General features: G+C 41.5%; 7 protein-coding genes across 14 annotated transcripts in view; 4 read left to right on the forward strand and 3 right to left on the reverse strand.

Moving 5' to 3' along the window:
- The first annotated feature begins 2,499 nt into the window (after positions 1–2,499).
- On the forward strand, positions 2,500–18,735 carry TMEM272 (transmembrane protein 272). Its single transcript, XM_030234705.2, has 4 exons — positions 2,500–2,557; positions 8,798–8,857; positions 15,130–15,212; positions 18,373–18,735. Exons 1-4 carry the CDS (start codon positions 2,500–2,502, stop codon positions 18,733–18,735), a joined length of 564 nt encoding a protein of 187 aa, XP_030090565.1.
- Positions 18,736–29,322: 10,587 nt separating this feature from the next.
- On the forward strand, positions 29,323–58,585 carry DHRS12 (dehydrogenase/reductase 12). Of its 4 annotated transcripts, none has more exons than XM_030234962.2 (10): positions 29,323–29,495; positions 30,095–30,228; positions 32,759–32,841; positions 39,288–39,380; positions 40,188–40,269; positions 49,642–49,703; positions 50,435–50,539; positions 51,093–51,183; positions 52,560–52,697; positions 53,226–53,590. In XM_030234962.2, exons 1-10 carry the CDS (start codon positions 29,440–29,442, stop codon positions 53,231–53,233), a joined length of 852 nt encoding a protein of 283 aa, XP_030090822.1. In that variant the 5' UTR covers positions 29,323–29,439; the 3' UTR covers positions 53,234–53,590. The 4 variants fall into 4 exon arrangements, with proteins under 4 accessions (XP_030090822.1, XP_030090821.1, XP_050835112.1 ...); XM_030234961.2 differs by lacking the exon at positions 53,226–53,590 and adding an exon at positions 55,254–58,585 and having other exon boundaries at positions 29,325–29,495; XM_050979155.1 differs by lacking the exons at positions 29,323–29,495; positions 53,226–53,590 and adding exons at positions 33,940–34,030; positions 55,254–58,585 and having other exon boundaries at positions 30,211–30,228; positions 40,174–40,269.
- A 6,196-nt stretch (positions 58,586–64,781) lies between these two features.
- Positions 64,782–143,477, reverse strand: WDFY2 (WD repeat and FYVE domain containing 2). Of its 2 annotated transcripts, none has more exons than XM_050979129.1 (14): positions 143,463–143,477; positions 133,746–133,859; positions 124,103–125,202; positions 93,606–93,673; positions 88,480–88,553; positions 81,563–81,617; positions 75,022–75,172; positions 73,518–73,630; positions 72,489–72,615; positions 70,515–70,620; positions 67,777–67,878; positions 66,991–67,121; positions 66,549–66,657; positions 64,782–65,893 (listed from the first exon to the last, which is right to left on the reverse strand). In XM_050979129.1, exons 3-14 carry the CDS (start codon positions 124,237–124,239, stop codon positions 65,864–65,866), a joined length of 1,203 nt encoding a protein of 400 aa, XP_050835086.1. In that variant the 5' UTR covers positions 124,240–125,202; positions 133,746–133,859; positions 143,463–143,477; the 3' UTR covers positions 64,782–65,863. The 2 variants fall into 2 exon arrangements, with proteins under 2 accessions (XP_050835086.1, XP_050835085.1); XM_050979128.1 differs by lacking the exon at positions 143,463–143,477 and adding an exon at positions 142,190–142,467.
- On the forward strand, positions 142,698–181,189 carry INTS6 (integrator complex subunit 6). Of its 4 annotated transcripts, none has more exons than XM_050979110.1 (19): positions 142,698–142,774; positions 143,091–143,251; positions 143,489–143,566; positions 144,308–144,457; positions 159,451–159,540; positions 166,478–166,661; positions 167,636–167,761; positions 168,594–168,748; positions 171,516–171,668; positions 171,805–171,937; positions 172,423–172,517; positions 172,908–173,018; positions 174,593–174,808; positions 174,917–175,043; positions 176,263–176,405; positions 176,969–177,203; positions 177,930–178,301; positions 178,735–178,828; positions 180,959–181,189. In XM_050979110.1, the coding sequence occupies exons 2-19, from the start codon at positions 143,141–143,143 to the stop codon at positions 181,050–181,052; spliced, it is 2,667 nt and encodes an 888-aa protein (XP_050835067.1). In that variant the 5' UTR covers positions 142,698–142,774; positions 143,091–143,140; the 3' UTR covers positions 181,053–181,189. The 4 variants fall into 4 exon arrangements, with proteins under 4 accessions (XP_050835067.1, XP_050835075.1, XP_050835077.1 ...); XM_050979118.1 differs by having other exon boundaries at positions 142,718–142,839; XM_050979120.1 differs by lacking the exon at positions 174,593–174,808 and having other exon boundaries at positions 142,718–143,251.
- Positions 181,190–181,343: 154 nt separating this feature from the next.
- On the reverse strand, positions 181,344–199,816 carry SERPINE3 (serpin family E member 3). Its single transcript, XM_018909055.3, has 8 exons — positions 198,713–199,816; positions 195,794–196,021; positions 194,955–195,152; positions 190,422–190,620; positions 189,272–189,372; positions 187,142–187,228; positions 185,106–185,189; positions 181,344–183,076 (listed from the first exon to the last, which is right to left on the reverse strand). The coding sequence occupies exons 1-8, from the start codon at positions 198,969–198,971 to the stop codon at positions 183,036–183,038; spliced, it is 1,197 nt and encodes a 398-aa protein (XP_018764600.3). The 5' UTR covers positions 198,972–199,816; the 3' UTR covers positions 181,344–183,035.
- A 21,260-nt stretch (positions 199,817–221,076) lies between these two features.
- FAM124A (family with sequence similarity 124 member A) lies at positions 221,077–260,344 on the reverse strand. Its single transcript, XM_050980271.1, has 4 exons — positions 260,274–260,344; positions 249,757–249,788; positions 233,591–234,330; positions 221,077–224,593 (listed from the first exon to the last, which is right to left on the reverse strand). Exons 1-4 carry the CDS (start codon positions 260,330–260,332, stop codon positions 223,802–223,804), a joined length of 1,623 nt encoding a protein of 540 aa, XP_050836228.1. The 5' UTR covers positions 260,333–260,344; the 3' UTR covers positions 221,077–223,801.
- A 27,459-nt stretch (positions 260,345–287,803) lies between these two features.
- The window catches only part of C1H13orf42 (chromosome 1 C13orf42 homolog), a 4,248-nt gene continuing 3,693 nt past the window's right edge, over positions 287,804–288,358 (forward strand). Inside the window, exon 1 of the mRNA XM_030234530.1 lies at positions 287,804–288,217. Coding sequence (XP_030090390.1) covers positions 287,804–288,217 — 414 coding nt within the window. The remainder of the gene's footprint in view (positions 288,218–288,358) is intronic.

Consider the following 288,358-nt stretch of genomic DNA (forward strand, 5'->3'; position numbering starts at 1 on the left):
ACAGTGGGGCAGGACACCTTCCTGCCCTTGTATGCCACTAGTCTTTGTGCTGTGCCAGTTTTAGATTCCTGTGAGTTTCAGTGACAATTTCTGTCTTTCAGCTGTGACAAAACCATTTTGCAGCTGCCTGGCTGCTGAATTGCACTTTAGCACCCTCACGCATTGGCACAAAAGAAAATAATTCATCCTTAACACCCACAGCAGCTTCTGTAAAATCACCAAAGGTGTGGGTGAAAGGGGCAACACCTCTTCATCTGGCAAATAGAATGGATTCTCTGAGGGATTTGTCAGTCCTGGAGAAGTCCAAGCCAGCATCTGAGGAAGGACTGAAACCATTATCTGGTAGTTATGTGTGCTGTGTTCTTGTGTGAAAAGGGTTTGTGCACAGCCATCATAAAATTGCTTTCTTTACCTTGCCTGTTCGAACCGCGCACCCAGAGCTCTGAATCACGGTAGCTTCTGGGCTCTGTCACTAGATGGTGACATGCTTCCAGATACCGAGTCCTCCTTCAGTTTGTCTTTTTCTTTTAGTGTAAAAGAGCAGTAAATAAAGATCAAAAAACGTCCACTTTACCCTCTGCTTATGGGAAAACAGCATTCCCAGCCACAATAAATTCTGCTTAAGATAATTTGATATTTAACTAATTTTTAATATGGCATTGGATTGATTAATATTGTTTCTGTAAGAACTACTGCTTTAAAAGTAGTTTTAGTCATAAACCTTTACATAATGACTAATATTCCTGATCTATGCACAAATTAGAACACCTTTGTCAGCAGACATTGCCAGATGCAAAACGAATGCCTGTTTGTGCATCTTCAAGAAAAAAACCTGCACTGAAAGCTTTAAATTTAATATGTCGTTTGATTGAGGAAAGAACCAATTTCCCTTCCTCCTTTCTGTTTTCCCTGAGCATGCAACAGTGCTTATTTTTTTCCTTGAAATGCTCATCAATAGTTGCAGCCCACAGGCACAGCATTTGCTCTGCTGAAGAAGGTTTGGTGGCAGGTATGAGACACAAGTACTCACCAGAGGTCAGGTACTCATATGTCATTTCCATTCCAGTCCATCAATTTCAGTACTGATGGAGATGTCCTCTGGGATAGGAAGATGAGGGTCGGAAAAGGAGAACTAAATTCCATGAGACATCTGATGAGATCAGGCACACTAGAAACCTGGATGTATACACTGGTGGCTGGCTGCTGCCTGCAAGGGTTACTGATCTGGTGGGATGTCTGTGAATGCCTCAGTCCCTGACTCTTGCTTGGTCGTTCACCCACAGGTAAAACCACACCTGACTCTATTAACTGCCAGGAAACAGAATCTGCAATGCCATTGTGCAAGGAGCAAACCCCATCCCCTTCCCATGGCAGCAGAGGGTCCTGTCTGGGCTTGGGGACAGCCTCCTCTGCTCAGCCATGACTGGTAGGGCTTGGACAGACTTTGGAGAGGGGTATGGCCATGGATCAGCTGGTTGAACAAGTCTGCCTTTATCTTCAATACATGCCTGGGACCCCATGGTCCCTAGTAGGCTCTGGGCCAAGCTGGACACAGCATTGCACAAGGAAGCCCTAGGGGGGATCTCATGGAAACTTAGAACACAGTGAGGCTAAGCTTAAAATACTGCTCTTTAACCATTAAGAAATCTAGAGGCTATTTTGAGGTAGGTGCAGGAATGCAGCTCCCCTTATCCTGGCCTCTTCCACACACATCTTCCTCTGTCACACAGCTGCTGGTGGTGGCAGACCTGTGGTGACCCTGGTCAGAAGCTGCGGCTTGGAGCACGTGTCTGTGTGTTTGTGTATGTGTGTGTGTGTTTGTGTGAGCCTTCCACACTCCCACTGATGTGGAATGCTACTTAACTGTCTGGTGCTGTCTGAGGCTGGAGCTCGGATGCCTGGCTGCTTGCTCATCCCTCACCCCACCTTGTAAAAATTCTTCTTTACAAGGAGCTACTTTCTAATGCAGCTACTTTTCTGTCAATGGCATGTTGTTCTGGGCTCCCTGTGGTTTGCAGGTTTTTTTCCATATTCTTCTTCAGAATCCTCCTTGACCTTAAAACTCTTTTCATCCTCTCTCCTCCTTTTTTTCTTTAATTCATTTTTGCTCACTAGTCAATTCTTGCTGAGGTTTGTGCACCAAGCCCTACCTGTTTCCCTGGGTTTTCTCATAACAGTTAAATACTTTGTTCTGCTCGAAACCCAATCAAAGTGAAGATAGAACCTTTCATGGCTTTCAGGAAGATGGCATTAATACTTCTCCCCCAGCCTCCCTGTGACCCCAGGGCTTGAGCATCATCACCAGCAGGCAAGCCTGGGGCTGCTGGAAGGTATACCTGCCTCTGGGAATGCCACACTGCTGGCTGGGTTTTTGAGGGCAGTGAAAGCCTGCCAGCATGTGTGAGAGTACTCTGAGTCAAGATACTTCGTAAGGTAAAGACACTTCTCACAGCCATATTAATTTCTCTGTCTCCACAGGCACCCCAAAGGCTCACCACCATGGCTGCTGGCCTGGAGAAAGCCTGCCACCGGTGTATATCTAAAATTGCCAGCAATGGTAAGGCAGTTCTGGTAGCCATTGCCTCATGTATTTTAGCAGCCCTGCTGCTAAGCCAAGTATATAAAGGAATCACAATGGTACCAAGTTCCACCTGAATCTTCCACTGAAGTTTCCTTTCCTAGATAATTTTGGGTACTGATGGAGTGTGCAATAGTAACTCTACCCTAACAGCAGTTGCCTGTTGCAGCATTTGAAGTATAGCAACTAGCACAAAATTTCAAACAAACATCACCATGTACCTAAATATGGGCAGCAACAGACAGCCTTAGCAAAATAATGTGTTTGCCTCCTCTCTGAAGTGTTACCTTACACATAGTGCAGCAGAAGCATCCACAGGGAAAATCACCTTGTGAAAAGCAGCACAGCCAGCCTGAGAACAAACTCTCCTAGGAGCAATTCCCACCAAACAAAACTGCTGCCAGCCTGTGTGATGGCACAGGGACACAAGTCTGGGGATGGAATGTGGTCAGGAATATCCCTCCTTTCACCCAGTGAGATCTGGGACAGGTTATTCTTCCCTCTGTTGCCTGCTCCCTGGCACAAGGGGCTGCTGCCTCCATAAGCAGCCCCTTGCTGGGGGTAGGTGAATATTACAATTTAAAAGGTCAAAAGCAGTATTTTCTCTGATTTTTGTTCCTAGTGTCTACAAGCAAAATTCCCTGTTATTAAATTACCACTGGAACTTCAATGATGAGAGAGAAAATAATTAATCCTTTAGAATTTTTTTAAAATATTTGGATTAGTTCTGATCTCACCTATGTTCTTCTACACCAGAAGCGCTCTCTTGGGTACCTGAAAAGTTACCCATAGGTGAGGAACTCAGAAATACCAGTCCAGAAGAGTATCTTCAGGTTCTTATCATGCTTAAGTTCAAAATAAGCTCAGCTTTAGCTATGGATCAGCTAATGCATCAAAAATTGATTTTATGTTCATTAAAATGCAAGCCCTCATGAAATGCAGTGATGCTTAATTTCCCTTTTCCTCATCATCCTGTATTTATTTTTCAAAGACCTTTTCAGTAAAAGCCACATTTGTACCTTTGGTCTCCTGGTATTTCAATAACTCCCAAGAGCCAACCCACCTGTGGAGCATCTTTTCATTCCTGGTGTAGCAATTTAAGTTCAGTCTTCAATTTACTGACCAGAATAAAAAAGCCTAATCCAATACCCTGGGTCTACTGCAAAGCAAACTGAATGGTTCTATATGTAATGCCTAAATATTGTTATAAAATTACTTCTGGAAATTATTTACAAGGGGCCAAAACCAGAATTTAGATCATGGCATAACTGTAGTTCAGTATCCAGAGGCATAATATAAAATCCAGGCTAGACACTCTGCAATATTGCTCAACCCCCAAGGCAGCTACACCTAGGACATAAATTTTAGGTGGTGTGATGCTGATATCTGGGTACCAAAGTTCTATATTGCAGGAATTCAACCCTGCCTAAGGAAAGAGTGGTGGAACACAGCAAAGAGCTGGTGGCCCTGAGCTGGGATTTGGTAATTTTCCTCACATTTTCCCTGCTTCAAATGGTGGCTTTGCACTGGAACTAGAGGCCTCCATGAGAGTGGCTGTTCCTTAATGTGAATTCTCCAGCTTCTGAGTATCTAGTCTGGTCAAGGGATTAAATCATGCCAGGGATGGAATTCCTGCCATTCATCCCCACAGACTATTCCACCAATGTATCTCCTTGCTGTGGCACTTAGCCTCATGAACAGAGCAGTCTTTGGTTTTGCTCAAGGATATCTCATGTCTCTACTCTTCGGATCACTCACAGGTCTGGTTTTGAGTGCTCAAACCTTGCTGTTATTTTTTTATTTGGTGGTGGCCAGCCAAGCTGAACAGATTTAATTCCTTTCCTTCATGTTACTTCTTTCAAGTCTTTTCTGCATATCCCATCTGAGATAGTGACATTTTCCTGTGACTTGAAAGCACAGAATGACAGCCAGTAATCACAGCTACAAAATCATGGGCAGACTCATCCCTGGTCTCTAAAACATACGATCTTACTGGGGCTGATTCTTCAGAAGATCTGTCAAGACTTTCTCTGCCACCATGACACCCTCACAGGCTGCATTCTTTCTTTTCTCCAAGTGCCTATCAGCACTGCAGGTGATGCCTGAAGATGCCATGCAGGAATAAAACATGGATGAAAATACCTGCTCCCCATCTGCACTCCAGCCTGTTACAGCACCCATGCTGCAGTGCAGCACACTGTGACACTGCTTGCTGAGCTACTGCATTGCCATCTGTGCCTGCCTCAGGGCATCAGCAGGCATGGGGCCCTGCCAACTGAATTTGACCCAAATTTCCTAACACCCAGACTGCTGGGAGTCAGGCCCCTTCAGAGCAGCATTCCCACAGGGTGTCGTCCAAAGGGCATACTTTGGCATATTTTCACACAGAGTTTTGCTCCTCAGCTTGTTCATGCAGATAAATCCTGGGGTAACTGCAGACTTTGTTTGGAAGCTGGTAGTATCTCATATTAAAAAAAAAAAAAAAAATTCTTTTTTATCCAGAACCTGACAGACTACAGAACAAATAGCAGCACCTGGGAGAGATGGTAATGTAACCAACACTTCATTTATTACTGTATTTATTATCAGAGGGCTTGTCACTCTACTGAGCAGCTTGCACTACAGCTGTATTAGCATATTACTGGGGAGAGTAGGTAGATTGAGATTTATAGTCATAAATAGCTTCTGAAAATCTTGTGAAGACTCTTACCTGAAAAGAAAGAAATTTTTCTCTCTCCTGAAAGTAAATAGGGACAGCTTGAGCTGATCATTCAAGTGCTTGGAAAACTCATGGCAGCAAAATAAAGTCTGAGGAGCCCACAGGTGAATTGGTGTCACCTCCAATACTGCCTCCAGATCCCAAGCAGATGCCAGGGGGCAACAGGCTGTGTGTCCTGAGGCCAGACACAAGAAGGGAGTGGCAGAGGACTAGGAGGAGAGCTGCAGTGCAAGGGCATGGCCGTGGAAGATGCAAAGGCTCAGGCATCAGACAGAAGAGAGACCATGACATACAGCCAGAACGTCAACAGTGATCTCAAGCATGTTTACTTCTGTGGGGAAATCATGGCAAGAGGAACTCAGCCAAACAGCAGATTTATATCAGCTGACTGTGCTGCTGGGCAGGAGACACAAAACCTGCACCCACTGATCTAATTTTTGTGACCACAGATCTCAAGGAATGTGCAAGATATTCAGCCACCAGTTCTCTTCCTCTGGTGTGATCCCAAACACGGGCTCTTCCCTCCATCCATTTCCCAGCACGTTGGGATCCACAGCAGGACTTCACCAGTGCCCCAGCAGGTGCTGCCCTGCTGATACAGAGCAGTGAGGTCTCCTGCCTTATGCCCAGGCACCAGATACCCTTTCGAGCCATGACTGGAAACACTTCCCTGGTTGTGCTGTGTTTTTAGAGACTACAGCCCTTTTTTGCTACTTATCACAGGAATGGGGCCAGGGTCTCCTCTGACCAGCCTGTGAGGCGATATCGCCGACACAAAAACACCAAAGCCCCGCGTGTGCAGGCAGGTCCTCTCTGCTGAGCCGGGCTACCCTGCGGCAAGTACCATTCTCTGAAGCAATTTGTCTTCGCACCAGAACGGGGCAGCACAGCCCAGACAAATCCAGGCAGAGAATACGTGTATCCCGGCTGAGCAGCATTTCTGTGAAACCCCCACGCATTTAGGGAAAATCAGTCTTTAGCGCTGCTAGCGACACTGAGAGTGGCTGCAGAGCCCTGCCAGTTGTGTAGGCAATTGTTGAAGAGTCTCACTTTGTTAAACATGGATCTGGAAGCCTTCCCAGACTATGCATCTGCCCCTCCAATTCGAGACCTAAGAGGCTGTAGCTGAATGGGGAGATAATGAGTAAATACATTCCCAGCGACTGCTTCAGGAGCGGAATTAATGAACCATTATCTCTTTCTCTTGAGCTCTGAGTGGTCTCTACCTCCCACTTCTCCCCTCCAAAAGCGGGCTCTTGGGCAGATGTCAGACTCAAGCAAGCACGGACACCTGTGTGCCAGATGTGCAGCCTCGCACATGGATAAGCCCCCTGAGCTTTTTTTCAGAGGTTACTGCAGCGTCCCTCCCCAGGGTCAGGCAGAACAGGCGTTGCACAACTAACAAATGACACGATGCCTTCTCCTCCTCGTCCTCCTCCTTCTCCCGGGCTCCTGAGCACCTCCCGTGCCGCACGGGCAGGGACAGGAGGCAGCTACGAAACCACAGGCAGAGGGGTGACTTCGCTCCGAGGGCTGCGCTGCAGTGACAGCACTTGTGGCCACCACACCAGGCAGTCGGTGCAATGCCTGCAGACCTGAGCAGCACCCCTTTGGGCACCAGATAAATGGGTTGCCCAACCTGTGGGCACTGTTTGCCCACAAATGATGTTGGAAGCCCGACTCATTTACAATACCATCAATTCTTGATATGAAAGAATAGTCTAGATAACAGCAAGAGGAGCTAGCACAAAATGTGACATGTGGTGAAAAGGGAGGCTCTAGGCTGAGTTGTTCTAATGAGAGGCTGTCAGTGGTTGAAAGAGCTTAGTCAAGTGTAGGACACTATTCAGGCAGAGGAAGAATTTCTGTATTATGCAGCACTCAAGAGATAGGAGTCTGAGCAAAAATGAGAGAGGGGGAGAGAGAGAGAGAGAGAGAGAGGGAGACTGGCCGACAGAGAAAGGAGGAGGGGGTGGCACAAAGGAACAGAAGTGCTTTCTTCAGCTCAAAATACCCTCAGTCTCTCCCAGTTCATGGAGATAACAAACATGCTACTCCTGAGAAAGATGTCTCTCAAGCTCTTAAGTGAAAGATCCTGGCTCTCTGCGGAGAAAACATGAGCAGCATGTGGGGGATGGTGTGCTCCCATGAAAAATGTCTGCAAGTCAGAAAACCTTGTGGATCTGCTCTGAATTTTGATGCTGCTCCTATGTCCTCTCTGTTTCTCCTTCTGTAAAACAGGCAGTGATGCTGCCCTTTTTCTCTAAGGCAGCCTGAGGGTGGTGTTTTGGCAGTGCTGCGGAATTTTCCAGAGTGGCACTGTCTGCAGGGTGCTGGCAGTGTCCCTGCTCCTGCATGGCCAGGAGGACACCATGCACCTTGCAGAGGTTGCAGTTCTCTGGCATGGGGAACTGCAGGACACAGTTTACCCAGAGAAAGGGCTGGTCCCAAGCCAACTCCAAATACTTGCTCCAAGATTTTTTTTGCAAGCCTCCAAGGAGACGTCCTACTCCTTTTCTTATCCATGTTCTTCTCGGCCCCTCTGCAACCTATGCCCACCTGCACTTTGGTACCCTAAAGCACCCACTTGCAGCCTGAGCCATTTCTAGGAGGGCTCTGAAGAGACACTTGCACACAGAATGCCCTCATTATATTTTACTCTCATTTGGCAGGGCAGCATTTCACTTAATGTTGCCAAGTGTTCATGATTAGGCACAGAGGTGACATCTTGTGAGACAGGCTGCTCACACTGTTCTAGACGCTAGTGTCCCTCACCCACCAGGAAGGTAAGCACTCATCCTCTGCAGCACCTGGCTGTGCAGGGGAAACATCAGGGCTCAGATACACCAGCAACTCTGTAGGTAAGCCCCTCTGGTCCATTCACCTGCAGGGAGAGTCTGTGTGCACCCCTAAGAGCATCCTTCCACACAGCTTAAAGCTGATCTAGCCCAATGATAAATTCCACTCCTTACAGCAGGGCTGCTGCCTTTGAGCTCATGAGCTGGGTCAGGGAGTTAGACCAGCCAGAAACTATTCACATCTGTGATAAAGACAGTTTATTTAGCTATCAGTGAAAAGTGAGTGGAATGGCATTAAAGCTGCTATTTGCTTAGCAAACAGATATGGCTCATCAGTTGCCATGGATTAGCTGATGCAGAATTACTTGTTACTGCACAGTTGCCTGGCAGTGCCTCTGAAAAGGATGCAAGATAAGGCAGCAGTGGATGACTCTTTGCCCTTGGATTAAGTCAAGCTGCAAGCAGTAGCTGCAAAATCTGTTTGTGTCTCTCACTGCATCCTGGAAGTGATAAAACATGTGTTGGTCTCATCACCACAAATGCTGCACCATGCAGGTGATATTCTCACCCCATCAAGTGCACTGTATTTCTTCTTACACAATTGTCTGGATTTACAGAGCATCTGTAAAGAACTGGAGGAAAATGCTGGCCTCTAAACTTGAACTAGCCCAAATAATACTGTCTTTCTTTTCTCCTTCACAGCATGCTTTATATTTGGGCTCCTCGCTTTCCTTGCCTTACCACTGTCCATGACTTTTATAGGTAAGTCGACAACTAAAGTAAATTGAAAATAGAAACTTCCTGGCACTCTGTGGCAGGTTAACATCTCTGGTGGAAGAAAGGAACTGGAAAATTCAGGGTTTCCAACTGTTAAACCCCTGTCTTGGTACTTTAGCTTCAGGCAGAATCTCAGCCCACACTCCGTATCAGGAAGGAAGAAGTACCTGAATTCTGACCCTGTTTATCTTAAAAACCCCTCCAGTGTGTTTTACCTCAAAACCCAGCTTTGTCTGTGGGAGGAAGCTCAGAATCTGACATATGAGAAGATTTCATTACTCAGGATCCTTCTGTATTAACTACACTGCAAAAAATTGTAGAAGTATAGTGCTTGAAGGGAAAAAGATGTTGTAGGCTGCTATTTCTCTACCTTTTTGAAAGTCAGACCTGGTTTTTGGCTGATCTGTCTCTGTATAACCCCTCAAAAGCTGGATTTGTGAGTAGCATTTCAAGATCAAATATTTAGGAAAGGAAAATCCTTTGAGCTGCAGAATTTTACACCTTTTTAAACTGCATAAGGCCCCTCTTTTCTTAAGCATCACCTTTCCCTTACTATTAACATAGATCTTTGTTTTTTCTGTAACATTTCATTGCTCCCTTTGGGCCTTTCATATCCTCCATATGGATTGTGAACCCCACTAGAGAAACATCAGTGGAGACACCAATTCACCTCTGCTTTTAGACAGGCCCATGTACCTGTCACAGCATCCCAGACAGATGTCTAACTTGCCCTTGCTCAAGGAAATTCCATGGCTTCCCAAGGAGGCTATTTCAACATTTTATTGCTCTCAAAGACAAAATATTTTTCCCCATATCCAACCTAAATCTTCCCTATGGCAAATTAAACAGATTACAGCCTGTCCTGCCCACTGTGGTCACAAAAACATATTGGTCACTGTCCTACTCAAGAGATCCTTTGAACTGTTTGAAGGCTGCTATTATAACCCTGCTCCATCTTCTCTTTTGTTTTCCCTTAAAAACCTAATTCTTTCATCCTGACCTCATAGGTCACTGTTTCTGTAGCTTTTTTTTTTTTCTCCATCTTTGCCTCCCTCCTTTGACCTCTGGCCAATGGAAGAATTTTTCCTAATTAATAAAAGAATGATGTAACACAGGCCTCTAGCTGAAACCAGAGGAATGAGCAGTGCAGAGTAATTAGCTCCTCTGCTTAACATGCAGGATTTCTGTAAACACACCTCAAAATGAAACATGGTCTCTCTGCACCAACCCATTTCCTCCAATTTAGTTTATGATGCGTTGTAAGCCCAGATGGTTTTTGGCAGTGCTGCTCTCTACCAGACATATCTTGTTTTTTTATTTACCTTGATGTTGCCTCCCCTACACATAGTGTTTGGCTCTATCAGTTTTTGTCTTGTAGATTTTGAATGCCTTTTTCCAGTGTATTCAGATCACTTTGAATTCAAAGTCCTCAAGAGCCCTTGTCTTTGAGAAGCTGTTCACCTGGTGCCTCATTACTCATGAAGGATGGTCCAAAGGAAATCTAGATGCAGATGCTGAGGGCAAGCTGCAACCCACCTAGACTTGGATTGTGTGCATCCACAGCCAGGCTGAGCGCTGTGTGCTGTCCTTGCAGACTGTTGAGGGGAATGGACGTTCCTGACAGTGAAATTCCCACCCCCTCTCTTAGGTGTCTGCCTTGAGATGAGGTGACTTTTTAGGCAGTTGGGATGCTTGGCCCATTGGCATGGATATTTATCCAAACCCACATAATAAGTGTTCAGCTAAAGGCTGGTGCCATTCCCTTAATCTGGGGCTTTCAAAGTACCCCTCATGACTATGGTGGGATTCCAATTAGGATGTCCTAATTAGGAACCAGGAAGTTCTAATGAGGGTTTGGGGAGCAATTAGGAAGCAGGGAAGTGGACTGAAGTGCCGCATCTCAACACTTCTGCTCTTCTATGTATCCATGACTTAAGATTGCTATTTATCCCTTAAGAAGATTCTAGCTTTAGCTTTTCCCCAGGCTGAATATGCCTGAACTGTGAAATAGGGATGGGAAGGTATAATACAAAATGTTGCATGGTTTCCATGCATACTAACATCCTGCCTTCTGGAAATGAATCCAGGTCTGGAATCTGACCACTTAAAAATATAATTTCTCAGGAATATTTCACAGTATCTTTAAGATCAGTGAGAATTGGAAAGTCTATAGTAAGATATTAGCCTGGAGCTCTGGATATCTCCTGCATCAGACACAGAGCCCTTTTTTTCCCCACAACTTACTGAAATTAAGAGATAATGTCACTATAATGTAGTGTTGTCAGAGGATATTGGTTTCCTGCAACTCCATATCAGCAGAGGTATTTTTAGGAAAATGAAATGTCAAGGAAAATGCAGATATTTATTTTCCAAGCAAAACCCTATGATTTTCTGATAATATTCTGTTATCATGATCTCAGAAAAAAACTTGCTGATGTGCCTCCAGTCATTTTGGCTCTTGCTTCCTACAAAGGAAAACTAAATAAGAGAGATAAAATACTTGTTAAAACTCGGAGATTAATAACAGGCAGCTCTGGTAATAATTACACGCTAACATTATACACTCTTAAAATTTGTAATGCTGTAAATCACAATATAATTCAAGCTACATGAAAAGGACTCAGCATATATTCCAAGCTGCAGACTAGTGACATCACTTAAGCCATAGATTGTTTAGCAGCTTTTTCACTTTTACTGGCAGAGAAGATGCCTTTTTTCACTAAACACTCCAAAGGTATAGAGATTTATTTTATTTTTTTTTAGTTTCCAGGACAGTGAAGGATTACTCTCAATAACCCATTCCTGTATGTTGTCCAGAGTACCTTTATACACAGGATTCCCCAACGGTAGCTAAATCACATTTGAAAGCTGACAACAGGGGTTTTTTTTAAATAAGTAGTTTAAATTGCCCCCTGTTCAAATTTAACTCAGTACTAGTACTACTCTTCATACACCAAATAGTTCTTCAAATCTAAAAAGCTGCCGAGAATTGTCTGAAACCTATTCTCATACTCTGTGCCTTTACTTGGGAACCAGTCTTGTGCTTTAGCAATTATTGTTTAACACAATCTTTCCTTGCATTCCAGTCCTTCAGCCAGTCCTCTGATTTGCTGATATGCTTTCTGATAAAATGGTGCCCAAAAGCAATTACTTTGAGATAAATTTTCTGCAGCACCTAGATCCAAGTATAAGGCCCACAGTCAGGGCTCGACTGAGGTCTGTGCTAAGTGATGACAGCTGCAGCCATCCATGAGAAACACATGAAAATGGTCTGGCATGTTGAGGTCTCTGCCTCCCATTAGGAATAAAGTTGTGTAGTGGGCACCAAAGAGCTGATCAGCCTTGCTATACGGCAGCCCTCCTTTCCTATGGGTGTACTTCAGCCATTTCAGCTGAGAAGAGTAAAGCAGCTAAAAGAGGCCAATGCTGTATTGGTTTTTATTTGTCGTGACCCTCATCTCATGGATAATCATGAGTCACAAGGACACTTGGTTGGTAGCAATCCTTTATGGGCCATGCCAGAGCACTGACCCAAATGGTGCCCTTAGAGAAGCCATTGTCCTGTTTGCTCACAAGTGCTCTTTCCACTTGCTGGACCCTCTGTCCTGGAACCCACTGCAGTGTTGTTCTGTGGTAGCCAAGAGGTAAAATGTGTAAGTACCTCTGCTTTCCCAAGCCTCCCATCTCTTGTTTTTTCCCCTTTGGATGCTGTTCAGGCTGTGCCTGATCTTGCACAGGTCTTTGGTTCATTCATTTGGACTCCTGTGCTGGTTTATGTTCTGGTCAGGCCCAATGGCTTTTCACTCTGAACCACAGATTGCTCTGGCTGGCAGGGACCACTGCAGTAGAAGCAGACCTTTGATCTCTCATGGTCCACATATTACATCTCTAGTAGTCAAAGGAGAACATATCTCTTGCTTATGGGAAAGAAGAGCTAGCACTGATGCTTTCCAAATAGTTTTGGTGCTCCCAGATAAACCAAACACATGCTGTGTGAGAACTGATTGGCACATTCACATTCACTGATTTCACTGTAACAAATACCAGTGCCCATCTGTCAAGTGTAGGTCCACATTTCCTATTCACACCTTGGGGTGTATTTTTAAAGTTACCACTGTATCACCTGCTTTGACCTACTCTTTTGCTGTCATATCTGTCTGCAGTATTCTCCCAAAACCTACAGAGTGCCGCTGTCTGTCACTCAAATCCTTCCCAAGACTGACTGATGTCATGTTATATATATGAAAGGATTCCATAATAGATTTGCCTGGGAAAGAGAATCAGAGCAGCATGAGAAAAAAAAAGAAAGGCATTTTTTTCTCGACTTTTTTTTTCCCCCCTCAAATTGAAATGTCAGTTAACACACTGGAAATAGAAATTGCCTAGGTTCCTAAACTGAAATATATTCCCAGTGATCCCTGGCCAGCTGCTTTTGTGGCAGTCTATTAGATGGCCAAGTACTTTGGAAACCTTGGCAGCAGATTTCTGATGAACATGATGTAATTTGTGACAATTTTCCTGCTGCCCACCCCTCTAAAGCTGGGAATCTGAGCAGGTCTCAATGTTACATAGTGGCAAAATGGACAAAAAAATTACAGCTTTGTAATAAGAATGAAAGGGGAGAGAGTCCAAATCCATTTAAGTGCAGCCTTTTTCATTTATACAAAGGCTGGTAATAAATACTTAATATAGAAGAGTCCACAGCCCTTACACACAGTGGATCACAAAACTGCAGACCACAAAACACTGTCCTGTGACTAAAGTCAGACCTGTAGCAAGCAACCACAATCCAGAGCACCTGTATTATGCCATGCAAAGCGTGCAGGAGAGTTTCAGTACATGAGCAATGCTCTGCACCAGCAATAGCAGTGGATTTGGTGGACAAATTGACAAGCTAAAGAGGATTACAGCCATAGAAAAGAAAAACCAAACCAAAACAAAAAAAAACCCCAAAACAACAAAAACCTCCACCAAACCAAAACCCACTGGTACTTCTTTCCTAATTCCTCCTATTCAGTGTAGTTCTGAAAATGGAGGAAAGACATTTCACCTGAGAGATGTTTAGCACTAAGACCAGCACATTCCTTTTGGTGTCCTGCAACTAGGTGACTCCACTTATTCAGAGAAAAGTCAGAATATCTCCTTGCAAGCTCTTTATATAGCAAGAAGAAAACAGAAAATCCTTTCTACCCTGTGCAACTGATCCATCAAAGCCCTGAAACACGGGATCAATACCAATAAAATTACAGTGTAATGAACTGTTTAAAATTTCTGAAGATGCCATTGGGTAAGAGACTTGTGCAGGGGATTCATCCCAGCTAACTTATAGGTATCTACAGCTGGCTGTCTGGATTCCTTGTATAGCCATGGAGAGACAGAAGTGCTTTCAGGGACCAACTCACCCGATCCATTTCAAATGCCTATCTTAAGATAAGTGAATTGAATTTTACAAGTGCCTATTTCTACCTATTGACTACAGAGTGTGGAAAACTAGTTCACATATGGATGCCTGCATTGCAGACATCTATATTTGGACAGATGAGTTTCACTGCCACAGACCTGTATCACAAGCTTCAGTCTCTACTGCCAGCAACATCCTCACACAGCCATACACCCTCTTCCCTAAAACTTACCCAACTTTCTCTTTCTTACAGTAGATTTGAGGGTTGCCAGGGTCCTCAGCTCCATAACAACCAATTCTTTTATCCTCCAGCAACCCAAAGAGCTTGGAAACTTGAGCTTTTACAGCTCCCTATCAGCTGCCTGGAAAGCTAAAACAGTTCCAGGTGCACCCACGGGTATTGGCTCCCAAGCTTCCAGGCATCTGACTCAGGAACATGCCACACTCATAGGAACTAATGAGCAGGAAAATCCTGGGGGAAGTTTATCAGAATTCCTTTTTTGTAGTTTTGATTTACAGTGAATTTTCTACTGCTGATGAAAATTTCCTGTCCAGCTCAAAGAGCTGTGGCTGAAGCTAATGACCTCTATATGTTGCTGCAATTAGTACTGCCAGAAAATAGTAATGTTGGTTTTGCCTTTGCTCTCCTTCCTCCTGCCTTTTGCCTGTTCATGGCCCTCACTCCTCTAGTGGGAGGTGCAGCCCCTTTTTAATTTAGCCCCCATTTCAACAGACACAGGATACAAGTCTTGGGTGTAAGCAATACACTTCACCTACAGCCGCTATGGTTCTCACTGTACAGCTTGTTGCAATATCTGGCCACTTGAGATAACAAACATCCATTTTTGCCATTCAGGAATGAAGTTTTTGGAAGACTGCCCAGTTCAGCCACTGATTCCCTTATATCTGCTGGTGGGTGGTGTGATTGGCAGCTTAAAGGTAATGTGCCTTCTGTGTGTGAAAAATATTTTGTGTGACTCGACTTTGACTTGCTAGTTAAGACATGATGCTAGCTCCACACAGCCACATGCACCCAGCACTGGAGAGCTACCAGATCAGGCTGTGCTTGTTCCAGCACCAAAAGCACCTGTCAGTCAAGTGAGCTGCTAATGAGCTCAGCATTGTCCCACACATTGTGGTGTGACTTTCTACTGCACCACAGCATCTGTGCTACCATCCCTGCTGAGGAAAATGGCTACTTATCATGGATGTCTGTGGTAAATGGGGTCCTTTTTCCACAAGCAATCTTCCAAGCATGTCAAATCTTCCTCCATTATTTTCATACAGACAGGACAAAAAGCAAAGTTATTCTCCTTACTTTGGGAGTACTACAAAACCACTTGTGTTTGTACATAGTCCTTCACAAGTTCAATTTACTCCCACTCTGACCTGGCCAGAAGTAAATGACTGCAGCAGAATCACTTCCTTCCAAAGTAAATATATCCCTGCAACACAGCAGGGCTTATTAATCTAGATGCACCATTTTCTAACCACAACTGTCTGTCTTCTAGTGGACTGTGCTCACTTATATCTTTGCTGAGCCACATTCTGGCAGTTTGACAAGTAGAGGCACCCTCATACCTGTGATAAACCCTGGTCACTATAAAGCTACATAATTCTGCATTGACTCTAAAGGATCCACCCTGTTCTGACAGTCCCTTTGCAGACGGTTTTAACTGGCCTTTAGGGAGCATGAAGAGCCTTACCACAACATTTCTAGCCTGTTTTCGTTGCCAGGACTAAAAGAAAGGGGAAAGAATCCTCCTCTGCAGGCCTCTGCATTCACTGCACTCTTTCAGAGTGGTAACCCAAAAAACCACAGTACATCACTGGGATATGAATCATGCCCTCCAAGGACCTTTGGTTAGTAAATAAGAAAATGGGGAAAAAAAAAAAAAGGAAAGTGCTTAATCTTGTTACAAGGAATTTGCTGTGTTGTGAGTTCTACTGGCAAATGCTTAGTCATTCGCCAGTGGACTTATCTGTATAATCAAATCATTTAATAAGAGTTTAGAAAATATTAGAGCAGAACTGAAAGGAAATTTTGAGGCTAGTGGACTGAAGCTTTCATAAAAATGTTGCCTTGCTCTTAGCTATTTCTGGTTTAAAAGTCAGTTTTTCTTACTATAACTAAGGTGGCAAACAGATCAGTTAATATTCATGCTGACATCAAATGATGTTTTGAATTTTTCTTCAGTTGACAGCAGGACTGCTTATTTTGCAGTTTGGCAATGCATTTGGTCAGAACATGATTAGCTTCACTCACTTGTTATCTCAGCGCTTGGTCTGCAGCCAAATTCAAGTCTCTTGGCCATCTGAACTCTGCCCTCTGTTCTCTTCACTGACTGCACTGACTTCATCCAGCAGTGCCCTCGTTTGCACTCTGAAAGTTAAAAGGTCACAGAATGGGTGCAGGATGAAGTCGGAAAGGATGCTGTTCTGTGATGGACATGATCTAATAGCAAGTCATTCTAGCCCAGATCTGTGCAGTCTGTAGACTCCTCATCTATTTCTTTACCACCTCCAGTCTTTTAAAAAGCAATGGTAACTGTTCACCAAGGCAACTGAACCGTTCTAGAGCACCCAGAGAGGCCTGTTGAATTCATGCCATGCTGCTCCATAAATGTATGTTCAGCAGCTAGTTACAACGTGAGCAACTGCCAACAATTTCTTCAATCACACTTGGCAAGGCAATATCCATAAGAATTAAATGCACTTGCTGTGAAGTACTTAGATACAGTTGAGATTCATAAATCTACCTGGGAGGTCTCTCTGACTGCCTCAAACCCAATCCTCATCTGCCATTTAAATCCACTCTCACTGCTGAGCTTGATAGAACCTGAGTGCTGAGCTGAAAGCTAAATGGACTGAAGCAGGCCTTAGGTCCAGCCACAGGCACCCTCATGAAGAAACCTGAAGCCACTGGCCACGCAGATTTATCTCTCCTGTGCCTCGTGAGTCTGTGTAAAACAAATGTTCATATGAGAAGATGATAGTTTGAGCAAGCCTGTTGCTTTGAGTGCTCAGCTGGATGTGAAACATCAGTTGAAACACCATTTTTTTGCCTATGTTGGTGCTGGGACTTTAAACTGTGTTTCTCAAAAACTGGTACCAACATCTGGTCTGGAAAACCAGTTGGTTTTGTGAACAAATATTTAATCATGTATATATAACCAAACAGTTTTCCAGAGAAGAGTAAGAAGAGAAAACTCTGGATTCTCTCGCTAAGCTTTTCCTATTGAAAATGGGGCACATGGAATAAAATCTGAGCCTGGAAAAACATAAACCTGAACAGGTTTTCCTTGCCCAGTGTTCTGGAGAAAGAAGAGAGTAAAATAAGGGATGCTCTTCTCTTTCATTTCAAGCAGAAAAATGAGCATAGATTATAACTCCATGAAAGAGAACATGACTGAGAACCCCAGTGAATCTAGTTGTGTTCTTTGTATTGCCAAGACTAAATGAGAAACCCAGGCATCACTGATGAGTCCTACTGCATTTTCCTGTATACCAGACCTTCCTAACCACCTGGCATCATGGCATTCCACATACTTCTCTGCTACTTTCAACTGAAGGCAGGAACAGGGTAATCTGGGAAAATGGCACTTAATTGAAGAAAATTTGACAACAGTACATTGCAAGTATCTAAAGCAATTTCTTTGAGGTTTAAGTCATAGTCTATATGCTTCATAATTTGATATGAACTGATCCAACTTTATAACCATGGAAAAATAGAGTTAGAAGAGAAAAACCTACCCACTACAAGGCAGGAACTACACTACTTAAGTCATTTAGCAGTTACTGTAATCTGTTCTTAAAAGTCTCCAGCGTGGGAGCTGCTGCCATCTCCCTACACAATCTGTTCTCATGCCTTTCCATCAGCAATTTTTTTCAAATGTATGACCCCCCACTGGTGAATAGCCTACAAGGAAAAAATGCATTATTTTCCAGCAGTACCTGCCTCATTTTTGGCTCCTTAGCTTTCTCTTACACTGTTTTCCCACACCCAATTTAATTTGACCCAAAGACTGGCAGTGGCCAGAAGTTGTTCAGACTCTTTGCAGACACTTTACTTATTCCCTTTCTCCCCCAATGCCTCCAGGTGACTCTTCTGCTGTACGACTCGACCAGGATGAGGCAGCTTCTTTCCAAGTCTGTTGTGATTGATGATGATGACGATGATGAGTATCCCTGGAGGCAGAATGCTCACAAGTACTACGTCCATCTAACCCTCAGCCTTTTCCTCTTTCTCTGGTTCATTCTTGGGAACTACTGGGTTTTTTCTGTGTATCTGCCAAATTTCATCCCACCTTTTCATCAGCCTCAGGATTACTGTGACAAAACCCTGTACATTTTTGCTGTTGGTGTTCTCATTATTAGCCATACTGTTCTGTTTCTCCTTATCTTCTGTAGCTGCTGCATATACTGTTTTTCCAGGCAAAGATTCTCTTCTGAGGAAGACTAAATGCTACATAAATAAATCTCCAGATATTTGGGAAAGTGTGTACAACAAAGAACAGGCAATAATTCACCCTTGTGTACATCTTTGTTGTATGATATATATGTGTGATAGCAGTCCGCTTCAAGGGGAAATTAAAAAATACAGTGCCATCTGGAAATAGCTATGCTGGAATACAGCATAGTCTATGCAATGCTGCTGCAGGTGCCAGGGTGTATTCCTGCTAACTTTTACATCCCATTTTTTAACTCTGGATGTTTTACCAGGAGTGAGCTCTTGCAGATGGCAAACTCCTCTAAAACCAGGTCCCCCTTTTGTTGTATATAGCACAGTACATCTTTGCCTATAAAAGTAGCCATGTTGTTCTCTTCACTGGGATCTGAACATCTCCCCATAGTCTTGCTGAGGTTTGCTACTGTCCCTGTGTTATAGATGAGGGAGCTGAGACAAAGGGTTGTATTCAGGCCACTTTGCAAAGCACATGGACTCTGTGGACTCTCACAGTAACTGAGATGCTCACTAGGGAGCTATCCAGGCCACTGTCAGACTGACCAGTATGCAGCTGTGATAGCAATACAAGCATGTATAAAAGGCAGCCTGAATATGGCCCTCAGGTCTCTTCTGAACTTAGACTAGGAAGAATCTCTATCTAACTTTGGGGCTAAACCAGACAGTATGAACACATCCAATACATCCAAAGTGAGCCAAGGCTGCTTTGCAAGTCTTTGGCAGAACTGAGCTACTAAGTGTCAGATCGGTGCTTCAACCAGGGCTCAGCATTCCCCAGTCAGGGAATACACTTTTTCTACAGCAGTAATTTGTCAATACCACACTAACACAAAGATTACTGTCAAACCATTGTGATCAAGTTCATAGAAAAAATGATGGTGTTACCTTGGTATTTTGAATGTAGACCACAACAGTAAGACATGGGTGGGGATGTGAGAATTTCAGGCAGATGTGTTCTCTACAGCAGTTCTCTGGTTGTGGTGTGAATGTACATTTGATTTGTTCACCTTGGTGCTGTACATACTGAAATCTGTACTTAATGGACAGATGCAATGCAAACAGCTTTTCAGTCAGCAGCCACAGCTTTAAAAGCACCAGCATGCAGAGAGACAATTTTTTTTTTTTTTTTTGTGATATGTAATGGAACAACCCCAGAACTGGTCCTGGCAGATTGTTTTTTCATGTGTTGATGAATGCAGTGTAAAAGTGCTCTTTCTGCTTTTGCTGTTATGCACTTATGTTAATGTGGTCAAAATGGAGGGGGTCCCCTCTAGATGAGCTTGAGGGTGGCCCAAGGCACAGGAAAAAAAGTGTGTTTTGTGTAATTTGCCTGTTAAAACCCACATAGCTGCAACCTGTGTTTTAGAGAAACCGAAAAGGGTTATAAAATGCCTGTGAAAGGGTGAGATATGCAAAAAAGCTCAACAATATGCCACAGCTGAACAGGGTCTGCTCAACCATCCTTCCTGGGACTGAGCCTGAAAGCAGTGTAACATCTGTGGGAACCACCTGTCTTCAAACAAGACCATTTATCTCACCAGCTATTGTATAGATAAGCAAGCCTGCATTTGGTTTGCAAGGATTTTAATTCAGGCCCCAGATTTAAGAAGTGTTTATTTGCAGAGAACTAATCTTAGAAAGACGGTAGGATAAATATGGAATAATCTGACATGAGGGCAGCATCAGTGTACCATTCCCCTGCTCTGCAGCATCCATTCAGGACAGGTCACAGCCAGGCTGCCCCATTTGGAAATCCATGGAATATCTATTGCTAATATGCTGGCTTAGGCCATGCACAGTTTTATGCAGGGAAATGGGACCAATGGAAATAAATCTTTCCTTTTATTTGTGGGCCTCAGACTGGATTTGGGAAAAATCACTGGCTCTGTTTCCCAAAGAGCTGCTCCACCACACACTCTCCATGGCCCCTCACTTTCCTGAAACTTAACTGCTGCCAGTGGTGAAATGCTAGAATTCCTCTTTCCCACCAGAAATGCTACAATGGCTCACCACTTGGGCTTCAGGATTTCAGAGTTCAGTTCTGAACTGATCAATGGGATTTTACCTTCAGTGGAGAGAATCTTTCCTTTGTTGAGAACTCAAAATGTTTAAGAAATTGCTTATCAGAAGGCATAACTCCATCCATCACTCAAATGCAACAAAGCAGCTGTTTATCATTACACAGAAGCCTGGAACAGGCATAAAACCAGAGAATTATACTCAGTTGATAATGCAAAAGAAATTTAACAAGAAAGTAGCTCCACCCACAGGACTCCAGTACAAACCTCCCTGTTGGAAAATACTGCTAGAATCACTCTTAATCACCAGGAATTAAGGGCTAATACTCCTGACCTGAGTCTGAATTGATTCTAGTGACCTCACAGCAAGTGATGATGTTCTCCTATTGGAGCAAATAAGAGGAGATTTTAGTTCAGCCCAGAGAAGAGATGTAAAGTGACATTGCCTTGTGTTTGCTGTGTGCTTTCATGAGCATGGTTAAATCAGCGCCGCAGATGTGCAATAATTTGCCAAACATCAGCCACACAACAGTAAACCTGAGGCCTATGCCCCATCCATGGAGGCTAAGACTGATTCTCTACAGTCTGACATGGAGGATTAATTCTTCAGACATGAGAACCCAAGGCATCCACTGACATCTCAGGAAAGTGCTGCTAAGTTACTGTGCTAGTGTTCAACACCTGGTTGGTACAAACACAAACTTATAGAGGTTGTATTAATGAGGCAAAAGACATTTGTGAAATATTTTGAAGTTATATAAAGTAAACAAAACCAAAACACTTTGCTACAACCAAGAGAGAAAAATTCTGCACTGATAATATTTACCTTTACCTTGTGTACATCAATACGCTATGGCACATACAAGCGAGAACAGCAACATCTCCAAAACAGTTGGAGCCATCAATTCTGTGCCCAAAGGGATCTAAGCATGCCTTCTGCACTTTCAGCAGACTGGAATCTTGCAGGACTGGAGCAGGGATAACTGGTTTGGGCATGTGATTAGATACATGAGTCACAGTGACTCTTCTGACCTACCAGCAGCTGCATAATTTCTCTCAAGTTGTCCCAGTAGCACTCAAATCTAAATGAAAACAGTTTAATTGAAGACACTTTATCTCACTTAGGGTCAAGCTATGAACATGTGCATGGGCCACAACACCTTAACTTGCAAGCAGCAGCATTTTGAACTGCCATAAAATGATGGTATTCCAGACAAATGCTCAGTCCCTACAGAAGTAGGCGTGGCTCCTTAGCAAACAGATGTGGAGGAATTAAGTCACTGCAGCCCAAAGGTCAAGCAACTGAAAATACAGTCTACACCTTAAAATGTTTAATTCTAATTTTGCCGCTAGACTAAAATTATAAATTGAAAATGTTAATTTTCTTCCCACAGTCATATAAATGTCTACTGAAAAACTGAACAAAATACACCCTTAAGCTAATTATTATGCACTCAATGTTGACTACAATGCAGGAAATCAGCTCTGTTTCAGTTATTTCAGGTCCCCTTCTTGAGAAGGAAAGGTCTATTTCCAGTATTTAAAGGAAAAAAATATACATTACTTCAATGGATAGGATAGCCAGCTCACTGCTAGTTGTGAGTACTAGAGAAATCTAAAAATATGAAGACCCAAAGACAATTCTGTCTGCACTCACTGACTCTATACACATACATACAAGTGCACTGTCAGGAGCCATGAAATAAGTTACACTTATTACAGTTTATTGCCCACAGTATACTTGTCCTCCCACTACTCCACCTTCTTTAGCAATAGGCGTAAGATTCCAAAGCTCTAGAGAGTAGCTTTCCACAGCTATTTCAGAAGCAGCAGGCAACCAAGCAATCCTTCACTCCAAATGTTGAACACAAACAGCTCCTACCTGCTGGCCCAAAGAAGAGAGACAAGAAGAACATCAGACATACCACAGACCTCATCTTCTCAGCACTGGAAACCAGAATGCTGTACTGTCAGAGAAGATGATCTCTCTCTCACAGAGATTTGCTCTGACCTTTATGAGGTCCCAAGACATAGAACTTTAAAACTACAAGGTAACTGTGCAGAAAAAAAAAATAACCTAGAATAGCTTCTGCTCCTTTGTGCCAAGACCTGTTTCAAATGTCCCAGATCGTGAAATAGGAACAGTTGGTGCAAAAGGTCAAAACACTTTGACTTTACAGGCAAAGGTCTACAAAGATTAAACTGATGATAACTCATATATATTGTACAACATTTTTAACTGGACAAGTTTACAATATACATGTTCTACATGTAATACAGAAATGATTGTTACATCAGGACTGCAATTTGAAACTGTTGTTTGGTGGCATACCTTTCTTCAGATCCCTGTTCACTGCTGGAGTAGATGCCTCAGGTATCAGCCATAGGAAGAAACAGGAAATGTTTTTAGAAAGTATAGTACTTTAGGGAAAATAAAAAAGGCTGGCAAGTGCCATCTGATATTGCACAGTACAAGGAAACTGCTGAAAAGAACAATGTAATATTGAAAGATTTCCGACCAAATTGTATGAAATTCTGAGAAATCATGTATATGTGTTTGTAACATTGAATTTCTACCAAATGTCTCATTTGAATAAAAATGAGTGTAAGTGCATAAGCCTATGTGACCGCAGTGTAAAAATTAAGGTACATTTACCAGTCATGATAATTTTAATCAAGCCTACTGCAATTTTACTGAGATGAATAGTTATATCAGAGACTGATTTCGCCCACAGATTTGAATCTCAGCCATACTGACTCTTCTGTATGATTAGTAATACTCCAGCAAAGGAAGAATACATGATTCCCTTCCCCATGCTGCAGTACAGCAGCTCAAATGTGAGAGACAAAAACTGTGGGCCTGCAAATCACCATACAAGAAAGCTTTCTTTTTACAAGGTCCTCTTGATGCCCAGATGAATTAGGTACCTGTATGTGGAAGGGAGCCTACAAAAAAGATGGAGAGGGACTTCTTACAAGAGCGTATAGTGACAGGATAATGAGAAATGGCTTCAAGCTGAAAGATAGTAGGTTTAGGTTAGATAATAAGGAAGAAATCCTCACTCTAAGAGTAGTGAGGCACTGGAACAGGTTGCCCAGAGAAGCTGAGGGTGTCCCATCCCTGGAAGTGTTTAAAGACAAGTTGCAGAGAGTACTGAACAACCTGGTCTAGTGAAATGTGTCCCTGCGCACACCAGAGGGGTAATGTCCCTTTCAAAGATATCTTATGGATTTAACTGCCAGTCCTTTTGAAAAAAAATTAGGCTTTCAGTGTAATATGAAATGAGTACACAGGATGCAGTGGAGAAAAAAAGTCCACTATTCACTCTTATTCACAGGCTGCTATAGACAACACCTTTTTATTACCACTGTTTACTTTTGTATTGCTATTCTACTTCTGCTTCTGGATTTGACAACAGTAGTCTATAACAAATACTATTTATTTTCAGAATGTATCAGGAACAATGAGTTGCTTCAGTATTTTTTGTGGACCTGTTTGTTTTTAAAAACTTGTCCAACTTGTCCAGGTGAAATAAGACTTTAAGCAAACAGGTCTGGTGCTTATTTGCATGGAAAGATTTGGCTCCACAGCCTTGCAAGATAAATTTCACATATCTCTGCAAGTTTTGTTACAGCACAGGGACTGCCTGAAGACACAAAACTTCAGAGTATTCCTTTGGAATTTGAACAAAACAGCAACCATGTAAGCAGGAGTGTGTATTCCTCTACTTGTAGATACCTCTTGGAAGATACAGTCTACTAGATAACATCTGCAATTTGGTATCAACTGGGCTGGAATAAAATGCTAATAAGCAGTAAGATTTGCAGAAGAATAAAAAAAGTGTAGCAGGACTCACCTGAGTCAATAAGTCTGGAAGCATTCCTGTCCAACAGCTGGTAGTAAGAACAGAAAGATCCAGAAGAAGAGCAGTAAGAAGAAAAACAGGTAGCCGAAGAAAATGTTAGTTTAGATAACTGCATTACTGCCACAACCTAGCAAGAAACATGTATGCATTCAAGTATATTGTTTACTATAGGATCATAAAGAATTTTTCAGTCATGGAAATCACAAAATTATCCTTTACTGACTAAAAAAATTATTCTTTAGGATGCATATCAACTATAACGTTTCAGTTTTATTACTTTGAAAATATCCTAAGCAATCCTATTATTTTTAAAATAATTGTATACACTTCAGCTTACATAAATTATTTGATATATAGGAGATTAACTAGGTTAGCAGCAGGTTTAGTTGCTTCTGCCAGCCAATTCTTTTCACTTTGGGAGGACACTAAGCAGCCCCTCTCTTTACCAGGACATGCCTAACACTGGGAAGCCCTGCTGGCTCCCAGATACCAGGGCCCTCAGCAGTTAATAAAGCAAACTGGTACTTCTGATAAGGCACAGCATGAGATTCCTTTTACTGGTCCCTGAGCAATGAGTGATAGATATGATGTCATACTGCCACACTTGTTCCTCAGTAATAAAAGACTATTTGGTCTGGGGAAAGCCTGACTGACTCTTCGCTGGAAACAACACTGCTGATGACAGCAGCTGGCAAACTTGGTGATGACTTAGGTACACAACAAAGAAAACACCCTACTGTTCACAAAAACACAACACATGCCAGAACTTCAACCCTTCCCTGCACTCAGGATGAGCAGCTTTTGCTTCTCTCACCCTGCTACTACCACAAGCACTTCAGACATGTCCCTGAGACCACAGGGACTTTATGTTCCTCAACCGCTCACCAAACCCTCTGCTTCATCCAGACAACAGGACAAGTGGCAACTGCCTCTCCCCAGGCTGCTGACAGCTCTTGATTGCTATTACACTCACTGGGGCTGTGCCAAGTTTCTAAAGCAGAGTCTTCAAGTGTTCTACATCCAAGAGCTGAGGCCAGCACAGTAAAAACAGGGCTGGGAGCAGCTCCCACTGCAGTGGCTTGCACACTTCCTTTGGAAACCTGGCCCCAATTAGAGATGCAGAGCTTTCCTTCAAACCCGACCCTTAAAGCCTGTGCCTGTTCCCACTGCAATCAGTGGCAACTGAATCAGTTCTGATTGATTTAATAGGGGCAGGCACAGAGACTTAATTAGAAAATTAGTAACTGCAAGGAAAGGAAGGAATGCCCAACAGCCTGCCAGATCCCTGGAAGGAAGCAAGCAAATGAGCCAGTTGCCCTTAAGACCAAGTTTTTAACCTCTAACCAAAAAAAAAAAAAAAAAAAAAAAAAAGGGGTGGGGGAGAAAAAGGATAATAAAAAGGATAATAAAAGAGATTGGTAAAATGGCCTTGAAGCTGTTTTAAACATCTTGTATAATATATAATTGCTTTTCAGCTCTTGAGTACTCTACTTTTAGATCTGTCCCCTGAGAAGAAAATATGAAACACGCTGAAATGCACAGCCCTTAACAGCAATCAGCATTTTCAACTTTCCTTTGTGCTAGAAGTAATTAAAACTTTGCTTAAAACTTCTTGCTATTTGACAGGTACAAAGACAAATCAAGTCTAAGCTGTGTTTTTCACGTTAGCCCAGCTGAGTGTCAGAGAGGTATTTTTCACCAGCTCTTGTGTTTTAAGGAAATTGAGATTCTCAGCTCATTACTCCATGAAAAATCCTAAAGTCTGGAGGCTCACAGCCACAACACTCCAGAATTTTTGTGCTTGGAGGATTACCTGCAGTCATGGAGGGCTTGCATGCACCAGAACACAGGAACACCAGAGCCAAGCCAAGCTGTGTAGTGTTAACCCTGGTGCACCCTCACAGGTAGCATTTGGGAAAAAACTGCTCTGAGCAAACTATTCATGATGACATTGGAGCTTGTTTTGGACAGAAGTATTCCTTAATATTTACTGTGACCTGAGCATCAACAATCTTTTGCCTGTGGGCAATAAGAGGATCAAGGCCTGAGAATATGCAATGGAGCATTTGATAGCATAGATATAGGGGAAAGAATTAACTTGGATATGTTTCATCAGGGATAAACACCGAGTTGTGTTTATTAGCCTGGGTGAAGCCATTTTATTCTGTCCTCAAATTAGGGAAATATTAGGAGCTCAAGAGACTGGCTGTCCCACTTTCAGCTCTATATGACACAAATATACCTGTTGCTGGCTCTGATAGGGGTCTGAGATGTAGGATGCCAATCCAAGAGAAAAATTCTTTGTCTAAAAAAATCCCTCATGTTCAGAGCAGCATCCTGTTGGAGTTAACTGCTAAGCTACCAGCAGTCAAGAATGAAACCAGAAGCTGTAACTTCTTGAATTTGTAAAGCTCCAGAATAGGTTCTAATTCAGCTAACAAGATGTATCAACCTAGAATTCAGTACAGAAAGCAAGATATGTGGTCAAAACTTTTGAAGTGGGCAGAAATTTTGCCTGTGAGAGTACTGAGATGCAGGCCCATCATTAGCAGCACCCAGCTCTTGGCAAAATGACATCTTGCCTTTCTCCTGTACAACCCTTCATCACTGTGATGGCTGGTTAGCAGAGAGCACTTACACAATCTCAACAGCCTCCTGCCTTTGGAACAACAGAACAGGAGCAAAACACCTCAGGGGATGAAATGAGGCAACAGAAACATCTAGGTGGTGTTAGGACAGTGTGCAACAGCTTGCTTTTGATGTGAAGGTTGGACTTGATGATCTTGGAGGTCTTTCCCAGCCTTAATGATTGACTCTATGAGGCTGCCCAGACAGAGAGTGCTATGACAGTTCACATCTGGGTGCAAGCTTAGGCCCTCAGAACAGAAAAAGCAATTGTTTCTAAGCAGAAATCTTGCAGCTGAATGTGCTCAGGGACTGGTGCACTCTGGAAAGGGCATACTTTCTGGGTATCTACAAAATGTCCTTAAAATACCATTTGTTAGAAGGGTAACGCTAACATTGTAGTAGGGGCATTGCAGTATTTATATAATATTCTCTGAGAAAATTGTGTATGTACCAGGATGACACTGGTAACCAACATTACATTCAAACAACTTCTGTAATCTCAGTATGAGTAACATGCTGTAATTGCCCATTACTGCTTAACCCCAAAAATATTATGAGCTGCTCAGATTCTCCGCCTGCCATAATCTCTTTTTTGTGTCTGACTCACAGACAGCTTCTGGCAGGCATACTCACATTGGTTAGCACCTCAGGGCTGCATCATCCAGCATCATGCTGATCACAGTCCAAATGGTTCAGCCTGTGAGGAATTCTGTGTATCTGCATGCACCCCATTTCCTTTCAGAGGCTGGCAGACTGCACAGATGAACCTCCCAATTTATGAGAGCACAGGCTGGAACTACAAACAAAACACATCAGAGACATCATCCCATTTTGCTTGTACTAAGCCATAATCACAGTTCTTAAGAAATGAATAGGGTAAACACAGAAATGACAAGGGAATACTGTCTTACTGCATTTAAATTTTTTAATAGAGTCTTTCAATTGCTTTAAGAACAAGCATTTTCAGATTTCATGAAAAGGTACAACATGTAGCTGGATGGCCTCTGCATGGAAGAAAATATCACTGTGAAAATGTGTCTCTTTGCCCTCTAGAAACTGTTACTTCACATATAATGTACAGTACAAGCAGACAGAGGTGAGTTCAAAAGTTGTAACTTCATGGTGGGAAGTGCCTTTTGTATGAGCCTAATACTCACATCTCATGCTGAGAAAAGTGGAAGACTTTAGTACAAGGCCTTTGCTAGAGCAAAGAGATTTAAAGATTTAGAAAAAGAAGCATCAGGCTATAATACAGCATCAAAAAAGAGAGACTATTCCCATTTCTTTACTATCTGTGTTATTGAAATCAGGTAACTTAAGCTCTTGAAAACTTAGATAGGCTTCCCAAAGGAGCTTATCTGCATGTGGCCCTGCATACCTTATAAAATACATTAATTTATCCAACTTGCACACAAAACTTTCTAAGCACATAGACCTTTTGCATAATTCAAAGTATAGTTATACCTATAATGACAATTTCCTTATTGCTAACGTGGGCTATCCAGATGTGCAACTCTAAGTGCTTCTCCTGGGCTTCATAGGTCCAACGAACATAAACTGAAAACACTTTGAATTTCACTCCTCTTACTGCAACAGCCACTGGTGTATCCTTTCCTTACTGAAACACTTCACTTCACCAGTAGGAGCTAGGTATTTAATGGATTTGTTACGTAAAATGCTACTTCATGTGGCACGGCATAGTTTTTCATATTTCTCTGGGAGCATCCCTTTGGCAGCTTTCCAGGGCAGAGGATGCAGGCCTGTAGCACGGCTCCCCATTCCCAAAACACAGCAGCCCGTTTGCAGTCCCGCCTCAGCCAGCGGCAGCATCTGCCCCAAGCTGGAGCCCTGGGAAATCCTCTATCCTTCATCCGCACCGCCTTCTCCAGGCACAGCCGCCTGCAGCAAGGCAGGGGCTGGCTACAGCTATCCTTCGGGGCTAATGAAGCAGCGGAGAAAACAGAGAGGATACGAAGAACCAGCCCGCAAACTGCTGCTAAGGAGGAAGGTGTCACCACTTCCCCTATTACCACACGGGCTGTTCTGCTTCGCGCACTCCCGTCAGGGCGGCCGGGCCTGGCCGGGCCGCCCCTCAGCCCTTACCTAACGCCGCCGGGCCGGCCGGGAGCTTTATGTAAGGGCAGAGGCGGGGCCGGCCCGGCTGCGGGGGCGGTGGCGGCAGCAGCGCCATGTCCTGGTACCGCAACACCGTGTGGTTCGTGAAGGGGCTGCGGGAGTACACGAGGTACGGGCGGCGGCCGCCCGGGGCGCGGGAGGCGGCGTGGGGCGGGCGCAGCGCCCGGGCTGGGCTGTTCCTGTCTGTCCGCAAGCGCTTACCTGCGGTGAGGCCGTGTTTATGTGGGGCTTGTATGCACGGCTGCCCACCCCCGCCAAGGCGGGCGGATTCCAGCCCCACTCGGTGAGGGCCGCCCGGCCCTGCCCTGCCCGGCCCGCCCTGCGGCTCCGGCCGCCCCCCGAGGGTCGAGGTGAGGGCTGGGTGGCGTGGGGCGGCCAAATGGCCCCACGAGTTGTCGCTTTCATTGAAAGTACTGGAACAGGCTGCCCGGGGAAGGATGCAGACACCATCCCTGGAAGTGTTGGTGAACGTGGGTTGATGGTTGGACTTGATGATCTTAAGGACGTTTTTCCAACCTTAATGATTCTGGGATACACTGCTGTTCGCAGTGTCACTGGTATTTGTGGCCTGCCCCATGGGTACAGGGAGTAAATAGGGCAATTACTGGATGCTGAGCTGTGAGAGACAAGTGCTTTTCAACCCACACATGTGTTTATTTTGGAAGGGTTTGCTTCTGCTTTCTCACAGGTGTCTCTTGATTTGTTCAGAGGTGGTTACGAGTCTGCTTCCAAGCGCTTCAACCCAGCTGATGTGGAGGTGGATGTGGCTGGAAGATCCTTCCTGGTCACTGGGGCAAACAGTGGCATTGGCAAGGCCACTGCCAAGGAGATAGCGAGGAGAGGTGAGTAGGGCTGCTGTGGAGCTCCCAGGAGGCTTACAGGGCCGATGGAAGGCAGCAGGTTTGGCTTCCAGCACTTACAAACAAGCACAAATCCCTGGGATGTGGCGTCATTTGTCATTTCACAGGGATCTTAGTGTGGGTTAGAGGTTTAAGCACAATCAGTGCACTGAAAACTGGGATAAGGAAACCAAATTAGCAGAGAGGAGCTGTAAATTGTTTTTCAAGTGCGTGTTTACCAAAACTATCTGTGTTACAGTGGCATCTAAGGATGTTGGTGATAGATCAGTGTCTGTTTCAGGTTAATTTGGTACAAGTAGCAGCCTGTCTGAATTTGAACTGAGGAATCTGCAAATGTATCCTACGATGAAAGAAAGCAATTGTCTTTACAAAAATGAGATGGGAGGTCATTAAAAAAAAAAAACAATGTAGCGATCAATGTTTGTGATCTTAATGATAATACCCTGGAGTTTGTGCCCTTTGGCTGATTACATGTAATTATGTTTTGCGTTGCTGTCTGTACGCAAGGACATGATGTAAACTGGGCCTAGCTGCTGCTGAAGGATAAACCTAATCCCTTACAGAGTTGACAAAGTAATTCCTGTTGCGCAAGAGTGACAGGAGTTTTGGCATGTAGAATGAAGGGGAGGAGCTTGTGGCTCTTTGCTCTGTGTGCTTAGGTTTCATAGCTATCTTATGAAGGAAAATGACGACTGAGTTAAATGAAACTAATTCAAAACTGTTAGCATCAAAGAGTCTTTGGTTTAAGATCTACATCAGTGCCAGATTGTGATTGATGTCAGGTTCCCATCACTGCTATTTTACATAATCACTTTATGTAAGTTTTGCTTTGTCAGGTGACTGTTCTGCTCACAAATGGATTTCTCTACCAGGTTTTGCAAGTTGGAAAGCTGGCTGGATCTGTATGGAATTTGGTGTGTCTGATATGTTATATGGGCATTTCTGTTCATATGAAGTTAAAATGACTTCCTGGTCCCATCCTTGAACATCTCACTTTGAAACTCAGTGTCAGCTGTTTGGGCTCAGGCTTCTAGTTGAATCTCTTCAAGTACACCACAAGGAGCAAATAAAGAGTTCCAACTCAGCAGAGGAACAATCAGGTTCTGTTGGCTTTACCTTCAAGCACTTGGATATTTCTAACTAATGATGATCTTGCTGACAATTGCTGTAGTCTGAGTTCAGCTTTTCTCTGAATCGGTATTTTATGGGTATTGGGATTTGGGCTTTCCTCCATGTCTTGTGAACTGCACTTCCAGCTTGATACAGTCTTCTCCCAACTACTCTGACTTATTCCCATGTTTTAAGTTCAAATAGTTCAAATCTTTACTAAAGAAAATACACAGAAATTCATTTCCTAATGTGTCTGTCACACCTAAACTTCCCCCCTCTCTTGGTGCTCAGTGGAAAAACCACTCTTGTGGACAAAAGGTTTCATTATCAGACCCTAGACTGGGCTTTGCAGTGTGTGACTGTATCATCCCAAGGTAGACTTGGTGTTCTGCATTTGGGTTCTGGGCATTAAAAAATGTGACCCAACACAGTTTTTGTTTCTATTATGGATTAATTATGTTTCTGTTAGGGATTAATTCCTTCACCTTTCTAGAGGTGATCTGCTAACAATCCCTAAAACACCTTTTAAAACAGGCAGAAGTAAAGAGTGTAGGTATGCCTAGGACTGAAATTGTTACAAGCGATGTGTTAATCAGAGAATATGATGCAAAAAAAAAAAAAGTTGCCTAGTTGTACTTTTGTCTTGTGTTTGAAGGCTTTCTTTAATATGATTAAGTGGTGAGATTGTGTTAAGTATCCAGGTCTCTGAGAAGAGCCTTGCCTTGTGTCTTCCTTTCATGGAAAAACTGGTTGGAAGAGACCTCTAGAGGTCACCTTGTCCAGCATCTCTCTTGGAGCAGGACTGTTGGCAACAGTAGATCAAACCAGTCATTGCTGTGTCTCTCTGCTTGATACCCGCAAGAATGCAAATTATGCATCCTCTTGAGAAAGCCTGTCTATTGAGAAGAAACCTACTGAAAATTATTTTTCTGATGAAAAATAATTCAGATGACCTGAGCCTCCTGAGCTGCAATTGAGGCCATAGTTGTTGTCTTAACTCCCACTGCTGAGAATTCTGATACCTGGCACTTTCATTTCCTTTCTGAGGAGCAATTCTAGTCACTTGTGTTGTTCGAGCCCTTTACTGAACTTCCTAAGGTGTATATTTTAAAAAGCTTCTATGATACAGATGCCTTAGCTCCAATTTCCCATTTAGCCCTGGTATTTCACCCACTAAACATGATGTACAGACTTGACAGAAATGGTTTGAGCACAGTACTTAGAGTGCAGTGGCCTTTTCCTTGTGTGATGACCCTGCCTGCCTTCACAGGAACCAAAGCCAAGCAGAAATATTCCAGCTTTTTTCTTATATCCAGTATCTCACCTAATTAAAATGCTGATGTCTCCCCCAAATGCAGTTAGTAATTAATTATCAAATGCTTTTCTTGTTGCAATCCACCAGGTGGCACGGTTCATCTGATTTGCCGAAATAAGGAACGGGCTGAAGTTGCCAAAGAGGAGATAGTGACAGAAACGGGCAATCAGGTGAGTTGTTTTTTAGTCTTTTGTTTACTTTTAGAAAGGTTGTTAATATTAAAGACCCCAGAGGCCATGAGATACTCTTCCAACATATTGCTGTTGTGTCTTTAATAGTATTTTCATTCAGACATGGAAACATCTAGCAGTTTATAATTCAGATGATTTGAGGTGATTAACTTCAAACCATTTGAATCACCTAACTTCATTAGGTGATGTATTCTGTGATTAGTAACATCATCAGCAGCATGCTGTTTTATTTAATGTTTGTTTGTTGATTTGCTTATTGATGTCCTACTTACTATTCCTAACTATGTGTCTCAGGCTTTTAAAAGTTAATGCATTGCAACACTTTTGCAACAACATTTATGAGTCTACAGCATTGGAGCTGAAGGTTTTATGTGTCCAAATAACATGCTCTTGATTTGCTAAGGTTGGCTGCTCTGTGAAGTCCTGTGTGTGGTACTAATTCTGTGTTGTACATGCCTTTTTATTTCTTTTTCTTATAATGCCTCTTCCCTCCCTCCTTCCCTCTGTTACACATTCTTTTTGTTTCTGTGTATATCAATCTACAGTACACCCCTGTATCTGTCACTGTTGCTTTCATTAATTGTTCAGGAGGGTGTGCTTATGGAGAAATTCACTAGTCATTCTCTTTCTTTCTTGGTGCCCTGGTTTTGGCTGGGATAGAGTTAATTTCCTTTCTAGCAGTTCCACTGGTGCTGTGCTTTGGATTTGTGACCAAACTAGTGTTGAAAACCCACAGTTTAGTTACTGCTGAATGGTGCTCACACAGCAAAGCCTATCTTATTCTCACACTGCCCCACCAAGTGAGCAGGCTGGGGTGCACAAGAAGATGGGAGGGGACACCCTGGGATAGCTGACACCAGCTGACCAAAGGGACACCTCAGACCATATGACATCTTGCTCAGCAGTAAAAGCTGGGAGGAAGAAGGGGAAAAAGGGGGCATTGACAGATACGATATTTGGCTTTCCAAATCCCTGCTGCATGGGGTGAAGTCCTGCTTTCATGGGGATTGCTAGATGCCTGCCTGTCAATAAGAAATAATGAATTAATTCATTGTTTTATTTTGTTTGCACACACAGTTCTGCTTCACTTATTAATGTCTTTATCTCAGCCCACAAGTTTTGCCTGTTTTGTCGTTGTGATTGTGTCTCCATTTCCACTGGGAATGAAGTGAGTAAATAGGCTTATATGGGGCTAAACTACCTACCAGGGTTAACCCACAGCACATGGGTGGAGACCTGTCTTAATTTTAAATAATGACTTGGCTCTTGTATGCTGTATTTTGATTCCACTAATAGGTTTTAATGTGGATCAAAAATTCTGAAGTGTTTTTTATCGTTAGAGATGTTATATTGACTAAATTTCTGCTCTTTGATTTCAGCTCCCTAGTGTGACAACTAGCATTACTCTTCAGTTCTTTAATGGAGGTGAATTAGATCAGTCCTTATGTAGAAATAAACACTTTCCAGCTGTCTATAGCTGTGTAATCCCATGGCTATAGTAAGGCTGGTGATTATCTGTGTTACCTCCTTCTCTAAGTCAGGCTGCCTGGGAAGAGAGGTGGGTTTGACCTCTGAAGGTTCCTTCATGTTCTGTTTTCTGTCACCTGGTGAAAAAAGCTTGAGGCAAATAATATTCTCCCTCTAAAGGCAGCATAATTACTTCATTCCCACTTTTTGGTAGGCTGTGGACCCGTCATTTCCGTCATCATGGGGGAGTGTGAGGGCACTGCAGAACTTGTTTGTGACCCTGGGGACAGGGCACTTGTGCAGAGAGCAGCTCTCAGTGAAGTGTTAGATGAGCTGTACAAGAGGCCCTGTGGGACATGTGACTGCACTGGGAAGAGCATTTTAATAAGGAGTCCACAAGAATATCCTTCTTTATAAGTGCTATTTCAGAAGCAATACAGAGAGATAATAAAATGCTTTATCTGCAACTTGACAGGCTGTATCCAGGCTGAACTTGCTCTTCCTGATAATTTGGATGGAGATATTGTTATAGTATACACCAAAGATTTTTTCCATCTTCCACAGTACATGCTGGAGTGCAGTGCTGAAATGGAGGTATTTGGCAGTCACCTGCCCCTAGATCTGGGAACTGGAAAGTTCTCCTAATTTGTTAAAATAGATCAAGTCACAGAGATTAGGTTTGTTTTGAAAATGGCTTTGCTACCATTGAGGACTTTTATAGGGAGCAGGTCTGCATATCCCTTTCCTGAATCAATGTGACACTCTTCAGCAGATGTGTTGATTTAGATCTTTTTCAATCTCTGAAGTCCCTTGCAATACTGAACATCTGCCCAAAAATCTTTACCTCTTCTGTACCAGTAGATAATGGTATTAGTTTTAAAAGTAAAAAGTTTTAAAGTGGTATCCAGGTTGAACCAGTAGAGCAGTGTCAAGTTTTTGGTCAGAAATGATTCACAAAATGAATATGGTTGGAAGGGACCACAGTGGGTCATCTGGTCCAATCTCCTTGATCAAGCAGGGTCATCCTAGAACACATTACAATGAGAAAATTCTGACTCAAACTCAACTAAGGAGCTGAAATCAAATGACTAGAGACAAAGTCATGTGCTTTTTATCTTCAGGGAAGCAGAATTGCAGGCAGGGAATAGTGCCATATCATTTCTTCAGCTTCTTCACTTTTCTCATTTGCTTGTATAATGAGTATTTAAAGAAATAACTTGGAAAGAGAGGAGGCCCTTTAATGATTATTTGTTGTTCTGCAAGAGAACACATCCTCTGCATAATTATTTTAAAACTGCCTTTTCCTGGCATACGTCATAAGACTATCTGTGGTGTGTCTTTGAGACTAAGTGCTGTCTAGGAAAAGAGTAGGAGTTGATGTGCCTTTGTATGCTGGTAAATGCCACTGTGCTTGTACTGTGTAGAACACAAATCTGCAAAAAGCAAAAGAATTGTCTGTAGCAAATAGCAAAAAGGTTTTTTGATGTTTTGGAAGGAGGAATTATTTCTAACTTTAAAAAAGCTAGAAATAATAATAATTCCTCCTTTAAAAAATGATAACTTTGCTTCATGTCAAACCTTTTTTTGTTTTTTTCCTATTGCATTAACATTGCTGGTCATAGTATTGCAAAACATTTGCGAGAGTGTTATGATGTGGAGTGACTGACAAGAGTTTAGCAGTTAATGCAGCAGTTAGCATGCAAGGGGAAGAAGGCACCCAGCACTCTAAAGACAGCTGGAGTGGGTGCAGTGATGCTCCTGAAAGCATGCATTGCCACCCTGGCTGGAGCAACTGTGCCTGGCTCATGGGACACTAGCCCAGACAGAGCTCCAGAGGGATAATGTGGCAGATGTTGGATTGCAGGGAGTGACTTGGACTTTTCCCTGAGCCTGGTGCAGCACATGATGGTGGCTTCATCTTTTGGATTCTGCTGTCCTCAGGGTGCCGAGCTGCCAGGTGATGTGACAGCAGGAGATGAGCAGGCTGCAGAACCACAGGGAGTAGAAACAGGAGATTAATGGTCTCTACAGAGTAGAAGAGCACATTGCAGGGAAAGAGGGACAGCTAGAAGCTGCATTTGAGTAAGTAGTGGATAGAGACTTCTAAGATGGGGAGGAATTGAAGCTTGTGAATGCTGGCAACAGAAGGCAGCTCCTTCTCTGCCTGCAGATGTGCATTTATAGGATAGGTATAGTGCCATGGTAACAGATGAGGAAGAGCAAGCTCTGTCAGGGGAGGTGTTGGAGACAGATGATCCTGAACAGTTGTTGACAGTGGGAGGAAGTCGTGGGTGATGATGGCTGAAGGCTCCTTCCTGTGGGGGATGGAGGCACCCGTCTGCAGTCTTGGCTTGATGACTTGAGAGGTTTGTCAGTTTGTCACTTGCTGGGAACTCAGATGTCAGGTATTGCAGAGAGTCTGCTGAGGCTAGTCTGGACCTTGGCCTAGTACCTCTTGTTGCCCAACCACATGGGCACCCATGACATTGTGAAAGGTAACCTGGAGTTCATCGAGAGTGTTTAGAGAGTCAAGGGCATGGAAGCCCTAGCAGTGGTCTCCTAAAACCACCCAGGGAAGGGCTTGGGTAGGAGCATATATGCCCTACAGATCAACACCTGAATGTTCAGCTGGTGTCACTTTGGCCTTAGCCTTTATGGCCTCTTGGACCTTCTCTGTTAAATGAGCTTTGCTGAGGAGCAATGATTAGAGTATTAGAGCAAGAGTATCTTTGCCAACAGGTTTGCTAACCTTGGTGAGAAGGCTTTAAAGGGGATCATTGGTTTGTAGTGACCAAACCCAGAAGAGTAGAAGAGTCATGGAAGCAGTGAGTATGTGTCTAGGGGACAGCGAAATAGAGGAAGCTCTCTCAGTTTTCATGAGAAAGTAGCATGTCTGGGAGCCCATTTCAGATGCCTGTTCATGAGTACATAGCATAGGAAACACAAGAATCCATGCATGACTGCAGAGCTGTGATCTCACTGGGATTAGGCAGAAATAGTTGGCATGACTAGAGTGCGGGAGTGAATGTATACCCTTACTCATTGTACTGGTTTTCGCTGCTGTAGGGTTAATTTTCTTCACAGTGGCTTGCATGGGTCTGTGTTTAAGATTTGTGATGAACGCAGGATTGATAATACAGAGATGCTTTTGCAATTGCCGAACAGGGCTTACATAGAGCCAAGGCCTTTTCTACTTTTTGTACTGCCACGTTGGAGAATAAGTTGGGGTTGCATAGGAGGTTGTGAGGAAACACAGCCAGGACAGGTTAACTAACTAACCAAAGGGATATTTCAGACCATATGACATCATGCTCAGTATATGAAGCTGGGGGAAGAAAAAAGGAATGGGGGGATATTTGTGGTAGTGGCTTCCCAAGTAACTATTATGTGTGATGGAGCTGTGCTCTCCTGGAGATGGCTGAACACCTGCCTGCCCATGGGAGGCAGTCAGTTAATTCCTTGTAAAAAGTCTAAAGTGCCTGGTATTCCCAGGCAGTTTCCTATCCAAGTACTAACCAGGCCCAGCCCTGATTAGTTTCTGAGATCAGACAAGATTGGGTGTTCTCAGGGTGGTATGCTCATAGGTTTGGGGTTTTTTGCTTTCCCTATTAATCTGTCTTTATCTCATCCCATGAGTTCTCTATCTGTTACCCTTCTGACTCTCTCCCTGATCCCTTTGGTGAGATGACTCTGCCTGTGGGTAGAAGGGGAGCAGTGCTCTCCTTAGCTTTGACAAGGTTTTTTACATGGTTTGCCATGATATTCTTGTATCCAGTTTGGAGGGATGTGGTTTGAACTGGTGGATGAAAAGTGGATGGGAAACTGCCCGGATCATGTGGCTTCGAAAGTAACAAGCAACGTATGGAGCTGATCTGTTAATGGTTTTTAGTGGCATCCCCCATGAATCAATATGAGGGCAGAACCTGATGACATCTTTTTAAGAGCACAGGTGACAGAATGAAGTGCAGTCTTTGCCTAGCTGGCTGGAAAGAAGATGGCAGAAAGGGACTTGGGAGTGACAAGTTGTCCCTCTGTGAGCAGTGTCCTGGGGCAAGGGAGGCCAACCTTACCCCAGGCTGTATGAATATGAGTCTAGCCAGCAGGCTGAGGGAAGTGCTCTTCCTCTTGATTAAACCTTTGTGAAACCATAGCAGGAGTCCTGTGCCTGGCTTTGGACTCCCCAGGATGAGGAAGTCATCAGTGTCCTGGAGTGAGTCCAACAGAGAGTAACTAGAGATATGAGACATGTGATGAATGAAGTGGTTCTGAGAAGACTGATTTTACTCAGTGTTGGGAAGGCTCAGATGAGTCTTGCTGTGTTCTACAGCCATGTGATGGGAGGGTGTAGGGAAGGCACTGCCATGCTTCTCTTGGAGGTCTTCAGTGGGAAGACAAGAGGCAGCTGACACAGATTGGAACAGGGACAAAATTCTGAGTAGACAGTAGGAAAAATGTTTTTACCATGAGGGTGATCAAATGCTGGAGGCTCAGAGCAGGGAGCTTAGACAGACTGGTGAATCTCCATATTTGCCAAGCAGCCTCCAGAGGTCTCTTCCAACCTAGATTATTCTCTAATGCTGTGACCTCAAACATTTCCATGGAAAGTTCAGCCAAAGAGAAAGCTGCTAAATTGTTTAAACTGAAATTTTGCACGCTTAGCAATATTTTTCTAGTTCTCTGTTATGCCTGACTGTCACATATATTTATCTAAGTAGGAATCTCTCATAATAACTTTGGCATTAAAAATCTGTGTCTCAGAAGCAGCTGAGTAATGACTAAACATGTTTTAAGGACTAGAGTTAAATTTTGCAGTTGTGCATGTTAGCCTGTATTAGTTGGCTTCTGGACTTCTGCACTATTTTTTTCACACTACTTAAATACCTTTTCACCTAGGCAGGCCTAAACAGGATCTCTCTTTACTTTCCCTGTTGATTGTGACTTAGTTTCTTTTCCTTTAGAACATCTTCTTGCATATTGTGGATATATCTAACCCCAAGGAAATATGGAAATTTGCTGAAAAATTCCAAAATGAACATAAATTAAATGTGTTGGTAAGTTCATGTACTTTAATTATGTGTGTCTGTCTTGGGAGTATGTAGCCTGTGAATTTGTCTGACAGGTCATGTAGAGGTGACAGTTTGGCCCACAATTCTCTCCTTAATTTTTTCTAAATGCTTTTTTCAGGAGTCTCCATGGTTTGCTTGCTCTTGTCCCTTCTCAGTTAACACAGATGTGCTACAGAAAAAGAGAAAAGCAGTAATTTTATGGCTGCATCTTTGGAGACACCATATATTTTCTCTTTGACTTACATTGCTAATAACATTGTCCCTCCTAAAGCTAGACCTTCTGAAAGATTAAACTTTTGCAAAAACTCCAAAGATGAAAACAGAACAAGGAAGAGACTAAACAGTTAATCATCATGGTTGGCAAAGGGCTCAGTGCAGTTCCCCCTTTATTTAGCAGTGAAAATTTGCTCAGGGGCTGTACCACATCTGAGGCACCTGGAGCTGCCCCTTTGGTGCTTACTAGATGAGGAACATCTGATAAAAAAAGAGGAAATAACTTTTGAGGAGTGCCAGTGAACATGCAGGAAGGTGTGTAGGGGCAAATCTTTTTTTGAGGTGGGAAAGAAAAGTCTGAGCTCCTTCTGGAAGGTAAGGCAGGGAAACAAATGTGTCAGAGACTGTGCTAGCTGCCCACAGCTTGCAATCATGTTTTATTGAACAAATAAAAGCTACAGTGTGTATCTTTGTTCTGTAGTGCCAGAAAACAGCAAATTAACGTGGACTGGTCATATGTATGGATTTCCTTGTAGATATTTGTGTTGATTGTTTTTGTTTAAAGGAGTTGTTTTGCAGATCAACAATGCGGGATGTATGGTGAATAACAGAGAGTTAACTGAAGATGGACTTGAAAAAAACTTTGCAACAAACACTTTGGGTGAGTATTGAAGGTTTTCTTCTGGAACATATTTATTTTGCTTACAGAAGTGTTTTATAGCTGGGTTCGTGAGGTATGTATTCCTGCTTGAAGAAGGATCATGGCATTGCTATGCCAGGGATGGAGCCAGAAAGGAAAAGAAGAAATATTACAGCTGGTTCGGAGTGTCATTTTTTAATTTCTCCAATTTTCAGTTCTGATATCAGTATCTTAATTTATCATAGCAGAAGTGGAAAATGGCAGGTTGATTCTGAAATTTGCTAGGGAACTTCATTCTGAGCATTGCTGCTAATGATGCTCTTTGTAATAATTGTGTTTCTGGGGTTTGCATGGAGCTTGGAACGTGTTCATATGTTGAAAGAGACGTTCAAATGTTTGAGTGGGCTTGCACAGCCCTGTTGTGTGTGACAGAGGTGCTGTGCAGGAAGTCTGTGCCGTATGCGGTGCCCTGGATGCTCTCAAGCAGGTGCAATCTCTAGTTAAGGGATTGAGCAGCAATGGGCAAGTCTTGGGTGCTCCACATGAAAGGGGCTTTGTGTATGAACTGTGTGGCAGTGGTGTAAGAGCGACAAAGGATGGGAAGCAAGTCAAGAGGGAAAGTGGAGATGTGGAAGAGCAGGGAAAATGGCGAGCCAGGTGGAAGGTTTGCCCACAGAAGCGGTGGAAAAGAGGTGAGCAAACAGCCAGCTAGCAGAGAGAAGAGCTGTCTGACACTGCTGATATCTGTAAGGCTGAAAAGCTGCACCTCTTGCAAAGAGACACATGGTGCTTGCATCTACCCAACAGTCCTGACACTCTTCTCCCTCTGCCTCCATGCAGGGTAGATGGATTTCTCAGGAGACTGTCTTTAATATATTCACAGTGGCACATTAAGGAACAACTGTGGTGCTTTGTTTCTGTGTTTTCCTCCTGTTCATCATTATCTGGAATGAGGATGGGGAAAACCTAGTCTATAAAGAGAAGGCATTTGTAGAACTAGTATAACATGGAAACCATTGTTGGTTTTTATTTTTAACCTTTTTCCTGTATTGCTTCCTTAAATCCTATTTATGTTTGAAAACTAACATTTTAGTATAAATGTCTTGTGCTTCACTGTTATTGTGCATACAGCTCCTTTTTTTCTGCAAGTCTGAATACATTAAGCTGACAAGTAAATCAAGTATAAAGTCAGAGATTCATTTGGTTCAGACTATTCTTCTGCTAACATTCTTCTGTTTCTTATGGTCAAAAAATTCAAAAAGAGTTTTATATTGCCATCAAATTTTCCTTGGCTGCATAAGTACCAGAACTTCTATCCTGAGGGATTATTCACCTTAAATTAGTTTTTATCCTCTTGTGGTTTTTCAGATGAAAACCCAGCAATGTGCAAAGGTACAGTTCTTCAGTAGAGAAGCAGAGTGAAACAAACACAACAGTCTGAATACAAAAGCATGTTTTACTTTAGTTTCAGACATTGAGGATATTAAGTGCTGAGGAACTGTACTAGTGCATCACTTGAACTATATTTTATCACACAAGTAGAAGCAGCAAATTCTGCTTTTCCAGCTGTAAATCAGCCTTACTAGTGGAATACAGCTGTACAGAGGAAGCTGAATTATAGTTGCAGCAAACTAGGAAAATGCCTGTATTATCTTTTGTGGATGTTACTTAGAGATCTCCGTTACTCATTCGTGTATCACTTGCTGCATGATTGTATAAGAAATTTAAGGAGGTAAATCATCCTCTGTTGTCCAACTTCTTCAGAGTTCAGACAAGGACTGGGTTGTTTGCTTAGACTGTGTTTCTCTAGACAAAAATAAGGATTAAATTTTGGATCTTTTAGAACAGAGTGGGACTTGGTTGAGCAGGAAGAAGCTGGCAGGGCAACAGGAAGCTCCTGTTCTTGCAGGCCAGACACACATGAAGGACCAAGGCTACAAACTACAGTTTTTTTCTTCAAAGTCAGGAGGATGAGATAATAAATCATAACATCTGGAGCCATAGTAGGAGAAAACTGTGTGGAGAAAGACCACAGAGTAGATGCTCTGTTACTTCCCTAAGTACGAGGTGCCTTCGGGTGTGTTTTACTTGGGAGAAGTTAATTTGTTTCAGTAACTATCTGTGATTATAGGCTCCCAGAGAAAAACCTGGCTCAATTAGATATGGCTGGTATATAGGTTGGCTGTAAATTTGAATGTGGTCTGAAAGAGCAAACTAAATTCCCTTCTCTGCCCCAGTAATGCTAAAGCCTGAAATGTGACATGGGCTCAAGGCCCTTGTTTGGAAAATGTGCAGCTGTCCCTCACTTGACTAACAAGAAAGAATAATATCAATATCTTTTGCAGACCTTTACATGTAGGGTGATTCCTTCCATGTTTCTTTCACTTTTTTTCTCCCTACCTTGTATCTCTGGTCTAGTAAAGGAGTGTGTAGGTTGTAACTATCTAAAAATGCAAGACTGAAATATAACATGCTTTAAATACACACGTCACAGTTTTTGAATTCTGTATCTGATAGCTGATTAACATTTCTATAAGCTGTAAAATTGCTCATTTAAGTGTCTGAAATGCTGTTGAACTTTTAAATCTAGTATGGGAATGTTTTCCTCTTGACTGATCTGTTGGTGCATTTTTGAGCATAATGGATGTCAGTGTTCAGTTTTAATTGATGATCTGACTTGTGAAACATACTTGATATCCTGATCTTTTCTTGGACTACATTGGACAAAAATGACTGCATTAGTCCTCTTGTATGAATATGTACAAAAATAGCAGTGGTTAGAATAGAAAGTAAAATTCCCTTAATGTAAAACACAACTGACTGGCTCATTGAGGATGGTAGCTGAAAGAAGAGGTGCAAGAGTCTTCTCTGGTGCTGTCAGAATATGCAGGTGGATGAATTTCATGAAAATGTAAAATTCAGGTTGATAGTTATGGCTTTGTATGGTTTGTTTAATATTCAAGTTCAAACTGTGAAGTGCTTTGAGCAGGTGGTGGCAGCTGCATCTGTGCTGGTGTCTGTGGTACCCTTACAGTGAGTCTGAGGCGCAAATGCTGCGTGGCTTGTTGTGGTTCTATGGGAGCACTGGCCAGGCACAAGTCTGAAATAGCCCTTTGCTGATTGAAACACACTATCAAATAAAACAAATTGAGCGACTCAGTGGGGGTAATAAGGACAGATTTCCTGCAGACCTTCCTATCCTGATTAGCAGATTTTTCTCTGTCCTCTAGTTTGTGTGATGTTGCCCTTATATTTTTTCTTGTGGGCTCACCATGTACTCAGGAGCTGGGCAGCACCAAGCAGTCATTTCTTTTGATGAGTCTTGTAGACTTCTGAGTCAAAACTCTTTTTAAATTTAATTTAATTTTATTTTTTTTAGTATAACTCCCAGCGAAGACTGTTAAAGCTGGTGGTATTCCGTCATTTTGAAAAAAAAAAACTTCAGCATTTATAAGCAAGTAGAGGCAAAAGCAGCATGTTCTTATTGAAGCAGTAGGCATTTAGCTGGAACAATCCTTTTTCCTCTGTTTTATTGCCTGCCTCACTTTGCTTTTACTCAATACATCTTCCTGTTGGCATGGAAAAATGACATATATGTTACTTTTTTATTGCTACTTACCAGGCAAGGGGATGCTAAAACACACTGAGAGATAAATGATGCTCCCAGTATGCATCTTTTCCTCAATCTAATGTGCTCTCATGTTTTAATAATATATACATATACTTCCACTCTGTGCAAGAAGGGTTAGAGCCAGAGCAAGTTAAGATGTTTATCTGTCATAGTGACACTATAGCCCATCTATGGCAAGCTGCCTAACCTGGATTCATGTTTGTCAGTCTCTTCCATACACATGAACTGTATCTAACTGGTGTTAATAGAATCCAGTGCAGCCTGGTCTTCTGAATTACTTGGAAGTCCAACAACTTGAATATCAGCTGTCAGTTTGTTCTAAGTTCAATGCCTGATCTTTGGCAAGACAACCTCATCTGTGAAAAGGAGGCTGTGGTTTGTGTTTTCTTTCTGAAGAGCTTTGAGACTTATGGATCAGAGGTGGTATGTGAAAGGATAAGGTTATGTGATTGCACATGCAGAAACTGTACTAAAGCCTGGTTCCCAGGAGACAGAGGAGCCCTTCTTGAGATGAGCTTTGTCATTTGCAGGAAATGTAAATGTTTATTTTGTATTTCATGTTCATTAACTCTTCCATACACTCTCAGTTATTGCTAGTGCAGTGGAATTGGCCCTTGGAGACAGCACACTGTAATCTTCATTCCTGATCACTTACTCAGAAAAAGAGACTCAGGGATGTCTCTTACTGGGAATTGCATAAACTGCAGGAAAAGATAATCAGGCTAATGAAGAATGGAACTTTGCTTGTTAGGTGGTTTTTGGTTTTTTTTGTTTGTTTCTGTGGTTTGTTTTTACTTGCACTCAAGAAAAGCAAGCCAGTTTAACTGATTTCTACCGGATGAATGAGCCACTGAAATCTGTACAGTGGAGGTATTTTGGTGGTATTGGTTTTTTTTTTTGTTTGTTTTGGTTTTTTTTGTTTGTTTGTTTTTTTTTTTTTTTGTTTAGGTTTTATTTGTTCCCACTTTTTTCACAGTTAAAATAACACTGTTCCTAATAATACTGCAGAGCTCAGGCATATGAAGCACTTTACTTAGTGTGGTGCTGGCTGCCTGCCCTTATTCCAATGTTATCAGGACAAAAACCTCACCAGCAATGTGCCACTAATTGCCAGATAGAACATCAAGCAAAAAACATTCTGGAATCCACCAAGACACTTGGTTCCACAGTAACTGTATCATCAATTAATTTGATGTTATAAGAAGGTAGTGGGTTTACAGTGTTGTTTCTGCTGAAACCATAATTTTCTTCAAAGTTGATTTATAAAGTACAGATTCTAGGTTCACATTAAATCTTAAAGCAAATCAGAGTATATGTTTATGTTCTTTTATTTTATGTGATATCCTGTTAATTTTCAGTCTGAACTATGTGAATCCTAAGGAGTCTTTCAGATTCTAGCAGACTGATCTAGACCACCAGTAGTTTGGAAATCTGCATGCACAATATTTGTTTATATTTTCTGCTAGGGCTATCCTGTATTTTGATTACTTTCATATTTTAGTACAGCAAGACTTGCAGTTTTCTGTGAGAAGGACCAGTGTCTAATACACTGGAGACTGCTGTCCTGTGCAGTAGGATTTCATTTTGTTCATGTCATGAGACCACAGTGGAATAACTGTTGCAGGAACATGCAAAGCTACCTTTCCACAAGACCTAATAATAGTGTCTTCCATAGAGTCCCCTCAGCTTCTGCATCATGTCATGGTAAAGGTAGCAGAACTTTATTTAAGAGCTTATGAGGCAGTCAGGCTGATTTTTGTAGTTTTTTGTCTTTTTTTTTTAAAAAAACCCCAACTTACTGTAGGAATCAAATGTTTATCTCCATAATGGTGCCTCATTTTCTACACAGATGTCATTAATATTTCACTCTGTGATTGTGAAACCACTGAATTAGTGCTTTTCCAGGTTGGCAGAGGAGGTCACTGTATGGAGTCAAAAATTTGATTTCTTAGTTAGAGCACAATATCAGATTACTCGACTGAATTGAGAAGATCTCAGACCAGGTGGAACAATTACCAGACAGGCCACAAGGGAATGCATGATGATTCAATGTTTTTGGTGGGTTTTGTTTTTATATTTTTCAAGTAAACATGAAACTTTAATGTGCATGAAAAAACTATGTTCTCATTAAATGCTGCCCTCATTACTTTTACTGGAATGAGCATGTTTAATGCATAGACTGGCAACCCACACTGTCTACCATATGATAAGTTGGTTTATGGTGCGTAATGGTGTTGTCTGTAGAAAAGTTTTAATTACTCTGCATTACACGTGATTTCCCATTATGGGAGATCAGCTCCAAGGTATAAAGCCTGCAGAAATTTTTCCAAAGAAAGGTAATTCTTTGGAAAAATTTTTAAAGACTGTTTATCTTTAAAATAAATTGTACGTCTATCCTAGAAACCTTTTTGACTGGAGAAAACATGGCCAGCCAGTACTGTGTCAAACCTCATTACACAGAACAGGGCTGTAGCTTGTCCAGTAGGTTTTACAAGTCACCTCTTCACCTTGGCAGAGTTCAGTAAGGGCAAGATAAAATCCTTTATATGGGTGTGATAGACTGGGCTCACCTTCTTCTCTATTCCTACTGCTTCTGAGCAAACTCCCAAATTCATTGTGCTGGACTCCTTTGTGTCAGAGCAAATACTTCTCATCAAAGGGAAATGTTGTGTACAATTTATTTCACTGATTTTTTTCAGTAGGAGACAAGCATTCAGGCCATGTGGATAATGTACCTTCCAGTGACAGGAAATGGTGATGCACAAATCTGGCCCGTCACACAGTCCTAAATGCAGGTAGTACTAGATATATGTTCAACAGATACCCAGTAAAAACTGCTTTCAGTGCAAGGCACAGCACTCTTGAATGTTGCCTTTCCTTTCATGTACTTTTGTGTTAAACCATTAAAAAAACCCCCAACAAAACAACTCAATCTGTACAGTTTGAACACAGTGATAATTAAGCATTCACCACATTTGATATGCCTTACCTTTTTAAACCAAGCTCTGTGGGAGGAATTTTCTCCTTTAACAGACAAAAATTTTTTTGCATCAAGTAAATATGTTAGAATGCTCAAGTGCTTGTTTTGGAAATATTGACATCCAGTACATTGGTATTAATAATCAAGTATTGGCAAAAGGACAGACAGTTTGGATGTTGCCTTGATTTCCTTACATCGGGGCAGAGATGAATGTAGTTTCTTCTACCAAATCAGTTTACCTTGCAATTTTTTTTTTTAACAAGAAAAGTTTCCTTCTTTCTTTTTTTTTTTTTCCTGTAAGGACGGTGGCAGGCAATGCCTTCATTTGCCACTTCCCCTTTTACTGAGAAATTAACTTGAGTGTTAGTGCCTGCTGTGATACAGCTGTGCTGGACAAAGTACCTGCCGTGAGGTACATGGCTGTGCCAGGCCCTGCAGTGACCATACTGAGCATTCTCCCAAGCTGTTTGAATGTCACCATCAAACTAAAGGCCAGCTTTTGCACTGATAAAAATGGGGAGGTTTCAGTTGATGATGATGTATTCTAACCAGCAATAAACCTTGCTGATAAAGTGTATCTGTTCTGCTATTACTGTTCTAAATTTCCAGCCTGTTTTGCCTGACAGACCAGCCCAGGCAAATAAGAATGTGCAATACCCAAGTATTTTTGTCAAAGGAATGAGGAGTTTGTGTTCAGACACTTAAAATGGGGACAGTAGTTGGTGAAATATTTAGCAGTGGGAGAAATAAGATGCTGCAGCCTTAATGCCTGATGCATTGTATCTGTGTGTGTTTTCAGACACTGTTGCTTACCATAGGAAGCTGTGATCAAAACTGTGAGCTCTGTGCTCTGTCTCAAAGCAAATGAGCAAGTGGTCTTGTGGGGCAAAAAGATGGAATGCTCTGGCTTTGTGGGATTTACTGAATTCTTAATAAACTTGAGGAAGAGAGGAGATGTGGGGTTTGCAGTTAGTTTGTGGTTCTAAATAAGCACATAAACTTCTGACAAGTTGTAGTTGCTCTAAGCAGGATTTTTGGCATTGAACATTTCTCTTATTTGGCTGGAAAACAAAACAAAACTCGGTTGTTAATGAGGCAACATTAGTGCGTTTATCTTTGCAGCTCTTTAGAATTAACAAATCAAAATGAAGCCCCTTAAAACTGTAAATTAATCTGCAGGACAGTAAAATGGAGCATCGTCAGAGATGGTGCATTGCAGCTCTGCCTTTAGGAGAGGCAGCTTATTTAACCAAGACGTGATGTTACTTTTTTTAAGAATCCACAGCCAAACAGCATTAAAACCAGGCTCTCAGCTTATACTGAAGTGATTTTTTTAAAACCCCCCCCCCCCCCCCATCGCGGCAGCCTCCCCTGGCAGTCAGCGGGAGTTCTTGTGCCGATGATGTCATCACTCAGTCTCCCCGCCGCTACCAGGGGACAGGACCGGGCTCTCGTCATGCACTGGCAACTGCCTTTGCTCACATTTTCTGCTGAAGCCAGGCTGCATTTACTCCTCTGTGGTGCATTTGCTCAGTTTGATTTGCCAGGGTTTTAAATATATTGTGTGTTTATGGACATACCTCTGATTATATAGAGAAAGTGAAGGCTGCTGTGACTGACAGGGGAACTGAACAGTTTTTTCACCAGGCATGTAACATGTTTGGTTTTGGTACCGTATTTATAAACGTGCTGTATTTTAACTGGGTGATCTCATTGCCTGTGTGGAAGAGAGCTTATAAAGACATGCTGAAGTCATGCCTAGTGAAAAACATGGCCTCAGTAGCTCAAGGAAAAAAATGCAGTTATCACTGATAGAATTGTTGAACTAGAGCCATATGTAAAGACATGAGAGGGAAGTAGGTGTAGAAACACTAGACTAAATGGGGATAAATTAATTTTGAATTAATAGAATTTTTTAAAAATACATTTTAAGCAGAAAAAAAAAAAATCTCTGTTGCACTTGGTTGCCTGAAACATCACTAGGTGTGTCTGTGTGTCTGAGTCAAACACACTGACAGCTGGACAGTGTTTGTAATAACAAACTCTGCTGGTCATAGTAATGGAATATATTTGTGTGGTGTGTAAAAATCCTTGCTACATGAACATGATCAAAAGCAAGGAAGGACACAATTAAGTTTCCCTGAGTAATCTTAACTCAGCCTTGGGCAGGCAACATTAATATTTTTTCCCCCAAGAATTCCTTATCTTCCATAATGGTCATGCTGGGGATTTAAGGGGTGGGTTTTTTGTACAACACAAAAAGTGTCAAGTGTACTCTGAGTAATTTCATAGTGAGAAGGGAAGAATGGACAAATCTTAAGTGCATATGCAGTGCCCTAAGAACTGTAAGTATGAAGTACAGTTTCCTTTTCTTGTTCATGACCCAGCTTAGATCTGTGTGTATATGCCAGACTTGCAGGGGAAATGCATTCCCCATTTCTTCACTTCACTGGTATCACCTTCCCCCACCCAAGGAATTCCATACCTGAGCTATTTTGCCTTCAGATTCTCACAGATGAATGTAGGGAGCTGTTTTCTCTATAGGTAGAACAAACATTAAAATCTGTAAAATAATATATGCCTTTTGCTAAGTCTATGGCAATGTGAACCACTACAAATTGAGCTGGCACACTGCAGGTGAAGCAGCAACAAAAAATCATTGTCAAATTCAGATCATATTTCACAGATAAAGAGACTTTGGGTTTTGGGTTGTTAAGGAAGGTGGAGAGAGAATAAAGCTTTTTTTAAAAGAAGTTAATGTTGGTGCTTGTCTGTCTTTTAGGTACATACATCATGACAACTGCCCTGGTGCCCCTCCTGGAAAAAGCAGCTGATGCCAGAGTGGTGAGTCTGTGATGCTGTTTAAAAGGGGTGTTTTACTATTTTTACCTTCTGGCTTGTAACAGCAGTTCTCTGACTGTGCTAGTAATGCAGGATTACTTACAATGCTATAAGGATCTCTAAAATCCTCTTGGATTTTGCTAACAACAACCTCCTGCTCTAAGGCAAAGCTCCTGCTTGCTGCTCTCAACCTTTCATTGGAAATCAGAGTAAAATACTTCATTTGGGAACTTGCCCTCTTAGATTCCCTAGGGCAAGTCAGCTCCTGCAGCAGAGTGCAAAATATGTACAACAGGGATATAGGCTTAAAAGAACTTTACAGACCTTGGTGTAAAATAAGACAGCAGGTACGTTTTTAAAAATGAAATTTCCCAAGTTTTGTATGGCTTCTAATTAGCTTCGGTAAGTACTAAACATACAAACTACAAATAGTGCTATTCTGCTATTTTCTTTCTCCCCATTACTTTCCAAAAGGAAGAAGCACAAAATTCCTGAAATGAATCAACATCACTTTGAATGAAAATCCCTTCTTAAAAACCTTATGTATCTTTCATTGCAAATCCAGGTGTGCTCTACTCCTGAGCGTATGCATAATGCAAAGAGTATGCAGAGGAATCCTGCTCTGTAGGGACTTCCAGCTATGGCCTGAAGACTACATTGCATGCATAAATGCATCTGTGGGGAGTTCCTGGTTTTGCTTTTCATTCATTTGTTTTTCATTCATTTCATTACAGATCACTGTCTCTTCTGGGGGCATGCTAGTTCAAAAATTAAACGTATCTGACTTGCAGTCGGAAAGTGGGCCATTTGATGGAACCATGGTGTATGCACAGAACAAGGTACAACCCATGGGATTGAAAACAAAGCCCAGCCCTTCTTTGCTAGGCAGCTCCTACCATCTGCTTTGCAACAAGCCTGTTGGTTACTGTTGCTTTCCCATCGCATCCAACCCATATGCAGATGCACTGGCAGTAATCTTCAGGAGTATGATGGCATGCCCTTAGGAGTGCATACATCTTGCGTGGAGGAGAGCATGGCTAGACTTTGATTTGATATGAGAGAAGTCTCAAGGGGAAGCACTGTCTTAAGCTAATGAACCCTGTCTGCCTGCTTAGTTCTTGCCCACAGTCTGCAGCAAATAGACATGGTCGGTAAAAGCAGTGCAGCTGCTTTAAAAGTAAATTTGTAGCCAGGGTATGGATGGCAATGACTGTGGAAGTCTCTGTTGAAATTATCCTATAAATTCAGCCAGGGTGAGCAAGGGTATATTTCTGCTGTACATAAATGCTCTGGTATTTATGGCACATTTGATGTAGTTTATTTCCCTGGGAACTCATTTGGTGGACAGGCTGCTGAATGTGGTCTAGTGTGGCTCTTACTGCTCTATCCTAGAGACAGCAAGTTGTCCTGACAGAGCAGTGGTCAAAGACTCACAGAAATATCCATTTCTCCGTGATGCACCCCGGCTGGGCAGACACTCCAGGTAACATCTGCTTCACACTCTGCCAATATTTTTTTCTTGTCAGGATTAGTTTAAAAGCAAAGAAAATTGAAACTTCCTAGTATATTTTTCCAACAGGTGCAGTAATTTCTTTTCTCCAAACTGGTGCTTGAAGTAGTTTTATATCCCCTTGGTGGCTCTTTTCTGCACAGTGTCTGCTAGCTGTGTATATCTAGAGAATAATAATGGGCAGTGAATGCTTCCAGCCCTGCTCAAGTGCACAGCAGAGACATAGTTCTTTAAGGTAACCTTTAAGTTACATTTGTAGTGGAACTGTTAAACACACAGATGGAGCTTCTGCCTCTCCAAGTACCTGTGTGCAGACACTGGGAATTTGTGAGGGCATGTAGGAGAATGTAACACTGTGCAAGCCCTCTGCTCTTCCTCTAACCATTTACTGCTGTTGAGAAGCAGTTTTGTCTTTGAGCTGCAGCTGTTCTCTAGTGACTGTGCCTGAGCAGGTGGGCCAGCATCAGTCATGCACTATGCATGTTGCATTCCCCAATGTTTCCAGCCCCCAGTGCCCAAGCTTCGGATGCAGAATAGCATTACATCTCTAGGTCTTTTATAGGGATGCAGTTTCCCAAATTTGCTTCTGACAACAGAAGCATTTACCCTGTCTACTTTATGCTTGAAAATAGCCCTTTCCAACTAAATATCCTGGTATTTCTTTTTCTTTAAAATACATTTATTTTTGCACTTCCTTTGCAAATTTCAAACTTAATGAACCATAAAGTTATCCCACCTTAAAGTTCAAAGGCTCTCCAACCCCCAAAAATAAACACCTACATTGGATGGGCCCACAGTCACCATCTGTTGGACAAAATAAAATGAAACCAGAGTTTAGACGGGAAGTAAGAAATTTTTAAATACAGTGCTGCAAATGGTTTCCTAAAACTGGTGAGAAAAGAAGAGCTAAAAATCCCATTACAATACTGCTTTTTGGAATTTCTGTTTTCTCCATGTTTGTCATCTTTACAGTTTGGAATGGAATTCGAAGAGGAACCTCTTACAGATCCTGTTGTCAGTTGTGTCCCTGTAATTTGACCCAAACAAACAAGTGGTAGATCATCTGGCAGCTTAGTGCTATTCTCCCACAAGCCATCCTACTCCCAGATAGAGGGAAATACTCATTTTCTTCCATAAGCTCTAGAGATGCCTCTTCTCCTTCCTACACACAAAATGGCAATTTGAAGCTGGTTTGGTGGGATTTTTTTGGGTTTTGGGTTTTTTAGGGGGTTTTTTGGTTTTTTTTGGGGGGAGGAGGGTTGGGTTTGGTTTGGCTTTTTTTTTTGTGTGTGTGTGTGTCAAAAAAAGCCTTGCATGGCAGGCCACCATTCCATTGTAATCCTTTCCAGCTGTGAGGTCGTCCATGCCCGATTTCTACGAGAGGATGAAGAACTCTCTGCGCACAGAGGCCCAGGGAGCCGACACCGTCCTGTGGTTGGCAGTGTCAGCTGAAGCAGCAAAGCTGCCCAGTGGCTTGTTCTTCCAAGGTAAGGAGCAGTGTCTCACAGTGCACAGACTGGAGACCCCTGGCCTGCCTGAGCTTAGGATCCCTGTCTGGCCTGGAAGGGGATTAAGGCTGCACCAGGCAGCTTGTGCAAAGGATAAAGCATTCCTCAAAGCTGTTTCAAGTCTAAATGTTCAAGGGAGCATTGTGTTAAATTGTTACATTCCTGCTTTTGTCCTCTAAAGTAGCTGATAGAGACTTCAAAGCATTTCTTTAGGGAGGGTTGGGGATTTTTGTAATGAAAATGGCTGCTTGTAGGACTGTGCCAAGGGAAGGTGAATCACAGCAGTCAAACAGCATCTTTTATGATGCTAGGAAATGAGCATCTTTCTCACAGAGCACTGGGAGTTGGCTCCACTTTGACAGGTTCTTCTTCCTGTTGTTCCATGCTCACTAAAACTGCCAGTTCCCTCTTTCTCTAACACTGGGCAAAGACTTGAGCACTGTGGCATTTTTGGCACTGTGAGCTTAGGCTCTGCCCTACTTTTCCATTCCCTTTCTTTTCTCCCAGGCAAATGACAGGCATCTTTGTAGGAGCAGCTGGAAGCAAGGATGCCTCAATGGTGATGCAGGTCAGTCCAGAAAGAGAAAGCTCAGGGTAATTACTTACCAGAAGCTTAATGCTTCTGTTGGATGTGGCCCTTAAGTCCTGATTCACTGAATTTCTATATGGAGAATGCAGGAAGCTCAGACTTTTCTGCATTTGGGTTGACTTTGTCCCTTCTGTCCCACAGACAGTCACACAGGGTTGGCTGACTGATACTTAAATGGACATCTTTCATGTCAGCATGCAGTACATGTGGAAACCCCACATCCTGGCTGGTCAGCCTTCTTTGTAGAACCAGGCTTTGCCTTTGTTTTACTTCAGTCACTTTCTTCTGGTCCTAGTGCTTCTACTCAGTTGGTTTTTCTGGTTTTTTCATAATTTCATAAGGCTCTTCCCTTTGGCCTTTTTCTACCCCCAGCTTTGGTAAACAGGGAACATGCCCTGCCTCTTTAGCTAAAGCTACTGACTTTTAAGAGCTTTGGTCCTGTTAAGACTGCTCTTAGAGCTGCAAAAGAAGTTCTGAGTCCATGTCTTGTGCTTATCAAATAGTGGTGAAGTCAATTATTTCTTGTGCCTACAGCCTTTTGGAAGCCAGAGCTTAGTATGGGCACTCTTCAGGCCCTTTCTGTGAAGGGTTTGGGGTGCAGGAGCACTTTGCCACAAACCCCATACTTCTGATCCTAGGCAGTTTCCCTCCATTTTCTGCATTGTCTTCTTTTGTTCCCTCTGAGAGCAAACCAAAGCCAGTTTTTTGGTTTTTTTTTTCCCTGAGAAAATAATAAAGGGAAGTGAGAACATGACTAGTACTATCAGAATTCTCTGCTAAAATAGATAAAAAATGCTTAATAGAGACCTGCTTTCCAAAGACTAGAAGCACCTTCTCTGTGATGCTGAACTTGGCCTTCATACCTAGTTCCCAAACTTTAGCACAGGCTACTGGAAGCACTATGGCAAGGTGGGAAGCTATTAACAATCAGTGATGGAGAAGGGAACATTCCTTTCTCTCTCTCCTCAGTTTTCCATGAGCAGAAGTTATGTGGTGTGTGCAGTCAGGTAAACATTTGCTCTTAAGAGAGCAAATACCTCTGCTCTCCTGGGAAGCCCAGTGGCAGCCTGATAGGTTTTCAGGGAAATCTGCTTCCCAGGGTTGCAGCAGCTTGTTCTTGTTGTCTCAGCTGGCTGCTGCAAAGTTGGGCTCACTAAGTAGATTTAACAGTGCTGCACCAGTGCTCTAACTGTTGTTCCACAGACACCTGACAGCATTGTCATAAGGCTCCCCGGCTCTAGACACCATATTTTTGGAGGGGAGGATCCCTTAGAGTGGATGGTGGTAACAGCTGTATTTACAGAGTGAGTGACAGGCGTGAGATTTGGAAAACCAAGTGAAGCATCAAACTGAGCAAATTTGGTTGGATACGTGTCACTTATGGTGACTGAGCAATAAGCCCAAGTTCCTTTGCATTTAGAATTTACCTATTGTTTTTAAGGATGAAAGTAAGCATTTAAAGATTGAAAATAATCCTAACTACAAAGTCCCAGCTGGGGATTTGTACAGTACTAGAAAGATTATCCAAGAGGCAAGGAAAAATGTTGTTTCAAGTGCAAGATCATGCTCTGCCTGCAACAACAAACTCCAGCTATTGCTCTTTGCCTGCAGGTGCTGCACTAGTGACAGGCATAACCCCACAAGGAAGCCTTCCTTTTCCTAAACTGTCCCCAGCTGCAAATGGGGGCTTGCTGCACAGTCCAGGTCATACTGTGCTACAGAAAAATCATTCTAGCTCCAAAATACAAATTGAATTGGTTTAAATTTTGGTTTAGAAGATATGCTTAACTAGCATTATTTACAGTTACCTAGAAGGTTAATTTTCCTGGCTTCAAGATCATGAGGTATGTTTAGGCAGTACAGAGTCTATCAGAAAAACCTCCTTTCTGCTTTAAGAGAGTTAAATGTACCCATAAGGTTGTTTTTTTTCTCTTCTTTTCTTCCAGACAGGCAACCAGTCCCTACACACTTACCCCTAGCATACACCCACAGTCCACCAGAGGATGAAGAGAAACTAATGGAGGTGCTGGAAGAGTTCTCCCAGAAGTTTAAATCTGTTTCTGCAGGAATTTAATTTCTCTGCTGACACAGTGTCACCACAAATCTTCTAATTACACAGTAATCTGCTGTTGAGGGGAAGTAGGATGCCATAAGCCTGTTAAAAATGAATTAGGTTCAGGTGTTCTCATAATGAGATGGTAGAGTGGCACCTGTGTAATTTTTCTCTGCTGCCAAGTCTCTCCCATTGTGAATATGCAGCTGCTGCCTCAATACACACTAAGGTTGTGTTCTTTGGATTGGAAGAAAAATTGGAGACATTAAAATAAGCCCTGAGACTTTGTAAAGTTACCAAGAATAATTTAAAACGCTCAGCACAGAGAAATGCAGAGGAGTGTACTTTCAGTAGCCTTCATGAAGGACTTCAGGAAAGAAGTAGGAATGTTTTACACAACTTTTAACTGCTGTATTTGACAGGTTGGTGGCTTCCTTCGCTGCATGAGGGTGATTGGGCTCAAGCATGTAACTGGGAATGCAGAAACTCTCTTGCAGAGCCTGTTTAGTTTAAAGGGAGGGATTCCTCGCAGCCTTTAGTTTCTATAAATTAGTGCTGGTATGCAGAAGTGATCTGCTTCCTCATGTTTAAACAGCAAGAATTTAGGAACGCTGCCAAATGCCTTCCACATTACTTTATGGAGCCACGGCTAAATATTATCCCATTTATGTCAAAATACCATGAAGTAGGAGGTTTCAACACAACACACCCAGACATGGCTGGATCCAGCAGAGAAATGGCTGCATGACTGTAGGCACAAAAAGAAACAACATGCTAAGCCATTTCTGTGAGAGATTAAAGGAAATTGTTTTATCATTGTGAATGGATTAAGAAGGGAAGAGAGCACTGGTGTAGCACAGGTTTTAGAGGAGAATCCACCTCCTGATGAGAGGCTTGTATTTTGTCTGGATGTGTTTACTTCCAGACACAGGACAGGATTCATTCTGCCTGATCTGTGGACATTTGAATTTCCTACTGAGTTTCTCACTGTAAATTGATAGAGGGGAAAATGGGCTTTTTCACAGGGATTTACTGGATCTAGTTTAAGAAGCACCACCTACAGAGCTGCATCTTTCTAAGAGTGCTGAAGACAATCAGCTCAGACTAAGACTTTCTGGTGGGACTTATTTTGTCTTAATTATTTCAGATTTACTGCAAAGCCAAGACTATTATTAACAAAGGTAACACCTTTTCTCCTGAACTGAGTGTGTTTATTAACCAGCTGCCTCCAGAACCCAGTCAAGTTGCTGCACTGTTTCACATGTGGCTCACACCATTGTGGTAGGACCAAGGCCCTAACCACAAATATAACACAGATGTTCTTGAGCTCTCTGCAGTGACTGGCTGATGGACAGAGGAGAGCTCCTTCTGCCTGTTTTACGTAATTTAGTTTCCTCCTGGCTGATGGTATTTCCTCATTATTTAAAGATCTCCTATTAAGTATCAGTTTAAGAAAAAACCTGCTTTTTTCCACCTATTGTCAATCTCCCTAGATGTAAAGACTTTACTGTCAGAGAGGCTCTGAGATTCTCCCATGATAAGCAGTGCTGAGACAAGTCAGGCTGTCACAGCTCCTCCTGAAGAGGCTGGGTCAGCATTGAAGTTATTGCCTCGTTTATTAACTTAACTCCTTCTTGCACTACAGTGAAAGAAAACAACAGCAAGGCTTGTACAGAGGTTTATTTCCTGCAAATCTGGTTTTAACATTTTCTATGGTTTCAGCTGTTAAATACAGTTACCCAAAACAAGAGCATGGCTGGAAGCATATATACTAACTACATTTCTTAACCCAATAGCTGCAAGGCTAATAAAAACATTTGCATTATTTAGTATTTACATCAATTTGCTTCTCAGCTCTGCAGTACAGAAGAAAAGTTTAATGACTGGTATTTAAATAGTTCATAAAAGTAAAAACTGTGCACTATATACGTATATATTTAACACATTTTAGTCCACATTCTGCACTAGTGTATTTGAATAGCCTATATTTTTCATTTTGTGTCACAGCTTAAAAATGAAGCCAAAGTTAAGAAAACTGCTTTATTCAAAGTTTGGTCACAGTGTCAAAGAGTACCATGCTATGGTTTAAGAGCACTTCTGATTTAAAAAGAACTAAACCACAGGAACAGCAAGTAGAAACAAAGTCCAACAAATAATCCAGTATTATGGTCCTGCTGAGGCTTTATTTCAGCCTGATTCCACAAGAGCAAACATGGCATTTGCTGCAAGCCAACGAGAGGATCTGTCTAATGCAATCCAGAATGACTTGCACCTTCATGTAAGTGAATACATTTACAGACTCACAGATTATGCTGAGTCAGAAGGGCCCCACAAGGATCACGGTATCCAGCTCCTGGTCCTGGGCAGGACACCCAAGAGTCACACCATGTGCCTGAGAGCACTGTCCAAATGCTTCTTGAACTATGTCAGGCTTAGTGCTCTGACCACTTCCCTGGGGAGCTGTTCCAGTGCCCAGACCCTCTAGGTCAAGATCCTTTTCCTGATATCCAACCTAAACCTCCCAACAAACCTCAGGCCATTACTTTGGACCCTGTCACTGGTCACCCCAGAGAAGAGATCAGTGCTTGCCCCTCCTCTTCCCCTCACAAGGAAGTTGTAGACTGTGGTTAGGTCTCCCCTCAGTCTCCTCTTCCACTTTAAAACTTCATGAACAAAATAAAAACAGCATCCAGTGACAGATGACCAGAAGATGAAGGTGGCACAGGTCCTTGTTAAGCAGTGCACAGTGGGAGTTTGAGAGCACACCTGGGTCAGGGGAATGGAATGACAAGCACAGCAGCTGCTCTTGCCACCCTTCCAAGTCCAGGCACAGCCCAACACTTCTTGTGACAGCTTTGAGGCTTTTATGACTGACCTCACTCTGATGGCTTCATATTTTTCTTCATTTTGTGAAGTCACCTAGTTGGGAAGTTTTTGCTCTCAGGGATCTTGCACCACAGAGCACATGTGGAGTTTGTCATTTGCCTACATCCTAATGGAAAGGCACAGCCCATTATCAGTGCAGTAGGACTGACTGCAGTGATGCAGGGGCCATGCAACTTTTTTGTCTTGGATGAAAATTTTAGGAGACCAATGTAACAGGTATCAAACAATTTTGTAAACGACATTTTGTCGTTAGTTTAATTTCTGGGTCATCTTTATTCATTGTTAAAAAAAACTTAATAAACTAAATCAACCTGCTGTTAATTAAAGGTGTAAAAAATTGTTTGTTGTTTGCCTTTGAATGGGGACACTCCCATAAATACCTCACAATTTTGGAGTAAACTGCAAATACCAGTTGTTGGCATTTGCAGTAACACACACCAGCTTCTGTGTTCTACTCAGTGGGAGCAAGGTTTGAGCAGGGCCACCCCTTTCCCTTCCTGTTAAACAAGGCTCAGGTGGGATTTTGAATATGCACTGCCTGGGCTCAAAGGGAGTTCTGCTATATCCTGCATTATAGCCTGGTAAGTCAGTCCTGCAGACCTCAATGTAAATAAATTTATTTGGTGGGGGAATAGTCCCAGCCCTTTCAATTGTCAGTACAAGCACTAGTTTGTATTTTTGTAATGACAAAGCCTTTCGTAAAGCCATGACACTTGAAGCAGTACTAGTTTTCCTCAGCCTGGTGAGTGGAGAGTGAACATGGAGTTAGTCTTTCAGGGAACAACCTGATGGAACAGTGGAGGAGGGCAGCTACGAAGCAGTTCAATCTGTGAGTTCTCTGTGTGTTACTCTCACCCTCCCCACAGAAATAAAGCACCCCATCTCATGACACTGGATCATACTTATCTAAAACTAGTGCTGGTCAACATCCACCCACAGTCATTTCAGATAGGCAGTTTCCACTCTGGCAGAGCACAGCTTGCATCTTCCTGAGCTCAGCTCACGGTGTTTCTTGTTTGTCTCAGGTTCCATCTCTTGCTTTGTTAGGAGAGGTAATTCTGGGCACATTGGAGCAGACCCAGCAACTGATTACAGGAGATAATTTTAAAATGCAACTAAGATGACTTGAAAATTCTGTATTCCTGCAGTCACCCAAAAAGCACGGATCTAGACAATGAGAGAAAGAAGGCTTTGAAAAGGCACCGAATCTGAAGGGGAGCAAGTGCAAAAAAAACCACTTCTGGGACTAAAAGTATCAAATCCGAGAACTTCAGTTTGTGAAGTAGGTCAGTATTTGTGTTCCTCTCTCTAGAGGGAGCCATCAGATAAAGAAAAATGATGTACTCCTCTGAAGGAAATGTGTTTTTTCTCAAAACAAAAGCTAATGCTCAGCTTTATGAAGGGGCACTGTGTCAGCCTGGTCAAAGGTCTTCAGTAGGACAGGTTTCTACCCTGCTTCCAGGAGAAACAACTCAAACCTTTGCTGTACTGGCAGTGCCATTTCACAGATAAAAATATTGTCCAAATGGGAAGAGTGGTAAAACCTGCACTTGTGCAAACTGCAGGGAGAGAGGTCCCAGGAAGTGCCGTTTTTGATGGTTACAAATCTTGAGCATCTTCCCTTTACTTTTCAGTTCAGAATCCACAATCCACAGGGAGCCTTGGACTGATGCACAAAATCATGCAATTCCTCTGCTGCCCAGACACCATTTCCTTTGGGCTGCTCACCCACTGCCAGGCACTCAGGGCAAGAATTTGTCCAGGCAAAAGACATGTCCATACAACAGCTGTCAGTTTTATGACAATTCACAGAACAGACAGGTGAATGATCCCAGTCAAAACTCAATAAACCAAATTCCTCATTACACACATAGAGAAGGAAAAGAAATAGCCAAAATCTGACAGAAATTAATTTAGGGGGGTTAAGATACCACAGTTTATTCAGCTACATCGGAGACACTTTTTTACATAATGGAACAGTACTGGAAAATGTTACAATGTAGTTGGTAGAAAAGATGGTCAAATTGTTGAGAAGCATTCCTATAAAACACTGATCTGAACAAAAGCCAGCAGGAGCTTTTTTTTTCATATAAAATTCCTCCAATCAAAAAGACAGCAAAGCCCATTAGGCATTGGTCTGTATGACAACTTACCAAGCAGAATCAGAAACAAGGTTCAGCCTTTGGAAAGCTAAACCACAGCCAAAACTAGTGCTAATGACAAAGATGTAGCAAGGAAGTTTGTGAATTTTTTTATTTGTGAAAATTTCTTAATTACTTGGCCATGGCAATGCCACAGAATTTTCTTGGGACAGGACAAAATAGGGGTGTTAGCAATGGGTTTTTCACACCTGAAGGAAGCCCTGACCTCTGGTAAAATTAAGTATAAAGGTGATAAACCCTTTAATAAATTCAGATAATTTAAGATCTAAAGAACAAATAACTGGAGAGACTGTCTTCATAAGACCTGACACCTTTTCTGTAGCATCTCAGTAGTAATGTGTCTCTTCCCCATCCCCTTAATATCCAAGTGCTTATGCATCTAATGCAGTCCTGAAAAAACTACTTGAGGTAGATAAATATTATTTGGCAATTGAACCAAAGAACAAGAAATAGAAGTCAAATCTCCATAGACTGGAACAACTCTATGTTCCTTGTGGTTCTGGATCTGGACCATGGCTGCTGGCTGGCTTACAGTACTGGGATGGGGGTTAGGTTTGGCTTTATACAGCTCTGATGAATAAAGAGACTGTACTGAATTATATATAATTTCATTACTATATAATTTCTATACTGTAGGTGCTTTTTGTTTTGGTTTGGTTTTTTAGGTTTTGTTTGTATGCTGATAACATTCTTTCTTGGTATCCCCTATGCACAGATTTTGCCAGGACTGTGCTCTCTTGTTTTCATTTTGGTTTGAGTTCAACGTCCCTACTTGGCAGCAATTTCAACTGAACTCAATCTCTTTCTATTCTCAGCAGTACAATGTGTCCTGCAGCAAACAAAATTTCAGAGATGGCCCAAGACTGGTCACAAAGAAAAAATCCCCAAACTGGGAAAATGCAATGAAAATTCAAATGTGATCACACAAAGTTAATCTCAAATCCCAGAACTTCAAGTTATTGGCAAACTAAGGACTTTTTTTTTTTCTTCTGAGGAGCAAAGATTTCCTGCCAACATTCACAAGATGAAATTTTGAAGAGAAAAATCTCTGTCTTCCTCAATATTACGTAAGAGGTCATCACTGAAAGGACTCAGCACATCAATGCATCCTGAAAAAAGGATCAAGTTGTTACTGTTGCATCTTCTAAGTCCTAATTGAAAATATCCCATGTGCTCAATGTGGTCTCCTGGAAAAGACATGGCCTGTAAAACCCCACATTGTAGCCCTATTTCCTGTGTGCTACAAAACAGAACTTTGATTGCTAGCATGCAAATCCTGTTTGGAACAGCAAGGCCAGACATAGGTAATATTTGCTAATTTGTTGGTAACTAATTTGGTAGTAGTTTGGATTTTAGTAAAGATAGTTATTTTTTTCCTTCTCTAAGCAATAGAGTAGACACAGGCATTAAGTGGACTTTGAATCACAGAATAGCTGAGGCGGGAAAGAACTTTCAAAAGTCATTTGGTCCTGCTCAAGCAGGGTCACCTAGAGGTGGTTGCCCAGGGTCATGTCCAGTTGGGTTTTCTCCAAAGATGAAGAACCCACAGACTACCTGCCTGGCCAGTCTGTGCCCATGCTCAGTCACCCTTGCAGTAAAAATTGTTTCCTGATGTTCAGAGGACATCTGTGTTTCTGTTTGTGCCCATTGCCTCTGGCCCTGTCACTGGACACCAGTGCATTCTCTTTGTACCTTCCCTTCAGGCATTTACACACACTGGTGAGATCCCTCTGAGCCTTCTTTTCTCCAAGATTAACAGTCCCAGATCTCCCAAATATGCTCGAGTACCTTTCAGCATCTCAGTGGCCCTTTGCTAGACTCCATACAGTAGTTTCATTTCCCCCACTCAGAGGGAACACATCCCTCCCTTTCCCAGTGGTGGAGATGCCCAAGCTACCCTCAGGCAATGTGCAGTAACCACTACTGAGGTACTATGAGCTCATGTGCTGACATTCAGGTGATGGCCTCAAGGTCAGGAGCACAGAGCAGGGAATTCACCAGGGCTTGGCTGCAAAAAGCAGCTGCAGGCCAGGGTGCTCACAGCTGAGCACACCAATGTCACTGCTCAGGATTATCCTCGGGCAGACTGGCTGACTTGTAGCCCTATCACTGCTCTGCTTCAGCATCTAACCATGATGTTAAGTAGGATGGGAGGACCATCAATGCTACATTGCAAGCAGATGCTTCACTTAAATGTTTTCAGCTTAAAAAGACTGAAGTTTGGTGCTCAGATTGCCCCACCTGGGACACAAGTGACTCTAGCAAGCTACTCAGGCACTGTGTATGTGACCAGCACCTGCCTAAGCCCTACAGACACTGCTTATTTTTAAACCAAGAATAGCAGGCAGATGCTCTGGAGGACACTTCCCACAAGGAAGCACCAGCTAAAGAAGAAATGAAAATCACCTTTTCTGATGTGCAGAACAGAGGGAGTTAGCAATGTTTGCATGCCCCTTGTCACAGCATGTGGTATCACTCAAAGCTACTGCCCTTCAGCAGCCCCAGGGAAGGGGGGCTTGGCTTCATTTAAGAGTGTGTGTAGGTATGTGGCACTGCATAGTTTACACCTGTATCAAAACACCCACTCCTCCCATCCTCCAATAGTGCAATTCCTAAAAATAGCTCTGATTTGCTATTCAGCAAGTAAAATGGAAAAAAAGGACCAGGCAACAGAGATCCCTCTTTGTATGCATCTAGCAGACAGAAGAAACTGAGATTGCTACTCTAACACAGCAGAAGAGGAAGAGAGGCATTTTAACTCTCCCACTGTCAAATCCTTCTTGTTTTATTTGGAAAGTAAAAGAATTATAGAATTAGATGCATCTATTTTCCCTTCATAATCTCTGCATTACAGCTCCTGAGGGCATTGCAAAGGGACAAATTTTCCTTCCCCCCTCAGCTTCACTTGCAGTTTATATAATTTTCTAAGCCCAGAGAAGTTTGTCCTGAGACTGCAAGATAAGGAGATGTTTAGCTTAAATCCAGATAACCCTGCAGGTCATTCAGTGAGAAAGAACAACTAGGAAAATTCTGCAAAACAGTTTTGCATACCCTACAGTCACATATAAGCAACACTGAAACCACGGCTCCTCGGAAGACAAGGGGGGAATGGCCACGAGTTTATTGCAGAACAGTCCAAACAAGTCATTCTCAAATGTAGTCTCCTTTGGAATCAGTTCTTCACCTTTGTTTGCACATTACACATTCAGGAGTGGGTGCTGACCCAGGGGCAGATCCTCAGCTTGCTGACTCCATCACTCCATCAGTGTGAGCACAATTCATGCTGGAGTCCCAGCCTTGGTACCACTGCTGCCTCCTCAGGAACCCAGCACTAAAGAGCAATTTAAATTCACTTTGGTGCGCCCGTGCTTCTGTCTCCATGAGATGTACTCCCTGCACAGCACAAGTCAGGTCTCTGGCCAAAAGGCCCTGAGCCCAAGGGAACATGGAACACCACAGTCCAGCAAAGCTTTGTACATACTCTCCAGCTGGAATGAAATATGGCAGGCCACTTGCTCATCTTGCATAGCTTTGACAGCCAGGAAAGCTTCAGTCATCAGAAAACATGCACAAGGTGTAATGAAAAGCATTCCAAGAGGAAACAAGCATCTAGTTTCCAGGAGAGAACGTGGGAAGACTGAGAAAACAACTTTCAAGTTGGAAAATAATAGCACTGTGTGAATTATGTTTGACAATATGCTTTAAAATATGCTGTGAAGAGGGGAAACAACAACAGGCTGTACGACCAGGAAACCCAAGGTGATGTTATTTCAGAGAACGACTGCAAAATGCTTCATCACAGGTTACAAGATGTTTAAGAAGTGAATTTTCCCTGAAAATACATAGCAGCCCTGTGATGTACACACAGAATTCCACTCACCCTTTACTGCAGCAGCTCACTCGACCAGAATTAATGCCATGGATTGAAGTAACCACATTTTTCTTTCTCTCAAAATCAAATTGCTGCTGGGCAAACAAAGGAGAAGCTTTATTTTCTTTTGACATTCTCTCTCAAAAGAGAACACAAGGCTTCTCCAGGTAGCAGTGTGCTCTGAAGTGGCAAATGTCATGGCCTCCCCACTACAGAGGGAAGAAAGGAAGTCCAAAAGAGGGCAAGACTGAACACCACCAATGTGGTGCAATCACAACAGCTACAACCACAAGGCCTGCTGAAATAGGAGATGCAGGAAAGTCTTTGCAGAGCAAATTCTCTACACCAGTTTCTTCGAAGAGCGAGTAACATCCTGCTAAAAAGTAACATGGATTAATGGAATGGAGAGTTGGCTCTTCAGAGAAGGTCCCTTTGGTAAAAAGTGCTTTTTCAGTTTATTCACCTTGACAATGTCATTCTAAAAAGGTAATTTTGGTCAATCCAGGTTTTTAAATACTGTTTATTTTTAAGAGAAACTGTAAAGTATGACAATAGGACAATGGGCATCATTCAGCAATATCACTTCTGGGTCTATAGAGAAAATTAATAAAAACCATCAGCATTTAAAAAAATAAATATGACTAACCATATGGAAAACAGGAAGAACAAAATTCACCTTCAACAACACAGACAGGTATAAATGCTGAAATGTTGCTGTGTAAGGTAGAGGTAGAGGTAGAGATAAACCAGACTTTTCAGATCTAGACCAGTTTTAGATCTGCCCCCCTCCATGCACACACTCCCAAAAGTTCCTGTTGCCAATAATTTCATTTGAATCAGACTGTCAGCATCATCAAATTCAAACAAGTCTGTGTGCTCCTTAGAATGCTCTGAGCTGGAAAACTATTTCAGTTTTCTGTAGAAATCAGTTGCTGAATAACCTGACCCCTGGTTCTGCGACTTGTGCAGCAAAGGGAGAGGCAGGAAGATTATACAGCCCAATGAATGCTCTCTGGATGATGCCCACTAGGACAAATAGATGGTAGAGCCCTTTTAGGAATTGCAATAGTCCATCAGCTCCTCGGTGATGCACCCAGAGACTGTGCCTGGATTTCCTCCTCTGGAGAGAGCATGGTCAGCAGAAATATCCCAAACCAACAGGTACTGGCTGCAGGGAGAGCCAATTGCCTTACACAGTCTGTTGACACCAAAAACTCACAGAGGAAGATACAATCCAAGAACTCTCTGTACAAAGCAGCAAGTGTCTTGACATACTGAAAATATAAAAACTAAAAATTGCACTGCACACAGATTTTTCCAAACAAACTCAAGACAACCAAAGTCAGATCATACAAACCGTTAGTTAAAAAAATACCTTCTTGTATATTTTGAGAAGAAGTGGAAAGAGTCTTCGTGCAAATGTTCAGCCTGGATGAAGCAGAGGACATAAAGTTGTTGTAAACACATTAGTTCCTTTCTCATCAGCCGTATGTGCCCAGTATTCTCTATCTTCTGCAGTATAATTGGGGTTAGGAAATCCATTTCTTCTGTAAATATCACCTTTCAAGTTCCACTGATGTAACATCAAGACACTACTGGTGTCATATCCCACAACTGTTAAATACAATAAAATAAAACAACATAATGAATAATGGTAAAAGACAATAAAATACAGTACAAATAGAACCTTTATATAATAACATTTACACCTTTTTTCTTTAATTAAGAGGGGCAACATGGTTAGAGGTGGATGCAGCAAGTCTGAAGAAGTTTGATTTAATTTTCCAGCACTTATGTCAGAGTGGTGGAGGTTGATGAAGTGACATTCTGTATGTCACCAGCTTTCACCTGTATGAGCCAGGTTCATAGCTGGCCTTAAAAGAAACCAAAAAAACTCCCACTGCATTATTAACTTCAATGATCAGAACAGTCATAACACATTGTGAGGGTTTTGTTTTTTTAAATTATTCAAACCATTATAACTTAGTAATTATTTTAGCTATTTCTTAATCTAGCCACACTGAGATTTGGCATGTTGAGAAACAGTTGGTCTTCCTCAAGGGAAAGCTACAGGGAGCACTTGTCCCAGCCCCTTCAGGCAATAACCTCATAGACCAAGACCTCCTTGGTCCTTATTGTGCAGAAATCCTAATCCCAATCCCAAGTGAGAAGTCTCTGGGTGGACGAAGGCAGGTATGACATCCTGCAGCCACACAGGAGAGGGGAGGCAAATGAAGTACAGCAGCTGGAGCACATTCCTTGCTCCTACCTTAATGACCTTGTCTGTCCCCGAGGTCAGCAGCCATCCCCTGGTGGCATCGAAGTGTACGTGAACAATGTTGTGCTTACTGTCATGGAAAGTAGCTGTAGGCGCCCGCCTGAAGAAAGAAATCCAAGATCAGCAAGAACTGTAACTGCAGGATTTCCCCCCAAAATGTTCTCTATTGAGGAAAAAGGTGTTTGACTGCTGCTGCAAGCCATTAATTCAGCAAATACTCTGTAAACAGCACTTTGAGACCTTTCTGGCATGAAAGGCCGGGGGTGAGGGGCTCTCTATCCCTTCTGGCTTGATCTCCTCCTTATCCTGCTGAGAAAGCCCAGGGACCACCGTGCCAGGCTGCTCCCTCCTGGAGCCTTGCAGCCAGCCAGGCCCTTCCAGCTGCAGGAGCTTCCCCCGTTGCAGTGCAAGCCAGCTCAGTGTCCAAACTCACTCCTCATCCGTGATGGACTCGTGGCAGCTGTCGCAGACCCTCACTTCAAACTCGAAGCCCATCAGCGGGATGGAGGAGCGCTTGGAGCTACACTTCCCGCACACGGCTTTCCCACACTTCCGGCAGTGATGCTGCAGGACACAAGAGGCAGAAAGACTTCTCAGGCCACAAACCCAGACCAGGTCACTGCTCAGGTCTGCTGCCTCTTCCATCTCACTCCAGCAAGACACGACACAGCTCAGCTCTGCCCCAGACACCTAATTTCTAAAGCTCCATGAGCATTTGCAGCACTTCTACACCCCTTCAGTCAAAGTCTGCAATCAGCAGCCCTCTCCTGCTAGGCAGGAAAGCACAGCATGTTTCAAGCAGACCAGTAAGCCTTTCCCAATACAGCCTGAGCAGGTAGAGATGTTTATCCAACCTCATTGAAAACAGCTTTGGTTCCATCACAATCTCCAAAAATCAGCTGTAAATTTCTTTCTGTAACTTATTTGACTAACAATGAGCAAAGTCTCCCGTGGCTAAAGTCATGGAAGGCCCCAGATACACTCAGCCCAAGGCCTATTACATGCATTTGCAATTGGGATTGATTGGAAAAAAACCAGTGTGTTCCTTTCAACCACAAAATAAAGCCACAGAGGAGAACCTACTGTCCCACCCCTGAGCACCTAGTGGAAGAACAAAATGCAAATTCTCAAAGCTTTAGGGGGAAAAAGGTTACTAGAATCCATTATGAGAGAAAAGTCTAATGGCACCATGTTAACACACTGAAGGGCACATACAAACCTGCCTGAGGCCTATTTTCTTGCTGTCCCACATCTGCTTGAAGTTCCAGAAGAAAGGCTGGTCACATTTTTGACAGGAGTCACTATCCAGCCACTCCGGAGTCTACAACACACACACATAAACACAAAGTGGAAGTGAGCAACAAGCAGAAAAACTTCCAGTGGAGCCTAGAGGCAGGAGAAAAAAGATGTGTTTTAATATCTTTTGATTTAATATCTCCATTTTCCCAAGATGCCATTTTGACTGTTGATGATGACAAGATGATATTTGTTCCTTGGGATGTCTTTTTTGGCTTAGCTTTGAAGGATATGGGAGGAACAGTTCTCATCCAAATCACGAAGAAGAGTTTGATAATAAGACCACAGAAACAACCCAATTCTATACAAAAATATTTTGTTCTGTCCGGTCTGGACAGCATTTACTATCTGCTATTGCCTCTGGTGGGAGCTGGCATCAATTAGTATTTCCAGTAGCCAAGGAAATCATCTGAAGGGAAAGGAAAGTTATGGGAAATGCTGATGTTGTAGGGGGTTTTCGTATTCTTTCTTTCTTTAACACCCTAAGAGGAGTTCCTGCTGTCAGAGGTGCCCGTGCTACAAATCACACACAGGGATGAGAAAGATGTGATCCACCTCAACCAGCCTAAGACCCAAACCAAACCCAAGCTCTTCTTCTTCATCAACCCATGAAGTTAAATAAACACTAAATATTGTTTAATACTTTGTGAGGAAGTGCTATTAGCAAACTGCAGTTGTTTTGTCAGAGCCACTGGTTTCTCACGTGCTGCAAATTAAAATGGCAAGAAACAGGGCCAAGATAAAGAACTAAAAACAACAGAAAAGCCAGGCAGAGGTAAGTTCAGATGGATTGAGACCCTCAGCTCCCAGGATAGTTTTGACTCCCAGCAATAAAGCAATAATCTGTTTCATATTCTTCTGCCAGTTATTCTGAAGGCAGTTCATCCTGCTGGGGAAAAGCCTTGTCTTTTCTACCCACAACAGTCTTTCTTTTTAATGCCTACAGATTTACATCTCTGTGTATAACTTTCCATCTTTTGGGCATTTGAATGCTACAGATGAAGAAAACATTTTGTTTGTGATAAATAACCACTTTGTAGTCAAACAGAAAGACAGCTTACAATATCTTTCAAACATCTTACAGCTTTTTAAAAATTGAGTTGAAAATAAAGAATCAAGGGCGAAAATGGCTTAAGTGACTCCAACACAATCTCAGTCATGTGGGAAAGTCTGATAGCAACAAAATGGGTACTGAGCATGTATCACATGGAGAAAATCCTTAAGTAAGAGCCAAGATACAAAAGCCAAAATCCAAAAGAAAGTAATCTAGGACCCAAAACCAAGGTTTGATATTAAAATCTCAAGGATTCATGTTTTGGGGGTGGTTTAGCACCAAGAACACCCTGTTGTGCTGCTGATAACAAGAACAAGCCCACATAGCCATAGTCTGGGAAAGCTGTGCACCATTAGCACCTGCTGCTCGACCTTTATTTAGCTAATAATATTCCTCCTCTATATTTTAAACCAGCCTTCTCACAGCATTCCTGCCTATTAACCAACAAGCCAATCTTAACCCTTACTGTAGCCTTTTGAAGGCAGCAAATAAATAAAGGTTTTCATTTCTGGATGTTTGAATTGCAGCAAAAAGGAAACATCTGTTGGGAAGGAGGAAACTGCTCTGCTTTCGTTTCAGTTTAGGAGCTGATGACATACTTGGCCCCTGGATTAGCAATTAGAGAGAGTCATCTGGAATGCTAATTCACATTAAAAAGGGAGCTCAGTTTCTGCCTAGGCCTACTTCAGTAGTTTTTTAAAATCAAGTTTTCCACTTAGTGTTTTTTCTTCCTCAAGGGAGACACACTCAATCTAATGCAGGCCACAACTCTTGAGAACCAGCAAAGCTGGTGAAAGCCCACGCTGCCAAAAGCCTTCCTCTGACCTACCTCCTGCAGGAAGAGGGCACAGGTTTGCTGTGACTCATGGCACCAGGATTTGCCAAGCTCCTGAGCAGGGCTGGTGCCTGACTCAGCCAGCACAGAGCTCACTCCCCGCTCTCTGAGTCAGGACTCAGAAATTGCCAAGTGGGGGCTGCTCCCACAGTGCCAAAGACCTGGGAAGCATTTTTGCACCCGCTCAGATTTGTTGGCCATGAAGCACAAAAGCAATGAGGAATGTGTGGGTGAAATCTTACTGTTTGGATCAGCAAAGCCATCATTTACCCCACTTCTATGTGGTTACACCAGAGGGAAGCAAGACCAAGTAGCATGTGAGATTGAAAACTTAGTTAAATGTCCTCTTATCAAGGAAAAAAGTGCTGGGTTGTGTTTTTCCAGAGATGACCAAGAGCCTTCTTGTTTTACTTTTTTAAAACCAAAATGAATCAATCAGTCCATCCATTTACATCTGAACTGATATTTCTCATGACATGCTGAAAAACAGAGCAGCGCATCTCAACACCCTCCTTACAGAATGTCTTTCAGAGCAGTAATGTCATGAGCAAGAGCCATTTAGCAGCCTATTTAATACAAATTTCTGCCAGCCGATTTCCCCTGTACCATATTATCAAAGGCACGGCATAATTGCTGTATAACAACTGGATCATGTCCAGAAACATTTTAAAAGCTTGGAATGATCTTGTTTAGGTTGAAAGCTGCACATTTTAGAAAGACCCCTTCTTCCCAGGACTGCTTCAGACCAAACTGACAAGAACTAAGCACCTACCTCCTGCCTCTCAACATCCATGTTCCAGACAACGATTCCCCCATCTGCACCACAGGAGATGAGCTGCCGAGTGTGGTGAGCATAGGAGAGAGACTGAACTTTATCACTGAGAAAGAAACAAGACAGTTAGCAATCAACCTCCTATGGCTACTGCACAAGTGAGCACAGAATATCAATAAAGCAGTACAAACCATTTGTTTGCCCATATGTTTCCCTCTACCACTCATTGCACATGGCATCCATCAGATGCAAATCAGTCTTTGCTGTCAGACTGGCACCAGAATGAGAGTGTTGCTCATCTGGGCAGCATCAACAAAAACAAAGACCTGTTCTGATTACTGTTTTTTCTCTTCCTGGGATAGGAGGTCCCAGCTGCACTGGGAAGCCTCAACAAGGTTGCAGCTTGTGAAGGCACATCTGGATGCATAAACACAGCCCCAGTAAGATACCTTCTTGGCAGAATGTCAGTAACAACTTTGTTTTGTAAATCTCTGCAACATCTAGAAATGAGTCACTGAAAAACTACTGAAGATTTTCTTTTGACACTAACAAGCATAAGGAGTTTGAAAAATAATGTAGGAATGACACTAAATTGTTTCTAAACCTTCTCACAGTAAGGTGGAAATTTTAGATGCTTCTGTTTCTTCTTTTAATGAAAAAACAACATGGGAGGAACAATTCAACTTAAACTCCCAAAGATGGGCTCAGTCCTTCATAAAAGAAAAAAATTCAGGCCTCATCTCAGGCTGTTCACAACCAGGGAAACAAAGACTGTACAACACTATTGTGGAAAAAACAAGGTTGTGAAGACACAGGAACTGAACACACATCCACAAAGATTTGGTTTCTTTTGCTACCACCACTGGTCTTGTCAGCCAAAAGGACTTGCATACTAACACATTGATTTGTGCCTGTGGCTGAACCTGAAGAAGGGAATGCATTCACAGGAGAGTTTGGGACAACAGGGCCACCCTTCACAGCACCTGCCTGCAGACACCAGAGGCACCATCAGGATGTGTAGAATGCCCTGTTGCACAGCTCCAGCTGACAGCCATCTCACAGATTAAGGTCCAGAGGCTAATTTCACATTAGAACTAATTTCCACAGCAATAAATCAAGCGGTGATGCATTAGCAAGCACCACTGATAGAGTATGAGGGTGATCTGGTAATTTCAGTTAGAGCTCTGCAGTGCTCTGAAATCCCGGAGGCATCCCAATCACTCAGCAGAGTGCAGCATCACTCAAAAGAAATGCATGAATATGTAAGAAACTGCTAGCTCAAAACCACCATGAGATTTTGTCTCTCCAGACCTCAGCCTGGCATGTAAGTCCTACATATATGTAGTCCCAATACTCTGAAACCAACTTGTTGCCTTGCCAGAGTTAAAAGGTGAGGAGTCATTGCCACTTGAGCTGTTCTGATGCATAATCAATGCCCAGCACAGGCTTACCCATCTTCAAAGACACCAATGGCAATGCAAATGTACTTGCAAAGATGATGCCTCTTTGCACTGAGGAGATGTGAAGGCTGCTATGGTTAAAGGTAAAAGCACATCACTTTGAATTCAGGCTGTAGGTGAAAGAGCACGGAGGAAAAAGGGATTAATTGTCCAAGCCCGATGCTCCCTCTAGGGGAAGGAAAGACTTTGACACCTAAAACCCAAGAATTTCCCTGCAGCTGTTCTCATTTGAGGAGCCTCCTCTTTCCAACACAGGCACAGGCTCTGGCATAACACTTTCAGGAATACGGATGTTGTGCTTTCCTTCATCACCCTCTGCAGACTCTTAAAACAGCCTGTGGACCCAACACTGGAAAACTTACTATAAGCAAATTATCGTATATGGACCCCAGGGAGTCACACATACAAGCTTGAGGCTTGTGAAGACTGTAACCTTTGGGCTGTTTGTTTCCAGCTGTGGCTTCTGCTTTCAGCTTTTCTCTGATAAAAGCAGGAGGAAGAGCTTTAAACATACTTGTGTCCTTGCAGCTCGATGGCTGTTCCTTTTCTTCCTCCAATATCCCACATTATAATGGAATGATCAGAACTGCCTGAGAATAAAACTCGCTGTATTGGGTCCCAGCAGAGAGCAGTGACACCACCTGCAATAGGAACACACACGAGTCATTTTATTACAGGAAGTGGAAGACTGGAAGGTAGCTAAATAGAAAGATACAACAAAAAAAATGGAGTAATTAAAATGCATATCTCTTTGGCAAAGACTATGCAACCATGTGCCTTCCAGTGAAAAAATAACAGTCTAGAAAATCTACTGAAACCCCATCCTGCTCTTCTGTGGACACAGGGCTTCACTGCTCTCTGCATAGGTGAACCCATTGAGCAGTGAAGTGTGGAAGAAGAATGGTCACAGTGGGAGCTACACAACTTTCCATCTCCATAATTTCCAGAAGATTAAAAAAGAAGCAAGTGTGGAATGCTATGGGCATCTTCTCAGTACCCTAGCACAACTACATTGTGCTATCTTGAGCTATTAGCACTTAGTTAGAGAAGGAGGGATATCAAGAAAAAATGCTGAGGAATGACAGCTTTTCTTCTGTTAGATGGTAGGATCATATCTAGGGTTGCTCTTTTCAAAGGGTGATGGGGCACAAGTCCCAGCAGTGAAATGAGCATTTAGTGCCTCCAAGCTCTGCCTATTCCACTTGGGATGAAGTGTCTGTCAGTACAGATCTTGTCTTTAGCAGCATCCTTTCTCCCTCCCAGAACTACTACAACTTGTTCAAGTCTCATTCTGCTTTAATTAGCAGCTACTAGTTGTGGCATTTTCTGCCATAGACATGTTCTCCTCAGAGCTCTGATCACTCTTGTTTTTACCAACACAGCTTCCCTGAACTGCTGGAACAGTTTCAGAGCTACAGCCTTTCCATGCTAAGCACTGACACAAGCCATCCTAGTTTATCACAGGACAGTCAAAACACCATGATGCTGAACACAGATGAAGACCTTCCTGAGCACCTTTCTGGGTCTCCTCCTGAAGCCTTACCTGTGTGTCCCTTAAATGTGGTGACAAGGCTGCAGGACTCTTGCTCTAGTTTGAGGATGGTCACTTGACCAGAATGGTCACCAACAAACACATGCCGGGTTTCCACATCAAATCTGAAGGATAGATGCTGAGGAAAAGATATTATTTACACAAGCTTTGCATTCTTTTCATGACTTGCTAATTCTTTTGACATGAGTACACTGCAATCTTGTGAATAGTGCTCCAGTCTCAAGGAGGTATTCAGAGTGTACTTTCAGGCACCTGTTCATCTTAATAATACTCATACCTATTAATGGCAGTATCCCTGGGTGAGAAAAAATGAGACTATTCTACGATACAATTTGTGGTTCTGTTATGAAACACCATTGAAGTAGCCCTTCACCATGAACATAAGAGTGTCTCCTCAGGCTTTGTAACTTAAGTCCTAGAGTTGGATGGTATCCACTCTCTCCCTAACCAAAATTATACAAAATACAAAGGAGTACTGATTTTAAGCACACAGGGCACTGCAGAACATAAAAACCCCAAGCCTGTTCCTGGTTATGCCAAATATTTTTGCAGTATTTGCCAGTGGTTCTCCCTTCTACTGCCCTCCACCATCATAATCAGATGACCCAAATTAAATTGTCTTCTAAAAGTTTTAATCAGTCAAAATTGGCTGTTTTCTAGTGATATTTAGGGAACACAGGGCAAATTCTTGCATCTTGCTTTCAAAAATGTTTATCAATAAATTAGAAAGTAAGTTCAGTCTTTCTGCCATTTAGATTGGCTGAATTACCAGATAATATAAAGCAAGTCCATCTTGAACCAATAATTTTCAGCCAGTATCACTTCTCATGAACTAGCAAAACATGCATCACCTATACCACATACACTCTGGGGCATTAAAAAGTCTGTTTATGCTAACCCCTGTTTTCAGCCTAAGAGCTCATACTTTTCCATTTCCCTTTTCATTTGCAATAAAACTGAATTAATATTCCTTTTATTGTCAGGCAGCTGGGGCAGCTCTATGTGAATAAGCCAAGTGAGTGCCATTTCTGGAGTAATTTACTCTTTAGTTAACCCAAATTCCCAATACATAGTGAGCAGTTCCAGAGTGAAGGACAAGTGCTCATTATTTTATATTAAAGTAATTTAATTTTTACCATGCATACACACAGGCACTCTGACCTGATCACCAACCTACTTTTACCACCATTAATTTTCTGAAGAAAGCATGCACTGCATGTTTAAATGAAGGCCCTATCCATATTTATTACAATAGGTTGCAGACCGCCCATTGTGGTGCTCAAAAATGCTTAGACCTAAATATGCCACAACGCATTAAGGAGACAAAGCAAGGAGAACTGACAGTTTTTAAAATTGGATTTAAATAACAGTTTCTCTCACAAAGCACTGAATGCATACAGGGCACAAAATCTGGAGGACAGCTAGACAAATAAGCTGAAAGGGCAGTTTGAGTGCCCAAGAGCAGAAATAGAAGGGGGAGCTCAGCAAAGGATACTGCAGGCCGCAGGCGCCTGCGCTGGTGCGGTACCCGCCCAGCCGCTGGCCGCTCTCCGAGCAGTGCCACGTGAAGTGTTTGTCTTGTCCCGTGCTCAACACCCACTCCATCTCCAGGACAAACAGAATCATGATGACCCTGCTTTGATGAGCTGAAAGTTAAGCAGACAGACGTATAATCACATTGCAGAGAAGAACACGGGGGCAGACAACCATTGCAAACACCAACTGCACCCGACTCCTCCACTCACACTTCCCTGCAGAAGCAGCTGGTGTTTAATAATCCTGTTGACATCAGCTTCTATGGAAGCTTGTGAGGTCCCTGCTCTGCTTGCTCAGTGTTTGCATGAGAAAGAGTGGAAGCAAGACTTAATTCCTTCCATGCCTATTGCATTTATCTTCTACAGCAGCACAAGTCTTCCCTCCATCATTGTATTATCACTAAGAAAGCTGCCACTGTGGAATGGACTTAGAGTTCCATTTAAACCTCTTTTGAGCTAGTTTTTTGACAGCAGTGAAAATGCCTACACTGCTGCTCCTCTTGCTGTGAAATTTTGGTGGATCCAGGCTGTGGTAGCCCAACAGAACAATGAGTTACAGTACAGGCACAATGCTGCACCAAAGGGAAGTTTCGGCACTAAAAGGTTACTGGAATAAAATTTAAATAAAAGATCACAGCTATGGTAGATGCATAAAACAGCTGAAGAAATAAGTTTCTACTGCTACCAAAATAAAGCCATAAAAAGGTTTTCATAAAACACGGGAACACATGCTTGCTTTTTGTATGAATGACCAGTGGGCTTGGTCATGAGGCGCTGATTGAGCTGATATTCTAATAAGACAAGTGGCTGGAAAGACATACAGAACTATTCCCAGCTGTAACTTAATGGTGAATGCCATACTCCTCAATCTACAGCCCTACTGCCTTATTACTGTTCTAAGACGCAGCAACATATGTCACACAAAACAGACTGCTTGTATTTGTTTGTGCAAAAACTGACACAAAAAAAGATTGAATATGTTTAGAAGCCTAAAAACCAGCCCCAAGCCTCCATCTGAAATGCAGAGAATCACCTCAGAACAGTACAGGAAGACTGCTGTCTGCCCTACACAAATATGCAGCATATTTGAGAGCTGTGTTCAAACCCCACAAGGGAGAACTACCCGTTGGAAAGAAGAGGAGACTCCCAAGAGCCAACACTGGTCCCGATCCACACTTCTTTTTCAGACTGAGATTCCCTGAGCAGAAAAGTCAAGAGATGTATTGACACAACTTGCCATAATGGTGACTGGCAGCTAAACCAAAGTGTCAAGTGTGAAGTGTGCCCAGATTCACCCTTGCCCATTAGAAGACTTCAGATTTTGGCTGTCATTTCCACATACTTTTACATTCCAGATAAAAGAATGGGGACCATCCAGAAGTCACTTGAACTATTTCAAATAGATCCCATCTCTTCTCTACCCTTGCTTTCTCTGGGAAGAAATTCAGTGGCCCCCTGGGTGGCTCATGCTTATATTCACCCATCTGTTGCTCTCTCTGGGAACACCTGCACCAGCCAGTGGAGTGCTGCACTTGGAGAGGGACATGACTGCTGCCACAGGCACCTCAGGGGCTCACAAATGTTCCAGGAGCTTGTGTGAACCATCAGTGCCACAGACACACCCATGTATTTCCACAGGATGTGCAAAGCTGGCTGAGATCAGACTGCTCAAGGCCTCTCCAGGAATTTTTTCTCAGCATGTGGCAAATGCTACTGCTAGTGACAGCTTCCTATGGTTTAAATTGGTTGTGAGGATAGCTGGCACCACCCAACTCTCCTAAATCTCCTTCTACCTCCTAAAACTTCTAAAAGATGGAGCTTGTAATTTTTGATAGAAGTACTGCCTGTGGATGCTGAGGCAGCTCTTTCTAGCAAGTAAGGAGCAGACATTAAAAAATGGTACTTGCCAAGAGGTGGGTGGGGTGTACATGACAGCTTTGCTTATCCTCCCTCCCTAAAAAGAGTTTTTAATTTAGCACTCTATTGTCCACCTGCACATATTAGCTGGTGCCACCACACACATGCTGATGGCAGATATATCTGAAACAAGTCAAAGTGCACGGTGTAGATCATCTAAGTAAAGGAGCAAAGAGAAGATAAATGCAAATAAAAAGTCACTTGTTGTTAAGAAGGAATTTTACTCATATAAGGCTTAAAGAAGCAAAATATCATAAGATTGGAAGCTGATAGAAGAGCAAGGAAGGGGTCTGGGCCCTAGGATTAACACAGGTTCAGCGTCTCGAAGCAGCAAACAAAAAGCTGGCCCTTCACACATTGAAGATTTGATCACCATTTTTTTGCAGAAAAAATGTGGAGCAAACAATTCCAAAGCTGCTCATTTGTAACAACAGCAGGATGGAGATGGGGGATGAATTGTGAATGTGGTCACAGCACAGGAAAACTCTCAACAGGCACCAGGCAAGAGCAGATCTGTGTAAGCCAGAATGAGAAGAGAGCCATTTTTGAGGAAAAATCATGCTGTACAGAAGGGAGAGAAGCAGCAGAGAGGAGAAGGGCATAGGTCCATATGCAGCTGGAGGGCAGAGGGAGCAGGGTGGTTGCTCTCCTCTATGAGAATGCAGCAGCAAGCACCATGCAAAGAGCAGGTTGGAGAAAGGATGGAAAGGTTGTGCCAAGAAAAAAGAAGCTGCAGCCAGGAGGTGCACAGCAAGATGTCAGCAAAGGAAATGGAGGGTCAGTGCTGTGCATAAAGGCAAAAGTCTGAGAAGTATGGCCAGTGCACAACCACACAGTGTTGGGCAAGAAGCTGTTCTGAGGGGTTTCAACAGTAAAAAGTATGAGCAAACACCAAAACAGAGATGGAAATTACCAGGAAGAAAAAAAAGCTTAGCATGAGCAAGAAAAGCACAAGTGAAGAAGTTGTGCTTATGGGAAAGCAGAAATAAGGGCATGACATGAGCTAGCCTGAAAGCAGAGGGCCAGAGGGACACCCATGAAACAGGCAGGCTGCACAAAGCATGGGGCTGCACGAAGCAGGTCTGCAAATCTGGCTAGGCAGAAAAAGCATGTGTCAAATAAATAAATAAATAAAACACTGAACCAGGAGCTGTTATCTCATCCAGAGGGAGCTGAATGGTCCAGCTGCAAGAAGCAGAGTAGAGAAGGCCATAAAGAATTGGAAGCACCAACAGCCATATGGGCCAGCCTGTGAGGGGCTGGAGTGGGCTGGAATCCAAGACTGCTGAGGCAAGGGAAAGGTTTCTTGGAAGAATGTGGGAGGAGCTGCCCAGGGACAGAGCAGAGGTTGTCTACACCTTCAGCTGGTGCTGTGACTGAAGAATGGGGATAATGATATGGGAGACAGACACACAATGAAAAAAATTAATTTCCCAGGGCACCCCAAATGGTACTGATCAAATGCTTGCACTACTCCTCCTTATGCAAGGGAATGAGTCAGTGCCTGCAGAAGGCCAATGCCACAAGACCCACCCTGGAGTCCTGACTAAGCCTGTGTCACATCCCCCATCTCTGCATTCAGATTCCTTTAAAGAAGTAAGATTTCACAACTCCAGACACAGTGTTGCAGCAAAACCTCCACAGTGCATGCCCAGCCATGTACATTGCCAAGGCCAGGCTCCATAAGCCACCAGACCTGCCTGCACACCCCTAACCAAGACCAAAGCATAGCCTATCCACGTGCTGTCATTCTCTGTCACCAGAAGATCATTTGACCAACATATTCATGGCCTTTCAAGACACAATAAATGTCCTTTAACCACTACAGCAGACTCAGCTATTTATAATAATGCCTTGTTGTGGGAGATCAACAGCCCACCAGTCACTGCACAAGGGCACTGCTGACCATTTACAAAGCTAGCAAACACAAAACCAGCCAGCATGATTCAGCTAAAGCTACTTACTATCACTATTTAGCCACTTTGTAGGCCAAATAAAAGTACTTACTCCCCCTAAAATACTTTTGAAGAATATTAAGGTCTTACTTGAAAACTTTAAGCAAAACTTTTTTAAAGTAAGACTTTTAGCAAATGAAGCACTAGAAGGCCACCATACCCAACAAAACCACCTGTTCCTTTTTAATTTTAAATTTTCCTTGCCCAGGGTTTTAACAAGATGCTTATGCCAACCCCAAAACTCAGTATGGCCATGTTAGAAAGATGCACTGCAGGGACAGGATTGTGGAGAGTGTCCTACTGGACCATGTGAGGAAGGTGCATCTCTGTTGGATCTTGATATACCTACCCAAAGGACTACACTGCTCTTCCCTGCATATTCTCCCATGCAGCATTTTGAAAACGTGGCTCTTTCCTCCTTGCTGCATGCCAGCTGGACTTTGGACCCAAGTGAGGCCACTGGTAAGCCCAGATCCAGCGTCCTGGTTGGAGGCAAATGTAGCAAGAGGAGCATGAAAGTGCCAAACACTGTGTGGACCAATGGAACTACAGGATCCTGTGACTGTCAGCAGCTCACAGAGCACCTCACCTTTCCTATGTTTCCTCAGCACTCCAGATCTCCAGCATGGGCCCAGGGACCAGAGAGATAGGGTGCTACACTCCTTCACCAGCACCTGGTGTGAGAGTGGAGAACCCATGGGGAACATCTTTTTGGAGGGGGGTGGTGGAAGGCACTGTGCTGTGGAGCAGCAGGCAGCCCCAGGTCATTGGTGCCCTGAAAACAGTGGGGAATCTCTTTGGGTTTTTTCTTTTCCTTTTCCAGCCTTGCACTGTCAGAAAACTGTACACTGCAATTGTGCAAGTGTGTGCAGTAAGACACTGGCACAGGTTGTCCAGAGAAGCTGTGGATGCCCCATTTCTGGAAGGGTTCAAGGCCAGATTGGATGGAGCTTTGAGAACCTGGTCTAGTGGAAGGTGTCCCTGCCCATGGCAGGGGGGTTGGAAATTACTGATTTTTATGGCCCCTTTCAACTCAAACCATTCTATAACCCTATGAAAAACCTTCCCAGACAGGCTAGGAAGAAGGTGACTCTAGTTAGGAGTGTGGTCAGCTGCACCACATCTCCACTGATGTTAGTGGACACTCACTGGAATCCTTTGCTCTCCAGTATTTGGGGAATCTGAGCTCTTGGGTTTCCCTCCAGGACAACCCATGGAGGTTCTCCATGACATCTTCCTATCCAAAGGCCTCTTCTAATGTTTGCAACACATCTGGCATATTGCAGAAAGCCACAAAGAACAGCTTCCATTTTCCTTTTTTAATTTTATGAGCATTTTTGCCCAGACCTTCAGTGGGCTGTCGCAGCCAACAGGCTTTTCTGAAATACTGCCAAGAAATGCATTCCCCTCTTAGAAAATTTTCAGCATTTTCCCTGAAGAACTCATCAAGAAAGTTGTTCTCATGCATATGTCGTTCTGCATATACAGAAGAAAATACCTCAGCTCACCCTCTTTAGTGTCACCACATTCAAATATTAAACTTATCTGCATTAAACTTTGGTGACTGCAGAGCAATCACAAATTTGGGTATTAACACCTGTACAGTCAGACTGCAGCAATCTCATTTAAGATTCATAAATATAAATATTTTATATAAATATTTAATCATCATTGGATATTTTCCTTCAGTTTTTACAAGCTAAGAAAAATGCAGGCATTCTGGCTTAATTTTACAACACACCAGACATTCATTAAACACTCACATGTTAGCCATGCTCTGCAGAAATCAAGATTCTCTTCATACCTTAAAATTCAGATGTTATAAAGTGATCCCCAGAGTCTCCATTTAGAGATTTAAATTACCCTCTCCATCTTTCAAGGCAGAAAACTCAAAATATATGAGTAAGAACATATTTTAAAATATATGTGAGAAATGTCAGGCTACCATGGCAGAGGCTTCTAAACAGAAATGTAATGCTTAGTATATAATATATGATACCATATAACATCATACCACCTCTTAGTCTAACAGCAAAAAAAATATATAAGAATAAATTGTCATATGTATTTGTTACTTTTATAAGAATACCTGTCAAAAACAGTGTCTTTTAGAGGTTTGAAAAGGATAAATAACTATGTTTCTGAAAACATCACATTAGTGAACACCAGACTCTAATTAGAAAAGGTATGGACTGGCATTTCTTAAATTTTTACTAGGAGAGGTATTCACTGATAATATTGTGGTTATTGGAAACAATAGCAACTGAAATATAATCAGACTAACCCCAAAAGCTTCAGTCTTAAAAGATGGGTTAGTTCCCTAAGTTGTTTCAGTAGATATACTGGATTGCTGAAGACTCAAAATTAAAACTCCTATTCCCCAAATGTGGACAGTTTGCTGTATTCCAAAGGAGCATTTAAAAGGAAAAACAGAATATGAAACAGCTCTTTTAAAATTCTTGTAATCTCCGAACAAAGCACAGTATAGATCTATTGATAAATCCACCATTTACATGAGTTAAAAAAAATATATCATTGTAAGGGAAACTTTTCCATTCATACTCCTTAAGAAAACATTAACAAAAATTAATGACAATACAAACCAATTAACATGGGTCATAGTTCTTACCCTGGTAACTTTTCACTAGTGTCATCTTGTTGTAATCCTCTGACAAAATGAATTCCTGAGGGAGGGAAAGAAAAAACAAAAGAAACAGGGCTTAGAGATGTAAAGCATTTGAGGCTGTTTATGTCTGAATACTGTACCTAGGTAAGCTCTCTCTTCTTCACAACCCCAGCCCTATCTATACTTTTATCTATACCTTTTATAATTTTGAGTACCTAAAAACCTAAATTATTTCACTTTTTAAAGCTGCCAAAGACAATATTATGAGTGCTTCTGAATGGAATGAAAGAAGAACCATTAAAAAAGAAATCAAAAAAGCTGACAGAAATGACTGGCTGTGAGCTGAGGTGCCACAAAATAAGGAACCTGAGACCTGGTGAACACCTGCTGTTCAGGACTGCCTGGGCAGAAACCTGCCCCTGTGCACATCTGTGTGTGCCCACATGTACATTTGTCCATGTGTGTGCACTCACTAAATACACCCCAACCTGAACACTCAGGAAATGAAATATGTAAGAGACCCTCCAAATTGCTCAGTCCAGTCTAGGTACCAACACAGGAATGGAATGCATTTCAGGTTTCTGTTTAAAAGCCTCTCAGTCCTTCAGACAAACAGAAACCCAAACTTCTCTGCATCCAGGCAAGAGCACACCCATAAGGACAGGCTCTGGTGTCTTGCTGCTGCTGTTCAATTTCCAATATGGCTTTTGCATGGGGAAATGTTGAGCATGGCAGCCTCAGCTCCTGGAAAAGTCAGTTGGTTAAACTCACTGACCACCCAGGTGTTCCTGCAGATTGTTGTGAAGAGGAGAGTTACTCAAAACTGGGGAAACAGAATGGACATTACCAAACTCCTGCAACATCTCTCTGGAGGAAACACCCAAGCCAAGGGTAGGCTTTGTGGCAGCACCACATGAAGTACCTTTCAGAGAGCTGTCAGATATCTGTGTACATATATCACATATTCAGAGAAACACAAAGAAAAAATGAAGGAGCGTAATAATTTTAATAATTATTAAAATTATCACTCTCCTTCATTTTAATAATTTATAGCAAACTACACAGCAACTCCCTGTGCTAATCTGCCTAGAGAACACAAGAAGTAAAACCTATATCATTTAACCTGAAATAGGATGGAAAACTAAAATAAACATTACAAACACAAGATAAGTGAATTTGATAAACATATGGTTGTGAAATGTTGCTGTACACATGCCAAAAGCACTAGAGAAAACTGGACTTCAGAAGCCTACAGACTATGTGTGAGGCACACCAAATGTTTAATGCAAAAGAGCAAAAGACATTCAACCCCCAACAAGCCAATATTTCCCCTCAGTTTCCAAAGTACAATTTAAAAAGAAGTCACTCTGCATTTTTTGTTAGGTCACTGCAGGTAATCTGCCTGGCCTTCAGCACCAGAATTATTCAAACACATCACAGCTACTGCTTGGCACCAAGGTGGAAAAGTTACAGTACTCATCTGTGGAACATCTACAGATCCCAGCTTCCAGAAAAACAACTGTGAGTGATTTGAGGCAGCTATGTATTCTGCTCTCTCTATGTTTCTGTTCATAAATTTGTTACTAATACATTCTCTTAAATTGCTCTCTACTTTATCTTCATTTCCTTAATCTGCTCCAGCTCCTAGTAGGTTTCTCTGGCAGCTGAGGACTACAGTGGGGAGTGTTACTTAAACAGCAGTAACAAATAAATTAAGTCAGCTGGATTTCTATACCAGGGTCACCCTAGCTCTACAAACCACAGAAAGTTTAAAATCTGCTATACCTTTCCAACAACTAGCAGGGGAACTTGTTTTCCTTAACAACAGCCTGAAGAATACTGCATCACCACATGAAATGCTTCACTACAAAGCCTATTTGAAGCAGGACCCTGTGCTGGAATGTTAACTTTCTGCTATTGTTTCCTAAAGAGAAATTGCTCTAATTGCTGCAACACGTGATGGGAAGATACATCTGCCCTCCCCACCAATTTGGCTGTCCTTGTTACTGCAGTGGCACACAGATGCTAGTGACTTCAGGTGGGATGCAGTGAGTGGACTGCGTTCTCATTTTTATTTGCCTTTTTCTCTCAACAAATTTGATGTTGCCATTCTGTTTTGTGATCCAAAGAGCCCCACAGTTTCATTGGAAGACTGAAAAGGCTTTTGAATATCTCCATTATAATACAATAAATCAAACATGTGTGGTTTGTAAGGTGTATCCAAGTATTGATTACCACTGTATTCTTTAATATAAACCACAGCTATGTACTCTCAATACACTACTCCATCCAAAATAAAGACAAATATAGTACAAGATAAACACAGTTTCAGTTAACCTAAATATTGCATATAATTTTTCCCCCTAAAGACTTCTTGCATATAATTTTCTTTGAAAGCACATGATAATTTGTAATACATTTTCTAATCTTTCTGCAGGTCTCCCCACTTCCCTTTACAATCTCTTGTTTTCTTCCACTGCATTTATTGCCCTCTCCCTCTTCAGGCCAAATGCATTAGTTGTGTCACTAGACAGGTATTTTACCACAGGGCACCTTGCTCAAGAAATTCATGCCCTATTGCACATAAAATGTGCAACTGGCACTACAAAAACACTGACTACATCTCTTTAACACTTTACCAGCAGAAGCTTGTTTTTTTAATCCTTGCCTACGTAGATGTTTTGCTCCTCTCAGAGCTGCTGACGCTCAGTTCTCATTAGGCAGCTTCTGGCTCTTCTTAATGAGCTGGAAAAGCTGGGGTCACCTACACAGCTCACTTAGTGCTTGTTAACAGAACAGAGAAAGACATTCTGAGTCCTGTGCAACCCTTTTGCAGAGGAGGGGTTGGGACACATCAGAGCACTCAGGATGGTAATATCAAACACCCTCCTTGCAGGGATTAAAAACAACTTTTTCTGGCAAGATCACTTTATCCTTCAGAGGTGGTTTTGGAGCTACATTACTACCCTTTTGTCAAAACGTTAATGCTCAGTCTTGCCTGTTTCAGGTGAGCTTATTATTACAACAGCAACTTGGTACCATGAAAATCTTCACAAAGCACAAAAGAGAATTCTTGAAGACTGTCAAAATCTAGCTGTCTACTGATGTACAAAGACTCACAACTATTTCTTTGTGTAGCACACCTCCTTCATACTGAAACACATACACCCACCACAAACTTCTCTCTCAAGAGAAATAAAACCTCATCCTAGAAATAGTATCAGCATCTTGTTTAAATAATTCAAAGTCCTTGGCCATGGGGCTGGGTGACATGGTCCAGGAACTAAGGAAGATCCATGCCTTCCCAGAGCTTCATGTATATGCCAACTGATGTATTGCAAAATGGAGAACTCTGCTTAAGCCACTGAATCCATTTCTAAGTTAATAATCTTTATATATTAGTTATGTGTTACCCATGCACATGCTAGTTCCCACCCTGGTGAATTTGCAGCCTGCTCTTTGATAAATGATGCCATTTTGACAACACACTACAGATCTCTTTACAGGCTTGACTTTATCCTGTTAACACAAGTGACTGACTGCCCTCTCAGGTCTTCCAGAGAACAAAAACCACCTGCTTTGGAAATGGAAGTGAATGAAAACTCTTAAATCTTCTGTCAGACACTACATCCATATCTGTTGGGAAAAAAATCAAGTCTCTATAAATAATGTCAGCATTTTCACTTCATTTATTATATAATTTCATGAGATTTCTTGAGGTAAAAAACCACTGAACTCCTCATAACACAGAGGGGAAGGGTACATCAGCAGGTAGAGCCTGACTCAGTCTCAGATATTCAAAATACTGTTAATGACCTAGTCAAACTTGTAGACAGCTGCAAAATCAGATGAGGTGGAAGATGAATTTATCTTAATAAGTGCCATCTCTAAGGACAAATTCTGAAGGGATTATTCTGGTGCCCTGCTGTCCTTGAGGCTCTGCTCAAAGTATGTAATAGCTTCATACAGACTTAGGCATGGCCAGCAAAAAAAAGGAGAAATTTAATTCATCTTTAGCTACCTAAAAACTAAATCCCTCATTTCAATCTCCCCAAAAATGAAGAAAGAAATTTATGCCATTTCATAATAGTTTCTAGAAAAACTAATGTGGGTGCATCCAAAGACAATTCATCTCTCCTCTACTGGCTGCAGAACCTAATATTCAACTTTATTTAGGAAATGAGTTTTCAAATGGATGAAAGAGGTGAGAAGTCTCATCTTGGCAATGGAAGTCTCCTGTTTATTGCAAGTAGAAGACCCTTCTTCTGCTTCTTGTGCTATCATAAGAACCTTGCAGCCATTAAAGTATGTTTTTCCAGTTCTCAGCAAGGAATTTATGTCCAGGATAAAGTCTTTTGGCTCCCAAAAGGGATTTCAAGCAGTCCCTAAGATGTCATTTCTTCTCAAAAAAGGATTTGCTAACAGATCACAGAAAAAAAAAAAAAGCAGATCACAGAAAGTTTGGGTTTTTTACATTAGGTGCCACCACTCTTGAAGCAAGATACTAGACAAGCTTTACTCAAGTTAATGGTGTGCTGTGCTGCACAAATGTTTGTGCAGCCCCCGTGCTGAGAAGTGACAAAAGGTTGAAAACAATCTCTTCTTCTCTGTAGAAGGAGAATTTGCTGCCTTGTTTCACAAAAGAGGTGGCTATACAAGCTCACTTCAGGTGGCTTTGCTGGAACTTCTTTCTGTGCCAACAGTGCTACCCATCCTTCTCAAAATGCAGAATACGCATTCCTGAGGTGCCATACTTAGAAACAAAATCCATACAGCTTACAAAAATTTCACATAGATTAAAAAAAGGCAGTTCCACTTTCTTATCTCCATTTACACCAAAAAGTACTTCCTTGCACTGTAAAAAAACCCAACCATTTGAGATTATGTGTCACTCTCATGACTATCAGCTCACAGCCCTTAACAGGAATCCTTTCTTTTTACCCAAAGTGAAAGTGCAGAATAATTGTCAGGGTTTTATTGGTATGGTTGGATGGTTTTTTGTTTGCGTTTTTGTTTGGCCCTGCACCCAGCAGCCAAGTGTGCTGGGCATTACAAAAGTGCTAATGTGGAGCAGCTGACTAATTCCCAAATATTTCAAGCTGCTCAAACAAATTGCCGGTACTTTCCCTTTGAGGAAATTAAAATAAGGGTACTAAGGTCACCTTGCTGCAGTAAGTTCTCTTATTTTGTGGTCAATGTGCCCTGCTTATGTATTCCTGTGCTAAAATAATCATCACAGCTGGGCTCAGGAAAGAAAACTTCTCCCTTCCTCAAGAGAGTGGTTGTAACCCCTGTTCAAGTATCTGGGGGTATTCTCTATGCCCCAGTATTTCTGAGATTTGAAAACAGGGCTCCCCTTGCACATCCATTCCCATCCCCACCACCTCTTGCAGCACATTACAGTTGTGGCTACTCTTACAAGTTGTAGGTTTCCTACAGATGAAAACATTTCATCCTTTATACAAATTTTTGGAGTGCATTTTTTCCCTACCACACAAGTGCTTGCAGCTTACAGAAGACTAAATCAAGCAACAGAGACAAGCACTTCCCCCTTCCTATTTACTCATACCCAGAACAGGAAAAGAAAAATCCAGCTTAGCAACAAATAGAACCTGCCTTAGATGTGGAAATATAAACCTATAAATATCCTAAGTCACGTGTAGGTTTATCACCTGCATATCTCATTTACCTCTTTTAGCTTCAGAATGGAAAATATTTGACCCCATTTACTCTGAAGCATCCTCTGACTCTTCAAAACAAAATGTCCCCAAGATGAAGGACACATCTCCCATGATGCCAGAGTATTTAAATACCTTATTTACCATTGCCTTCACATTCCTCAAAGGCCTGGTGAAAACAAAAGTGCCTAGTAGGACCAGCAAATTTCAGCTATTTCAGAGTGGGAAGGATAGAATTCCAGAGGTGCAGAGAATTCTCTGGAATCTATCCCATCTCCTAGATACAAAAGGAAAAACCTCCTACAGGCACACAAAACTCTGCTACTAGGCATTAATAGCTTTATGGGTCAAAACCTTGACATCTTTGATGGAGCTTACAGGCAACAGCTAAAAGGGTCACATCCCCTTTCCCAAACACCATACTGGCTTTAGTGCAGACAGCTGCCCCTTCTATCAGCCTGAAAACACTCATTCAGTTACAAGGCCCATAAGGCAGAGACAACAGCAGAAAAATCTGAAGTGATGGTAAACTGATCTTGAACTGGAAGAGGAATCTATGATGAGGCACATGCGAAAAATACCTCTGACCCATGACTCTTCCACTCTTCCAAAGTGGTACAGCTTTTTATTCATCATGCCACGAGAAAAATCCAATTAATAAGGTAAACTGCTACCCTCTATCATAGATCTAAAAGATACACTCCTCTTCAAATATCCTACTTCCTTTCCACACATCTCTATCTCTGATGTCAATAAACCAAATCTCTCAGCAACCTCACTGCCAATTAAAAGCATTTCCTCTGAAGGGAGAGGAAAACAAAATCTGAACTCTAAAATTTGGAAAAGCAGATAGACATGGAACAGAAATCCACCTTCTGCCTCTAAGAAGATGATTTTTCCTCCTCTTAATTGCTGCTTTCAGAAAACTTTGGTATCATGTAATTAACAAGTCACTTAAATTTAATAAAACAACAGCTGTTTTTCTGTGTTATTTTTTAAGAGATATGCAAATTAAGACAGCTTGTTGACTTGCCCAATAAATATAGTAAACCCCACTCAATCACTTTGTGGCAGCTGGAATAAATTTTTTAATAATCTAACATTTTCTGTACTACAGATTTAGTTCCACTAGCATTAAAAATCTGTCTCCCAAACACTAGGCAAAAATATTCTCACCACATCATCACACACATACTTCTCAAAAAGGAAGCATTTCAACTAGAAATCTTTGGGTGTACTTACTGAGATTGTACCATTGTCTAGACCTATGGACAGCCTTCTGGTTTCCGGGTTAAAAGACATGCATGAACATGGAGCTGAAAAAAATGAACATGTTGATGAAGTTAACAAAACTGTGATTCTCATTTTCTTGAAGTTCTGGAAAGCCTAAAATTAGCTAACATGCTTTATAATGCTGTGAAGCATTTTGAGCTACCAATAGACAAGCATTAAAATAAGTGTTCTTGAAATTCATTCAACCCTATCCTATTAGGACATGGAAAAATAGCTATTTCTTACTCCAGTTCCTTAATTTTTTTTCTTACTAGTTATCTGTAAACAAGCCTTTCATATAAGAGCAATGGTAGCGCTTTGATATAAGAGGCACTTGACATTTCAGTATAAGTCAGAGATTACTTAGCTGAATAATTTAGTTTTTTACATTTGCCTGAACTGTGCTGACAATAAAACAAAACACTACATTATGTCAGAGGCTTGCATCCTATACCTGCAGTAAGAAAATTTCCCAGTAGGAACCAACATATCAACTAAAATTAAGGACTGAGTTCAACTGTCCCCTACTCCAATTCCATCATAGACAGCAACTATGACACTATGGTCAAAATAAAAGTTTTTATCTAAAAACTAGCCATTGCTTGATTACATTGATATTACTCTAATAAATATCAGGAATTATCCTGAAATTGCACACAAGATGGTCACAGTATGCTCTCTCAAGGATCTGGCAGGATTTGTATCAAGGGTAAAACCAGGTTTCTGAACAAGAATTCAAGAGCTGTGCTTGGCTGAATTGAAAATGTGTGAAGTTACATTCAGAAAGCAGGTATTGCTTTTACTACCCAACACAACAGCATGCAGCTGGGAATTCTGCTGTCCCAACAGAAACCTTCAGGAGTTATTTTTCAGGAGCAATTCCCAACTGCAGCTAGGATAACAGTAGGAGTTACAAAGCTTTATAAACCATATTCCTATGATAAATATAGAGTACAGTCAGATGCACTTTTAGTTCTGCTTTTCTCCCCCCTCTTGGTTTCCACTGTCCGTTGTGATTGCTCACATGTTTGTGTTACTAACAAGCTTGGAGTCCTCTCTTTTGCAGTACTGTAATCCAGTATCTTAATTTGTGAAATGTCTCTCTTAGGACTAAACAGCCCATAGCTTAGCAAATTTTCCTTGATAGTTTAATTGGCAGCAAAGCTATATGAAGAAGAGTCAGTGTTGACTGTGTAATAAAACTTGTTCCATTTTCAGTATTGACTCCCTCTTGAAATGTTTCCTGGAGGACAAGTACCATAAACAGAAAGCCCATCAGATCCACATCCAGGCAGGCACCTCAGTTTATTTCTTTCCTGGAAGGGCTGACTGAACTGAATAAATTAAAAGGCTTCAGTTCAAGGAAACTGACATAAAGGAAACAATAAAATCAGGCCTAGTAACAGTGACAAAATTGCTCCTTCCTGTACCTCTCCCTTAGAAAAGGCAAATTGGAATCACCCCTTCCAAAGGTGGTGCATTACTATTATATTGAGGCTTCTATGCCTGAAGCAAAATAGGAGTTGTAGGAAAAAAATGGACAGAAAACTCTCCAATTCTAAGCATAATAAACATCAAATAAGTTTAAAGGCACTTAATGCCAGAACAGGTATATCACACAGCAGCTTTTAAATGCTGGAGACTGGGCATACATTGAAAGAGCTACCAGTATCAATGAAGGCAATGAACAGCTCACTGAGAAGTTGCCTAAGGTAAAAGAACTATTTGAAGTATGCTTTTCCCAAACACTTCAGAAGCAAATGATTCAAGCAATTGCTTGACATGATTACAAAAGAAGTAACTTCTGAATTCCAGACCTGTGTGTACATAGTCATAGCAGTGTAAAGATACTTATTTTGCTATAAACATTTTTCCCAAGGGAACCCTTCAGTAGCATGTGCACTTAGAAAAAGCATTATGTCAGCACTAAAATTATGTCCATACCAGCTACACTGATGTAGTCAGTCGTGCCACTTGTAACAAGACTGCAGCAGCTTATTCTGGTAAAATTAAGACAATATTCAGGTATATAAGCACTTAGGCACATTAAAAAGAGGGGAAGAAAAAAAATAAAACCCTGAAACCTTAAGCTTCTGAGATATTTAAGACCATTTACAAAACATATCCAGGAAAAATAATTGCACTCTGAAGACTCTCTACTTAAGAACCTAGCTATGATTTAGATTTCAGACTGGAAAAAGACTCATCTGAACTGCTATGGAGGACAAGCAGGATATTCCTGATGCAGAAGTCTGGCTGCAGTCTTTCCTTAAATACAGGGCAAATACACACTGATTTTTTTTGCCTTTAGAAAATGAAATTTGGAGGGAAATCCCAACGATATATTTCAAGCTCTCAAAAGCATGTCACCTTCATTAGAGGCTGACAGAATCAGAAGAGAAATAGAGACTTTGTCCCTGCAATTTCTGGGACTCCCTTCTGAAGTGCCTAAACATGACACAGCTTAAGACCAAAGGAGCATGTTTTGCATTGCAGTTGTTTTACCCTCCTGTTCAAAGCAAAGTGTTAGCTACAAAAACCATCATAAGACAAGCAGTGTATTATCTGCCTCAAAGACTGGATACTCCATTGTTCACCAGTACAATAAATCCTTTACTCCATTCCACATCTGTAATAGGGGTTTTTGATTGCATTTAGGTCTTTTTGTGTGTTTTAGTTTTGTTGTTTTTTTTTTTTTTTATTAGAAAAGTTTACTTTACTCTTGACTACAATTTCTTTACCTTTCATAAATTTGTGTCTGCTAAGCTGTTTCTTTAATCCTCTGCCCCAAGTGACAAATCTAACCATGGTTACACATGTATTCAAGAGTACACATCTAACCAGGGTGACATGTTTACAGAGCTCTGTTGTTAATCAGCTGTTGAGACAATGCTGGTGCAAAGGAAATGGATTAGCAAGGTTTCAGTTTTCTTTCTCATGGGCTGGAGATGATGATCAAAAATATGGCCACTGTGTTGTCCAGAATTTTTTGACCACCGAATCACCCACAGGCAAGACATAAAACTTTCCCAATTAGGAGAAATCCTACCTTTAAGCTCAGAAGAGATCTATAATCTTGGCCTTTTTTTACCGTTAGGTATTTAATGATTTTTACATTCAGAATGCATTGATGATCCTGTTTGGGTGCAGAACTTGACCAAAGCACATCACTGAGTCAACCCAACTCCTCATCCTTCTCATTTCCCAGAGGGCCTAGTCTGCAAATTCAGTTATTAAGGCTACCCAATATCAAATCATAAAACAGATTGGGTCCCACATTACCACAGTCAGTCACAACTCATGTTAACGGGGTATCTAGAGGTAGGACTGCCACTCACAGCTTGCTAAGCACAAAGGCACCACTGTGCCTACTACATTTTTACACAACGAAACTCTCAGCAGTCATTGTTCTTTAAACAGCAAAACCCAGTATGAACCTAAAGCAGAACACCATCAAAAAGGTGATCAACACAGAAACAGACAAAACCATAATTTCCAGTCAAGTGCAGACTTGCGCAGATTCTGACTCAGAGCACATTCTATGATTTCCAAGCTTAAAGGCATGACTGATTGTAATTGCTTCAGTTGTTAATTATACCTGATGATTCTTGAAATTGTTGAATAACACAATATAATTTCAGTATCTCATGCCTCAAAAGCTTACCAGCCTATGAAGTGAAGGAGCACTGTCAAGTGTTCAAATTTATGAAGGAGCTTTGAAATAGTCCCCCTTCAGTGGAACTGGATCTACTCCATAATTTCCACTGAAACAGTTATTACTGGCAAGAACACAGCTTTGCTAAGACCAGAGGAGAACTTAATGATATTCAAATATGCAAATGTATACAAAAATACCACATGGAAAAAGAGAAGTATCAGTGCCAAGTAGCTAGAAAGGCCATTTCATAACAGTTTGGCAGGGGAAAGCAAACCTCTTAGGACCAGTCAAGGGAACTCAGGCCACTGCCAGTGCATGACAGAGCTCCAGAGACTGCCACTCCATTAGCTAGCTCCTAATACCTTTCGGGGCAAAATCTTGAGCAAAATCTTTGAGGACTGACATGTTCTTATGAGCTAGTCCATCAATAAAGGAAGATGGGGGGTCCTCCTCTCTACCAAATTGTTTTCTTAAAGCAGGCAAATACCATGGCTGCCCTAGAGTCCCAAATTGAGGTTTTTCTACTAAAACTTACACCTACTAAATATTTTAGCTATAATGGAGACAGCTGTCTCTTCCAAATCTACCTATCTTAGCTTAAAATAATCCTTTCTCCAGACAGTATGAATACCTCCATGAGACCTGGTATGCGCTCCCCAATCTGGATTTAAGGTCAGCTTTACAAGCTTTCCAAAGACAGGCTAACCCAGCACATCTAATTGAAGCTGACTGAAGAGCATTAGCATATGCCTGCCTCTGATGACTTACAAAATTATATTCCTGCACTCAACACGGGGGTTACAGCAAACAGCAAGGGCTGTCATTTCTTCAACTCTCTCTTGGAAAAATGGACATTGATCTGCAGTTTCTCAAAGCATGAACACTCTCTTTGGGAGAGGAGATATAATGGAGGGATCCATCAGGGAAATTTGGTTTTCCACATTCAATTGCAAAGGTAAAATGATTCTGCTTCTAAATTGGAAGAGCTGCCTTCCCTGTCTGGTATCCTCTCTATCACATTAGGTGCCATGGAATATCAAGTTCTTACCAAATAAAACCATTTACCATTGAGCTCTAATGGACTGAGCACACACAGTAGGAAGGGCAGAGTGATTTATACCCGAGACTTACAAAGCTTTATGGACTCCATTAGGGGCAGAATGCAAGACCACATTTTGAGTTCCCATATTTTAAAACCTGTGTTTGCATTAAACACTCATCCCTTGCTAACATGTCTGTATCCTTTTACTGCTGTAGTCTCTGATGCCTCCCAGAAGCATTAGCATGTAACGCTGTAAAGCTTCACCAGTACCAAGAGGATTGTTCAAGAATAACATTTGATACAGAGATGTAAGTGTGCAAACAGTCATAAGCATGAAGTTTCATCAAAACTACTTTGCAAATCTACAGTAGGTATTGAACATCTCCTTGTACTTACATGGCATTGCATGGTATATACTGGGCCAGTACTGCCCACTGTCTCTCTTCAGCCAGACACGAACTGTTCTGTGAAAGAGAAAACCAAACATACATGTGAGGAAGAATTAAAAAATAATCATGACTGAATGAAAGCAAAGTGGTCATGATGAATGCACAACATGTTCTTCAAAATTAAATTATTTTGCTGAGAGGGAAAGTAAACCCGTGAACTCCTACACCAGCCTGATACATCAGCCTCAGATTAACCCCTGTAAGACTCCTTGGTTCCATTCAGTATTCAACAACCTGGCTGAACATATCTCAACAATATTTGGAAACTGCTATGGCTTTTAGTTCTTTGCTTTACAAGGACTTGAACATGACTGTTCATTCAATGCTTCACATGAGAATTTGGGGCACCACAGGTAGCCCTCTAGAACATTCTTGCATCAGCCCTTCCAGTCTCTGCAGAAACCTTCCCCCGGCTCTCAGGGTAGGCCTTGGCCCACCTGCTGCCTGTTGTTTCATTGTTCTGCTTCAGGAAAACCCCTAAGAAAAAGAAGGAAGTTCTGAACTTTTCAGCTGCTTATTACTAAGGTTATGTCCATTTGTACCAAAAACGACCTCTTCAGCTTCAGGACCTTTCCTCTCCTCCGTGCACACACGAGTGCTACCAGAAGAAGTCACTGAACACAAAGAAACCAAACTTATCCTTCTCTGAAGAGGATGACAAATGTGACAAGCAGCCTTGCAGGTCTCCTCTGCCCCATCAATTTGGAGTTGGTGTCTTTGAATAGAGGCCCTTAGAATCACATAATGCTTCCTACAAACACATCAGCAGTTTCCTCTCTACTAGAAGATCTTCCCAATGTATCTCAGAATTACTCTTGCTTTCTCATAATCATATTATACTGTCAGATGCCTTTTACTTAATACACGCCCTTCAGGGATTTGAGACAATTGTTGCTTGTTTCTACTGCAGAGGATCTAGACTGATGCACCATCTGGGTCATTAAATATTTATTATTTTAGCCCTCACTGTCATTTGCTTCTTTTGGTCCAGTCTCTGAAGCCTCCTTAGACTTGAAGCTCTCTCTTAACTTCAGTTCATCAATTAATTTCATTAAAGCATGTCTAGTGACGGTGTCAACAGTTAAAACAGCATTAACCTATTACTTGTTTCTGCATAGCCCACTGTCACCTCACTTACAACCCCCTGTTCCTCTAATCGTAGTGTTAACCAGAAACTCTCCATATAATACTGTATTCATGCTTTATTGATTTACACTGAATGTATTAACCTTCTCTAGAAAACATAGTTATCCAAGACAGCACCATGTTAGCATAAATTTTGACCCATTGCCCACTTTTATTCAGTCTTTTCCCTCAAAATGACTATGCAACAGCAAATGCAGGAGGGATCTCAAACAATATTGTTTCTATAACTTGCACTTGATACTATTAAGGAAAAAGAAACAAGCAAGAATGGCTCTTTCCAGTACATGAAACATGGTAATACAGCTTATGGAAAAGACTGCATGATCATTTCTACTGTTACCTCATTTCATTCAAAAAGAAGATTGCAGCCCTCTTTAGTCAGTACAAATTCAGAGCAATGTCATAATATGACAAATACATCATAATAGACTATAAATTGATCTAAGGCATTACATACACAAATATAGTCTGAACTGAGATGCCATGCATAATAAAGCAATTCAAGAACTAGTAATCTATCCTTCAAACTAAAGGCTGTACCACTTTGTCTTCCTGTACTGCTTATGTCCAAAATCAAGTCTCTGCTCATCTTACCCTGCCTTCAAACTCCTTTTACAGCAAATAATTCTGAGACCTTGTATATCTGGGCACTACACAAGCTGAATCTTTGAAGAAATATCTCAACAGGGTATGTTGCTCTAAAAACAAACCCTTCACTGGGTTAACAAGTCCAAAGGTTAGAAAGCTCTCACAAATTACTCAAAACATGTAACATTCATAATTATACCCTAAGTCTAATGGCCTTTTTGTGTTGAAGACAGCAGCAGCTCAGAAGCAAAGCCGCCAAAACATTTTATAAGGCTCAATTCACTGGCCAATAACAATGCTGACATATCTTTGATGGTGAGAGGGACAGACAAATCCTTCTGTCATTTCTCCCCACAGCTGACCATAGCTGTTGACCAGAAGCTCTAGATGTACATCAACCACTCAGTTTCCCAAATGGATGAGCTCTTACAAATGCAATTGTCCTTGACAAGTGAGGTCACTGTGGCAATGAATGAGTGTGCACAAAAAAATAATGGGATGAATCACAGGGAGCTGAAATAACTGAATATGAAACTACCCTGAGGGAATGCACCTGTGAGAGACCTGCCTTTCTTGACCATCCCAATGTAGGTGTTCAAGTGCTATCTGTTTCAAAATCCCCAGGCTTCAACAAGAATGCCCTTCCTCTCCACTCTGATGCTCCTGCAAATAATAAATCCAGTACAACATCTTACAAATAATTCAGCTTACTAGGAAAGGACCATGTAGAAGAACAGACCTTTCAAAAGCTGCAGGAAATAAAAATGAATTTTATGTGCAAAAATGGCAATAATTTAAATGCTTTGGGTTAGTTTTCTCATTGTTTATTAAACTGTACCCACTGCAGAATTTCTAATCAATTTGCCAGTTACATCAATTTTAAGACTTTTAGATGAATGAAAATGAAGCAAAACATATTTTCTAGTAAAGTTTAAAACAAAGAAAAAAACTGCTGGAGGTTGTGTTACGAGTGAAGCTACTTCTACTAATACAGGCCTCTTCTATAGGTGCACAGTATGCTCATTTCTTAGTGTAGTCAAATATATTTCCATTCAAGAACTAAATCATGTGACTAAATGACAACTAAATGAGAAACAAAGCATTCTAAGAATAAAAATACTATGAAAAGATGTCATCTAACTGTAAAGTGTGTTAAAAGAAACATAACCAGCAAGTCAGTTCAGGCAACTCTTTAGAGAAATAAGTATCTCCCCAGTAAATGATCTAAAAGAAAAGATCTTGTAAGCAATTTATTTTAAAATTAATTACTTTTAAATTAATTAAATTACTCTGCATGTCTTCAAAGCAAACATTTAAAATTTATATTAAGCATTATAATGGATTTCCCAATATCTGTGTATAAGTTCATGTAAAAGCATGAAAATTATTCCTTCTGTCAGGATATGACAACTCAGAATTTTCTTCGCTTAAAGATCACAGAAATAGAAATAGCAATTTCATTGAAAGAAGGAAAACTGGCTTCAGTTCAGCAACCTTTTCTAGGTAACTTTTTCCCAAAGTAGATTTGGGCTAAAGAATAAACCATACCAACTACTCAGTTTGGGAGAAGCCAAATGATCTTGGAAGAGCACATCTTTTTTCAGCTGAAGTTCCACACATTTCTATACACTTCTTTACAGAATACCACCTACTAGATGTGAAACCCAGAGCTTCTGGAGCTTCTAAGGAATGCAAAGAAAAAAACCCACACATGAATGAAAATAAACTTTTTTTATGGATATCCAACATGAGGAGTACTTGGTGCTTGCATGGTTACTGGACTTAAACAGCACCCACCTGGGTCAGGATTCATCCTTCAGCTGCTCTAGAGTGATTCAGTCAGCATCACCATGGAAATGAGTTGTCCCTTCATTTTGTTGCCAGCAAATTGACTTGGAAAGATTTTTAAAAGCTGTCAAATCGATGGATATTCTTCTAGTCTTTTCATAACAGAGATGATTTATTTTTAAATGAGACAGGCTATACAGAAATAATTCTGCCATCCAAAAGACAGGTTATGTCTTCATATATTATGGGGATGTGAAAATTGCTGATTTTAAAAGAAAAATTGCTTCTCTCTGTTATGATGAAGAGAATGTGCTAAGGTCCAGGTGGCTGTGGATGTACCAGCAGGTCTCAAGCACACTGCCAGGCTGTGCAGGAGGTGAGCTCGCTTGGGCACCTACTACTCATGGAAGTGCCTATGTCAACAGCAGCACATCCACCTCAGTGTAGCAGCTCTGTGGATCACCATCTACAGAAACTTATTTAGTCACTGATATCTCATTTCTGATAAAAATAATCTGTTCATACAAATCCAACTTTGTGCATCCAGGCTGCAGTGTGCCTCATGAAAACATGCACAATGTTGCCAGGTTGGATGCTCTAGCCTTACTCTGGCCTGAGCAATCACCTCACTGGAAAACTCAGTGTTGCTTGGAATGCTGGAGTTGAGTTTCTGTGAGTGACTCATAGCAGGGCTCCTGTCTTTTCTCCTTTATGCCTTGCAAGAAATTAAGGCAAAAGACACTGGTGTTGCACACAGTACAGACATGCTGATGTGTCAAAGCACGGGCCCAAGACGTTTGCATGTTGCAATACTGGGAAATCTGTGGTAGGGAGATCCATTATCTCAAGAAACAAGATCCCTATAACACTCCTCCAGAATATCCACAAACCCACCAGTTCTAGCTTCACAGTTTGAGTGAGGAAATCTAATAAATCCATTTCCCATAACAGATCCTTCCTCTCCTGTACATTTTTTTTTCCTTTCTCACTTCTGTCTTTTAAAAAGTTTCTCTTTGCTGAGATGCACTTCTGTAACATTATCACCTTCATGCCCCAGACATACATCAGAGTATAACAGAACAGAGGCAACCTCAACACAAATAATTTACTACATTATTTCATTGGTATTCTTGGGAAATTGTTTTAAATGGCATTTTAATGTATTCCTTATTATTTGTACCTGAGTCCATATACTGTGGGATTATTTTATCTCTTGTTTTGCTGAGTAACCAAAACCGCTAAGCATCAAATGAAATGTGAAATTTTAAAGTTTTCTATTTTGTTATTTTATAGTTTTATTCTTTTTTGTAGTGAGGATACAAATGACAGAGGTACAGAAACTTTAATCTGTCACTTTCTAAAGTCATCAGGCTTATTCAGAGACCTTTTGCACGTTATAGCTCCTTGGGAAAGGGGGATATGTCAACAGTGCAAATGATGGTTCAAAAGAAAAACTTCCTACTGTCTACTGTTCTAACTACAGAACTGATTTAACACAGTTTCAGAACAGTTTTGAAAAAGGAAAAGCAATACACTAAACTATTGTGGAATGTCCTTTAAAACACTCCTCCGGCTATTCACTGACAGAAGGAACAAAAAGAAATTAGGATAATGTTATAAAAGCATTAGTGCAATCTGTGAGGTTTCAGGCATACCTAATGGAGTATTAGCACATATTTTCACCATCATTCACTGAAGACTTTTTAAGTGTTGAAAAGAAACCCCACCTATTCCTAAATATCCAATAACAGACAACTCAGAAGTATGCAAAAGACATGTTTCTGTCGAAACTAAATATCTGCATTTGTGTCAGCAAAAGCTATACCTGATGTCATTAAACAAACATGACAATAGTAGCCTTTGAAGTCCAAGTGCACCACTGATGGCCTTATCACCTTTAGTAGGGACACACTACCGTTAGAAGTAAGATAAGGAAAATTATTTAACAACTGCATTAGACTGAATTATACAGTATATAAATCCCTCAATGTGTCCAGAGACTTTTTGCAGAGATGGGAAGAGATTCTGACTTCCCCTGCTTAGTGACATGGAACCCTGCTGTGAATAAAGGACCTTTCATGCTTAGTGGCAGCTCAAGAACCACTGCCAGTGTACTGGAACCAGTGATGAGGAGTTCCATCTCTCCAATAAATTTTGAAAGGAAGACATCAAAGCAAAAATCAAAACCAGAACTAGTTTCTGAGCCAGCTTGCATTTCAGGGAAAACAAATAGAAATGTAATAGCAGAGTGCCAAAGCCTCAGGCAACAAGAGGACTTCTTCTAACAGTCCTTATCCTATGTCCTCCTAAATGAAAAAAAAAAAAAAAAACCAAAAAAAAAACCAAAAAAAAAACCACTCAAGACAAAACCCCAGTACTCCCACACCACCCCCACCAAACCCCAAAGGCCCAAGGAAGTTCAGGAATCCCACTCAGACCAGACTCACCCATACTAATTCTCACAAAGCCTATCATACAACTGTGATGGACGGTTCTGCATATACCCTGAAATATTGGGGCACATTCCAGATGCTACCTTGTTTTCCCCGGTTTTGATGAACAAATGTGTGATTTCAGTTGAACTAGTCAAAGATTAACTCACTCAACTTTTTCTGAGCCTGAGACCATGTACAGCTATGCAGCCACACTCTAAGAAGGATATAAAGCTATTTAGAGAGCATGCAATGGAGGCAGTAAGGATGGTGAAGGGTCCTGGAGGGGAAGCCGTATGAGGAGTGGCTGAGGTCACTTGGCCTGCTCAGTCTGGAGGAGACTGAGGGGGGACTCTATAGCAGTCTGCAGCTTCCTGCCAAGGGGAAGTGGGAGGGCAGGTCCTGATCTCTTCTCTCAGGAGGCCAGCAATAGAACCTGAGGGAATGACATGAAGCTGAGTGAGGGGAAGGTTAGGTTGCATATTAGGAAAAAGTTTTTCACTGTAACGGGCTCCCCAGGGAATTGGTCACAGCACCAAGTCTGCTGAAGTTCAAAAAGCATTTGGACAGATCTCTCTGGCATGCTGTGTGATTCTTGGAGTGTCCTGTGCAGGTCTAGGAGTTGGACTTGATGATCCTTGTGGGTATCCTTCCAAGCCAGGATACCCTATGATTCTATGATCACTGTAGATCTGGTCTAGGGTCTTTTATATTACTAAAGGGCAGGTTCAGTTTCTGAAATAAAGTGCAAGAGCTTCAAGTTCAGGAAAGAGGGAAAATGTATGGGGAAAAGATTAAAGAGTTCTGAAGGATGGACTGTTTTACAGAGGTTCTCTCTTAGCACTGATTACATAAAGGCATTTCTAGAAGATATAATATCCTCATGGTAACCTTGGTCTGTAACTCATCATTGGGCTTCCCATAAAATGGAAGTATTTTGAATAATGATAAGATACCTTGTATCTGTGTTTTGAATAACTGAGAATACTTTTGAATAATGAGAGATACTCTGTATCTCTCAAGCCCTGCAACAAAGCCACAGAAGCAGTAAGATCTGACTTCAAGAGGAACCCGGGCCAGCTCCCAACAGCCAACACCTTTGACATCCTGCTCCTGTATCCAAAACACTGCTGCCATTGTCACCAACCCAGAAACCCTCATACACACAGCTCAGAAGCACCAGAGAAAAAGGATCACGGCAATGGAGGTGAGCCAAGCAAGGACTTCACACAGTCCTGGATGTGAACAGCACAGGGAGCACACCAAAACCCATGTGGGGGCAGCTGGATTTCTGAGCAGTAGCTCAGCCACCAGCTGTGAGGAAGGAGGGAGTCTCATGAACACTTGAACATTCAAGTGCACTGTCAATCCCACCCAGTGATATAAAAAAAAAAACATTGCACAAAACAGAGTGCCAAGCAAGCAGGCAGATGGACTGAAAGGCAGGATTTTTTTTCACACAAAGCATACTAAGCAGTGAAACCATGCTTAATAAGATGTTTCCCCATTTAATTCATGCTGCTGTAACTAAATGCAGATGCACATTACATAACAGGGAAAAATGTCAAAGTTTAGGTAGGTTATATGCAGCAAGAGGACTGCATGGGTTTCTCAGGGTGTTATACCCATCTGTTGTACTTAGACCTCAGAAAAATTGACACCATTTTATTTAACACAGTTTTGGTTTTCATAGAAGGCTTTTTGAGTATTTTGTGGGAAGTGACTAAAAAACAAAGATTTATAGGAGATAGTATCAGGGGAAATTAATTTTTATGACCTAAAAAAAAAAAAAAGAAATAGTGACAAGACAGCTTTACTACTCAACTGTGAAAGAGTTTCTACTCATTTTTCAGTTTTCTGGACAACAAGCAATACAGTTCAGTAATTTTTCCAGTTAGCTGAGTACACATGCCTGGGAGCAGTGCAAGCTCTGCTCTTCAGGCATGGGACAAAAACCACATTCTGACCAGTTTCCACTTTGGAAACTTTGGTTAAGTAGAGACCCAAAAAATGAACCCTAAGTCACAACCACAGAAAAATACTCCTTTACGTTGAGGTTACTAGAACAAGGCTCAGAGAGCCAAGCTGCCTCAGATCTTCAGCAGGTCCACAAAATGAGTTCTCATCATGTGTCATAAGAAGCAGTGTAGTGACTACACCACATTCCAGCTGTAGGGAAGCTAAATTTTTCTGCAAATGCAGGGCTGGAGTTCCCAGTGAGCATGAACCTACAGCTTTGGAAAGAATTAAACAAGTGTTACATCACATTGGGACTTCTTTCAAGCAAAGTTTCAAAATTACCTCCTCATTAAAAATTGTGGACTAGCCTTCCTTACAGATCTTTGGGATAACAAAATGATCTTCATCTCTCTCTTACCCACAGACCTCCTTCACCCATACCCCACCAAATAATTTCCCTTCCAGAACAGATGCAGCTTTGGAGCTGCCTGAACTGATCAATTCCTGTTTGCATTCAGGAAGCATAAACACACAACCTTTTGAAGGTAATTGCATTGGATTATTTAATTATTGCAATCCAATTACTTTCACCTCCTTCCCACATTCAAATGTTTCAGTAATAGAAGTTATTAGAAAGATCCTCATTAGATTAAAATACAGACCTGCTATGCAGTAAGTGACTTGGTGGAATCATGCTAAAAATACTCAGTGGATCCAGAATCTGCAAGAAAGAAACACTGCTACACCCCTCTAAATTGCCCATGTAGCAAAGCTGAAGAACCAGAACCCACCAGGTCACTGTCCTACTTCCAGCTGTCTGGTTGGAACATCTGTCCAGCAAAACACCAACACTTTTTCTCCAAAAATCCTACTGGCTATCAACTTATTGATAATTTTTAAGTTTTGCATGCTTCAGTCTACTTAAAAATGAATGCACTATTCAATTGATAAAAAAGTGGATCTGTGAAGAGAAAGCTGAACATACTAATTTTTAATATACATACCACCAGTGTGGCATTTTCTAATAAATTACAGTCACATAAAGGTTAATTTACAGGAAAAGATAGATATTCAATCCCAAGCTCTAAATTAAGTCATACCCTTGGGCCTCAACTTATTTTTCATATAAATGCTTGGTTAACTATCCAGTGTAACATCTAATAAATTATGCCTTTACTGCAGAGGAAGGAAGCCACATTTCCACATGTATAGGGTGGTGCCCTCTCTCAGCATTTTAATTTCTGGACCTAAATCATCTGCATCATTCATTGAAACACCCTCTATAAGAAGAGACAGGCTTTTGGTTTTTAAATACTGCTGAACAATTACAGCACCGTTTTTTCAAAGACAACAAACATATCTACTTGAAATGTATTTGTGTGCTCTGTGCCACACTAAGGTGCCTCTGCTAATGCTCTTCATGAGGCATCAAGGACTTTCTGCAGAGGAATCACATTTCCAGTTCCTCCAGCTGAACTTGAATTCATGGGTGATAAAATGTTCCCTCAGCTTTTCTGCTCACTGCCATTTTCCCCTCCGGGCAGCCCAACTCAAAGATATTTTTACTGTCCTCAGCTCCTACAGGCTTTGCTCTTCTAGAGGAAGTAAAAAGCCACTCTGCTGCTCTGACCTAGCTGGACAACTTTGGCTGGGAAGTCTCAGTACTCTGGGAAAGAAACCAGCAAGGTCAACAGAATTAGCACCAGCAAAAAGGGATCAAGAAAGCAGGGCAAAGCTATGCAAACCAAACCCTGTCCTGAAAGGTTTGTACAATAGCTGCAAAGGAACTGTAGCCCTGAAGTGCTTTACCAAGGGCTCTCAGATTTCTTCTTACCACGCATACTGCAGTGTGTTGTGAGGTGCCAGCAAAGCCCAGCAAAACCCAAACTCCTGACTCTGTAATTTAGAGGTGATCTGGCATTTCAAGGGCTGAAAAGCCAGTCAGTTTGTCATCTCTGCATTCCCATGGGTGTTGCATGGGGACATGGAAATCAACAGAGTTGAACAGAAACCATCCTCAAACCTGTATTGTGAGACTGAATATTCCACCCTCAACTTTAGGTTTTATTATTTAAAAAATCTTTTTCAAACATGCAGGGCTTCTTTACATTCAGCTACTTCTTTCATATGGCCTAGCTGCAGCTTTTCTATTCTTCTTTCTATTCTTCATTCTACTCCATACTGTAGTAATTTTATTCTATCATGTTTAAAATAGTAAATTTTAATTTTTAAACAGCAAATTTCAATAAACATCTTCTTGCTCTCCTCCTATGAGACTAGAAGTTCTGTTGTCTCTACCTTCTCCATGGGTTAGTTGCTGTGTATACTTATATAATTTCTGACATGCCTCTTCTTAAAGGTAATCAATCTTTCCAGTCTTTTGGAAAAGCTGTTCTTGTGTTCTGTTCCCCTTACCTGCTTTCCAATCCCTCTAATGAGACAATACCCTGTCGGAACTGTCATCTTCTGTACTAAATGCAGCAATCCAGACACAAACCTGCTAAATTATAAGAGCATTATCATTCTTTCCTTTATGCATCTTCTTCCTGTATGTACCCGAGCAGTGTTTATTTGCAGCAGTTGTACATGTTTTTTCTCTTCATGCTGGCAGGATTTAGAAACTTACAAACTATGGATGAAAAAGCAAAAAAAGGTATTTATTACTATTAGATTCTCTCTGCAATACACTGCTATCCACTTAGTAATTTCTTCTGCAGTCCACATCTCACCAGACCCAATCAGCTTATCTGCTAATTTTGGTTAGACAACTAGTCCAGATTGTTAGGGAAGGGAACAGAGGATTCGTCAGCCACAGTTCTCAAGGGCAATCCCAGAACCACATGTTTCTGGCAAGAGAGATGGAAAGAAAATTATAAAGGAGAGCACTAGGCAGAGACTATCAAATACAAAAAAACCCCTTGACTCTTTGCATCAAACTTTCCCCTTGTGAAAACAGTACAGGAAAGCCATGTTTATTGCAGCAGTGCAGGGAAGACACAAGACCATCTCTCCTCAGGTACAAAAAATACATTCTTCAAATACGTGGAATGGTGCAACATATTGCAGGGCAGTCTTGTAAAGATGCCTGGTAGAACTGTGTCCTGATAGGACCCCACTGCTCAGGTGACTGACCAAACCAACAAAGCCTGGAGCAACTTCAGTTCAATTACCTGGTCACTGTTTCATGGGTCACTTCCTCTTTGCTATAAGGGACAGATTCTGGTTCATGGCAAAAGCATCAAATATTATAAAAACCTTTGCTGGCAGCTTATTACTGCCTTACTTTACTAGCATTTTTTTAGAGGATTACAAGAAGAGTCCTTTGCAATTCCTGTCCAGATGCTGTCTCAGCTTGCATCCTCCAGGTTTTTACTGCTGCCATTCATAGGGGAAATACCAGTATTATCTTGGAAGAAATAGATTTGAGATTGTGAGACATAGTTATCTCTAAAGACGTGCTTCTCTGCTTGGCTGCCTCTCACTTTTAAATCTTATTACAAGCTAATACAAAACATAACATCTTCAGGTTCAAAAGTAGTAAGCACTTACTAGGTCATGCTACTGGGCATGGTAATTACAATAAAGGTGTCAGTATTTATATATTTACAGGAATCAGGGATTCAAGACAAAATAATTTCAAAGCAAGGATTTTCAAAGTCCTTGCTGAGTTAAATAGTGGGCAACTCTATATGATTACTGGAAAAGCCTGACCAACTTCACCCATCCTGTATAAAGATGAAGTTCCTTACCAGAGAGCTGAAGATGACCTACTTCCAACCTCCCTGCCATGGGCAGGGACACTTTCCACTAGACCAGGCTGCTCAGGGTCCCATTCAATCTGGTCTAGAACACTTTCAGGGATGTGGTATTTGTATCTATGGATGTTGCCTTCCAGTGGCAGGCTACTATTTAGTAGAGGCAGTGCAAAGAAAGGTGTCTGAAGTAATGGCTTGGCCTATTCCAGGGCCATTGGGAGCAGAGAACAGCAGCAGATTCAAGCAGACCAGATCTACTGCTGACCTTGGCAGAGGACACAGGATTTTAGATGGCAATACAAGGTGGAAGACAAGCTAGACACAATCCACTGGGCTAGTAAATCCTTGTGCTATTAGGTAAAGCATAAAATCAGCTCATAGCATCTGCTGGGAAAAAAAAATGAGCTGAGATGGAGTAAAGGCAGTAAATAAGGGTCCTTTTTGATCCTGTGTCCTTGCAGGCTCAGCACCGCCTGAAAAACTAAATCATGTTTGTAACTCTGGCTTGACTTTTTTGCAGGTCAGACAGGATTGCTTCTCATACAGAAGGCAGGGAGGGGAGGAACACCTTTCCTTACAGACAGTTAAATTACTATGCAAAGACACAACATGTCCAGTCACCTCAAGCCATGAGACACATGTCCCACAGACTAAAATCCCCTCTGTTAGTTTCAAAATCCATACGTGTTCTGCTGTGTCAAGCAGTTCCTCCTCCCACTTTCCTGTCCTGCTATCTGAGACATGCTGAAAACACCCAGTAATGACCTGACAGTCCAGTAAGTCTCTTCCACATGCCATATCTAATAGAAGTAAATTGTGTCTTTTTATCAGGCACACACGGTGAGCTTTGGAGGGATGTTTGCAATTTCCAAGCAGTTATCAAGAAATGTAAATTATTAACAATCTGCAGCAGGTTAAGCAGTTTACTTAATTGAGAGATGTCCCAACCACTGAGCATCAGAGGGAGGCAGGGCACATGGAGGCCACTATTTAGAATCAATTTTCATTCCAGTTGGAGGGAAGGAGACAAAGTATTAGAGCTGTTCTGTGGACAGGATCTGGCCCTAAAACAGATCAAATGGACAGTTTGCTCTAAGTAACACCCATAGACAGGAACAAAAAGTTTACAAGAAAGACTGAGAGCAGCTATGACCTCTAACACTGCAGTGAACAAATGGGTTGCTCTGGTAGTACACACATTTTCATCATCTACACTTCACAGTGGAAATATAAGCTAACAAAGGCTGTTAGAAATGCACAACCATATCATTCCACAAATGCATCTTTCCCAAAGCACTGCACCTTTAAAATACTTGCTTCACACTCTTAAGTCGGAAAGATCAAGGTTTGTCTTTGCTTTTCCTACTCACTTTTTGTTTTTTTCAGAGAATTTAAGGGATTTGTTTGATCAGTTTTTGAAAGGAAAATATTTCTGTAGAAGGAAACAAAGATTCATGGTATGGCAGCTACGTGCTAATTAAAAAGCCAGTGAATGCTGAGGACCTGGGTCCTACATTTTCCAGTGGTCAACCATTAACTCTATTTAGAACATAACAACCAAAAAGACAGTCCAATAGCCAGTTACTTCCAAGCCATACTCTTAAAAGTTAAAAGCTAATTTTTCTGTACTCCCATCAGTTCTCCCACACTGTCTCTTCTCTAGCACCCTTCATTTTAACACACATTTCAACCACGCTATTTCTCTCCCCAGAGTTTTGCCTCCAGCATCTGGTTCAACAACAGCTGACAGCGATTTACAAGTCTTGCTAGACTTAGCCTTTTAAAATTACTCATGCTATTGGCAAGAATTTAAGCTTCAGATGTGTATGTGTTGGTGGGAAAGGTGCAGATACTCCCTCTGCATCCCTGTTTTTCTGTTTTCAGGAACACCCATTAACCAGCAGGTATGAGGCTACCAAGGTCACCTCTCCATGGCAGCAGCAAGCCTTCAGCATTTGCACGCCCACAAGCAACCGTAGAGGTAGCTCACATTCCTCCTCAAGCAGCTGATGTTTCCTTCCTCACCAAGTCAGCTTTGAAGCAGCAGGGCAAAGGCAAATATTGCCATTCCCCCTATCCAATGCAAATGAAAGAAACTTTATCCATTTGATTTCCATTTCTCTACTGCTTGTAGCATCCCATCCCACTCCCTCATGTCTGGGAGGCATCACACATCCACCGTCTCTCAATTACTCATAACAATTCAATGCATTTTAATAACATTTAAACAGGTTTAAAAAAACTTAACAATAAACTGGGAATTACTGTGGACTCCTGCTGGACCACAGAAGCATAGAGGAGGTACTTCAGGTTTTCAGAAGGCAAATGAAACCAGCTAAACACACTAAATGCCTTTTCACATCACCAACGGACAAGGTGGCTTTTACCAATTTCTGGTGTCAACAATTTTACTGATCCAAGCTGCCCCATTTCACTTTCATATCAGCTGACTTGGATATTGATATTTAACAGCATTAGCAAGGATGTGCAGCTGCTCCAAGTTCATGCAGGAAGAAGACAGCTGGCCTTTTCTGAATACCAAATTGATAAGAGAAGAGTCACTGAGAGAATTAATAAGCAGGAAGGTGAGGAAATGAGAAAATGAGTTGAGAGGAGTTAGAGATAGAACATGAAGGGAACAGAACATCAGTAGGGAACAGGATATAAAGTACAAACAATACAAAGCCTGAAGTAAGGATGGCAGCAAAAATCTGGTTCAGTAACACCCAGACAGGGAAACTGAAAAAGCACAGAGTTTTGGTAATATCAGGTCTATCCAAATGGAGGTAATAGGATGAAGAGAAACCCTTCAGAGCCTAAGACTCCCACCACCCCAAATACTGTGGTATCAGGGCAGCTTTGTGCATGTTGATTATCTTTCACCAGAAGAAAGGGGAGAAGTCCAGCTCCACATTGTGCATTTATGAAGCAGCCTGGTGACTTACAGGGCAATGAAAACCTAACAGCTGCACTCAACAGCTACCCTCCAAATTTGTAAATTGAAAAGTATTTCTCACATTAAGGCTTTTCCCCAAAGTGCAGTTGTACTTACCTTGTTATCACACAAATACAAAGTTCTTGCTCTGTTACTTGGGACACTAAATCCTTTAGGCTCTGTTTACTTTCAACAGACAGGAACTGGTTTTTGCATTCAAGACAAACAAAGGTTCATTATCTATTGCTGTGAAGTAAGCATAGAGGAAAAAAAACCAGCACTTTGAGAAAGGAAGTTATGACTATTGCAGGCTATCTGAATTCAATGTCAAGTGTTTTCTTCCCCAACTGCATACTGCAAAATGTATACATATTTTAAGGAAGAGAAAAAGCTCCACTTCTGTCACCTTCCTCTGCAGTGTTCATGGAAAGTTTCAAGTCTCAACCCTGGCTCTTAAATTCCTACTCTCTTTTCTTCCCCAGCTTGAGTCAAGTTATTACTGGGTCCCATGAATAAAATATTTTTCTGTTCAAAGCAGCTTAGCCTTTGAATAAACAAACACACAGAATCAAACTTCGTCCTGTTTAGGAAATATTTACAAAAATAACTATTAGTGAAAGATAAAAAACATATGTTTGAGATGCTTCTAAATCAGTCCTGGACATATAGAGAAAGTAGCACCACAAGAAAACTTAAGACAATTACACCAAACTCCAACAGGTCTAAGGTAAGAGCACAGGTGTGGGAGTTCTGCTCCCACTATAGAGGTAGTGAAAAATGGGATTCCCATGAAACACACCAGTGCAAGCCAATCCACACTACACTCTTATCAAAGATGTAGCAGTTACATTTTTCATAGTGGTTACATTTTTTCATAGCATTAAGACTGAATACGTACTGACTGAACAAGAAGTAAACTTCTCTGCAAGGCAGGATGGATAATCACACATTCATCCCATTCTTTCTCTCTACAAGGAAGCCTTTCCATTTCAACTTCCAGCTTTAGCAGATGATTTTTCCTAATGTTTTCAGATTAATATGTAAACAGATCATGTTGCCAAATAGCAACACCACTGTCACTCTGATTTGATTTCAGAAAAGAATATCAGTTTCTCAGGAAGGAGAGAGCTAAGCTAGATATCTTGTTCTGGTAATTTTTGTTATGTCTACATAATTGATAGCTATTTGTAATTTAATTTTATTTGACTCAAAATACACTTCTCTCAGCCTATGGGTAAAATGATTGTTTCTACAAGATTTTATGCAATGGAGGCCAAGTAGAATTTCTGTTTGTGTCCAAAGCAAGACAGTGCAATGTTGTAGTACAGTAAAAGCAGCAGAGTTTGTAGAAAAATACTATAAAGATTATTGTGCAGCTCTTATGTCCTGGGTATTCCAGACATACATGATTTAAAGGAAATTTTGTTGTTTTCTTGATCCTCTGATGCCTTAAAAAAGCAATCATAATATTACAACAACTCAAGGCTGGGCTAAAATACTCTGACGCCATTTCCTCAGTATCAGAGAATTTCAGATCAACAATCTTGAGAACAGTTGGAGTAATATTAAAAATTAAACAATAAACTTTTCATACAAAATATAAAAGGCTCCTACAACAAAACACACCACACAAGAAAAAGCCTAGAATATATGAATTCCTTCACAATCACAGAGGGAACAGCAACAGACTGTGAAAGAGAAGGCAAGTCCAACAATCCTTGCCAGTGGAAAGCCTGGCTCCAAGACACAAAACCCAGCTTAGCAACTTGGGTCAAGTTGAGGAAGAGGAGGAGAACACAACTGCCCCAGGGCAGCACCATGCCAAAGAGTGCCAGAACAACGATGCTGCATCCAACATACATTTTCTGACTCTGCTGCTGCCCTGTCCCAGTTACTGTGGCCATGACAGTTAAGAGAAATCTACCATCCTTGTGCAGAAGCACATGCACTCACTCCTCCAGGAATCCAAGTATCACCTGTCCTTTTGAAAGGATCCGCTGATCCCACTCCCAAGGTCAGCAGCAAAACTCTCAAGTGACGCTGGCGCAGGATGAAACCAGCCACAATTTTGGTGTTTGTTTGCATATTGAAGCAAAAGGAAATTACTCTTTCTTTCTAATAGGAGACACATCACTCTCCCCAAAATAGTGGGTAAAGGAGAAGAAAAAGGAGGACTGAAATACTGTGTGAAACATCCACCAGATACTCAAGTGGAAACAGCTTGTACAAAAACTGTAAGATTATGGAAGAGACTCCCCAAAACACTTGGTCACAACAACACCTTAAACTTCTGTTACATTATCAGTGTCAGGTAAAATAGACAAGACTTGGACAAAAGAGACCTTGATAGTTATAGAACAAGCATCTCTAGCTATAAAGTACTTTCTATTGAAAATGTGCTTTGAAGACTAATTATTGTGTCTGAAGTTTCCTTGCTTTTTTTAGGTAGACGAGCTCACAAGCTATTGAGACAGCCCATTTTCTCTTCATAGTTTCTTTGTGGCATCACCAGTTTTATTAGGAAATGGAAGTTTCTTATTTTCTGTCCTCCTTGAAGTTCTAATACAACCTACAAAACCTATTAGAGTTTTCTACAATAATTTGGCAGCAATACCAACTGTATGGGCAGAAAACTGCTTGGGGTAAGGCCTGTGACCACTGACCATCTGTCTTATTTCAAGCATTTTAAGAATTGAAAGGAGCACAAATGTCATTTTTATGACTGAAGGTCTTTTTGTAGATGTAATGCTTAGGTAATACTTCACAGCAGAGGGTCTCTGGATTTCCTTGATCTTCTTCAAGCTATGCTCTAGATTTGGATGGCCCTGATGAAGAATTCTCTCTTCAGCACCTAACAGCCAACTGTCTGTGTTTCTGATGCAGATGATTGGTGACTTGTATTTCAAAACCGGTCATTACTTCAGTTTAGCTCTGTTCTATGACTTCAAAAATACAAAACCAAAGCTTCCACATGGCCTGAAACAGTGAAGGGACTGCCATATTTATCAGAACAAACCTTTGTACTTTTACTGGCAGGCACAATGCCACTGCAATGAGACCAAGCCCACTGGAAGGATCCCACCCTGGAATGGTGTAAGCAGGAAAGGAGCTGGCATATAAGGAAGCATTCATGTCCCATCTCCCAGACCTACAGGACACGCAATGCTCTTCTCAAACTGGCCAAAGATACATCCCTGTGTGTCAGAAACAAAGCTCATGGAGAAAACATATCTTGACAGCTATTGAGGAATGCCAGAAGATGTATCCACATTGGTTACAGGTCCAACGCTTGGGCCTCCTGTGGTGCAAGAAGCAAGCACGGATGTCTGACTGGAGAACTTGGCCACAGAGGCCATGAATGACACTTCAGTGCTCCAGCTGGGTTCCAGCCCTGGCTGCAGCCCTGCAGGTCACTGGCTAATGTCACACGCAGGAATTTGGCAAGCACATGCACTTCTGCTCGGCACAGGGGCCCTGGGAGATCTGTCCTCCTCTGGATGTCTGCTTGAAGTTATCTTAAGAATCTCAAAATACTTTGGTCTCAAATTCAAGTTCTTTAAAACTTACTGTTACAGATCTCCAACCACCAGAAATGTTTACAGGCATGAGAGCTTCAAGGGCTGAGTCTTGTTTAAACCAGTAGCTTAGCTGGTTTGTGGGTTTGTTGTCTTTTTTAATCACAGAATGAATTTCCTGTAGGCAATCTGATATCCTACCAGGAGGAACAGCCACATGACCTGGGTGCTCCGGGAGATGTGAAACACACCTACATTAATAAGTGACACAGGCCCGGGACCAGCCTCTGGCAGTGAGGCCACCTGGCAGGGAAACAGCAGCTGCATGTGAGCTACGTCCTGGGAACAGTCCCTGATACAAGCTGACTTCCAAACCCTGTATGGGCACTGTTTGATGCTGTGCAAATTGGCTTGTGGCAAGAACAGTGCTTGACACCAACAAGGAGACACCACAGCCAGCCAGACCACCATGCTTGAAATATACTCTTGCACTATTTAATTGATTAGAAATACAGTCACTATAGCTGCTGGCCATGGGTTCAGCAGCAAATTTCTCCCAGCTGGTTCATAAAGCCATTAAAAAAGGAAATAGTATCGATTCCTGTGTACACCATCCATCTTGTTCAATACTGGGCTTCTCTAAAAGAACAGGGAAGTGAGAACAACAAGGGGTTTGCTGCTTACCCTCACAAAAACTCTTCTTTCTTGTTATGTTGTACACCACAATAATATCTCAAGGTGGTCCATATTTTCCCACTTTCCCTCCTTCATTTTTAGTAGTCTGAAGTCAATATAATGGCATTGGTCAATAATTGAATAAACACCATTTTTTGGTTTGAAGTTATCATACAGAGAAATAAAGGGAAATGAAACTCAAAACAAAAAGATGACCATTGCCAGAATAATGCTTCAGAATATCACAACAACCAGCTTGCAAATTAGGACTGTGCCTTCAAAGAAAGGCACTATCATTTATTTCTGGAAAAATACCATTGAGTCTGAGGTGTCAAAACATGCACACACATCACTTTTTGAAACCACTGTTTGCACTTTCTAATCCACATGCTAAACAGGAACACAGATCACTAAGCAATTACCCATGCCCTTTGCTTTTCCTGTCTCCAGAATTTTTGTCAGTGATTGTTTATCTACTTCTCCCATATCATTTTGTATACTAAACAGTTGCCTACACACTTAATGCAGGTTTTGTGCTTAACAGCTGTGTAACAGTTACACTTTTTTCTAAAAGAATTTGACTCTTAAAACCATGTAAAAATGTCTGTTCATGTCAAAAAGGGCATGTGAACACAAGTTCAATTTTAGAGCACAGGAAAGACCACGGGAAACAACGGCCAAGGCAGACCAAGCTGTTAGTTAGGTTTAGCCATGCTTCCTGCTGCTAACCTCAATAATTGGAATCCTTGGGCCATCCACCAGGTGTGTTCACACCTCATAAAAGCCAGACAACAATGTTCATGTCTGCTTCTTTGAAGAAGAGGTTTTAGGTCATCAGGTTTTTAGAAGAATGATTATAAGCTGTGATCAAAAGGGTGCTGTGGATGAAACTAGTTGGGGATGACAACTTCTTGTAGGAAAGACATTCTGTGCTTTTCTTGTGAGCTAGCAACGGCCTCCTGAAGATAAGGGAAAGCCCCATATCTCTCCTGAGGAAGACATCAAGGCTGTAACCATGGAGACATGATGAAGGAGAGAAAGCTAAGAGATATGAACTCTAGCTGGCTCCTGGGTAACCCACTGAGAACTTTGTTTCTTTCTTGTAACCAATGGGCAGTGAATGTGTATGTTGAGTGAATGTAAATATCTTGAAAAAGTATAAAAGTAATATGTTGCTATAATCAATCTCTCTTGCACTCGTCTGATGGAGTCGTGGTACTTTGTGCTGTGTCATCTCTATAACAACAACTTCTTGGCTTGGTTTCCTTGTCACAAAAACTTATTCAGGAAATCCTCACCAGGCTTCTCTTTTATCTACCAAAGAATGAAGGAAGAAGGGAAAGAAGGAGCAAAAGCATCTGAAATCATAGAGGAGCTTTCAGAATTCAGATGAAAGTCATGCATTTTTCAGCCACTATAGCATGTAATTTTTTTTAAACAATCAGTACATTCATAGCTCCCTTTCCCTACTGCTTTCTCTGGCATATAATAAAGGTTAGCAACAGTATTTGTGCAAAAGCTTATTGCTTGAAACCAAAGGATCTTGACCAACAGCATTCACAGCATTTCTTATTTAACAAAAAAAACCCCTACCCTTACTTTTCATTTTCCACTCCAAAATCAACATTTTGGAACCTGAATTAGTGGTACAAGCTACTGAGGGATTTCCTCCCTTCCCCTGGTCTTGTGTTCCCCAACCATAGTAGCAAACATAAAGAGTGTGCAAAGGGGAAGATGAAATGCCAAACAACAGAGGCCTCAAATATTCCACCAGAGCAAAGCCTGCAGCTAGGCAGCCTGTAGAAATCCTACCTGCAGAACAGCTGAGAGAAGATCTCTGCAACAGCCCATCCCAACACGGCTCCTCGCCGGCTGGTGCTTCACAGCTCAGACTGCCACAGTACTCCAAGCACTATAGCAAGCTCGCTGAAATTTTATGTGCTTTGGCCTTTTGGCTACAAATGAACTTGGCAACAACAGGGATCAAAATTTCAAGTGGGAAGTTCAGTGTTTGTATGGGTCTGTCCCTGCTGGAAATCTGTCAGGATCATTTATCAGTTGATATTTTCAAAGCGTGATGATGGATTAATTTATTCCCATTCATTTACTGGCAGTTACAGAAGTTACCAAGAAGAGATCAGTTTATGAAGTCTGATTCATTTCCTGAAGAGAACAGACTGAATTCTTCACTGGAAATTAATTTGTGCCTATACATTGTGTAACCAACCCCTGTATGTAACAGATAATGCCAAGTTTAGTGGTCTACCACCCACTGCAGCTGATACTCTTACATGAGCTGCTTTCCCTGCTTGCTCCTGCCCGAGGGAATCCAGAATAGGTCCATTCTTAGCTGCCAATGCCAGCTCATGCAGTCTCAAAAACTTCAGATCTAACAGAACTTAGAAAACTTGAGGTAATATCAGACAGCACTAAAAGTCTCAGCTGGTAAGGCAGCACACATGACGGCCCAGGCAAGGCTTTGGTAGACCCAAAATACTCTTTTTGGGCTGAATTGTAGTTGTTCTGACAGAATGGGACATAGGTCTCAATGGAGCAGAATAAAACACGTCACTTGACTGCTGCAAAAAGTATCAACTTCTTAATTTCAGTAATTAAATTATATCATGGGCAAATAAAGTCAAAGGTGTCAATTTTGATTTGACAGACACATTACGTCTTCACCCTCTGCCCTCAGCACAATTAATGTTGAGACTGCTCTAGTCCTCTCTTCCCCATCTTAGTACTACCACATTGCCCTACTTAGATCTCTAGTTTTTATCAGTATTTGTTTCTGCCTATGCTAAAGTAAATTGTTCCAGTGGCAGATTAAAAGAATAGAGAACATTTATCTCTAGCAGAAAAACACAGGACTATTCAGCAAAGACCCTATCACCTCTCATTAAGCTCCTGGCCAGAAGAAAGCAGGCTATGATGAAGCCTGATAAGTGCCACAGGAGTCTGAAGCAATGGGATCAACATGACAATAACAGGTACAAGGGCTGTACACCTGATGCTGGAGAACAGCACAGGCATGACCTTTCCTGCTGGACTTCCAGTAACTGCAGAAGGGCAGTCATCCTTTGACAACTGCTTATTGTTGGTGGAACTGCTGAAAGAGTGGGTGAAGCCAAGAAATGATTCCTAAATCCAGACAAGACATGTAGAGGACCTCCACTGCCATCAAAATGCTGCAGCTGCCTTTAGCCAACCCTGCATGCAGCAAAAGCTAGGCTGGACCACAGGCCACTTGCCATAAAGCTGAAAGCATCTCCTTGGAAATCCTACTTTTATTCTATACATCTCAATGCACATGGTGCTGTAAGATACGAAGCCTTTGAAATGTCAAATTGAACTGTTCATTGGATTACTCCACAGCCCACATTTGCTCTAGCAAAACACAGAGCTGAGAGGAGAGGCTGAGTTTTTCTCTGTATCGGATGGGAAAAAGGAATGGGGTAGGGGAATGAGAAGATATTGATTAATTACACTTAGGATCAAGAAGAAAATGATAAGGTGAGGATAATTTGGCACATAAGCAAAATGAGTGCAAACTTTAAGGGCCCAAAGTGTTCCACAAAGCAGATCCACCTCCTGCTTAAGAATACAATTAAAGTTTTATTTGCCATTATAAGTGAATGTGAAGCTAAAGGTAAATTTACCACATTTGCACTCATTGCTAGGGGTGCAAAATCTCATTATCTCTCACGTTCTCAACATGGGCAAGGATCTTCTCTCCATATCCCTTCAAGACAAAGCACTGTACTTATTCTGTCACCTGAATCCAGATAATTCAACCTGATGGCAAAACAGGCCACTTCACATTAGGACAGCCTTTTCTCAGATTTCTCTCCACAGAACTCCACTCCTAATGAAACCATGATAACATTCCTTTAAAGGTCAAAAGCATTGCTTTCTGGGGCTGATCGATCACTACTGTTATTGCAAAAACCTGCTAAGTGTATTGATCTTTCACCTCACAGGAGGAGGGAATGGTACAGGACTTGGAGAATAAAGACAACATTAGACAAAACTTTGCAGTAAAATTGGCAGCAGAACAGCAGTGCTTTCTACCCAGAACTGTGCTTTGGCATTGCCTTCGATTCAGAGCTCCAAACCTTAAGAGTTCCCTGAAAAACTTAATTTAAGTGGTGAATACACATGATGTGACAAGCAAAGCCCATATGTTCTAAGTCTGGCCAAGGTTAGTTACACAATCCTACTTCCTGCAGCCTGACTAAGAGAAAAATTGAAACAACACATTTTTTAGCCCAGCCTCCACAACTGTTCTCCCTCTCATGAGGATGAAGGCGGTATTTTGTCCATCTCAAATTTTGGCACAGTCTAATTTGCAAAATGTATTATTTGTTTTCTGATTGTCCAATATCAATTTTGGCCATTATTTATGTGCAGTTTCAAGTGATCAGGCATGCAGATTGTGACATATGAAGAACCCCAAGAGATGCATAAGAGATGCATTGTGATTATGCAAAGGTCCCTGCCTGGAGGGTTGTCTGGCAAACTTCCCCTCTCCTGCTTCTTCTTTCACAAAACTGTCCCTTTCCTTCTCCAGGCTTGCTCCAGCCACTCACCCAAACGGCTTGCAAGGGTACCTTCAATTCCTGTGTGGATGTTTGTTTTACAGTTTTCCCATTCCCATAATTTCTTTACCTCACAAAAGTATAAAGAAGGAAGCTTTGTTTTCTCTTTCCTAAAATGCTCCATATAGGACAAGGCTCTGCTGAACAGGATGCACCCTGCTGTGCATCCTCAATACTCCATGGCTCCTATTCCCTCCCATGGTGCCCCATCCCATCCTACCACATCCAGCAGTGCATGGCTGCATCCATCACTCCTCACACGGTATGCAGAAGGGAAACAGCTATGTTTTTTCTTGCTTCTGGTCTTGCAACAGGCTGCATTATGGACTGCTGCAATTCTTTTCAAATCCCTGGGCAAATACATGCAGATACCAGAAGTTTTATACAAACCCACTCATATTTGGGCAGAGTGTGATGAAGCAAAAAGAGCAAAGCAGTGTTTTTAGGTAAATAATCCTTCAGTGACTGAGAGGTTACAGTGCACAGAATACAGTGATGCACAGAAGACACTTGTACAAAAGCCAGTTGCTCCCCTTAGGGCATTGCTCATTATTTAAGAAGCTTTTAGAGCTCCTGACCACAGAAGCACCAGGAAGCACCAGCACAGTGCCTGCATTATGCCCTCCTACTCTCTCCTTTCCATTTGACCTCTAAGCTGCCAAGTATTTTCTGACTTCTCTCAGGGCTGTTACAAACACCATTTTACAAAACTTGTGCCACTTTTAAGCAATTCTCTTCCATGTAGTATCACACAGCTAAAAGATCTTGCTGGGAAACCTATACACAGATCAGTGTTGGCAGATACCATGCAGGCACCAGCACAGCTGGAGAGAGGAAAAGAAAAGAGTCTGTCTCAGTAAACAAAATAGTGTAAAGCAGCTCAAACAAGCTACTGACATATTTCTATTGTGCTACAATGGTCACATGCTATTTGAGACCTTCAGTCTGCTAAGTGACCCACAATGGAAGGTCAGCCTTACTTAAATAGCTCAGTAGTTTCAAAACTGTTGCAACTCCTTTAGTTTAAGGTATTGCAGCCATTTTGTGCTGCAGCATCACTGCCTCCTCTAGACATCTTTATCTTAAGGAGAAAAACCAACAAGTTTCCTGCAACAGTGCATTTTTAGTTATATGCAATCTCTGTACTGCATGGACTCCATAACTGGCACTTGTTTTTCTTTCAGGGTCCACAGGCCACACACAGAGGTGGCATTGTGCAGTCCCCTCTTGGCAAGAAGCACTATTCAGCTGCAGAACTGGAGAGACTGCAGGGGAAGGTCACCAAGCCTGAGAGATGTGAGACACTGATGAGAGATCCAGTCTCTGTGTAAACAGATGCCAGGGAAATTAAGATGGGGTCAGGGAAGACAAGCAGAAAAATGAGAACTGGTTAATACAGGAAGAAGATGCATTATCCCAAAACTTGCTGACACTCAAGAACGCTGTTCAGCAACAGGCAGAAAAAGAGGCTACCAGGAGGCAAAAAGAAGGTGTATTAAACAGCTCTTTTTATTTCAAAATGAAAGCTTGTAAGATAAGATAAATTCACCCACATCTTTTATAGAAGGAATAATCTCCAAAACAGAGAGGGGACTAAAAGCCATTGCACCTCTAACTAGAAAGGCTCAAGCACCTAGGGTTCCACTCTATCATGCTGTCCAACTGTGCTGCTGAAGCTGGGTCCAAGTTACATCAGAGCATATTTTTGCAGCTGTTGTCTTGCAGTTAAGACATGAACTTTGTCACACAGGCCCCTTAGCTCAGTACGACAGGCTATGCAACTGAAGAAGTTTCATCAATCTGTGCATTGACCTGCATGAGTTAGTAGCTTCAGGACAGCTCAGATCAGAGGGATGATACTAAATGTTTGTGCTTTAAATCTTTAACTGACACACAGGAGAAGAGCATCTTAAGGAAGGGATCCACAAGCTTGGACAAACTTCAAGAGGTGGTGGCAGAAAGTGGCACAGAGAATTAAAAAAGCACAACATTGCAAGGTCTCCCACAAATTAATAAGTGGAGTATATTACTCCCAACAAGCACTCAGCAAGATATTTTATTGCAAATCTCATATTTTGGCATCTCAACAGGATACATGTTAGTCAAATCCGGAACAAGTACTTTTCAACATCTGCAACAATGTCTGTTTCCAAGCACTTTTGGACCTCCTATCTTCTCTCTTAAGCCTCTTGCCAGCATCCACTTCTTCCTCGCAAACAGCCAGCACTAACCTCCACCCTGACCTTTATTCCAAACACACACTCATCAAATTACGACATATTCAAAAAATTTAGTTTAAAAACACACACAAAATAAAAGAGCAACTAAATTCCATCTACAGCACTAGGTCTCTTCAATTCCTATCAACAATTTTATTGGTGACTGATGTTTTTATCAAAATTTAAAGAACCTCCAGGCAGGAACAAGTCCTTTTACACTTGTAAAGAGCATCCACACCTTCTGCCCTGCTTGAGTTACTGCTCATACTGCAATCACCTGGGTGTGAAACCTACAGGCTTAGACTGATAAACATACACAGACAGCATCAAAATCAGTTCTCACAGCACCTGCATTTCTGCTGTGAACCAACAGCCACACACAAGGCAGAGCAGAAATCAGTGATGTAACCCTGTGCTTAGATAAGAATTACAAACCTGTACAGGAAACACACTGCTGGGCAAAGCAATCACTTTCTACCACTTCCCCACAGGGGAAAGGAAACTCAGTTTTAGCAAGGGTCTGTGGTTCCTTGCACCCTGCTTGAATACAGCACTGCGTGAAGAATCCCACCTTTCCATTAGCGCTTTTTCACAGGCGTGAACTATGACACTGTATGCTCAGTATTCTGGATCTGGACAGGAAAACCACAAAGAGAAAAAGATTGCTTTTGATATACTTGAGGGTGGAAAGATCACAGTTCTTCATGTTAGAAGTCATGTCAGCACAAAGCCAAAGACAACTCCCACATTTCTTGTCACATATGCATATTTCCTTTCCTAGTCCACTGTTATTTTAGCAAGGATATTTTCATTCACACAAGATGGACATTAAGTTGTCATGCCCCCTAAAAACCCTGCTCGTTAGCACACTCAGAACACAATCCTTGTACAACGGCTGAAATCCACATCCGTATTTAAAACCCTCAAACTCCAAACCAAACCTAGCAATACAAGCTCTGCACAGTTTTCTCTATGTGACATGAAGACACTAATAAGATAAGCAGTCCGGGCTTACTGGTTATACAGTGATCCATATGAAGAAGCTGAGACAAATGAGTTCAAAAAGAACTTAAGATAATACAATTTTTTTCCTATATCTTGTGACCAAGAGATTAGAATGCCTATTTTCTTAAATAAAAGAATTTTGACAATTTTCAGTTGACAGAAGACTTCTTGTGAATAGTTCAAGGAGAAATGCAACACCTACATTGACTGCAACATGTACATTTAGAAGGTGTGTGGCATGGAAGTGAGCACAGAACTCCCGCCCACAGGAGGGCACAGACCAGAGCTCGTAATTACCAGGAAAGCTGTTTACACCAGCCTCTGAAAATTTTCCTCACTTAGAATCCAGCTAGGGGTAAAAAGAGGGCTATTGGCAAAGGCAGGTTTACCAGGATGACACCCAGCCCCTCCTGCCAGTCTCACAGGGTGGCACACGATCAGCACATTGGAGGCACTGTGAATTGGCACTCACAGCACTGGCAGGCTCTTCAGGCTCTTGAGAAACACACGAGTGTGCCAGCACCGAGCAGAACTGCTTGCACTGAGAGCTGGGTGAGTCAGTGCACTTGTCCCACCGTATCCCATGCTCAGGTAAGATTAATGACACTAAATCTTCTCTGGAGCATGGAGTTAGATATGTCTGAACTTGACATGCCAGTGACCTACTTTTCAGACATGCCCAACACCCACGTCTCCCTCTGAAGGCAACAAAAAACAAGGATGCCCTGCAATTTTGAAACGGTAGTGGTGCATGCTTTTAATACTGAGGAAGCTGACGAGAGCTTAGGATCAGCTGTGTACATTAGGAAAATCCCACTCCAGCTTCACATGAGCATACACTGCTATGGATCACTCAAGACTCTATATGTTTGGCTAATGTCTGTTGATTCCATGAGTTTGCTAGCAGGGAAAGAGCATGTATGAAAGCTAGTAACTTCTTAGTCATTCTCCATCGGATTAATACATTCTTTGATATTGAATTTTGCCACTATTTTAACTCTCACCTGTCTAGACAGGTACATCCAACACAAAATATCCTATCCCTCCAATGCATACCAGCTGTACTGTAGATACAGGCTCAGTCTATTTTGCCCAGATATAGAATTAGAAAACCCACTAAGATTAGGACACAATGAACATCACTCAATTATCACAAGTGACCGGAATTCAGAAGAGAAAATCTATGTGCATCACCTGTACAAATGACACATACTAAAAAGGAACTCCAACCCTGTTGGGTATACAAATTTTGAGACTCTAGTTAAACATGTAAACCCGCTTTGCCCTCCGCTCCCTCTCAATTCCTTCTTTTCCCCCCACTTTGTCTTTCTTTATAAGAAAAAACCACACTCTCTATTATTACATAGTTTTCATTTTATTTCTTAAAATATATGCACATATGTGATACAAACATGCATGGCTATATAATCCATGACTAGGTCTGCAAGCTATAGCTAAAACCACTTTTGTCTTTTAAAACCAGATAACACCACTGGTGCCATACAAAACTGGGACCAAAGACAAAGCTAGCTCCTGCTTTTAAAGGTTTAGGTGTATAGGGCCACATAATGCAGCAAAGAAAACCTTTAAAGTGGCACCTAGCTGTTGCATATGCAAAGACTACCAGCAACTTCAATAATGATGTGTTCAGCCATTCACCAGCAAAACAATTCCTTCTTCACGTACAGAAGATGTCCCAGCCTGAAGCAATTGCTGGAGATGGCAAGTCATTCCAGATAATCTCTGCAGAGGTTTCAGAACATTTGCCTCATATGAGCAGTGCATATCCCAGGCTGGGAAATGTGGACAAAACTCACTTATTTGGTTAACAAGTAAAGGGACAGATAACATCTCCATAACGACATTTAACAGTTTTCAGGAAGCTCTAAAAGCCCTCCACATTCCATGGCCATTAAACAACTACGTCAACACTGACAGGAGAAGACAGGTCCAAACAGGAAAAGGTGCCATAAGGATCTGCACAAGCCCAATCATAATACACGGGTATTGAAAGTCTGACAAATTATGCTTTCACCCCAGGTAGCCTAACATCTGCAAGTTAGACTCCCAACCTGCTATTCCTTCCAAGTCAGTTTTAGACTCTTAATCTTTTAATTACAATAAAAATGTTAATGTAAGCAGAAAATGAAAGACCCATCAACCAACATCATGTCTGAATAAATAAAAGGCAGGATCATAGCTTGCAGCACGTCAAGGATGCTGCAAACAAGTCCCGCAAGCAGGCACATTACCTGGCCAATTCCTTTAAACTGAAAATAGCCTGGGAACCTCCAGACTTTCCTAGTGTGAAACTCCTGACTTCTTCTTCACTGCTTCTTTCTTGAAGCTGACATCTCAGTTACTAGTGGAAATAAAGATGTCTCGTCAATCCCCTTCCCTACACAGAAATATCAACCTGGAGCATCAACCTGTCATCAACAACTAAAGGTACATATTTTTGCTAAGGTGAGGGAAGATACAGAGATTGAGAGAGACATCTATATGAGAGGAAATAAATTTCAGGAATACCTTCTTACAGGTAAAAATAATTGGGTAATTAAGCCTAACAAGCTACAATGAACCAAAACAAGCTCAAGCTTTATTCAACATCACTTTAAATACATAAAAAATGTGAAGACAATAAAATTGTAATCACATAACAATGTAAAACTCTATTTAAAGTTCCTTTGACCTTATACTTGTTTTAAGTAGCTCAGCTCCTCTTGCTAGCAGGCATATGAGAGTTCACTTGGAGACCTCAGATTAGGTGAACTTAAATGATGCTAAATTTGCACATATTTGACAGCTGAAAACTAAGTCACAGTGAGGACAAGGATGAAAGAAAATATTGTCAGTTTTTCAGAAAGCCTGCAGATACATAAAAGGAGACACTCAACAGAACAGGCATCCATGAGAAACATCCATCCAAATACCCGTGAGTATCAAAACATATTGACATGCTATCAACAACACGTGTCTTTCAATCTTAGGACACAAGTACACCATACACCTGAGCTGCAAAGAAACCCTGCCTAAAATAACTATTTATGGACCCTGCAAGAAAAATAAGCGCTTATTTTGAAAGGAAAGATTTTCAAGATAAAATTTTGAAGCTCCAGCTGCAGAGCTGAATCAAGTTGGAGCTCTTTCAGAATGGACAGAGTTGCCTCTGGGCAGCCTCAGTCCCCGCGAAGCTCAGCTAAAGGGCCTGAAAGCATTCTCCTCCTTGGCAGCTTTTCAACATGGGATTTAACTCCAAGATCTTATCACCGATACATGGTATTTTTAAACAATTACCAAGAAACGTTTGGAGAGGGGAAACGGGAACCAAAACTACTGTTTCAGCCAATGCCACCACAATCTTCAGGCAAGGTCAAAGATCTCCACAGACCCCCCGGCAATCCTCGTGGTGAAGGGGATCTCAAATCCCATTTTTCCCACGCTAAGAAAACTCACTCAAGTCCCGCAAGTTTCAGCGGCGCCGCAGCCCGGTCACTGTCCTGACCGACACAGCGGCGGAGGAGGAGTGCGACACTACGCTGGAGACCCCCGCTCCAGGCTCCTTCTCCTCCGGGACGTGATGTGCCTGCCTAAAGCAATGTCCCCATGCTGGACCACCGCCACCTTGACGCTTGCCGGGTTCCGAGCAGCAGAGTCTACAGTGGCACAAGGATGCTGGTGGTCTGGTGGACCCACCACCTCCCGCCGGTGACGGGGGATCACCGTCCAGGACCCCGCGCCGCGGGCCCAGCACTGCCACCATCACCGGCAGCATGGGGGGAGCTGACAGACCCCCGCCGCGGCCCCGCCGAACGCCCGCTCCCGGTACCTGTCTTCCGAGACGCTGATGACCCCGTCCTCCTTGGGCACTATCGCTGCCATGTTCACCACCTCCTGCGAGCCCTCCACTTTGTTGAGCAGGAGGGGCTTGCGAGTCAGCGCCTTGGGCTGGGGCTCCGCCGCCATGGGGCCGGCGGGCACCGCCGCTGCCGCCGGAGGAGGCTACGGCCGGGAGAGGGAGGGAAGAAGGCGGCCCGCACTGCCGAGGCGGAGGAGGGACTTGCGGAGCCGGGCGCTCCCAGGGAAGCAGGGACAGCGCTGCGGCACCGCCCCCGAGCGGGCAGGGCCGGGCCGGGCCGGGCGGGGCGCGGTCTGCTGAGGGGTGGGAAATGGCGGCCGCCCGCCGCCATCTCGATGAGCGGGGCTGCGGGGCAGCGCCGTGGCGAAGGGAAACCTGCGGTCCTGCGGAGGTGCGAGCGCACCTCTCCTGCCAGGGCTGCCCTCCCAGCGCCGCGGGCTCGCCCCGGCAGCAGCCGGGAAGCGTGTCCCTCTCTGACCCGTGCCCGGTTATGCGCTGTCGGCACCGTACGGCTCCGTGCGGTCCGTCCCACACTGCTGTGGCCGGCCGGGCGATAAAAAACCCCAACGCGAGTAAAGATTAAACAGAACGTTACGCAAAAGTAGCTGCATCCCTCTGTTTGCATTTTCCTATCTTAGTTTTTCCTGGGACTGAAGGTAAACATGGGATTTCTGCGGCTGCATTAGACAGGGACGCTGGCAGGCAGGGCTGCACCGCGGCGCCAGCAGAAATTCCCTTTCAGAAAGCTTATTCCCAAGGGAAACGCAGCAGACTTCCAGCAGCTCGTTTTCATCAAGCACCTTCTTTTCGCTCGCTTTTCCTGACAGATTCATTGAGCTCCAAGAAAGTCAGATCACTTGCCCAAAGCTCTGTGCTGAAACCAGTGAACAGGCAGCTTCCTCCCGAGGCATATGCCAAACTTTCATAATCTGTCTCGAAAGATTCTGGAAAATCATGCTCAATGTCTGAGCTGCTGTCCTGCATTGCAGAAGTTGTCAGCAGATTGGAAAGCGCTATTTCAGCTGCAACTTTGCATTTACCCACGCTAAGCCCAACGAACAGCGGTTTTCCTGAAAAAAAAAAAAAGTCAGGTATGAAAAAAATTCAAGATCGGGAGATTAAGTTTTGTTTTCAGAAGTAGAATACAGCAGTAAATCTTGATTGCCCACTCACACTTCTATGTAGTAGACTGAGGCAACAGAGGAAAGATAAAGTCAATTCCTTGTGACAGAAATGAAATTTCACCGTGTTTAGTAATCTCTTAAACAAGCGGTGTCTGCAGAACCACAGCAAGACATTTAAGCTTTCTCAACTAAACATGACAGGTCCTCAAGTGTACTGTAGAGGGAAAGGTCTGGTCAGCAACAGCTGGATTACAGGAAATGAATCTGCAGTCTCAAACTATTTCCCTGAGGATGTGTGATTGGACTAGAAAATATCTCTTCCCTATCATTCTTAGAAGGGAGCTACTGTTGAAGAGAATAGTACTTTGACTTGTCAAAATTGAAGAGTCAAAGACCCACCTTCTTTCTGCTGTGGATGATCTTGCAGTCCTAGGCCAGACCTATAGATAGAAATGCTTGTCTCACTGCTTGGTGAGGTATGAGGTACTCTTTGAAGATTGATATACTTGTTAGTTTTCAGAATACATCTAAAAATGGCTTTTAAACTGAAGTCTGGTAAGATCTACTGACCTTTCAGTAGTTTGCTCTCAAGGCATTTGGATCACTGGCATATAAACAGGGGCTGAGCATATGCTGGAGACAGCAGGCTGCAGGCTCTTGGGAGACCCAGGATTCATTTTCCAAAAAGGGTTTTAAGGAAGAATGTAGTTGAGAAAATTAGTGTCTTGATAGGCAAAGGTGTGGGTCATAGGACTGGAAGGAGTTGTTTCAGTTGCCTACTGAAACATAACTCTTCCCTATTATCTTCTCTCTCTTATATCCTTAAACAGTTCCAGGTCCAACTACTCCTTCAATGTTTTTAAGACACTGTTTAGAGGAAAAGACTGAAAGGCAGGCACACATTTTGGACTGAAGTGAAATAGCAATATGATAAAATCAAATATATGCTTTATGTAAATGGTTGGTCTTTAACATCTGGGGAGAAAGGAAGGGGTAAAAAAAAAAAAAAGACAACACAATGCAAGAGAGATTCCAGAATTCCAGTGGCTATTCAAGATAAAATTCTTGAGGGCGTTTTTTTAAAGCTTATCTGTAATGTTGATTTCCTCTGCTAGACCAGGAAAGTACTTGAATAATAGAAAGGTGTCCTGAGGTTTAGTACATCATTTTACCAGGTGTGCAAACTTGAGGTCAGTGCTCTACTCTCCCTGATGAGATAGGGAGATAGGGTTGAGAACCTATGGCACACAAAAGCAATTTTGCTATGACTGATGGAAGAAAAAGTAATGTATGGAAACCTGGGGAAAGGAGTATGGGAGACAGAGAAGAAATAGAAAGATTTCAAAGTGAGAACCTGGAGCTTCCTCTTGCATTCTCCCTGACAAGCTGAAAGAGTATTATGATGGTGGAAAAGGCATGGAAATTACCAGCAAGACCCGAGTGTTCTCCCAGGTCTACCACTGTCACACAAAACAATAAAACACCTTTAAAAAACAATTTTCCCATAATGACAGAAAGTTGGTAGCATGTCTTGTGTGACAGTTCAGACAAAGTTAGAACTGCTGTAGACATCAAGTTTAATGAGAACTTAAAGAAGCACAACTAGGGTAGTTTAGAAAAGTGTTTCCCCATATAACTGAAAAGAAAAATCAAGCAAATGAATCTCATAAATACTTCCTAGAATAACTTTTTTTTATTTTCTGTCATAGCTTTTAGGTCAGATTGCATGGATTAAAAATATTGCTAGGACTGAAAGCAGGACAACTTCGTATCTGAATCTGAAGCCAAGAAAAGCAAGCTTATTCAGTTATTTTTCTGCATTAAAAAATGTTGTAGGATTAAGAATTATAAGATGCTCCTCTGGAATTTGCTTTTTTGAAAGAAATTGCAAAAATGGCATAATTTAAAAGTTCCATTTCTTGACTAGTAGGTATGCTTGCATTATATGAACTTTCTTGGAAGAGTGTATCCACTAGTAAGAATGAAAATCAAGCTGAAAAATGCAGCTTACTTTATATCAAATTAATATTACCTCATCTTTGGTTCTTAGTGTCATTTCTCTTACTCTGTATTCTGGCATGACACCACAGTAAATGAAACATCCATCCCTCTGTTAGTTTTGGCCTTTCTATTCTTGAAGCAGGCTGACTTTCCCTCTTTTGATTGGGGTAGAGCAGAATTAGGCTCCCTGCCTCCAAGCAGCAGGGTGAGGACAGAAGACCCCGGGGAAGCAGCTGTGATGGTTCAGAGTGATGCACTCACACACAATGGAACCTCTTTTCATGCCCTTGTACAGCACCAGAGACTCGAAGGACTTTCTCCAATTCCTTATCTGTAGTCTTGCTTGGAGTTCAGGAGTTGGAGCAAACCGAGTTCCCCATCTTCTCTGGCAATTTGCTTTAAAAGCTTCTCTCTGGCTCCATCTTCTGTTTGGTTGCTTGGGTTTGGGATTGGTTTTTTATGACTATTTATTTTGATATAAAAGGGTGAGATTCTTCTAAGTTTTACATACTGAAGTTGTTTTAAAAAGTAGGTAATCACATCTTGTGTGGGAGTTTAGACAAGCAGAGAGAACCCCGACCTGCAGATGGAAAGAGTTGCCCAGAGAGGAGGGAGCTGAAGGTTCGCAGCTCTGCTGTCAGCCCTGTATTTACAGATTCTACTGTTCTGCAAAGTTGTTTCTCTGGTTACAAGATGAGGTAAATCTCTTTGACCAAAAAGCATAGCAACATGTTCTGTTTTGGTGTAATTGTACTTTTCTGCATAATTATGACCATTACATGATCTGGCAATGTAAGTGACATCTCTCATGCATTTCAGCTAAAATTGTCGAGCACTGGGGCCACTGAGAAGGCATAGGACAATTTGATAAACAGATTAGTCTTTTTGTGGGTGTTTTGAAAAACAGACCTTTTACAAAGTACTCAACAATCATAAAAGTAATAGTAAAAGTTATGAAAAGAGGCCTCTAATTAAGAAAAACTGGTTTATGGTGATTAATTTTTAGGCCCAAACTATTCATGACCTTTTGAGCCATTAAGTAATCTGATTCCAGTTGCTCTGACCCTGCAAGAAGGGAGCTAGTGTGGAAGCAGAACTGCACTTTGACTGATTCAGTGCTGAAATTTAAAATTGCTCTGTTGACAGCAAGCCAGATTTTGGCTTCTGAGGCCTCTTACTTGGTCACCCATGCAAAATCAAAGAAGTTATGTATACAACAGATAACCACATAAAAAAGGTAAAAACCATTTGGCAACAAGTAGAGCTGCTTCTCAATAGTCATTGAATAGAATGTTTTACTCTGTCATGCTTTTCTTCTCTGCTAGTTTGTAAACTAAATGTTTTCCAGCTTTACAATATATGGGATTTACAATTTCTTCTATACGCGCTCTTCTATGCAAGTGCAAAAATGCATGCTTGAAATTCTCTCCTTATTTTGTCATCAGTGACAGCCTTCATAAGATAGTTATTGAGAAGTGTTTTTAATTTCAGATGCTACATCATTCTTGGAAGACTGTAGGAAACAAACATAGATGAGCTCTTTCTATAGAAAGGCAAACTTCATGAAGTACCAAAATGTTCTGTGGAAAATTTGCTTGTCCATCTTGCTTAAAAATATTAAACTTGTTACAAAAAATGCACCCTCAAATTTAACCAGTAGTCTTTATTTTACAACAGGTATTTATCAGTCACACAAAGTAGTGTACCACCTATCACATTTCTATTAATAAGCCCTACATGCTCATTGGTACAGTTTTCTTCTATCTTTTATTAGTTTCTACTTATGTGTCCATTGAGACAAAAAGGACCTATGAGAAACAGAGCTTGAATCTGCTCTGGATCAAAGTTATGGAGAGAAAGATTAGTATTACAAAATAAACATGTCAGTACCACTGTGTAGCACCTTCTCAAGAAAATATATACTCATTTTTAGCTGCCATGCAAGTGCTGTTGGCTTTGTAACTGACTGTGAACATGTGAGAACAAAAAAAGTGATGCTGTGTCAGTGTGTGGGCTGCAAATGAGAACTCCGGGCTCACACATTTTGCCCCATAAGCAGTTCTGGCATTGTATGCAGTCTTATTGCTGTTTCCTTTGTCCTCATTGATCCTGCTATAGTGTTACTCACATTTTGGGCTCCCAACTTTCTGTAAAAAAAAACCTCTGTAATTTAATTCACTGTCTTTTTGGTAGAACCTTCTGACCACTAATTCTTCTAAGCTCATTATTCTCATATTTTCTAGTCCTAAGGACTAAAGACCTTTCTTTTTTTCTTCCCTAAATCTTCCCTCTGTGATATTGAAGAATGATAAAGTATCATCAGCAAACACAATTTTGTATCTGGAAAATGCTTTAAAATCACCTATGTAACCTGCATGAAAGGTAAATAAATTTGTCTTACATAATGCATGAACTATATAAAAGCTTTGAAGCATTTCCTTTTCTTTCATCTAAAGTGTGCAATTAAGAACACATCCAGGGAATATCAAGGAACAACTTCTTACAATAACTTTTGTACATTTGCATTTGGCTTTCTTTTTTTTTTTAAATTTTTCTCACTTTTATTGCACATGGGTCTACAGTAGATGTTGTTAGATTGACAAAAGGCTTTCAACCATCTGAAACCTCACAAAGTTCAACAAAACCAAGTGCAAGGTCTTGCACCAAGATCAGTGTATTACCAATACAAGCCAGGGGATGAATGGATGGAGAGCAGTCCTACAGAGAAGATCCTGGGAATACTGGTGAGTGAAAAATTGAATATGACCCAGGTTTAGATTAGGCATTATAAGAAACTTTTTGCAAGGAAGGTGGTGAGGCACTAATATGTTGTTCAGGCACTAACATGTTGCTCCATTCCTGGAAGTGTTCAAGGTCAGTTTGGATGGGTCTCTGAGCAGCCTGGTGTAGTGGAAAGGTGTCCCTGCCCATGGCAGGGGGGTTGGAACTCAGTGATCTTTAAGGTCCCTTCAAACCCAAACCATTCTGTGCTTCTATTACCTGAGTGTACAAAGAGAAAAACAAGAAAACTACTATTAAAATATAAACTACTATTAAAATAAAAAAAAATGTTTATTGCTTGTTAATATTGAAAGTACCTTTGAAGAAGGAATGATGGAATAATTAAAAAATACGAAAAGTATAATACAACTTATGGCCAAAAGATCTTAGCAATGCTACTGCTAACAAAGTTCTGGCATAATTTTAATCCATACTTTTCAATAGAAAGTTTTAATTTTAATACATACTTTTCAATAGAATATTTTTGGAGCTGGGCAGTTTTCTTGCAGTCAAGCCATTTTTACTCCCTATTGCCATTACATGGAAAGCTCCATATTGAACAAATTAAGCATCTGAATCCTTAAAAACTAGGTGGAACCCTCGCTAAGCTGCCAGTTTTGTCAACTCAAACCTGTGACAAAAGAATGCTTTTAAAAGCCTGTAGTTCCTAAAGCAGGGCAGCTGAACTCATCCCTCCTGTAGAAAATGATTTCTGCAGAGAAGTCCCATGAAGCAGCTTGAAATCAAAACTGCAGAAATTTCAGTGCATACAGGGACTTATGACTCACTGCTGCAGGGCTGTTTGGAGTTAAAAAAGAATCCCAGACTGTCTAATCAAACTTTTGCATGTCTTACTCTGTGCCAACGTTATGTGCCACCTTCTCTTTGGCAGGCAAGTCACCATTTCTGCCATCACTGTGGTAAGAGGTTCCTCAGCCTGTGAGTACATACAGGCATCTCAGTAATGCCATGTTTAGATGGGCTTGATCACACATGGTGCTGTGGAGCATTTGGTTCTGATTATTTCCTGGCCACTCCTGATAATTTTTACTCTAGATAGATTGCAGCCCGAATGTCTGATTGCTTTGAACATCTTGCACTGTAGTAGACCCATATGTTTATCATGACAATCTACAGAGTGCCCTTTTATTTTGAAGAGAGAACCATATCTGAGTCAAGTTTAGCTGCCTTAGGGAGACTTCCTCTGGGACAAGAGTGGGTGTAAAAGCACTGGCCCACTGCAGGACATCCACCAAATGTTAAAATTCATGAAAGTGGGAGAAATACTCTTTCTTGTAAAATAGGAAATTCTCTAGAGACAAGAGGCCACATGTGTTTGGAGGACAAAACCAATTATTCAGTCATGTCCTCATCTGTAACTCAGTGACTTCCTTGTATAAAAATATCATCTGACAAGATAGAAGAAATACTTCTGTGAAGACTGAGGAACTGACGAGTGTACAGCTTGTACCTCTGAAAGTGCAGGAGGAAACTCCAAATGGGAAAACAAAGAAAACCTGTGAGTCAGTCCAGCTGGGAGAGAGGAGGAAAATAAAGTTACACTCTCAGTAGTTTTTATTAGCCCCCAAAATTCAGACTAACTAGCCCCAGAATAGCCTCTGTATTGTATGCTTAATATGAGCACAGGACAATTTTCGCACAGACCAAAACTGTAGCAAGAAATTCAGGTACCTGCTCCAGCTCTCTATCTCACAAAACAGACCAGACATTGTTCTTTGGGTTCTGAGGCCAAACTGTGTGTCCCAGCTTGCATTGCAGAACTACATTTCCTTCTTCCCCCAAAAGTGATGATGTAGAGTAGCTTTTGAGGAAATGACTCCTGTTCCATGCATTCCTCTCCTCCAAGCCAGATGCATGTACCATCTGAGAGGCTGCCAGGAGCTTCATGCCAAAATTGTCAAGTAATCTGCCTATACATCAATTGCAAAAGTTCTGCATAGAATGCAAGAACATTGGCTTCTGAACCTTACCAGTGTAGATCCAGCTGATGAACCTTTCTCCAGGGTTTTGGTACCCTCCAATCCAGCAGTTTCGACATCAACTCTTCCACTGCAGAAGCGGGTACCAGAGAGGCACTTCAGGAGCTATGTGGTGAGAGTTCCAGGCAGCTGCCAGGACCTTACTGCTAGAGGAGCACTTGTGTGCAGGCAGCCTAATTTCTCTCCCTCACAGTGGCATACATTGAAGCACAAGCCATCCTCTCAAGCACTTCACTGTACAGATTTATGTTCTAGGGACTTCAGCGCCTGGCTTGCAGAATATCTCCAGAGTGATGTCTGACTGGACATTTATCAATCAGCATTCAATTCCTTGAATCTCCTTCCTCTGAGAGATGAGTGCCAGATGTTAGGGACTCTCTTACCTCTTCTTTGATGCAATCCTGCCTGACAATTTTCCTCTCACAAGTGCTGATAACCAAACAGAAAAAAACAATCCAGAAGAGAAACTAGGACAACTTTCCTATGCAGGGATGGGCTAGAACCTGATCTGAATGGGGAAGAGGAAAGAAGGAATGGTTGTGAAGCTGCAGCATGATTTCATACTGTGAACACATCACTCCAGTGCCTTCAAATCCTCTTGTAAGACTACATTTGCCATATGTGTACAAGTGACAGTCAAAAAGGCTTTGCTGCCATAGATCTTTTTAGGTATCTGCCCTTTCCCCAACTTAAAGGTGTGCAGTGTGAGTTATGACTTGTATTTATGGGAGTACTTTTTCTCTGAAACTATATTTTGATTAATTTCAGGGGGTTTCCTTCATGTCCTTTGATTTTGGCCAAGGAAAAATGTGGAGCTAAGTGCATCTGTGCATTGGATGTATACACACATGAACAGATTCAGAAGAAAATGAGGGAAAAATACCACTTCTGACTAGGCATAATAATTCTGAAAAGAAAATTTATACACATTTTATGCTTTTGTTTTATAATAAGAGGTGACATGCTGCTCAAGTGCTGACTTGTAGCAGAATAGATTAAAAATTCTTGGGCCTTCAGTAGCAAGAAATAACAGGGCTGTACTTACAGAGGTCATTAACTGTCCAGACATCTGTTGGGTAACAAATTCTGCCAAACATAGATCATGAAGTGGTTCTTGAATTATGCAGAGGATAATTTCACAATCCAGAAAACAGAGAACTCAAGCAGAGAAAGAGCTGGGTAAGACTTTCTTATTGCCAGTTGGGAAAGAATTCACTACAGTATCAGAATTACAGGAAAGTTTGATGCTAGTGGCAGTGGTCTGCTGCATTGCTAGCAGTGCAATAAGGAACAGATTTAGATGATGGTCACAATTACAGTTATATACTCCACAAAGTAATTGACATTATGGTAAAATTGACTGTATTAATTAGAGGGATGCTGTGACAAAAGTAAATACTCCAAATGTCTCAGTGAAAACTACTGTAAAGCATATTAACACAAAAGTAATAGATTTCAGTATAATAAAAGGGAATTAGGAAACAATGAGCAGATGCAGAAAAGGAGAAATTTGTGCTAAGGTAGAAACTGTCTGGAGCATTCTAAACAATGTATAAATTAAATCATAATAGACTCTAATTCCCCTTGAAAAAAGGAATACTGTCCCATTTTTCATAAATTAGCTGCAGTAGCCAGTTGGTAAAGGATCACAAATGAGTCCAATTATGCCACACTGGACTATAATTGAGTTAAAGGGCTGTCATTTACCTCTGAAATGAGAGCTCAAATGATATCTGCCAACCTTTGGAATCAGGAGTTATTCTGGCATCAGGAGTTACTTATTAGCTGCTGCAGAAGTCCAGGACACAGCACAACCAGTCACTGAAAAAAACAAAGAGTGAAAACACTCATCAGGGCAAGTTAGTAGTTTTGGCTTTTTTTCCCTTGGCCAGCTGAGGAGAGCTGTATCTAAGTAGATAAGCCATAACTAAGCAGAAATGTCCAGAAGAACATATTGTAACTTTTTCTAAAAGAGAAGATAAAAAGGACCAGAAATGGAAGACATGAAGAAAAATAAGAATTGATCAAGGACAATAGAAAATTTTAAAAAAACAACCTGCAAACCCTGAAAGGTAATAGAATGGACATAATAGTTAAGAGCCTGTTTTTTGTCGCCTTTGCATTGATAAGTTTCATTCTTGGAGACCCCAGTTATATAAATCACTGCTAGCTTTATTCACAAGTCATACAAACTAGAAAACAGAAATGCATATATCAGTGTCAAGTTTCTAAGAAAACAGGCTAACACAAAACAGAAATACCTTAAAAGAGGAAAAGACCAGAAGAAACTCAGAGAAAATGTTACACTTATCACATGACTGGTGTACACACACACTCTGCCAAACCAGGAGGAGCATACGCTTACTGTCAATATGAATTATGGAATGGGCTTTCTTGGACTTTTTATTTTGGCCCCATGTTTGGAAAATAACCATAAATGGCATGTTGCCTTAAAAAGAGCTTACCAACAGGAAAATATTAGAACTGATCCTGAAATGTTCAAGGCTTTCCGATTGCAACATCATGAAATTGAAAGCCATCTCCAACAACAAAAAAACTCATCACTGACAAAAATAGCACTGCTTGGTGAAGACTGTTTTTATGAAAAAAGGTTACACTTGTAATGCAGGGTTTACTGTCAGCTGTTCACAAGTAAATTCTAAACTTTTCCTAATAAGAAATGCTTTTGTAGCCTCTAACTCAGTAAGAATTATCCTTTTGCAATTTCCAAAGCTGTGTTTTAAGTGTCCTTCCTTCTCATTTGAAATATTTAGAAGACACTATTTTCCTGCAAATTGGTGCAGGACAGACTTGCCCACTGTGAAGTTTTCTATGTCAAATAGGCCTTATATCAGCACTTCAATAGGCGTGTAAAAGTAGAAATGGAAAAAAATCCCCTCACTTCATTTTAGTTGCATCTTTTGAATTACATGCTCAGCAACAGTCCCAAACACCTTGACATAGGTCCTTGAAGGCATGAAATACTGATGACAGATTTCCTCTCTGGATGAGAGGCTTTATCTGGTTAATTGTATTCCAGGAGACCTATGTCCGTGCTTTATAGATGGCTTTTGTAGAGATTTCCGATTACCTACTACTTGGGATTTGATTAAGTTTTCATTAACTGCTAAGTGGAAAAAGATCAACTGGTCCATATTCCATTCAGCATCAGTCATTAGCCAGCTGCTTTGCAGGGAGCAACTGAGTACATCTTTATTTTAGAGTGTATTTTGATTTTGGGCAAAAGATGGCAATGCATAATAATCACATTCAGAGTAAAAGTTGGACCAAAAACCTCTACAGTGAGGCAATATTTTAAAGAAAGAACTCCCAGCTCTCAAATACCACATGCAGGTGTGATACCTCAGTGGAAAACAGCTTATGGACAAATGAATATTTCTGTCTGTTTACCAAGACTATTCACATTACATATGCCATTAGAAAACCCCAAACCAAACAAACCACAAAAAACAAAAACCCCAGCTCATTGCTTTGCCTCCCTGGGAAGTGCTTGTAGGCTACGTTTTAGCTGTAAGTGCTTTATAATCCAAGCTGACTGTAGCTGAAATTGGTGTCCCTTAGCTGCTTGATTAGTTAGATAAATTCTGCATGCTTGTGTCTGGGATCCATGGTAATGGAGTTACGTTGCTATGCTATGAAATGTGCAGGAAGGTCCAGCACTTCAGGAAGGATATGATTTCCAGGGCTAATGAAACTTGGTAGTGAAGGCAAGAAGGAATGCTTGGAGGAATGAACAAAAGCAATCACTGGAACAGTGACAGGGGGTCACTCAGGTTGGCGGGTACAGGCAAGACATCCATGCCCCGGGAAGGGTTTCCTGCGAGGGCTGTAACAACCACCCCCAATGACCATTTAAAAGTGGTGCTGTGGAGGAAAAGTATCAAGTTCCTGTCATCCTGAGGAAAGCTTGCATGGCAACATTTTTACAGGTATCCGTGTGGAGGATTCATTAACCCCCAAAACCAGACCAGATTGCTACAAATGATCTTTGTCAAACTTTCAATAGACCTAACTATTATCTCTGGCTACTCTGGCAAGAGAAGATTTTTTTTTTTTTTTTTTTTTTTTGCCCTGGCATAACAAGCAAAAGTCTCCTTAAACCTCTTGGTTTAGTGAATGCAGAGAACCCCCTCCTGTGTTTATGACATGGGGGACTGGTGGGAAGCTGAGAAGTCTGTACAGATATTTTCCTGGGCATTCTGCTGGTATCAGTAATGAAATGGGCTGCTGCCACCAGCATCTCAAGCATGGAAAATGAGATGGGAGAAGGAAGTGGCGGAAAGAAGGGAGGGAAGGGGGAAGGGAGGGAGGGAGGGAGGGAGGGAGAAGGAAGGAGGGAAGGAAGGAGGAAGGAAGGAAGGAAGGAAGGAAGGAAGGAGAAGGAAGGAAGGAAGGAAGTGGCGGAAGGAAGGAGGAGGGGGAAGTGGCGGAAGGAAGTGGCGGAAGGAAGGAAGTGGCGGAAGGAAGGAAGGAAGGAAGTGGCGGAAGGAAGGAAGTGGCGGAAGGAAGTGGCGGAAGGAAGTGGCGGAAGGAAGTGGCGGAAGGAAGGAAGGAAGTGGCGGAAGGAAGTGGCGGAAGGAAGTGGCGGAAGGAAGTGGCGGAAGGAAGTGGCGGAAGGAAGGAAGGAAGTGGCGGAAGGAAGGAAGGAAGTGGCGGAAGGAAGGAAGGAAGGAAGGAAATGGCGGAAGGAAGGAAGTGGCGAAGGAAGGAAGTGGCGGAAGGAAGGAAGTGGCGGAAGGAAGGAAGTGGCGGAAGGAAGTGCGAAAGGAAGTGGCGGAAGGAAGTGGCGGAAGGAAGGGCGGAAGGAAGTGGCGGAAGGAAGGAGGAAGTGCGGAAGGAAGTGGCGGAAGGAAGTGGCGGAAGGAGTGGCGGAAGGAAGTGGCGGAAGGAAGTGGCGGAAGGAAGTGGCGGAAGGAAGTGGCGGAAGGAAGGAAGTGGCGGAAGGAAGTGGCGGAAGGAAGGAAGGAAGGAAGGAAGAGGAAGGAAGGAAGGAGGAAGGAAGGAGGAAGGAAGGAAGGAGGAAGGAAGGAGGAAGGAAGGAAGGAAGGAGGAGGAAGAAGGAAGGAAGGAAGGAAGGAAGGAAGGAAGGAAGGAAGGAAGGAAGGAAGGAAGGAAGGAAGGAAGGAAGGAAGGAAGGAAGGAAGGAAGGAAGGAAGGAAGGAAGGAAGGAAGGAAGGCCTTATTGTATGGGCATTTTTTGTTCTCTTTGGATCGTAATGTATCACCTTAGGTACTCAGGACACAGAATAAATTTAAAGGCCCAGAGCTGAGACAGGGTTTTGTTCTTGGCCAGAACCCTAACTTAAATGAAAGGAGGAACAATGTAACACATCCAGAAGGATAGATAAGAACTGTAAATCTGTTTGAATTCTCATGTGTGCTACCTTATTGCAACTGTAATTTTGAAAAATTTAAGTAGCTTTCTCCATATTATATTTAATATTTTTCCATGCTCTGTTAAACACTGTTAAATACATATGAAGACAGTGCACAGTCTAGAAGACCTTTTAATCTATGACAAGTAATAGTAAAGAAAAAGCATGTATCAAACCCAGTTTATTTAATGACAAAAGCCTCCTTGTCTTTTATTGAGATACCTTGCAACCTCTCCATCTTAGCTAACTGAATTCTGCTGTCACAGTAACATAACCTCAAAGAGATAATTTTTTTTCTCTGAAAATAATCATACTGTGCACTCCCATCATAACTTTATTTGGAAGTACCTAAGTACTTCACAAATACTTATGAAGTTAAGTCTCCCAGTACCTACATTCAGTCTGCACAGGTAGAAAACAAGCTTTATCAAACTCCTGTTGTACCCATTTCCATGCATTTCCACATTAACTGTTCTTCCCCTGATGGTACACTGTTCTTCACTGCAGTTCCCACTCCCAAGCCAGGAAGCAGCAAGGGATTTGTATGACTGGAGGGGTGGTGGGGAATACAAAAATCCTTAGGAAGCTTCAAAGGCTATCCTCTGTGTTTCCCAATGGATGGACAATGAAAAAGAGGCTGTCTTTGAAGATGGGCCAAGAGAAGACAGAATGCCACTTCTTTTAGAGGTCATTGTTCTGCAGAGAGATGTAGTTTCACTGTGTTCTGGTGCTAGGGAACCCAAAGTACAGGCTTCTAAAAGGTGCTAGTTTCAAAGGAAGGCAGCTGGCTCTGAAAATCTTGGAAAAATAGGCATCCTGATTCAAGTCCTAGAATATATATAAAAAAAGTTTTCTGTTTACCTAGACTACCTGAATTATAAGATTGAATCAGTTTACCTTTGGTAAGGATTTCAGGAAGAGGAAAAATAAAATTTGGGCCAACCCCCCCCTGCACTGAAACCAGAAAAAAAACTCAACAGGACAAAACAAAATCCCCCAACAATTTATGCTGCTATGTATGCGAGACAAGTAAGCAATAAAATTTTATTTGTAGCAAAAAGCAAGTGAGTTGAATGCACAGAACATGGTAAGAGGAAGACTAAAAAAAAAGAGGACACGAGTATTAAAAGATAAATTGAAACTCAGACTGCTGTATAAAGATATATTTTTAATGACATGCAGTAGAATTAAATTAGGAAATGGAAAATGTAACTGTTAAATATGGGGGGAAGCATTTAATAATGACAATCTAAAAAGCTACAGAACTGTATTCTAAAGGAAGCTCCAAAAAATTTCCCTGTATCATTAAGACCTTGCCTGATTAAGATCTGGAAATCTTCTTTCTGAAAATAATCCCATATTGCAGAGAAAGACAATTAAAATAAAAAAGTTAAACTATCAGTTTTAGTTCTCTGACTGGTTTGAAGGTGATTAACACAGCATCTTCCATTCAAGACTGAAGTTTAGGACAAAATAAGGCCAACACTATGTGATAATTCAACAAAAAATCTCAAAAACATCAACTTGGAGAAGAAGCTATTTAAGGAAAAACAGTAACAGCAAATGACAGAAAAATGTTCTTCAGCTTTTTTCATATGATGGGGGTTTTTAGTTATATTTTTACACTTACATTTGATTTTTGGTTTATTGACTATTTTTGGTTTATTGACTTTGCGTTCAAATGTAAAGCAAATCTACACCTTCAATACTACCTTATTTGTCCCCAAATGGACACCACCTATTCTTTGAAGATGAAAGAAACAAATACTCTTAGGCATATATATACATTCATGCTTCCTCATGGATGTACAAGAAATACAAACCTGTATGGATCTTTTGCATCACAAGGACAGCAAGAGTATTCCTCTAGCCAGAAGCTTGCTGAAATCATTTATCTTGATTGAGGATAAGAGGTAGAACTGGCTCATGATTTGGACTGTGCATGGGGTGTCACTTTGCCCAACACATTAAAAAAAAGTAAAAGAAAGATTTTTAGTGGCAGCCTCACTCTCTCTCTGCTCAGCTGTGTCAGCTCTGGCAGTAATGAGCATAAGCACTAAGATCACTGGGGTTTGTTCCTTCGCAGCCATTCTCCCACACAGATTTATAAATTTGATTCTGATGGCAGTACCAGCCATTATGACTCTCACATCAAGAGACTGATGCACACTTAAGGCTCGGGTTGATTACCTGTCTTTGAAAGAATCTTTCTCAGTATTAATCAAATTGGCCTGCTCCCAGCAGCAAAATACCAATGCCTACCACAGTCAACACACACCCAGCCATGATTCTGCCCTATAGCAGATCTAATATAAGATGCATAGGAACAGGAAGGACTGAATGTTCCAAATGGCCTCAAAGATAACAGCATAAAGCATACAGAAAAGTACAATAAATTAGTTTCCTTGTGTAAATACCATTGGAACTGACTATAAGTTTTTTTTCTGTGTGATTCTTCCATTAGTGATAATTACCAGGGCTGAGGGAACAAGAGGTATAGTGGGGCCAGCTGCTTCAGTCTCACCTTCCTCTTGCATTAGCAAGACAGTTACAGCATAGCTACAGCTTGCAATTTTCAAAGTTGACTCAGAATCCATGCTGGTTTAAAACTGATTCTACCACCATGAATAAACATGGCTTTTCCACTGATCTCTCTTTATTTATTGGCAACAAAACATAAAAATTCCAAATGCCCTTCCAGGATTTATGCAACGTCTTCATGGTTCAGGCTGCCTTTCACCATGACATTTTCTTGGTATGACAAGGACTCTAAAAGGCCTCTTTTCCAGTACTTTGAAGAAACCACTCCAGAAGTTTCCCATTTTTCAGATGTTTGCAAGAAGATGCATGATATTTTACATATAAAAGTGATGATGATTTTATTAGGATGGTCAATTAAAAATCAGCAACATACAAACAGAGAGAATGTGGCATGTCTGAACAATGTGCCTATCTCAGAAATTTAAAAGGAAGCCAATTAAAGGCCATCATGATACACTCAGTCAACATTACTCCCAAATGAAATTACTAATCCCAAGGTGTGATTTGCTCAAGCAGCACTGCAGCCTACAACTTGAATCCCACCACCTTAGGGAGACGAGTACTATTCATCCAGCAGCCAGTCTTTTCTTACCTTAGGAGCTGCGGAAGGTACCTTTAACTTTCTTTGGGGACCTGAGGGGACAGAAGGTGTCCCAAAATACCTCTCTGGAGAGAAAATGACTGTGAACCAAGCCTTTCTGATAGTCCAAATGTTTTACTATGTAACAGGGACTGGCATGCAGCTGGATTCCAGAGTAACGCAGCAATGTGGCCTCTGTGGGACCTGCAGGTTATCTCCCTCTGACAGGAGGGATTCAGATTAAACAGTAGAACCTGCACCAGAACAGCCTTGCTGCAGGTCATGAGACCCAGCATCATTGCTAGAACTCTAATAGTGAACTGCTAGAAAGATACAGGCAGCTCAGGAGCCACTGGGTACACACACGAGCTTGGCCACTCTCACCAACAGCAGCACGAACCACAACAAGGAATAACCATAGTAAAAGAAGTTATAGCCAAAGTTGCTGTATTTTGGTCAGCACCAACTCCAAAGATTCCTTCCCAGCTCTCCCAGAGTCCTTAAGATTGAAAATATTTTAATAGCCTTGAATGGTAAACTGGGCTGAAAGGAAGTGTCCTTGATTTCACCCCAAAGCCTAAGAAAGGACGGCACAGGTCACAGGTGCAGCACCAACAGAAAAGCCAAAATAAGCTGCTTGAAGGCATAAGAATGCATACCAATTTGCAATGGAAATGTGATTCTATCCCTCTCTCTTCCTAGAAATGCTAATCTTCCATTAGTCTTTAAAAAAAAAAAAAGAAAAAAAAGAGAATAAAAAAGCCGATTCAAGCTCTTGCCTAACAAGACACAAATCTTGCCTGGAAGACCAAGATGAATCAAGCCAGAACACTGCCAATTTTATCTTGGGAGAGGGAAGGAGCACAGTGGCTTTAAACCTTCTAGATCAGTAACTGTGGGAGCTCATCAGCTGGATCAGGGAGAAAAAAAAAAAATCAGTCAGATAGGAAACAGAGCATTCTCCTGAACAGATTATGCCAAGAAATGGCTCTGGAGTTACTGCTCCAAGGCTGTGAGCAGAAACAGCAGACTCAATTGCTGGGGAATAAAAAACCAGACCCTAACAAATTGCCAGAAAAACTGAGAACAGAGATCTTCGTCATTAATTGGTTAGGAACAGCCCATAATTATAGGATTTATAAGAAGTAAATTTGGAGTGCCTTTGCATGGATGTCAGAAACCTTAGTATTAATCACTGCTCGTATGGAAGGAAAAAGGTCACAGCTAAGGCTAGCCAATTTTTTTTCCCCCTAAGGATCGAGTGAAAGGCCAGACCATGTGTCTAGGAATTAATCATCAAAACGGTACCGGACCGTTTCTCCATCCTAAACCCAGTGGGCAAGACAGGCGACCCCTGTGCTGCCTGCTAGGAGCCGAAGTTCCCTTGAGGAGGGATCCCCCCGCTCCCTCGGCACCGGGGCCGGCGGGGCTCCGCGGGCATGTGGCTGCTGCACAGGTCACCCGGAGCCCCTAAGCACTGCCCTTGTGGCGGCCAGGGGACAGGACCCGCTGCGGGGGCAGGTGGGGATCTGCCCGCAGCCTCAAGGAGAGCGGCGGCGCCCAGAGACGGGGCGGGGGGGTAGCGCCCGCCCTCTTCCCTCCCTCCTTCCTTCCTTCCCACCCCCGTGACTCACCCGCCGCTCCCGGCGGCGACAAGCCGCCAGCGCCGGAGTTACTGCCCCGGCCCGGCCTGGCGCTCCCCAGGGGCCACCCCCCGCCCTCCCCGAGCGGGCGGGGCGGGCAGGGCGCTGCCCCTGAGGAACGCGTCACCCCGCAGCTCTGGAAATAGCTCAGCGAGAGGGGTGGCGGCGACAGATCCCGCTCCCCATCCGTCCGTCCCGCCCGCGCTGCCCCACCGCATCCCCGGCGCCTGGAGCTGCACCCACGGGGCACGTCCCTGCGAGCACCGCCACTCCCCACCCTGCCCCGTGTCCCCCGGCCGGCCGACTGCCCCCCCCGGTCGCCGCTGCGCCTGCGCGCCCCCACCCGCGCTAGCTGCGGCCGCCCCGCCCCGCCGATTTGAATATGCTAAGGAGCGGTTACAGGAGCCCTATGGTGGAGCCGGGAGGCAGTCACGTGGGAAGGGGACGTGTCCTTGAGGGGCGGGGTCGACCTACCCAGGCTGCCTTAAAAACGGGAGGCGAGCGAGGAAGCGCCTCAGTCAGAGCGAGAAAGTGCCGGGGTAGCGGGGTTGCGGCTGCTCCGCCTGAAACTTCTGAGTAACATCAACAGGGGGAGGGGAGGGCGGGCGGCGGTGGAGGAGGAAGGTGGTGGCGGGGGGAAGGTTAGCCAGCAGCGCAGCCCTATCCGCCTTTCCCTCATAAACCAGCCTGTGTTGGGCTGAGCAGGCCCCTCACACAAAGGAGGGCAGGGCAGGCAGGGCTGCCCCCCCTTCCCCCCCGCCTCGGCAGAGGGGCAGCGGGGAGGCGCCCTTCCCCGTGCACAGCACTCACAGCCACTTACTCCTCTCCCGTCCTCCGTCTTCTCTCTCTCTCCCCCCCTTCCCCTCACCTCCCCCCACGGTTCTCCCCTCAGCCCCCCGCCCGCTGTCCATGTAGCCGTCCGGCCGCCGGCCCCTCCGCACTATGCCCATCTTACTCTTCCTGATAGACACGTCCGCCTCCATGAACCAGCGCACCCATCTGGGCACCACCTATCTGGACATAGCCAAAGGCGCTGTAGAGACTTTCATGAAGGTACCGGGCTCTGCCTTGCGAGAGGAGGCGAGAGAAAGCGAGCGAGAGTGACTGCGCGGGGAGGGGAGGGGGCGGCAGGGAGCGGGGGGCTGCCTGGGCTGGGGGCGCGGGGCGAGGGCGGGCGGGAGCGAGCGAGAGTGCGTGTGTGTGCGGGGAGAGAGGGGAGGGCCGGGCCGAGGGGCTCCGGCGGCGGCGCCGCCTCTCGGCTCACCCTCTGCTTTGTCCCCCGCGCCGCAGCTCCGAGCCCGGGACCCAGCCAGCAGGGGAGACAGGTACATGCTGGTCACTTTCGAGGAGCCTCCCTACGCTATCAAGGTAACCCCCGCTCACCCCCCTCTCCTCCCCGGCCTCCTTCCGGCCCGTCCGCCCCCCGCCCGCCTCGCCCCGGCTGCCGGCGGTCCGGGGAGCGCGGCACACACGGGCTCCGGCGGCGGCGCTGACATCAACATGGCCGACGCTTTTCCCCTGTGCGGTGTGTGCGAGCAGCAATGAACTGTGGGGGATATTTATTCAAGTTGGGAGAAGTGACAGCAACTCCAAGGAGAGTTCGGCTCGCAAGGGGCGAGCCGGGGGAAGGACCGACTTCAGCCCGGAGAGCCCCGGACTCGGAAGGGGACGGCACTTCCCTGGCCCCGCCGCGGGGGGGTGGGGGGGCGGGGGGGCGGACGCACCGCGCGGGGGAAGGGGGCGGTGGGTCCACATGACACAGGACGGTGAACCTGTTGGAGGTCGCTTCACAGCGCAGTTGGCTTCCATCTGGGCAGGGCTCTGGGAGGGTGATGTAAGTAACTCTAAGGTTTGGGCGCCCGTGTCCTCAAAGAAATTTGTCCCGTCCAACGAAGAACAAAGTAAAAATGCTCGTTTGGTAAACGGGGCGTTCTAAGGATTGAGAAGTTCATAATTTCAGGCTTTTTAGAGCAACATCAAATACTCACTTCTGAGGTGTTTTATTATCATTAGTAGTGAGCTGCATGCAGCAGGGGAGGCTCTTTGTAGCCTAACAGGAAATCTAAACTCGTGTCTGCAGAATAAATCTTTTCACATTTCCCTTTGCAGGCTGGCTGGAAGGAAAACCATGCAACGTTTATGAATGAACTGAAAAACCTTCAAGCTGAAGGACTTACGACTCTCGGCCAGTCCCTAAGGACAGCTTTTGATTTATTAAACTTAAATAGATTAGTAACTGGCATAGACAACTATGGGCAGGTAGGTTGACTGTTACTAGGTGGAAAAATCCTAGAACACAAACTTCCCAGAGACAGCCATTAGCTAGTTGTCCAAAGTGGCATCTTCATGGAATATTCAATAAGGGGGATTCTTCAAAAAGTAAGCAGAGCTTGGCTATCTGGAAGAAATACAGCCAGTGAGTTTGGTACCCAACTTACTTTTCTTGTTCTTTAATTTCAGTCGTTTCTCAGTTTTTAAGCTGTGATATAGCCTTCAAGTTGACCTTTTCAGTTCAAATTCTTCCTTTTCTTGTTCAGTCTGTGTTCAGTACCTTAGCGGTGAGCCTGATAGGGTTATGAAAACTTTGTTTTCTCTATACAGTGCTGAACAGTTTGGGAGATGAGCCATTTTTCTAACAACACTGCATGTCCAAAAGTACTGGAAGGAGCACTTTTTCAAAGCACTTTCTTTCCAGTGAGTTTACCACAACATTTCTCTGCATACATGTATTTTTATAATCCTGCCTGTTCTATCTGAACATTGAGAAGCTGTGCTTTTTAAATCTCTCTATTTCAACTATCCCTTTAAAACAGGACTTTTATGGTGTGGGCCAGCATTCTCATGCTCATTAGTATGAGCTGCTAAAATACAGACATTGTAGGGTAAATGTGTGCCTTAGGACTCAGAGTTCTTTCTGCTGCTGGATCAAAGCCTGGATTTGTTTCACATGAGGGATGCTACTAGTACATTTCATGTGGGGCATACCAACTTGAATCTCCCCTTTTTGATTGTTATTCTCATGTAATTCTGTGTCCACTATCTGAGGATTAGTACTTAGTACTGCTCCTGGCATTTACCACGGGAATGTGGTTGTGAACCTAAGTCCTCCTTCTCCCACTATTTCCCAGTCTAAGCAGAGTTTGTTATAACATGCCACGTGTGTTTATGAAGGAAATTTGTCATGCTGCATTGTAAGGCTTCACCATGCAATAGTCGAGTGAGCCTAAACATTTTTAAAATGCCTGTTTAGTGATGAAACTTTAAAAAAGGGCTAGTTCCACACATTGGGCTTTTTCCTATGGCCATCTGATGTCCTCTTACATCTGTGTGTAATTTTCCCATTTTTCTGGTGTTTTTGTTTAGTTACAGGAGCTATATTCTTGAACACTTAACCCCTGTAGGCCCATACACAAAATATTGCTCTTTCCCATTGCTACTGATAATTATTCTAATTAAACCTGTGTCAAATAATTTGCTCTAAGTGAGCCATCTGTGCTCAACTACTCAAGTGGGCAGTTGAGTTGTCACGATTGTTTTGACTCACTAGTAGTGTTCATTACTGCAATAGCTGCTCTTTTGCCTGTGAAGCAATGACTTCTTTGTCTGATCTCTTCTGGTTGTCTGTCTCTGTGGGCTTGAACCCACCTTCACTTAAGCACATTTTTGCTCCATTCCACATGTGGAGCTGGCTGTTGAAGAGGTATTCACAATGTGCAGTCAGGTGACTAAATAGAAATTCTAATTGTTTTTAGCATCTGCAAAAATAGATTACTCTATTGCAAGTGGCAGGTCATCTGCTGCTGAAGTCAAAGGTTCCCATTTTGGCTGTTCTAACCAAAATAGCAATTTTAAAAAATAAATTCCACAACATTTAACTCATCCTTCAGCATTTGCAAGACGTGCTCTAGGGCAGCTAATTGTCTTCATCTTCACATTGGTCTTTAAAACAATGGCTTGATAGTCTGTCATTGTTCTGTTATTCTTGTCTACCAGCTACAATTTAGTTAGGACAAATCAGTGTATAACCATACACAGTATGAGAAGCTTAAAAATCCAGGAAAATAAGTGGTCAGAATGCTCAGTTGCATTTTTAAATAGTTTTCACTCAGAATATAAATTGATGATAAACTTTTTTCTAAAGCAGCTGCAAATAATAACACATAAAACTGTAGTTCACTGAAATTTAGCAGGCAGATATTTGAAGACTGAGTATGTCAGGGTAAGAAAATAATTTTACATAAAAATAACAACATACAGACCATCTTAGATGTGGTATTATGTGACATAATAAAATCCAAACTTGTTAATCTTCTGTGGGAAATTTCTCTGGCTAAACATCTTTCAACTGTCATGCTTGTGTTTTGGTGTATTGACAAACTACTAACATATTTGCTGAGATCCACTTGTTTCACAAAAATGAATTGTAAACCAGACTTTTCTTAGACATGATACAAGCCTGATGGAATTGTCTGGTTATGTCTCCACTAGTGGCATCTTGTACCCCTGCTGAGTGCATACTGTTGGTTTAAATGGCAGAGTGACTCAGTATACTCAATCTCTTTCAGAGTTGACCAGAGTTCTCCATCAGCTGACCTTCTGAACAAGAATGATGGCTGAAGGGTCATTCTGGAGTTGGGGAAAATCTGCTTCATATTTTCTTCCTGCTTAAATGTTTGGATTTTTATTATGAGTCTTTATCATACTGCATATACAATGATTGAGTGACCATGTGATCAGCTGATCACAGGATCTCACATTTAGATCTTAAAGGACACTGTCAACACACTTAAATTGTCAAGAGCCTGGAAGATTTTTTCATAAGCTAGTTCTGATAACAATGCTATGATAGGGCTTTATAAATACTTTGTCTTACTGAGGAGTTGCTAGATCCAATTGTTTTGGGGGCTTTTGTTAAGAAAAATGGTTTTGAAAAGTACACATTTTAAGGTGGTTGTTCCTTAAACTTTTGCAGCATGTTCAGAGTGATAATTTCATTATTTTACTGCTTGGATCCAATAGCTTTATTCCCCTTGAGTATGCTTTGTGGTGGTTATAGCAGAAGAATAAACCTTCAACTAGGGTGTCAGCTTTTAGCCTTCACTAAAAATAGTGATCCTTTTCACCTTCTGCATTTCTATGGAGAACTTAAGGGAAAAAAAAATAGAGCATTTGCATGTCTCCAGGAAGAAATCAGTTTAAACACACTAAATTCAGTAAGAGTTTGTCACATCACACAAAATATTGTACTTCATTAGCCCAGTTTACACTTAGATAATTGACTCCCTATTTCCTCCAGTTCAGCTTTTCCATTATTTCAGGTAGTCTGAAATATCCAGCCTTTTACTGGCAGGTTTTTTGTCCCCTTGAAGTACACTGTTAGCTCTTGTAACCATGGCTTGTTCAGCAGGACATGAGTAGTCACGACTTAACCAAATAGTTTTGAGTATAGCAAATGTGCAGCTTGTTATAGTTGATAGAAAGGTTAAATACTGATAGATGTTTCTGTGGAAACAAAAAGCATTCCAAATGTAGCTGCTGTTAAGGTGGAGTGAAAATGTAAACAAATGGTTGAAATAAACCATCAGCTTCAGTTACTTACAGCTTGTAGTGAGGTTTCTAAGCCTAAGCACTGAATCTGAGGTAGGTAAAATATGTATCAATGGTGTTTTGATACTCATGTGCCAAGGACCAGCCTAGCTCTACCAAAGCTGGAATCTGATGGATGCTTCAAATTGTTAAAACTGATTTATTATTACCCTGTGTGTTTCATGTTGCCTGTTATTTGTGAAATGCTGAAAGACTCTTACTGTTTTTTTTCAGCAGTATAGCATAGAATAAGGTCTGGGAGGATAAAATACACTTAACTGAATGGATTTCAAATTTTTACTATTTTTTTCAGGGTGAAATTGCTTTAATACTGCATATAGAAAGTGCTTTTCAATAATATAAGTTTTTTATGTGTTTTTAAAATCTGACTAGAGTATCTTGCACATATTTCAGCAGCGTTACTACTGCTATGAGTTTGACTTTGTAACAAAAGCACATGGTAACTTTGTTGCTCTGAAACAGAAAAGTCAACTAATGTGTCTAATCAAGTGGATTTAGACTAGGTATTTTTCATTCACAGTGATGAATGAGACGCTGCCTGGATTTAGATTAGCACAAGAAACACTGTTTGGGTGACTTGCCAGGCTGTGTACAGTCTTGGTGAAAGCCTTTTATTTTGTAGTTTATATCACATATGAGCAGAAGCATAACTAGAATCTTTTGAGGATAAAACTAAAATCCAAACGGAGTTCAACTGATAAAGAATATTTTGGGAACTTAAACATACACTCAGAGCTGGAAGTTGAAAGGTATCCTGCATATGATGGCGTTGTTTTTAAATAAGTTGTTTCCAAGTGCTTTGATCATGCCATGTATGACTATCAAAAACACACTCTTAACTACTACTTGATAGTTCTTTCTGAGTATAGGTTTAGACCTATTTACAGCTACAGTAGCAGAATTGCTGGTGTGTTCCCACAGTAAAAATGCATTGGTCTGTAGAGTTCAGGGTGGTTTGCCACAATGTCATAAATACTGTAGTATTCTAAATACAGGTAAACAGTGTACCTAGGAGATAATGTCTAATCATACTTGTAGACACAAGACAGCTTTAAGTCACACATTTTAGGCTGACTGCTTGCTTATGTGCTTGTCTAAGTTCTCCTGAGCTTGTAAAACCACAAAAAACACACATGAAAGAAATACTGTTCCTTAACATGGACTGCATTATGCTTCTGCAGTGATATGTTCTGTTTTCTTTAAATTGTTGAGCAGTTTTATTTTCCTAAGACACTTTTGAGGATTGTTACTGTATTTTGTTACTCTCAAAAGTCAAAATCCTTTGATGTATGGCTTTTGTCTTGGTATTTTGGTATCATAATGCACTGCACTGAAATGGCCTGTGCTGCTTGTGCCTCCAAATTTGGAACCAAAGTTTAGTTTAGCATTTCCTGCTTTGTCATGCTGGCATAGTTGCACATGCAGTTTGCTTCTTGGTAGAGGCAGAGATTTACACTTACAGAGTAGCTCTCCTTGTCTCTTTTTTTTGCCCCCCTCCCTCAAGAAAACCAATTAGGACAATTTCAGACAGTGTAAACAACATCACAAGTGTAAGTGTAATAATGGCAGAAATATGAGAGGCTTTTTCACAGTCTCATATTTTCTGTGAAATGGCAATGGATTTAACATGAACCTGTATGCCTGCTGATGTCAAAGATCTGTATGTGAAGTGCTGGTAAAAATCAATCGTTCTCATCTGCTGTGTGATGAAATTAAGCATATTGGTTTGAACTTACACCTTTTAGACTATAACCTTTAAACATGCCGTCCTTGTTTTAGAATACCCTCTAGTGAGAGCTACAGCAGGCACTGTTAAGGTGTTTTTTTCACATTGTGCTGTGGAACTGCTTGCCCTTCAGCACTCCCAGCACAACAAAGTTCAGCAAACTCTTAAATGTTTTTAAAATCACTTGTGTAGTTCCAATCCAGTATGTTTTAAAAGAATTTGAGCCTTTCATGAAGTACTTCATTTTTTCCAGTGAAAACAATCCATCTGTTCCAGTAGCAGAAAGAGGATACTTCAAACAATTTGATTTGGAAGGGGCAGTGCCATAACATGTTCATTCATAATTTATTTGCATACACTGTGCATTTTGTCCAGCTACATCGAACAAATACAGAATGTCACTGGACTCACACAGGGTACTGATGATGGTGTTTCCTGATGCTCAGTATACAGAATGAGTGAAAAGCGGGCATCTGTATTGCAACAGTTCTGCCCTTCCAGCTTTGAATCCCAGAATGCCAACTTGATTGTGTGCATCTTCTGTAAGGTGTACTCAGCCTAGATCTCTGCTCTGGAACTTGCTTCAAGTTGTGTGACTTCATGTTGTAAAATCAGTAATTGATCAGTGAGATTAATAAACTGGACTTAACTGTGGTGGTTCAAAGTTGGTTTAGAACAACCAAGTTGCTCCTGCTGTTGTGGTAAACTCCAGGAAGGAATTGTGAGTGAATCTTTGGGAAGTTATTCTGAAGAATTGCTCTGTGTTCATAGATCAATAAGCTACTTTTAGTCAGCTTATCAGTACTCTGGATTATTAACCCCCTAAATTGTGGGGAGATTTTTGTATGCAAGTCTGTCTTTTCTGCTTGGTGGTGTGTATTTTGGTTAGGTTTTTTTCCCTCTAACTAGCGTGTGGGCAACTGTAGGACTTGTTACCCTTCTTCAGCCTATGGAGAACAGTGGCCTGCCTTAGTCTGTGAATTGCACTGACTGAGCCAGAACCAGCTGTGTAAGGTCATTGCTGTGAAGCAGAAAGGCTTCTGTAATTAGGGACTTGATCCAGGGCTTGGCAAGGTCAGTTATTTTTGGAATAAAGCATTCAGAAATATTTTTAGGAAATAAAACCAAAATCATCTTAAACTCAGAGTCATTGGAGCTGACTTTAAAGTTATGTTTGGTATGAATTGTGTTAATTTATTTTTTTAGAAAAAGTTTATAAAGGCTCAAATAAAACCTATTTTTAACGGCTCACATTTACTATGCTCACTCAAATAACTTCAAAAACTCCTGTAACTTATTGGCTTATTATCCAATTTCAGATGATTCCAGTAGTGATGAATTTATTCATCTGTAACTAACTGATAAGGTGCATCTTTTCTGTAAGTTACCTTAAAAATAAGGTACAAGTTGTGATTGCAGTTGATTTTGCTGCTTAAGTAAATAATTTAATTTCATTTAAGAAAAAGTTGAAGTTCTTCCCCTTCTGGCATTATACATCTGTCACATCAGTACTTTAATGTTTCAAATGTTAGTGGCATTTTGTTCTTCATTTTAATGTGGTTTTTCACTGTGTAGTTACTTGCTGGAATTCATTATGTATAAAATCCCTGTTCTATGCATATTTTTTTTTTAACTGTGATGTAATTGTGAAAGATTGAAGGGCTGAATTGTTTTTGAAACTTACCAAGGACTTAATCTAAATTGGAACAGTTACTAGTTAATCAAGAAATTATCACTTATATAATGTGATATTTAAAACTCAATTAGATCTGTTCTTAAATGAAAGAGGACAAACCTATATATTAACCTGTGATTTTTGAAACTGTGACTTACTAATGTTGGGACCTCTCTGATTTAGGCACATGAAAGTATCTTGAGGTTTTAAGTTTGAGGTCTTAGTAAATCTACTATGTATTCTTCATTCCTTTATTGTTCAACATGAGCAGAGTCCTTAACTGCCTCCTTAACACATGCCTTCTGTTTTCACATGTGAATTATTCAGTATGGAGAAGTTGTATTCCAGAATGACCTGTTCTTGCATTGAAACTCATTTTCAGGCTGCTTTGAGTTGCCTCTTGTTTTCTTGCTGTTAGTTTTGGTTTTGTTCTTGGCACAAACATTTTGAGGGCGTTCCAAAACTTCTTTAGGGAATTCCAAAATGACTGAAGTTGCGCAATTAAATAGTCTTCAAGCGGTTCATTCCGTGCCAGACTTGGAAACTCAATGTGTAAAGTTATGAGCATCTATAAAAATCATACTAAGCACAGTGAATTTTCTTGTGGCATGTTTCAGGATCGATATGCAATGAAATCATTGCCTATAGAAGACAAACTTGCAGCCTTTAGCAAAGCAAGCAGTTGATATGCTTAGATATATTTCTGTGACTTTGTTTTTGAAAATGGGTTTGCTGTTTTTTGTGCAATTCAGATAGCTGTTTTGTCTCTAGCATTTCTAATTATAGAAGTGATATCTGACTGGATCTTTGGTTGTTGCTGTTCAGCTTTGACTGGACATGGCTAGTTTAAGGTGATGTGTTTGGAGGTTCAGTAGTCAATTGAAGTCACAAATGGCTATTTTAAAAAAGATTTTTGGAGATAATGCCTAGGTCCAAAATACCAAGGAGCAAATGACTTGCTTTCATTCGATTTATTTTCCTCAATACCTTAAATTTCCTTTTCTTAAATAGAACTTGGGTAGCCTTTGTTATAGACATAATGGTTGTTTCAAGCATTCTCCCTTAGTTCTGTAACTGATGTGCTGAGGAGTTTGATCTCTGGCTCAGCCTTAGGAAAAGTCTGCTGTTGCAATTGTGTTTGGCTTTGAAAGCCTTTTGCTAACTGATTTTTCTTTAAATTTCTTTTTATTTAAGTCTATAACTTAATTTGTTCCGGGTTGCCTGAAATGCAGAAAGCTTCATGCCACAAAATAGTGGTATGTACAAACACAGTGTCAGCAAAAATTATTTCATTTACAGTAGTGCTAGTAAGAAATGAAACTGAAACCATGTAACTGCCCTGTAATCATACATAAGTATTCCAGTTAAGAAACTGTGACTAGCCCATGTCTTGGGCATTGTAGTAACTCTTGGGTATTTGTATGTAGTTAACTAAAGAATTGTCTACAACGTGGAAAATTATTTTGCATTACAATAACCTTGCTGTAGTCTATGGAGGAGGACAGCTGAATTTAGGTTTTGTAGTCTTGCCTCATGGAGGAAAGATATCATGTGGTAGCCATCCTTACTGTAAAATTGTTGGTTTTGTTGACTTTTGGAGTATGCTTGCAGGAGAAATCATTACTTCTTGAAAAGCATTTTCCATTTTTTTGGGAGGAGGGAGATGGTGTGTTAATGGGAGCATGGATTCAGACCTTGATAAATTCCACTGTGCCTTCTTAAAACTCTATTTTTAAGGTCTTCTCCAAAAGAAAAAATAATTTGAGATGGAATACTGAGGGAGGGGGGAAGGTTAGCTTCAAAAACAAAGGGAATGTGTCCATAATACAGTTCAATGTTTGTGGCTGAGCCTTCCAAAGATGGGCAGTCTGCAGCAAAAAAAGGAAGAAGTGGAATGATAGTATGTGCTTCCATGATGTCCAAACCAGTTACCCAGTTGTTGGATTAAACATACATTAAGAAATTGGAGTTCAGTGAGGGATTCCTTCTTGTTTGTACTTATACAAGAATATTTAGGGTTTTTAGATACATGGATTTAGACAGAAGGTATTAACCTGTTCTTGTGTGTTTTGAGGTAGTATGCAAATAGAGCATGCCTCAGGTTTATCTTGTTACTCAAAACACCTCCTATGAAGACAGATTTTTATTAACTTGTGCCCCCTCTGCTGGCTGGTGTTCCAATTACAAAGTAAAATACAAGTTCACAAAGGTGAGATACTCTCTGTTAGGCTGTTTTGGTCAAATAGCAGTTTATAAATGTTTTTATGCAGCTAAAACTGCGGCAAAACCCGTGGGAGAGCTTGGGAGAATCCGTGGTAGTGTTGAGAGTTGGTGTTTTCATAGTACAGTTACTGTTTTGGCCTCAGTCAAGACTCCTTAAGCATTTGTCTAACCTGTTTCTTTCCCTCATCCCTGAGTTAAAGAAGTGTGATCTTTTTATTTACCCTCGGTGTGTATATTTTTATGTATACAGAGGAGCTAGATCTTTATGGCTTTTGGGACCACACTTTGGTCTTCTAAAACCTGCTGCTATCACCTGCTTTTCTGATAGCAGTTGTTTTCCCCTTAATATTTAGGCTTCTCTTCTTTTGGTTGTAGTGAGGCAGTCTCTCAAATTATCTTTAACAGGTGATGAATTTTCCTGTCTTCTTTCTGAAACCTGTCTGTTGGTGAGGTAGGATTCCCAACTGCCTAGTGTGAACAAAAAGCAGAGCACAAGTCCTCCCATCTTGGGTACTGCAGTGAGAGCTAAAAGATGTCAGTATTATCACAGAAGATGGCTGTCCATACTGCAGGTTTGTGTATGTGGACTAGATCTAATAGTAAGAGTCATCCTGCTGTCCTGCAGCCCTTTCAGAAAAACACTGGGCATTTTTTCTTGGAGATAGTGTAATTTCTGGAATGTCACTTTCATTAGGTTATTTCATAAGATTACTCTTTGTGACTGGTGTTGTTGTCTTTATCATTAATCAGGCATCAAGGGAGATTTCTGATTTGTATTGAAATTTCTTTTATGGCTTGAAGTCATAAAATATTTCAAAACACCCATCCTGTGTAAAACTCAAACTGGTTGGTATAGCTCTTATTGAACTTTCCGCTGAGATTGATCTTGAAGTACATCTGCTGTGCAAATATCTGGTCTTCTACTCAGACAGAACTGCTCCCACTGCAAAACTGTATTATATATTGAATAATCAACAGCATCAAGGGAACTTATTGAAATCTTTATGGGCAGCAAGATAGATGAGTTAGCGACTTTCTTTGTGTGTGTGAAGTCCATCTTTGTCAGATCTTAAGCCTGTACAGAATTTGTATGTTCTTCAGCTCTTACTCATTCAGGCTGAAAGCACAGAAGTTTCTCTGACACTGAGGTGCTTCCACTTCAAAGAATCAATTTCAGTTCTAAAACAGACATAGTAAATAAATACAATTGCAAAGTTATTTTTATCATGCAGGTTCAGTCAATTAGATAATACTGTGACAGAATTTAGAGCTGCTATATTTTTCAGTCTGGCTACAGAATTTTGGTGCTCTTATGGTGACATATCAGGTCAGATGTCAGATTTGTCAATGCAAATGTTGTAGTAGAATTGGACTGCCCTTTTTGCACTCCCCCACCTGCAGCATGTTCTTCCTTGTGTTCTGATAGATCAAAGTTTCACAGTGTGTTTGTGTTAAATATAAGGTACAATTTGAAGGCATTTTGCTTCTTATAATAGGAAAGAATTTACTGATCTACCAAAGTTGAACGCATATTCTTTCCCTAGTACTGAAGTGCATTGCATGTATATGCATGGTTGTGGTGTGTGTTGACATACATTTGAAAATCCTTAAAGGCAAAGTAATTTTTGTAGAGTTTAATTGCCAGCTATAAATTGACTGAAATACTGCTGTGATGCCAGTGTATTCAGCTGTGCTTGTGACTTGGGAAACAATTGTGCAAAAGCTTAAAATACACTTGGTTCTATAGGACCTGCCAACTACAGTGATTAATTCTGTGGGGATAATAGAAAATAGCCAAAGCTGCTGAAAGTGTGAGTGGGACAAGTAAGAAGTTGCACAAGATGCCGCAGTTCTTATGTAACTGATGATCAGAACAGTTGTTAATACCTCTGTGTACTTGACTGATGGTGTTCTGCCTTGAGCAATGAAGGGGAAAGTCTCCAATAAATGTTAATGTCTTAGACATTTAATGATTTTGCTAAAGTGTAACTGAAGTTTCTAAGAAACAAAAAAAGTGAAAACCATGATGGATTTGGACCATCTGTTTTAGTTTAGTTTGAAATTCAAGCTCAGTGTTTTGATATTTTTTAAGCTGTTTATCACTTAAAAAATAGCTTTAAAGCTAATAATTATTGTCATTCTGACTTTTAGATTTCTTTTTAAGCTGTTGCTTTTGAACAATCTGTTGCTCACAGGTTCTCAGGCACATTTGAGACTCTTGATCTTCTAAATTATAAAAAACCAAGACTGAATTCAAAAATTGATACTGCAATTTTGTATTTCCTGGTCAGATGTCTAAATTTACTGAGTTAGGGCTGATACTTTTGAAAATGGAAAGGCTCTGCTGAGATAATATAATGGGAGATAGATAACAATACAGCTTGCAGAGTTTTGTGATTTACTGAAATGGAAGTGTACCTTTTAGACATTTGTCATGATCTTAAAAGGCATTTTTTCCAGTTCCTGGTGATATGTTCTATTAAAAAATATGCACTTAAGTTCTGTTCATGTCTATTTTCAGCTTGCAGTCTTTCTTGGTCTTGAGGCTTCAGTACTACTAAAAACTTATTTTTGTAGTAGTTGCTTATTCTGTCATTTTTAGTCTCTGATTTGTTGTGATTTGGTCACATTTCTACCTCATCCATTTCTTCAGTTCTGCAACACTTCTGACTCTGAAATTTATATTTGAATGTATGCTTTGAGATAAGTCTTTATCTTCCTGCATATATAAGTGTATACTTGCGTATGTAAAGGTCTTGAACTGCTTTACCTCTACACTTGGAAAAAGGAAAAAATAATGTGTGCATTAGTCACGCTGAAATTTGATGCTAAGCTTACTTGCCAGTGGGAGTGAATTCTTAGTTGTGAAAGCCTTAACCAGGCAATAATGTGTCTTGATAATTTGATACACTTTCTGGCTTGATGTGAGGCTCCCTCTGAGAGCATCACACAAGCTGGGGTGGTATGGGATTCCTCTTTCTGTGACACCTTGTGAGTGGTGTGGAGCTCAGTGGTGCTCTGTATTTGTGTGTTATCTGAGCACAGAACAGCTGGAGACCAAGGGAAAGGCAACCAACGCAGCTGAGTTGCTTTGTGTTTTGGAGCAGTCATGAAGCTGTCAAATGGTTCAAATGGAAGTGTTGTGTAATATAAGTTCATTTTAAGGCTTTGAATCTCTTGCTTGTTCCTTTTTAATCAAGCAAACTTTCCCTGGTGTTGATGCTGTTTTAAGTAACTTTGTTTCCAAAAGAGGTCTGTAGGGCTTTTTGTTGTCTTGGTGCACATCTGTCCTTGGAAATGTGGATTGTGAATTAAAAAATCCTTCTCGTACCTTGTTACAGGGTGGTCAGCCATTAAAACCGTAGGTGCTTCTTCCTGTTTTCATCACTGCTACAAACTTTCCGAAGGAAAAGCAGTGTGTTGAAAAGAAGTTGCTTCTGAAATAAATAAAGCCACATGCTGGTTAGCTAGTTATCAGAGTAAGTTGTAAGCAGGCTTATTATACTTGTTATCCTGAGATGCTTTCCCCAGTGTATTGCAGCATACCTGTAAGCTGCCAAAGAGATGGTAGTGTACACTGTCACTCACTGTTCCTCTGCATAGCCAAAATAATTGGGCTGGACTGAATTAATTACCTTGCTTTTACAGTCAATGATGTTGCTATGTATTTTGAAGAATGAAGAATGATATTTCCAAGACTTGTAAATGCTGGTTTTTAAAAAAAGTTTATTTCTATTGGAAGAGAAATAGAAAGTAATTTGCTGTAGAATTAGATTAATTAGATAGAAATAAAGTTCTCAACCAATTGTTGACAGAAGTGCTGAAGTATAGTTAAAAGAATTGGTAAGTCTTTTGGAAATCAGTTTTATGATGGCTGACTGCTGAGAGCTTACATAAATAAGAGAGGGTTTTTTTGGAGGAATTCTTGACTTAACACTGGTTTTGAATGCCTTTTTATAACTACTGTGAGGAGCAGGGTCAGAAGAGTCAGTAGTGGTCTTTAAAAAGTAATGACATGGAAATTTTTAGTCAAAAGTAGTAAATCTCAGTAATAGGCTTTTTTTACTGCAATTCTTCCATGATACATTTTAATTATATTTCTGAAGACAATTGATTCTTAGTGAGTGAATGTCCTTTGTATATGTAAAATACTTGTGAAATTACAAAGAGTGGCCTGAGGATGAAGACGTTTCTCCGTCAGACATGTTTTGTAGGGAGCTCAAGCGTAGAAACTTGTTTCCTTCTTTATAATTTCATGATCATTCTAACACCAGCTTTTTGAGGCTTAAACTTTAGATGGGGAAAAAATTGAGACAAAGTGTAGTTAAGAAATGAAAAAGTTTTTCAAGATGATGAGGATATCCAGATAAAAGGTATTGTCAGAGACAGAAATTTTAATACTTGTATTTGAAATTGCACCAGAATATTAACTTAGCATTGGTTATGACATTATAAATCTGTATTTTCATCAGTTGTGAATTCATTTTTACAATGAATAGAATTGTAAAAGAATTGTAAAAGTAATAGAATTCAAGTGTTTTTATTGCTAGTATTCATGAGAAATATCTAGTTACAAACCCTGCTTTCTGTATTTCAGTGCAATGTAATTAGCTTCCAGCTGATGTTTTGCAGTTGTGGTAAACTATTGGCAGAATAACATACTGTAACTGTTAAGAAGTAAATAAGGCTAAATATTATTAGGAAATTATTTTATTTAAAATGGAGTGTTTTGAGGGTCCTTAAATCCTTTTGAGTAATTGTTTAAATTAAATTATGAAGTAGCTTGGCTTTCATGGGAGAGACTGATCTTCATTTTAATTTGATTTTTGCTTATTTTTTGTAGTAATGGTATGCTATTAGAAAAAAATCTTTTTTTTTTTTTACTAAGGTTTGAGAAAATATTGACCACTATAAATATGGTGCTGCCACAGTAGTCAAACTGGATACCCTTCACCAAATATGAGATTGTTAAATAGTTCTGTTTGAAGCACAAAATCAGTAGATGATCTTTTATATTTCATAGGTTCTAAAAATGAATTTAAAAGGTCTTTTAAAACCTGTTAGTTCTCCATGTTTTTAGAGTAAATTGCAACCATTCATGAGATAGTTTGTCTGTATAAGCAGAACTAGGCTGCAGGTTTAGTTATGTTTTTCTTTGCTTCCTGAGGAAAAAAAACCAAGGCCTTGATATTAGCAAGAGGAAAACAGGACATACTAAACAAAATCTTGTAATGACTTTTATTCAGTCCATTATTAACCCTAGGTAGAGTGAAATGTGTTACCTAAGCTTGGAGTTAATGTATCCATGGAATACTTTGAAATTCTTTTTCAGAAGGCACAGAAAGCTCCTAGAATACTGGCAGTAGATAAAGGAATACCAATACCTGACCTCAAGTTTTTGCTACAGCTAGGCTAGCTGCCTGTCTTGCTGGGATCCTAGAATATCTTGCCTTGTATATGTTTGTCTTAAATGATACCTATCGAAAGTTTATCTATTTTTCAAGTATTTGTTTCTGAAGTAGGCTTTGTGTATGCATGTTGAACCACTTTGATCAGAATGAAATAGGTGCTAATTATATCAGTCTTAATACATGGAGTAGTAGTTCTTAACCCAGGGGTCATGATCACAAGATACTATGTGAATACTTTACTTGGACACAGAGTAATTAAATCACACAAAATTGGCCCTGGAATAGGGAGAATGGGAAGTACCTTTTGAGGAGATGGATGCTTCTCTAAACAGCTGCTAGTTTGTCAGAGTATCTTGCAAGCCTCATTCTTGAAGTGCTATGCTAACCATTTTTGCTGTTTCTCTATGCGTTCATTGAATACAGGCACACTAAGTGTCTGGCATTCCTTGGTTTGAGGGGAAAAGGCTCAGAGACCCATTGTGCTGCAATATGTGATACATGAGAATAAATATCTCAAGCTTTGTTGTTTTGCTAGCTGATATCAGTGGCTATTTAATGACTGAGCAGAGTTTGTTACATCTTTTTAAGTAACTGCTTTTTTTCCTCTTAGGGACGAAACCCTTTTTTTCTGGAGCCAGCAATAATTATAACAGTTACTGATGGAAGTAAATTAACTACTACCAGTGGGATACAGGAAGAGGTAAGATCTAACCTCTGGTTACAGTAATGTGTACTAAATATTGTTTAAACATTGCTGTTTAAAGTAGGAGCATAAGTGGCTTCTCAGAAGAATGCTCAGTAACAGCTTAAACTTGCTTGTGTCTTGATTAATTTCAAGAAACTTATTTTAATTTCAAGTAATTTTATGCAATAGTACTATGAAAAACCAAATAACTCTTTCCTTCATGTAACAGAAACCTGTGGTGCAATTGTTGGTGTGTTTAGTAGAATGAATTTGCTCTTTCTGTCTAAGGAGTTCATGGCTTTTAAAATTTGTTAGTAGAAGAAATTGATTTCTATAAAGCATGTGTCCTTAATTGGTCTTGATGTAAGTTCTTTTTACAGACCCAAGTTAAGGTAATGATTTCCCAAAGGGTGTTGCCACTAGGGAGTATGTGAAACATGTACTACTCTCACACTGAGTTCTTAAAAAGATTATAAACAAATCAGTAGTCTTTATAATTCAAGGTAAGAACTGAAGAACTATATTCCAAGTTAAATCTGTAGAGCAGTTTAAAATCAAGTTCTTGATATACTGGAGTACCCAGTCAGACATCTGGCTAACTCAGAGGTATGGCAAATGCTGAGACACTGATCTATTTTAACTTATTGGCTGTTTTGAATTCTTGCCTTAAAAAGATGGAAGTGGTAGGATTGGTCTGGCCAGCTCAGTGCCCATTCCATGCAGTAGTAAAAAAAAAAGCCCAATCAAAACAAACTGTAACAAATCCCTAAGCTCATTCCCTTTTCAGGGAAAGGTTACTATCCAAAGGTCCATTTTAAAACTTAAGTGGAGAATTCAGACTTTTCCATGTGCTGCACCACATTTGACTGTACAAATTAACTTTTAAGTGTCTTACAGCACTTACAGAATTGTCTGTATGAAAAGGGGTATTAGAGTGGTTTTGTAATATGTCGGACTTGAAGAGAGTTGAATGATTGCATAATTCTGTGTGGACTCCTAACAAGCATAGCTAGTAACTGAAAGGGAATTCATGGATCCTTGCTAACAAGTAGATTATCTGTATGAAATCTCACTTCCACCATACTTTTTTTTACCCATTAAGCTATTTTCAGATGAGTTCCAGGATTGAATGTGTGCAATCCAAAATTCTGAGTAATGTGACACTTTTAGAGTCTTCTGCAACATACACTGCTGTTAGCAGCAGAATACTGGTTTGGGCAATCTTTTAGCTGTGTAAGTCCTTCCTTGAGGAGAGCAATCTCTGTTATCAGATGACTTGTAAAATCTGCACTGACTTACTGGAGTGAGGAGCACCAAGGTGCTCAGAGGGTGAAACTCATAACCTCTGGGTGGTGGCTGAGAATTGGGTTTGTTCAGTCTTCAGAAGAGAGAACTGGGGAGTGCTTTACCACCCTCTGCAACAGCTGAATGGGATAGGGAGCTTGTCTTTTCCTGGAGGTACCCAGGGCTGAGATAAGAGGCAACAGCTGCAAGTTGTCCCATGGGAAGTTCTGATGAGATATCAAGAAAATCTTTAACTGTATAGGTGATCAAACGCTGGACATATTGTCCGGTGGTTGTGGAGAGGGTAAAAGCTGCAAAGCTGCATTGGACAAGGCCCTGAGCAGTCAAAAGCCTCTGGACTGTGTAACTGTTGTGTGTTCCTTCTGGTGTATGAAGTGCTATGACTCTGTTATATTTCCTTTCATCTTTGTTACTTAAAATTATTTAGGTAAGAAAGCTGCATTAGTAGTTAAACTTTTTCTTTTACAACAAGAATCAGGACTTTTATAGCCATCCAGGTTTTTTTTTGTTTGTTTTATTTCCTTTTAATGTGAGTGCAGCTTCATCTTAGTCTTCACAAGAGGACATTTTCCTCTAGTCAGGCAACCATTTGGTCATGCATTCACATCTTTAAACTGTTGTAGCTTAGGTTGAGACAAGGGGTTTTCTAGTGACTGCATAAATCTACTAAGTTTAGACTTGGCTCATGAGCATTGCTGTCTGATAAGTGTGTGCTACAACCAGTTTGTGTTGTGATGATGTCAAATCAGGCTCAATGTTACAATCTTGTGATTGTTAAATTGCATTCTAGAAATGCAGGATTTGCTCTAATAGTGAATTAATGTGGATTTTTTTGTTATAAATAAGCCAGTGTAAAGGTGTTCCATTCCTCGAGAAGGTGAAGTGACCACTGTTCTTCCTGCAAGATAAAATTTGAATGCAAGCAGGTCTGAGAGCTCTTCCATATGTGTGTGCTGGGTATATATTTCATACCCAGCAAAGGATGTGGTTTTTTTTCCTTTTTTTTTTTTTTTTTTTTTTGCCATAGGTGTACTGGTAGAAACATTCTTAACACTACCGAAGAGAAGAGGAGCAAAGCATCATAGGGTGCTGCTACTGTCTTTCAGGGATGATCTTTTGCTGCTGTCAGTGTGTGTCCTATTGATCAGAATTTTTCTTAAGACTACCTGGAATGTCCTTTACAGTTACCTCTCAAGTTGGACATACAGAAATGAGCTAGAATTAGTACAAGAACACCACCCTGGAGATACAGAGCTGATTGCTCCTCTTTGGTTCACTAGCAAAGCTTTTTTAGTCACTTTGAAATGTCTGTTCTGTTCTTTGGGTTTGACTTTGGAGAGGCTTTTCAGAGTTGGTGTTGGAAGTGATCATATCCCACTGGCTATGACAACAATGTTTTTACTTCCTACCATCGATGAAGCAGTATATTTTTAGAATTCTTTTAAGATATATGTACAAGATAACCAACAGTGTTGGGCTTTGGTGTTTTGTTGGGGTTTTTTTTTTTTGGAAAGCCTGTGAAGCCAGCATGGGACCTGGAGGCAAGTTTTCTCAAAGCTTTGTCATTCAGATGAACATTTGCATTCTTACCAATGAAATCAGTTTATCACTATGGGAACACTGTCATTTGCCTTAGTGTGAAGCAGCCAAGCTTAAACCCTCTTTCAGAGCTCTTGCTGAATTCTTCAGATGTCCTGTTCCTTTGTGGATTTTAAAATGGGTGTTGCAGATAGAGCCTTGACCTTCAGTGAGTGCTGCTTTGTCTCATGGGTGTGGTTATTCAGACTGAAAACAAATTATATTGTCTGTGCAGTTTTTTCTACCTGCACAAGTCAGTAACACTTTCAGTTCTGTCCCTTCTAGCACTGCTTTTTAATGCATCAGTGCCAATGCACTGAAAAGTGCCAGTATCAATTCTATGCATGGCTAGTTGACCAGACTCTTCCCTGGACTCACTAGTTTGAGTCAGAACTTGAAGAGGGGATGGGCTCATAAATGTTGGCAAGCCATCATTAATTAGTTGGTCTCATGTTATGGATTCCTTAGGGAGTGGATTCCTGAAAAATGACTGAATTCATTTCTGGCCTGAAATTCAGTCTTAGCCCTTTCTTCATCTTTTGTTAAGCAAATGTTTAAATGCTTGAAGGGATTTCTTATTCCTTTTCATATTATGAAATAACGTATTTTTCGAGTCTTACAATTGCTTAGCCATGTTCCCTTGTCCTCCCTCAACATACCCTCTAAGTAGCATTAAACTTGTCTCCAAGACTGAAATGGAGTTATTAGCATATTGATACATTCTGATAAATTATTATACAAGCAAAAAACATGAGCAATGCTGCTTGGTTTCTGTATGTTGCTGTTCCTCTGATCTTCCAATTATGGGAGACTCTTACAGGAGCAATCTGTGATTTTCATGTGACTTTATCCCACAGCTGTTTGGCATTGTCACATTGATCCTTCCCAGAGCTGATCACCTTGCATTGCACTTGTAGTAGTGTGACAAGTGTCACAGGAAGGTTATGCTGTCAAGAATAATCAGGATCTCTAAATGCTCTTTTATGTTTATCATAGTTCCTCCAGTTTTGATTTCTAAACAAATTCTGCAAGAAATATATGGCAAATATCATTAAATGTATGTCCCCATTCTTTCTTTTCTTTATTATTCCTGTTAGCAGCAGTTTTTGGGTTCACAGCACTTGACACTGAGCTCCATAGCTCTTGATGTGTAAGTTCTTAATGTGTAACTATCAGCTCAGTGAATACTTGGTGGTGGCTAATGCTGGCTTTGGAATGGCCAAGTATATCATGTGTTGACGGTGTGTCAGTTGACCTTGATGTCTTTGGGATCTCCTTGAGTTGTCTCCCATGGAAGAACAATTTGTCTTTCTGTGTGTTATAACTGCATAGGACTGGATGGAAAAAGATGGGAAAATGTAATGTTGTTGATAACTGTAAGTAGAGTTTCTCAGTCTGTCAAGAGCTGATGTTCTCAGCTGGGCTTGAATGGTTACCTGTCCTTAGTCCTTCAAGGATGAAAGGCTGCATTTGCTTGAATGTCAGATGTCTTGTCCTTTGGGTTAATGGAAGAGCATGCAAGGAAGGTTACTTGCCAATAGATTTTTTTTTTTTTTGGTACAAGAAAAGGTGACTGTAGGCAATTTTTGTTTAGTGCCTAGTAGTCTAACACCCTTTTATGAAATATCCCAAGATGCAGCAGCCTGCTATTACCTGGGTACTAAAGCTTCAGTAGTGCTACTGGTGTCCTTTCTAGTGGATGAGCCTGTATGTGCTGCCATTGCCAGAAGATATTACGGTCTTTCTCAGACTGCCCTGCCAGTGCGCAGAGTTCTAATGCTTATCTAGCTTTTTTCATCCTAGGGTCTCTAGGATCCTCTTTCTCACCCCAGGATTTTAGACTGTGCTGCTTTGCATGATTGCATGAATGTAGGTAGAAACAAGGACTGAAAAGAAGAGAACCTGCTCACCAATAACCTTGTACTGAAGAGATGTTCTAGAACACTCTTATCTTCCACCCCCTCATAGTTCTGGAATGTTTTAAAGGCAGGAAGAGTGGCATAAGGCACACACTGATTGTGTAGTAGCATTATCATTGTGGCATTTGGGAATGGTAGGACTTCTGTGTGCTCCTACACATACACATGAATGATGAGACAAGACAGCTGGTTTCTAGTACTAAGCTGGGAGGACACGTGTTGTCTATGTACAGTCACATGTTGAAGACCACAGCTGGTAAAAAACATTCCCTTAGTTCAGTCTACCTTTATCTTTCATACTGGTTGTTGAGAAAGAGGAAAATGTGTGCATGCCTTCATATTAAAATATGTGTGGGGAAAGAAATAAAATGCAAGATGTAGAATTCTAGGCTCTTCTTAGCTTCTGCTAGGTATGCAGTTGCTATGGTAATACAATACCAGTTTAAAAAGTAACTGGAGATGACAAGACCAAGTTGCTAATGTCTGTGAATGAGGTGATTTGAATCTATAACTTCACCAGTATAAATGTTAAAGGATGTTAAACTTAACTGGAATTAAATCGTTGGAAGGAAGGTGAGGATATTTGACTTGATGATTGCTTTGTATTTTGTCTTACAGTTGAAAAACTTTTCTGATAGTAATATGTGCATAATGCAATGGCCAGCTTCTGACTGCTCTTTGGTTTTGTAGTTCTCTCCATATAACTAGCTGAGCCAGTGAAATATTTTGTAGCTTGAGGTAAACTGAACTCAGGATACTGTTGGTGCAGGATCTAATGGGATACTTTATATATATAAATATTCATAGTAAAAATACGTATATATGCTGCCCGAAGGAAAACAATGCTGTTACATAGGTGTAACCGGTTTGTTTGCCGATCAAATGTGCTCTTTGGAGATACTGTATCTTCAGTCAGATCTAAGTAGGACAGCTTGAATGGCATTCCTTAATACCCCCAAGTGTGGATGGTGGAGTGCTTGCAATTCAGTCTTCTTACAGTCAGGATTCCGGGCTGTTAACTAAGAATGTGGCACTTCTTTTAACTGAGTTTAACATTGTCCGGCGGTCGTTATGGCTCCTTGTGAAGAGGGGAAAGACATGCATGTCAAGCAGTTAGTTATAAACCACGGAGTTCCTTCCCTTTGACCAGTTTCCTGTAAAACATGAAGCATTTGGAGAAAATAGTTCTGTTCTTACGTGGGCTCTGTGCTTGCATAAGCAAAAAGAGAAATTCTGGAGGAATCAGGTTTGCTGAAAAGTCCAAAATATTCTGATTTGTGGCCACATTTTGACTTGTTTTGTCGTGTTTGTTCTTAGTTTCAAGATTGTATCATTAAATTGCTTTTCAAACAACAAGGTATGTGCTTTTCCCAGTATGAGATGCTGCAATTATGTAAATAGAAATAGCTGCAGGATCTGGTTTTGGAAATCAGGCTTTAATGCTTTCAAGCTATCACTTAAAAATAAGCAAACAAAAAACATTTTTTAACAGCTTTCTGTAAATTCTCTAACCACTATGAACTAGAAATGAAGGCAGTATATAATGAGTGCATGTGTGGATTTGTATCAAGTTTTGGAACAGACTGGTACTTTCTTCCTGGCATTGAGCTGAGGGTTGATAACTTTGGGATTTCTTTGAACGCTGCATGAGAGAAAATGAGGACATGTGGAGTTTGCTTCAGCACGTGGACTTAACTCCCTTGTATTTGGTGTGCTAATGGAACTGTTTGCACCACTTGAGTCATTGCTTTGGAGATTTTTTTTCCCTTTTGTTGCTGCAGTGCTCCATGTGAAATGAGAATTTTGCTTGTGCTGGCAGTGCTATCATCAGCCAGGGATGTCTCAAAATTTCTGGAACTTGCCATTACTTGTTGCAAATCTGTCTGTTCAGGGCTTCTGTAGTTAAATGTTTGGATAAGCTTTCTTTTTCTTATTAATCTGTGTGAAGTATCTGGATGTTAAAAGATCATCTAGAATCTTCTGAATGCCTTGTGCTGACCTTTAGAAGCTTGTCTCAGTTTCGTTAACGAGGTGTTAAATGTGTGTGGAGAGAGAAGTGTGCTGATATAGAGTGAATTGCCATTGGTATGAAACCTAAATTTTTGTTTCTTTTAAGAGCTGTGTATTCACGGATTTAAATCCCTTTCCAGCTCCATTTACCTCTCAATTCCCCTTTACCTGGAAGTGAGTTGACTAAGGAACCCTTTCGGTGGGATCAGAGGTTATTTGCTTTGGTTCTTCGTTTGCCTGGTATTACAGCACCAGAATCAGAACAGATGACGGGGGTGCCTGTGGATGACTCTGCTATCACACCTATGTGTGAAGTCACAGGAGGTGAGTGCCCATGTTTCCTTGGACAAGTCGTTATTTTCCAAAGTGTAAATTAATTCAATTAATTTAGTTCAATTTATGGTGTAATTTTTAATTTAGTTCAATTTATTATGTAGTTTCATGTCATGGAATAAGGTTTTCTAATTTCTTCCAGTACTTGTAAAAACTCTGAAGACTGTTAAAATGAAACTAAAGAGACTTTTAGCATTAAAGCTGCAGACAATTAAATTGAAGAGTCAATCTGCTTTCTTCAGAAATGTTTTGTGAGAGAACTTATTTTTTTTCTACTACACCTTGGTATTGCAATTAGAAATTGTAATAATTGGGTCTGTTCTGCAGTGCAGTTTTGGTTAATGCCTGTTATGCTATGGTCTAAAAAAGCCAAAGTGAAGGAAGTGGGTTGTTTTAGGATTTTTCCCTCCAGAGCACACTGAATGCCCTTCAGAATGCATAATAATTCTGCGAAATTTATAGTTTTCTCATTTACAGATTGCTACAATTGTTAATATTGTAGCAATTATATTCCAGATAAAATTGAGTTTATTGTATTTTAAAAGTATTATTGTAATGCATCAGAGAGTATGTGATAGAGAGGAAATAAAGGGCTTTAAAAAGTATTCCGAAAGGATTTGATTCCACTGCTTTCTGACTGTATGTAGGCTGTACTGGCAAGTACTTTGACTGAAATTTGTAGACAGTTTAAGTGTTGGTGTCTGTCACAAGGGGGAGCCCATTTTCCATGAATGCAACCAAAAATTTGAGTTATTAAGAGTCTAAAATACAAACATTTCCAATGAGGCACTTGTCAGTGCTTTGCTAGGCTGCCTTGCTGCTTAAAAAAAGAGGAAGTGTTCAGGAGAAGCTTTAAATCGGTAATCCTTACATAAATCAAAAGGTGGTTGAACAGTTTTCAATGATCCAATTTAAAATAAGGGCAGAAACACTGAAGAGCTGTAACTCTGACTTTTTTGTTCTAGGTCGATCATATTGTGTGTGCTCTCCAAGAATGCTGAATCAATGTCTTGAGTCATTGGTGCAAAAAGTGCAAAGTGGAGTCGTAATAAATTTTGAAAAAGCTGGACCAGATCCCTCACCAATTGATGGTACTTGAAATTACTTACACTGTGGTGTCAGATAACAGGGATGACTGTCATCAGTGTAACTTAGTGAGATTAATATAGTAGTTGTTAAATCAAAAGGAAAACTATTGCAATTTGCAACACTTAACTACAAAAAGGGACCTACCTGTTTAGTTTGAAACTTTGTGCTGTCTCAAAATACTGGCTGTAGCTGCCAGACATTCTGCATTTGGTCAGACCACTCAGGTAGTCTTAAATGCATTTCTTCATGTCAGGCATAGTTAAAGGGGTTTACATATTTTAAGCAGTTTTCAACCAGCTAGAAATGTAAATAACATGATATGGAAATACCTGGGCTTATCCTTTTTTCTTCAGTGTATTAAAGTGGCTGTGTTAAGAGTTAAAATAGCAAATACACCTGTGTGGCATTAATTTCTCATTCTAAATGGCTTAGCTAGGTCCCTTTTTGGATGTTACTGAGAAGTTTGTGAGATTTTCTTAAATTTTACCTTGCTGCAATAAAAAAATCCAGCAGTATTAGTCATATATATCACTTCTTTAATGCTTGGATTTGAAGGTTCTGTAAATGACAATGGAGGAAAAAGAATATTATAATGAAGGGCTCCAGATAATTGCCTTTCTGGGCTCTCATCCTGTAAACATTCGATGCTTATTTAGTTTCTCAGTTTGGGTTTAACAGACATGCTTGCTGACAATTATCTGCTATTCTTAGAAATAGTATTAACTGCAGGAAGGGATTCCCTGGGTTTATAAATCTTTAACTCTTCACAGAAGTTATTTAATACTGTTATTGAGTTTTAACACTATTTTGATGCAAAGCCTTTTTCTTCTGTAGATGGGCAGGTGGAGATATCCAGACCCTTTGGACCCCAACCTTGGCACAGCTGTCACAAACTTATCTATGTCAGACCAAACCCTAAAACTGGGGTTCCTATAGGTCATTGGCCTGTTCCTGAATCCTTTTGGCCAGATCAAAATTCTCCAACACTGGTATGTACTGAAGATAAAGGGTTTGTGCATGCAGGAATATTCCAGTATTTCCTATTCTGTTTTTTTTTTCCAAATCTTGATGTATGTATTGCATTGTAGCAAATGTGGAAGCGGTGTGACCCAAGGAGTGATGCATGCAAGCCTATAAACTACTGATGAGCAAATAACATGGGGTTTTCTTTTTTGTAACTTTGAAGCATTAGGAAACTGCCTGTAACAGATTTTTGACCCATAACATGCATGTAAGTGTTTGTTTGAGCCCTGTTAAATATCAAATGGTGGCACTTGGTAAAAGCCTATCAAATTCTATTGCCTTATAGAGGTTATTATTAAAGATAGTATGATCTTGACAAATTGAATCCCTGTGGTAGTTCTACTTTCATTCTAGCAAGTGAGTATAATTTCATCTGCATTTGTGCAGTGTAGCCACACCTTCAATTTATCCAAACTGAGAAAACCTCAGTATTTAAATTAATTTATCAAGAATTAATTTGTTTCTTTTTCACAAAAGAATGTATGCCACTGTTTTTTTGTCTGGGAACTAGTCATTAGTGTAGTATAATGCATTTTTGTGTTTCTGTTTATATTTGAAATCATTAAAGTAGAAATCCTGCAGTTGTGTAATGGTTACCTACATTTCATGATGATTTTTGTTGAATTCTGAGTTTTTGATATGATACGGTGTGCTGATTAATACTCACTGCACTTCTTGTAAATTTTATCTCTTGGTTAGAAAACAGATGAAGTTGTTTGAAATACAGGTTGTTGAGGAGTGATTGAGTATGAAATTTTAGTAATGTTTACGGGTTTTCATATATTTGGTATCTGTGGCCACATTGATTAAAGGATGTGGATGTCCTTCTGAACTGAAAGCATATATGAATAAAAGTAGATTTTCTGTAGTTATTAAAAAAACCAAGATGTCATTATGTAGAGTATATTTGAAGGCTGTCCTGTAGGAAAGCTGCTCCTGTGTATTCCTTGTAATTGCTGTCAGTAGCGTATCTGCCTCCATTTACTGTGTAGAGTCTGTACAGTTTGCTACTCCAGATTAATCAAGATTGATGAAATAGGCCTTGCCAAGTGAAGAGTTGTTGAATGAAATCTTCAAAAGTCCTCCAGTTGACTTACTCAGATAGCAAAAAGATGAGTTTATTTTCTGTTGTAGTGTGTATAGCTCTCATAACTATAAAGCACTGTCATGTACAGCTGAATTCTTGTTAACATCAATTGAAATTGAGTTGTACCTTCCTCATGCAGTGTTGGGGGAGCTAAGTTGCTGATAGTGTTTCAAGACCTGTATTTCAGTACTGTTCTAACAGTAGTGTTGAAACACAACATATGTTGTAATCAGTGCGTATGTATCTAGCATATCTTGTCTGCCTTAGAGGTCATAGTTAAATACTTGGCTTTGCCTGCCTGTTAACTGATCCACAGTGGAGTTGTCTCAAACAATTCTATCACAAGAACTTAAGTCTGCTGTGGCTAATGACACCACCAAGGCATTCTTCAATGTATATGAAAGTCTGCTAAGAATTATGCTGGCAGATCAATGTGTAAATGGCTGCTTCAGCTGCTCAGAGGTAAAAATAGTTCTGCTGTCCAGCAAAGGATTATTGGACTTCTCAAGTCTGAGTAGTGAGTTTCTTTTGCAGCCTTTTTATTTGTAGTCTGACCTTGGTGGCTTGGTCAGAAACTCCACCACAACTATTTATTAGTCATATTCTTTGAAAAGAGCTGGTCTTTTTTCATTTGGTTGGGCCTCCTGTTTGGTGTCCAGTTGGAGAGCCCACTTTCCTCTTCCTCAAAGCAAGACCAGCTCTCTTGGCAGATAAGTTGTTTGGGTAGCTTATCCTAAAATGGAGAGCCTAGAGCTTAGACATAAAAGAATTGCTTTCAATGTGAAGTGGTATGATGGTCCAAGAGACCTTTTGGTTCTCTACTTCATCTTGTGTATTTGTGAGTTACCTTTTTGTGACTAGAGTAAATGGAAGGAGGCTTCCCAACTAAGCTCTTACTCAGATTCTAGTGGCCTTGGGGAAAGGCTCAGATTAAGTACAAGAGCTTGTATTCCTCTCTTCAATGGAAGGTGTAGGGCTCCAATTTTTATCACACTAAAAATCGGCTCTTCCTTTTGGCAAAAGAAATTTCAGGTTGTTAACTTACAATTGAAACTTGAAACACAAAGGCCTTTTTCCTGTGATTAGTAAAAAGATTAAAAAATCCAAACACTGAAATTTCTGGAATTAGATTTTTTTTATCATCTCAGGCCTAGTTAAAATGCGAGTTTTTAAAGTTTGGTTTTTTCTGAATTCACGCTACTCTTGATCTTTATAATTGTTTGAATTTTGTAGCTGTTAAATTTGCCAAGAAGGAAGAACTCCTGGCAAAGTCAGCAAATGCAGAAGTACAGCACCTGCTTCTGTAGGGAATGAAAATGGACATGTCTCAGAGTAGCATTGAGGATGTTTTTTGTCCCCACTAGGACTCACTCCCATTTCTTCAGCTTTTGGGTAAATGCAAGAAATCTTAAGTGCATATTGCTCTAGACTTACTATGTGAAGTAATTGTCATTTCTTTAGAAAACAAGATTCCTTCAGACTAGGACAAAATAAATTGCTTAGGACTCATTAACAGTAAATGAATCCTGTATTGAGTAGGTTCCTTAAATACATGTGTTTTCAAAGAATCTGAATTGCTTCAGTTGTCATAGAATAAATGTTTGAATTGTTGTGCAGCCTTATTAACAGTGGAATACTTTGTTTAGCCACCTCGCACATCTCATCCTGTGGTGAAATTTTCCTGTACTGACTGTGAACCGATGGTCATTGACAAACTGCCTTTTGATAAATATGAATTAGAGCCTTCACCACTGACCCAGTTTATCCTGGAAAGAAAATCCCCTCAGACCTGCTGGCAGGCAAGTAGAATGCATGCTGATTTGAAGTTTATGGAATGTTGTTTTTCATATATCTTATTCTATAATCAAAATAGATTGTAACGTGTTGGAACAAAATACTTGGAGTGTAAATCTAATGTAATGTGTTTTATTGCAGGTGTATGTGAGCAATAGTGCAAAATACAGTGAACTCGGTCATCCTTTTGGTTACTTGAAAGCTAGTACAGCGCTGAATTGTGTGAATTTATTTGTGATGCCTTACAATTACCCAGTCCTGCTTCCACTGCTAGGTAAATACCACTGCGTACAAATTTGCTTATGTGGTAGGTAATTGAAACATTGATATAATCTAAATAGATTACTGGATTTAATGCCAGTATTGATAACACCTACTAGAATCAGTAGCTTGTTTTACTTGTCTCCAATTGTCTGGCCTTCATGACTTAGACTCAGTGTGTAGGATGATTTACTCAATCAGCATTTGCAGGTATGTTTTGATCTCACTTTCATTGTTTTAAGCGCTATTTTTCTTTATCTGCTGTCTCAATACCAATTCAATTTGATAATTTATCAGGTTCCATTTTTGGCTGCAGTGTTGATCTTGTGTGTGTTTGGCTTGGTTGTATATATGTTGATTAGTAGATATTAATTTAATAATTGAAGAATTTGCATTTCTTCAAGAATTTCTTTAACTAGAATTTTATTTTTTAGAAAAAAAATGCAATGCTATCTAGACATGACTTTCATTTTGTTGCTTTGCTTTTTTAACCATTAGATGACTTGTTTAAAGTACACAAGGCAAAGCCTACGTTGAAATGGCGTCAGTCATTTGAAAGCTATTTGAAGACAATGCCTCCTTATTATCTTGGGGTAAGATGACTGTTAAGATTTCTGGTTTATAGTTGTCTTTCCACTATGGATGTAGTCTCTATTTTAAGTAGAATGAGTATTAATTTAAGACAGAATAGTTAAACTTCATACATAATGAGTGTTTTCACTGGAGGCCTGTGGGAGAGGCCTGAGGCATGAATGCTATGGAATTTTCTTAATTTCATAATACACTGGTACTGGCATATAAATGATATTTTTAACTGATTGTGTATTAATTGAACTATTTTAAAACAACCAGAAATGATGCCGAGTGTCTTTTTTGTTGTTCTTTTTGAACTTTCAGAACCACAGGTTCTGTTTGAAATGGGTACAGTTAGTTGAAGTATGTATAAAGTTAAATATGACCATGCAATATATTCCATGTTTCAGCCTTTGAAGAAAGCTGTGAGAATGATGGGAGCACCAAACCTTATAGCTGACAATGTGGAATATGGACTTAGTTACAGTGTCATTTCATATCTCAAAAAGTTGAGTCAGCAGGTAATGTTGAAGCAAAAGAGCAGTAAAAACTTATTCTAATAGCAGGATAATCTAAAAATACTAAAGTTCAGTGGCTTTGTAGGAAAAAAGAGCAGAAAGATCAAGTTAATACTTTCCCATAAACAATTACCAAAAAATAATTTTGGTTTTTTGCATTGAAGGAAAAGGCAACATTTAAATACAGCCTTTATAAACTGAGCTGTATAGAGACAGATAGGAAGTACAAGTTGAGGTTTTTTCCTATTTAAGGAGCATATTCACTTAGCAGACAGTAACATACTTTTATCCGAAAAAAACAATGTTGTCTTTAAAGATGTTAGTGTTTTTCAGGAAATAGGGATTTGTGCTTGATGCATCAGAATCAAAGTATTCTTTCTTTGGCTTGTGGCATGAAGTGGAAAGTGTTCAGTGAATAAGATAACTGATGTAACACAATATCAAATAACAATACAGATGTAGAAATGTCAAGTGACTGTTTGAAATTGCTGACCATGTTCAGAATAGTGCCCAGATATTTGACTAGGCTCCTGCACCAGCTAAAGCATTTCTGCCCTGCTACCTCCACTTTTGAACTGTGCATGTTAAGCTTTGTGTTCAAGATAAAAAAAAGTAAACTTGAAACTTCAAGAAACAGTAGTGCAAAGTACTTGTAACTTAGGTAATGAGTTTTTATGGACCAGCTTTTTCTTAAAACATAAATATAAGTGATTATTTGAGAAAGCAAGTGTCTTTAAGTCTAGAGTATATCCTTTTAAATCATAGTCAAATCATATTGCTCACTAATCTGTGAACTGAGGTCTCAGCTCTTGGACTCCTCTAAGATGTAATGACATGCCCTGCAAATTGTACTTAAAACTTTTGTAACTTCTGATGGGCCCTGCCAGTAAAGACTCAGTATTCTCAATACATACTCAAATTTTTGAGTAGTCTATGAATTTATGTGAAATTGCAAAACCAAAATTGGCAGTTGTGTTACTAAATTCCTTTTGGCTCTTTTCACTGTATTCTGTCAAAAAGCTGGCATTGATGAACACGTTTAATTTTAGTACAAATCTAATATAATATTGGGGGATAGGTCTGTCTGGTCAACCAGTTGGTTATTTTCATATTTCACATTTTTAATGTTATGACTATTTGTTTTGAGCTTTAAGAAAGTTGATAGAATTGGGTGACTGATTGCAACTACAGTTGTGGGAAAATCAGTCTTGTGAGAGTTTTGACTGTTCTCTACGGAACAGCTGAACATCATACGAATACAGATAGATCTGCAGAGAATTAGTAGTCAAATGATGGCATTTTATGAAAATAAAAGCATTGCATGCATATTGGTGCTTAGATACTGTAATGGGCAGCAGAGGAGAAATATGCAGAAAACTGTTCACTATATTTAAAAATGTAGTAGGCATTAAGTGGTTATGTATTAAGCACTCCTTAAGCACTCAGCCTGGTTATGGTCGTCATAGTGTGTTAGCACATTGTTGAATCTTGTAGGTAGGAATTTAAAATGAATAAGTCTGACTAATCCTTTTAAGAGCATATTGTCAATTTTATTTATTTATTTATTTCAAATTAAGGCCAAAATAGAGTCCGATAGAGTCATTGGCTCTGTAGGCAAAAAGGTAGCGCAAGAGACTGGAATTAAGGTCAGAAGCAGATCACACAACCTGTCTATGGCACATAGGAACGATTTTCAACATCTGCTACAGGGGATTACTGGGGAAATTCCTCATAGACCTCTAGACCTCAATATGAAGGAGTATGCTGGGTTCCAAATAGCTTTGCTGAATAAGGTAAGCACCACTGTGTGTAATGTTGTTATTTTCAATATACTTCCATTGAAATGCTAGATATTGTTTCTTACATGACATTAATTGGAATTTCATTTACTGGAACCGTAGGATTTGAAACCTCAGACATTTAGAAATGCTTATGACATACCCAGAAGAAATCTTTTGGATCAGTTAACACGAATGAGATCTAATTTATTGAAGAGTACTTGCAAGTTCCTCAAAGGACAAGATGAAGGTTAGATAACAATTTATATTTTGTCTGCCTGTGATGTGATCATTGCTAAAAAACAATGTAACAAATAATGTAGTTATTTTAAAACTTGGTGGATGTCTGCTCTTGGGATTAAACTTCATGGATTTTTTTTGTTTGCTTTTTCCTTACCTAATTGGAAGAAAAAATGGGGAGGAGGAAGATTGCTCATTCACTGCTTTATCCTTAAGACTGTATGAGGGGACTTGGGCTTTTATAGAAGGTTCTTTGTTCACTGTTTTCCTAACTTTCATTGATGTATCTGATAAAATCACAGGGCAGTTCTGCACATTATGATCTCTCTCAGTAGAAGTTTATTGTGAGCAGTGGAAAAGTAAGCTAGCTCACTGGGTGCTGCCACTGATTGTTTTGCCTGTTGCACCAACAGCAAATGGTTCAGTAGTTGCTAATTTATTCCTTTACCTTTTTTCCTGTCTTCTGGCCCTGCTTTGTGGCATTTAACCAAAGATGTTGAAATAAGTAGAGTGAGAAGGGCAATGCAAGTGAGACCTTGTGCTGCATTAGTGCTGCCACTACTTAGGTCAGGTTAACATCTGTACATTTCACATTACATTATCACTTTGTCAGAGTAGTTGTTCTTCAGGGAGGAGGATTAACTCATGTTAAGAATTTTTTTCTGGGTTTTTTTCTGGAGCAAGGCTTGGCAACTCTAAAACTAGAGCAACTTTAATATCAGCTCCTATGTTTTTTTTAAGAGTTTGTTGATTTATGGTGATCAAAAGTCACCCTTGCTCTGGGAAAATGCTAGTCTTGGCAACTAAGTTTCGAGTTGCTAAAATTGGACCAAGTTATGCCAAAGCTGTGTGCAGCATAGCACTCTTACTTTTCTTTAATGTATCTTTTGTTTGTAGTAATGTTTTAGTTCTAATTTGTTCCTAGTCTGTTTTTCTACCAATTGTTCTGTTGTCAAGTTGGGACACATTGGAAAAATAACATCTGTGCCTGACACCTATGGCTTATTTGTTGTCAAAATGATAAATCCCCAAGACGTGTACTGATTCCTTTGAGCAAGTCTCCTGAAGTGTTATAAATACCAGTTAGCCAAGAAAAATGGCAAGCTTTGTACAGCTGTTTTGTTAATGCATATGACAAGCCTGAACTCTGGAGATATGAAGTGGATATAGAATTAATTCTCATAATGTGAGCAGTAACTGTGTATTAATTAACTCCTCTGTTATGATAGATCAAGTTCACAGTGTACCTATAGCACAAATGGGAAACTACCAGGAGTATCTAAAACAAATACCTTCTCCACTCCGAGAACTTGATCCTGATCAACCACGAAGGCTTCATACATTTGGCAATCCATTCAAATTGGACAAAAAGGTGACTTTTCTGTAAAGCTTTTTTAAAAACATGCCGTTTTGTGTGTGCTACTGCCTACATTTTTCTCTGAATAGTCTATTGGAGAAACCCTTTCAAATACTTGTAAAAGAAATGGCTGCAAACTGTCTCAGTTGTTCTTTGATCAGTAGTATCTTACAGAGGGCAGCCTTTATTGGAAAACCAGTATTATGTCTCTGAATTGTATTATAACTGAAATATTTGTCTCAAATATTGAGAGTTGAGAGTCTTGGCTGTCTCTTTTATCCAAATCTCTTAGAATTGACCAAACTGCCAGTAACATTTAGAGCTCTTGTATTAACTATGTGAGTCTCTTTGCAGCTACTGAAAAGGCAGTTTGATGGCCCACTCCCTTACCTTACTTGGCAGTCTGTTGGATAAGGGTCTTAAGCACATTTATCTGGTCTTGGTTGACAATTTGGAATTCCAAACATAATGGCATGCTGTATGTTACTCTTACTCGTAATATCAGAGCATTAATTGTACCTCATGTTACACGGTTTTGGTGTGAAGCTTAAGAATTCTTCCTGCTTAATTACTTACAGGGAATGATGATAGACGAAGCAGATGAATTTGTATCAGGACCTCAAAATAAACATAAAAGACCTGGAGAACCAAATATGCAAGGGATTCCAAAAAGGCGACGTTGTATGTCCCCCCTGCTCAGAGGGCGACCACAAACTCTTCCAGTTGTCAATAACCACATTGGAGGAAAAGGGCCCCCAACACCAATTGCACAAGCACAGCCTGACCTTATTAAACCCATTGCTATTCACAAAAGTAAGTGAATCTTCAAAATCTTTGAAGTTTGTCTTTTAATTTATTTGAAAAAACTTCTTTTTAAAAAGCTGCTGGTTAATTGATGAAATATGGCAATTTTATCCCTCCCTCTTGAAAATAAAGTACTTAAGTGTGTGTCTGGGGTTAATTACAGAATTCATATAGTCCTTGGGATGGAATTCCTCCATATAAAGTCTAAGTATAAACAATGTATTTTCTCTCTCCTGAGGAAACAGTGTAGGCAATGAGAAGAGTTTTCTTCCTTTGCCTGGAAATTTAGATACACTACAAGTATCACAGCATGAAGCTAGTTTGAATTTTGCTCTTGTGCAGTGAAATCATTTTCCTGGGTGTGAAGCTGAGGGGCTGTATAACTCTTATTCACTGCTTAGTGCTAAGGTAAATTTGGTTTGTTTGATTTAAAGGGGGAAACACACCGTGTCACAAAATTACTCTTTAGAGGTGGTTTTTCTTTTGTTGGTAGTCCACATAGTAATTTCCTTTTTCATACAAATAATACACTTGTGATTTTTTTTTAAGTCCTTCATTGCCAGGAGATAGTGACAGGCTCAGTCTTATAATCCACAAACAAGTTTTCTTATGCCTGGCATGTACAGTAGACTGAGCTGGAGCCTGGTTTTTAGAGTCTAATGCTGATCTGACTCATTGACTTGTATGAAATGATAAGGAATTTGAGCCTAGCAAGTGTACTTTTTGTTTTTTCAGCATCAGAAACAAATAATGAAGTTGGAGTTAATGATGTCATTGAGAATCACAGTACAGACCCCCTTTCATCAGATGTTTTCCCAAATGCTGTGGATTCAGAGTTTTCACTGTCCTCTTCACCATTCAATTCATTGGATCGACCAGCAGCTCATACAGAGGATGTAGACCATGAACATTTAGGGAATAATTTGAATGTTGATGGGTTTTTGGAGAATCACGAGGAATCAGGTAGTAAAGAGCAAAGTCCAGAAGAGAACTTGACCATGTCTTCACCTAGCAAAGGAAAAAAATCAGTGCACTGCAGGAGTTCCAGAGAGATTAATATAGAGCTAAGAGCACAAATTATGAAAGAGATCCGAAAACCAGGAAGGAGTAAGTATACTAAATTTCTTTCAGATAATTTGCATGAGAGTTAAAAAAGAATTCATGTTAGATCACTATTTTAGAAGTGTAGTGGACCATGAGACAGAAGCAAAATTAAATTTAAGGCTGAAAATATTTGTTTTAAAAACCTCTGCTAAAATCTTACTGTAGGAGTGATTAAAACATTGCTATACCTATCAGTGCTCATGGAAGTCATGTTTTTTATATCAATACTAAATTTAACTTGTTAGATGTTAGTAATATCCTAAGGTGCAGTATCATGTATTTTTTAATATTTGTTCTCATTAAATAAGATGTTCTTGCTCCAGTTGATAGGAGATACAGCTTAAAATTTTACAAACATTCAATGTTGCATATCACTCAAATCTATTACAACGGCATCTTTTAAATAACTGATGTTTCTGTTCTCTTGACATTTAAGAATATGAAAGAATCTTCTTTTTGCTGAAGCATGTGCAAGGAAGCTTACAAACCCGGCTGATATTTTTGCAGAATGTTATAAAAGAAGCTTCAAGGTAGGTAACAGGATTGTATTTTTCTTACAAAACTGCACCATGTTGTGCCATGTATAATTGCTGGACAATCATGCAGTTGTTTGAAACAATGCTTTGCACTGCAAGGAAATAATTCCCCATGAGCGAGCAGAAATGCATAAGCTTCTTGTGGTGTTGTTTGTTAAAGCTTACCTTTTTCCCTTGGATTTTGGCTTAAAGATGTTAGCAACTGTAACTGCCAAATCCCTGTAAATGTAGATGGACAATGGTATAGAAAGAGAAGGTAACTTTTTAAATTGGAATTATTTTTTTAAAGTTCAGGTGAGTGTACTGATAATTTCAAAATGCAATGGAGCTGCCAGTTACTGGGAATTAGGCTTTCAGAAACAGCATCAGCTCAAAATCTTGTCCTAAAAATAGTTTTTAAATTCAGGTATGCTCATAAAGATATGTCTCTACTCTTCAGCATACTTCATTCAGAGATAGCGTAGTCCTGTCTGAGACTTTGGAAATGGAGGTGGCTTTTCTCTGAAGAAGAGTGACTTGATAAGGATTTAAACTCTGTGGTTTTCATCCAGGTAGAAACTGTTCCTTACAGTATCTTTAGACTATCCATACTTAGCCTTCTACATGCTTACTGAGAGGAAAAAAGGAGAAATGTATTAGAACCAATAGTGTTTGAGTTGCAGGGAATGAGTAATTCCAGGACCTTACAGGGATCATAAATATAACCCGAACTTTGAGGCTTACTTCGGAAACCTCAAAGAATAGCTGCCTCTTATTCTCTAATACGTTTTGTAGTAGTCAGCTCTTTTCCTGCGGCATTAAGCAAATTTCATGATTAAAAACAAAATAATTTTAGGAGATAACCATGCCTCTCAAGGTATGCTGGATGTTGGACATCCATACAGATCCTCTACCCTTCTATTGCCAGCTCGGTGGGGCATGTAAATTTATGTACATCGTGCTCATACATTAGCAACCATTGCTGTATTGTGCTTTTGCTTGATTGTTATATTGCCTGTCAGAGTTGTTCTGTATGTTGCAAATTATACATTCTTCCTCACTGTCACAGCACACTATAACAGTACTGTTGCTCTTGGAGTTTGTGGCAGCCCTTAGTGGGATTGGAAGTTTTGTGCTGTAAAATTAGGCTTTTAGGATCACCTGTAACTCTCATTTCTCTTGCACAGTCTCTTTATTCCAGCTTTCTTTAGCTGACAATTCTACAAAATTTGCCAGTGGTTGAGTGTTGCTCTTGGGTGCATCAGGGATTGTGGGGAGGCTTGTGATCTGGAAATTAGGGCAGATACCATGTCTCTGTGAGCCAAGGGCATGGACCAGGATGCCTGACTGGAACTAGAGGCTTCTGCTGGGGTTTGGTGGAGTCACAGGACTGAACTTGGGATACAGTTCAAAATATTTTCATTGCTGCTTGTCTTTGAACACACATATGGCTACCAAAGCATTGGTCAGAGATGCAGAAATGTTGCAAGGGGGAGGGGCTAGCTGGAAGCAGCTAGTAGTTCTACTTCCTGAGGTAGGGGTGTAAGCAGAGGTGACAGAATGGCCTACTGATCAAATTTATTCAACTGGTATGGAATAGAGCTGCAGAGACTCCAGAGGTATGGAATTTGGATGCCTGTGTTTTCCTTTAATTTCTTTCTCAAAGTTTTAATTTGTGTTGTTTGTCAGGAAATCTGCTTTCCACTGTGTAATAGCTGTTCCTCCACCAGTACCAACTTTAACTTGGATGAATGCATCATGAAGGCATGCAAATAATCCCTAAAAGCTGTTTGCCAGCTTTAGGATTATAGTTCTTTTAATGTATATTTTATTTCTGTGCTTCAGAACTTCACTTCTGGAAGCAACAAACTCTTGTCTTTTTCCTGGGTTTCTGAGAGCTCAGTGATGTTCAGCTATAATAAACTCTCGTAAATGTTGTTTTGCATTCAGCAAATGGAAAAGCAAGTTAGTGGTTTACCAGAATGTTAGGGGACAGTGTATGTATACAAATGAGGTATGTGTATACCTCATCATGCACTGCTCCTGAAGTAATAACCAAAGTTTCCAGAGTTCAGTAAAAGTTTTGTCAATGTTGTTTCACATATTACTCTGTGCATCCATTGTAATGCTTTCTTTTAAATCCAGGTTTAAAAAACGGATGCTGATAGAACAGCTTGAGAGTTTTCTGGAAGAAATCCATCGCAGATCCAATCAGGTCAACCATATCAAGAGCAGCTAAGAAACTGCACATGAGAGAGCCACAGCAGGGCACTGCTGTTCTTACTTGCATTCATTTTTGACATGCACTCTTATCTCAAGTTCCTGTACCTGAAAGAATGCGAAGCTGCTCAATAAAATGATGAGAAGTATCAATCATCCTTTTTTTTTTCCCTTCACTTCTGTTATTTTTGTAATGTGAAAAATACTACAAAAACATTTTTATTTAACTAAATTGAGAACTTCTTGCTTGTCATGGACATAAGTGTCACTTGCCCTCAGGTTCTATTTTTCTTACTCTAACCTTCAAAACTATCACCTCTTAAGGTTGAACTTTGCCAAAAAGTTGCTTTGTAATTTTCAAAAAAAAGCACATACATTAAACAAGGTAATGTTTTGTATATACAGTTATTTTGGATATATTATTGTAAGTTGTATAAATGTATTTTGAAAAATATTTAAGAAAAGCACTTTTGTTATTCCATCAATAAAATCTCTATTTTAATCTTTCTGTAGGTTTGATTACAGTTACTATCAAAATTATTTGTTTTGCCTTCCCTCTCCAGAGCTTCTGTGTTCTGGTATCAGTGTTAAAGAATGAAGAATGGTTTTGTATCACTGGATATTCTGCTCTTAATTAGAATGAGTGAAAGAGAGCTTATGCTGAAGTGCAGCTACAGTAGGATATCTTGTGTACTTTGCACTTTTGGTGGCCAGCATAACAAAGTGATGTTTTGTAAGCACATCTGTAGCCATGACAAACCCTGCAGTTTTATTGAGGGATACAGTGCAGTAAAGCAGGGGTCAGTAGCCTCTGAGGAAGGCTGCACAGAGGCTTTCTGTGTCAGAAGATTTTACAGGTTTACAAGTGTGGGAACAGCCACGGTATGCTGCTGCCTGGAAACAAAATATCATTGATTGCTTTACTGGCCACATCTTTCAACTGTGCTGGATGCTCTGGGTTATCTGCAAGGCTTTGTTTGATTCAGAGGGAGCTGAATAAAACAGTCCTCTCTTATACTTTTCTTGGGAGTCAGTGGTTTCCTGTCTCCACCCAAAATCTTTATGGGCCTGGGTTTCTGATGCTTGTGCCATGAGTTACTGAACACTTGCCATATCCCATCTTTTGTCAGGATGCTGAAAACCACCCCCCTTTTTTAATGATGCCCATAGTCCCATTCAGTGTTCTTCTGGAATGTCTGTTCTGTGTTGAGTACGCTGCAAAGGCAGTAGAGGTAGTGCTGCTGCCTTTTTTGGCAGTATTTGTTTTGTCACTGAGTGGGTGTTCTGCTTCTTACCTGCTCGGTCTGGAGCAGGCTGTCCTGGCTCATGGTAGAATCGCCATCCCTGGAAGTGTTCAAAAAGTATGTAGGTGTGGTGTTTAGGGACTTGGTTTAGTGGGGGACATGGCAGTGCTGGGTTAATGGTTGGACTCTATGATCTAAGAGTTATTTTCCAACCATAATGATTTCTTGATTCTGTGTCAGTTTTGAAACAGCCTTTCAACTTGATTTTCTTTTCACAGCATTTCGCTGCTTGCTTGTTACCTTCTATATCAGCTGGGCTATAACTGTCTGAGGTCAGACTGAATTTCAGTTTTATTCTTAAGCTTTGGACTTCAGGACAGGGAAATGAAATTGTACTTGAAAAATAACATCACAAAGCTTTCTTGTGAGTTATTTTCATTCAAATCACCTATACTCAGCAACAGTCAAGCTGACTTTAGCCATGATAAAGAGAAGCTGTTGGCTCATATTGTTAAACATTTAGGAAGCTAAACCTGTTCCTTTTTTTTTTGCAAATGTTTATTTGGATACTGTCTTTGCTGTAGTTTTGGTGCTGATGATTCCTAGACTCAAAGTTTCAACAGTGTCTACAATGTAATAAGGCAGTGATGATTCTTGATATGCTTAAAACTGTTTAATAAATACATACAATGTAGCCTTTAATTTCATTGGAGGACAGCTCATCAGAGGAGCAGAAGTCAGTTATATGCATTTAGTGCTTATGATGGATTTGTAACTCTTCCTATAAAAAGTACTGAACCTGTAAATGAAAACAATAGTAATGTTATTTCAGTTTGGGGCCACATTTTCTAGGTGCAGTACAGTTCAAATACATAAGTTAGGCATGGAGCTAGCAGATCATAGAATTGTTCACTGCTTGTATGGAAAAACTGACTGCAATTGCGTGCTTGTCTCAAAATAATCTAAATGTTTCTATATTAAAAACATCTTTCCAAATAATTGGTAGCCCAAACCAGGAACCTGACAAAATCTGAAACTCACGCTGAGCAAAACAGAACCTAAGTTCATTGCTTTGTGTTCATATTTTAGTTGCAGAAGAGAATGAAATGACTGCCTCAGATTGACTGGATTTGTTTGGTTATTTGTAACTTTACCTTGCCTGTCCTTCAAAGGGAATGTGCTTAAACCTGAAATTCAGATTAAAAAAACTCTAAAATTTTTCAATTATTTTGAGCAGAGCTATACTATTTTAAGTATTGGAAAACATATTTCTGTGATTACTAGAAAATTTATGCAATGAATACTTCTGGTCTTTATAAAGTTCATTAAGAACTTTATGGGCATAGAAGTTTTAAGCACTTTTAGACAGGTGGATGAAAATAGATCTTGTTTACCTGTTCAGGTTTTCCATACCTCAGAAGTTGAATCACTAAGTCTGAGCAAAAGAAATGACGGAATGTTTTCACTTTTTGCATTAAAAAGCTTGAATTACAGAAATATATTTTTGATTTTGAGTTGATTGGAAGGTATGTAGTTTACGTTTCACATAAAAATCCTGCTTTACAATCTGATTTCCTTCCTCTTTTTATAATTTATGTATATATTGTAAACTGACCATTTTATTCAGTGAAGTTAGTTTGTTCTTAATCCTGAAGAGTCTGTGGCTCATGTTTCATAGGTGAGCTTATTAGTGCCTTTTTATTTTAAAATTCTGCATTTGCCAAGTAAAATACTTTTATTCATTGACTGGTAATGCTTGCCAAAGCATATTTAAAACAATTTTCCAACCAAGGCAGTAATTTTCTCTTTGGGTGCTTGCACTGTGGTGAAAATTCATTATATAGGTTTTTAAAACAAAATGTTACATACACAGGTATTCACTGACTAGGAGAACAGTGTGTGTTGCTTGGAAGCAGATAAGGGAAATTATTTCTGTCTTTGTGCTAGGCCCCAATCTTTTACTGAACCCTATAAATGACTGTGTGTTCCTTGAAAATCTAAATGGCTGAGACCCCAGTTATGAGAGAAATGTGGTGGTTTGAATGATTTGTAGGAAAATACTTCAGGTGTAAAATTACTGCATTGTTAGGAATGATAAGAGTTGTTAGATATTGGCCTGATGCTTCAGAGTAGCAAATACCTGCTAAATGGTGAATAATGCAGTTCTTTATTATTGCCAACAAGTTAAAAAGTGTTTTATTTTGGCAGACATTCTGGAGTAACTTAATGTGATTGGACGACTGAAATGAGACTTATAATCTATTACTGAAGCTAAAGGAGCACTGTGCTTCACTCTGAGACATGCTCTGCAGTTCTGTTTGGGGTGGTTTTGGGCGGTTTTTGTTTGGTGTCTAGGGGAGGTCATTTGCAAGAAAAGAGTTAATAGTTGTGAAGAAACATTTTTTGGCAGAAGTCTGTTTGCTATCAGTTATAGGCATGGATAAATTTCCTTTATAGGGAAAGGTTTCCATTTTGACTACTTCAGATGTTAGCCCATCTGGGCTAGCCCATTTGAATTGCTCTGTAGAGATCAGTTTCTGATGCTGGAATGTTCAGCATCTGTGAGATCTCTCCGATGCCTATAATTGTGATAGAAATTTTTTGAGCACATGCTGCATGTCCAAAGAAGAGGCTAATTCGGGCCTCCTAGACTTCTATGACTATTATATATTCTTTTTATGGAAATTAAAATCTATGCTTTAAAACCCCAATCCCCACTGTTTCTGTGGTTGTTTGAAGTTTCCTGGACTGAGGAATGGCATGCTATTTGTATTGATTTCAGTGCTGCCTGTGTGGGATTCTGCTCCTGGAAGGCAGAGCATGCATACCTGTATTAGCTTGTCTCAGGAAAAATGTGAAAGGTCGGTCTGCTTTGAAAATAGGTGTTCGAGATCTTTTCAGTAAGACCATTGCTGTAATTGCAACAAAGAAAACATCAGTAAAATGTATCTTTTATTCTTTCCATCTTCCATACAATACCCTCAAGCTCTGGTTAGTACCTTGACTTTTGAGTTGCTCCTCTGCTTTAAGACTAAAACAACAATTTTATCCAACAGTGAGATCAGTCTGGCAAAATTAACAAGTCATGAGTTGTAAGACTACGTGCAGGTGATTCGTGCATATTTCAGTGCTGAAGGACATCTGCCTGGCATTGGACCTCAAAGGTAATTTTTGTTGTCATCACGTCCCCAACTCTGCTGAAGTCATACCTATTGTCTCACCTGTTAGCCAGTTCCTAGCTCTGCTGTTTGGTGAAAAAGATAAGCAAGGCACAAATGTAGTTCCTTATCGCACTGGGGGACAAGCAGCAGTGAAATACCCATGTCATCCTGGAATTTTTCTTGTCAGAGCTCTCAACAAAATCTCAAGTATCCTCAACTCAGTTTATGACTGTCTTTCCTCTCTAGTTGTGGGTTAATTATTAGATTAAATAAAGAGTTTTTAAGACTTAGATGGCTCAGCAATTACTCAAATACATATTGTTTAAATAAATTCTTCCTTTTAGCTATACAGTATTAAGAATACATTGTAAAAAACCCCACCACTAAACCCACCAGACCTGGATTATTTTTGAATAGTTAGAACTATTGAATTAGTTTGAAAATTCAAGTAAGACACAATAAAACTAGTTCGAGAAAACACTATTTTGGTGATTGTAAAAAAAAAAAGTGCATAGCTTCAAGTCATCATGTGACTAGATCCAAAGCTTTTAAAGCAAACAATAAATGTAATAGCAATTTTTAAAATCTGTTTGTCAGCTTGGTCTGACTGGAGTTAAGGGATGTTTTGCCATTGGTTTCAAGGTCTTTTCCTCTTAGTCTTTGGTGTGTAATTGAAGTCACCTAAAAGCTTTTCTTTTGTGTGGGCCTTACCACGAAGTTATTGAAAATATTACTCTTCTGATACTGTTACAAAACTTAAAACTGTACAGCTTTGCAGAAAGGTTAACTTAGTTATGCCATATGTGCTCTGTATGCCCCTGTATGTGCACGTGTGTCTTATTCAGGGTTGTTTCTTGAGGAATACTGAATACATCAATTCAGATGTGCTCAGGTTCTTTTTGGCATTGCAACTGTGGGATGTTGGAGTGAGGGCATGTGCAACAGGTTAGGCACCCCAGTGAGATGCAGTCATGCTCTCTACATGCCTCTTGAATTCCTTCCTGGGAGCAAGGAGAAGTGATAGAGTGCCCTGGCCCCCAGCCAAGGACGCACCAGCATTTGTGATGTGGAGCACATTTGTCCTTGGTACAGCCCAGGGAAGCAGGAAGGTGAGATGTGCTTAATGGTGAATGAGTCATGTACTGACTGGGGAGTCCATAGCTGAGATTTTGCTCTGAGTCTCCCACTCACCCAATCCCATCTGTTCATGTGGATGTGATCTGTTAGCGGGGCTACTGCACACAAAGGTCACACTACAAAGTATGTAAGAATCAAGCTTGTCTGCATAAAACTTGCCCATCGTTACCACTAATGCTATCAAAGAAATCATCCTTAAATCCCATAACACTTCAGGAGCTGTAGATAAAATATTAAGCTTTTTTTCATTTTTTGTTCTTACAGTCTGAGCAAATATCTATTTAACCAGCAGAAAAAATAAGTGGTATATTTTCTCAAACTGAATTTTCCCTGGACTGGCAAAGTTGTTTTTTTCATTTGAGCCGTTACACCTTAGTCGGACATCAAAAATTAAAGTTTCTTATGAACAATTACAAAGGTAAAATGGGAATGTGTTAAATACAAAAAGTTTGTTAGGCATACATGTAAATTCATGCTTGTTTGTTTTGTTTTAAATAAAAGACTAGTAGTTGGTTTTATAGTGGTAAGCTCCAGAAGCAAGAAGTTTGTCTGAATAGTTGATTTACCTGTAGCTCCCGATGCCTTTGTACCATCTTCTGTTACTTCAATCTCTGCTTTGTGAATAGCTTCTGAAATATAAAGACTATCTTGCTCTGCAAAACCCCCAAAATTATTAAGTTATTTTCTGTATTTCATTACAAACATATTTTTTTAAAAAAATCAGAATGCTTTTGCCTTTTTTTCGTGCAGAATCTAAGAATCACATGTCAGCCTTTCACTGTTCTCCCACTATATGGTAAGAGTGGATTGAATGTTAAATGGGATTTACTAATTTGAGAGGTCTCCACTTTGTGGTGGAAGGCAAGGTTACATAGTGAAAGTAGTAACTTTAACAGAATGAGGGCAATGAAATAACTGAAGCACCCTTGGAAGGGAAAATGTAAAAAAAGTTCTTCAGGAAGAAACAATGGAACTGTGACATAAAATGAATCTTGAGAAAGAATTAATTTCAGAAAGACACTGAAGAGAGTGTTACAAATCCATCTTTCTCCAGCTGCCTGTACAAGGCAGAAAGCAGGGAAGGTTGAGAAGTTTTTTCTTTCTTGTCTGAATTCAAGGATCAAGTCCAACATGTAGGTCAAATCAAAGAAATGCTAAAAGAGAATTTTATCTATTTCTGTCTTTATTTTGTCTAGTCAGAAAAACTGGGAGGTAATCAAGCAGGACAAAACTAGGGAGATGAAGAATTTTAAAAAGTAGGTAAATCTTACACAGTATTGAGGGGAAAAAATACAAGCTTTCAGGTCTAGAAAAAGCTATTTCAGGTCTGAAATGAAGTAATATTTGTTTGCTAAATGTGATCTGAGAGTAAATATTTTGAAGCTTATCCTTCTGCTTCATACAGAAGAGGAAATGAAAACTTACCTATGAAAATGTAACTTTTTTTTTCCTCAGCTATCTATTGGTTAAGTAAAAGATACATTTTCCTTGTGAACTCTGTCTTACATAACTCTTAGACCACATAGAAACCTACTGCTGTGGCATAGCGGTGTAAGACTAGAACTAAAAAGGGTCTCAACATATCCCTGTTCCATAACCCTGCCAGGGCAGGATCAAATACTTGTACAAGCCTTATCTTTTATGCCAAAAGCCAAAGGGAAGCTGCTAAATTATATTGTTTATGGAATTGATTCCCCCAAAGTATTTATCTTATCTAAATAGATATTAACTTTATAAAATACATCGTTGTGTAGTTTATATATTAACATTTGTTTGCAATAAGCAAAGCAGCAGTGAGCAGTAACAAATTATTTTAATGTTCATCTCTGTGCAGTCTGAGATCTATATTGCAATGGAACATTGCTATGTTCAATTTTAAGAGCAGCATAAAAAAATCCATGAGTAATGTGCCTTCTGAGGTTCATCCCAGGAAAGCAACTTTTCTGTAAAAGCAGGTTTGTCTGAATTGGAGCAATTTCATTTATTCACTCACAAGCACAAGAATGCAAGCTGCTTGCTGGGCAGCTACCACTTCCAAGTCTACTGTGAACAGAAATGACTAAGTTGAAATATTTTGTTGCTGGAAGGAGCCAAAAGAAAAAGAATAAATAATGTGAATTCTTTATTTTTTATTTAATATTAAATGGGGACAAATTTTCCCAGGAGCAGAAGAATTTCCGTGTTCCAAACCCAAGAATTTAATCATGACAACAATATTTTAGCAAAGGGAAAGTATAACTTTGATTACTGATTACTGCATTAGCAAGACAATATAGCCTGGACATAAACCAGTACTGTTTGCAATGTCAGAAGTTGGACTGTACACTTGTTGGATCAGCGTCCCTCACTGTTAATTAACTATTTGAAAACACAAACAGGAATGTAAGTTTTACTAAAGCATCCTAAATTTCTGAATAAATAACAATTTTCCCAGGCCTACACTGTCTTGACAGTTTTTTCTTGTCTATAAGATTAAAACTAAGTTCAAGACCAAAACCAAACCTCTCCTTTTCAGGTTCCTCTTTCCTACAAAACAGCTCTAAATACAGTTGCTGTTGAATGTGAATTGTGCTTTAGAGTTTCACAGACAAAGAAGTACAATCAATTTAAAAGACACAGGTCTAACAAAGCATTCAAATGTAAGAATCTACAACTATTGCGTTAAGGATCATTTTGTATTCAGTCAAATCTCTTACCTGAAATGCCTTTAAAATTAGCAGTGATGGGATCAAATGCATCTCTAATTCCCATGGCAGAAAGAACTGTCTTCAGGTCAAAAAGGCTTTGAATACTGAACCTGAAATTAATATGATAAACTTTATTTAAATGCAGGATTTGTCGAGTTTTGTAGAATTAAAAGGCATTAACAGATACAATTTATTTCAAGCCGTTGCATTTCATCCATCTCTTCCTGTAGGAGCCCAGTGCATTGTCTGATTGTGTATTTGCAGAAAAGTAGCTCAACTTCACCTGAAGCCATTAACAAAAGGAATCCCTCTGTTGCAATCAGATTGCTACTGCATCTTCTTGACATGTGAATTCTGCATTTCATGAAGTGTTCTCTTTCTAATATTATTTTTTGCTATAGCAAATGGTTCTTGGAAATACTTCCCAAAAATTAGTTTGAAGAAAACAAATAATAATGTACACACTGGTTTTTAGTGCTCTGTAGGACGTGATGAGTATGTTGTAGATGTGTGTAATGAAGCCCTTCCATGCTAATCCATACAATAGATACAGCCACATAAAGCCTTCTGTGCCTAATTCCTCCTGCTATGCAATTTCACTGGAGTAGATGATAGAAAATACCTCCAGCATAGGTGTTTGCTAAAATAACAACGGACTAAAGTGGAAAATGGATGAGTGAAACCTGCTTTGTGCATGGAAAGATGGTTATGGCTGCTGGAGGGGAGCCAAACTCTATGTCCTGTGCCTTTTTAGTATTATGGCAAGTTTAAGAAATACAAAATAGTGTGTCTTTAGGAGGTTATATGTTTGTTCTTCCTTAAACAAAGAGAAAAATGAGTGTGTGAAAGGTCTAGCAACTTTTCTCTGGTTTAGATCCTTAAAGAATTTATACCCCAAACAAATTGTGTGTAAAAGCTGTAGGATCAGCTGAAACGCGTAGGTTTTTTTAAAAACAGTACAGTGTGTGAGCAGAAAGTCTTTTCATTCCTGGCTCACCTCTTTGTGGTTTAAGAAAGGGTTAGAGCATCTCTGATCATGTGATGAATACTGAAACCAAAAGCATGTAATTTGATTTTGCTCACACACTGCCTGTGTCAGCACTGTCACATGGAATTCTGACAGCTAAAGCAGTGAATCCATTGTGTTAACATTGCTTACCTAGGCAGAAAAATGTCCATCTTTGTTCTCTTCAAGCTGTTGGCCCAGAGGGTTATGGTTTTGGCAGAAAGGTGAGACTCAATCTGGGACAAAGGTGTTCTTTTGTGGCTGGGAAGCACTAGGAACATGCTGAGTTTCTCCCCCAGGTAGGGTAACTCGACCACGCTGAAAGCCTCCAGAGCTGCAGTCTGGAACTGGCCTGTGGGTGGGCAGAGAGAGATCTTATTTCATCATTCGAGTGGGAAGGCAACCCTGAACCCACAACCCATGCTGGGGTCAGCAGACAGTTCAGAGCAGCTGTGGTGGCATGTTAGGAGTGGTCTCCAGCTGGTGGGCTCCTGTAGCCAGCTCAGGTTGCTGTTAACTCACCTGAACAGAACTGAGTGTGTCAGAGACACAAATATCTTGGCAGAGCAGTGCCAATGCACTGATAGCACCTGCAGAACCACCTCAACAGAGCATGGGTATTTTATAACTGTTCCACATAACAGCTGTCCTCCTTGCTCAGTTTGGGGACAAAAACCCCAAAACTACCAAGTCAATAGCAGCAGCTATGATGACTCTTCCCACAACTTATGTTCCTTGAATAAACTAACACTTTTGTCATATTTTTCACTAAAATTTTACTACAACAGATAGGAATTACAAAAAGAAAATGTGGAGTGTCCTAGCTGATTAATTGAAACCTACTTTGGCTCATGTTTCCATCTTTACTACTTTTAAAAATCAATTTTAATCTTATTTCAATTAAAAATAGTTCTATTAAACAAGAGCTAGTATATGCATATTTAAACGTTAACTATTTTTATTTAAGCACCAAATTTTTAATTTTTTAAAAATCTAGGCACAGAGATTTATTACAGTCTGATGAAGGTCATAAAAAGTAGTCTCAAAAGTAAAAGAGAGAGAAAAGCTGGAGAGCTTCCAAACTTGCAATTAGTTTTATAGCAATTTTTAACAGCCATTTAAAAGTACCATTTTCCCAAAAAACAATTAATCCAGGCATTCCTAATGGATTCTGTTATACAATAGAACAGATTTGTCTGTCACAATTTTGCTTCCTTATTTTTTCATCTGAGAATCCGGTAAGTAGCATTGCAGGAACACTCAGCAATAGTTAGCAGGCCAGGAGTTAAGTACAACTTAAGTACAAGGCACAAGTGAAAGTCCTACTGCCTTTCCTGCAGGCCATCCAAAATATTGAATCTACACCTCCTTCACCAGCTGTAGCTGTTGTATCTTCAAGAGTAGATGCTCACTCTGTTTGAGTCAGTGGTTGTAAATAACTGTATATGGGCAGCTCATGTTCATAATCCCTAAATATTTGGCAATAAATACATTGCAATAGGATGTCTCAAATAATTTGTGTACAGTGTTTTTTAGTTTTGCAGATACGGACTAGATAGGATTCATTAAGTGTTGATTGTTCTGCTAGATTAAATTTTAGGCTCTTAGCCCTCCTGCCTTGCAATCTGGAGAGAGAATTGCTCTGTTAAAACCAGCTCCCAGCATGTGAATCATTTGCTGGGAAAAGATGTTCTGGTTTCTAATGGGCAGGCAGGGAAGATTTATATTTGCAGTGCACTGGACATGAGTGGTATAATTTGTTGGCATGCTGATATTTTGAAGTCAGCACATTCTGCACAAAAGTTATACAGTCCTTTTTTATTAATTAGAAAGAAAATCAAAGACTTTAGATTATTGAGTCAGAACATTTCATGTTCATTGCTTGAAGTAATTTTGAGCATCCCATAAGGATTACACATATGCTAGATTGGAATTCAAACATCCTTAACAAATTGCTTGGAAAAATGAATATGTAAAATAGTTGTGATGTTTAGGAAGTGTGTGTGAACAGTAATGTTGACATTTTCTTAGAGCAGTCTTACTTGTCCCCAGGCTGGTTTGTTCTGCATGGCAATGTTAAAAGGATAAACAATGTTGTCAATGCTGCAATTGATAACAGGACACAGCTTGTCTTTCTCACTCTGTGTTTGGATCCTGGTGGGACACAGCTGCTATCATTTAATAATGAAGGACAGTCGTCTCAGTCCTCTCTTTAGTTGAACTGAGCTAGACATTTGCATTAATTTTAAACTGATTTGTTAGAAATGTTTCCGGATTTTTTAGTGGCAAAGACTGAATTGGCCCAATCAAATCTGGCAACCAGCAAATTTTAAGCGATCCCTTCTATTTCGGCTTTGCTCAAAAGTCTCTCCAGCTGCAAAGAGCTCCCACATTTCAGCCTGGATGAAAGGTAATCCAAATATTTTGTCTTTCCTTTTCTGTGCAAAAATCTAGTGCTCTAGCTAGGATGATAGGATGGAGTACCTTGTGTTTTGGCAAGTGGTCAGAAGAGCACAAGAAATGATTTCACATCAGCTTTGCAAGGACTCTGGAGCAAATATAAGGTCAGACAATGTAGCTCAGCTGTGGAACTCCTGGTAATTGGCTTTACCTGAGATCTCTACTTGTACTATCAACAGCAGCATCCTGTCTTCTATGATTTAATAATCTGGGGCCTTAATGAGCACCCCAGAATATGAGAAGAACTTGGATGTGGAATTGCAAATGAGTCAGCAAAGATTTTTAACAGCCTGATGATTGAGTTTTTCCCCATGACTAGGGAGCAGGAGTACATTTGTAAGAAAAAGAAGGCAATCTGGGAAACTTCAGGTCTGTCATTGAGAAGTTTTAGGACACTGGTGAAAAGAATAATCAGGTCCCAGAGAGAAACAAAGTGAAATAAATTGCAATATCATGTAGACTGCAAACAAGTCTATAAACTTTTTTGATTTCTTAACTAATTTGATAAAAAGGCATAGATCCAGCCATCTAGTTTTGGCTAAAACATTGTTTCACTGTGCCACTATTTACAACAAGAAATGGTAGCACATAGAAGCAGAAAGGAAAGGCAGCAAGCAGCCACTTGAAGGGGAAACTACAATCAGCAAAGGTACAAGATGTTGAAAAGGGTGGCTAGTAGCTTTCCAAAGTATTGTCAACACTCAAGACTTTTATCAAAGACAAACAGTGAGATTGTCATGAAGACTGGAGTGGTGGAAACAAATGGTGGGTCAAAAACACACAAAGAATTTATATACCTCTGGAGATTTCCCTCCCCCTGATTTACCTGGGAAAAAAAGTACCAAAAGGAAAAAGGCCCAGGTGGGGCCAGCCTTGTGTAACCACCCTAAGCCAGTTCTGCAATACACTGTGCAAGGTATTTTTATCAAAACATAGAGACTGTGAAAGCATTTTATCAAGCATCTATATGCCCTCATTGACAGTTTTGTGTGCATTTCTGGTCATTTATTTTCAAGAAAGATTAATTTAAATTGGAAAAGTTCAAAAATAGAACTAGTGGAGAATTTGGAGCATTTGGTTTTTGAATGGTTTAAAAGAGCCTGGCATCTTCATCTTAGCTATTAGGAAATTGAGAGAAAACTTGGTGGCTTGCAATTACATTTGGGAGTAAATATCAAAGCTGAAGAGAAGCTATTTAACTTAAAGCATAAATCAGTCAGGATGTTAAGAGATATAAATCTGTCTTGAAAAAATTTAGATTTGGGATTTGGACAGTTTTTACGCAAGTGCAGTTCTGAAATTTAAAGTAGGAGGGAAAAGAGCTTTTTATATTTTGAAAGAGATTGTGTAGCTAACTGGCATAATTCCTGATGGCAGAAAATTAAGCCTGCAGCATGAGTCCTTCTGTCAGCAACCCACATACATCAAGCCTTTGAAAGTAGCCCACACTGTATTCATATATTATACAAATAAATGTTTGACCTATATTTATACTGTTTTAAGTCCATGCTGAGATCATCCACTGATTTGGTATACATGACATAAGAATTTATTTTCTTTTTCTGGAATTTGTCCCTCAAGCTCTGCAGTTTTTCCCTGAAGACTTGGAGACAGGCTGTGCCACATCTGCAGGCCTGCAGTGTTGGTGCTCCTGGTTATGCTCTGCTCCCTCTGGTGCTCACACATTCAAGGGGCAGTGATGTGGCTGAGGGGCCAGGAAATTTCTTACCCAGCAAATCAAATTGGTAGGGGCTTGATGCAGTTTTAGTCTTAATTGCCCCTCTGTAATGGGGTCAGATGTACTGTAGCCCCTTCCTAGCCAGCTTTATTTAACCAGCTCCATGCTATTGTAAAGGACTTTGTATATTGCAGTACCCTCAGTCTCTCATCTTTCTTTCTCCTGGCATGATGTATTGGTGCCTTTTGACTGTTTCTTACAGCTGACAAATTTGTTAGGGAGCACTGGGAGCTGTTGGTCTGTGAGGGATGGGACAGGGACTGTAGATATTTTAGGAACCATTTTGAACCCAGGACTTGTTTTATGACTGCCTGGAATTATGAGGAGTCAATTTGGTCACCTGGGTGACCAAAATTTCATTTGATTGGACTTCCTCTGAGACACTCTCCAAGCTGGGAAAACAACACATCTTAGTGTGGTATCTGTGGAAAAGAAATAAATCTGTTCCATATTGCACAGTGGATCAAATATGGATCAAGGACAGTTACCATAGTTAACTTCAGCTGTGTGGTGCATGGTAGGCACTTTCAGGGTCGAGCCCTCTGGCGTCGTAAAAGGCAACATCTGGGAATCCATGAAGGAAAACTTTTTTTGCCACGTGCTTCTGAAGTGCAGGGTGCTCACCAGGGTGACCTGGCTGAGTGATGACCCAGCACTCTCCGGTGTCATCCCATGCATATCCCCATCTGCATGGAAAAGAGAAGAGGGAGGGGGACACATGCAATCCTACATGCCCTGGTCCACGTGACTAACTAAAGCAAGCTGAGACCACTCTCAATCCCTAAGGCCCAGAGGCACAACTCACAAGGCCCTGCTCGCCCTCTACCTTCCCCTCCCCACTTACACATGCACCTCACTGGGGCTGCCTGTTGGTCTGTGCTCTCCCCAGAGCTGAGATTGAGCTGGCCAGTGCTTTTATTCCCCATTGTGAGTTTTTAAATTCAGAGTCTGACTGCTGAGTTTATGCCCCTGTGTGTCCCCTGTAGCACCATGAAAGCATTCAGTGCCGTGAATAAGATCCAAGGGGAATTTGGCTGTTCTTAATTAAAACTGAGAACACTGCAAATGATTGCCTTTTTAAAAATTAAGGGAACAAGACAAAGTGGTTACCAGCTTAACACTCCTTACAGATTCGGACCTATTCCAGCTCTTTCTTCACATTACAGATGAGTGTTAACACAAGAATTAGGTTTCCTGCCTTTCATCCTTGGTTTGGGCAACATGGAACGTGGCAAAAATCTTTATGCTTGGTTAAATGCAATTTCTCCCATTACTCTTATTTTACATTTCATTTATGTGCAACCATTCCTGTGGGTCCCTGTGGTACCTGTGAGGTCAGTGGTGATCCATTCCTGTGTGTGGGTGGTGTTGGGGTCGGTGAGGTTGGTTTGGAGCAGGCTGCTGTTGGCCCAGCGCGCGGCGCGCTCGGCGAAGTCGGGCGAGAGCTGCACGCCCGAGTCCACAAGGAGGGAACATCCCAGCTGGACCACTGTGCCCTGGCTGGAGTCAGTCTCTGCTTCATCCACTGTGTGCATGAAATCCTGCACGCTTTGATCTGCCAGGCAAGAGAGAGAAACTGCAATTGTGCTGAGGCTGAGGACAGCAGGGGTTGCCCCAGCGCTCTGCAGCTCTCAGCTCCAATGCTGACCTCAGTGTCCTCTGACTCTTAAAGCCCCATAACAACTGGAGCACCCTTGACTTTGTGGAGTGTTCCTGTCAAGCACTGCTGCCATGGGCAGTGCTGCACTGGGGGTTGGAAAGCTCTCTTCACGTGTCTGTAGAAATCACTCTAGTGCGGTTGTGTCAAGTGTCCGATCTCGTGCCAGGCTCACAGTTCTATGCAGACACAGTTCTTAACAGTTCAAGGTAGTTATTCTTTCTTGGTCACTCTCTGAGTTCCCACCAGTGAGATCTAGTGCCTCTGGCCATGACTGGCTGAGCTGCCAATGCCACAACACTGCTATCTCCTTCTCCTGACGTTATCCACCTATCCCAGGAAAGGCATTTCTCTGATGGCCCCTCTTGGCCCTTAGGTGTTTGATTTCCTGAAGGATTGTGTCCCAAACTGCCCCAGTATTGCTGATGAGCCCTGGCTAAACTGAGCTGGTAAGTTGCTTCATATGTTATAAATGACTCCTTTATTTATACCATCCAAAACAGTGGGCTTTTTTCTTGTTTTAAGAAAACTTTTTTTTTAAGAAAATATGGTCTGATGTGTAAAGTATTGTTCTTGTGTGTCTTGCATTAGTATGGAGCACTTGGTGATCTCTCTGGAAGATGTGAGAAGTCAAAGATAGTAAATTAGAAGTCAAAGATAGTAAATTAGAAGCAGAGATGAGTGTGAGGAGTGGTATCCCAAGCTTGTGACTTCACCAAAGCGCTTAGCTAACCAAAGTCTGAATTCTTACTTTAACAACAACTTAAAATTTCTTTAATTAAACAGTAAAGAGAAATAATTTTAAAGCATGTCATTTTGTCTGTGCTATCTAGAGATATATCCCATTATACATTGTTTTTGTTAGTACTAGAATAAAGGTGAACAAATTTCCCAAACATTGAGAGAAGTTTACAAGTGCATCTAAGAGCAGATTCTCTGTGAGCAGTGAATGAACCATCAATGTTTTCAATGTTTTCAGCCTGCTAAGGTTTTAACCATATCCTTCATAACTGGTTAGGCCAGACCACCATAAACATTAATGCAACCATCTACTGGAAAAAAGGAATTTTATCATATATGCATACATACACAATTTGCATTAATTCATCTTATAGGAAATTTCATCTGAGCATTTAGTTTATTTATTTGATGTAGACCATTTGAGGAAGTGGTTTCCTTCCCCATTACTGGAAATACACTGTATACCAATAACAATAGATCCCAAGCTACTTTATTTTCACATTCGTGCATTAATATTGCTGAAAGCCAAAGCTCATGTGGTTTACGCCACAGACAGCTAAAATGGAGATAAAACTTCTGCCTGCCATGATGTACCCCATGGGAAGAAGAGAGTATAAAAGGGCTAGCAGGTCATTAACAACCCCTGCACTTCTCTGTTACATTTTCTGTGAAGATCTGTGCCTGAATTTCACTTTGAAATGTTATTCTGCAAGGTCCTTTCATAACAACTGAGCCCCTAATGACCAGAAGTGTCAAGCAAGGTATAATCCTTGTATGCATTAATGTTGTTTAGGAATTGAATTTACAGGAATAGGAGTCCTGTAGGCAAGACTTTGGTGTATAAGCTGCTCACAATTTAGATGCACTGTCCCTGTGTCAGTACATGCAGCTGTATCTGTATGGATCAGCCAGAGTTAGCTCTTACTGCTGTGCTGGGGTTGAATATCAATGCTGCACAGAATGGTGGTGGTGACTGAGGCTGGTTACAGCACAGGACAATGAAATTACTGTGGGTTTTAGTCTTCATACCCTGAAGGTAAATTTTATGCTGAGAAATAGCAGTGTTATCTCTATACATAAGTATTGTATGTAAGCTGCAAATTTTGAAGATGAGGCAGTCATCTGCTTTTCATAAACATTCTGCCCATAATGTAAAATAGTTTTTGACATGTGATTTGAGATGGTAGGATAATCCAGAGCTAAAATGAAAACAGCATCCTTAAATTCAGCTGATTTAATGCTGGATTTAAAGACATCTGTCTTTCCCATATCCCTTCCAAAGTCCCAGTGAATTTCACATTTTAGCCTGCTTTCAGGGAAAGATGCAATTGTACCATCCATCTGTCAATGTATATCTCGTCTGCCAGTCTCCTTCTAATAACTTTTCATCTTTTTGGCCAGTTGTAGTATCATTAGAAAAGTCTTAAAGATAATTCAGCTTCTACAGGTTTCATAAAATTTTTTAGTGGGGTAGGAGAGAAAACCACTGTTCTCTGCCTGGCAGTTCTTTGCAGAGCACATAAAGGAGACCAGGACAAAATGGACCTCTGGCAAGCCTGGAGTAATTCTGCTGTTCAGGGAAGTAGCTTTTCTAGATGTGGCTGTATTTCATGTTGTAAGAGAGTAAGTACTGATTCAGAAAAAAGAGGAATAATAACCTGTTTGTCAACTACTCCCTTGAGTTTCCTTTGTCCATCCAATACCTGGCTGTCAAAGACAGAGAAAACTACATCTTATAGTGAGAGAGAAAGCAGAAGTTTAGTATGATGTGTGCAATTCCTGTCACCTCCGTAAAGCTGTGAATTTATTACAAAAAGTAAGACAGTAAGGGTTTTTTAAGTACATTACCATGAATGCTGTATCCTAGGGCATCTTGCAGCTCCATAAAGGTATTTCCTTGAGCTCCAAACTGCAGCAGCTCCAAAGAAACAGCCACACTTGCTGGAGACACTACCAGATTGGTCCTGTTCTCTGCTTCAGACACCTGCCGGTAGAGACTGATGGCAAATTCAGTCTTCAGCTCTCTCAGCTCATCATAGGAGATGCAGTTCCCTTTGGCTATGCAGCAAGCAGACAGGATAAATGCAGAGAATAAAATGGGCAACATGAAGACGAGCTGGGAACAGTCTCCACCAGCAAATACCTGCAATTAATGACATGGATATATTTAGAAAAGCAATAGGCTGAGCTGGCAGAGGAACTTTTGATCAGTGTTGAGATGTCACTTGAAATAGCAATGATAACTGTTAAAGTTATCATTGTCCAGGTCTACTCAGTAGCTACTGTCAGAAAGAAAAGAAAAGAAAAGAAAAGAAAAGAAAAGAAAAGAAAAGAAAAGAAAAGAAAAGAAAAGAAAAGAAAAGAAAAGAAAAGAAAAGAAAAGAAAAGAAAAGAAAAGAAAAGAAAAGAAAAGAAAAGAAAAGAAAAGAAAAGAAAAGAAAAGACATATGTGTGGACATGCTGATGACTGTTGACTAACAAGAACTGAATTTTCCAGAATGCTGTAGCATGTAAGATAGTATTCCATTACAGAGCATGGAGACATACAATCTCTTGGTTAAAAATTAGCTACCTGCACACATGATGGGACACCTCAGTTCAATCTCCATGCTGCTGAGCTCCCTTCTGTCCCCAGAAGAAAGGGGGTCACACCCAGTACTCCCAGAAGGAAGGCCACCCCTTGTGAAGTGCAGAAATCTAATTGGAGGCTCCAGGCTGGGCTTTGGATCCAAGTTTGCAAAAGGCTGGCTTCAAATTTCCCCCCCAGATATTCCTTCTGTGAAATTTATGCCAGTGAATGAAAAGGTGGTATTTGCAAAAGGCTTCAGTGCTTGCAGCACAAAATCACCACATCAGATTGTTATGGGAAATCAAGCACTGGTCAACGTTCTATTAAGAGACACTTTGATTCATATTTAAAGGAATAATGTTAAAATGAGACAATAGCTTTCCTTACAGAATTCCACATTTGAAGATTGTGTACAAGTATATTTTAAAAATTACTGCACCTTCTTTCACCTCAGGATTTCCTACAAATCTTTCTCCATGCCCTTTGCTCTAGAGAGCACCTCTAATGCTTCGTATTTACTCACAGTTAGCTCTGTTAAATTGTCTTGCCTTTCTGTGTCCTTCTGGGTGCCTGAAGGGAAGCTGCCTATGAAGGTCTTGTCTCCTTCTTTAATAGGTAGTGGAGCAAAGACTAAGTCATGAGACTGCATTTAAAGGGATAGTCAGTGATCAGAGTCTCTGTCGGCGATGTCTGTACCACTCTGTCCAAATTCCTGTAGGCTACAAGCTCTATGGAGAGCCAGGCAAAGCAGCATGCCACTGACCAGCAAATCCAAGGCAAGGAACAAAAAGGTACACATGGACATAGAGTCAGCAACTTCCTTTCAAGCCCTGCTCGAGCCTCATGAGGCTTGTGACCTGCTGGTACTGAGCAAGGCATCTCCTATCTCTCTTCCCACCCCCCTCTTTCTTTTATATGAATTCCATTGATTCCTCTGCCACAAAGGGGAAGAGAAAGGGCTCTCTGTGTACCAGGCACACAGCTAATTTTTTTACCCCCACTTTGAAACCTTATTCAGAAATCCCGTGCAATTAAAATGTCTTTATTTCCCTTTTTTTTTAATTAATGCTATCTGAGGTAGCAAGATTTTCTTTCACTCTTTAGTTTCCAGAAGGAAAGAAACAACAAAGTGCTGCACTGGAAGGAGAGCAAATGAGGAAGGGGCCACTTTGAATGGACCAGAAGCAGAAGAGCTGTGGTTGTGACTGCTTTAAAAGCAGTTGCAGTGGTTCATGGCTTCCTCCGTGTGATGGGATCAAATCCTGCTCATCATATTCACAGGTTCAGCCTCACAGCTTCACAGTGCCGCCTAAGACAAGCAAGATTTGCCTTAAAAATTAATGTACAACTGCAGCTTATTGATCTTCAGAGTTTGATGTTGTACACTTGGCCATTGGGAAAAAAGGGCATTACAATCAAGCAATAGTTCAGGTGCTACTGCTGCACTCTTAGCAGGGAAGGAGCAGCCACACAATGGAATGAGAGCCCGAGTGAGAATGAAGCACTGGGCCTCTCTTATTCTGTTCTTGTGCTGCTCCTCTCTCTCTGCTGTTTGGAGAATATGCCAGAATAGATGCAGACACTGGGGTCTGTTTCAGGATCCTGGGATTTAGAGCACATTCCTGCAGGGACTGGAGAAGTGCAAGAGCTTGGTCAGTCACAGTCTCATACAACAGGCAGAAATGTAATTTTGCCACAGATTTCAATGGCAGTATCTTCAGACTGAAAATTACATTTGGGCTTAGGGGTTTGGCTGCAGGAGGACCTCTCTGCTGAAGTTATCATTAACAGTTTCCACTGGAGTGGAGATGTATTCAGAGGGAATGAAACAGAGGCCACCAAGGGATTTCTCAAAAGCCTCAGAGCTGTCAATAGATAAATTAGCTCTGGTCACTGGTGGGGATTGTACACTGGATTTGATGTGGTGTTCCCAAAGGCTCTGGACCTGAAAAGACATCTCTTTGCCCTTCCTGATACTCTTCTGTGGATTTATAAAGATTTAAATGAAAGCTGGGGAACCCCTGAAGGTTTTAGGTGTTGCTGCCTAAAAATAACATTCAATTCCCACTTTGCAAAAACGTTGCTATTCAGATTTGGGGTATGTATTTATGGAAGACACAATTGAAAACTAGACATGTTGTGTAAGACAGCATTGTTTCAGTTGGAAAGGGAAAAAATTGTTCTGGGTCTTGTCTCATCACAAAGGAGACTTAAAAATAGGAGTGTTTGTTTCAGTTCTTCCCTCTCTGCAACTGTTTTAGGAAAGGGAAGCTGTGGAGGAATCTCTGCAGCAAGAACAGTGTTTACAGACAAGCAGAGAGGACTTGAGAAAACTAAAACTGGATCAACATTGTTCAAAGCAACCATAGGGAATAAGAAATGTGCTTTACATACAACAAATAGGAAAGAAATCCACTGGTGAATGATGAGAAAGTTAGGAGGCAGAAGAGTAAGGAAGAAGTAAGAGTCAGTGAAATTAGCTGTGGCTAAAAAATAAGTAGAGAAGCCTGGGGGAAGGTTATAAACATCTATCATAGTCAAGGTCAGAACCAAAATTCTCATGCCTGTTCAGTTTAGCAGTCTAAGTTCAAAGTTTCTCTGTGCCAGACTGGGATCCACAATTGAGAACTGGATGTCCAAGGAGAAGGCAGTGCCACATCAGGGTGAGTCTGAAATCGGAGGTTGCCAAGCGAGCCCAGGCAGCCAGAAACTGAGCTGTCCAAGTGACAGTAGGTCAGGGAGGGCTGCAAATTAAATAGGCCAATTACAGAAATTCTGTGTCAGAAATAGAGGGGTTTTGGACCTACAGAAGTGTTAGAGTTGGGCTGCTGTGGAGAAAGGGAGTTTCTGTCTCCTTTGAGGGCATTTGTTTAGAGCTTTCATACCTGCCTGTGTCCTGGTTTGGGCATCACAGCCTTCTTTGAGTCTTAATCTGGTTTTGCATCACAAGGTACTGAGAAAGTACTGATAAACTTTCTGGCAATATTTTTGTTTTTAAGATGCTGAAAATGCATTTTAAAAGGTGTGCAGTTGACTGGTCCCCAAGATAACACTTCAAAGTCAGCAAGGGCAGAGGTAGCATCTGTATTTTGAGAAGTGCTTCTTAACACTGTGATAACTTTGACTGACTGTGAGGGAAGTGAGGAAAGATACAAACTGAGGATGTCTGGAGAAAACACAGCACAGGAGTGTGTGGGTAGCATTCTGGAGCACTGTGTCTCTGTGGAGCTCCTCTGAGCTTCCACGGGAGCAGCTGTGAGAGCTTCACAGGGAGCCCAACCCCTCTGTTCCCCCACTAGGCAGAGCAAACCAGCACTCTTTGAGAAGGAAGACAGCAAAGAGCTTCCTGACGTGTGAACACCTCCCCACACAGGGAGCCAAACTGGTGGAAAGCACTGGAAAGAAGCCATAAGTGGTGGCTGCATTTCACGATGGATTAGATCATGTCTGTGCCTGCAGTGTGCCACTGCTGTTCCTGCACAGCCCCTCGGTGTCCCCCTGTGTGACCAGGGTGGTGGGCAAGGGGACAGGCTGCTGACACATCCCCTGCTGCTCAGCACTGACAGGTGCCATCACAGGCAGCTCTGCAATGTCTGGTGTGAAAAATGTGCAGCAGTGGAAAAGAAAGATGAGAGGGAAAGAAACAGAGAGAGCTGTCCTCCAGAATTACATCTTCAAGGTCTTCCTGGGCCAGATTCTGCTCTCAGGTATAGAAGTGTAAATGCAAACAATCAACACAAACTTGGGTCCTTGAGCAAATGGAGAGCTGCTGGGGGGCTCCTCTGGGAGACTCCTCTGGGAGACAGGGTGCTCCATGACTCTGGAAAACAGACTCAGGGTGGAGCCTCCGTGGTGGTGGTGGTGGTAATAGGGAGGAAGGTCAGGAATTTTAGCCCTAGAAGCAGCCAGAAGTTACAGGACTTGAATGAGAAACCAGAGGGAAAGGCACAGCCTGCACAGACACTATGGGCAAAGAAGGATTTCTTTGGAAACCTTTCCCCACAACCAGTTTTTTCTCACAGCAGACTGGAGTTTTCTCTGATTTATCAGTGTTCTGAGAAAACTGAGCCCTAGTTTGGTGTGGCTGCTGAGAGGAAAGGGGAGCTGTTCTGCTTTGGGTTCTGGACAGTTTGTGCTTCTGTTGCATGCACTTTACACAGTGATCTGGAGCAGAATTTGGCCCAGGGAAAGGCTGGAAGAGAAAAATATGAGAGAAATAGTAAGAAGCAGGTTTTCCTCTTCAGAAGTCTCCTGTTAGCTTTTCTGTGTCAGGTCAGTCTCCTGCAGTCTTCCTTCCACTCCAGCACAACCCCGTTATCAGCAGGGCTACTGTGCATTTGCCCCTTCACAAATGAGAACAGAATTTAACCTTCTATTTGCATCTGATTTTTGTGTGCTAGCTCTCCTTAACACATAGAATAACCCTAGGGAAATTAAATTGGATCCAGACCAGCTTCCTTCCTGCTTACATCTCTCCTCCAGGAGCGAGCCTGCGCTGCAAGATGCCAGCACATTTGCTCAGTCAGGAAGGTGGCTCTGCTGAATCTCAGGATAAGAAAAACTGGCGTCATCACTTCATACAGAGCTTATTCTGTGGGGAGGCAGATGGCTGTGGAGCCACAAAACATCCAGATGAGCAAATTCAAGTGAATTTTTTTACTGCTGTCCTCATGCCATGTAAAAACCAACACTGCCTCTGCCTCCCACTGGGGTGTGAGGACAAAATCTGGCTCTTCAAAGGGTGACCACTTCAGAGGGTTGCTTCCAAAGGAGAAATCCATCTGCTCAGCGACGTGTCTTGGTTTGAGCAGATGAACTTGGTACCAGCCTGGACCTTCTGGGGAGGTCATACAGTGTAGAGTCTCACAGTGGAGCTCCATTCTGCTAGAGGCCCCAGATCACTTCCTTCCTGGCCTGCTCCAGGTGGAAAGAAATGCTGTTAGCAGCAATGAAGGCTTTTTGGCAGTCCCACAGGAGGAGGTGCTCTCCCTGCCCATGGCTGCAGGCTGGGTAGCAGAGGAGCAGTGGCACAATCTGGCTATGACCAAACTGTGCAGCACTTGGTTCCCAGTCCTCTTCAGCCCCTGTGGGTCTAAAACATGAATGTAACATTTTGATGGATTTTCCTCTATCTCTAGTACTCCAAGTGGAATATCTGAGTAGTGGTTTCACAGCATCACCCTGGGAATCTGTTTCCTGCCCTGACAGATGCCCCAACAGCACACTTGGATGACAGGTTGGTGACAGAGGACTGTGTGGTATCCAGGCTTGGGCCAGGTATGCCACAGGAGCTTTTGGGTTGAGTCTGGGAATAAATGAGACCTGGACTTATCCTGGGGGCAGTTTTGAAGACAGTGATGGCATAACCAAAAACTGAGCCAGGCAGTAAGTTAATAAGTGGAGTGAGAAATTGGTGCTGGGCTTAGGTTCAAGTTTGCAGGGTGGGTGTTTCTAACATGTCGTGTGATGTCTTCTGCCCTGGGAAGAGCAGTGCCTTTCTCTGGTGTGAAGCAAAGCAAACAGGAGCTCCACTTCCACTTGCACTGGATGAGGTTGATGCCATAACACTGATGAAATGACGGCTGTTTCCACACACAGAAGTGTAGGCTGAATAAGAGCCCAAATCAAGCAGTTTTCTAAATGACACTGACTGTTCTCATGTATTTTTTAATAGAAAAAATTCAAGAGGGCTGAGAAACTACAAGAATAAGACCACTTCTTCTTGTTTCAGCTTGATGAAATTTATTTGAATTAAAAGAAAAGGGAAAATAAAAAGAAAAAGGGAAGAAAATCTGATTGAGGGAAGACGAAAGAATTTGCACATCCTTGTTGTAATGCAATAGTTGTCCTATGCATGTGTCATAGGGAAGACAGCTTGAGGAACAGTAGGAAAATGATGCATGATGTCAAAAGAGATAATCTCACTGTGTATATATTTTCTGCAGTGTTATATGAAGATCTTAGCAGTAAAGTCTCTCCCTGTGGACTCTGAATGTCTGATAAGAGCCTGTCTCTGTGCACAGCTGACCTCTGGGGGCTGCTGTCACATATCAGCTGCTTAGCTGGCTGCAGTGGCTCAGAGGTGCTGCATCAGCATGCTCAGAGCTGACTTGTCAGACTGTGAGATGCCACCTCTGCCCCCACATGTCACCCTTTTGGTATCTGCAGACTTAAAATTCTCCTGAGATAGAGTCAGTATCCTGCATGGGGCCTGGTGCAGATTCACACTCAGACACGACATGCCAGTGAGCCAAAGCAAGAGTGGGGAGCAGCACTGCAGAAGCATGTGCTGAACCAACAAATTAAATGCATTTGCTGCTGACATGCAATACAAAGTAAGCTAAAATCTGATACCCCCAAATGCCTGTCTAACTGTCTATCACAGGCTCTTACAGTGCCAAGTGAATGATGCCAAATAAATGACATAGGAAGAGGTCCACATATGAATACATTGCCAGCTGAAGTTTCTGCTGCTGATCTGACTGAAATGACAGGGAACCAAACAGAAGATGAAAACATAAAGATGTCTATAAAGTTATAGTGTTGGCTTCTTATAAGAAGCCTGGTTTTCAGAAAGAGTGGTGTGTTTGAGTAGGCAAGAGATTTGAGATGAAATGGGAATTTGTGGAGTGATAACGTGGAAGAACATGGCTTTGCTTAGGCCACCCCAGCTTGTGATGTGCCCCCAAGCTGGGCAGAGAAGCACAGTTGTGTGTGTTTGCACATGTTGCACATATTTCTTCCTGTATGCACTTCACTGCACACAAGTTCACTCAAATTAAGCAAAGCCTCTTACCCAGGCAGCCCCACTCTTGCATTCCCTGTGAGGTGAAATGGTCCTGCTCCACCATGACAGGCAGGGGAGAAAGAGTGGGGGTGTTCCCATGTCCCTCTACTAGCAGGGCAAAACAAAACCCCTTTATTCTTTGGAAAAACCTTTATTCTTGGGAAGCTGATCTGCTCTCACAGCTTCAGGTTATAATCCCTTTTGGTGACATCACAGGTACTGCTGAGGCCGCCAAGGTGATGTCACAATGAGAAGCTTATGACTGTAAATGGGGAGTAAGTCACAAGAACAGATGACCTCAAATTCAACTAATATCCTGTTATTATATAAGTGCTCCCAGTGCTTATATAAATGTGCCAGTAACAAAAAATAAGAAAGAAAAAAGGCCCAATGACCGATCAGGATATGTGAAGATGTGTGTAAAGTTGACACTTCTCACAGACCCACAGATCCTTTATTAGTGTGTCTTGCCTCTAAAAATCTTCTTTCTATCAGCTCAGTTTTAAAATCAACCTCAGGATATTTCCTTGTTTAAAGAGAAAAGCACAAAAGTTCTCCATATTTTGACATGTCCTATAATCACATACATTCTAAGGAATAGCAAAGCATCTCAACCAAATATAATCTACATTTTAGTGTCACGAATGTGTTAAGTAATTTGAACATATAAGAACATGGAAATGTGTCTTTCCCGTGAAGCCCTCTGAGGTCCTTGGGAAGAACCATAGAATGGGGGTATATCTGAAACTACCTAATTATTACCTGCTGTATTCTTATGATAAATAGGAACTAATAAAATTGAAAACTATGTACATTGTATCATAGAAAAACTTTATTGCAGCTATAAAAAAGATGATTTATATGCTGAGCTAAATTCTTTGAAGTTGGAAATAATGTTCAAAATCTCTAAGGCACTTTTTTGTAGATGTCTCCACTGTTCTGCTGGTTTATTATTTTCCATGGTCAAGTATTTATTACATTTTATCCTGGAAAAATTTTAATGGATTCTTTTGCTTTGATAGGATAAGAAGCCCATTTAAATGCCTCTAGGGGTAAATTATTTCACATCAACACTTTCAAACACAAAGTCTGGATCTTCAGTAAGTTTTTACATTACGCAAGTAGACATTTAAGGTACTTAATACTTTCTAACCTCTAGTGCCCTTTTTACACAGAGACAGGCAGTCAGCAGGGATTAATCTGATCCTAATTAACCACAAACTCTTCTGATATTTGGTCAGTGCACAGTAGCGTGCTGCCAGGTACACAGAGGTAAACTGATCTGGATTATCTGCCAGTGTATGTGCTTCACGGAGGGAGGTCTGTGCTCCGTGTCCTGGGGGAGCCACGGGCAGATACAGCTCCAGTGCAGCGCGGAGGCTGCTGTGCAAAGCTGCAGCTGCAAGCAAAGGGGAAAGCACTCGTGAGAAGGCCTCTCCTTAACGCCTTTCTATCAAGATTTCGTTCTCAGAGATGGCATTTGTTGGTGTGGCACCCTCCCAGACCAGATCCCTGCCTCCGCCCTCTCCCGATGCAGGCGTACCAAGCAGAGCAGAAGTTCCAAAGTTTGTTAGAGAAGTGCTCTCATTGAGTCACAAGGTGCATAAAGAGCTCCCTCGCTTTCTAAACTCCTCCTCAGAGAGGGATCTAGGTGCAGATGGATCCAGTCTTTGCCCCAAACTTCATGTTTAAAGGATTATACAGGTGTAATTGAATCTTTGTGCCAATTTGGACCACAAGATTAAGAAAGGAAAACCAAATCTATTTATGTGAATAAAATAAATTATTTATTTTATTGATGGTGATAATTATAATGATTAGACTAAAAGACCTTGACCAGAATGATTTACTACACAGTACAGTTATAGTTACTAGTGCAGTGCACTATTTATTGAAGCAATATTGAAACAGCAATATTGAAGCTAGCAAAACAATTAAATAGAGATTGATGTTACTCACCCATACCAACAACTGTGGGCAAATCTATTCTGCTCAGCCTTGGGGGAGTCCCCAGCACAAGGGAGGAGTCGCCACACACACTCCTAGAAGGGGTATATTAGATGTGCCTGCCATTAAAAAGTGGGATTTCAGTCCCATGGGAACAGTTGCCGTCTCTGAGTCGCTGGTGTTGGGAGGTGATGGTGCTTCACTCTGCCGGGGTTGATCCATCTCTGCTGAGGCAACAGAGGAAACTGGGAACATGAGGTGGCAGGGAAACCTTACTGCAGAGCCAAAAGAATTCCTACCCAGTGTTAATGCTGGGTGCTAACAGCTCTGGCTCTTGATCTCCCTAAGAGTGGCATGGCCAGCCCAGCACTTGAATAGGGATCCAAGATACTGAAATTAAATTTTTTTTGGGCAGGACAGAATAGGACTTGCTGTCTGCAGGCTCTTCACAGATGCTCAGCTCTGTGGGACCATGGCTTTTGAAATGTTGCCTTATTTGTGATGGTCACCCAGGCCTTATGCATTAGATCAAGGCAGGCTGAGAGAATCTCCCTTACAGATCAGGGAAACAATTTTAAAATGGAATTTTTAATTCTGTATTGCTGCAAATGCTCATACAGATGTCAAGAACAAGGAAATAGCAGACCAAAAGTCAGAGGAGGAGAATGTCCCAGAAATGGGATCTTGAAAAGTTAACTTGCTGATCCTGACTTAGCTAACACAAGGCAAATTCACAAAGGAGCTACACGGAATTTCTTTAGTTAAAGATCAAGGCACCTGCAGTCCTCTGAGCATAGTGGGATTCAGTACTTAGGGTTTACCTTATTTCTGACTGCTCCAGGGAGTAGAGCCAAAGGCCAGCTCAGGCCATGGGAGTAGGCAAGCCGATACTCATGTGAGCAAGTGCTGGTGTCCAGGGCAGTTTGCTTTCCAAGCTCACTCTTCTCTTTTCCCCCTCAACTCTGAAGCATTCCTCTCCAAGGCATGATAGTTCTTGGAGATCAAGAGAGTTAAAACAATCCCCAGACAGGCAGTAATTTTGGAAGCTGACCTCCCTTGTATCAGTCTGCAGTCTGCCTGGTATCCAGCCACTAGCTCTTTCTGACACAGCTGGAAACAGGCAGGAAAAGAGAGCTGGCTCCAAGCTGAGCTCTCGGGGTTGTAATGCAGAGCCTGTTCCTACAGTAAATAAGCACTGCCTTCTCCTCCTTTAAACAGAAGTCTGCTGGAATAGGTATCTAATAAAATAAGATTATTTTGTTTATGTTTGTAGTAAGTGGGACTATATTAGAGCCATGCTTGGTGACACAAGGTTATTCTCAATTTTTCCTTGGGAAGACTGGGACACAGCATGGTTGGGGGTCTTGTGTGAAGTCACACAGAAGGCATGTGCCATTCACTACAGGATGGCTGCTGATCTTTCATTTAGAGCTGCTCCCTGTGCACTTTTGTCCAGAGATGCCTTTCACACTGGGATCCTCAGCACTGTTGTATTCCCAGCCCCTGAGGTTGTATGTTTGGAAACAGTAAATCTGTTTTCTGGAATAAAACAAAATTAAACTGTTAAATTATCATGTTTCATCTGACACACTACTGGTAACAGAGAAGAAAAAGTGTTGGAAACCTAACTGGTCTGGGGAAGGTTGCTTCTTCAAGGGCACGACAACACACTGATTCTACTTGAGATGTGGCACATATGACCTCTGCAAGGCTGTTTTAATTAAATGTAAAATATTCACTTCCCAATGCTCCCCCCCCCCATGCTTAATGTCTATTTCTTGCTGCTTGGTCTCATAACAACTCTATTAATTAGGAAAAAGTGTCAAAGGGCCAGCTGATGAATGAATGAATGGATGAATCCTGAATTAAGAAATTTTTTTTTTCAATGTTTCTTTTCTTTTAGAAATAAAACAGCTACAGCCTTCTGTAAGTGCTTTTGTCAAATATGGGGACATTAATGTTGCAGTTCCTTGGAAAGTAAGACTCTTTACTTGATCATTTCAAGTAGAGAAAAAATATTCATAGATTGTTTGAGGGAAAAAAGAAAGCGTTAGCTGTTGTCACAGTGTCAAAAGTAATTATTTTTGATTGATCCATTTGCCTTGATCTTTATGACCCTCAAGAATTTCAAATACTTCCCAGTCAATCATTTAAATTCCTCAGTTAAACCTCATACCTCATTAAATAAAGAATAAGGAGGGGGTCTTGATATGCTTTTCTTCTGGCCTGTCACTCCAGAGTCTGAAAATACAGATCATGGAATATTAAAGTATTCTCAGTTTTCTTTTCAAATGGCAAAAAAAAAGTTTCTCTGTACAGTTCATCACATTCTCTTCAGTGACACTTTCTTGCTGGATCCTCTTAGGACTAACTCCAAGTACCACCTTCAGTGGTGGAAAGAGACTCTGAGACACTAAATTTACTGGTGACTGTGCCAATGTCACCCATCAACAAAGGGCTGAAAGGCAAAGGGAAGAAAAGGAAGGGTATACTAGGAAGACACATTTCAAAAAATTTAAGATGTGTGTGAACATTTTTGGGTGTGTACTGACTTCTTAAGGATTGAGGTCTAATGGAAATATTGCAGAATGGGAAGAGGACTCAAAGCATCAGACTATGGGATAGTGTATGTTATATACAGTGCACAGATGCTGCAATTTTTCAATGTTCAAATTATGCAAACAGATTCATTTCATATGCATCATCTATTTCATCCCATCATACACCCCGATTGATACATAAAAGCCAACTCTTGCCCTGATCTGTGTTTTCCCATGAAAGATCATTTCTCATCTGAGAGTTCAGCCTACTTTTCTTCCTGCTTCTTTAAGATGGCACAGCTGGATTGTTTTCCATTTTCAGTTTTTTCCCCTTCCTGTGCTTTTCCCATTCTCTTGTGATGCGACGAGAAAAGAAACAGACCAGAATCAGGACCTGGAATGTTGTCACAGGGGAAGCTGAAATCAAAAGCAAATCAGAGCCATTTATAAATCAAACCTGAAAAGTATCTTGCTGCAATTTTGTGTCTCACATTATTGTGCACTGTGATGACTTAAAGGGGAAAGGCATCAAACAGTCAGGTTGGAAAAAGGTTCGGAGTGTCGGCATTTAAACTTGGTCCCCAGAGAGAGCACAGAGCTCTCAAGTTTCTCTCCTCCTAGCAGGTAAGACCTCAGGCAGCGTGGTGGCCCCTGCCCAGATCTGATGGGCTGTCCCTGCCATAGCCCTGCTTCCCCAGGGCAGCAGAGCAGCACTTAACTCCCCTGGGGTGTGTCACATCACGCACCCTCCTGTGGCCCATGGGCATGTCCCTGACACAGACACAGACAGCTTGTGTGGAAATGTGCTACACCAAAGCTACAAAATTTGTAAATCTGCTTTCTTGTCATCCTACTTGCCTCTCAGGCAGCACTTCCCAAGCTCTGGGATAAAAGTGTAGCCTTGGAGAACATATGGGGACACACCTTGCACTGCCATGGCAGAGCAGCTGATGCCCTTCAGCAGGACCTGTACTCTTCTCCCTGTGGTTTTGCTCCATGTAAAATCCAGATTGCATGTGGCATCTCCAGTGAGGCTTCCCAGAAAAGCAATTATTATTTCAGTGGAAAGCTGTTGCTTGGTCCCTGAGACTACTGTTCCCCAGAGTCTAGTTCTGGAAACCAGCAATAAGAAATACGATTGACTGTTATTTCTATTACCTTTGGGAGCATTCTCTTATGTAATTTAATTTAATTTGATTTAATTTATATAAATTTTTTTTCTAGGTAACATTTTTTTAATGTACCCAGAATCATAACTCCTGTATCACAGATTGCAGTCTGCTGTCTGTATGTCTCATCAATCCATATCTTGTCTTCTTTGCTTTTATTTTATGTCAGTCCTTACATGATTGCACATCATTTTCAGAAGATTTCACACTTCTGAAAGTCCATATGGTTGTCAAAATCCTTTCTGATGCCACTTGTTTATGGCTTCAAAATAATCAACATAGATTCACACATCCTTTTTTTCCCCCCCTGTTCCTTCTCCCAGTCTCTTTTGTACACAACGCCAATGAGATTAATTCACTTTTTTCTCCAAATAATGCTGCCAAAGTTAACACATCAGCAGAGAATGCTTGGAGCAAAAATCTGTTCCATCTCTTCATTCATGTCAGGCTGCAATCTAGCTGTCACTCCAGAGAGCAGCCAATTATTTTTGGGCCATCCACCAAAATCGGCATCATCAGAAAATATTCTGGTGACCTGGCATGTCTAAGAGACAACGAGCCTCCGTTGCAGAGAACAGCAGCAGCTGCATCCCTGGGGTGTCACTGAATGAATCCCAGGTATGCTGAAGGCAGAGTTTTGCCCCTTGCAGTCTGCTGGAGACAAGGGAAGTACCAAATCCAGTGGATTTACTGAGGTGGTGCCAAAGAGAGGAGTGGGCAGGAAAGAAAGAAAGAAAGAAAGAAAGAAGAAGAAAGAAAGAAAGAAAGAAAGAAAAGAAAGAAGGAAGATAAGGAAAGAAATGAACAGAAGAAGAAAGGAAGAAAGGAAGGACGGAAGGAAGAAAGGAAAAGGAAGAAAGGAAGAAGGAAGAAAGGAAGAAGGAGGAAGAAGGAGAAAGGGAGGAAGGAAGAAGGAAGAAAGAAAGAAGGAGAGAAAGAGGAAAGAACGAAGGAAGAAAGAAAGAGAAGAAGGAAAGAAAAGAAAGAAGAAAGGAAGAAAGACATGAAGAAGAAGAAAGAAAGAGAAAGAAAGAAGAAGAAAGAAAGAAGAAAGGCAGGTGTGGTCAGTCCGCTTCATCGGGGAGGGGGAGGAAGGAGGAAGGAAAGGGAGGAAGGGAGAATGGAGAAGGGAGGAAGGAGGAAGGAAGAAGAAGGACGGAGGAAGGAAGAAGGAAGGACAGGAGAGAAGGAAGAAGGAAGGAAGGTAAGGAAGGAAGGAAGGCAGTAAGGACAGGAGGAGGAAGGAAGGAAGGAAGGAGTAAGGAAGGACGGACGGAAGGAAGGAAGGAAGGAAGGAAGGAAGGAAGGAAGGAAGGAAGGAAGGAAGGAAGGAAGGGAGATCTGTGGGGACTGGCAGCATGAATCCAACAGAACCCATCTGCAAAGAAAGTGGTTGGAAAAGCAAACCAACCTGGAGCAAAGATTATCCTGGAAACCTGGAAAACACTGTGCCCTTGGGCCGTCCTGGCAACCTGACAGCTTCAGCATCCTTATCCCCTAGGGCTGATGGCTTCCCTCCACATTCCCTATCTCATGCTTAAAGAGTGGGATATTGCCCAGCCCGACATGCCTGAAGCTAGTTCACCATCTGGGGCTAGAAAATGAGAGGAGGGTCACAGATGATTCCCATCTTTCTGCTTCTCTCCTGCCCTGTGGCTTGTCCCAGCACTACCCTGCCCTCCTGGCCAGCTGTCTGGCAGCAGCATTCCTGGCAGTGGTTGCACCTGCTGCTGCCTCAGGCAGCCCCAGAAGTCCTTGCTTCAAAACTTCTGGGGAGTCTTTACACACGTGGCAGGGTGGCAAGCACCATCCTCATCCATCCTGTGGGAAAACCACAGGGCAATCAGCTCTTGAAAGAGAGCAAGGCAGCATAGTGGCAGGGAGAAGGACTTGAAGGGCAGAGGCTGCATTTCTGTGGTTTTACATGGCAACACAGGGGAACACTGGCATCTAGTCAAACTCCATAAGTAGAGGAACAGAGTAATTAGTTATAGATTTGCCTCCTTGTGACAAAAAACCCCCAAAAAGTAGGAAAAGTGAGACTCATAACCATGTAATGGTAAACCATGTGAAAAAACTCTTGCTCCTAATCACAGCCCGGTTTAAAAAAATCAAAAAACATGTCCATGCAACAGTACATGTGAGCTGCAAAAAATGATTGTTAATTCATGGAAGCAAGAGGAATTATAAAACTGGTATTATGCATTGCATTCTTAAAGAGTATCTGTTCCGGGCAGCCCTGTCCCCAGGTTCATTACACCTAAGGAGCAGGAGCTCTCCAGTAGCACTGCTGACCTCACAAGAAGCATTGTCTTGGCAGGACTTGGGTCATACTTAGCAGATTATCTCCGTACCAGGAGGGCTGAAATTTTCATCAAAGTAAACAGAGGAATTCGTGACAGGCAGCCGGCTTACCGCGCCGTGCTCAGGGGCTCCTTCCCAGCGGATGCTCGGCTCCATCCCAAGAGCAACCCCGTGGGCTGTGGCCGCTTCCTCGCCCTTGGCACACGGCAGAGCCCTTCGGGTCACTGGGTTCTTCTGCTGACAGCTTGGCGCTGGAAGGGAGGGAGGGAGGGAGGGCAGAGAGGCAGAGCAGCGGGCTGGGAGCGCAGCACGGGCACTGCGGGCAGCTCGGGCTGAGCGACGGGGCACGGAGCTGCGGGGCAGCAGGGCACCGAGCCCCGGGCACCGAGCTGGGGGGGTGCAGGGCACCGAGCCCTGGGGCACGGAGCTGCGGGTGTGCAGGGCACCGAGCCGGAGCCGGAGGGTCCCGGTGCCCCGCAGGCGGCACCGCCCGGGCTGGCAGCTCCGTGCCAGGACCACGAGATGGCACCAGGCACCTGCGCGGGCTGGTGGCTTCCCGGCATCGCTGCCATCCCGTCACACGGCACAGGCACTCCCGGTCCCTCCGCTGGGAGCGGCGGCATTCTCCGGCCGCCCGGTCAGCTCCGGCGATATCCATTTCCACCGCCGTTTCATTATGCGCCGTTAACTCGGCAGTTCTCATTTATGACGGGCAGATTGGATTAATGGCCTCCACCTACCGAGCTATTTTTCCATTTTATGCACCATTTATTCAGGAGGAAAGGGATTGAAAAGGACATCTGGTTAAAATGGCAGCCACGCCTTAATGCAGGAGGCTGAGCCGCAGCAGGGGCAGGATGCACCTGCACAGCTGTGAAGCCCTCCAAGACTCCCTTTCTGCGGCCAAATTGAATCAATATTGCCTATCTGCAAACTGCTAAAAAAATAAAATTATAGCAGCAGTTTGAATACTGTTCTTGAGCTCCAAGGCCAACCCAGCACTGTTTGAGTTGGGTCCACAGGCTTCAGAGATGCCCCACAGGTCACTAGACACACCTGGCTGGCCTGGCTGCCCTCCTGGACTGCCCCAGGATCTGTTCAGCTCTCAGACACAGCCAGCCCACTGTGCACAGGGGCTGTTATCTGAACTCAAGTGAGGACTGCACTGCAGCCCACTGAGAGGTGTTTTTGACAGCACGACCCTGAGAGGCTGAGTTTCATGCTGTGGGATGTCCAAGGGAACATGGGATGACAGGAAGATGCAAAAATCGTTGTGGGAGAGTGTTGGAGACAGAGAGGCCAAGGCTTGATGTAGTCTCCTCCATAATGTGAACAGTCCTAGGGGTGAAGGGCACCACCAGGAAGTGTCTTGGTGAGAGCTGTTTGAAGTGGTCCAAAACAGAGACAATAAGCAATCAAACAATCCAGTGTCTGAACCTGCTCCCTGTCCCACTTCCCTTTACCACTGAAGAAGACATGATTTATCTCTTGGAAGGCTGCAAGGCTTTCCAAAGCAACCCAATCCATTGGTTCCTGAGCTCAGGGGGACACAATCAGTCCCAGCTACTGAGGCAACATGGCCCAGGAGCCTGCACTGACTTCTGGAACAGAAAGTGCTCAGTGAAACTGTCTGGGTGAAGGCTGCAAATAAATGGGTCTCTCTTCTCATGCAGGGAATGAATTCAGTGCTGCTCATTGCCCTGAGCTGCTGTGGAAACCCGAGGAATTAAGAGAGATTCAGCAAGAAATCTGACAAATTGAGGGTGGATAAATCCATTGGTAGCACAATGTAGCAGTTGGTCACACAGTGATCTGAGCAGTTTTTGGCTCAGGAAGTCTGGACTCTGTGTAAATTTAGCAATTTGCACTATGCCGAATCCTGGAAGCTGGGAAAAAATGCCACAGGGAGGATTGCTCTGTACTCAAATGACACCTGGGCTCAGATCAGAGACAAGTCACTATCCAAACAGAGATAAGTTTGATGATTTGTTTTTTTGGCAAGAGTCAACGTGGTTTTATGAAAGGAAAATCACACCTCTTAAATCTATTTGGGGCTTCAGAAAGCGTCAACAAAGAGGTGTAGAGCTAAGAAGAGTTTTCCAAAGCCCTTCATCAAAGCCTTCACAAGAAATCCTGCTGTGATGGTTTAAAAGGTAAGGTTATGTGAATACAGGGCTGATTAAAAGGCAGGAAACAGAAGGTAGAAATAAATAGCCAGCTCTGACAGTGGAAGGAGGTTGGCAGTGGAGTCATGCAGGGATTTGTACTCAAGCTTACATTGCTCAGCATGACTTAAACATGGAAAAAGGGGGGCTCTGTGAGATGGAAGTTTGTTGAGGTTATTAAACATCCAAGACAGTAAAGATGATGAACAACTGGAGAATCTACAGAAAAATTTCACAATGGACAGCAATTGGGCAATAAAAAAGGCAGATGAAATTCAATGTAGCTTATTCTAAAACTAATTACATTAAAAAATATCTAATTTTACATACATGATAGTAGGGTCTCAACTGACTTTTTCTGCTTGGGAATTGGACTTTAGGGCTATGTAAATATCAATGAAAATGGTAGCTCAGTGCTCAGCTGTAGTCAAAGTAGCAAGTTCCATTACTATGAGAAAAACAGAGAATAAAATGGAAAACACCTTCAAGCTGTTCTGTACATTCATACAGTACATCTAAATCTCCAAAAACTATATGTGCTTATGGACCCTCTAGTTCAAAAAGCACACAGCACAGAAAGGTACCAGAGGGGTAACAAGAAAGAACAAAAGCATGGAGTGGTTTTCCTATTAAGCATGAGTTATTGGCTTAAGGCTTCTCAACTTGATAGGAAAAACAAGAATCTGATTTCTGCAGTAGTTAACACATGCACTGTGTGAAACTGCTTCCTAAGCCCTTTGTGAAGTGGAACTCTCTTCCCAACACCTGGGTAGCTCCATTCTGTTGGGCAGATGGGATGGCCAATGCCAAAGCTCAGGCTGCTGAACCTGAAAATCACTCCTGGAAGACCTCAGCACTCTCAGGATGTAAAACCAGATGATTTGGAGATATGATGAGGCAGGTGGGTCCAGAGCTTTCATGGCTGGATACAGGTTGCTCAGGAATGGAAGACGGTGATGAGGTTTGTGCTCTAAGGAACTGAGAGGCACGAATTCATGCATGTTTATGGGGGAGCAGAGGGTGAGAAAGTCAAGGGCTCACGGGTCAGGAGAAGCTAACAAAAGGGATATTGTTGTAGGCATCTCCCACAGCCCAATCAATCAAGAAGGAAAGACAGATAGAACCATCCTCAAACAACTCAGAAGTTATTCAGGACAGAATAGAAAATCTCCTGTCTTCTGTAAATGGAAAAATCTGCCAACTGTAAAAACCTCTGCCTTTAGTCACAAGGTCGTCACTCATGAGATGTTCTATTAGGCCTGCCATGTGTCTGTAACTAGCAAAGTTCTGAGGAGAAAATTACTAATCACACTAGAAGACTGAGACAGAGATGCAGAAAGATGCACATGCACAAGTGCACGGGGCTGGAAAGGCACTGACAGTGCAACCAAAACTGGCCAACGTGATGGCCATGACTGATACAAGGAGGGGCAGGGCTGCCACTCACAGAGACTTTCACTGGCTGGAGAAAGGTGCCAGTGAGAACCTCACTGAGTTCAATAAAAGCAAATGCAAGCCCTGCACCTGACATGGACTAACCTGGTATGACCAGCACAGGAAAAAGCATCTCCTGGCCAGGGAGCAGCTCTGAAAAAAAGAGACCTTGGTGTCCCAATAAACAACAAGCTGAACATGGTTAAGCAGAGCAACTCTGCAGTGATAAGGCCAACAGGATACGGGATGGCTGAAGCCAGGGAGCTGCCAGCAGGTTGACGGAAATTCTTCTTCCTGGCAGCTGAGCGCTCATCATCCACATCCATACATCTGTGTAGAGTTTTGGGATTGTCAGTACAAGAGTGGTATCGACAAACCAGAGAGAGTTCAGAGGGTCAGGGAGTGAGAAGACCATGGCTACAGGAGCAACTGCAGTCTTCCAGCACCTAAAGTGGGATTATAGAGAAGACAGAGCCTCGATTTCTCACAGGTGCTCAGTGAAACAAGAGGGAAAGATCACAATTTTTGACATGGGAAATTGTCACTGCAGAATAGGAAGCAATTCTTCACCATTACAGCTGGTAGGCACTGGCACATATTGTCCAGAGACACCGTGATATTGCCACCTTTAGATACTTTCAAGTATGACCCAGCAAGGTCCTGAACAACTTGATTGAACTCCAAAGCTCAAGGCTTCAGCAGCTTTGTGCCTGCTTTCAGCAGATGCCTTGGATTAGATGACCTCCATAAGCCTCTTCCAACTCCTGATGTTTCTACAGCTCTGTAAGTGCCACGAAAATATACATAAACCCCACAATGTTAAACCATAAAACCAAAAAAACCAAACAAAGCCAAACCTACACAGCTTTGCATATACAATGCGATGCTGACATGCAGATGTGTCCCATGGGGGGAATAAAGAAATGCGTTATAGGTAACTCCACACACTGATGAAAATAAGAGGAAAGGATGATTATGAAGACCAATGTATATCAAACAAACCCAGATGGGATTTGAGCATGCATGATTACCAATATGTGTCACAACTTCTATTTTATCATTCAGCTTTACTAGAGAAAATGATTTACAACATCACAGTGAGAATCAAAAGACCCAGTCTTTTGTCTTCAGAGGCAAAAGTCTGCAGAGGCTAAACCAAGTCCAACAAAAAATATTTTTGCTGTGTTTATTTTGTAATTATCCCACCAACACCCACTGCCAAAAGCTGCAGAGCTTGTGGCACTGCAATCATTTTGGAAGCCTAGTTAAAATACTCTGTAAGTCTGCAATTCTTTATAAATGAACACGCAGAAGGTCACGCACAACTGACTTTTCATCTCCGTTTTATTTCACAGAAGCAGTGCATTCTGGGGTGAGAAGGAGAAAAAGTTCAGGAAAAACCTGCAGTTCTCAAAATACACTGTTGATAATTCAACCAAATCAATAATTAAATGCCATGAAACTTGTGCATATTCAAGTCTCTGAAGAGATGACCCCCTTCTTAAATAACGGGAAGAGAATTAATGAAGCCCACCTTCAGTGAAACATGCTTCATAATCTGGCTTTCTTTTTATAGACAAAAAGTTTTCTGTTCACTATCACCTCTGTTTTTCCTGACAGTAGGACACTCATTTTTTACAGGATTTGGTTACAAGCACCATCAATGTAAACAATTAAAACTTTAATCTCTAGTTAGGTATCAGTAAACAGAACAGAGGCAGAACCAGTGGGGACACTACAAATGCAGAGTCTGTGGACACTCATTTGATTCTCTTCCCATCAGGATTAAAGTGGCAAAATCAGGAGCTGAGATGCTAGAGGAGCTGCTGGTGAATAACACACACGAACTGCATGACTGACACTTGAGCTGTCCTGTGCTTCCCTGTGGATCTCCAATACCAGTGCTTCCTGCTGCAGCAGGTGACAGCCCCCAGATGTGATGGACTCCTTCTAGAGGCATGCCTTGGCAGAAAAATGATTCAGAGCCTCCTCTTCATTAAAAACACCAATCAGCTTTTTGTCAGGAGTGTTGGCATGATGCCAGGACCAGGCAGCTACATCAGCTCAAAAGAGTTTTTTATTTCATGTCCAGATCTAATGTTTTCTATATTATTCAAATATTGTGAAAATACCATGATTATGGACAGAAAATGATGAAGCATAAATTTAAACCTGTGGATGCTGACTGTCCTAGGCATCACTGTTTGTATGGTGAAATGCAAGCTGATGGAAAAAGTGAAGAGTCTGACTTCATAGTGTTTTATAGATATTTTGGCAGGGTACAAACAATAACATGGGAATACAACTTTAGATAAATCAGTGTTCCAGGGAGGGATTTGATCTAAAGGTCATGACAGTCAGAGGAAAGACTGCGTGGGGTCTGAAGGAGCACAGAGCAGGTAAACAGACTGCACACCATGACAAATTCTTCATTAGTGCTATTTTTGGTCCCAGTCAGAGAACAGTTTACCCAAAACTGCAGTAAGCCTAAACACTTTTAGAGGGCAGGAGAAGGTTGATAATCTTCTGTGCTCCTTACTTTGAATAGATTTTCCTATTTATTCCCTGTGTTTAGCACAAAAGACAAAGTCTGCCCCTGGTAAATGCTATGACAGCATCTCACAGAGAGGAGACTTGGTCTGTTGCCTTTCTTCCTGCATGAAGAAAACAACAGCCAAAGGAAAAAGCCTTGACTATCCCTCTGGCCTCTCCTGGACTCGGGCTGCAAGTTCCTCCCCTAAAAACCTGTACTCATTTTCCTCTAGACTTTCTTCCAGAATAGTTTGTAAAAACCATGCACTTACCTAAATTGGCCAGGGAAACTGTTCCACTTTTTGTAACTATTATTTAAAGTGTGTTTGTGCTTTTCCACCTTTTTTCCCCCTCCAAAGCAGAAATTCTTTTGATTAAAATGACCTGGCAATACAGCAAATATCTTTCTCTGAAGATGAGTTTTTATTCCACATACCACAATGCCATCATGGTAGGTTTTCAGCATTTACATCTGTACATAGGCTACATCCAGAATTTTAAGGACATCTTTCAACATGGTCATTTCCCCAGTGGCTTGACCAGAGCTGTGATCAGTGACACTTGTCAGCCAAAAATACAACTTTTCAGAACACGCATAATAAAAATTGTTTATATTACTCAAATCCTGGTGAAGGTACTTATCTGTCATATTAGCAGCTTTTCACTTAATTTTTTTTTTTTAACACCAATTTAATTAGAGCAAAACGGGTTATCAAAAGTGCCTGTTTCAAAAACATCTTCTGAAAGACAGAAAATTTGACTTGTTTTCCCTCTGGGGAGAGGTATTCAAGAAGAAACAAGTTTCATCCAGGAAGAAGTATGCTTGCACTGGAAATACGAAGAAAAAGTTTCTGCATTGATTATTTCTAACAGAAAAACAACAACCCCTTAAAAAACAGGGAGCTGTCTTTTATTTGAGTCTAATGGTGTAGCAATATATAAAAATGCTGGGTTATCTTTCTTGGTTTGTATTCCAAAAAGGCAAGCTGTTTTGCCTGAGTTGGGAATAGCAAACATGGTTTACTAAGGTTGTCACTGTCTGAACAAGTGGTTCAGACAACAGCCCAGAGGGCTCCCTTCTAGCTGAACAGGATGGGCTTTCTGAGTGAGGGGGCTGAAAATGTTCTCTAAGGTTTCCCTTCTGGCACTTTCTGCATCCTGTTCTGTCAAATTAAAAGATACAGTGGAATTTCCTCTTCCCTGGGGAAGGGGTGACACTTCTTCTGAAGAAGTTTCTGTAAAAACATTGGCAGCAAAAGGAGGGCTAAGGAGTCTCTATTCTTTGCTGGATGCACAGGGTAGCACAGTGTAAGGGATGAGGAAAATCCTGAGGTACCTAGTGCCTTTTTTGTCTCGGTATTTAACACCAAAGCCAGCTGCCCCCAGCATACCCAGCAATGACAGCTGGAAGTTAGGGATGAGGAGCTGAATGAAGTCCCCATAATCCGTGAGGAAAGGGTTAATGACCTTCTGTCACAGTTAGACACATATATGTGCCCTGGTGTGATGCACCTGAGAGGGAGCTGGCAAAAGATTTTGCCAAACCCCCTTCAACCCTTTTCCAGGAGTTTCGGTTTACCGGAGAATTCCCGGTTGACAGGAAATTAGCAAATGTGGTGCCCATCTAGAAGAAGGGTTGGAAGGATGATCCGGGGAACTACAGACCTGTCAGCCTGGCCTTGGCACTGGGGAAAGTCACGGAGCAGATCATCCTGAGTGCCATCACGTGGCATGTACAGGACAACCAAGAGCTCAGGCCCAGCCAGCATGGGTTTATGAAAAGCAGGTCCTGCTTGACCAGCCTGATCTCCTCTGTGACAATGGGATCCACTCAGTAGGTGAGGGAAAGGCTGTGGATGTTGTCTATCCAGACTTCAAGAAAGCATTTGAAACTGTCTCCCACAGCACTGTCCTGGACAAACTGGTTGCTCATGGCTTGGATGGGTGGACTCTTCACTGAATAAAACTGGCTGGATGGCCAGGCCCAGAGAGTGGTGGGGAATGGAACTAAATCCAGCTGGTGGCTGGTGACAGCTCTGTTTCACATCTTCATTGATGATTTCGATGAGCAGATTGGGTGCATCCTCAGTAAGTTCACAGATGACACCAAGTTGGGTGGGAGTGTTGATCTGCTGGAGGGCAGGAAGGCTCTCCAGAGGGATTGTGACAGACTGGGTTGATGGGCTGAGGAGAGGCTTGTGGAGTTCAGCAAGATGATCCAAGTGCTGGGTCCTGCACTTGGTGATAACAGCCCCATGCATTGCAACAGGCTGGGGGAAGAGTGGCTGGAAAAGGACCTGGGGTTGCTGGTCAGTAGCCAGCTGAACATGCTCCAGCATGTGCCCAGGTGGCCAAGAAGGCCAATGGCATCCTGGGCTGTATCAGCAATGGTGTGGCCAGCAGGACCCCTGTACTTGGCACTGGTGAAAGCTGCTCCTTGAATCCCTGTGCTCAGCTCTGGGCCCCTCAATTCAGGAAGGACATTGAGGGGCTGGAGCATGTCCAGAGAAGGGCAATGGAGCTGGTGAAGAGTTTGGAGCAAAAGTCTGATAAGGAGCAGCTGAGGGAACTAGAATTGTTTAGTTTGGAGGATTACTTTACTGATCTTTACAACTACCAGAAAAGAGGTTGCAATGAAGTGGGGGTTGGTCTCCTCTGCCATATCTTGATTGCAACAATGAGAGGAAACAGCCTTAAATTGCACCAGGGGAGGGTCAGATTAGATATTAGGAAAAAAAATACTCACTGAAAGGTTGTTCAGACCTTAGAATAAATTGTCCAGGGAGTTGGTGGGGTCAGTGTCTGGAAGTGTTTAGGAGGTGTCAGGATGTGGCACTTGGGGATATTGTTTAGGGGTCATTATGGTAGTGCTAGGTTGTCCCTTGGACTTAGATGATCTTGAAGACCTCTTCCAACTTTGATGTTTGTGTGATTCTGCCCCACCTCCCGACTGTCAGCTCTCAAAGGCTGGAAGGAAAGTGTTTCCTCACAAGAAACTTGTTTGACCCTACTGGGGCTGTGCTGCTGGGATCTGCTGTGCTCAGAGCTGCCCTTGGAACCTGTGAAAGGGAAATAAGACCCCCCCTTCTTTTCCCACCTTCCCTGAGTTAAGGGAATTTCTCAGAAAAGTTAAAGCAGTTTGTTTTCCACAAATTAGTCTTCATTTTCTGCCAAATTAAAATGGAATACTATGGTCCTCTTCTGGCATTTCCTTCACCATCAGTCCAAGGGCTGGTCAGAAACATTCACCTTGTGCTGCTGTGCAAAATTTTCCGTGCTGATCGTATCCTCCACTACAAAGACACAGGGTGCCTGTACCCAGTTTGGGAATGCCAATCTCAGAGGGTTCTGAGTATTTTCTTCACATATTTAACAAACTTCTGCATCACCTTCTCCTCAGCAAGGAGCCTTCTGTAAGCTCAGGGTGGACCCACTGCCGTCATTCATAAGTAGAACACTTTTCCTCTGGAAGGTGTAAGTTAGAGAAGCCTCAGATGTAAAATTCTTCTTCATTAACTGGTGAAGCTGGGCAAACACGGTCATCCAGAGAACAGGGAGCTGCTCTCAAGGGCTGTTTGTGTTGCTCAGAGAGAGACGTTGGCATGAAAGAGCTGGAAGACCATTCTGAAAGAGAAGGCAGTGAACCATCAGCTGACTCAAAAGTATTGCACATGGCTGATGCAGGCCTTCCACTGGTGGCTGCCTGTTTAGCCCTAGTTTGCTTCTGTGATGGAAGAGAGTCTTCCAACTCACTGCAAAATCCATTCAGGGCAGAGTATGCAGAAACCACAGACAGGTCTGAGAAAGACAGCTTCATCCCTGTGTCCACATCAGTCTCTTGGGCATCCTCTAAGTCATCAATGTTCAGCTTAGGGCTGCATTTCCATGTTTTTAACCTGGTTGTCGGTGACCCAGTGTTAAAAAACTGAAATGGTTCACTGAAATGAAATGTCTCTGATGCTGAAGAGGAGCTCACTGTGGGCAAGCAGAACAGAGACTTGCTTCGTTGAAATGACCAAGAAATGCTGGAGGCACTCCTGGATCTGCGTGTGAACTCTCCTAGATCGCAGTGCCTCAAGTCCTCCTGGGAGAAACCAAGGTAATAGCCAAGGCCATTTGTGTGATGAACCTTTTTTTGACCCATTTCTTGTGGCTGTTCAGAGATGGATCGCTGGCTCTGAGGAAGGAAGGCTGGCAGAGTGGGGAAGTGGGAATCTGTTGACACAGATGGATATGGTTGCTTGTTCTGCTTTGCAGACTTCCTACACCAACTGTGTGCTTGCTGCAGTCGGGAGAGGGAAAGAAGAAGATCACATTAATACAGAATTGGCAGTTTTACAACCCTAAGTCTCCATTGCTGAGTTGTTACTGCAAATAATTATGAAGCAGACTTCAGTCATTATGCTTGCAGCAAATGTTTCACTGCAATAACAAAGACAAACCACCCTGCCAAAATCCCAAATATTTACACAAGGAGCCTCAAAGACAACAAGAATAAATGGTAGAGAAGCCTTGCCTTGTGGGCTGAATTACGCTAGCTTGAATTTCTCGCTTCCTATTGACTTATTCAGATTCATTCATATTCTGTCTTCCAACATTACTACTTTAGTGGACAGCTTAAGAAAAAAATGAAGAAATGGAAGTAGTATACTATATAGTTGTAATTTCTCATTTCTTTCTTACTTTTTTTTTTGTTTTGACCTCCTTTAAAACATCAGAAAGCCTTCAGCAAGTTCATTCTGTCTTCTCAATGGAAATTTACTAATCCTTTCAACTCTTTCACGTTTTCTTTCTTACCTAGTCAGCTCTATTAACTAGCTCACAGTGACATTGCAGACACATGTTCAGTTTGCTTGTGGACACCTAGACTGAAGACCCAAACTCATGGTTATGATCCAAATCTGGAGCTGAATCCCAGTCCCAGGGCAGGATTCAGTTGCTTACCCATCAGGTAATCAAGATTTGAACAGGGAAAGCAGCTGTGACAAATGATGAGCCAACGTCCTTCTCAAGAAAGAGCTGGAGCGAGGTGGCTTTCCTGGGTAACTGATGTCTGGGTAACTGAACTGTGTTTGAGCAGTCGTAAGGTTTTTCACCTTTGCCCTTATTTCAGTGAGGCTTTTAGAAATTAGCCTTTAAAAAAGTTTAATTTAATGGAATTTCTTGTGTAATACAAAATGCTTATCTCTGCTCCAAACGGGACAGGAACTGATGGGACAAAGTGCAAGATGGTACTCTTGAGAATAAACAGTAATCTCAGCTATGGGACTTGTCAGTTGGAAACAGGAGAGGAGAAAGAACTGGGCATCCTGATCTCTTTCTGCCCTTAAAGCAACAAGGCTGTGCCAACATGGTATTGGGCAGTCTCAAGTGAGTTGAAAAAGCACTGTGGACAACACTGTTATGACCTCATCTGGAATACTACACATGATTCCAATCACACCTATGAGAAAATGAATAAATTTGAACTGAAAATGATGGAGCCAGAGGAAAAAAAAATGAACTATCCATTAAAAAAAATAGAACCACAAACTAAGAAAAGGTTTCTAACAACAACAGAAAGAGAAGAATCTTCTGGGGTGAGTAATGGATAAAGACAGAGAGCCTGCTCATTTTACCAAACAGATTATATGACAGGACAGAAAGAGCTGAGACCTGGCAACCAAGGAGGCTCTTTGTACCTGGCCTCTAAAAGAGCTCCATACATTGCTGCTTCCAACATCTTGCTAGTGCACATCACATTGTCTTAGTGACCCAGATTTGTCACAGCCAGATTCTGGTTTTTATTGAAGTGATTTTATGGGCAAAAAAAGGATTTTCACATCTGCAAAAAATGCTTGGTGCTTTCATGATCTCTTATTAGAGATCATAGGACAGCCAAATCATAGAAGTAATTTAGATACTGTAGATGAGTAAATATACATATGCATACTATATATATGTGTGTGTATTTATATATATACATATATCTGTAATAAGGTGTGTTATTTCATAACTTATTTCTGTGTAATATAGTAAACTGTTTCCCTTCATGTCATAAAGAATTATATGAAGGAAGAAACTGAGGACAAAAGAGTCAAATATAATGCGTCAGTTGTCAGCAAAACATTAACCAGAAATCACGTTAGACCGCTACAAATAACATTATTTTATTGGCGCAATATGTGAGCCAATTTGTTTAAAAATTACTCTGCAAGACAAAAAGCTTGTCCGTGAAGAATATACTAGCTGTTTCTTAACTAATGACATTTTTTGATAACCCAGAAATAATCTGACCTGATGAAAGTCCACAAACAGATCACTGCACTCTTTTGATGTGTTTGACCAAGAAAACACTCCTCATTATATTTTGTTATCTTTAAAAAAGGTACCATTTTTTTTTTCTCTGCAGTAACTCTGTTATGAAATACACTACATGAACTCAACCATCATGCTCAGTGAATCAATTCCCAAAATCATTTTGGGAATAGATCTATCCTTGCACTGCAGAGAGTTCTGGGGCCAGTAGCTTTACCTTGTGCAGGCCACACCACCTGCCTACCACACATATGTCAGGCAGAGCCCACAGACATCATAAATGAGATTTAGCTGTCTAGTCAATACAGCCAGTGGGGTCTGGAGAGCAATTCAGCTTTCCCTGAAAAAATTCTTGTGTGTGGTTGGTTAGCTGAATTGTTTTCTATGTCCTTGGGCTGTACTACAGTGAGAACACACACTGTAGCTGACAACCTACTTTAGGTAAGATGTTAGTTCTAGAGTTTTGCTATTTTAAACCTTTTCTTCCTAGTTCTTTTAATGTTCCTGCAGACAGATAGAGGCACTTCATTTTACTTAAACTATTTTTTACTTAAACTAATCTTGCTCCTGGGTCACAGCTCCTGGTCAAGCCCAGCTGGCCTGGCAGGAGGCAGTGGTGGGTGGTGAGGAGAAGGGAGCAAGCACAGCCTGCCCCCAGAATGGCTGCCTGCAGCACAGACCAAGCAACATCACTAACACAGCTCATTCCTGAACAGCTGTTTATAGGAGGAACTACTCACCTCGATCATTTTCTTTAGACAAGTTAAGATTCAAAAGACCTATTTTCCAATGCTGCTCTTCCTTATGTGGGCATAAATGGGAAATAATGGGGAGATATTATTTTAATACTTCAATCTTACAGCAATGTAACTGAAAGCTTTCCTGGCTGTGAGAACACCAGGCAGTGCAAGCAGCAGTGGTGTACTACAGCAGAAGAGTGTACCACAGGTAGCGTGTGAGAAGCTCCATCCCATGAAATAATAGTGAGTAAAGATTACAGGCTAATCCTGTATTGTAGAGAACTGGATTATGTGGACTAATAAGACTTTTCTATATCTACATTCTCTAACTTGTCAGAGATCACAGAGAGGATTCAGTGATTTAGCCAGGATTAAAAGTCAGGTAAAACTAGCTCCTTGTCCTGTGCCAAGGCCAGTGACTGTGATCCCCTGTGCCACCTTGGGATGGCACACCGAGTGCTGCACGCAGCCTGTGCTCTCATGTGACCGCTCCTCATCAGTTTCTGGAGGAGGCTTCTCTCCCTCCTTAATCCTGCCACTGACTTTGAAAACAGCTGCATATTTTCTGAGTTCTTTTCTTTTTGAAGTCCTCATTGTCAGCCTTCTCACGGCTTGCTAATGCTCTCAGCATTGCCTGTTGCCTCCCTGCTGCCTGGCAGAGCCCTGCCTGGCACATCCATGCTGCCTGCAACAGGCACAAGCACAGGGAGATGCCAGAGAGGGCATCAGTCATCTGAGAGGACAAAGACACAAGGCAAAGTGACACATTAATTTTGACTGAAATTCCAAATGCAGGGAGGTAGATTTGTCCGACCTTGCCACAAAGATGTGCAGCAAACCCGGCTGCTGACTGAACAGATTAGCTCTCTAACAGAACAGATTTTTTCATCTGGCTCTAATCTGCTGCTCATTTATAATCTCTGCACAAATCTTTGTGAAGCCTGGAGGGATTTAGAGTCTTTGTGTTTTACAATGGGCTGCAGAAGAATTTCATGATGAATATCCGGGAATGCCATAAACAACTTGGGGTGAACCTTTCAGAAATGCACTTTCAACTTGGGCTGCCAGGACCTAACAGAAAAAAAAACTGTGAGTGTTGCTGCAGTCTATTTTAAGTTATCTGCTTTTTAAGAAAGCAGATAGAGATCTCCTTAAGCATTATCTGCATTAAGAACTGCCAGCAAGGCTTTGCTGAGGTCAGGACCCAGCAAGCACAGCAATGACATCACAACCTCGAGCCCAGATTTTGCCTGCTTTGCTCAACAGGAGTGTGATGGTGTTTGTTTAATTGTATTAAAACCAGTGGAACTGATCCAGAGGAAAAAAAAATCAACACAAGAAAAAGTGGCAGAGATTAGTCCTCAGTATCATCATAATAAGTCTTACTTGAAAGGCAAATAGTGAGAAGCACAGCATTTCAAAAAGGCAAAATGCACAGATTTGATTAAAAATTGAACCTCTTGGAAAAGTGGCTTGTCATGCATTTACAAAAATAGAAAAGCTGAGTGCTTTGTAACACAAAATATATTCATTCTCAAGAATTTTTGCTGGGTGTATAGATTTGTAAGAGATCCTAGTATGCTATAGAACTTAACTGGATAAAGTACATTAGTCTGAAAAAAAACAAGTAAAAATCTCATATATGAGTTAGGGACTGATTCTCTATGCTCCTCCAAAACCCAGACATTAGCATTAAGGACAACCAAACACTTATGTCACAAAAAGGAAAGGAAACAATAGAATAAAAAAATTTGTAAAGCAGGAGACTAGTATTAGATTTGCAGATTAATTAAATCAGTTCATGGCACCTCCCTTGCATGAGTCAATTTTTGCTCTGAAAGTGTGTCTTTTTCACCACTTTCAGAAGAAAATAAATATAATTTTTGTAAAGGTATGCTGTACACATTCTTGTCTCTCATAAGACATAGAACAGTTTGGGTTGGAAGAGACTTTAAAGATTGTGTAGCTACAACCCCCCTGCCATGGGCTGAGACACTTTCCACTAGATCAGGTGGCTCTAAACCCAATCCAACCTGACCTTGAACACTGCCAGGGATTGGGCATTCACAACTTCTCTGGGCAGCCTGTGCCAGTGGATGCTTTTCTTGCCTTTCTTCCTCTTTGTGCTCAATTCAGCTCTATCTGCACTATTATGGATAATAGTGCAGCAAGCTTGAAGGTCTTTTTTGACCTCAATTTTCCTTCCTGCAGACTAGACTGTTTTCTACAAAAGACTGTTTTCTACCCTTTCTTTGCCTGTTTTTTTCTTTTTGCCTTCCCTGACCTTGCTTTAGCTGCCTTTATTTCCCTTCTCCACTTGTACATAACTCAGTCCTCTTGTCCCAGCTCCTTGTGTCAGTTATGGCCACTGCCTCTGCTCCTGAAACACACGACACCACTTCTCAACTCAAGATTACAGTTGCCCCATACAGATAAGAACATTGGCCGATTAATTCAGCAAATCAGCTAAAAAAAGAATCCCTCTACCTCCTCATAAGCTGTGATCTGTTAACATTTGCAGTGTTATTTCAAGGATGCCTTAAAAAGCAGCACTAGGCAGAAAGTAGCCACCTCATAAACTGCACAGGGACTCTCTGGCATGTAAAACAGCAGCAGGTCCTATGCTTGAGTGCTGAGTCTCTGCCTAGGTAAGATATTAATTTTTCTGGTGTCTACCTTCCTCCTGGGTATGTCTGCAGGCTCCATCTCATGCAGAGTGGCTAGGAAATCCTGCCAAAACAATATTTTACTTTCTCTACCCTATCCAGAGATGTTATCATAATTTAAAGAAGCCCTCTGTGCACTTTCTCCTCTCTGCTCACTATCCTTGCTTCCCAAGCATGCATGGCCAAGCCAGTCCAATCAGCTACCAACCTTTCCTGCTTCCCACATTGCATTGCCAGGAGTGCAAGTTGATTAGCACTTCATCTGTCTCTGGGTGGATTACACCCAGAGGCAGCCAAGAATCTGAACAAGACCTATAAATCCAGCAGTATACTCAGCATACCAGTACATGGTATATTCTAAGCTACATTATTTACAGATTCTTCCCACTGCTCTGACAAAAGCTACCCAGAGCTCCTGCTTCTGGGCTTAGCTCTGCTGAAGCAGTGTGGGTGTCTTCCCATAGGATGCAATTGTGTTCCTAAGCCTTGCTCCTGCTCCAGCCAACTCAACCCTGTGCCTCAGCTGTTATACAGCTGCACCCTTGGAACAACTTGCCAATGTGTAAAAGCTACTGTGACAAAATAATTCTGAAGGGCTTCCCTGCAAGTGAAGGAATAGTTTCTTGGCATTAAACAGATTTATCTTACCCATGAATAACTTTGTTGTCTCTTGAACTGACTTTATCTAAGCCCCCTGATAATTGCATTTGCAAAATGGATTAAGAACATGGATCAATCTGGCTGGCAAGTATCCAAGTGCCTGTCAGGACCAGTAAGAGGTCACATCTCGTTAGCTTAACATGGAGGTATACTCAAACTTCAAACTTTAAACACTGCTTAAATTTAGCAGGGATGTTAATCTACCATTTTTGGTACAATTATAATTTCAAAAATATCTGTATAAAGTAAACAAAACCATTCTGATGATTACTATCAGCTGATATGGAGACTGAAAAGTATGGAGAGGTCATTGTGTAAGTTTATATAACTGGGAAGAAATCAAAGTTATCATCAATGCTGTGGCATGGATAATATTGCTAATAGCAACTGTCTGTGAGAAGTCAAAATGTAGTCTTGTTACTTTCAAAGGTAGTTATTATAATTGCTTTGAACTTAAAATGAATTAAATGAACAAAAGGAGTTCATGGATCACCAAATTTGATGTTTCCTATAACCCATGCTCCATCATTTCCGCTCCCTAACTGACCATCCTACCTTAAAATCAGGAATTAACCTCCTTGCACCTGCTGGGTGGCTGTTATGTAGTTAGCTATGAATATGTACTAAAATCTATTTATTGGCAGGTTCTTGTTCCTGTATCAAAACCATCACGGAGTAACCAGAGCCCTTTCCTGCTCCTGCTGTTTATCATGTGGTCTGTCTTCAAGTCAGAGCTCCCTTCAGACTTACTTTGGTTGGGCTTAGGTGACCCTACTCTTCCAGATTCCCTTTGCAGGACTGTCTCTTCATTCCTCTGCATGGGGTGAGAGCCCTTCCCTGTCCCTGCACCTCTCTGAGTTCACTGCTCTGGAGTCCAGAGCTGAAGGCAGGTGTGGCCCTTGAGACCCTGTGCAACTTCCCATGCTTCCTATGGCACAGTAACTCTGGTACCCACCAGAGACTGCAATTTTCTTTTCATGGTCATGTTGCCCTGGTGGCTGTAGGTATCTGAGTAACAGGAAATTTTCCCTTTGATTTAGCCTTAGAGCTCCACTTCTTATTGTACAGACGTGCTTAAAACCCATACACCAGGACACAGTTTTCATGACTTTAAAATGGCATAAGTTAGATCCAAAGTCTCTGTTTTTCCTTCCACTTTGCATATACTAAACTTCTTTTGCTTCACCAGACTTCCAGAGTGAAAAATTCCATTTCTGTAACTTCACTCTCATTTGCCACTTTGTCCTCCTGTTCAGAATCATCATCCTCACTGAAAACAGAAATGAAAATCAATTGTATTTGCAGGCCATACTTAGGCAGGTTTCTGCTCTTCTCTTTTGGTTCATATGGCTAAAATCTTATTCTGATTTTCATTGTTCAGCAAGTCTCACTTTCCCTCTCTACTGCCTAACAGTTGTTTCTTCTGAAAATTTGCTGGGTTTAAACCAAAAGCCCTATTTAGAAGCCCTATTTTTTTTGTTTTTTTCGACCCTTCCCTTCAATTTGCCTGAAACCAGTGTAAGGTCCCATAAACCAAAGTTGTATCACACAGCAGAAACCTCCTGACAAAGAACAGGGAAAAGAGCACACATGTGAGTGTGGTTGCTGTGTGGAAGTTTGGTGGTGACATGTCAGATTCAGTTTGCAGCTTATCTCAGGCTAACACAGATATGCCTAAAGTGCAATCAGCAACCCTGAAAAATTGGTGACTGGATTGCCAGATGGGAAAGGAAGCTGCCCTCCTCAGCCCTTTACAAGTGTTATTTAGCTCTGGCATGGGATTTCTCTGATGGTGGCACCTGCAAAGCAGCATCCAAAGGTTCCACTACCACCTGGATGTGACTCACCAGAGCAGAGATGTCCTGTGCTCTTGGAATTTCAGTCCCAGGAACTACAAACCCAGAGGCACTGTGCTACAGAGGGTTGCACATACCTCTCTGCAAGCTGGGAGGTCTGTATGGTGCAAGGATGGCACCCACAATGTGTCTTCCACAGAAACAAGGTCAGACAATCAGACAAGCCACATGAATGGAGTTCACTCCAAAAGAATACACTTTGAAATCTGAACAGCAGCCTTATCAAGGTGAAGGACTGTGCTCCTTGATTTGAATGTAAGCTGCAATATAAACCTCTGCAGTGCAAGAATGCCCATTAACCTGGCTCTGGATTGCCACAGAAACCCCTCTGCAGGGCAGGCAGCTGTTAAGAGTTTGCTGCTTATCCTTTTATCTCCCTTGGATGTGGTGTAGTGAAGCAGAGCATGCTGATATATTGCCCAGATACGGTGTCTACAGATATCCTAACAAAACTCTCAGGATTCACTTATGAGCACTTGACATTAGTTCAAAAAGAGAGTCAGTGGGAATGTCTTTCTTAGGCTGCTCTTCAGGACTCATTTATTTTCCTTCATCACCTCTCTCTTCATCCTGATAATCACTGTGCAAAAGAGAGATGCAGTTTGTCACCCAGTGATGCTAGAAAATAATGGGTACCATTAGGACTTCTGCTTGTCTCCCATAAAAGTCTCATAACTGAGGGCTATTTTAAAACTCCCTGTCAGTTCTGTGCCCATACCTCTTATAAAACTACACTCACCAGCCATGATTTCTCCACTCAGGCTCATAATTCCTTCTCTCCTCGTTTTTTTAAACGGCTATCTCATCTCACATCACTCCTAGCATAAATTGAAGTTGACTGATATCTGGCTAACATCATTCACTGCTTTTGTGATCAGTTACACAACACAGCAAGAGGTTTCAAATTCTTTTTTCAGCAGTACTGTCCTGGCTCTTGCTCCAAGGACAGAGCAAAAAAATCCAGCCAGCCCACCAACAAAAGGGCAACTGTCAGTGCAGGGTAAGCTTTCCTGCACAAAACCAAGAAATGTGCTTCTAGTTCCCTGTCTACTGAGTTTACCTGCAAAAGGATCCTATTTCCATCATGGTCTTCTGTCTGCCACCTGCCTTCGCTGATGGGGCTGCAAGGGTTGGGCAAGAGAGGCACAAGCTGCCCCACATCTTTCACTCTGAACTCCAGCACGGCCGACTCTGTCCTCAGTGGAACTTGTCCTTTGGGGAGTTTTTTTAAAGAAAACTGAATGTCTATTTCCATGTTGGAATAGACAGGAAAGACACAGAAGTCTGCTTTTTTCTGACACATTGGTCTTTTCAGAATTAACTCATACAATTTCAAAATGTCCACAAAGTTCTCGTTCCTGCAGTAGATGGTGAAGCGGATCATTTCCTTCCCGTAGTGCACTGGGCGGATGGCCCACAGAGGAGTCTCTGGAGCCAAAGTGTAAAAGTCTTGGCTGCATGGCATGTAAGGGAGGAACTTTCCCTGCATCAGCTCTGTGTGGTGGTAATGCCAAGGGGGCCGCTGAAAAGTCTCATGGAGCTGCAAGATGGGTTCTTCTCCGTACTCCTCCTGCAGGAACAGGATGACAGCAAGGGCTGGCTGAGAAACACCGGCCTTGAGCGGCTTCCTGCGCTTCCTGGGCACTCGTCTTTCTGAGACCCGGAACAGCTGGAGGTCTGGATGGATCCAGGCTAGAAGCTTATCAATGGCCTGCTGAAGAGTCTTGGATTCACCTGGGTCTGTGATAATATGTACACTAACAAGGAATGGGTCCTGTATGCCTTCCACAGAAAGTTCACCTGAAATATTAAAAAAGGAAAAAAAAAAAGTCCTTTAAGATTTGCAACCAAGTTACAACACTTAGGTGACTCTTGAAGGAGAAAGAGCCTACTCAGTCACACTGGGCTTTTCTTTTTCTCCAGCTCTCCGAATCTCACTTGTAGTAAAAAAACAACAAAAAAAGCACAGTGATATAGCAACCAAGAAAATAATCAGAAGGCAGAGAAAAGTTTCATCAAGCATACTGAAAGAGCTGTTTTTCTGAGACAGCATCCAAAAGATGCTAGTCAACATGCATTTGTTTGTTGGAAAAGACCTGTTCCATACAGTTGAGAGGTAGGAAAGACAAAAATACTGGTGTAGAGTGGGGGTGTAAGGGACATTAATGATGTGCAGAATGATTAAGGATGGAGAGTGTCCATCCCACCTTACTTTCATTTTTGCCAACTGGCTCAGGGCATGGAAATCACACCACTGAGCTCTATCACCCTGACACTGGAGTTCTACACACAGTTAAATGTTTTATGTCCTGGAGGCAGCTGTTCTAGTAAGCAAGGCAACATTTGTAGGGAAAGGCAATTTCTTTTATTAGACCCACTGATACAGCTGGCAAAAAAAAAAGCAGACAAGCCTTCAGGCATACAGGTCCTTCTTTAGGATAATTTAGTACTTGTGCCTACAAATCCTGTACTGTTTATATCTTTCAGATTGTAATACTACTGCTTCAAGGTTTTCTTGAGATTAGGGAAGGCTTGCAAAGGGAGGAGGAACAAAAAAGTTACACTTACTCAGGGGAAAAAAGAAACTTCTAGTTAACCTTGGCAATGTTCAGAAGGGCTCTATCTCTTGTTTGTCCCTGGAACTTTGAGAGCCCAGCAGAGCAATGGCTGGTTTGAGGGCTAGGGAGAAATTGTTACTTTGTTCTGCTGAAGTTGCATGCTGATAAAGAGGCATGGTGTACCTAGGCACTTTAATAAATTAATCAAGTAACCTTGATATTTTTGCTGAAATGGTTCCCCTTGTGTGGTATTCTGAAACCACCTCCATGTCTGAGACCCTGAGCTTGGGCACAGAGCCCAAATGTGAGAAGCCTTAGAAAGGCTTCCCAAGCTTTTCAGTGTGCAGACCACATTTAATAAGGGGATTGTCTCAAAGGCTATTCCCCCTCCTATTAGCAATCAGTACAAACCTCTCCCTCCTCCCTCCTGGCATCAGAACAACATTCTTGTGATACTTCACCAATTGCTTTAATGGCAAAGCAGCTTTGTGAGAGTAGTGTATTTCAGTTGTCTTTCAATATAGAATAGCTGCAAGACCCAGAGAAAATTTAGATGCAGCTGCATAGCTTTGCAGACAGAGGTGACTGGTAAACACAACATCGACTTCAGTTTAGAACTGCAGAAAGATGTGGCATGCAGAGCAAATAGCAAGCGTGCATCTTGCCTAGGGGAGATAAAGAAAAACCAAGTAAGTAACCAAAAATACAATTACAGCAGAGTTCTCATATCTCTGCATGAAATGGGTGATGTGGAGTGACTTTGTCAGATGGCTAATGGAAGAAAAAAAAACGGAAGCAGAAAGAAAAACGGGGTCAGTATGTGGCAAGAGGCTTTGCTGTGGCAATCATTACTGGTAGGTAATTCTTTGAGATACCCCCTGTGTGGTCACAGCGTGGGAGAAAGACAGAAGGGCTGTGGGGGGAGGTCCTCTCATTGGACAGCAGAACAGGGAGGAAAACAAATTGCAGAGGACAGTGATCTAATAAAACCTGAAACCTGATAACTACACAGTCATTCATTTTCTAAGGCTGGAATAGAGGATGTTCAGCTTTTTTCTCTCTCTGATTCCTTTGTTACACAAATGCTATCAAAGCCTGCAACAAGTGACAGGCTTGATATTTATGCATATAAATGCCTGCAGCTCTGAAAGAAGCCTGGGCACAACAATGTGAAGCACAGAGCCATCATTTCTGTCAGCTTCTTGCTCTGCATTAAAAAAAAAAAAAAAAAATCCCTGAGCACTGCTTTTCTGCCCTCCTGTTGCTCAGCGTGGTGCATGGACACAGAATGGCTGAAGCCATTTTTCAGAAGTGGAGCCTTGTGGGAGCCAGTGGCAGCATTAGTATTCTGCAGCCATCGCTGCCTGTGCCCATCAGCACCAGATGCTCACAGAGCCAGCCTCAGAGGCACAGCACAAAGCCAACCTTAGGAGCCAGAGTTACGCAGAGCAGAGCAAATCATCTCTTCTTTTTGAGCTAGCAGCAACTGTGTGAGTGCAACAGATCAGTACAGAAAGAGCTTCAGTCCTATTTTATGTTAGCACAGATGCTTTAACATGTTTCATTATGTGGCTTCTGTGCTTCTAAAATGGCAGCCCTTTCTGTCTGGGTAAGAAAAAGAGAAACCTAAGCAGAAATATGAGGCAAGAAGAAACGTTCCCTGAAATGACAACTAGTTGCAAATTGTTTCTATTTGCTAACAAGTCTTTTTCCGTCATCTGACAAAGAAGGAGGAGAAACAACACCATTTCTCATGACACAGTTCAATTTGCCCCGGGGCAAATTGTTACAGAAGCTAATGGAAGCTCTGCATATGTATTAGCCTTCCTGTGTTACTAGTTAATCCCACAGAAAATATCAAAATGCTGAGGCATCTATTTGAATATAAGGTTCACATTTCTCACAGCTATTACATTTTTTCTCTTCCTATGACAGAAGGGGATTAGGTCTCTTGGAGCTGGCAAAGCACTAACTTTGCTAAGAGGTAATTACTACCAGGATTGAAAGAGGACTTTACAATTCTAAACTTTCTGCTTCTCTGCTAGGCACGATTAACCACCCATGACAGGTTAAAGCAGTCAGTCTGCCCAAATGCTGTGGAGCTGTTACACTTGACCTCCTAAGGCTGGGAGTGGAAGGTGGCCCTGACATTTTATGATTGTATGGGTCCTTCTGTACATATTGTTTTTATTTTGTTGCTGATGTGATATTGCTGAGCTGAGATAATAGAAAGTCCTGCAAAGCAGAATGGTAGTCCAGCCCTGTGGCTCTTCCTGCCCAGAAACCAGGACATTTCATCAGTAAGACAATCTGAAAGAAAGCAGTGGGTCCTGTCAAGTTTGCCTGTGCCAACTACCTCATCTTGGTGACTTCTCTGAAACTGAAGCTGCCTGGGCTTGGGGACAAACAGGACAGGTGGATTTGACAGTGCTGGGTTAATGGCTGGACTCAATGATCTCACAGGTCTTTTCAAACTTAAATAACTTTATGATTCTATGATCTAGTGACACAAATTCCCATGGGTGAAGTGGAAAGCAATGGGTTCAGTGGCTGGGGGGGCAGCCACCACCTCTGAGAGGTGCCATGAGCACTCAGGTATCACTCCTGCTGGCTGGGAAGGCAGGGCTTCCTGACCCAAGGCAGGCACAAGTGGGTGTAAGGTCAGGACAGCAATCCCTGCAGCTGGGAAGCAGCCAGACTCATCTGCAGCTATGGAGAACTGGATCTAACACTCCTTCTCCCTACAGTATGGATGCATTTAACTTTAATCCACACAAGGGGCAAAATGTCCCTAGAGTTTTTTCCACACCACCTGCAAAATCCTAGGTTAGAGAAGCCTTCCTTTTTCATTTGCCTTTTTGGCCCTAGGTCTCTTGAACACCTTGCTCAAGTAAAACTCTGGCCATGCCCTGGCAGTCTGGTCCCTCTTTTACACCGTGGCATACCCAGGTTGCATTCCCTCTGGATGTTCCCTGAGCAAAAACCCATTCCTTCCCATGGCAGTGTTCCAACTACTGTTTTATTTCAGGAGAAGTCACCACCTTCAGCAGTCTGGATGAGATCTGATTTTCCAGACTTCTCCAGTGAACTAAACTCATCCCACAGCAGAGCTTAGGAAGGATATAAATACCTGTCTCCCTGAAATGTCCCTCCTCACCTTGTGCTGATGAAACAAAGGGTGAACCTAAAGACCTCTCAGACTCACCAGGAGTTATTTAATGAAGAGTTGCCTACAGGGCCAAGGAAACCTGGTAAGTTTCATAGGATACAACTGAATTTACAACGGAGGGAGATTTTAGGCAGACTGGTTCCTGGTCCTAGGTTGTGCACGTGAAAGAGCATTTCCAAACTGTGGCAGATAATTTCTGTTTTCTAGTATCGTACATTTGCAATCTTCTATCCAGGAAACACAGAGGAAATATCCAACCTAAAAATACTTGACAATTTTTTTTTTTCTGACCAGCAATATTGCATTGAGAATCAGACCACTGGAACACAAGCTTCCATTTTTCCCACTGCAGCAAGCTGCTTCATGAGAATCAACCCCTGAACCTGTCTTATGCCATACAGACCAGATTCCTCTATTGCTACTCAGGCACTAAGACTTCAAATTCCATTTGACCAAATTGCATGATGCAGTACCAGAGATGTAAATCGGGCAACAGGAAGGGTTCAGGGTGAATTTGCCAAGCTTCTGAACTGCAACTCCCATCAAGCAGTACTTCATTATCAAGAAATTACTGCTATTAGGAAGTAATGAAATAATTCAAAACCAAACATTACAAAACAGCATATTTTTTCACTGTTATTCAATCAAAATATTTCAACTGTGGGAATGTAAAATAATCCCAAACACTGTATAAATAATGCCAGAATAAAAAGGCACTATAATGTTTCCAATTAAAATTTCCCAGGATTGCTGTTGCACAGAAAGTATCGGTACCTCCCTACTTCAGTTGCGTTGCAAACCACAAGGAAATGTCAAAACTGTAGCATTTCTCAGCAAACAGGACCTTCACATTTTATCTGAGTCCAAGGCAAGGGTGATCCTTTTAGGTGTACTAATTGAAAGGCTCATGGGCAGACACAAAGTCAGAGGCTACTTTCATAAACAAGGAGCACTGCTTTATGGGCAGCTGCAACAGAAGCAGTAACTGGACACCTCTGGCAGCAGAACCCACCCCTAGGTCAGTCATGCTTTGATGAATTATGCAGCATCAATAATCTTTTGAACAAGCAGGATGTGACGGATTCACCAGCTCCTCCATTCTCTTTCCCTGCTGTTTAATAGCAGCTGACAAATGCAGGGCTGCTGGATGATGTGCTTCTCAGCATGCCCTGCTTTGCACACCACCTCGAACTCAGGAAGGACGTTCAGAAGCAAGCAGAAAGGGGATATTCTGCACAGCACCGTGCCAAGAGGAGAAACCTCTTTCACACTCCCCCCAGAGCATCATTTTCCTGAGGAACTGCAGTTGAATGTTCTACAATGAATGTTCTCCTCCTCCATCCATGCAGAGACAATGCAAACAAGACCAGCACACAGACAAGCACAGCAAAATGGCCAATCTGCTCCTCCAGTAGCTGAAAAACAATTAACAAAAAAAACTGAACAAAAGAACAAAAGCTCAAAATTAGGCTCATTATCTCTCTGATGGAGATAAAAAGCCTTCTCTGGTACATTAATATGAACAGTCTTACAAGGAGTCATTATTACCCTTAGAGTCCTGCACTGCAGCCAATCCAGAGGGAATGAATCTTGTCAGCAGCTGACACTTAATGCCCACAGAGGCCCTGCATGATCAAGGAAAGGCAATGGCAGAACTCAACAAGTGGTACCTTTGCTGTTAGATGGTAAAACTCTTGCTGAAACTCCCCACTGTGCTCGAGCTACAGTGAATTTTCATCCCTCCCTCACCAGTTCTCTTCTCCTGACCTGCCTAGGGGTAACTTTTCATGATCAATTTCAGCTGCTGTTGAAAGGAGCCATGTATCTCCCTTCACCTCCCCAAGTACTCCTGCCTTCCCTTCTGCTGGCCTGGGTGCTTGCATAGCTGCATTTCTTAAGCTGATCATGCAACAATACCTGGCACTCCCTCTTCCAGATGATCTCTGGTGCCATCTAAGCCCTCTTCAGAGCCATGTGACCCTCATCTACTTCACGGGAATCACAACTTTTGTGGCACAGAGTCCTCCCATGGAAGGTTATGGACCTGATGGATGTCCCTCCAGCACATGGCTGGCAGTCCTGGGCTCCTTTTGTAGTCCAAGGTGAGAAGCAGAGGCAAACCTCAGATAAGGCCCATCACTCTCCATTGTACACCCTTCCATCTTGGGTGCCTCATCTGCGTGGGCCAACACGCATTGTCTTATTCTAGTACATTATCTTGCTGTGTTTGTCCACAAATGAGAAGTGGCTTTGTGGTAAGTGCTATGGAAGGAAAGCTCTTGAGCTACATGATTATCATGTCTCCCATGACATCCTCCAAAACTTCTCTGACTCCTTTAGTAAGGCTGCTGACTGTCCATACCAAGGCAAAGAGTCAGAGTCACTCCTTAGGTCACAGATCCTTTCTCAGCCCCCATTTCCCTCATCTCTTCATTCACAGAGCTGCAGATTTCTCACCTATCCCCTTACTAGCCGGCAGCTAAGGAACAGCTCATGCTTGGTAGAAAAGGATGTGTGTGCTGCCTGTGGGCTGACTGTCCAGCTGCAGGTTAGGAAAAGGGGTGACTTGAACTCCCGTAAGTTCTTTTTCTCCCTCTTGTCCCAGTGTATTCCATTCAGTTCCAATGAAACGTGTGGGAAGTTAGTGTCTCTGTTAAGATAGATGGCACATGTTCACATTGTGTTTCTCTTCAGAAACAGGCTAAAAAGAAAGGATGAGAATGCCATATTGTGTTTCTGGATGTGTAATCCCATGTCCCTGACACTTTTTTCTGGGTGTGTCTATTCCAGCCAGGATTTATGGAGTCTGGAGGCATGTCAAAGCAGAGGCTGTGCTCATTGTATATTAAGCACCCAATGAAAAAAAGGACTCCCAGCTCTGAGAAGACAGTGTATGGGATCTTCATGCAAACAAACTTAGGAACCTACAGTGGGTGCTTTCACACCATGGTTACAAGCAAGTAAACTGCTTGCCAATTCCTTACAAACACCCTCTTAGACAATGATTTTTCTGCCAATGCTCTAGGCTTCTCCATGAGCTCTTTATTTTGGCTGCCTGGTGTTCTCCCTCAAAATCTGCTGCTTGAACATTATGTTATACTGTTAGAAATAATCAGAATTTCAATTTAAAAACCCAACAGCCTTATCATCTACTTATCCTCTGGAGAGCACTGAAGTCTTCAATACTCTCCTCAACCACAGATAAGGATCATAGTTCTTGGCAAGAACCCAGACACTGATATTTGGTATAAATACCAGATTCTGTAGAGAGCTGCAATGTGTAATTCAATTACAAGTTGTGTGTGTAATTCAATTACTATGTAAATAAATTACTACATAATAAAACTCCCATCAGCTTCCACGAGTAAATCAAAAGCTGTAAAAAACTGCATCCAACACCATAATTTCCAAAGTCCTCTGATTATAGGCATTGTGTTTTCCTAAAATTCCACTCCTGTGAAAAGCTGAGATTGTAAAAAATGTGGTTTTTATAAAAGAGCAGAAAGAACACTGCCTTAAAAAAAAAAAACCCAAGAAACACTGCACACTTGAGTAGTTAACAAATTCAGTGCAACAATGAGGTCCATACCACACACAATGTACTTTAGTTAACTGAAAGTGTGATTTTATGATGGGCTTAAGACAATTTAAGACTTTACTGTTGGCACTCTTCCCCCTACTATTCTCAGCTAAGTGTTTCCAGTGCTTCCCATGTGTCAGATCTAGATGCAAGTTGAAAGAGCTTGCTGAACATACTGAAAAGAAACTCTCAGGAATAATAAGGATTGTGTCTTCTGGTGGCAGTCAGAAAACTAGCTTGGCTAAAAATGTTCAATTTCAGACAGACCTCTTTTAGTCAGTCTGTGTTTTTGCACAAATCTTCCTGGTATCACAAAGATGTGGCAGGGAAAGCCAGCCAGAGAGGAGGCAGAAGTCACACCAAAACATCTACATTGAAGACACAGCCAAAGACAATGTGGGATCAAACCTTGAGGCATGGCTGAGCATTGCCACGTTTGTGTCTCTGCAGACAATGAACAATATCAGCATTACAGCAAAGAACCCATTTGGACTTGGCAGGACTGGAAAACTAGTATGAATCTCATCATTCTGTCAGCTGACAGCAGAGTGTGGCTGAAAATAACTACCCCCTACCAGCTGATGGAAAAGGGAAGCAGGAATGGAAAGCACACTCCGTTGTCCGTGCTCCATCCTGGTCCCCTCTGATGGCAGCCAGGAGTCACCTGGTAAACATTTCATCAACATTTTATAAACCATGGATACAATTTTTTTTTCCCCCAAACAACAAACCAACAAATGCTGTACCAACAAAACCAAGGCAGACAGAGGATATCGACTGCTCTAGAATGGGGCATGCACTATTACCAAATACCCCAGTTTCCACTGAGTGTGCATAAACAATGGTATTTATTTATTTTTAAAAGTTCAGATGAAAGAAAGTACCCCAGGATAATGTGCAATGGCCATGAGGAAACTAACTGTTGGCACTGGCAACATTCAGTAGAAGCTGCCTTAATAGCTCCAGCCTTCACGAGTGTTTTGTTATTTGACTCGGTGACTCAGATGGCTTTTCCTGCTCTACCCCAACTAGCGCCTCTGAGTCAGGAGTTGCCATGGGACAGATTTATTTTTTTAGCTTCCCTCTTTGGGATTTAACAATTCAGACAGACATAGCAACAATTTCCAGATCATTCTCATCACTGTACCAGCTGAATTTAAGAGTGCCAAGATCTTTCCTGCAACCCACTTCTCAGGGTTAAAACACCCCCTAAATGGCTGCCTAGCTCCTTGTGGTTTTCTGGGACAGCAGCAGTAACACTTCCACAGGGGGAAATTTAACCCACATCACCAAATAATCCAATTTAACTTTCTCTGACATATTTCCTGTAAGATTTTACTACAACTGTATGGCACTCGATAGCTCAGTGTCTACCAAAGATTTCCTATGCTTCTGAAATATGCTTGGATTATTACAAATGAGGATGTATTTGGTCACATGGTTTTGATTATGACTATGTGGCCTTAAAAAAAGGAGCTAGAAAAAAATTACATTGTCATCCATACACATTATTCTAGTCCACTAAACTAGTCCAGTTTTCATCTGCTGTATCTGTATGACAAGAAAAAAAACCCAACTGACTGGATGTGGTCATAAAAGATGATACAAAACAACTGCAAGCAATGTTTTGATAACTCTGGTGCAGTAACTGTTTAGGGTACACTTGCACAACCTTGATACAGAAATCCCAATCTAGCAGCAAGCCAGTAGAAAGTAATTAAACCGTAGAACACACAGCTTGGTGCATGCTTAATTATCCCAAAGAGTGAAATTGAATTTTACAAAAACCAGAGATACACAGGTTACTCCAAGACAGACAAACTTTAACAGGAACCTCAGTCTTAACAAGGGCAATGCTATGTTTGTGGTCAATGCCACTTGGAATGCAAAAATCAAACCCAGGTTTGATTTCAAGCTGTGCATTCTACTGTGCATGTCCTTACACAGAGCTGTGCCTCATCCCTAGAGGTGCCTTCCAAGCCCAACTCTCTGTGAATCAGCACTGTGCTTTTCTATCCTGTGTGCAAGCATTTGGTCCTTCAGCACAGTGGAATCTGATGACAAGCAGTTACATAAATGTTTTGCACATCCAAAGACTGCTAGGTTGCACATACCAGTGACATTTTCCCTCTTCCCTCTGCCAGAGAGGGAATCAGCATTGCATTTTACCCCTGCCATCATGTCATGAGCCAGGCAAGATATGCAGAAGATGTATCATATTTTCCACAGCTTTATTTTCCACAGGAGCTGACACTTCAGATTTCATTACTATATAAAACACCTGAATTTGCAACACTGACAGATGCTGCAGGCTAAGGCTTTTCCTGATTTGGGTCCAATTTCCTCTTGCATTTTTCCTCATACTTTAATTAGTCTTCGTTTTATAATAACACCTTCTGGAAATGTGGTATGAGGCTGGCAAGCTGGTATGATGCTGTTGTAAATTGTTTTTGTAATTGTATTTAATACGGTTTATTGCCAGCCATTGTAAAAGCATCTCTGTTCTCTATGGAAATAAGAAACAATATACTACAGTGTATCTTTGTATAGCAATAAAAGAATATAATTATATCCTTACACTCATTAAATTATGTTGTTTGGAGAAACAGACTTAGAAGATACCCAGTCCAGCAGTGCCTGGGTCAGAATCAGCTAGAACTAACCTAACTTAGAGCAGGCAACTATATTATGAAATTCAAACTTTGTGACAGATTTTTCAAAGCCAAAATCAGACCCACTCCCCTTCCTGCTGCTGGTTGATTTTCATCACCTTTAACGGCTGTCTCATTGAAGACAGATTTTGAAATGATGCACAAGAAACAGGAAGCCATTTCTCCCTGTGCTTTTGTTACAAAGCATCTTGTGGTGGGTTGACCCTGCCAGGACACCAGGTGCCCACCAAAACCACACCATCACTCTCCTCTTCTGCTGGGCAGGGCAGAGAAAATTTAATGAAAGGATCAGGAGTTAAGGACAGGGAGAGATCATTCATCACTTACTGTCACGAGTAAAACAGACTGGATTTTGGGAAATTATTTGAATTTATTACCAATCAGAATCAGAATCAAAGTAGGATAATGAGAAGCAAAATAAATCTTAAAAACACCTTCCTCCACCCCTCCTCCTTCCTGGGATTAAGCTTGATCCCAGTTCTCCACCTCCTTCCCTGCAGTGGCACATAGGGATGGGAAATGGGGGTTACAGCCGGTTCATTGCATCGTTTCTGCTGCTGCTTCCTTCTCAGGGAGAGGAGCCCTTGCCCTGCTCCAGGGTGGGGTCCCTCCCATGGGAGAGAGTCCTCCATGAACTTCTCCAAAATGAGTCCTTCCCACGGGCTGCAGTTCTTCCCAAACTGCTCCAGCATGGGTTCCTCCTGTGGAGTGCAGGCTTTCAGGAACGGGCCCCCATTGGGTCACAAGCCCTGCCAGCAAACCTGCTCCAGCATGGGCTCCTCTCTTCAAGGCTCTGCAGGTTCTGGCAGGAGCCTCCCCTAGTGAGGGCTTCCCACAGGGTCACAAGCCCAGGGAGCTGATGTAGATGACACTGACAAAATGTTGACCAAATCCCCAAACAATGATCTGAATTTCTACCAGTGTAGGAACAGAACATCAAACAGAGCATTTATTAAAAAGAAACATGTGCAGTAACCCACATATTTTATATCTGCCAAAACAAACCTTCTTGTGTTCAATTTCTAGAACCAGAAAGTGGGTGAAATTCCTTGGGTAGGAACATGGGTATGTGCAACACAGAAATAAAAATTTTAATACCCCAGCTCTCAGGTTTACCACAAAAGAATATGAACACCCTACAAGGACTTGATTGTTTCCTGGCTGCTGAAGGACAGGCAGGGGAGCAGGGTAAGGTGAATCACCAGCTTTCCAATGGCAAAGCAGGTAAGTGACAAGCTCTTTACCTCACTCAGAAGCACAACCTGAACCACTGCATACTACTGGGTTCTACAATTTCAAATGCTCTAAACTCTCCCAGAAACTTGCATCTTACCCCATAGGGCCATTTTTATATTTCTTTTACCAGCTTAGCTGGACCAGCACAAATGGGTATCCAGGCAGTTACCAGACTGTCAGGCTAAAAATGGTTAAAGAAAAGAAAAAAATCATCCACTTACACAATTATTTCTAAGAAAACCTACTTATATTGGCTCCAAGGCTGACTAGTCGTGGAATACTTCAAATCATAGAATCCTGAAGTTTGGAAAATACCTCTAAGATCATTGAATCCAATCATTAGCACAGTACTGCCCTGTCCACCACTAAACCACATCCTCAAGTGCCACATCCACACAGTTCCAGGGATGGTGGCCCCACCACTTCCCTGGGCAGCCTGTTCCAATGCCTGACCACATTTTCAGTAAAGAAATTTTTCCTACTATCTAATATAAACTGCCCCTGGTGCAATTTGAGGCCATTTCCTCTCACCCTTTGGGAATGTTACAGATGACAAAAGTCATGTTTCAAAATGTCCATTTCTGGTTTGGGTCTTTCTGAAGAGCCATTTTCATCAATGCAAAAATTAAGTAGAAGAGGCAATAAGCACCCCCATCAAAATTCCTCCTCCCTAGTTGAAAATCATCTCTGAAACACATAGCTCAAACCAATCTGAAGATAATTAAAAATATGATGTATGGAGACTATTATTTGTTGTGCCAACCAACACTAATTAATTATTTCTTTGTGATTCTGACTGTCTGTATGCATATGCCACTTATGGTCTTTATATTTTGGCATTATGTACCTCAGGTAAAGGTCCCTTCTGTGGGTGTAAAGTGCCTAGCACAATTCTCTCTCATATAGAATTAGGGATCCCTAATGGAAATTGAACACCATAATTGAAAAGGCAATTGAAAATACGAGGAAAAGGAAGGTTAAGACATTTCCTAGATTAATGAAGAACACACCAGTAGGCAAAATATCCCAACAAGACAAAGCACTCTTCCTCCTAAAGAACAAAGGAGAAAGTAACTGCATACACCAGCATTCAGGTAAAAAAAAAAAAAAGAACAGGCATTCCTCTTCATTGAAATCATACTGCTGAACCTTGGAAAGCTGTAATACTTCCAGATGCATCATTCTGCAGACAGGTTTGTGTGACCTTTTTATTCAACTCCATAAGACAAGGCAAAGTGGCACACAGTCACCCTGACCACAGCACAGTGCAGCAGGCACCCGCTGCCTTTTCTGGCCAAAATACACACGCTCTGCAAACTTTGGTGCTCTTCCCCAAATTACCTGCTGTACAAAACCACAAATGTTAGATGAATGCTGCCAGCAAAAAGCATTTTTGGTTGTCTGAAGCTGGGACAGAAGGGAAAAGAAGAAAAGAAGTGAGAGGCTGCCTAAAACCCAAGGTCCATCCAATGCACCAGGCAGGGCTTTGAACTGCTGAACTGCAGTACACTGGCCACAACAGCTGCTGCCTTGTGCTCAGGGAAAAAAGGTACTAGAAATAGGCACAGAATGATCCTGCCACTGCCATTTAGCAGCCAGTGAGGCAATGAGGTTTTCCTTCCGACCTGGGGGGTCTGGAATTCCTGTACAACTCTGCATTGGTGCAAAGTCCTGCAGTCTGCTCAGCTGCTGTGATAGAAGCTGTAGCTGATCCACCTGGTAAGTCTTTCTTAGCTTTTCTTGGCATGTCTGTGGAAAACCTGGGGTCCAGTGGAGTTAATCCAGAAAGTGAAAAGATTATTTGTTTGTTAAACACTGAAATGGGAGTCTTGCTGGTACTACCAAATAAGACCACTGTAAAACCAAATTAACCTGTAATCCTTCTGGTTTAGATAAACTCCATTAGAACAGAAGCTTCAGGTGAAGCAGCTGCAGGTAATGGAGATTCTTTCCTTCATAATTTACAACAGCTTACTTTGTGCCAAACTGGGACCTAACAGCATCCTTGACTAGACTGCTTTCTGTACTGTGAATGATACCACTTACTGAATCTTCTCCCCAAAGAAATTAAGGTCCAAATCACCTTTTATTTCCAATCTCTCCTCTTCAACAATCTTTCTTTAAAATGCGTTACATACCCACTACCAGCCTCTGACATGAAAGTATTTCTATTTTACCAAAATTCTTTCATGTAACTGCTTCTGTTACTGTTGCAGTGTCTGACCAAACTAACCACACAAACCCCTCAAGAGGCAAAGCTAAATGCTGCTACTTGTGAAGCTGTGTCACTGTAATTTGCCTTGGAAGCAGAAAAGAGAAAGAAGGAGACTTTTCTGTCTCCTGAACTTGTGTGTCTTTGCTGGAATGATAATACCTCCTTGTGCTGACAAATTACTGGTGTTGAAACAGAGCTGCAATGGCCACATACACAGCACAGCAGTGGCCAGCAAGACACTGAGCAGGCCATAGATAACATGACACACTGCAGCTGCCACGTATCAACAGATGCATTCCCCTCAGAAACACCTCCTTTAATAAAACCCAAGGCTTACACATGTACTTTGCTACCTTTATTTGTAAAATGTGCAGCAGCCATGCAAAGTTTTTAAGGGATTCAAATCAAGTTTAAAAATGAGAAATACTCCACTTGCACCTTGTCTTTTGAATTAATCTGCCTTCATTAATCAAGTAAGTATGAGTCACCACCCAAAAAGTGGAAGAAGTTGGCAGCATATTCCACAAGACATCATCTGAAACTGTGAGCTGAGAGGGTGGTGTGCCACACATCTGGTGTAATCAGGCAAATCCAGTATGCTTTCACTAGCACAGAGAAGCTGATTGCCTGGATTTTGCCTCCCAATCATTTCAAAAACTATGCCCGATGGTGAGAATCCAGAAATCCATTTAAACAACAGAATTCAGGAAAAAGCTGCACTAAATTCTCTCTTTCTCACACACACACACACACACTGAGCAGATGGAGGAACACAGCAAGTTCCATGCTAGTCACATCAGCTCAGGAGTCAGACATTACGAATGCTGTCTCATCCAGCTCTTGTTGAAATCAATTAAAGCCCTTCAGTGAAGACCACGGGAGATGGAAAATAACCCTCTGCACACTTCAGCCAGAATGTGTGAATGAGAAAAAAACTGACAGCTTTCTTCCCCTCTGATTTTCATGGTGCTTAAAGATCCAGATTATAAAACACATCTTGTCATCTTGGAATTTTTGATGTGCTTGCTTGGCATAAATAAAGCTCATGTCTATGTGTGAATCAGGAAGACAGACAACACTTTGCACTTGGACAAGGAGAGATACCAGCAGGCGTGCATGAATAAGCATTACTGCATTTCAAAGTGCTGTGGATGCAGTGTGTTCTACAACCAAGGAAGTAGATGGAGTGAAAAAGTGTTCATTGTTGCTTTTAAAAAAAAATCATCATTTTGCAGTGGTGAAAAATAAAGAAAAAAATAATCCAGACACAGGATATTGTCTCTTATCAGTTGGATAACCTAAAAAGCAACTGGCATTGTAAATATCTAGAAAGACTGTGGCACTTACTAGAGCATCTACCATCTCTGAAATAAAAAACCGATTTCACTGGAGTTGCTCTGAAGTGCTTTGTTGGCATCAGCTTACAATAAACATTCAATTATTCCTGCATTCCCAGCTCCAATGACATTCATCACTGCAAACTCCTTTGGCCTGAGGGCCCATTCACACTGGCCCATACTGTGTCTATAGATTTTTGTTCTCATTTTGCCTTGCATCCTTGCGAGCACCAGTACTTAGTTCTTTACACATGGTTTTTATTTGGTCATAAATATTCAAACAGTTTAATTTTCTATACTGTTTCTAGACATAGATCCAAGAAGAGAAAGAATGGAGGCTTTACTGTGTCAAAGTAAACTCCGTCAGTAACACTAGGTTGATGTTAATAAATATTAGCAAGCAGAACAAAAGCAAATATAACAATCCACTTTAAAAAAGAATCTCAAAGTTATACTCACTGCTGGTAGAGGACATGCGGCTGTACTCAGACCTGCAAGACAAGGATTTAAATTAGAATGTATTAAATCTAAAAGAGAAAATGAAAAAATTACCAAAGCTAACACACAGTGCTTATTGAAAAGGTTTAATGCCCATTTAGCACTATTTTGTACTAAGGGAATAACTGGAACAGGTTTTGAACACTGCTTCAGAAAAACTGGCATCACGTGTGAATTTTGAAAATATGTAAGTAGAATGAGTAGACATGTAAGTAGAATGAGTAACTATGCTTTTATCTAGGGGTTATTCATGCTACCTAATTCTAGGTGTGAAAATAAAAGCTCAGAAGGCTCTCCATTAGGAAGAATTAGTCTTCAGACACAGGTGAGGAGTAGAAGTCTACTAGACTTTGACTCAGCTCCTCTCCTCCCTCACTTTATGTCTTCTAAATGATGCTTTGCAGTTTATGTTTTTGGAGTTCTTTTTAAGAGAACTCTATTTGATGAGCAGAATTTTTATAGTTCTACAGTCACAACTGTCAGAGAAGGAAAAAAAAAAAGAATGCCAAAATAGAAACATTTAGATGATGAAGCTTTTTGCTTTAGTAAGCCTTTTTCCTCTTGAAGACACCTCAAGAAAACTATACAGCCATTGGTTCTAGTTCAGGGCACACTGGATTACCTGTGAGAAAATCAGAGCAGTTGAGTGTTTTGAGCAGCAGTGCAATAAATTTTTTTGGCTGCATATAACCACAAACTCCTGAAAACCCCATTCTGCGCTGATTAAAACATAGTCCATTTATGTCCTGAAGATTGAGAAATAATAAGGTAAAACAAACATGCCATCACTTAATATTTAAGGAAAAAAAAAATCATTTCCACTGCTGAGGACCTACCTATGACCTTTGAGTGTTTGGGATTGGAGTTCACAGCTGCACAGCCTCTACCCTCACACTTACTGGGTCCCCAAAACAGACCCCATGTACCAGAGCACCCTGCCACCATGAACCAAGGGAATAAAGGACATCAGTCCCACATATCTATAGTGTCTGCTTTTGATTTTAATACAGACAGATCTCTGCAGAAGAAAAAAGCAATTACAGTCATCCCCATATTTCACAGCTGTGCACTCAGCACTCTGCAGGTCAGATGCCATCTTCTCATACTGGTTAGGTGAGAAGATGATGAGGAACTACCCCCAACTCTTGCCAATCCTGCTGGACCAGTGAAAGATGACACCACCTGAATTTTTCACAAAACTCATGAGAAAGGATTCACCAATACCATTGAGTGCCATGAGGTTTTCATAGTTTTTGGAAAGATCTGGGCAATGCTGGGGAAAGAGTTGCTGGAGGGGGCTTGCAGCTCTCCCTCTCTCACTCTTTGCTAATCCTGTATCCCCAGCCACTTTGATGAGGCCAAGGAGCAAGGAAACATCTTTGTCTCACTGGCAGAGACCAGGTTTAGGTCATTAGCAGCCACCCTCAGGCACCCCACAGAGAGCTGCTCCACAGCACCTCCTCCATGAATCAAGTGCTACCCCTCAAACAATCACCCCCAGGACCCCTATGCAGCTGGGAAGGGCAGGGGCAGTAATGGCACTGCTGTCCCAAATGTGGGCTCAGTGCCCCGTGGGCAGCACCAATTGACACACCAAGGTGAGGTATTCCCATTTCTTTTGTCTAGTTTGGGCAAAGCAGGGAGCTGGCCCACAACAGGCTGGGTTCCCAGTCATCAAAGCTTCACACCACTGGTATTTTAGCAAGCAAAGAAATCAGGGTTCCTTGGCTGCCAGTCACACAGCTCTGTTACTGATCAGTACTCCACCTTTGCTTGGCTACATGGTTCACTTGCCATGCCCATGGCCAGCCTGCCTCAAGTCACTGGGCTTACTGAGGCAGTGGGCTGGGAGTCAGTGCTCACCATCTCCCCTGGTGAAATTGTTTTCTACCTAGTTAGAGCTGACTTCAGCACAGTTGCTGAAATTAGTTGGCTTCATTTGTTTCTTCTTTATCTTGTGAGTTCTGCCAAATGTCCTTGTGGCCTGTGAATTCTGTGTTCTTTGTGCCCACTATCAGCAGCACATCCCTCTCCCCAAGCTTGGCTAACCTCCCCCTAGATCTGAGACCACTGAAGCACATCAAACCCTAAAATGTACCAGGGCAATTCTATTGACTGATAAATTCTAATTTATCTACCTAAAGCCTGGACATCAACATGAGCAGAGAAGGAGACCTTCTGGTTCCTACTGCTGGACAATGTACACGCTGCTGGTCTGGCTCTGGGCAGGGACCAAGGGGAAGTGGTGCCAGGGGCTGGCTAAGGTGCTATGCAGGCCATAAAACCACACAGCATTTTCAGCAGCAAGTCACATCAGTGTCACTTGGCACCATGTATATTTGAAAGGGTGTGAAAACTGTGTAGCATGTCATTCTTCATAAGCCTAGAGGCAAGGAATATACATCCAGCTGCCTCCAAGCAGCCCAAGCAAGAATTCATTTAGTCTGCACTTCTGTTTGAACACAGCCTGGGGCTGTCCTTCAATGTATCTGTGTTCAGCAGTTGGCAGCTAATTCAAAATGAATCTGCACTGCTTGTATTTCGGATGGAAGCGAGACAATATTTTGCCTTTTGCTTACTGCAAGTTGGAACAGTATTCTATTACTTCACACTGTTATTTTATTATCCCAAAGTGCTGCAGGCACATTATAGGACATGGAGAACTAATGAGTCCTGAACTTAGGGAGTAGCAGTCTATGTACATGCAGGACTTGAAAAATGAAACAAGAGGAAAAATAAAAAGGTGGGGGGTAAGAAAGGAGGAGACAACAGCGTGCTTGGAGACAAATAGCAGAGACACATTTTAATAGGCTCTAGAATTTTATGGCAGGAGCTTTTTTGTAGTTCTAATATGGCTCAAACTAATACTTAATTCATGTTTGTTGCATAACTGACACCCACAAATTAAAAAAAAAGCGGTAATTAGGCTCAAGGGCTTATGTCAACCTCAGATACCAAAATGAGGGCAGTACCCTCCCTAAGCTCCCTCTATTGTCAATGAAAAGAGAGGTCTGAAGTATCTCTCCCTAGCTGTTGCCTAGACAAGAAGCCTACAGAAATCACATTTCTAATGTAGAAATACCACATTTCTAATGTAGAACCCTAGACCCTAAAACCAAATGGGATGAATAGGAGTCTCTCTGTGTGCTCTCAGGGACAACCTGAATCACCTTTTGTTCTCCCTCCAGATTATTTCTTTGCCTTGAATCTAGTCCTTGGGAAAACAAAACAAAACAAAACAAAACAAACAAACAAACAAACAAAAAAAACCCCCACAAACCAAAAAACCCAAAACCAAAACAAAAAACCAGTGCTAGCAAAATCATTATTTTTCTCAAAATATTAGAAGAAACCATTCAGATTCATGGCATGCATTGGTAAGTGGCTTATAAATTAAATTTTTTTTTCTTTACACTAGGACACTAAATTCTGAAGTTAGTATAAGTCTTTTAAGCTTTTTAGACTGACACACACAACATTCCCTTTGACAAAATCATGCATTAGAAAAATCAAGTACTGAAATAAACATCTCCTGGGGCATACAGGCTCTGTGGACATCAAGTAACTGTGTTCCTTTCTGTTCTTTTCATTCCTGTTTTGAACACTCTGAGCATTGGCTTCTCTCGTTTCCCTTGCAAGAGGATTTTCCCAATAGGATAACTCAAGAGTGAAGCACTCATGTACTTTAATGGTGGCACCTGGGACCACGCTGGGGCTCAGAGGTTCCAGGTCTATTATGTGGTCTTGCAGCAAGCTATTTCCTCTGATAGATGTTTGATTATAGATAAAAGGAAAAAAACATCCATGACAGAAAGTGAACAAATAGAGGACTGTTCCCTTTATAGGCACATAATGAGAAGAAAAATTATCAAACAGGGTATTGAAACAGTGTGAGGTACTCAAAAGGAAGGCTTATAGCTCAGTCAAAAGACACATCAGTCTGCAAAGAATGTGTGCTCAATGGTCAGCCCACCAGCAAAGAGGAGCTGTGAAGATGTCAAGAGACATTAAAGTAGGGATGTAGAAGCTTGTGATAAAGGTGGGATCTCAGTTCCCATTACCACCATTGAAGGATCAGACTTGTGCATTATTAGACGTGGTAAGAGCATCAGGAGCCCAAAAGATATTGAACAATCCTCTGAGATCTGCGTGCACCTCTCACTGCTGATTAGTGATACAGAACCTCAAAACATCCAAGAGAGGGAAGCATTCCACTGAAAATCCAGCAAAAGCTGCTAGTGCAACTTGCAGTTGCTGAATGTGGTACCCAAAAGCACTGTAAGCCTGTTTCTTTGGGTAAGAACACGGCTCTCTCACAGCACTGGCTCACACAAGCAGTGCAGCTCCTCCAGCATCACACGGGGGTTGGGGTCCTTGGGCACACTGATCAGCTGTGGCACAGCACCACGTTAGCACAGCTACAGCACTGACAGCTGCAGCCATAAGCAAACAGTCCCAAGGGAACTGCCTGGGAGCCAGGCCAAGTGCTGTGAAACAGTCTGCACCTGTACCCGTAAAACCTCTCGCCTTCCAAAACATCCTGGCAAGTGGTCTGCTGGGAATGATCCTTGAACCTTGGCAACGGGGCAAAACAAGTTCCTGGCCCATGGTAAAACATATCCAGGAAAGTCATGGGAGACAGCTATATGGCCCCATTTAAACTGATCCCATCAAACCATTTTAATCATTCCACAATATGGACAACCCCATCCTGTGCTCAGGGACACCCCTGCGTGCTGTTTAATGCTCTGGTGTGGCTGGGACCAAGGTCTCTGAGCTGTGCAACATCCCCAAAGGTGGCCTGCTGTGTAGAACAGACACATCCCAAGTAATTCTAACATACTACTACACCCCAATATGCCCATGGTTTCCATTGCAAGGGCTTCTTAATCTTACTCCCCAAAATGAAATAGCAGAAAGTTTACAATTTCTTCTGCTCTCTGCATCTTTGCTTGCCTAGGACCAATGGAATGGAACCTGCTGGATTCACATTTCCCACGCCCTTCTTACCTAGACTTGTGGCACTTTCACTGTTTCATATTAAGTACTGTATTTAACAGCTTCCTTTCCTTCCCTCTCTCAGAAAATGCTCCACAGAGCACACAGGAGTATTTTATAGCAGCTAAAGTCCCAGGCATGAATTAGAAGATTTGGCTTTATAGCTCTATCTTGGGTTTCTTATCAGCAAATTCCTGCAGATCAGATTACAATCTGCTTCACTAATACCAGTCCAGTACAATCTGTTACCCTCATGGTACTTCTGCTTGTGCAGTCAAGATGACTGAAATGGAATTACTCACAGCAACTTGTCCCTAAACTCCTTGCTCTGGATTTCTAGGAAAATAACAAAGACAGATGACAGATTCCCACTGGGAAGCTCTAACCACTACACTCCAGAGCTCATTACCAACAGCAATGTTTGAGACCCCACGTGAGAGACACCATTGTTGTATAAGATTTGAAAAGTTGTTTGTCATCTTCCAAAAAGCACTTGGTGAGGCAGGACCACTCTGTGCTTTAGTGAGCACACCTGGCTGCAAACCCTGCTCACCACCCCTTCAGAGAGCACTCCCAGAGGGACACATCAGGTGCCATGTATCCATCCATCCCAGGCCAGGGACTGAATTATCCTCCTGAGGTCCTGGTTTTCTTAATTAACAACAGAAGAAGCCTGATTTATACCAAACATCAAACCTTCACACAGCTACATTTAGCTGAGGTGAAATTAGCTGCTTGCTGGGACCTAAAAATTACAGGTATCAGCAGAGAGCTCATGGCCTCCAGAAGATGATCTAAAGTCTGTTTCAACCTTGCTGTCCGTGCCTTGCTCCAGTGCCTGGTACTGCCAGGTCTGCCTGCCCCGATGTTCAACCAAACAGCTTCACTTCACTGGGTAAATCTGGTTGGAAATGGTGCCTCAACCCCAGTTTGTGACAAACAGCTCAATTTCACATTATTTGAATGTCAAATCAGAGACAACTTGAGTATCTGGACTGATGGGTCTATACATGAAGTGAAACTGTCAGCAAAAAAACTCACAGCAAAACAATCCCCAAAATCACAAACTAAAACAAAAGAAGCCCCAAGGTAAAAACAGGCCTTAAAATAGCTTTCAGCATCAGTGGTTTATGCTCCTGAGAGTTTCTCATAGATGGATGAAATGTGTGACAAGAGACTGATGTGTCAGTTTGAAGGACTGCCATAAAAAGTCCTAAGTGCTGAATTCCTTAAAGCCAGAAACATGAGACATGAAAGCAACCTCTCACCCCAATAAAACATTCAACTATTCATTTGATAATTGAAGAGATCCATTCTGGCTCAGGACATCCACGGATTACAATGTTCTTGATATTTAACCTCTAAGTGGGGTACAACTTTTTATATATATATATTTATATATATATAGGCTGCCTTACCTTCTATTAACAAGTGTATTTTCTGCTTTAGAACCTCACACCTTTTACTGAACTGTAACAATTAAAGAAAGGCTTTTTTGATCTGCTTAAGAGATAAGTTCACAGAGGTTCAAATAATTTGTGATTTGGCCAGGATCGCACATACAGCAAGGGAGAGGCATAAAGAAAACCAACAAACAAGTATAGAACACTCCAAAAATGAACATAACCTCTGCAAAATTAATTTAATTAATTTGAGGAATGGGAGATGGGAGAAAATGAAAAGGAGGCAACAAGGACCATGAAAATGAATTGTAACCAAACAGCACGGGGTTTTGCTACATATATGTTACAAATAGCTGCTGCATGGTACAGTGTCATAAACTTCAAACATCCCTTCTTTTTCTTTTTTTTCAGAAGATTTTTCTATGTCTTGTTGAACTGTTTTGTTGCACTTGCTTACAACCCAGAAATATTATACCATTCTTCCTAAGATTCATCAAATACTCAACAATTAACTACTGTTTAATCCAGTTTGCATCATCAATATTTACATTTTAAACTTATACAAAAACCACCCCACCTGGTACTTCAGCAATGTCTCCCCACTTTCTCTAAAAGGATTGATAATTTATTTGAAATACAACCAGGTAAGTTGCAAATTCAAAGAAAAGTTATAGCTTCTCAAAACTTTAAATAATTTTAAAGTGAGGAAAAAAATTACATGTTTAGGCAAACTTTGAGGCAATCAATAATCTAATGATTAAATTGTGAACCTTCTAAGACATGGGCTCTTACAGCTGTTCTAAGTGAAGTTCTGCTGGGAACTATCAGGGATGTTGAAATGTTTAGAACATTGATGTTTAGAACAGAGAAACCACCTGGTTTCCCACATTCACTTGGGATATTGGTCCTGAATACAGTGAATGAAGCTGATGCTTTGGCCCTGGATACCGGTGGTAGCCAATCTGTATTGTTGCCTCAAAATCAGGCACGCCTATCAACCTCCAGAGTTATCCTAGTTTGTCATCTTTGCTCTGCTGTTGAAAGACAGTGAAACAACAGCATTTGCATGGCTTGTAAAATGAAGAAAATGTTAAAGTTAATATTTCTACAATTCATTTTAAGTTACTGTTATTTTTCTCACTTTTTTCTTTGCTATTCAGCTACAGTTCTGTAAACGTATATATTTTTCCTCCCTTCAATCTTTCTTCCACTTGTTTTCCCCTCTGTTTTCTTCCTAATAAAAGACCAAAGAAAGACTATTTTATTCTTCCTAAAATGTCAGGTTTTATAATACAAATCCACTACTGAAACTATTAGCAGAGAAAGCTTTGTGTCCCATAGGTTTGGACTAAAAGTTTTCAGTAGCAGATAAAATAAGGTTCTTATACTAAAAACTCCCAAAATATGTTTCCTGAGAAGATACAACTTGTATAGGCCAACTCTCTCAGATCAAGGATGGTTGAACTATTTCGAATCTCATTAATAAACAGCCAATATAAACTAATTGGCTTACATGTTCTATACCCTTTATTTAGGTACTTGACAACACCAGCTCAATCCATTCTTATTGGATTCGGGAACTCCAAATATGCTATTTTTGTTCAACAGACTCTTTGCCAACCCTATTTACCAAGGCAAATGCAGTAAGAGGAACATATTTTCTAAAGGATTAGGAAAATGAAGGCTTTGAATTGTAATTGATCTTGCCTTTAGCAGAGAGTTTTGCCTGCTTTTGTAGCTGGCAGCCACAACAAAACCTTAAGCAACATATGCCCTGTGGAGTACTTGATGTGTTCAATTTGTTAGTTGCTCTAAGCAGCTTCAGCAGCCCAGGCTCCGTGTAAGAGCTCACACATCATTACGTACCATCACCGAGATGACAAGGGCGTGCAGCGCCTGGAGTTACTACAGTCACTATCCACTATTGTTCCCTGAGTGACAGAAAGCGACCACTCCATGCAAAACTGGTCCTGAATCACTCTGACAGTTGTTCCTCCTTATTCTTTCAGAGGATGACTGCTGAAGCTCAGAATAGTTAATTAATTTTTTTTTTTTTACCATTGAGTAATTGGTGAAAAAGGAATAGTGCTTAATCTAGCAATAGTTATGATGGGACTGAGCACAAAGCAAATAGCAGATCTTCTGGTAACAGGGAAAAGCAAGTGCTGTGAACAGTTGGTTTGGTGAGAAAGCTGAAATATAAACATTGTGAAAGAGACATACGCAACATGTTTATCAGAATTAAATAGCTGCTAAACAAAACTAAAAATAATAATTGAAATGCAGAGACCTATTGCTTTTCAAAATAAACGTCGGTGCAAAGCACTGTAGTTACTAATTGCCACATGTCATTGTTCAAATTCCTCACACACACTCTTCCACAAACCGATACTTTCCAGTGTCATCCATGGGACAGAGACACTTCATAAAATCATCAGATTTAGCACCTCATCAACACCAGACACAAGCAGCTGTCACGCTGGTCCCTGAGGTCTAAAGGCTAATGTCACCAGCTGGGTCAAATCCTTCCAAGTGTCTGTCCCAAGGAAACCCAGGTTTTTCCATTCCAGATAAACACAGCAAATTAAGAGTGACTTGACCAATCAAGGGGTTTTTGAGCTTTGAACCAGACATGAGTTCACTCATTACTTTGTCTTCCTTTTACCCATGTCCCTAATGGGGACTAACCTATATCTGGAAAAGAAGCCTGGAATTTTTCCTTTAAACTTATGTCATATAAAATATTTTAAAGCTTTTACTGTTAGGTGTGCCTACAATACAAGTTGATGGAAAAAGTTCTTAACTTCTCAGACTATAGAAGAGATTAAAAAATTATTTTAATTACTAGCTGGATGTAGGAAAAAGATTACCATATGCCATTTTCACCTTTTAGATTTTTATTTGTAATATTGCTACTCCAGTTTTGGTGTGGTGCACCTGACACCACTTGCAAAGAATGAGCTTTACAGTTTTGCCAGAGTCAGACTAGAGGCCAAAGGAGATGCCCCAGGCAAGGAGCTTGGAGAGAAACAGCTGGAGGAGCAAGGAGTGAGGAGAAGGAAGACTCGAGAGAGAACAGCCTCAGCAGGAGTATTTAACCTCCTTTTGCCCTTCTGGAGCCCCAGGAGGAGCAAAGGCTCACTGCCATTCCTGACAAAATCCCACGGCAGCAGCATGTAGGACAGGCTTGAAAGCACTTCCCTTACCCTCCCACAGAGATGGGCTGAAGGTGTGAACTAAATGGGAGATCCCGTGGATCATCCTAGCAACTCCATTAACTTAGGAGAAGTCATCCAGTTAACAAACACAGCACACCTCTGGCAGCATAGTCATAGAATCAGGGGGAAAAAAAATGTCTCCTTGACTGAGACGGCACTCCCAGCAAAGTTTGCAGCAGTTCACAGGTTAGCATGGAGAGTATCACAACGAGAATCATAACAACAGCAACCCACTTTCAGGGTGCCTGCAAATCAAACTTGCTTTTGTAGAAGGCTCTCAATGGTCCTTCTGAGGAGTCAACTCTCTCTGCCTGATGCTGTCTGGGTGTCACTGCCAGAAGGAGAGGATAGGTCCTGGACACGCTCCCAAGTTATCCTTGGCTGCACTATCCCTGGGATACAGGATTGGTGCGGCACCAAGCCCCGACCAGCGCATCTGCAGCCCGCAGAGCCGAGCGCGGGCCGCACCGCCGAGCCATCACCCCGTGCTTTGGAGCTCTAACTTAAAGCCCACAGCCACGACCTGTCCGTGTGTAGCAGGAGGACGGTGGGGAGACTGCTTCACCGAAGGGGAACGCGAACTCCCGGGGGCAGTCGGAGCAGAGTGATGCCTCCCCGGGGGTCACGCCGGACCGACTCCCAGGAAGGCAGGAGAGGCAAGGGAAACCAAAGCAAGGAGACTCGGCGCTGAGCGGGATACTGCCGGAGGAAGCTCTGCCCGGGACACGAAGCAGCCCCCCCGGCCCAGCCCCAGCCCCGCCGCTGCCGGGACGCGATCGGCGGCAGCCGCCGGCAACAAGTGCAGCCCCTGGGGCCGGCGGGAGCTGCGCCGGGGCCCGGGAGAGCCGCCCGCACTCACCCGCCCGTCTCCGCTCCCGAGTCCGCGCACTCGTCCTCGCCGCCGGGCTGCTTCTCCATGGCTGCGGCGAGGCTGGGGGCTCCGCGCCCGCCCTGCCGCCCGCTGGGAGCGGCGCTGCCGCCTCTGCCGCCCGCCGAGAGCGGCAGCGAGAGCAGCGACAGCGAGAGCAGCGACAGCGAGAGCAGCGACAGCGAGAGCAGCGCCCGCTCCGCCGGCCCGGCCCGGCCCGGCCCCCGCCCAGCGCCGCGGGAGGCACCGCCCGCCGCGCCCGCTCCGTGCAGTGCCCGGCCCGCGGGCACGGGCTGTCCCCCCAGCTGGGACACCGCGGGCACAGGCTGTCCCCCGAGCTGGGACACCGCGGGCACAGGCTGTCCCCCGCGCTGGGACGCCGCGGGCACGGGCTGCTTCCTCCCAAAGCACGGCCGCACCTTCACCGTGGCACTTCAGTGCTCCCTGGGCTAGAGGTGCAGCGCCCCATGTCCAGTGGGAGTTAAGAGAGACTGTTGGATGCATGGACGTTCTCGCTATCCATCCGGTCTTGAAACATCCGCTGTTACAGCCTTTTCTTTGAAGTCTTTCACTGTGCTGAGCTTTCTCCAGCCTCCCCCAGTGCTGCCTGGCGCTTGTTCGCTACATCGAATACAATAACTTTGAAATTACGCGCAGAAACGGGCAAGGGGTGGTTTCCAACATCATGAGAATTTCTGTAATGATGCAAAGGGAGGGTTAGAAGCATTTTGAATGCTGCCTGTGAGGAAATGCTGATGTAGGAAAGCTGAGTGGCAGTGTCTATAAAGTGAGAAGCAAGGGAAAAGTTGTGGATGCACTCCTGTTGTCTATTTATTTTGTATTTGGAAGTGAACACCATATTCTCTTTTGCCATCGCTTACAGAAATACAAATATCCATCCATGTAGGTGTAAACCAAGATCTTGCCCAGCCAAAAAAAAAAAAAAAAAAAAAAAAAAAAAAAAATTCTTCCCTTAATCCACTGAGTCCATTCAGTCTGTGGCAGATTTTACAAGAGGAGAGGGCAGAACTGATTTGTTAGCTCAGCTCTCTAACCAGGGAGACCAGCTCTTTGTGTCTTCTGAATCAGGTTCAAAGGTTCAAGCACAAAACTGGGATGGGGTGCTCTGTGTTCCCCACAATGTAGATATTGTGGGACAATTAAATCTACCCCATAACAGGAGACTTCTTCCTTTAATAGTTTGTGGAAGATGCTTTGATGAGTTGGAATTTTCTTTTGGAAAATCTCTAAGAATCACCAGATTTCTGTCAGCTGCAGGCTCTTGGAAAAAGTAATTGGAAGTTAAAAAAAAATATTTAAAAAATTATTTTCTTATACCTTTTCTTATTTATGTCTTACAAGAAAGAAGAAAAACAGTGAAAAACTTGACATTAAAGACATAATATATAGAATATATAAAGAAAAATATAAATATACCAGAATATAAAAATAAACCACACAAACCAACCTTCTGTTGGTCTAAGAAATGCTAAACTTGTTTAGTTTGCCACCAGTGCTTTTCTATTCATCTCTCCACTGCATGGCACTGCTATTCCTTATTTCAAGCCTGCCAGTGGTCTCTCAAGTTGTATATGGCAGCACAAATTATTAGTGACACCTAATATTGTTTAACAGGCTGGGTGTAGTTCATACTACTGTTGTCTCCAATAGTGCATGGTCTCAGTTGTCTAAAATAATCTGGGTGTAGGAAGGACACTTGTCAAATAAAAAGGAAAGGAGAACACCTTGGGAAGAGCTGTCAAGGTGATGTTGCCTTGTTGTAGGAGCAACAAGTCAGTACCAAAACCCCAAAGTGCTTATTATGAAAACTGGAGAATTCCCATTGCTCTACCTTGGAGAGACACTGAACTCCTAAGCTGTGCTATGGCCTCTCAGCATCATAGAAGTCAACCCACTGAGTATCTTCAGAGATTTTTAGAGGAAACTTTCAGTTTCTACTATTCATCAAGAATTAGGAAAAAAAATGTGGTACAGGAAAGTTGGTGTTTGATCTGTTTTGACTATCTGTTTGCATGTGTGTCAATTGAAAGCAGAGAAATGATTTCTTATTTTATGTGGAGGATTTCACATTAATATTCCCATAAATATAAGGATTTAGGTATGGAATAAACCCACTTAATAATCCCTCTTCCATTCTCCCCCCAGCAAGTTGTTAAAATATAGTTTGGACAAAATGCTGTTAATGGGGCTCACACAGAACAGTCCTGTGCAGGCACCTACACAATAATTCAGAACACATGGAAACAACTTATTCTAGGCTTTGTGACTGGTAAACTGCCATCCCAAACAATTTACTCACAAAGTGAAATTCATACAATTTCTTTTAGGACTGGGACCAAAATGCTGTGCTTGTCTGCTTCCCAGCTTGCTAAAATCTGGATCACCACATTCAGGTAGGAGGCATTAATCTTTTCAGATATTCTGTGCCCCAAGGCTGGACAGAGGCAAAACTGAGACAACAATTCTTGATTCCCAGCTCAGGGCTCTGTTTTGGCTAAGTATTTTATTCTCCATCTCTGCAATGGCCATGGACAACCCTGGGCCTCACAAAAGTGGTGTTGGTTGCCTCTGTCACCAGGATTGCACAGACCTGCTTGTCTCTCTGATTCTTAGCCTACACACATGCATTTATTTAGCTAGTGCAACTGTGCTTAAAAGCAGGTCACTTTTATTTGCTTTTAAGAGTGGTTTCAAAGGGAAATAAACTGACTCTAGCCACTGTTGAACTAATTTAAGATGTAACCAAACCTCCTTAAATATTTAGAAATAGGTTTAGTTAAATTGATACATTTCTGTATATAAAATTTTAGGTGGTCAGCTAATAGATCTTTCCCATTTCTGACTTTTATTATTCTAGTTAGTTTTGTTTAAACACTGGCATATGAGGGGATCTGGAATAGATTTTATGCTGCATTTAAGATTAATTTATTCCATCTGTCCCAGGGAGGGAAAAAAGAAACATTCAAAGGAAATATATAATTAAGATAGTAAGTAAAGCTACCACAAACTGTAGGTTCTCTTATTTATATATTTGCCCCATTTAACTCTGTTTTATTCTGGTCTTTCACATAATTATGGTGAAAAGGAGACGTCTCTGTATTAAATTCCAAGTATTTAGAAGATTTTAATGAATGAGGTGTTAACTCCCACCCCTTACTTAGGTTTTCTCTGTTACCTGTACTTCACATTAAGTCCTCTCAACTATTTCTTGAAAAAAGAGAAGTTAAGTTTTAATTACTTTATTATACTTGTGATGCTATGGTATCTCTTTAAAGACAAAGATAATAGTGAAAATACTTCTAAGTTAAATTTCCTCAAATTTCAAGCCTTTCATTTAATAGCAGTGGTGGCAAGGACCCAGACACAAAAGTATCAGGAGACTTTGGATCTTCAAAGATGCCAAAAAAGTAAAGCATTCTGTTCTCAAAACCAAGCACTGAGGATGTGAAATGAACATTCGTTCTGCAGGAAGTACTCTTGCTCCTACTTGCCTAGATCCAGATCTGAAATAGGACCTAAGGTACTTAAAAGAGGATGTAAAGCCTGGTTTTATGACTCTGTTCAAATCTGTTATCATGGTAAGTCCTGCACAGTGGGTAATTAGGAGGCGTCTACCTTCCAAAGGAAACTTCCCGTGTATCTGAGGCTCTGGGTGCAAATTGCCCAAGGTTAACCATTTTAGCTTGCATCAGCAAAGGTAAGCACCACCTAACTGCAACCTCCATCTACTATAATCTCTGTCCTCACCAAAGCAAATGCAGGCAGCAGATCCTCCTTCATCACACAGTGGCCTCAGTAACTGAGAGCACGGTGCAGGAGAGCCGTAGCTGCAGCCTCCAGCTGAGGAAAGGCAGCCTGGGAAGCTGAAAGATGAACCCCATCGGATCACACGGGGACTAAAAGAAGGGGAAGCAAAAGCACCCATTTCCCTGATGAATCCACACTTGGATTCAAATTTCAATATCTCTTCTGCTCCCTGAGTTCTGTCTGCTGGGATATCATCTTTCCTGCACCAGCTGGGAGGATGGAATGTAAGCAAAAGAGTGTAGCAAGGAAGGGAGAGGAGAAAAATGTGTCCCTTTTCATGTGACTGAAATTCTGGTGATGGGGATGCTCTGTTGGGGAGAAAAGCACTCAGTTATTTTCTTTTCTTGCAGCATTTGGAATTCCTGTGCAATTCCAAAACTAAAGGGGACCAATGCCACTGAAGTTCCCTCTGGCATTATGCTATAAATTAGAGAGCCCTCTTAGCTTTTGAGAGACAGGCCAAGACCCTAGCTTAGCAGAGGATTCGGTACCATAGACAAAGAAATAGCAAAGATGCCAAAGGATGGGATTTTTCATTCCTAACTACAGCCTTTCAAATTGCTTTCTCCACCCTCTGCTACCTGACTCTAAAGGCAGAATCTCACCCTCTAATAGGGGGTTCTGGATTCCATTCCTGGCACTTTCCACGCTGCTCTAGGTATTTCAGTGATGAACTGCTCAGTTTACAGAATCTAGCATTTATAGAAAAGTTTTTCTCCTTTAATGGTCCCCGTGGAAATTAGCCCTCTGCAGGTCAAGGCTTTGTTAACATTCACTGCTGGACTTAAGACATGGGGTTGTGGTTTTAAAAAAAAAAATGAGACAATTACAGTTTTGGAAGGAGAAGGAAAATTATGGCTTGGCATGTGGTTCACTCTTCATGCTAGATCAGCCCTAAAAGGCTGACTTTTAGACTGGTGAATGTTGCCAAAATAGTTGTGGCAGTTTCTCACATAGACTGTTGGGTTGTTTGGAGTTTTAAAGGTTATGATAAGGTCAGTTTCATTTGTGGTAGGTATCCAGCCAGACGCCCAACCTCCTAAAATTGTACAATTTTGAGGTAAAATACAACTATGCAATGAAAAGCTCTTTCTTCAAAGCACCAAGGTGAGGGTTTTCAGTGAAGTTTAAGGGAGCTTGGTTCCCAGGTCCCACTCTTTTAAGTTTCATTTGAAAACTGTAGCACACACACACTCCTACCCAAGTTTGTGCTACGGTACAACAAATGCTCATTTTATAAGCAAATTGCTCTTTTTTACTTCAACTCTAGTATATTAATGTTTTTATGGAAAAATTCTAGCACTCAGTAACAACTGCTATAAAAACTTGACTATTTGGAGTCCTTTTCAGTTCCATCCTAAAGCCCAGAACTCCATGGGAGTACAAGAGGAAGCAGAGCTGCACCCCATCACTGTTCAGGCTTCTGTTTGGAGGCTGTTTGATCAGTGTGGGTGATGAAAAGCCCTTTCCAGAGGAAGTGAAGTCAAGGGGACACTGCATTATGGACATTAGGAATTCATCTTGCTCTTACATTGAGACAATCCCATTCAGACAGATCTTTCCAGTGGATGTAATCAGTGGTGCCAGGATGACACCCAGGACTGGACTTGGGGGCAGTGGCTCCGTGCCAGGCAATGCTGAATCAGTCCCCAAGCTCTGTGAGTGCACTGACCAGTCCTGACATCCCAGATAAAGCATCGGAGGGGAGCCTTTGCCGCAAACTTTGACGCAGCCCTTACTGGTGTGAGGGGACTTAGAAGGGCTCAGCAGCAGTTTGGGCAGCCCTGAAGGTGGGAACAAGGTACAAGGGCTACGTGCTACAGTTGTGTGAAGGCAGGTGGAGGTCATGCACATGAATTCCTTCTTTTCTGGTCACCAGCTGGTAGTGTTTGTTACACTGCACCTCTTCTTTGCTGCTCTGCAAGAAGGGAGAGCACCAGCACAATCCAACAAAGCCATTTCTGTTTTCTCTAGGACTAGAGATCTGCTTTCAAGATATCAGAGAGTGGTGAGAGGCCTAAAAATTTGCACATTTCCAGGTACTCTTAGCCGACTTGGCCATAGACTGATCTGTGTTGGCTGACAGAGCAGGGAGCTGTCTTCTGTGGACTTGCTGAGGTAGGGAGGCAGTGCTTGAGCTAGAGTATGAGTCTGGTGATGCTTGGGTGTTTGCCTTGTTTCTCTGTTGATGGAAGTGTTAAGAGTGTACTGGCACACATCCACTAAAGCACAGTGGAAATGTTTCAGTTGACACATTTGAAGAAGTGCTAGCCAGTGTCACAAGTGTGAAAAGTATACCAGGAAAGCAGACAATGGACTTGCTGCCACCTTCATGAGGTCAGTGAGACAGTTCTGACTTCTGGTGAGTGTCCTGAACCCTTCACATATACTCAGTGAATGATTATTATATTCAGAAAAGCACTCCTATGTTGGTAACCATGACAACTCCTATTAAATGAAGTTTTTTTTTCATGAAATAGTGTGCTTTACAAGGCAGAGAAAACATCTATTTTCAAGGACCGATCCTGTACCCATTGACGTTCAAAGAGGAAAGATTAAGCCCCTATGGTAGCAGCAGTAAATATTACAGCAGCTTTTACGTGTAGACTCTTCTGAAATTGAAAATGATCTTCAGGTTTTTTCCTTTGCAGCTGGTCATGACCGTAAAAAGTTTTACTCTGGAAAGCAGCTACATTTAAAACACTGTTGGATCTCCAAGGGAGATATTATTTCCTAATTGTTCTACCACATTTACAAAAATTAAGTTTTGAATTACCTGTGATACTGTTTTTTAATCATAAGATTGGCAGTCAGATGGTTCTACTAGGTTTAAAGGTTTTTACTAAAACTTTTCATCCAGTAGCTGTGAATTTTAGCCACTGATGTATCAAACCAACATCAAGAATGCCTGTTTTATGCATGATATAAACAATGGTAAACACAGTGAAGTTGATCACTGAAATAAAATGTAAGCAATTTTTGCGAGGAGATATTTGATTCCATCTCCACTTCTGGCATCTGTAAGCAGGAGTAGATTTACTGGAGTACAGGGAGATGTTAAAGTCCCCCTTGCCCTGGCTGGTGTAGGAGCTCCTGTGTCCAGTGGCTTTGTGCAGCCTTCCCTTCCCCTCCCTTGTTAGACTGAGGCTGTGACTGCTTCATCCTTTCTCTTATGTCAAGAGCAGCCTGGAATATGTGATCTCTCTGCCTGTGCTGAGAACATTAGAAGGCAATGATGAAATGTTCAGGGCTGGGTTGGATGGGGCTTTAGCAGCCTGGTGCAGTGGAAGCTGTCCCTGCCCATGGCAGAGGGGTTGGAACTAAATAATCTTTAAGGTCCTTTCCAACCCAAAGCATTCAATGATTCTACCAAAACCTGGCAAGGAATGAAAGCAGAGTCTTGTACAGGAACAATAGGAAGAAAATCATTGGGACTTAAATAGAAACACTCTGCCCCAAAATACAGGCCAGGCAGTTTTTTAATGTCTTATCAGAGACGGTAAATCACTGAAAGAATGGAAAATTTCCCAATTTTCTGGTTCATCCATTTGTACCAGGGTGGTCTTTTCAGAGAGTTCATGGATCATGTTAAAGGTCTCAACTGAACCTGCAAGCTGCATCATGCAGTGGCCCACAGAGCCAGGAGCTCTCATTCTTGTGCAGCAGAGCCCCTCAGCAGCTAACCCTCAGCTAAAGGGAGGAGGCACATCTGCCCTTCTCTCCTGTCCCTGACTGTGCATGGGCACCTCCTCATCTCCACACTACCTGGAGGATTTGAAGGAGCTGATCTGACTGAAAACCAGCCTAGCAAAAGAAAGGAGTGGTTCATCCTCAGAAAGATTACTTTTCTGGACAGACTCAACTTCTCCTTGCACCATGTCCAGCAGCAAGACAAAAGAGAGGGACAGAACAGCATGGTTGTCACTGGATGGCTCCTCCAAGGCAGAGGACAGGATCCCAGCAGCCCAGATTCAATTTTACTTCAGCTGCTGTTCTCAAACTGCACGGAAAGATTTGCAGAATTGTTACTAGGCCAAATAAAAGTATAAGGGCAGAAACTTGGCCCAAAAACCCATTAGGCAGAAAGGATTATTAGGAAAGAAATTTGGATGCTATTTCTGTGGTCTGCAAGTTTTAACTGAAAATTACATAAGTTTTTTTTTTTTTTTTTTGGCTTGTGTAAATCAACTTTAAAAAATCTTTGATGTTTAAGAAGCTCAGACATGTAATAGCTGGCTCTGGCATTTTGCAAGAAGTTCATAAAAAGCCCAAGACCATTAGTATTGGTTGTAAACTCATTCTGTAGCCTGAGAGCCATCTGCTTATCTCCAGAGTTTATTGCCTTCCATCTACCTTAGTGTTTTGGATGGCTGCCCATCACTGAAGCACATGAGTGCCTTTCCTTCAAACTGCAGTGCCTCCTGGGTTCCCTAGCTGCTCTGCAATCTTCTTTTATTAGAGACTATTGGAATAGTTGTACTAGGTCATATCCAAGATCCATCTAGCCCAGCATCTGTCTCATCCAGTAGCCAGAAGCAGATGTTTAAGCACAAGGACAGGACAAACTTCTAATGATACTTCTGTGATTTATCTCCAGATGCAGCTTTGATATGTTACAAGGGTAGGGAACAAAAGAGTGTACAAAGTGGATCAGAACTTATTCCACTTCTTATTGTCCAGCAGTTTGGCTAAGAGAAAATGTGGCTGATTTTATGATTACTACACCTTCCAGCAGCATTCTAGGGGCATCACGTAGAGGCGAGGGAAAAATCTTAATGAAACAAGAAAGCTGTCTTGGTAGCAGTTACACTGTGATTTCATTCCCCATGGAATTCTGCTCTGTGTAGGTGACAGAGAATCTAATGGCTGCTGTCCTCAGCTCCGATGGGCCTCAGTCAGGGGTTTTGATGTAGCAAAACTTGTTGGTCAACCTGCCAAAACCTCCACACTAGTGCTGCTGCCAGGAGCCATGTTTTATAGGTATCCAGTGTTTTATAGGTATCACCCTGTAGGCAGATCACTGTAGAAAACACATCAGAGGCAATATACAAGTATCAAAGCTGCCGGTTGCACCTCTCAGCTCCAGGCTGTTAGATGCACAAATCAAAGTGGAAGGAAGCCCATCTGTATTTAAATGTTCTGTCTGTCAGGAAGAAGAAGGCCCCTTTCATGACAGAAAGATTGAAATGTGTCCTCTCTCCATCATGCTACAGGATCTGGCCTGGCTCTGCACAGCCCTGCTAGTCCCACTGGCCCTCTGCCTGGTTTCCCTTGGGCCACAGCTGCAACAACAGTACCAGTCTGGCTCCTCTGTTGTGGCAGAGGGGAGGAGGAGGGCTAAACTCTCATTTCCCTGCTCACCAGTTATTTTACTGGTTCCTATAAAGTTTCATGTGGCCAGTCTGCTGGGTATGCAGGGCCTGTGTGACCCAGGCTGGGAGGGGTGTGCTGACAAAAAGCCCCATAACCCATAGGAAGCCTCCAGAACCCCTAGGAAGCCTCCCTAGCCCAGGAGAATGCAAACTGCCTTCAAGCTTTTCAAACACACCAGCTCTCAAAGATGAAAGGGAAAGGTCTGACTGTAATTGTGCCCACTGCTGCACCCACTGCAACAGATCTCCTGTGAGAACAGACACTGCCAGAGTGTAACAGGTAAAGCTTTTCCAGGTGAACTTAGAAATAATGGTGCAAATAAAATTATTTACTCTACTGGTCAGGATCAGGTTCTGCAATGCAGATGGACATGAAATAGAAAAGTTTTTTTCTAAAATTATTCCTTTTGTCTGCCAGTTGCTGGATTTCCCCCAGACTTGGACCAGTGAAGATCAGTGGCAAATAGATCCTTTCAGAGAGCCAGATAGGCAGTAAAAGGATGGCTTGAGAAAAGGTTTCCAAGAGCTATTTTCAAGGCACCTAGCATGTAGCAGCTAAAAGAAGGACAATAACATGTGCAAGACACTCTTAATCCAAATCCCAGTAATGGAGTTACATGATAGGCTGCTGCCTCTTGCCTCTTAATTTATGAAGGATCAAGTGGTATTAGAGCCAGTCTGCTATCCATCATAAAGTGCTCATCACAGCATGTCAGCATGTAAAAAAAAAAGCCACTCCATGGAGAATAGGGAATAAATTCATCATCTCTCTTTAAAGTGATATTCAAGGAAGCTGATCAGCATGTCCCTGTCTGAGGAAAGTTGTTTATACTCAAATAAATGGGGCATGACTTGCATTAAATTTTTTAGATATGGATTCTGGACAAAACAGAGTTTCATGAAACCGGTGGAAGAGTTATGTTCATTGTCTGAAAATGCAACGTTGATCTTAACTCTAAGGCAACACTATCCATGAGTTTTATCTGTCCAGAAAATGGTAGTGCTATGTACTATGAGCAGCATTCTGTGTTTTCAGGACTGATCTCATAAATAGTTCTTCTCCAGATATTTTCCATGATAATGCTATAGATATGAAGACTACAAAAAATCTCAAGTTTTTCTTAAGACTAGAAAGGTCTAAGAGCTTATAAATATTTTATTCCAAGTCTGCCAAAGGAAAAACTCAAATAGATAATTTTAAGCACTTGCCTTTGCTTAAAGGATGTGAAAATAAGTTTTACAAGTTATTTCAGCTTGTCCAGAAGTTTCTCCCATAAATACTCTTCAGCAATTCTGTTCATTGAGTAATGATAAAGATGCCAAGTTTACTTCTCTGGGATTTATCAAATAAAATCTCATCCTACATTTAGACAATCACTTTCAGTCTCATCTATTTAAAGTTAGGTGTCCACATCTGTGCTTAGGTTCCCACACAAAACTGACTGGATGCTCAGTGCTTACTGTCCACTGACAATGCAAATGCTCAGTAATCTTCAAAATCTGCAACTCTTTTATTGCTCTGAATATGAGCCATTAGTTCAAATGTTGGTTGCAGAGGATAAGGAAGATCTTGAGCATGTGAGAAAGGGATGGAGTGGTTGATTGAAAAGCAAAGAACGCTCTTTTTCCATCCAAGGTTACACTATTCCTCTATCTTTTCCAGTTTAAATATACAATGTCCTCTTCTGTCCTTTATTTTGAGTTGTGGCCCTAAGGAGATTACGTTTTTAACAAGTATATATTTTTTTTTTCAAACTGACACACCTTGGCCTCCTTTATCTCACATCTTTAGTGTTTCCACCCTATTTGCTCATCTTCCCCAAAACTCCACTGCTTCTCTTGGTGCTCTCAGGAAGGCACAGCAGAAATACTTCTTACTATGAGCTCCAGCATCTGCATATTGTCCTCATAAAGTTGGCTGAAGTTTGGAGAATATTTAGTGTAAGGCAGTGCTGGAGCAGAGGACAATCTGTACTTCCATCAGCAAAGGTTATGCCACCTTCTTCTTCCATTGTCCCTCTACACAAGTCTGTGCTGAACACACGAGAGAGACAGGCAGGTTTGGTCCAAAAAAACAAATAATGTCAACTTCTAGGTAAAAATGAGAGGCATGAATCACCAGCCCAGAGGATGAGCACATGATAGAAGAGTAGTCTGCATTTGGAGAATATTTAAAGGAAATTACTTGCTTGAAATAAGTTCTGAAAGAGAAGAAGTTTTCTGTGAAAGCAGGGGACCATTCTCTGAATGAAGATATGTGTGCAGCTCCATTTTGTATTCAAGGTGAACAATCTTATGATTAAAAAGTGACCTTGCTGAGCAGGTATCAGACAGAAAGAATTTTGCTTAATGATTGACATCTGAGCACTCTTACGTGAAGGAGCTAAGCAGACCTGGACATTTGCCTGCCTTAGTTAACGGAGAACGACAGGCACCTTCAGGGTGATTCACATTGCAGGGTGTCTCTGGTAATAATTTAAAAAAAGTCCTGCACATGGGTGATAGGGAAACTGTCCAGGCTTATCATAGTATTCTCTACAGATACTTAAAAATTCCTTATTCTTGAAGGACCCTTTTAATACTACCTATAAACTGCAGTGAATGTTACTGCCTCAGCCTACTGCCTACTTCTGCTAGATAAACATTTCTTGTGGGATAAGGTCATTTGTCTGAGGAAGAAAAGTTTCATTTAGTAACTACTATAGTTACTGTGGTTGCAGTATCATGAGATCACCCACACGAAGAAAATGTTTATTGGATTGTTTGAGTGATTGCTTCCTTTCCTGTGTTTTTGGCAAAGTTTTTGGGCAGTGGAAGAAGTAAATGGACCAAAAAAGTCTTATTCACCTCCCCACCCACATTGTCACCCTCGATTATATCAGCCATGATATAATAACACGTGTTTAAACATTCTGTAAGTAAGGAAGAATTTTAATGGCTGATAATGGTGGAAGCTCATAGCTTGTGAGTAATTTTGCAGTGGTTGTGGAAAGTGTCGTAGGTGGCTCAGGGAACCAAGTGTGGGCTCTGGAATAAATAATAGCATTGGCTTACTGTCCACTATCTATGTAGTGGTTTGTCTGCTGTAGTTTCTCTTCTACTGTGAGTGACCAAAGAGCACAAGCACATCTATCCACCTTGTAGGGGAGGCAAAACGTTGGACATAGGGAAGCCAGCCTTCCCACAGAGCAGATGCCTGGTTAAAGTTTGATTTTGCCAGGGTGTTGAGAGGGTTGATGGCTTTGTTGAAGGGGTAGGTGTGGCAGCAGATCTCTGGCCACGAAGAGAAACAACTTTCCCAGGCATTGTCCTGGGGCAAAGTCTGTGAGAAGATCAGAGAAAAGAACGAGAAACAATTCTTATCTTAACTTGCTACACCTGTTGTTATGAACATGTGACATGTATTATAGAAATTTGTTTACCAAAGAGTAGTTTCTTAATTAGCCAATGATGATAGTATTTAAATTAGTAGACCAATTCAGTCCAAGTATATTGTAACTGTCTATAAAAACAATGTTTCTTAATAATTATATAATATAATAAAAAATTAATCAACCTTCTATAAATCATGGAGTCAATGCTAATTATCACCAGTTCAGGGATGCCTTGCAATGACAGGTAGGTAAAATTTACACAGTATTAAGAAGACAGGAGGAGTTGTAAGAATGTTGTTTTTGATATGTTAGTGAAATCTGAAAGACTATGAATCCTTCTGCTGATTTGATATATTTATTTGAACAAAACACCTCAGCTTTCCACAGCATCTGCAATAGCAGAATATTTACTTAGTCTATAACAAGAGATATTGCTATTTACTTTTCTCACTATTTGTACAGATGTGGTTATGAGAGGAAACCTTTCCACGATATGCATCATACTGTTATTTGAACTAATTTTAGAACTGCTCCTCAGTTACAACTTGGCTTTCTTTTCTTTTCCATTCAGTTAAGAAATGTCTGAAGTCCAGCCCTAACTCTTCTGCACTACAACTTGGCAAAAATCCCTTGCACAGAAAGGAGCTCCCCTGATCCTGAGTGCCCTGCCCAGGGAACCAGGGATGGGGTGCTGCTGTGGCTGTTGCAGCTGGACCCTTGGCTGTGGGCTGCCTGCCTGCTGCCCTTAACAACACTGGAGTGTCTATGTTTGGGAGATCTCCCTCTCTCCCATGGAGCAGAGGTTCTTGGAGAAGATTGGCAAGCAGTCCATCTGATAAAGTTTAGATGCCCAGGATGTGACACATATCCCTCTGGACTTCTTTCAAAGCCAGGGAAAAGAAATAGGTCTTCTGAGTCATCTGCAGAGGAATTTGTTCTCTTCCAAGGAATAGGCAGCATGCTTTTGGGAGGTAGGTGGCATCTTAAACAGCTGATATCACCAATTAAGAGTTAGTGAAACCAATACCCCATGTAGGTACCTGCAAGGTGGATTTTGTGCCCTGAAACGTAAAATCAATGTAACTCAAGTCTAGATGACAATGACAAAACAAGCAGTTTGGTGGAATGCTGCCTTGTATATGTCATGGGATTACATGAGATTTTATTGATATTCAGGAGTCTGCTGACCTGTTCCAGCAGGGTGGCTGGGGACATGGAAAGCAGCCACAAAGAAGGCAGATGTTGTGTGATGAGGTGCTACTGGTGTCTATCTGAATTTGGTTTGACACCAAGATCTGTAGTAGTCACATGCCTCACATCTTGTGGAGGCATTTGAGTTCCAGCAGCTCAAGTGATATTTTGTAAGAATATAGCTCTTTAGGTGATGCTTTGGAGTTACACTTGGGCACAGGAAGAAAGGGGCTACTTGTAGAGAAACAGAAATCCACTCTAGCTTTTGTCAGTGGGATTGATAGCTACTAAAAAGCCATCAAGTGCTTCCTTTCCCACTTCACAATTAAATGTCCTTGATGTGACCTTCAGTCCTGTGGTGCTGACAGAAGTCCTCGTCTAACACCTTTTCACCCGTCTCTGTGGAAGGAAGATGTTGGAAGGTATGTCTGTATGAAGGAGTGGAGCAGAGTTCTGAGATTCCATAGCTGGTGGGGACACTCCCAAGCCATGTGGACTCAGCAGCCCAGGTCCCAAATCCTGCTGACTGAAGTCATGCAACAGGGCATCTGGAACAAGGTTTGTGAAACTGAGTGTAGTGCCTTGTGAGCACAGTCTGCTTTGGGACCTGAGCCATATGATATCCATTTACCTTCCTTCCACCTTCATAGCATTTCTGTGAACAGAATTAATTCTTTTCCAGCTGAAAAGAGGACAGGTCTACATTAAGAGGTGCTCTCTAGTTATCTCTTGCTCCTTTAAGACTCTGTTTGAAATTTTTCATTCTTATGCAACAGGGAACATCCCTAACATTCTGGATAATCTGGCCTTCAGTGCCAGTGAAAAAGCAGTCTGACTCTTGCATGAATGGTCACATGGTGATCATTCATCTCACTAATGAGAAGGAGAACGTTCCCCCCAGTCTGCTGTGTGTTTTCCAGTCCCTCCTGGTCACCTCCTTTTCTGCATTGCACAAGAGCAGGATTATGGCAGAGAGTAATTTCTTTTGAATTTATGGAAAAGAGAAAAATCTAGAAGCAGTCTATAAGTAGCTGAAGTCTGACTGCACTGAGGATGATGTGCTTCATGTGTACATATACATACATATATGTGTATATATGTATATGTTTATATATGTATGTATGTATGTCTGTCCATATACACCTCAGGCTCTTTCTCAGTAACACTTTGTAATAATTTCCATTTAATACACAGGCAGGACCTCATGACAGAGGGTGTAGTTCAAGGCAGAACCTCCCTGTATCTACACCTCTGTCAAAGAGAAACCTTTATGGAAGGAGTGCACAGATAGCTGTGACATTAAACTTGGTGTCTTTGATCTGAGTCCCAAATGTGCACAGGGAATGAGTTAAGTCATTAAATAGCCAGAACAGTGGTCAAGGATGACAATTATCCAGTCATTCCGATACTGAGTTGGTTACAGCTGAATTAGAACACAGCTTGGACGCAGGTGGATAGAAACTAAGAAAAAGCTTCATAAAAATGGAGGTGATGAGCTGGAAGAAAATGGGGGAGAAAACCCCCATAGTTAGGAAGTGGTTGTAAGAAGTTTAATAAATTAGGGATTTTTCCAGGGGTGTGAAAGTCATTTGAGATGAGCTCTCACTGAGAGAGGCCTCATTGTGATCTCTTCTAATGTTCTCATGCTATTGCCTACATAAGGAAAGACTCAGACATGATGAGCACAGCATTACACATCTTTCATTAGACCAAATTGTTTATATGGGAGGGAGGTTGTTTGTTTTGTTTTGTTTTGTTTTGGGGTTTTTTTTTGGGGGGGGGTTGGTTTTGCTTTTTTTGGTGGTTTTTTTTTTTTTTTTTTTTTTTTTTTTTTTTTGTTTGGTTTGGTTTTGTTTTTTTTTTTTCCTGAAAAGTTCTCTGCCCATGCCCAGAGAAGCCTGCTGAAATTTCTAGAAAGTGTGAGCACTTTGTAGGACAGCTGCCTACGGGCATGAGAGTACAAGGAGAGCCTGCCAGTTTTTATTTCTAGAAAGATCCTTCTAGCTACTGTTGTCATTGCTATTCTCTTCTCTTTGACAGCAAGGGCAAATATGACCATGGCTCTGACTCCTGGGCACAGAGCAGTCTGCCTGCATCCCCACACTCCAGTGGCTTCATGCCATTAACCTAATTGTATCAGACATTGGAACCAGTGAAGCCTTTAACTTATATCTCTGGGTGGTAAAACAGCATTAAACTTTGTAAAACTCAGCAATCCAAAAAAGTTTTCTGCAGACACCTTTATTAGTAATTAGATTAAGGAACAGATTGTGAATCTACAGAATCTGGTGCATGTCTAGGCAGCAGTTGGCATATAAAAAGATGAAAAAAAATCAGCAATTTGGCCTATTAAATGAATCTTCACATTACTGTGTTATAAATATAGGTTAAAATAGAACTTAAAATATAGGTTAAAATCAATTCTGGATTAAAGTTATAGTCATCAGACTGGCATTCTCATCTCTTCACATATAGCGGCTTCCATTCTGTCTGTGCCGATTTTCCACTTGCAAAATCTCAGGCAACTGCAAATCACAGAAAACTGAAAATGATTAGTATGACAAAAAAGGTGCTGTTTATAGAAGCTCACTGCATATTTATTATTTACAGTATTCCATTCAATGAGCACAATTCCTGCCACAATAGGCAGTGATGCAATAGTGACATCATCCATCAATCAGTACTGATACTGCTGAGAAGTTGAGCCTTTTGCTTTTTTCCCCCAAATAACTTTCAGAGTAATTGGTATTTCTTATAGAGACACTGGCAATCTGATGTGTGTTTTGTTTCAGATATTAATTCAGAGTGTTTTCTGATAGTGCACCTACTCATGATTCCTATCAGTTGGTGTTTCGTGTTTTCTTTTTTTCTTCCATTCAGCTATTTTCTTCCTTTCCTTGTTGCCATATAAAATGTGTATATGAACTTAATATTGTCAGTTCAGAGTATTGCCCTTGCTCAACCTGAGGCAAGCTTAGCCATAGGCTCCAGCTGGTGCAGAACCACGTTGCAACCCAGGGAATGTGTTGGCAAAGAAACCATGACCAAGTCCAAGATTTTTAATCAATTTCAGTTACAATTACCTCCAGTGTAATCTCTGGTTACACAAACCACATAATTTTCCAGGAAAAGTAAAGTTTTGGAGTGTTAGATACACTACCTGTAGTGTATCTAAACTTTAAGTAGTTTATCCCACCAGGAGAACAACTATATGGTGTGGTCTAGCTCAAAAATATAAGGTGTCCTTCTTCCTGCAATAAGCAACAGCATTGCCTATCAAAATGCTTCACAGAGATGGTACTTCTCCCCCCTTCTGCCCCAATACCCAAAAAAGACAGCCAATAAAACCAAGCATCACTAAAAAAAATATTGACTTAAATGAACAGAAGGGATTAATGACATCTAGAGTAATGACAGCACAACTCTAACCACAGGCAGAGCTCTAGAGGGAAGAGCTGCCACCCAAGAGAAAAGAGCTGCCTGTGAGGCCCATGAGAGCATTGATTCTGCTCTCTGTGTTACACACAATCCTTCACAAATGGCAATATGAAATTTCCAGCTATTTTATAACAAAAACAAATCCATAGGGTGTTTGTTTTTTTCCTAACCTGTACTGATGCATGCTAGTGTGTACCAAATCCTGACTCTAGTGGATGTGAGTAAATCTCTTGAAATAGCTTATCTATACCAGCTCAGGGCCCAGCCTTAAGGAGCTGTGCCTGGACTGTTGGGTGGAACAGGACCATGACCATGTCCTGCAGTCATGACCAGATTTTGATAGCCCACACTGGCTATGTGCTTTTTGGCAATTTTGGCTTGTACCCTCTCGAGCCCCACTAAACAGCCTACATCACAATCTGGGCAAGAGCACAGACTTTCCAGCTGGCATAAAAGACAAACCCAGATATTCTGGGGGAAAAAAAGAATTTATTTTGGTAGATGTAATCCATGCCATGTCTGTTGCCCTCAGAGCTGGGGGTCTGACCTTTCACTATCTGATGTTCCTGCACAGATGTAGATGCATAACATCTAATGCTAATTCTGAATTCAGCACCTAATGCTAATGCTGAATTCAGCACTCCTACAGAGATTACAGCTGTGGCACTGTGTGGAAACATACAGCCTGTAGACATACAGCAAGATTATGTCAGATAACTGTACTTTTATTTAAAAAATAATGAAGAGCAAGAAACAAGGAGCTTTCTATAGGGTTATAAAAGAAAGGACTAATGATGCATGAGCATCAGAAATTCTTCTCACAAATGGTCTTCTAACTCTCTAAGCTAATTTCTATAAACCTTGTTTTCTGTTTGCTCTGTCCAAGTATAGAAATGAATTTGCTGTTTCCTAAAGCAGTAGAATTCTCAGCATCTGGCTTGGCATTAGGGAGCAGGAATATCTGCCATTGATCTCATTGATATTGGCTAAGAGCCAACATGAGTTTTCTGCAGAAGCAAATTCTGAGTTCATAAATGTGAGTATTCAGCAGTTCATATCCCATTACTGAGAACTACTTCCTCAGTTAGAGAATATTCCCATGAGAGCCATGCATCCTAAGCACCTTGAATCCGTAACATAAAAATTCACATTTAGCTTTTTGGAAATAAGACGTAAAAAATACTCATTCATGAGAAACATTTTATGAGTAATTTCTTACAGCAACCATTGAAAATTCACTCTTCATTTATGTGGTGCTCACAGACAGAAATATTATGGGGAAATTGGAGTATATAGCTCCTGTTTATGTTATGCCCTGGCAACTCAGGGCTGCCCTGGGGATCTCAATGCAAGCCCAGCTGTGATCCACCAGGGATTGCTTCCTGTGCTGAGACTGCAGGGAAGCAGTTATTTCATTCTCTCCCCCTTTTTCATCCATGGCCAATCCCATCTGGCTTTACATCACCCGTACAGATCCAGCTGTAGTAATCTCTACAGTCTTGTCTAAGACTACCGCTGCATCTGGGAAGTTTGTACGGTTTTATACCTTCCGTGTACCAGCTAAAGAAATGTCTTAGCCCGGAGAATATTGTTATTTGGGTATCTGACTTAGCGCAGGTACAAACCCGTGTCACCGGGAGCCGGAGTGCGCGGCGCGCAGCCGGGAGGCAGAGCGGAGGCTCCGGAGGTCGAGGCTCCCATCTAGCGGTGAAACCGATCGGCAACCGAGCCGATCTCGGGAGCGAGCATTGCTGAGGGCCTTGCGAGCATCCTCCCTCGTGTTCCAAGCCACCGCTGACTCAGGAGAAGAGAAAGACGGTGGGAAAAGCCAGGCAGCCCCCAGAGTCTCTAAAGTTTGGGACAAGCAGGTCAATTCTCGCAAGAAGGGAACGCGGCTCTCTGGGGTCGGTGTTGGCTTTGACTGGAGGCCAGGCAGGACATTCTGCAAATGTTCTGGCACTAGCTAAGGTACTGTGGGCTGACCCACAGACTCAGGAAAGGCAGAAGGCAAAGCCTGGTCTCTGCAAAGTAACCTGGATTTTCAGACTTTCTTTTTCAGAAAAAAAAAAAAAAGAAAAAATAATAGAAAGAATTGTCTGTTATGTAGAGCGAGGAGAGGAACATAATCACTTCTGCCAGGATGTGCCAATGAAATGGAATAAATAGAGCACTTCTTGAAAAATATAATGACATTATAGGCTCCACAACAGCAATGAACTTTGCAAAGAGGTCTGTGACCTTGTGAAGGTTGGTTTTGTGAGGGTGGCCTACCTATTTCCCCCAAAAACCCCACCCAATCACCACAGAACAATTTTTGATATCCACAGGAACACATCCAGGCAAACTGTGAAGAAATCTAAGTGCATATTTCATAAGCACATCAATAACCATAACCATATTGACTATGCAAAAAAATGAAGAACAGTGACACTTGAGTGATAAAAGATAGTGTTCTGCATACTGCTGAAGTCAATAAGGTGAACTGAAGTGAATTAAATTGAGATATCAGCTCAGTTTCTGCTGCCTCATGTTTTCAGACAATTGGATTTCTTTTTATGCAGGGAGAATTAGAGATGATGGATTGCAGCTCATTTCCACTGCAGCAATTTTTTCTGGATGTTCCTTTTGTATCTGCCTAGCCCCAGTGGATGTGTTGAAGATCCTCCATGAAGTCCTTGCTGAGTATGTTTTGACTCACAAGTGCAGTGATCTTTGCTTGCTGCCAGCTCTGGCAGCTATTTGATCTGTAACTTTGGCCTGTGCATTTCTGTAACTACCACAGTTTCCTTGAGATGCTTTTTCTGAATAATGGCTTTAGGAAAAAAAAAATCACAAGAGGAATGCTGGCTGCCTCAGTCCTTGCCACTCTGGCTGTCCCTTTCATTTTGTGCTGATGCTCAGATTACAGGCCTGTAAGACTCAGCTGTTCCAGTTCACCAGGGTTCACATGAATATTTCCTTCTGTTTCAGTTAACCTAGTTTCACTCCCTCCTGCCTGACCTGGAGGTCACAGAGAAAAACACAGTTAGCATCTCCACGTTTTGCCCACCTTGGACCAAAGGCATACGTTCTGCCACATTTCAGGGCACAGGAAAAAAATTTCCATGTTCCTCTGAGCACAGACTAAGCTGACTTTCAAGCTTTGTGAATTTAACAGGTATCTTAGCCTGGAAAGTATCATTTGGCTTTGCAGATTACTGCAAACATCTTGCCAAGCTGCAAACCCATTTCATCATCCATGACCACCTGTGCCTATATCTCAGTGATTTTCTGACCTTGTGAAGACTTTTCAGGTTGTTTTAAGAATATGAGCAGATAACAGTTTAATTGTTTTTGTCTTACTTTTTTCAGTATTATTGGTGAGCCATCTCCAAGGTGGACCCACTGCAAACAATACCTACATCAGGGACACATCAAGTGTCCACGTCTGCAAGTTGCTGAAGGGCTTCATGCAGGCTTTTTGAATCTAGATACCCAAAAGCAGCTACCCTGTGCTGGCAGTGGGCCTCTTTGCAGCATCTGTGCAGCCACTGCTTTAGTGTAATATTGCCCCTCTCATATTTAGATCCCACATCAAAGATCAGCTACTCTGGAAGAAGGTGTTGATTGATTGAAAGTTCCTCACAGGATCCAAGTGAATTCCCTTTGCCCCTGCAAATAGGCACACCTGTGTATATTGTTTGACTATTCTCAGGGAGTATAGGGGAAATGGTCTTTGAAGTTTAGTTTGAAAGTGGTAGTCAAGGTTGTGTAGCCACCTCTTCTTCTCTTTTCCCAATCCTTTAAATGTGTCTTAATGCAGACTGTCAGGGTTGTGCTACAAGGACAGTGGAAGGTAGGGTAGGTGGGAACTGAGTAGAGGCAGAAGATCAAATTATCCAAGGAGAAAGAATTCATGTTTACCAGCTACTATATTTTATGTTTAAAACTGGCAGATGGGAAAGAAAAACATGGAATCTGATTTCTCCTGCTTCTTTACTGACCACTCAGAGAGAGGCAACAAAAACTGCTCCTGCCAAACCTGGTTAATAATTATCCTGCCTATTTTGGGTTGCTTCTCTTCAGGGAGCTACCTATTATCAGTAAAACCTTTTCCACTCTCACAGTGCATGGAGTGATGCCAGCAGCTGGAGCAGACGGCTGGTGAGGCACACTCGTGGGAGTGATGGTGGTGTAGGATTAGGTTCTTGTAGGGCGTCACTGCAGGTGTAGCTGCTCCCTGCTGAAAAGGCCCTGGCTGGCTCCTTGTATTCCTTGGCATGACCAAAGTTTCTTCACTTTGGAAGTACCTGTGCAGGTGCTGAAAGAGATGTTCTAGGAGCTGTGTTCAAGAAGCTTATAGCAAAGATAATCGTCCCCATTGATTAATTATGTCATAGCAGCTGGGACACGGGCAGGGCAGGCTGTATTTTAGGCTATATACAGGTTAATTTTTTTTCCAGAGACATTGTGATGTGAGCAGAAAAAAAGTTAACATGGAAAAACCCCACCATTGGTAAGTGCTGAAGATGTATTTCTTCTGTCTTTCTGGAGTCTGGCAGCCCTGTGACTTACCAAAGACACTTTGTCTCTTTTCATTATTCCTCCCATGGACATCCTTTGTGGGAAGGATAATTGTGTGTTAGAATTTAACTGGAATGAGTAACAGATGATCCAGTTAAATATCAAGACAGACAGATCATTTAAAATTTGCGTTCTATAAACCAACTTGAAGAACTGCTACTTACAACCTCCATTCCTCATTGAGCTATCATGAAGGAATTTGGGCTGTTTATCACATTCACCTGCCAAAGACTCCATCAATGGGTGATGGATGTGACAGGCAACAAGCTGGACATCACAGTAATTCTTCAGCCATCTTAGGAACAAAGGACTCAAGAGGCGAGACAATATCTAATTCAACAAAGACTAACAAAGCTCTGAAATGTCCTAACAGAGTTTCCACTAACAGGACATGAATTCCTCCTACAAAACAAGCAAGGCCAACTGGTTGTTCCCTTGACCCCGTGTGACAGAATACAAGACAAAATCCCCTTGTCAAGCTTGTCACAGAGATGGAGTTTTTAATGATAACAAGGTTGTTTGAGGAAACAAAAGGAAGGAGGAGGCTAGATACAGCAGGGGCAGAAGTGTGGTAACCTCTCACCCTCTGAAAAGGCTGCCAAACAACAGCTGTAGGCATAGGTCTACAGCAGGACCTAGCATTCATCTTCTTGCTTTGTTGCAGAATATACACAAAAATATTCCCAACAGCAACATTATTTTTTTTAAGGATTGATATCTCATTTGTGTAATCATTTTCCGTACTTGTTACTGCACATGAATTGACATTTCCTTATTTTCTCTTATTTTCTCTATTTTTTTCTTTATTTTCTTTATATGCCTGGTAGGAATGCAGTCACTGCTTTTGTTGGTCCCAGCCTCTTCTTATGCTGCAACAAAACCTGTTCAGTGAATGAAATTTTTCATGTGGTGAAAATTTGTGGAGAGTGTATGCCTTCTAAATCAAATGGTAATACTTCTATTAAAATTTAGGTTAGATTTCCATCTAAATGATGTTCCAGATAAACAAAAAAACCTATTTGTCTTCTGATAGGAAAGGCAATGTTCTGACTCAGCTGGTTTGACAGGTTAGTGTTGTCTGACATGGCTCAAGCATGTACTGTTAAAAATCAAGATTGACAAGTGGGCAAAAAAGGCATGTCACTGCATTTTCCTCTGAATCAGCTCAAATGAAAATCTTTGTCTTCAATCTCAAGAAACTGATTTCTCCAGTTTAATGCCTCAAAGAAGCAGTCCTAGATGTTTGAAATGCATGATATCAGAATTTATCTCCTTTCCCATACTTTGTGAACTTCCCAAAAGAGAAACAATATCAAGCAGTTCCTGATTGCAGTTTTGGGAAGGCAGAACAAACTGTTACCTCTGTGGGCTGAAAGAGCACATATAACCATTCTTGAGGATTCTTCTTTGCTTAACAAGGTCAGGTCTTGTTAAGCAAAGAAGAATCTTCCATCTTCCCTTTTAGCCAGTGAAAGGTGGGAACCAGTGGTATTGCACCTCTAATGATGGATGTTTCTTGCCACCCTCCAAAAGCACTGATGATCAGCACCTGATTTAGGATTTGGAAATGCACCTCCAGCTCATATTTTCAAGTATGTGTTATCTTTGAAACACTGTCATAACTACTACCATATGCAGCCAGGGATGCTATTTTTTTTTTTTTTAGAACTGATCTGTGCTCTCAGCATTCTCAGCATTCCTTGTCTTTCTCTTAAATTTTTAACAGGTTTTGTTTGTGTGTGTCTTTGGAGAACTACAGGGGAATATATGAAATAGTCAGAAACTAGGGAGCAAAGTGTTGATTCTTGCTTTAATGAATTGCTTGTTTCCCTCTGTTTTAGACTCTCTTAATTAGCTCTTCTAAAGAATCTATTTTTTATGCAGCCATATAGACATGGAAGAGTTCACAGAGACTGACAACTGTGCTCTGAATCTGAACTAGCTAAAATAGCACAAGCCACAGTACCTTTACTATCCACTCACATATTTTATGTGTGGAACTTTTCTTTAAAAGCAAAGAAAGTGTTATAATTTAAAGTTTTAAAATATAATAAAATGTATTATCCTAACTGATATAATACAACAGATTGATAAAACTTTATGATAGAAAAAGAATATGTTGACATGGACAGTTTATCAAAGATTTTCTTGTTTGAAATCAGAACTTTGTTTCAAGGATGATTTGACATTCCTTTTTATCAGTCATGAAGAAATTTAACTATCAAGTAAAGAGATTTGTATGTATGTTGGCATGTTATTCAAGAGATAAAAATGCATTTTGACAAGTAACTTTCTGATAAAAATGCTTAAGTGTATTTATCTGTACATTTGATTTAATGGAGCTTTTTCCCAACTTAAACAAAGCACATATATTGGATTTTCTAACTTGACTTTCCTATCCAGTCATAGTGGATCAGGAGCTGACAGAATGCCAGGGCTAGGAAAAAAAAACCCATCAACTAGTTTTGGGAGTGATTGGGTGTTGTTAAATGGAACTTAGATCACTCTGGTAACTGCAAAGAAAACAGACTTGTTGAAAGCAGTAATAGGAAGAAAAGTGACTTGAAACAAAAAACATTGAGTAAATGAAGTCAGATTCAAGTAGCCAAATGAACAAGCAAGGTGTGAGCATTGCCTTGTCAGAGCCAGTAATCTTAGATGCCATTAAATATTTAGTGTGGTCTATTTGATGAGTCTGGTCTATTTGATCTGCTTCTCACAAGCTCTTTCTTTGGAAGGTCTTTATTTATGATTTAATAGCTGTCCATGAACTTGGAGCTTTGAATTAAGAGAATTAAATTTTCTTCTTCAGCTGTATTTGGCATTTGGTGAGTGCCTGTGTAGAAGGAAATCATTCTTGGATAAGACCCTCACTTTTAATTACCAGCTGTCTTAGATAACAGTCGCATGTTCAGTCCACAGCAGTAACTCTGGGGAAGAGACCTGTGATCTGTGGTTGTGGTTGAATTATAATTGCCCTGCTATTTACTTAAAAAGGGACACTTACAGGTGCATGGGAAACAGAGTTTGAGTATAAATAAATGAAACACCACTCTGGAAACATTTTTAAAAGCAAATGCCTTACAGGAAAATATCTCAAAAAAAAACATTTATAATGGCATTTCTCTTCTTAGAAAACAAACTAGAGTATATCCTTTATTTCATCCTTTAAATTTTTAAATCCGTGGAGCTATTTCAATTACAGTAGATTCTCTGAAGGAAACAAATTAATATACAATAGGAGAGAAAGATTGTCTCCCTGTCCATTACCAAAGCATAGAATAAAACATTCATGTCTGAAATAATTGTAAATGACCTTTTATGACTGCAAATGAAATTCTATTAAATAATGCAGTTATTGTATTGCTTCATGCATTTATTAATACTTCCTTATTTTAACAACACCATGAACAATGGGAATGACACATATGTTGGCACAGAATGAATGTGACCCAGCAAGCTTTTAAAAAAATTGGGAATGAACAGGTTTGAAACTGAGAACTCTCTTTAGAGCCTGAATGCTTTTTTTTTTTTTTTTTTTTTAATTAGTGAGATGTTAGTATATGTTTTCAGTATTCAGTTGAAGCAGGGTAGCAAAAACTATGGCACATATGAAATGTTTTTCAAATGCAGTGCATGTAAGCGGATTTACTCTTTACCTTTCCTGTAGTTTCATCAACAGAACCTTGGGGGGTTTTCTGGTTCATTGGTTGGTTGTGGTTTTTTTGCCTTGCAGCTCTTTATAAGCCCAGATGAGCTTACAAATCAATCTGCAATTGAAAGGCAATGTCTGATACTATAAGCAGTTTCTCAGTGGAGTTCCCAATGACCTTATTGATTCTTTATCAATATTTTCTTGATTTATGGGTTTTTTTGACTAAGAGAACTGAGGCCTTAGAGTGCTCTGACGCTCACTGCTATTGTATCATGTCTATAAACAAAGACCAGTATCCCATGTAGCAAATCTAAGTACATTTTTATTAGGGTTATTCTGGAAAAATCTCATTTTCTTAACTTGGTAAACAAGTTCCCTGAAATGGTTGTGACAGATATTTATCTCCTCCACTCAGGACAGTGTATTAAAACCCCCTTACAGCCTTTTGCTCTGAAAAGGAAATCAATATATGATGGAATTATTATTATGTGTTAGTATTGACGACTCAAAACTTTATCTATCTCAGACAGGTAAACCTGGTGAGAAAGCTCCTATTTTTTTCACAGTTTTAATGATCTATGGTAGCATAAATTCAGCTTAATCTGTTACCTAGCTGGGGGATTGAGTAGACCTTTGGAGAGAATCGATAATGGAATACCACCATACAAGGACTAGATACCAAACAGCTGACTATATTTCAGAACAACCTCTAGGCTGCTTTCAGCTGCAGTAGCAATTGCTACTATTAGAAGGCAGAAAAAGTGGCAAAAACTAGTTTGCCTCAATTCTTAGTTGTTATAAGCACATACTATCTTTAGCTATAAATAAAAGGAACATTTTAAGAGGGTTGTGGTATATGTTTAATATTCAGTTTTTGGAGTTCCCAAAGCAATAGGCACAAATTTATGTGCCAAGCTATCTTTTCTGTTGAGATCCTACACATCTTGGGATGCTTAAGCCTTCCATTAGCACTTCCAGAGGCATTAGAAGAAATTTGCTCAGTAGTGTTTGCAGGGTGATATCTATTTGATTTAAAAATATATTTTTTTTCTCAAGCAGTCAATGCTTGGGTGGGATCACCTATGAAAACTGTTTTGAGCAAACTCTTTTGGAAACACTTTGGGGCATGTCTGCTTGCATTTAAATTGTTGTTGATTGCCTCAGTTCACTATCTGCTTATCTCCAAAGCATACATCACGTGAACACATAGTCACAAATACTAGCCCTGCCTTGAGTATGACAATAATAGTCAAAGTTTCTCAGTCCTTTCAGCCAAAAATCAATCATCAAACCCACTGTATTAAATGTCCTTGCACCGATCTAGGAGGACAACTAATGTGAAAAGATACAAATTCTTGTGTTTCTGTCTGCAATATTTTGCCAGAGGAGTACTTTGGGAGAGTGTTTTATTTTACAGAATCCCTTACACAGGGCATCTTTGTATTGAGTGTAACAGAGCCTGACATCTGAATCCTCTGAGTTCCTGGCAGCGCTGTGGTATCAGGTGGCTGAAGCCATCTCCTGGTTACTGCCGGGTGAAGCCCAGAGCGACTTCTTTCAGCAGCAGCACTCCACTCGACAGAAACTATTCCTCTCCACCCGGACTTTGGCCCTGCGGAGGCTGATTCCAGCCGGCTCTTCCCGAGCATCCCCCCGCCGCGGTCGGGAGCGGATCAGCACCACGGCCAGCGCCCCCGGCCGCCCGCAGCCGGCGCCCCGGGAACCCAGGAGAGCACAGGAATCGTGGGAGAGGGAAGTCCTGCTTCCATGCTGATGATTTTTATGGGGACCAGAAGCCACACAAAAGGTCAAAGTATGATATTTGACCTCCTCAGCTATATTTTAAACAGAGGAAAGGACAAAGCTCTTCTACAGACACAAACGAAATAGAAAAGACGTTTCTGGGTTACCATCATGCTTCTCACAATGTTAGACTGAAAACAATTGGTGCAGTCATAGGGGTTTTTTTCCTCCTCGTTACAGTAAGTGGCAATTTTTTTTGTGTGCTGAGGGCAAAGGTAACTGCTGCTGATTTCCAGATTCAGTGTGAAATTAAGGAGCTGAAAGAGAAAAAGTATAAAGGGGAGGAAGTGACACATTATGTTCAAAAAGCTCCATTCTATATTTCACCCCAACTCCCAACGAAGAAACGTGACAGATGACATCCCTTACAGTGATGGTGCTGGTTCTGCAGTGAGACTGATCCGCAGCACGTCTATGTATGTCCTTGGAGGTGAGCAGGAGAAAGTTACTGAACCACTAAAAAAGTGCAGAAGTACAACCAGCATCGACTCCTGCTTTCAGCCAAAAGACGAAGACAGAGACTGGATGTACTCTAAGACTCAGGACTGCTTGAAGTACCTACAGGATCTGCTAGCCTTGAGGAAAAAATACCTTGAGAACATCAATAACTTGAAATCCATGCATATGGCTGCAGATTCTCCAGCATCCACAAGATCATCCAAAAGTGGAAAAAAGTCATTTCTTCCACTTCCTTCCAAGGAGTCTTCAAAGGTAATTTCCAAGAACTTTTGCCATGTGCTTAGTCTTAAGCAACAGAATCCTCAAAGCTATGTCACCTCTATTGATTTTCTGCTTTATTGCTTTCAGCCCATTGTCATTTTACTTTTGCATCAATTTAAGTGTTGCTAAATA

The sequence above is a fragment of the Serinus canaria genome, chromosome 1 (assembly GCF_022539315.1).
Source record: "Serinus canaria isolate serCan28SL12 chromosome 1, serCan2020, whole genome shotgun sequence".
In the NCBI taxonomy this organism is placed as follows: domain Eukaryota; kingdom Metazoa; phylum Chordata; class Aves; order Passeriformes; family Fringillidae; genus Serinus; species Serinus canaria.

Bases quoted from the DNA above. Each gene is read 5' to 3' on its own strand.
- INTS6 (XM_050979110.1), top strand. From the start codon at position 143,141: ATGCCCATCTTACTCTTCCTGATAGACACGTCCGCCTCCATGAACCAG. The intron at 166,662-167,635 runs GTGAGTGCCCAT...TTTTTGTTCTAG, and splicing joins TATGTGTGAAGTCACAGGAG to GTCGATCATATTGTGTGTGC. The intron at 177,204-177,929 runs GTAAGTGAATCT...TTGTTTTTTCAG, and splicing joins ACCCATTGCTATTCACAAAA to CATCAGAAACAAATAATGAA.
- FAM124A (XM_050980271.1), bottom strand. From the start codon at position 260,332: ATGGAGAAGCAGCCCGGCGGCGAGGACGAGTGCGCGGACTCGGGAGCG. The intron at 234,331-249,756 runs GTGAGTATAACT...TTAATATTTCAG, and splicing joins CCGCATGTCCTCTACCAGCA to GTGAACTTTCTGTGGAAGGC. The intron at 224,594-233,590 runs GTAAACTCAGTA...TCCCGACTGCAG, and splicing joins GAAATAGGATCCTTTTGCAG to CAAGCACACAGTTGGTGTAG.
- WDFY2 (XM_050979129.1), bottom strand. From the start codon at position 124,239: ATGGCGGCGGAGCCCCAGCCCAAGGCGCTGACTCGCAAGCCCCTCCTG. The intron at 81,618-88,479 runs GTAAGTACACCC...TCCCTCCCTCAG, and splicing joins TAGACAATGGTACAATCTCA to GAATTCATTTTGTCAGAGGA. The intron at 66,658-66,990 runs GTGAGTTTGGAC...TTCTTTCTTCAG, and splicing joins GAGTCCATCACGGATGAGGA to GCGGGCGCCTACAGCTACTT.
- TMEM272 (XM_030234705.2), top strand. From the start codon at position 2,500: ATGGCTGCTGGCCTGGAGAAAGCCTGCCACCGGTGTATATCTAAAATT. The intron at 8,858-15,129 runs GTAAGTCGACAA...TTTGCCATTCAG, and splicing joins ACTGTCCATGACTTTTATAG to GAATGAAGTTTTTGGAAGAC. The intron at 15,213-18,372 runs GTAATGTGCCTT...CAATGCCTCCAG, and splicing joins GTGTGATTGGCAGCTTAAAG to GTGACTCTTCTGCTGTACGA.
- SERPINE3 (XM_018909055.3), bottom strand. From the start codon at position 198,971: ATGTTGCCCATTTTATTCTCTGCATTTATCCTGTCTGCTTGCTGCATA. The intron at 195,153-195,793 runs GTACCACAGGGA...TTTTCCATGCAG, and splicing joins GATCACCACTGACCTCACAG to ATGGGGATATGCATGGGATG. The intron at 189,373-190,421 runs GTAAGCAATGTT...TATTAATTTCAG, and splicing joins ATGGACATTTTTCTGCCTAG to GTTCAGTATTCAAAGCCTTT.
- DHRS12 (XM_030234961.2), top strand. From the start codon at position 29,440: ATGTCCTGGTACCGCAACACCGTGTGGTTCGTGAAGGGGCTGCGGGAG. The intron at 29,496-30,094 runs GTACGGGCGGCG...TGATTTGTTCAG, and splicing joins GGGCTGCGGGAGTACACGAG to AGGTGGTTACGAGTCTGCTT. The intron at 50,540-51,092 runs GTACAACCCATG...GCTCTATCCTAG, and splicing joins TGGTGTATGCACAGAACAAG to AGACAGCAAGTTGTCCTGAC.